Source organism: Chlorocebus sabaeus, chromosome 2, assembly GCF_047675955.1.
Source record: "Chlorocebus sabaeus isolate Y175 chromosome 2, mChlSab1.0.hap1, whole genome shotgun sequence".
NCBI lineage: Eukaryota > Metazoa > Chordata > Mammalia > Primates > Cercopithecidae > Chlorocebus > Chlorocebus sabaeus.
Window position 1 is genome coordinate 22,800,190 of NC_132905.1, and position 288,358 is coordinate 23,088,547.

At 43.1% G+C, this 288,358-nt stretch overlaps 3 protein-coding genes across 22 annotated transcripts in view; 1 reads left to right on the forward strand and 2 right to left on the reverse strand.

Annotated features, from left to right (window-relative positions):
* Window positions 1–18,518: 18,518 nt before the first annotated feature.
* On the forward strand, window positions 18,519–160,893 carry ZHX3 (zinc fingers and homeoboxes 3). Of its 19 annotated transcripts, none has more exons than XM_073006532.1 (6): window positions 18,586–18,746; window positions 72,180–72,283; window positions 90,830–90,881; window positions 135,138–138,147; window positions 138,831–138,929; window positions 154,159–154,258. In XM_073006532.1, exons 4-5 carry the CDS (start codon window positions 135,288–135,290, stop codon window positions 138,878–138,880), a joined length of 2,910 nt encoding a protein of 969 aa, XP_072862633.1. In that variant the 5' UTR covers window positions 18,586–18,746; window positions 72,180–72,283; window positions 90,830–90,881; window positions 135,138–135,287; the 3' UTR covers window positions 138,881–138,929; window positions 154,159–154,258. The 19 variants fall into 19 exon arrangements, with proteins under 19 accessions (XP_072862686.1, XP_037838694.2, XP_037838702.2 ...); XM_073006548.1 differs by lacking the exon at window positions 90,830–90,881 and adding an exon at window positions 73,638–73,784 and having other exon boundaries at window positions 72,180–72,272; XM_073006546.1 differs by having other exon boundaries at window positions 72,180–72,272.
* Window positions 160,894–163,586: 2,693 nt separating this feature from the next.
* Window positions 163,587–202,567, reverse strand: PLCG1 (phospholipase C gamma 1). 2 transcript variants are annotated; one of them, XM_008017310.3, is made up of 33 exons: window positions 202,468–202,567; window positions 201,640–201,977; window positions 179,495–179,647; window positions 179,290–179,383; window positions 179,099–179,146; window positions 176,741–176,825; window positions 176,552–176,635; window positions 176,284–176,318; window positions 176,001–176,073; window positions 175,796–175,897; window positions 175,442–175,560; window positions 175,274–175,359; window positions 175,079–175,199; window positions 174,190–174,358; window positions 173,923–174,045; window positions 173,739–173,840; window positions 173,465–173,652; window positions 172,928–173,128; window positions 172,727–172,846; window positions 172,464–172,644; window positions 171,353–171,430; window positions 170,406–170,509; window positions 170,101–170,197; window positions 169,752–169,821; window positions 169,014–169,171; window positions 167,007–167,103; window positions 166,651–166,875; window positions 166,419–166,567; window positions 165,782–165,896; window positions 165,516–165,677; window positions 165,321–165,409; window positions 165,021–165,205; window positions 163,587–164,852 (listed from the first exon to the last, which is right to left on the reverse strand). In XM_008017310.3, exons 2-33 carry the CDS (start codon window positions 201,854–201,856, stop codon window positions 164,810–164,812), a joined length of 3,873 nt encoding a protein of 1,290 aa, XP_008015501.1. In that variant the 5' UTR covers window positions 201,857–201,977; window positions 202,468–202,567; the 3' UTR covers window positions 163,587–164,809. The 2 variants fall into 2 exon arrangements, with proteins under 2 accessions (XP_008015501.1, XP_008015491.1); XM_008017300.3 differs by having other exon boundaries at window positions 165,021–165,208.
* An 11,280-nt stretch (window positions 202,568–213,847) lies between these two features.
* TOP1 (DNA topoisomerase I) overlaps window positions 213,848–288,358 on the reverse strand; it is a 95,653-nt gene continuing 21,142 nt past the window's right edge. Inside the window, exons 3-21 of the mRNA XM_008017324.3 lie at window positions 275,875–275,977; window positions 261,555–261,678; window positions 260,220–260,275; window positions 257,675–257,770; window positions 256,632–256,707; window positions 253,290–253,396; window positions 244,894–245,009; window positions 239,837–239,958; window positions 238,530–238,652; window positions 236,622–236,809; window positions 235,513–235,657; window positions 225,106–225,249; window positions 223,932–224,117; window positions 222,592–222,660; window positions 221,634–221,748; window positions 220,034–220,161; window positions 216,513–216,607; window positions 216,146–216,295; window positions 213,848–215,131 (exon numbers count right to left, since the gene is read on the reverse strand). Of these exons, the coding sequence (XP_008015515.1) occupies window positions 215,029–215,131; window positions 216,146–216,295; window positions 216,513–216,607; window positions 220,034–220,161; window positions 221,634–221,748; window positions 222,592–222,660; window positions 223,932–224,117; window positions 225,106–225,249; window positions 235,513–235,657; window positions 236,622–236,809; window positions 238,530–238,652; window positions 239,837–239,958; window positions 244,894–245,009; window positions 253,290–253,396; window positions 256,632–256,707; window positions 257,675–257,770; window positions 260,220–260,275; window positions 261,555–261,678; window positions 275,875–275,977 (2,246 nt within the window). The 3' untranslated portion in view covers window positions 213,848–215,028. The remainder of the gene's footprint in view (window positions 215,132–216,145; window positions 216,296–216,512; window positions 216,608–220,033; window positions 220,162–221,633; window positions 221,749–222,591; window positions 222,661–223,931; window positions 224,118–225,105; window positions 225,250–235,512; window positions 235,658–236,621; window positions 236,810–238,529; window positions 238,653–239,836; window positions 239,959–244,893; window positions 245,010–253,289; window positions 253,397–256,631; window positions 256,708–257,674; window positions 257,771–260,219; window positions 260,276–261,554; window positions 261,679–275,874; window positions 275,978–288,358) is intronic.

Here is a 288,358-nt window from a genome sequence, read left to right on the forward strand (position 1 = left end):
CTCGCTCTTTCGCCCAGGCTGGAGCGCAGTGGCGCAATCTTGGCTCACTGCAACCTCTGCCTCCCAGGTTCAAGTGATTCTCCTGCCTCAGTCTCCTGAGTAGCTGGGATTACAGGTTTACAGGTTTATGCCACCACATCCATCTAATTTTTGTATTTTGAGTAGAGGTAGTTTCACCATGTTGGCCTGGCTGGTCTCGAACTCCTGACCTCAAGTGATCCGCCCACCTTGGCCTCCCAAAGTGCTGGGATTACATGCGTGAGCCACAACATCTGGCCCCAACAGTGATTCTTAAAGTGTGGTCCCTGGACCAGCAGAAGCACTTGGGAACTTGTTAGAAATACCAGTTCTCAGGCCCTGCCCCAGACCTATTGAATCAGAAACTCTGGGGGTAGGGCCCAGAATCTGTATTTTAATAAGTCCCGGCCGGGCGCGGTGGCTCACGCCTGTAATCCCAGCACTTTGGGAGGTCAAGGTGGGAGGATCACGAGGTCAGGAGATCGAGACCATCCTGGCTAACACGGTGAAACCCCATCTCTACTAAAAAAACACAAAAAAATTGGCAAGGCCTAGTGGCGGGCGCCTGTAGTCCCAGTTACTCGGGAGGCTGAGACAGGCGAATGGCGTGAAACCGGTAGGTGGAGCTTTCAGTGAGCCAAGATCGCGCCGCTGCACTCCAGCCTGGGCGACAGAGCAAAACTCATCTAAAAAAAAATAAAATAAAATAAATCCCTCCCTGCCTGCACCGCCAGGTGATTCTGATGCTCACTCTAGTCTGAGACCTGCTGCTATAAAAGATAAAGTGACTACAGACTCTCCCATCCCAGCAGAGGAATAGAGGACAACAGGGTGATTGCATTATTCCTAAGCACCATGCCGGGGCCACGCACTGGAGATGCTGCAGCAGCCCCACAGTCTTAAAGGATGGGGAAGGGAGGGGAAGAACAGACCAGCAAACAGAGAATTGCAATATAAGATGATGAAACCTGAGGTGGGGCAAGCCCACGAGCCCATATTGGGGTGGGAAGGGTCAGAGAATGCATTCCAGAGAGTAGAAAAATAAGTTGGAATTAGGTGAAGACAGGTGAGCACAGCGTTCCAGGTGCAGGGACTCATTTGAGCCACCTGGGGGTAGTTCAGGTTGGGAGGTGGGAGGGGGTAAAAAGTCCCTGCCCTCAGAGAGAAGGAAGACGCTGTAGTGGGTGCTGAGGGAAAGTCTCTAGCTTCCAGGTGGAGTAAACACAGGGGAAGCTGGAAATTGGGGTGTGAAGAGAGACCCAGGAGGTGCCAGGCCTCCCCGCTTCCTTCAATCCAGGAGCTTTTGTTCTCAAGACATCCGCTCAACCCCCAGCCATATCAGCGGGCAGTGGGCAGGTACGTGGTTGCGAGGTCGGGGCTGCCGGGTCCAAGCGCAGCTCCTTCCTGGGCTAGGGAGAGATGGAGTTGGGGGAGCAGCCCCGTCCGCCCCCAGCCGGAGAGGTTCCTGCTCCGTGTTCCTGGTTGGGTTGCTTTTGCCTTGTTTCCTTCTCCTGAGGATGTGACCAGAACTGTGCACAGTCACTGGGGGCCTCTCCTCCCCGCCAATGGGGACAGGTCCTGGATGTTATCCGGGACCTTCAGGCTGGAGGGCAGGAGACTTCTGTTGCCATCCCCAATTCCTGCCACAGGTACCTTTCGTGCCCGATGAGGAGTGACCCGGCTTGGCTAGATTGCTGCTGCGCAGTTCCCAACTCCCGGAAAGACGTCAATTTAGCAGCCTTTTTGGAATTTGTTTGTAATTTCTAGCCTGGAGAGGAATCCCGAAAGATCATTAACCAATGTATGAAGTAGAGCTTTCTGTGGCCTAAAAATCCCTTCAGGATTTCCCGACTGCCCCTCGGGCTTGACCCTCAACAAAAGGACCTCCTATTCTTTGTCGTCTTGGGGTGTACCTTCTACCCGCCCCTCCCCCGCCACCCTGCATCTGGGCCATGTCTTCTTATGCTTTGCAACTCGAAGAGGATCTGGCATGGTGCCCTCCACTTAGATATTCAGAAATACTGTTTACAGAATATCAGTTTATGCTGGGACTTGAACTATATATAGATGGGGTATATATAGGAGGCAATAGGCGGTCTAAGTGGGTGGAAGTGGTGAAGGGACGGGTATTGAAGACAAAGCTAATGCAAGGAGATAACTTTGAATATGGGCAAAACCATGGGCACTGGGGAGCCATCAATGATTATTGAGCAGGAGAGTGATACAATATTGCTAGTCACTAGACTAGACCCTTTGTGTAAGTTGTACACACCATCTGCGTTCACTGTCCTGCCCCTTCTCTGCCTGGACAGTTCTTCCCTCCCTCTGTCCACATTGGTGATGCCAACTCATTTTTCAGATTCCAGATCCATTGTTACTGTCTTCAGTGGCAGCCAGACTCTAAGGTGGCCCCTGCATTTCTGCCTCCTGGAGTTCATGCCTTTGTGTAATCCTTTTCACGGAAGTGTGGGTAGGACCTGTGACTTGGTTTTAACCAATAGAGTATGGCAAAGGTAATGGAATATCTCTCCTGTGATTATGTTACATTTCATAACATTTTGCCTTGGCTGGGTGTGGTGGCTCACGCCTGTAATCCTAGCACTTCGGGAGGCTGAGGCAGGAGGATTGCTTGAGCCCAGGAGATTGAGACCAGCCTGGGCAACATAGTAAGACCCTGTCTCTACAAAAAAATTTTTTAAAAATTAGCTGAATGTGGTGGCACGTACCTGTAGTCTCAGCTACTTGGGGGACTGAGGTGGGAGGATTGCTTGAGAGCAGGAGGTTGAGGCTGCAGTGAGCTGTGATACTGTGACCATGCCGCTGTGCTCCAGCCTGGGCGACTGAGCAAGACCCTGTCTCCAAAAAGGAGGAAGTTGCATTTTATAATGACCATTTAGAAATGAATCCATAAAAGAAAAAAATCAGATGAGTACTTTAATTATCAAAGTAGAGTAAAATTTGACAGAAGCCCTGCGATATTTGTTATCATGGTGCCTGTCTACATTTTAATCCTTTTTTATTTATTTATTTATTTTTTTAAAGATAGAGTCTCACTCTCTTGCCCAGACTGGAGTGCAATGGTGTGATCTCAGCTCACTGTAACCTCCACCTCCTGGGTTGAAGTCATTCTCCTGTCTCAGCCTCCCGAGTAGCTGGGATTACAAGCGTGTGCCACATGCCTGGCTAATTCTTTGTGGTTTTAGTGGAGACAGGGTTTCACCATGTTGGCCAGGCTGGTCTCAAACTCCTGACCTCAGGTGATCCACCCGCCTCAGCCTCCCAAAGTGCTGGGATTACAGATGTGAGCCACTGCACCCGGCCTTAATCCTAAAACTAATAATTTCGGGATTAAAATGTACATAGGCACCATGATAACATTTAAGGCTCGGCTTTCCTCTGTGCGAGTGAGAAACAGACCCCCAAGACCAGTGTGAAAGTGATGAAAATTAATTTTAACATGAAAATTTTCATCCAGTTTTAGAAAAAGAAAACCTGACCTTCTAAAACATGAAATTTATTTGGGGGTTTTTCTATGATTATAATGAGCTAGGCATAATTATATCTTAGAATTGAGTAGAAAAATGTACTAATTCTCTTGATAAATTTTAAAATACTAATTCTGTTAAAATCTTGATTGTGAAAGAACCTAGACATCTCACACTGAAAAAAATACCAACACAGATAATATACACATTAATCACATACATATATAGTCACACAAAGAATCTAAACTGGTGATTTTAACAAGCTAGGCAAAATACCGTATATACCTGAATATAAGATAATGCCAAGCCATGAGCATAAAATTAAGGCAGTGACTTTATTTTGAACAAGGAAGTGGCATAAGCAACTCAGAATGTGTCCCCTAACTTAAGAGCTCTTCCCTCTACCACTCCCCACCTCAATGTATAATTTTGGGAGAAAAAAGTGTCTTCTATCTGGTTAGTTATCTACTATTGCACCTCGTTACAAGGCAGGCACGACATCATGTCCAGATAGAACATTTAAGGAGACACATTTTGGGAGATGAAACTCTCATTTGGACTAAAGACGAGTGCATGTACTAACACAGGGCTACTGAACCACTAGTCTTGATTGTATTAGACAAAATGAAGGTGACTTGTCTTCATTTCCACAGTTGCTTCCATGTAAAAATCAGTTTTATATCTCCTTTCATTAAAAAATATTCTGAGCCAGGCACGGTGGCTCGTGCCCGTAATCCCAACACTTTGGGAGGCCGAGTCAGGCAGATCACTTGAGGCCAGGTGTTTGAGACCAGCTTGGCCAACATGTTGAAATCCTGTCTCTATTAGCTGGGTGTGATGACGTGCACCTGTATACCAGCTACTCAGGAGGCTGAGGCATGAGAATCACTTGAGCCTGGGAGGTGCAGATTGCAGTGAGCTGGAATTACACCACTGCACTCCAGCCTGGGCAGCAGAGTGAGACTGTCTCAAAAAATAAAAATAAGACAAGAAACATTCTGATCAAATAATCTTGCAAAGGAAAGACAAGTTTATCATATAAAAGCAAAGAGAAAAATGATTTTGTGCTGGGTTATGTTTAGGACCTTCACAAAGCACACATTCTCAGGGAGCACTACTATGCTGTCTGTGCCAGAAATTTCATGAATTGTCCCTGGACGTTGAAATGATCAGTTGGCCCATTGTATGCTGTCCACACTGGGTCTCCCTGAACGGCCATATGGCCTTCATGTACTTCTTTTCATCCAGTGTGAGGTGGTGATGAATTCCTGTGGGGAGGGTTATGTCACCTTTCTCCATGAAGATGTGGATTCACTTGTCCTCTTTATCTGTCATCCAAGTATCCACTGCCACCCGGGATGTAACAGATCTGATCATCCAAGTGTAAATGCTCCTCATAAAACACCTTAATGTTTTCTTCATCATTTGGTAATTTATCTTTACATATGCTTATTATGTCTATCCAGGAGTAGCTTCTCTCTCTTTGAGTCTTTTCTAATTCTGGATCGTTCTCTTATTTGTCAGTGTCCAGCTTTAGTAGTGCGCCCTGAGCCGGCATGGCTGTTTCTGGCCGACTGGGTGGTGAGGGACTTGGGGTGGTGGGGCTGCCTCCAGCCATCTGGAAGCTCATCCGTGTACTAGGCCTGCACCATGGCTGCAGATGCCAACAGGCAGAGGGGGGCTAGAGAGGGGAGGCTGCGTGAAAGGGCTGCCACTGGGAGTGAGGAGCTGTTGTGGTTAGAACTCAAGGCTCTCAGGAGCTGGACAAAAGGTGGAAACTGTTATAGATGAGGAAAAGGAAACCAATTATTGAGTACACTTAAAAGTATACTTGGGGCTAGGCATGGTGGCTCACGCCTGTAATCCCAGCACTTTGGGAGGCCAAGGCGGGTGGATCACGAGGTCAGGAGATCGAGACCATCCTGGCTAACATGGTGAAACCCTGACTGTACTAAAAATACAAAAAAATTAGCTGGGCGTGGTGGTGGGTGCCTGTAGTTCCAGCTACTTGGGAGGCTGAGGCAGGAGAATGGCGTGAACCTTGGAGGTGGAGCTTGCAGTGAGCCAAGATCATGCCACTGCACTCAAGCCTGGGTGACAGAGCAAGACTCTGTCTCAAAAAAAAAAAAAGTATACTTGGTCAGATGCAGTGGCTCATGTCTGTAATCCCAACACTTTGGGAGGCTGAGATGGGAGGATCGCTTGAGCCCAGGATTTCAAAGTTGTAGAGCTGTGATTACACCACTGCACTCCAGCCTGAGTGACAGTGTAAGACTGTGTATCTTTAAAAAAAAAAAAAAAAAAGGCACACTGGCTGCTTCCTTTGCCCAGAAGTTTCTTTCCCTAGATGCCTACCTGCCTGGCTCTCTCACTAACCTCAAGACCACACCAATGTCCATGAAGTCTACCCTGACCATGCCCAGACACCTCTCCATGCTCTAATCTTTTCCAGTAGCCCTAACAGCTTCCTCGAGTGCTAATTTACTTTTTGAGGATGTCTGGTATGTGTGTGTCTCCCTCCAAAAGAATGCAGACCCCGTGAGGACAAGACATCTGATCTGTCTTCACTGACAGTTCCTAAGAACAGTCTGGGGCCAGGCATGGTGGCTCATGCCTATAATCCCAATAGTTTGGGAGGCCGATATGGGTGGATCACTTGAGGCTAGGAGTTCAAGACCAGCCAGGCCAACATGGTGAAGCCCTCTCTCTACCAAAAATACAAAAATTAGCCAGGTGTGGTGGTACACATCTGTAATCCCAGTTACGGGGGGAGGCTGAGGCTGAGGCTGAGGCTGGAGAATTGCTTGAACCAGAGGTGGAGGTTGCAGTGAGCCGAGATGGTGCTACTGCACTCCAGTGAATGAGACTCCATCTCAAAAAAACAAAAAGCATCTGGCACATAGTAGGTCTCCAATAAAGATTAGTGAGTGAATGTCCACATCTTTGAATGTTTTGCCTGTATCATGAAGTTTCTGTCCCTTGGGGCTGCCTCTTTCCCCAGTACTCTTGACCCTGCCCCAGGTGATATGACCTGTTGCCCAGTGTCTGCCTGATCAGTAGGGTCTTCCTAGGGTGCCAGCGTTTTGACCTCCATGTGTCCCTGCCAAATTGCCAGCAGGTGTGAAATATTAAATTCCAGCTGTTTTTGTTTTTGTAGGGCAAGAGGGTTAAAGAGGAAGGAGTGGGAAGAGGGGGAGACGATGAGAGGAGCAATGGTCAGAGTGGAGGGGGTGGAGAGAGAATACAGTCACAGATTTCCCCACCCCATCAACTTTCCAAGCAGCTCAGAGTGGCAGCACAGCCGCGAGTGAGGGCTGCGCACCACATATCCGGAGCTGTGTGCCACGTGGCAGAAGCTGTCTCGTTGAGTCATGGGATGTACTGCTGCACTGCTCTAGAGTTTGGTGTGTAGAGTATTTTTGGTTTTTACAGTCCAGCTCTCTGTGTAATGACTTCCTTCCCGTGGCCTTGTTCATCGAGGTGTCCCTGAGCGACTAGCTGAGTCACAACATTCCTTGCAGCTTAAAACACTGACCCAAGGCAGTTTCTCCATGTAGTTGGGAACTCAGAAGGCTGCCAGGAAGTGCCCAGGGAAGACAGTCTGTAGTGCTCCTGTCTCTAACCGGCACCCCTCCCCGAAAACATTTAAAAAAGCAAGTGAAAATAGAGAAGAAATTCCGGCACCCCTCCCCAAAAACATTTAAAAAAGCAAGTGAAAATAGAGAAGAAATTCTATCTGTTAAGTCACTAGGAAATGGCCTCAGCCCTGCGACAACCTGAAGAGTAATTTGTCAGTGACCATGAAGTCAATTTCAAATTGCATCGGGGCACCAGGAATCAACATCCATCCTCTCAGTGTTACTGCAACACAAAGGGTCTGAAACCCGTGTGAAGAGATTGGTCTGGTGGGACTATAAACTTGTTCAGCCCTTCTATAAAATAAGCCAGTAGTTCTTAGTAAAACTAAGTATGCATAGGGCTCAGTAGTGTAGCAGTCTCACGCCTGGAAATATATTTTGAAGAAAGTTTGCTCAGATCCACAAGAAGACAAGCAGGAGGTTATTTGTTACAGTATTAATGGCATACAGGAACTAGAGGCAAAGGAACTAGGGGATGAGTTAGTAAAATGTGGATACATACCTTGGAATTCTACACGAAATAGACGTAAAACAGCATGGATGGAATTTATAGTGTTAAGTGGAAGAAAACAGTAAAAGAGATTTAAAATGCAAGGCCAGGCGTGGTGGCTCATGCCTGTAATCCCAACACTTTGGGAGGTCAAGGAAGGGGGGCTGCTTGAAGCCAGGATTTTGAGATCAACCTGGGCAACAAAGCAAGAGGCTGTCTGTACAAAAACCATTTTTTTAATTGTCTGAGTATGGTAGTGCATGCCTGTAGTCCTAGCTACTCTGGAGGCTGAGGCAAGGGGATTGCTTGAGCCCAGCAGTTGGAAGCTGCAGTGAGCTATGATCACCACTACTGCACTCTAGTCTGGGCAGAGGAGTGAGACTCCGTCTCCATAAAAACAAACAAACAAAAAGGGTGGGGGGAGATTTAAAACAACCTTTTTTTCAGTTATACTGAGGCATAATCGATGTATAATAAAACATATCTGAAGTGCACACTTTGTTTTGATGTGTGTACCTGTGAAATGACCACCACAATCAAGAAAATATATTCACACCCAAAATTATGAAGTTTCCATCACCCCCTAAATTATGAAGTAGGTCTCTATGTATTAAAATATGTTTAACGGATGTTTAGCAGCTACTGTTTAAAAAAGGTAAACAAGGCTGGGGGCAGTGGCTCACGCCTGTAATCCCAGCACTTTGGGAGGCCGAGGCGGGCAGATCATGAGGTCAGGAGATTGAGACCATCCTGGCTAACACAGTGAAACCCCATCTCTACTAAAAATACAAAAAAATTAGCCGGGGGTGATGGCGGGTGCCTGTAGTCCTAGCTACTGGGGAGGCTGAGGCAGGAGAATGGCATGAACCCAGGAGGCAGAGCTTGCAGTGAGCCAAGATTGCGCCACTGCACTCCAGTCCAGGCTACAAAGTGAGACTCCGTCTCAAAAAAATAAAAGTAAACAATATGTGTAATACAATACCATATTTATAATAAAAAATGTTGAGAAACCCTGAAAAAATCGAACATACAACAAACTTAATTATGTTTATTGTTGAGAATCTTTCCAGAGCTGCATGGCCTTCTTTTGCTAATGTGCATTGCACCTCAGGAATTGCTTGTTGTCCCACATCGTGGCCTTCAGTGCCTGATGAAGGTTTAGCATGCTATAAATGGGTCATTATGACCCCCTAACTTTCAGTGACTTTATTAAAATAACCCTGTAGCTGGGTACGGTGGCTCATACCTGTAATCCTACCACTTTGGGAGGCAGAAGCAGGTGGATCACTTGAGCCAGGAATTTGAGACCAGTCTGAGCAACATAGTGAAACCCTGTGTCTACAAAAGAAAATACAAAAATTAGTTGGGCGTGGTGGTGCATTCCTGTAGTCCCAGCTACTCAGGTGGATCACTTGAACCCGGGAGGTTGAGGCTGCAGTGAGCTGTGATAGCAACAGTGCACCCCAGCCTGGGTGACAGTGAGCCCCTGTCTCAAAAAAAAAAAAAAAAAAAAAAAAAAAAAGGAACACTGAAGTCATCACAATAGATTCTAAGAGAAGGGTGGCCTGACCGTAATAATGTTCTCTATCCCCACAACAGAGAGCTGTCAGTCACTTCCTTGAGCTCCCTCACCTCCAAAGCCAATTTCTCTCCTCATCCCTTCACACAGGAGATATTCCAGTAGGGCGTTGGTTTTCTGTGCCTGGGTAGAAAACGGTGATTCCCTAACTAGTTACTATGAAATCTGTCTTTATTACCACTCTTCCTGTGTGTCGTAAGTAGAGGAGTGGTGGAGAATTGTGGGGGAGGGACATGTTTGGTTTTGTGTGGCTATGGGTTTTATAGAAAGGCAGTCTTAAGATGTGTGTCTGACTTATCTGGCTTCACACTCGTTACCAGATTCTTCCATGGTACTGTGCACAGCTATACTTCATTCATCTTCAGTGCCGTCTGTAGTGTTCTGCTGAGTGAATATACCACAATTTATTCCTTCTGCTACTGATGGGCATTTGGGTTGTTTCCAACTTGGGGTTATTATAAATAATGCTGCTGTGAACATTCTTGTACGTGTCTACTGCTGTATCTGGGCACATGTTTCTCATGGATGTGTATTTTGGAGCAGAATTTCTGGGTTATAAGCTATGCCTGTGCTTAACTTAAAATAATGCTACTGGGCACAGTGGCTCATGCCTATAATCCCAGCACTTTGGGAGGCTGAGGCGGGTGGATCACGAGGTCAGGAGATCAAGACCATCCTGGCCAACATGGTGAAACCCCGTCTCTACTGAAAATACAAAAAATTAGCCAGGCGTGGCAGCGTGCACCTGTAGTCCCAGCTACTTGGGAGGCTGAGGCAGGAGAATTGCTTGAACCTGGGAGGTGGAGGCTGCGGCTGCAGTGAGCCAAGATCACGCTACTGCACTCCAGCTTGGGTGACAGAGCGAGACTCTGTCTCAAAAATAATAATAATAATGCCAAACTGTTTTCCAAAATGTTTACACAAGTGAACTCCCTTCAGCAATGTATAAGAGCTTCCCTTATACATTCACCAACAGTTCTCACCGACAGTTGTTACTGTCAGACTTGGAATGTTTAGCCACCTGGATCTGTAGTAGTTGTTCACCGTACTTCATTTTGTTCATTAATGAGGCTAAGCACTTGCTACATGTTTATTGGCTATTTGGATTTGTGTGTGTGTGTGAAGAACCTGTTTTTGCCCATTTTTCCATTGGTATATCTTTTCTTTAGTTTTCTGTATATATTGGATACAGAACTTTTGTTGTGTGCATTGCAAATCTTCTGTGGCTTCTTCACTCTCTTAGTGATGTCTCTTGTTGAACAGTTCTTAATTATTAAAAAAAAAAAGTGCAATTTATCAATATTTCCTATGGCTAGTGCTTTTTCTGTTCTGTTTAAGAAAACTTCTTCTACCTTGAGGTTATGAAGATATTGTATGTTATCTTCTAAAGCTTTATCATTTTACTTTTCATATTTAAGTCCATATTCAACAAAAATTGGTTTGGCTGTTCACTGAATAAGTGAAGTTAAGTTGGAGCAACATATCACATATATGCACCCATTCATTCAAGATATATTTATTGAGTATCTTCTGTATGTCAGGCCATGATTATAGTTTTACTTTGTGTATTTAGGTCACAAGCAGTCTACCTGCCTTAGCCTCCCAAAGTGCTGGGATTACAGCAGTGAGCTACCAGACCTGGACAGCATCAAACAGTTGAGTCTTGTTTATTTGTTTTAATTTCAGTTTGTCAATTTTCCCCTTTTGCTAGAATATTTAGTCCATTCACATTTAATATAATTACAGATATGATTTCAAATCATTTAAGTCTATAATCTGGCTATTTAAAAAAAATCTATTTGTCCTGCCTGGCTTTTGTCCCTGTTTAATTTTTTTATCCTTCTTCTGGACTAGCCAAGTATTTTTTATTCCATTTTATTATCTCTATTTGATTTTTTTCTTTCTTTCTTTTTGAGATGGAGTCTTGTTCTGTCGCCAGGCTGGAGTGCAGTGGTGCGATCTCAGCTCACTGCAACCTTCGCCTCCCGGGTTCAAGCGATTCTCCTGCCTCAGTCTCCCAAGTAGCTGGGACTACAGGTGTGTGCTACCACACCTGGCTAAGTTTTTGTATTTTAGTAGAGATGGGGTTTCACCATGTTGGCCAGGCTGGTCTTGAACTCCTGACTTCAAGTGATCCACCCACCTCGGCCTCCCAAAATACTGGGATTACAGGTTTGAGCCACTGTGCCCAGCCCTTTATTAACCATTTTTAAGTGAACAGTTCACTAGTGTTAACTTCATTCATGTTGTTGTGCAACCAATCTCCAGAACTCTTTTCGTCTTGCAAAACTGAAAGTTTATACCCATAAAACAATAACTTCCAATTCTCCCTTCCCTCCAGCCCCTGGCAACCACCACTTTACTTTCTGTCTCTATGAATTTGACTATAGTAGGTACTTCATATAAGTGGAGTTATACAATATTTGCCTTTTTCTAACCAGTTTACTTAACAGGTTAGGAAAATGTCCTCAAGTTTCATCTATGTTGTAGCATGTCAGAATTTAATTCCTTTTAAGGATTAAATAATATTCTTTCATATGTATATACCATATTTTTCCCATTTATCTGTCAGTAGATGCTTGGGTTGTTTCTACCTTTTAGTTATTGTGAATAATGCTGCTATAAACACGGGGGTACAAACATCTCAGGACTTAGCTTTGGATCTGGGAGTGATGTACGGTGAATTATACACCACACAATGATGTTTTGCATATACAATGGTGCAACATTGTATGTGCAGTCAACGATGAACTGCATGTACAGTGGTGGTCGCATAAGATTGTAATGTAGACTAAAAACTCCTGTCACCTTGTGGCCTGATAGCCATCATAACATCAGAGTGCAATACGTTAGTCACAGGTTTGTGGTGCTGCTCATATAAAGAAACCTTGTGTTGCCAGTTGTCTAAAAGTACAGCACATACAATTATGTACTGTACATGATACAGGTAATACAAATAACTTGATACTGGTAATAAATGACTATTTATTGTTGGTTCATGTATTTACTATACTATTTATCATTATTTTAGAGTGTACTGCTTCTACTTATAAAAAAATAACTGTAAAATAGTCTCAGGCAGGTCTTTCAGGAGGGATTCCAGAAGAAGGCATTTTCATCATAGGAGCTGACAGCTCCGTGCGTATTATTACTTCTGAAGACCTTCCAGTGGAAAAAGAGATGAAGGTAGAAGACAGTGTGTTATTGATGATCCTGACCCTGTGTAGGCCAAGGCTAATATGTCTTTTTACAAAAAAGTTTAAAAGGTTTAAAAAAAAGTTAATAGTAAAAAGCTTACTGTTGGGAGCCCAAGGCGGGTGGATCACTTGAGGTCAGGGGTTCGAGACCAGCCTGGCCAACATGGTGAAATCCTGTCTCTACTAAAAATTCAAAAATTAGCCAGGCATGGTGGCATACACCTGTAACTCCAGCTACTTGGGAGGCTGAGGCAGGAGAATTGTTTGAACCCGGGAGGTGGACATTACAGTGAGCTGAGATAGCTCCACTGCACTCCAGCCTGGGTGTTGGAATGAGAGCCTGTTTCAAAAAAAGGAAAAAGAAAAAAAGGCTTACAGAACAAAAATATGAAGAAAGAAAATGTACAACTGTATAGTGGGTTTGTATTTTAAGTTCAGTGTTATTTCCCAGGTACTTAGGGAGCTGAGATGGGAGGATTGCTTGAGCCTGGGAGGTAGAGATTGCAGTGAGCTGAGATTGTACCACTGCACTCCAACCCAGGTGACATAGCGAGATCATCTCAAAAAAAAAAAAACAAACTAAGTGTTACTACGAAACAGTCAAAAAGTTAAAAATATTTAAAAGTGTATAAGTTAAAAAAGTTATAGTAAGCTAAAGATAACTAAAGAAAACCTTTTTTTTAAAACTTATTTTTTTTTTTCCTTTTCCTTTTTCTTTTTCTTTTTTTTTTTTGAGATGGGCTCTCCATCTGTTACCCAGGCTAGTGTGCAGTGCCATGATCACATGATCATAGGTCACTGCAGCCTCAAACTCCTGGGCTCAAGTGATTCTCCTTCCTTAGCCTCCTGAGTAGCTGAGACTATAGGCATGTGCCACTACACCCAGCTAATTTTTACATTTTTTTGTAGAGATGTGGGTCTCACTATGTTGCCCAGTTTGTCTCAAACTCCTGTCCTCAAGCAGTCCTCCCACCGTGGCCTTCCGAAGTGTTGGGATTACAGGTATGAGCCACTGTGCCTAGCCAAATAAAAACATTTAAAAAATAAATTTAGTGTAAGTATGGCCGGGCATAGTGGTTCACACCTGTAATTCCAGCACTATGGAAGGCTGAGGCAGGCAGATCACTTGAGGCCAGGAGTCTGAGACCAGCCTGGCCAACACAGCAAGACCCTGTCTCTACTAAAAATATAAAAAATTATCTGGGCATGTTGGTGCACACCTGTAATCCCAGCTCCTAGGGAGACTGAAGTAAGAGAATCGGTTAAACCCAGGAGGCAGAGGTTGCAGTGAGCCGAGATGGCGCCATTGCACTCCAGTCTCAGCAAGAGAGCAAGACTCTGTCTCAAGAAAAAAAAATTTAGCATTAAGTGTATAGTGCGTATACAGTCTACAGTGGCATACAGTAATGTACTAGGCCTGCACATTGACTCACAACTCCATCACTGACTCACCCAGAGCAACTTCCAGTCCTGCAAGCTCCATTCATGGTAAGTGCCCCATACAGGTGTACCATTTTTAAATATTTTATACCCTACTCTTACTGTACCTTTTCTATGTTTAGATACACAGATGTATACCACTGTGTTATAACTGCCTGCAGTATTCAGTACTGTAACATGCTGTACAGGTTTGTAACCGAGGAGCCATGGGTTATACCATATAGCCTCAGCGTATGGTAGGCTTTACCGTCTAAGTTGTGTAAGTACACTGCATGATGTTTGCACAATGATGCAATCACCTAATGATGCATTTCTCAGAACATATCCCTGTCGTTAAGCAAGGTGTGACTGTACTTCTCACATTTTATTGACCAAAGAAAGTCATATGGTTATTCACAAATCCAAGCTATTGTAAGGAAGTACAATCCTATCATGTGCCTACAGAGGTCTTATGGAGAGCATCCCAGTTTTTGTCCTCTTTTTTGTTGGGAAAAGAACAGCTTTCAGGCCAGGCATGGTGGCTCACGCCTGTAATCCCAGCACTTTGGGAGGCTGAGGCTTGTGGATTGCCTGAGGTCAGGCGTTTGAGACCAGCCTGGCCAACGTGGCAAAACCCGGCCTCTACTAAAAATACAAAAATTAGCCGGGCGTGGTGGCGCATGCCTGTAATTCCAGCAACTTGAGATGTTGAGGCAGGAGAATCGCTTGAACCTGGGAGAAGGAGGTTGCAGTGAGCCAAGACTATGTCATTGCACTCCAGCCTGGATGACAGAGTGAGACACCATCTCAAAACAAACAAACAAAAACCACCTTTTTTTGATTGCCGCTTAAAAAAGGCCTCCCTACTATGCAGAAATCAAGAACTCAACAATTGTTTCCTGTGTCACTACCAAATGTTTCCCAGGGGTTTTGCCACTATGTGGAACCAGCAGTTCTATGGGGGAACTTCTTTCAAGATATTGCCTCAGCTAGAAATCATTTCCCTTTTCCTGGTAATTGGCCATTCCTTGATTCACAGAGGTGGCTTCCTGGTGAACTTCATGCCTGTAAGCTGGCCATGACTGCTCTGGAGGAGGAGGGCACCTACCACAAATTGGGTCAGTTAGAGCCTTTTCTACATGATTTTGTAGTTGGAATGATTAGGGAGTTTTAGTCTCTCTGGATAGTTGGAATTGTATCTCATACTTGGGAGAGGTTGCTAGACACATGTCTCATTGTATTATTAATACCCGGAGGCAGAGAAAACAAGTTTGCTGGAGTCGTACTGGCTCCCCTTACTCTGCTTCCAGCCCATCCAAAAGCCCAGCTAGGTTCTTTCCCTTGGCCTCTGAGAGATCCATCCCACCAAAAGCCTAAAGATGAAGTCTCCTTTTATTTTCCTTTAATTGGTCTGGTGGGTTTCTGGTGCTTGCAGCCAGCAAACTTCTGATAGTTCTTTCTCTGGATGCTAGTACAAAAAGTTCACAGGTGTAGCCCATTCCAATAAAATAGGGGTTCAATAAAATGGGTTGTAACTATTTCATTAACTATACCAGCAGTTTCCTTCCTGCTTGAGAAAGCTCATCAGAATGTGAGTGCAAGTGACATTATTATAGAGCTCACCTGAAATCTGAATTTTTTTTAAAGGAAAGTAATTTGCCTCTGTGTGTAAATATCATTTGTGACATACCCCCCTACACTGGTATTAAATGCTGTTTCTTCTGTCTGGAGTCTCTGTCTCAGCAGCTCTTCGGATATGGCCCCAAAGTCACCTCTTCTGGGAAGCCTACCCTCACTCTCCTGTATATTGTTAATTATGCTATTCTCTGTGCTTCCCAAAGCAGTTGGCACATCCACCAGAAGTTGTTTTTTGTTTGTTTTTTTGTTTTTTGAGATGGAGTCTCGCTCTGTCACCCAGGCTGGAGTGCAGTGGCCCGATCTCAGCTTACTACAAGCTCCGCCTCCCGGGTTTATGCCATTCTCCTGCCTCAGCCTCCCAAGTAGCTGGGACTACAGGCACCTGCCACCTCGCCCAGCTAGTTTGTTTTTTTTTTTTTTTTTTTTTTGTATTTTTTTGGTAGAGGCGGGGTTTCACCATGTTAGCCAGGATGGTCTCGATCTCCTGACCTTGTGATCGTCCCATGTCAGCCTCCCAAAGTGCTGGGATTACAGGCTTGAGCCACCGTGCCCAGCGTTTGTTTGTTTTTGAGACAGAGTTTCACTCTTGTTGCCCAGGCTGGAGTGTAATACTGCAATCTCGGCTCACTGCAATCTGTGCTTCCCGGGTTCAAGTGATTCTTGAACTGCCTCAGCCTCCCAAGTAGCCGGGATTACAGGTGCGCGTCACATGCCCGGCTAATTTTTGTATTTTGAGTAGAGATGGGGGTTTCACAAGTTGGTCAGGTCTCAAACTCCTGACCTCAGGTGATTCACCCACCTAAGCCTCCCAAAGTGCTGGGATTACAGGTGTGAGCCACTGCGCCCGGCCAGAAGTATTTTTTTTACATTCCTGTTTCCTTTGAAATACTGTTCCACAAAGGTTGGGAGAGTACCTTGTTTTTCTCAGGATCCCACTGTGCCTGGATCAAAATAGATGCTCAGAAAAGTTTGTTGAGTAAATGAAGTTGTATTGGCGCAGCATAACCTATATACATTCTCATTCATTCCAGAAATACTGAGAACCTGAACATGTCGACCCATGCTCTAAATGCTGAAGATGGGAAAAACAAAGTTCCCACCTTCAGAGATTCTATAGATGATATTCAGGTTAGAAGGGCTAGGCATAAAAGTAAAGTAGGCTTAGAGGATAGTGATAGTTGGGACTTGATACTTTAGTAGAGTGGCCTGGGAAAGTGTGGGGAGGTGACTTTTGAATAGAAACTTAGAGGGCACATGCCTTTCTGATATCTGGGGGAAGAAACACCAAGTACAGAGGTTCTGAAGTAGAAGTGAACCTCCATATTCTGGGAGCAAGAAGGAGGCTAGTATGCCTGGCATTCAATGAGGAGGCCGAGTGGAAGGAGGTGCAGTTAGAGAGATTGGAGAGCATAATAAGTGGAAGAAGGGCAGACACATAGGATCTTGGAAGCGTTTGGAAAAAAAACAAAAACAAAAACATCATTTTGGAAATTAAAAAAGTGGGCGTGCACCTGTAGTCCTAGCTACCTGGGAGGTTGAGGTGGGAGGATTGCTTGAGTCTGGGAGGTTGAGGCTGCAGTGAGCTGTGATGGCACCACTGCACTCTAACCTGGGAGATAGAGTGAGATCGTGTCCCACTCTCCATCCCACCACCCCCATTTTATTTTTTTGGCTTTTACTCTGAGATGGGAAACCTTGTGGGGGTTTTCGAGCTTAGATTTCAACAGGATCCCTCTGGCTTCTGTGTTGAGAGAAGGCTCCATGAGAGCACAGTGGAATCAGGGAGAACAGGTAGGAGGTTACTACAATATTCTAGGAAAGAGGAAAAGAGGTATTTTAAAGGTAGAACTGACAGGCTTTTCTAATGGGTTGCATGTGGGATACGATAGGGAGAGAGGAGTTCAGGATGACTCCAATGGTTTGGCCAGAGTCATCAGAAGAATGGAGTTGACATGAACTGAGGTAGGGAAGGTTGTGAAAGGAGCAAGCTAAGGCACCAGGTATGGGTGACTATGGACTGTTTACTTGGACACATCGCTCACATTTGTATATACGTTCCCTGGTTTTCAGGATCTGAAGGTTCTAAGGTTACTTGAAGTTAAAGTCAGCCTTATTTATTGAACACCAAGCACTGTGCAGAAACCTTTCTATGTGCTGTCATTTAACCCTTTTAATATTTCTATTGGTTTACTCATGTTTCGTTGCCCTTTTACAGATGAGAGATTAACACGTCCAAAGTCACTCAGACAATGATTAACCTGCCAGATTAATACAGATCTAGGATTACCACCCAGGTGTGTCAAGACTGTAGAGCTCCTGCTGTTTAGTAATCACTGGATTCTAAAGGTGGGAACCACTTTCTGAGCATATTTGCTGCAGACTTGGTTCCATAACTAAAAAGGTGCCTGGATCATGTGGGGAGAATTCAGGAAAGAATCCAACCCCATCCCAGGCGTTACAGGTTACACAATAGCTATGAAGAAAGGACGGTATTAGTGGACTCGAGGAGGCTGACTGATGCTTGAAAGTTCAAGTACTTGAAGATTCAATGTTAAAACAGCGATCAAGAGTTAGTTTATTTTTAAGAAAACAGAAAATATTAAAAACTGCAGTGAAGCCTTTGGTGGGATAAAAGACCACTCCTAGGCGATGCTTGTTGGGAAACACTGGAATTGGAGGAGTGGGGGCAGACAGGAGCCAGAGCCCCTGCCAGCCTACACACACATCCTTTCGAAAGTGTAACCTGGTGTGACCTGTGACCTTCCTTAAGTGGTCCTCTGGAAAGAGCAGGATATGGAGTACAAAAGCCAGGAACCTCTGGAACCGCAGCATCCGCCCCCAGCCCCTCCTTCCCCGTCGTCTCCAGCCTCCACACGGTGAAGAGCTGGAGGGGACTGGCGCATGCGCCGGGGGCAAGGTCCGCTCCCCACGACGTCAGGGGGCTCGCACCCACTCAAAAGCCCCGCCCCGCGGCCGCCAGAGGCGACCTGGGCGGGGGGCCCTGGGCCACGCCCCCAGCCGAGCCGAGCAAGGCCGAGCGGAGCCGAGCAAGGCCGAGCAGAACCGAGAACCTCCGAGAGCAGCCGAGCCCAGCCGAGTGGCCCGGAGTCGGTTGGTGCAGCTGCGTCCCCGCCGCTCAGCAGTCCGCGGCTCCGGCGTCGCCGCCGCCGCCGCCTCTGCGGGGCCTGCGCCGGCCGCCCGCCCGCCCGGCCGCGGGGAGGGAGGCCCGCAGCGCGGGAAGAGTGGCCCGGTCGCGGGCGCCGCCACCGCTGCCGCTGCCAGGTGAGCGCCCGCCACAGCCAGCCGGCCCCGCGTGCCCCCGCGGCTGTCAGTCCCCCGTGTCTGTGTGTCTCTCTGCCTGTCAGCACGACTGTGTCTGTGTCTGTGCGAGCTCCTTCCCGCCACGCCTGGCCCGCGGCCGACCCGCAGTCTCCGTCAGCCCCCTCCCGCCAGCTGCCCCTGGTCTTTCTGTCAGCCGCCAGCACCCCCATGCTGAGAGGCTCCGCCCCTTCCCCCCGGAGCCCCGCCCTCCGCCATCTGTCATCACCCCCTGGGCTCCAGGCGCCGGCGTCCAGGGGTCCTGGGGGTCAGGGTAGCCCTGTGTGCCACCGTCGCGGAAGGCGCAAAAGGGGGTGGTGGAGGGGAAGCGGGGGCGTTCGCGCAGGCCCGCCTGACCGTGTGAGAGTGCCTGCCCGAGTGTTCGTCCCGCGTGTGCGCCCGAGGGCCGCCTGCGTCCACGCCCGCCGGCCCTTGCACCCTGCTGGGATGTGGCAGCCCATGCCCCCGGTGTAAAGAGCGTCAGCTCGACCAGGGAAGGCGGCAGAGCCAGGACTCGAACCACTCGGGGTACAGTAGCATCCTGAATCTTGGGACCCTTGTTTGCCCACGCGAAAACACTACACGTGGGCCTCAAGTCCTCCGATTCCCTGAGTGGCATGTGAGTGGAGTTTGGAGCTTGTTAAGCCTTCCCAGTTTGGGATTTTCATTCAGGGAAGCCTGTTGGAAGTGACTGAGGAGTGGATGGGATGTAGAACTTAGGTGGGAAGTGTTTGAGAGCTTGAGTCATTTTGAGTTGCATGGTTTACATTTCTGAGCAGTGATTGCCCTGGGCCTGTGCCCTGTGAGAAACTTATGTGACTTGGGGTAGGGGAGTGAGGTGGGAAGGAATGCTCCTTTCTGTTTTTATCTATGTGAACACATAGTATATATATATTTATCCAGATATCTTAAATGTTTATTCATGAGGCGTCCACACATCCTTACTTTTAAAAAGCATTACAGTAGTTTCCATTTATACACGTTCTTGTGTGTTGTCATCTCGATGTTCTTTATTTGTGGTAACTTAGTATTGCAATATTTCAAAACTAAGAGAAAATGCGTCCTAAAACAATTGGTATTTTGCCGGATAATTCTGAACCACGGAGAAGGAGCCAAAAGCGCACTTCATTAGCTGGAACAACTTATTCGAGCTTAATTTGTTTCTAAGAGACATACAGTGGAAAAATCCAGAAGCGCAAAATAGTATCAAAGAGACTTAGAAAATGAATGAAAAGGGCCCTTCTGTTGCTGCCTTGGAAAGATGGTATCAAAGTTGCTGTGGAGGACAGAGCCACTATGTAATGATCAACATATTAACCAAGTTGGTTTTGTGACCTTGATACATTGAGCTGGGCTTGATTTGTGCAGTGGTTCATGACAGGCAAACATTGCATGGGAAGTGTGGTAATTTTTGGGAAAAAATGTTCCCCATGTTGTTTTGGTTTTTGGTTTTGAGTTTTTTTTGTTTTTGTTTTTTTCATATCGAAGTAAGATTTCAGACTAGGGAAGTCTCATGGTAGAGTGCTTTATTCTTTTTAAAGATAACATTAAAAATTACCAAAGTAATTCATGTTTAAGGCAGAAAACTTGAAAAACAAACAAAAGCATTGCCAAAAACAAAACAAAACAAAACAAAAAACCCACCATAATCCCACAAACCATAGTAAACCACAATTTGGTATTAAGGCTTTTAGCCTTGTTCCCATGTATATGTGTTTTTTCTTACAAAAATGCTATCATACTATATACAACTTTTATTCTGTGCTTTTTTTCTTTCACTTATAACTAGATTATGAGAGATACATCTTGGTTTTATGAGTAGGAACTTGTATTTCTCTTTGCAGTCCTTTAAAAAAGTCAGATCATGTTAGTCCTCTGCTTAGAGCCCTCCAATAGCTTTTTGTCTTAAAATCTGAAGGCCTTGCTGTGGCCTGCCAGGCTAACCCTCTTCCCCACAACCATCCTCACTTAGAGCCTTGCCAGACAGATCTCTTTGCTGTTTCTTAAAAACGTCAAACTTATTCCTGTAATCCCAGCACTTTGGGAGGTCGAGGTGGGAGGATCACGAGGTCAGGAGTTCGAGACCAACCTGGCTGGCATGGTGACACTCTGTCTCTACTAAAAAAAAAAAAAAAAAAAAAAAGCCGGGCATGGTGGCACGTGCCTGTAATCCCAGCTACTCAGGAGGCTGAGGCAGGAGAATTGCTTGAACCCAGGATGCAGAGGTTGCATTAAGCCAAGATCGCACCACCACACTTCAGCCTGGGAGACAGAGACTCTGTCTCAAAAAAAAAAAAAAAAAAAAAAAAGAAAAGTCAAGCATATTCTAGCCTTGGTGCCTTTGCATTTTCTGTTCCCTCCGCTTAGAACTCTGGTCCCTGCATATTAACATGGTTGACTCCCTTACTTCAGGTCTCTGCTCGAAAGTTAGGTTGTCTGGCTTTGCTTGACCGCACTATCAAATACACCCCATTTCCCTGTTCTTATCCTGCCTTACTTACCACCACTTGGTAATACATATTTATTTGTTGGTTTATTGTCTGTCTCCCTCATTAACCCAGAAGTGTGAGACTTTTTTTCACTGATGTATCCCCAGGGCTCAGAAACTGCACCTGGCCCACTGTGGGTACTTAATATTTGTTGAATGAATGAGGGAAAGAATGAATGTTCATTATCCAACTATTCATGTGACCTTGCTGGTAGCCTTCTAGGCTTTTAGGTAGCTGTGTCATGAGTTAAAATGACAATCTCTTAAAAGTTACAATATTCCTTTCTCATCTATATCTGAGAAGAATTTTACAAAGTGAGGCTATGGTCTTAAAAAGAATTACGGTCTTGATTTAACTTGAACAATTGAGGGAAGGAACATTTTTGGCAAATGTTGTTGGCTTTCCTTCATATGCATTATCACTGTGTCACACTGGACATTTTTGAGAAGTATAAAGTTTCCCAGTTATGTTTACAGCTGTGATTTCAATTTGGTAGTTCATAGTGATAGTATAAGCCTCAAGAGCATAATGGAGTTTTTTGTGTCAACAGATACCCAGAGATATAATTATAGCTTTAATGTGTTTTCATTTGGGGAATAGCTGTTACATATTTACTTATTTTTCTGGCCATTCTATCCTTTTCATCTCCCTTCTTATCAGTTTTTGGATGACCTAGCAGGTATACTTAATGGGTTTTTTAAAAAAACATTTAAAAATAAATCCTTGACCTTTTGAAATTTTACATCTCTAATGTGACTCTTGAACTGTTTGAAAGTACCAGTTTCATCTATCAGGATGAAATATCTGTAGTAAAATATATAATTGCATTTTAATTTATGAGGATGGGAAAATTGTGTCTTGGGGCAGAATTTTTATACAGAAGTTGTAATGTGAGTATAAGCTTTTCAAAGGTTTGAATTTCAGGTAGACTACTTTTAATTTGTGAGTTTTTGGAAAAAACAGTTGCTTCTTATTTTTAAGAAAAAGGATCTCCTTGAACACAATCCAACTAGAGACCTTCGAAAACTTGTTTTTCTTATCCTCCAAATATACAAGAAGTTGGTGGTGGTGGTGGTAAGGGTGGAATCCTAAGTGAAAATTATTTTCTTAAAGACCTAAAAGGAGGCTGGGCGCGGTGGCTGACGCCTGTAATCCCAGCACTTTGGGAGGCCGAGGTGGGCGGATCACGAAGTCAGGAGATCAAGACCATCCTGGCTAAAACGGTGAAACCCTGTCTCTACTAAAAATAAAAAATTAGCCGGGCGTGTTGGCAGGCGCCTGTAGTCCCAGCTGCTCGGGAGGCTGAGGCAGGAGAATAGTGTGAACCCAGGAGGCGGAGCCTGTGGTGATCAGAGATCTTGCCACTGCACTCCAGCCTGGGTGACAGAGCGAGACACCATCTCAAAAAAAAAAAAAAAAAAAAGGCCTAAAAGGATGTGTTAAGAATTTATTTTTGTTTGTTCCATAGGTATTTATTGAGCATGTATTTGAGCCAGTTCTATGTTTGTGTGGGCTATGTTACCATGTTCAGTTTTAAATTATCAACGTGATTTTTAGTTATTTCTTTTCCTTTCTGGCTCTGCTACCTTCCTTCTCTCATTATATTCTCTCTTTAAATGATCTCATCAATTTCCAGGACCCTAGTACCCCCTGGATGCAGATGACTCTTTCTATTATGTCTCCCCACCCTTTCTCTGGTTCCAGACTTGCCGTTTCAGCTACCACCTTCCTGTCCCAGTGATCTCAAACTTCACAGGTTCAGAACTGATCTCTCAATCTCCCTCTCAAGCTTTGAAATTTGTATTCCTCATTCCTGACCCTTCCTTACTCTCCCCTTCAGCCTTCTGTCTCACTGTTAGTTTGTATTGTCTATTCATTGTTCAGGCTGGACATCTGAAAGTTGTCTGTAATTCTTCTCATTTCCTCACTCCACATGCAACCAATCTGTATGGCTTTTTGGCCTGGCCTCTAGAATATCTCAAACCCTTCCTTATCTCCATCTTCCTAATCTGCCTAACCCCCTCTCTCAGATGGATGATTCCCCGTCTCCTAGTTGGTCTCCCAGCTTCCACTGTTGCTTTCTTCTAGCACATTTTCCTCACAGCAGCCAGAGTGATCCTACTAAAGAGTAAACCCAGGCATGCCACCCCCCTGCTTGGTGGCTTCCACTGCACTTGGACTCGCATCCACACTTACTCTGACGTGCTTCCTCTCCAGGCTCCCCTCCTTGTTTGCCATGCTTGTCAGGTTGAACACCTTCAGTTCCTCAAACATGCCTTGTTCTCCTCTTCTGTACAGGCTCTTCCCTCCACTTGTCTCCTTAGAAAGAGCCTAAAACATCCAGTCTCAGCTAAAACATCTCCCCCTCAGAGGGGGCTTCCTTGATCACTACTTCTATAGTAGCTTCCTCTCCATTGTCCTCTATCTCAGTACATGTGCATTTATTGCTTGACACTTCACTAAAATTCATAGTGTGTTCGGAGTTGGTTCCTTCCGGTGGGTTCGTGGTCTCGCTGACTTCAAGAAAGGAGCTGTGGACCTTCGTGGTGAGTGTTACAGCTCTTAAAGATGGCATGGACCCAAAGAGTGAGTAGCAGCGATTTATTGTGAAAAGGAAAAAAACAAAGCTTCCACAACCTAGAAGGGAGTCCGAGCGAGCAGGTCGCTTCTACTGGCTGGGGTGGCCAGCTTTTATTCCCTTATTTGTCCCTGCCCATGTCCTGCTGATTGGTCCATTTCACAGAGTGCTGATTGGTCCATTTTACAGTGTGCTGATTGGTCCATTTTACAAACCTCTAGCTACAGAGCGCTGATTGGTGCGTTTTTACAGAGTGCAGATTGGTGCATTTTACCATCCTAGCTCCAGAGTGCTGATTGGTGCATATTACAATCCTCTTGTAAGACAAAAAAGTTCTCCAAGTCCCCTCTCAAACCAGGAAGTCCAGCTGGCTTCACCCCTCAATAAAACTTCGTTTATATGTTTCCTTCTCTTGTTTTCTTCTTTATTGTCTACTCTCCCAATAGAGACTACAAGATCTAGGAGGGCAGGGACAGCCTTGTCCTGTTTATGGTACAGTGCTAGCACCCAGTGCTCTGCCCAGAGTCCAGTAGGTGTAGGACCTGAAAATATTTTGAATAATTATTTTAATAGCTACTTTTTTTGAGAATTTCTATGGACCAGGTCCACTGCTATGTGTGTTCACACATTATCTCTAAATCTTTGGGAGAACCCAGTATGGTGATGTTGGTAATTATATTACTACTTCTATTTTTGTTTTATTTTATTTTTTATTGTTTTTTCAGATGGAGTCTAGCTCTGTGGCCCAGGCTGGAGTGCAGTGGCCGGATCTCAGCTCACTGCAAGCTCTGCCTCCTGGGTTTACGCCATTCTCCTGCCTCAGCCTCCCGAGTAGCTGGGACTACAGGCACCCGCCACCTCGCCCGGCTAGTTTTTTGTATATTTTTTTTTAGTAGAGACGGGGTTTCACCGTGTTGGCCAGGATGGTCTCGATCTGCTGACCTCGTGATCTGCCCGTCTCGGCCTCCCAAAGTGCTGGGATTACAGGCTTGAGCCATTGCGCCCGGCACTACTTCTATTTTTTAGTTGAGAAAATTGAACTTAGAGAATTTGAGTAATGTTTAAAGTTACATAGCTAAGAGTATGGTGGAATTAGGATTTTAATCTATGTAATGTGACTTTAGAACCTTCCCTTTTATTCATTACTGCCTTCTGATATGAATGCAGGAATGATTGAATATGAAATATGCTGTATTATTCATCCCCGATGGTTTCTCTTGTCTTTCTAAGCATATATGAGAGCATTAAAAATAAGAACCCTTGGGTTAGGATGTTATATTCTCCTGGGAAGCTTCTGTTAATAACCACTATGCGAAAGCCTATAGATTAGTTTGCTTTCAGGCTCTGTGTTTTAATTTTACCTTTGCCACTTTCTAGCTGTAAGCCTTTGGGAAAATTACATGTCTAAGTCTGTTTTTTCAGCTGTAAATGGGGAAAAATAATAGTTCTTATAGGATCTTTTGAGGAGCAGAATTATACATAAAATCTGTCAATGTTAGCTATTACTATTACAAGGAGAAAAAATCCTCAAAAGACTTGTAAACTCATCAACAATTTAGAGTTTGGGTAAGAATGAATGACAGACAATAACTAACTTAGTGTTCTTTCACTGACCATGGTTTTGAATTTATAAAAATTATCAGAGAATTGTCCGGGCGTGGTGGCTCACACCTGTAATCCTGGCACTTTGGGAGGCCTAGGTGGGTGGATCACGAGGTCAAGAGATGAAGACCATCCTGGCCAACATGGTGAAACCCTGTCTCCACTAAAAATACAAAAAATTAGCTGGACGTGGTGGTACGGCAGTGCCTGTAGTCCCAGCTACTCGGGAGGCTGAGGCAGGAGAATCGCTTGAACCCAGGACAGGGAGGTTGCAGTGAGCTGAGATGGTGCCACTGCACTCCAGTCTGGTGACAGAGAGAGACTCAAAAAAAAAAAAAAAAAAAAAAAATCAACTGTCTGGGTTGGGATTTATAATTATTCTATTGATTTATGACAACTTTATGTTTGAATTTAAGCTTGTGAAATGCTTGTGAAGATAGCTTTCTTTTTTTAAAAAAAGCTCTTCCCCATCTTTAGAAGGATTCTCAGGGTAGAGAGATCTTTTAAGAAACTGGCTATACTATTTTGTGTTATTTTGTTTTTTTGGACTAGAAAGATATTCACCAGCATACTGTTTACATCAGTAATGCTTACCACCAGGGAGTTTATTTCAAATAACCAAGTGAACAGTAGACTCAGTTTCTGCATGATGGGCTTGGCAGCTCACATGATGGAATATCTGGGCACAGTTATATTTTCTGGTGGGATGTCTTATGAACAAGTGCCAGTCTGGTGGTGTTTTGTCATCTCTGTGAAATAGAGGTGAGGTCTGCAAAGAATAAATGGCAAGTGGTTAGAGGAAAACAAGGTTTGACATACCACTGAGGTCAAGAAGAGGGGGTAATGAACTTGAGACAATGTCCATGATCTTCAGGCAGTATGCAGGGCTCCACTGATACAGGACCATGGATTAACTGGGGCACTGGTAGCATTCAGCTGCCTGGTTTTAGGAGCACAGAAGGCATGTAGTTGGATTGAGCCAGGGTTGGAGTTTGCTGGGGTGAGTGGCAGAAGGACAGTAGAGCAGAGGAACTGGGATATTGGCCAGGGGGTGACTAACGTGATAGCTAAAGGTATCTAGGCTAGATGGGGAGGAGAAAAGGACCAGTGGTATTGAAGTCAAGGAATGGGTGTGTGGAGTGATGGAGTAATAGGAGGATGTGGCTAGAGAGAGACACATGAGTGGAAGATTTCAGAGTTGGAGCAATTAATTACTGGGCATGACAGATTCCTGTGTTTTGCCACAGATATAAGTGACTGAAGCGAAGTGAACTCAGTAAAGATGGCTGAATTCAGAAAAGTCAAGTAACTGGGAGGCTGGAGAGTTGTTTGGGCCATCTGTGTGGTCAGAGAAGCCATCAGGATTGTAGGATATTTAGGATGGAGAAAAGGACCATGGGCCAAATCTTCAGCAAATGTGGTGGGGTCAGAGATCCCCTGAGATGTGGTTACCCTGCAGGAATCTGAAAGGATCAGGGGATTTTACCTGAGGGAGATGGAAAAGTAGTGACCTGGAAGGTTTATTGGTTGCCAGGTCTCTTGGGAAGGAGTCGGCCATGGCCCAGGTTCATCATACTTCTGAAGGAATCCCAATTCAGGAGGGCAGCACTGGTGACACGTAGTATTGTGTTTCTAACCGTGTTCATGAAAATCATGTGAGGATGTATGTTAAATGATTCCAGGCTCTATCCTAGGCCCACTGAACTATAGTCTTTAGGAGGAGGAGACTGAGAATGTGTATTTTTAACACCCTCCCCACTTGGTAGTTCTTTATGATTAGGCAAGTTTGAGAATGCAGCTGTAGTGATAAAGAACATGGCATCTGGAAGACTACTGCCTGGGTCTGAAGGAGGTGGGACTGGTGGGAGGGAGCCTTAGCCCATGACACTTAAGAGTTTGGCTTTCCAGATACATCTGATATCAGAAACAATGACCTAAGAATGCTGTATTAGAGGCAAACACACTGACAACAGCAGGAAGGGACAGCTGGTAATGACAGAAACAGAAATGCTCTACAAAATAATTCAAAGTGTAGCTGTTTGGAGACATTTATTATAGAAAAAAACATTTCTGTTTGCCTCGGTGGTCTCTGAATACATCAACTGATTATAATTGTTAGTGTTCAACAGGAATAGGTCGAATTAGGGTTTAGTTTGTTCAGAAAGGCTGAGAAGGAAGTTGTGCAATTTAGAAAGCTTTCCATCATAAACCAGCATGCTTAGTGCTTTGAGTATTTGTAAAATTGTGTGCACAATTCTGTCTCTGAAGATACTGAATTTAAAAACAAAGTTTTACTTAACAAGCCAAAGTTAAGAACAGTTGTTATCCCCAAGGGGTTGTCTATATGATATTTAATATTATGATACTGGTAGCACTACTGCCCCATTCTCCCTATTTTCTCTGGGAAAATTCTTTCCATGACAAGGAGAGGAATCCTGCAAAAAAATAGCTGCTCACGAGGGAACTTGGAATTAGTCATTCTTGGCTGACCACTTAGACTCCCCCTATTGCTATTAAGGAGGTTCTGAATTTGAGTTGCTTTGTTTAGATTACTTAACACTATACCACCTGGTTTATCATACCCAAACACTAAAGCTTCGGGAAAAGAATGTTGTCAGCACTGTTGAAGTGGTTGCTATGGACCTTGAGCCTAAAACTTGATTTGCTCAATCTTGTGTTCCATTCTTATTTCCTCTTGGACTGAGAAGGCTGGCTTTCAAACTAGTGAATAGCAGCACCTCAGTTGCATTCCAGTCACCTACCACATCCTTCCACTCACTGTCTCCTCTCCTCAGTGAACTACAGGGAGCTAGTCAAATGTACATCATGAGGCCTAGAAAATGTGGCCGTGGAGGATTAGCAATGCCAGTTCAACCAGAACTTTCATTTTGCAAGTTGAGATTTGTAAAAAGTGATTCCATTTTAGAGAAAAAAAAAAGGAATTCAGAGTATTTTTCCCTTTTAGACAAACATTTTCTTCTAAAGCTGAGGAATACTTAACAGAACCAATGAGTGTTTTGATGATGATAACATGTTCTTTAATGCCATACTTTTTCTCCCTTCAGAGCTCAGGAACCCTTGCAGGCTCCTCTGTATTATGGTGCTCTTTATAATGTTTAAATCACTAAGAGTATTCACCTTGTGAAGTGTTTGTATTCCTGCTGTGAACTAGGTACCTTGGGGTTGAGAAGAGGGTCCATGGCCTCAAGGAACTTGTTAAAAAGTTAGTCAAGGTGCATTTAGATCTCTGATCTCAAGCAGGCAGGCCATGCTTTGTGCTGTGAAGGAGATATAATCAAAATGTCGTAGGATCACAGATGAAAGAGAGGTTATTTCTAGTGGTGGATGGAGGTGGCAAGAGGAGATTGGAGAATGCTTTAAGGGGATGTTTGTATTCAGACTGGATTTTGAAGGTTGAGTAAATTTTTGGAACTAGTAAATTACATTTGATATTTTCTGTTTACTAAGGCATCATTTATTTTAGCAAGACTACAACACAGTGCTTAATGAATTAGCCTTCAGTTATCTGAAATGAATTGCTTTGGATACCTTGTTTCTGTAATTAATATGTGATTCATTAAGGAATATTTGGTGGAGAAGGGCTTTTATGGAAGCATAGCTGAAAACGATCTTGAGATCATAGTAGGTATCTGAAAGAATGGGAAATATAGTGGTATGGTAGTGAATAGAAAACCAGAATGATAATGGGATGTATATGTTTGAATATATGGTTTAAAATGGAGGGAAAATGCAGCTCTAAATGATGTTCATGAGGCCTTTATAGGAAATGAATAGTCTGCCAGGTTAGCAGGACTTTTGAATACTCACCATCTCATTTCTGAGTATCTTTCTCTGGGATGGTTGGCAATGTGGTCAGTGGATCCCTGTGGGGTTGACCAGAGTAAACCAAAGGAGGTCAGTTGCTCCTCATTCTCCCTTGCTCTAGGTGGCTAAGCACAGACGGTTTTACAGAAACCGTGGCTGTGAAGCCACGTCCAGAGTGGCTCTTTCTGTCCCAGGCCTTTGCACACTTGGTTCCTGAGCTTGGCCTACCTCAAAGCTGTGTCTTCCTGCCACGGAGTGGATTCTCTCTCACTGGTGTGTGTACTCTCTGGATGAGTCTGCACTCCTTTGGCAAGCCCATTTCTTGCCATGGTAGATTAGCTATAGCTGGGCCATTGTGCCAGCCTTGTAGATGGTCATCGTTATGCCTGAAATCTTGTATTCAGTTTTTCCTTTCCCATATTAAGTCTCCTCCTTGACCCTTCCATTCAACTCTTAATTTTCTGGGAAGCTGAAAAACATACTACTTGCTACCTTTTGTGCTGAAATGGGGCCCTGGGCCAGAATTCTGATCCCCTTGGGAATCAACATATATAGTTCACAGAAGATAGCATTTTCTTTTTGCTTATTCCTGATAATGCCAATACCATTTAAAAAGCCAAGATATTTGGCAATGCTATAGGCCCTATTTTACCATACAGGTAACTAAAGCCACTTAAGAAAATGATTTCAGTAATTCACCAAATAACATACTTATTATGTAACTACTATGTGTCAGATACTATGCTGGACACCAGTGGAGAGCAAATCGGACATGGTCTTCCATAGCACTCACAGTCTGGTGGACCTATGGCCAGAAAGCCATGGGAGCTTTATAGAAGACTGTAGACTTTGGGGCAGAAAAGCCTGGTGTCTAGTCCCACTTTTGCGTTTTATCAATTACATGACCTTAAGCATCTGACCCTATTTTCTGTCAAGTAAAATAAAAAGGATTTGCCCTGGCTTATAAGATTTTTATAAGACTGGAGGAGACTATATAGAAAAGAGCTTTGCAAAGGTCAAGTTACTATATATGCAAATATAGCTGGGCGTGATCAGCCCTGTCTTCTTTAACAAGAATGACTAATGGAGCATTTTCACTTCTCTGTGGCTTCAGAGAATGCCATCGCATCCCCAGATACAATGCTTGGACTAAATATTAACATTTCACTAATTCTGATGTATATTAATAAATACGGAAACCAGCTACTTAGGTGGTGCTGAGAGAACTATTTAGTTATCTTTAAAAAGTCATAAATTTAATACATATTGGCTTTATTTCAGAAAATAGTGCTTCTGGATGTTTACTATATAACCGGAAATTATTACAACAATGGATATATAATTCTATTTTATTTATGTATTTTGAGACAGAGTCTCATTCTGTCGCCTCACTGCAAGCTCCACGTCCCGGGTTCACACTATTCTCCTGCCTCAGCCTCCCGAGTAGCTGGGACTACAGGCACCCACCACCACGCCTGGTTAATTTTTTTCTTTTTGTATTTTAAGTAGAGACAGGTTATCACCATGTTAGCCAGGATGGTCTTGATCCCCTGACCTCGTGATCTGCCTGCCTCAGCCTCCCAAAGCGCTGGGATTACAGGCGTGAGCCACCGCGCCTGGCCTACAACAATGGATATATAATTCTAATAATATACTACATACCATGATATAGTACAAAAATCAGAACAATAGTTATAATAAGTATTATTTGTAAATAGTAGAATATTACTTTTTGCAGGTTTGGTTGATAAGGAGTTTTGAACTGCACTGTTACTTTTTGGTTTTTACTTTTTTTTTTTTTTTTTTGGTCATTGGTTGGTTTTTTTTTTTTTTTTTTTTTTTAAATTTATTATTAAACTTCAAGTTGTAGGGTACATGTGCACAATGTGCAGGTTTGCTACATATGTATACTTGTGCCATGTTGGTGTGCTGCACCCATCAACTCGTCATTTACATCAGGTATAACTCCCAAAGCAATCCCTCCCCCCTCCCCCCTCCCCATGATAGGCCCCGGTGTGTGATGTTCCCCTTCCCGAGTCCAAGTGATCTTATTGTTCAGTTCCCACCTACGAGTGAGAACATGCGGTGTTTGGTTTTCTGTTCTTGTGATAGTTTGCTAAGAATGATGGTTTCCAGCTGCATCCATGTCCCTACAAAGGACACAAACTCATCCTTTTTTATGGCTGCATAGTATTCCATGGTGTATATGTGCCACATTTTCTTAATCCAATCTGTCACTGATGGACATTTGGGTTGATTCCAAGTCTTTGCTATTGTGAATAGTGCTGCAATAAACATACGTGTGCATGTGTCCTTATAGCAGCATAATTTATAATCCTTTGGGTATATACCCAGTAATGGGATGGCTGGGTCATATGGTACATCTAGTTCTAGATCCTTGAGGAATCGCCATACTGTTTTCCATAATGGTTGAACTAGTTTACAATCCCACCAACAGTGTAAAAGTGTTCCTATTTCTCCACATCCTCTCCAGCACCTGTTGTTTCCTGACTTTTGAATGATCGCCATTCTAACTGGTGTGAGATGGTATCTCATTGTGGTTTTGATTTGCATTTCTCTGATGGCCAGTGATGATGAGCATTTTTTCATGTGTCTGTTGGCTGTATGAATGTCTTCTTTTGAGAAATGTCTGTTCATATCCTTTGCCCACTTTTGGATGGGGTTGTTTGTTTTTTTCTTGTAAATTTGTTTGAGTTCTTTGTAGGTTCTGGATATTAGCCCCTTGTCAGATGAGTAGATTGCAAAAATTTTCTCCCATTCTGTAGGTTGCCTGCTCACTCTGATGGTAGTTTCTTTTGCTGTGCAGAAGCTCTTTAGTTTGATGAGATCCCATTTGTCAATTTTGGCTTTTGTTGCCGTTGCTTTTGGTGTTTTAGACATGAAGTCTTTGCCCATGCCTATGTCCTGAATGGTACTACCTAGGTTTTCCTCTAGGATTTTTATGGTATTAGGTCTAACATTTAAGTCTCTAATCCATCTTGAATTAATTTTCGTATAAGGAGTAAGGAAAGGATCCAGTTTCAGCTTTCTACTTATGGCTAGCCAGTTTTCCCAGCACCATTTATTAAATAGGGAATCCTTTCCCCATTTCTTGTTTCTCTCAGGTTTGTCAAAGATCAGATGGCTGTAGATATGTGGTATTATTTCTGAGGACTCTGTTCTGTTCCATTGGTCTATATCTCTGTTTTGGTACCAGTACCATGCTGTTTTGGTTACTGTAGCCTTGTAGTATAGTTTGAAGTCAGGTAGCGTGATGCCTCCAGCTTTGTTCTTTTGACTTAGGATTGTCTTGGAGATGCGGGCTCTTTTTTGGTTCCATATGAACTTTAAAGCAGTTTCTTCCAATTCTGTGAAGAAGCTCATTGGTAGCTTGATGGGGATGGCATTGAATCTATAAATTACCTTGGGCAGTATGGCCATTTTCACGATATTGATTCTTCCTATCCATGAGCATGGTATGTTCTTCCATTTGTTTGTGTCCTCTTTGATTTCACTGAGCAGTGGTTTGTAGTTCTCCTTGAAGAGGTCCTTTACATCCCTTGTAAGTTGGATTCCTAGGTATTTTATTCTCTTTGAAGCAATTGTGAATGGAAGTTCATTCCTGATTTGGCTCTCTGTTTGACTGTCACTGGTGTATAAGAATGCTTGTGATTTTTGCACATTAATTTTGTATCCTGAGACTTTGCTGAAGTTGCTGATCAGCTTAAGGAGATTTTGGGCTGAGACAATGGGGTTTTCTAAATATAAAATCATGTCGTCTGCAAACAGGGACAATTTGACTTCTTCTTTTCCTAACTGAATCCCCTTGATTTCTTTCTCTTGCCTGATTGCCCTAGCCCATTGGTTGGTTTTTAAGACAGGACCTTGCTCTGTTGCCCAGACTGGAATGCAGTGGTGTGATCCTAGCTTACTGCAGCTTCTACCTCCTGGGCTCAAGTAGTCCTCCCTCCTCAGCCTCCCAAGTTTAGCTGGGACCACAGGTGTGCACCAACATGCCCAGCTAATTTTTGTATTTTTTTTAGAGGCAGGGTTTCACCATGTTGCCCAGGCCGGGCTTGAACTCAGCTCAAGTAATCCACCTGCATTGGCCTCCCAAAGTGCTGGGATTACAGGCATGAACCACTGCTCCCGGCCAACTTTCTGTTGTTTTAATGGTCTTACCTTGCATATCACTGAACAACTAAGACACTTCATTGTAGGTATTTTTTGTAGCAACCTAGACAAGACCCTTAATCTTTGAACCTCAATTTTACTCACAAAATGTGAACTTTTCTTTGCCATACCAACTTCACAGGGTTGTTGAGACATTCAAATATAGTATTGAATGGATATGCTTCTATCTGTGTAATGGTCCTCGTTCAGTCATGGGTGTAGTGATGCGGTAATTCTGTCAAATGAATGCCCAAAAGGGCTATGTCTTGATTTGTAACATAGTCCTTGGTCAAGTCTTGATTCTTCCCCATGATGATTCATCCTGTTGTCCCATTCTCATTTAATAACATCTCGATTTATACCCAGTTGGCCATTAACCAACACTTACTGAGCTTCTGCTGTGTGTCAAGCAGAAGCTTGACAAGATGTGTAAGATGTGTAAGATGCTGGGGATATAGAGGTGAGAGGCCAGACCCTGTCTCCTGGGTACTTGTTTGAGTAGGGGAGTTCAAAACTGCAGCAGCAATTCTTGCCTCCATTTCTAGCCTGCTGGTCTGCCCAAAAGATTTAAGACTTGTCAGCCCTACAATTGCATGAGCCAGTTCCTTAAAATAAATCTTAGTGTGTAAGTATGGCTGTATATTCATACATATATCCATTCACACGCACATATATATAGTTGTGTTTCATATTGGTACTGTTTCTCTGTAGGGCCCTTACTGATACAGTACTCAATAAATGCTCTCCTTATAGATGCAGTAGGAAGAGGAACAAGCATGGTAAACAAGATGCTTGCTGTGGTTTTAGCCATGTTGAGTTTGAGCTGCCCATGGAATCCAGGTGGAAATACTGGCAGGCACATATAGCCAGATTGTGGAGTGCTCACATGAGTGGTCTGGACTGTGGAGATATAGCTACACTTCCACAGCTACACACTGTGGAAGTCTCCAGTGTGTAGCCATCAGTTGAAACTATATTTGTGGATGATTTCAAACTGAAAGTAGAGTATGTAGGGTAAGAGGAAGTATAAAGATGGAGCCCCAGGAAATACCAACATTTAGTGGGGAGGCAGAGGGGAGGAGACTGTACTGGAAACCAAGTAGGAGTAGACAGAGAGGGGGAAGATCAAGAGAGAATGGGGCCGTGGAAACTAAGGCAGGGGATAATTTCAAGAAGGTGGGAATACAGCAGTGTTAAGTGCCATAAAAAGGTAAAGTAAGAGAAATGTTGGGAATTCTTCATTGGATTTAGCTCCTAAGAGGTATCACTGGAGGTGAATGTTTCAGCATCCCACCACCACATTACCGTGGGTGGGGGTGGAGTAGAGAATCCATGGTAATGAAGTAGAGATGCATTTTTGCTGTTGATGCTTAAAGGAGCTCAGCTAGGAAGTGTGAGGATAAGAGGTGGCTATGGGTTTCCCAAGGAAGGGGTGATTTTAGAATGAGAGGGGCTCTAGTATGTTCAGAGGCCGAGGAAAGGAAGAGCCAGGAGAAAGGGAAAAAATCAGAAATTCAGGAAAAGAAAGGATAAGTGATTGAACAGGGTCTCTTCTGTGGATGGAGGGGCATGCACAGGAGATGGCCAATAGCATTGCCAGAGGAGTGGTGCCTCTTTCATTTGACTGGGTGGAAAGAGGAAGGGCTATGTGGGGATACAGAAGTCTATAGAAGGCAGGGGGCTGGAATTTTTGCCCTTGTAAAAACTTCTATTTTTTTGTGTGAAGTGGAGCATTGGCATCCACTGATAGCCAAGGGTGGATGATGCAGTAAGCTCTTTGAAGGCAGAGATGATATAAAAGTACTGTGTGGAGCTTGGAAGTGGGAGTTGGTTTTTGCTCCTCATTGTGTTTTCAATGAAAGTTATACTCCACAGTCTGATGTTTACAAAGACCTCCACAATCTGCCTTCTTTTTTTTTTTTTTTTTTGAGACAGTCTTGCTGTGTCGCCCAAGCTGGAGTGCAGTGGCACGACCTCAGCTCACTGCAAGCTCCACCTCCCGGGTTCATGCCATGCCATTCTCCTGCCTCAGCCTCCCGAGCAGCTGGGACTACAGGTGCCTGCCACCACGCCTGGCTAATTTTTTGTATTTTTAGTAGAGACGGGGTTGCACTGTGGTCTTGATCTCCTGACCTTGTGATCCGCCTGCCTCGGCCTCCCAGAGTGCTGAGATTACAGGCATAGGCCACCACACCCAGCCCACAATCTGCCTTTTATCAGTTCTACTAGACTACCTATCCTCTTTGTTTCATTCTAGCACCCTTGTACTTTAGTTGAGTGTGTCTGATGTGGCACTAGAATGTGGCTTTGAGAGATTAGATGCTGTAGGGAAGATGCTATTAGACTAAGAGTCAGGGGTCCTGTGTCCAATTTGGCTTCTCCACTTATCAACTATGGGACCTTGGACATACCTTAACTTCACTAAGTCCATTTTTTCATTTGTGAATTGTTAATAGCAATAGTATTGATGAAGGTGTGTCAAATTAGAAAACATTTTAAAGTGCTTTGAAGAGGATAAGTAATATATAAATGGAGATGGTCATCAGGCCATTCCTAATCCTAGCTCCAGGCTTTCTTCATTACCACTAGAGTCTTCTCCCTTCTCTCCAGCTGCCATTTTAATTCAGCCTGTATTGTGTAGAGAAACAATAGCTACTGTAATAGATAAACCGTGCTGAAACTTCAGTGGCTTAAAATAGTAGATATTTCTGTGCTTATTTAAAATACAGTCCTCTGTGGGGATGGAGGGGGCGCAGACAAATGATGCTCTGCCATCTTCAAACCACGGTTTCCAAAGTTGCCGTGGGTGTCAGTGGCCAGCCAGCAGTGTTGGCGAAGAGAATAAGAGGGCGTGATTGTCTGGGAGGCTTTTGTATACCAGGCCTAGGATGGGAGCTAGTGACTAAGGCCAAAGGAGACATGGTTGAGAAGAGGCATCTATCTACTGGATAGGTGGTGAATTTGGGGTGTGTGGGTGTTTATTTGCAGAAAATGGTTGAGGTGGCTCTGAGAAGAGTGAGGTGCAGGACCTGTGCAACCCCAGGAGGTAATGGAGAAGCTCCTGCCTCTATGGACAGAGTTTGGGAAGGGCCAAGGGGCCTAGGACTTGTTTCTGGTTAAGAAGGCAAGTGATGCCAAGGTGGGAGAGAGGCCCCTGGGTCAAGGAAGAGGGAGCTGAGAACTGGGGTGTTAGCACACCTTCGTGGTGACCTTCTTAAAAGCTAGGGAAACAGGACAGTGTTTACCTTTTTTAGGATAAGAAAATTGATGTAGTGGTGCCTTGATAAAGGGCACACAACTAATTGGCAGCAGAGAAATGAGCTAGGGCCTGTGTCTTTTGACATCCATCAAAGCCCCTAGTAGTGAGACCCAGGAAATATCCCACTGGGAGGGCTGGAAAACCTGGGCTCTGAAGAAGTTGGTTTGAGGTAAACCGTTGGGCATGGGGTGGAAGAGCACTTGCAGTGGCCCATTCCTTTATAGGTAACTCACCCTTTGCCTGCATCTACTGGATGGGAGGTGATTTTGGGGTGTGTGGGTGTTTATTTGCACAAAATGGTGGAGGGGGCTCTGAGAAGAGTGAGGCAGGACCTGTACAACCCCAGGAGGGAATGAAGAGGCTTCTGCCTCTATGGACAGAGTTTGGAAAGGGCCTGGGGGCCTAGGACTGGTTCCTGGTAAAGGAGGAAGGGCAAAACTTCTAAAGCAAGACTGTGCTTAATGAATTCAAGGACTGAAAGGAGACCAGGTTGGTACAAGACTAACAGGAGGAGAGGTGCATGAGAGGATACTGGAGCACAAAGCAGGGCCCATATCACTCAAGAACTTACAGGGCATAGCAAGGCATTAAGATTCTATTCTAAGGTCAATGAGAAGCCATTGTGTATTTTGAGTATGGGGTGGTATGATGGCCTGATTTATAGCTTAAAAAGACCACCCAGACTGTTGTATGGAGAATGGGTAGAGGGGAGGCCAGAATATAAATTGAGTGCAGTGGGTGAGGGAAAAGGAGGAATTCAAGAGGAGATGAAACTCTGGAGCTCAAAGAAAGAGGTTCAGGCTGGAAAATACAATTTGATCCTGTATTTCCTGTTAGCTCACTCCCTGGTCTTAGCCAGGCTTCCTGCGCCTTATCCATGGTCTCTACTTCCTCACCTCCTGCAATTTAACCCTCTGTACCCTGGCCTCTGTCACTGCCACTTCCCTGAAATGTCTTAGGCAAAGGGCACCCTAGGCCCTTTGTGGTTACTTAAGTCTAGGCCTTTAGCCCTTGTCTGACTTGGCTTGCATTCCTTCACACTGTGAGTGACTTCTGCCTTGAAAGGCCCTCCTCCTTAGCCCTTGTCTTTCTGACCCATCATTCTGTGGCCCCTTTCCGGTCTCCAAGTCCTCAGACCAGCCCTGAAATGTTAGCATTCCCCAGGCTTCTGGGTTTCCAGTTGGTCCTCCTGGCTTCCCTGTGCCCCTCAGCATAGAATAAACCCTACCCCGCTCATTAGGCCAACACTACTTGCCTTTCCAGCTTCATCTCAGGTGCCCCTCCTCCGAAAGCCTTCTCTGACCCCTTGGGCTGGTTAGGCGCCACTTCTCCTCCTTTTCCATTTCTCCAGGAGCATGAAGTAGATTACCTCTGTGATAGCACTTAGCACCCTGTTGACTTACTTGTCTCCCCAGTCTAGTAGTGCTTGAGGGATAGAGTTACAATGAAATACTGTGTGATCTAGGACAAAGATTGCTTTCTCCAGTTCAGGTGAAAGCCAGGCTTTATAATGAAGGTATCTACACTTGATTGTATATCCTTTAATAGGGCATTCATTTCTCACTGGGTCTGAAGGCTGGAATTCTGGTATAATATATTCTATGAACAGAAGAGATTAATTTAACTAGAAATAATCAGTGTCTCAATTTTCCGAAAGGAAAAAAAAATGACTAAGTTTCTGAATTGCTTCAAAAAGGCTTCTAAAGACTTGCATTTCTTGCCTGGTAATTTGGATCTCCACTCCCTCCCTCCCTCCCATCCCAAAGCCTGTTACATGTGTCTCATATTTTGTGATTCCACAATTTTGGGTTTGACATTACAATTGCCTCCATGGTGATGAGCACCAGCATTCTTGTGTGCTGAATTGTGATAGCCGTCAAAGGCAGCAAATAGAGTGAATGAAAGATGAGCTTCTGCCTTTATATCCTTCCCTCCTGCTACCCAACTCATTGTGGTGAAAGAAAAAAAACGCGGGTGGAGACTGCACTATATGCTTAGGTATACAAATCACACATCTGGAGTTTCAGGAAGGCTTTTGGTGGTTAAAGTCACTAAACTCTCATGCTTGTCTTTTTTTTTTGAGGCAGAGTCTTCTGTCCCCCAGGCTGGAGTGCAGTGGTGCAGTCTCGGCTCACTGCAACCTCTGCCTTCCAGGTTCAAGCGATTCTTCTTCCTCAGCCTCCCGAGTAACTGGGAATACAGGTGCCTAACACCATGCCCAGCTAATTTTTGTATTTTTAGTAGAGGTGGAGTTTTGCTGTGTTGGCAAGGCTGATCTCGAACTCCTGACCTCAAGTGTTCACCCGCCTCAGCCTCCCAAAGTGCTGGGATTACAGGAGTGAGCCACCATGCCCAGCCTCTTGCTTGTCTTTCATACATCTTTTTCTACTCTTGAATTTTTTCTTTTTGTCTTTCTCAGTTCCAAATTCACTCTATCATTTTTGGCAGGTGGAACAAAGAAAATATAATGTTGAATCACTTTCTTCCCAGTGGCTGTGATTTTTAGACTATTTCTTGATTTTTTTCAATGTTTAGTTTTCCGAGCCTAGCAGAGCAAAAGCAATGATGCCTTTGATTAAATGAAATCCTTAGCATAATTACTTAAAATCATGTGACAGATTATCCTTGTGCCTTTTTTGATATAGTGTTGGGCTGATTAATTTATCTTTAAGAAAAAACATTATGGAGTTATTTATTTACCTTTAACTAGAATGCCTCTCAAATGGAATAAGACTGCCCAAGTAAATGTAATAGCAGACTAAATTTGAGCCGTTGTAGTATTCTCTGAAGGATTTGTTGTTAGCAGGGGTGAGAAATGCTGGCACATAGGAGCTGTGCTCTATTGATTCCCAATTATGTTTATTTCTGGTGTCCAAATAAGACATTAGGATTGCAGACTTTCTGGTAGGAGGTGACCACAGGGTTTTCCAGTATGCCCACTGGTGAGATGCTATCTCCTCTACTCCTCTTCTTATGTAGGGGATACCTCTCAGCACAAGAACAGTCTTTCTCATAGGAAGACACGATATTTGTCCTGGGACTCTTGACCCCCTGGGCTTCCTTAGTCTTTCCCACCATATATAACACATACAGTACCTGAAGAAGCTTTCTTTATTTTCATCTCCCAAGTCCCTCTCTTCAGATTCTGGATCCCTGGTTTCTTCAGATGTAAACTCCCTCCTTAGTCTGCGTATTGTGATCCTAATGAATTATCCTGAGGTTTTGTTAGCTTTTTAATGGTTCAGTCCCTTACTGAACTTACTCTTGGCTGACACCCACTCTCATGGAACTCTCCTCTGAATGTAGGTTCTAAAACATCTATTTAATGAAGTATTTCTATCTCAGTGGTCTTACTAGCATAGTTTTACTGCTATGTTTGGTACATTTGTTAATATTGTAATATACTTCCTCTAAAAGTAAACAAAGGCTTTTAAGCCCTAGGGTGCAGGTAAAATGCCAGTAAGGCCGCAGAATTTGATTTCCAACTAGAGGAGACTTAACCAACTTCAGTTTGGTCTGATTATAAAAGCAAGCATTTGTTGAGTCCTCACGGCATGTCACTCACTATGCTAAGGACTGCTACATGTATCATTAACCCTGTGTTAATAGTAGTGTCATTAACAGTAGATAGTGTTATTGACCTCATTTTAATGACGAAGAAATGGAGGTTTGGAAAGGCTGGGGCGTGATCCATGTTTCACGTGTCACAGTGTGACCCAGAGCATTGAGCTCCTAATGTGCCACTATGTTGTTGCTTTAATGCCTTTCTGCTGGGTAATGCTCTGGGTACAGCTCCCTTCTCTTGTACTTCATATTTACTTCTCTGGTCTTCTTAAAATATAAATAAATAAATAAATAAATAAATAAAAGAATTGGATGACTCTTTTTAACTCACCAGGGCATCTGGAAGAGCCCTCTGCACATGGTGGGTGCTGACAGCTAAGGGTGTCCTTAGCTCTGTGTCTTTAGACTCAATAGAAAGAGATGAAACCTCTGTGATGACTAGGATGGGATGACTAGGGCCACTCTAGACCTTGTAAGTGCATCTTAAACCAGTAAAAGTCTGACACATGATGGTGGGCTAGGACTCAACTGAGGGGTGTTTCCTTTAACTTGCCTTTGGGCAACTGGACAGCACAGATCAAATGGGAGAAAATATGGCCGTTGTCATTAAAGTTGGACTGGTAGTCAGTTGCCTTTATTCAGTCCTGGCTCTGCCTTACATACTTACTTACCCTGGGTAACTAGGTCCCCATTTCCTCACTTGCTCTGGGAATTGGAAAGGAGAGAAAGGTGTGTGTAGGGGGTTTCCTTCACCTTCTTTCCCCACTCCATCTGAGGCTAACACAGCCCTTTGGTTTTGGAGAGTCCATTCTTGTGCTCTATTTTCTAACTCCATATGAAACCATGGCACATGAAGCCATGGCACAGTAGGAAAGATGGGATTTTTGAGAGGCTGCTGTGTTTCCCCTTCTCTCAGTCCCTGAGAGATTGGTAATTTGGACACCTTTATTAGTTTGAGGTAAAACTGGGACTCACTGACTGAGGCTGGACTGAAGATTTAAAACATGGGGAGGCCTAGAATTTCTTGCTCAATTCACAGGGTCCCAAGGGTTTAGAAACTGATGTTATTCCTCTGGGGTCTGAGGAGAATGGCTCAGCTGTGGGACTACCTCAGGCCTATTGGGGGAGCACAGGCTAGCCTTGGGAGTTTTGAATCATCAATACTTGGGAGTATTTTAGAATTATCACATTCTGCCTGCATGTGCATTTCAATCTGAAACCTCAGAACTGCCATTCTCCTTGTGTTGATTCAAGATATAAATGATTCTGGAATTCTATAGATAGGACTTTATCTGTGAAAGTCCCAACAGGAAAAGTTGGCATTCTCAACTTAGGATAATTCCAAGAGAGTTGCCTTCAAGTGGTATGGACAGGATGTGGAGAAAACCATAAGGGATAGTGCAGGAACCAAGGGTCATAGTGATGGTGGAGCTGTTACTACCCCTAGCTACAAAGAGATGAATGGATGAAAGTAGTTAGCAGGAGCCAGAAGAGATTGTCGTTATCAAGTGGCAAGAGGCTACCTCGAGAGGAGCAGTGACTTTTGGTTGAGGGATGCATCCACCACAAGTAGAATGAATTTCCAACCTTATCCCCTCCGTCGCCTCTCCTTTCCTGCCCTGATCTCTTTCTGGGACTTAGCATTGGCTAAACCCAGTCAGAGGTCAAGGTCATAGGGACCTGTTGATGTGATTCATAATGATTAGCCTGCCAAGGCAGAGAGCAGGGTAGAGAAAGTTGGAGTGGGCATCTGGGAAATAGTAGACTTAAGGACCCCTGTAGTTTTAGAATGGGCAGAGCTCATGTGCACATGTGTGGCAGAAGGTGGGAAAAGGATGAGATGAGCATTTCTTGAGTATCACCATGTGCTCGGGACTTTCCTGTGACATCACCTTTTGGGGCAAGCAGTATGATTTCATGTTACAGATGTGGAAAACTTGAGCCCAGATCTCTTGGCCCTAAGTCAACTCAGTCCTGGTGATCCCTGTGGTGACAGATAGTATTTGGATATTTCTCTTCTCTTACTTTCTCTGTGGCCCATTCTAGAAAGCCGCATTTCATACATAGTATTGCTGGGAGAATAGTGAGGACCGTAACAGAACTGCTGTGTATTTTTTTTTTTTTTCACTTTGTGAACTTGAGGAGAAGGGAAAAGAAGAGGAAAAAAACTCAACTTGGCATGAGTGATGTTAAGCAAGATCAAATAAGGTGAAAAGCAAAATAGACTCCAGAAATTTAGTTTTGCTTTTACCCAAGGTTCATGGGCGGTTGCTGTACAAAGTCCTTTTTGCTTTCCACAAATGTTAAGCACTTTTAATAACATGAATCTCATTATCTTTACTTTTGGTTGTTTATGAACTTAAATAGCTTTATAAAGGACAACCAACTGAAGGTGAAGATCAAACTGTGTGTGTCACATTTTTGCTATTTCATTTCTTGCAAATGTACAAATTCTTACACTTGTAGTGAGTTATTTTGGCTCCTGATAATTTTTTTTTTTCTTTTTGAGACGGAGTCTTGCTCTGTTGCCCAGACTGGAGTGCAATGGCACAATCTTGGCTCACTGCAAGCTCCACCTTCCAGGTTCACACCATTCTCCTGCCTCAGCCTCTTGAGTCGCTGGGACTAGAGGCGCCCGCTCTCACGCCCGGCTAATTTTTTTTGTATTTTTAGTAGAAACGAGGTTTCACCGTGTTAGCCAGGATGGTCTCAATCTCCTGACCTCATGATCCGTCCGCCTTGGCCTCCCAAAGTGCTAGGATTACAGGCGTGAACCACTGCCCCCGACTGGCTCCTGGTAAATCTATTATAAAAGTATTGTACAGCCAACAGTGAAATAGAAAGTTCAAATTTTTTAAAAAGGGAATTCTAATACTCTAGAAAATAAACTCTTGGATTTTATTTTTTCCTACTTGTTGATCACATGGCTAGAATTATACAAGTTTGTATTGTTCTCATGTCATTGTAAGCATTTTTTCCATGTTGCTATATAACCTGCATAATTATATATGATAGCTTCTCAGTTTACCTTAAATATTCTCTTATTAAATATATTTAATTTTTTATGCCTTGCTGCATTCTGTGAAAAGGACTGCATTCTACTGAAGTGTTTTATGTTTTATTTTTCTTTATAAATATTGTTTTATTTGCATCTCAGGCAACTAGTTTCCCTACCCCTCCCTCTTTAGTTCTTCTGGAAGAAGAAATGGAATTGTTTATTTTTTTAGGATAATTTTGGGAGTGGAATGAGCAACTCTAAAGCTACATCAAGGAACTGGAAATATAGTAGTTTGAGGGATAGCTGAGAGAAGAGTACAGCTGAAATAAGTCATTAATATAGAGTTGTTACAGAGTTGTTACTTAAAATATTAATGTGGGCTGGGCGCAGTGGCTCACACCTATGTATAATCCCAGCACTTTGGGAGGCCGAGGTGCATGGATCACTTGAGGTCAGGAGTTCAAGACCAGTCTGGCCAACATGGTGAAACCCTATCTCTACCAAAAAATATAAAAATTAGCCAGGTGTGATGGCACATGCCTATAGTCTGGCTGAGGTGGGAGGATCACCTGAACCCATGAGGCAGAGATTGCAGTGAGCAGAGATTGTGTCACTGCACTCCAGCCTGGGCAATGGAGCAAGACTCCATTTCAATAAATAAATAAAATAAATAAAGTAATGTGGATTTTTATTAAATCTTAGGTTTTAAAAACTATTACTAAGGCCGGGCATGGTGGCTCATGCCTGTAATCCCAGCATTTTGGGAGGCTGAGGCAGATGACTCACTTGAGGTCAGGAGTTCGAGACTAGCCTGGCCAACATGTTGAAACTCTATCTCTACTAAAAATACAAAAATTAGCCAAGTGTGGTGGGGGACGCCTGTAATCCCAGCTACTTGGGAGGCTGAGGCAGGAGAATCACTTGAACTCAGGAGGCAGAGCTTGCAGTTAACCGAGATCACACCACTGTACTCCAGCCTGGGAGACAGAGTGAGACTCCGTCTCAAAACAACAACAACAACAAACTATTACTAAAAGAAATTAGACATCATTTACTCATAAGTTTAAGGCATGACATCATTTACATACAAAATTTAGCTGTTAATCCTAAATTGTCATTAAGTTTTGAAAATTTTGTTGGTGAAATTGAATGTAGCATAATTCTAAACAAATCTTGGATTAATGTCATTGGCCCCAAGCATCCTCTAGCCCTGGAATATTAGCATTGGCCTGTTAGTCCCCTGAGCTGCTACTCCCTGGGAGGTAGTCATCCTTCCTTAACTCATTCTTTTCAGCCCTGGGGAGCCTCCGAACTTTTGTCTATTCACTTCTTTACAAAGCTGTAGCCTTCTGGCCAGAAGGGGCTTCCTTGAAAGGTGCCCATGTCCTTCCACTTGCCTTTGATTGTCTGGAGTTCTGCTTTCTGGAACAACAGGCAGGTTTCTTCCATTAGGCAAGAAACATCAGAAAATTAGAGATCCAATCTGGTTTTCCCTCTCTGTATCCTTAGCTCCTGGCTGGCACGGTGCCTGGCACATAGCAGATGCTCAAAAACACATTTGTAGAATGAAATGTCTTGAGACAATCTTTCAGATGTGTGAATATGACCATGATGTCCTCACATTGTCACCTCTTCTTCAGGGTTAAGGTCCTTCAGTTCAGCCATTCTTTTTGATAAAATTTCCAGATCCTTTTCCCTCCCTGTTTCTCACCAAACTGCGTGACCACAGTTCACTCTGTCACTTAGAATGTGTGACCAGACTTATAGCCAGTTGTCTAGAAGTGGTCTGATTTGTAGCAATATATTCAAGTGTGCCTTAGTTTTTTTTTCTTTAGCAGATCTCTCTGGTTGTTTATATTCTTTTACATGATCAGCTGTTAAGCCTGGTCTTCCAAGAGGTGCTTGTGCAATTGTTTCCTTCTAGTTTAGTGTTACTTGGGATTTGATGAGGGTTCTTCAATATCCTTATGTGACTCCTCAGTAAAAATGAGGAACAGGAGGGGCCTAAGGAAGAGTATTGTGGAAACCTCCTTCCAAACTGACAATAAGCCTCTAAACCCATGCTTTTGAAACCGTGATGTGCATACAGATTACCTGGGGATTTGGTTCAAATGCAGATTTCAGAAAGTTTGGGTGAGGCAGAGCTTCTGCCTTTCTAACAAGTTTTCTCTAAGCTTGTGCTGCTGTTGTGTGTCTCCCTGATCATCTTTTGAGTAGCAGGGCACAGTTCTTGGGGAAAGTTGTTCATGAAAGCAAATCCTTTGGTATTTGGGTAGCTGTGCTGTACCCATCAGAGCCCCCAGCAGATACTATCTGATGCTGGTATTTGACACCCTATAATCAAATGCGCATCTCCCACCTCACCAGGTAGATGAAGAAAACAACAGCAGGGCTGTCTTACCAGCTTGCAAACGGTGGTACACCTCTTTGTATGTTCAATTGGATCTTTTATTCTAGCCAGACAAGCTGTTACCCAACATACTTAGTATCTTTTCAAGTTTCTTGTCATCTGGACAGCTGATAGAGTGCTTGTGTATACTCATTTCTTTGAGTTATTAATCTGAGATACTTTCACATACCAGAAGGTTACAGAAAAGAGACAGTCAGTTTTTTAAGTGTTGGCTAGAAAGTACAGTGTTACTGATAAAATTCTTTTATAAGAAATGTTATGGAGCATCCAATTTTTCTTACTCTATTGGAATTTGGATAAAATGGATGCATTGTTGAAATTACATTCCTAAACTGAAAGGTACTCATGCGAATGGCAGCTTTTGAATCGTAGATGAGCAGGTGAGTTCTGTAGAAACAGTAGAGAGTTCATGATCACCTGATCTCCCTTTTCTCCAAGCTTTTAATCTTTTAGCTTAGGGGAGAGGTGCTTTCCTCTTGCCCTTTGTACATGGCAAACAATACTGTGACCAGTATTTTTTGGGTCATTTCAAAACAAAATTACTATTAAGCATTGGTTAGAAAGTAAAGAAGTTTAGGCAACAAAGCATTTGCACTTGTTTATTTTGTAGAGCTCATTGTGACCTGGTCAGAAGGACAGGACGGTTCTGTACACTGTTGGTTAATATGTTCAGATAATTCTGGTTCCTAAATATTAGAGACAGTGTTTTCCTAATGTGTCACAAACGTTGAATCCTGTAACTAGATATTAAATTCAAAAATCCCAATCAGAGGATAAAGACAACAGCAAAAAACCCCAAACCTTTGACACTGATAATTCAGCTGCTCTATTTTCAGTAAAAAATAAGCAATAATGCCCATATTCAATCTATATTGAAAATGAAATGACTTGGATATATTAATAGTAATTGAATTATAGAAGTTTTTTTTTTTTTTTTTTTTTTTTTTGAGATGAGATCTTGCTGTGTTCCCCAGGCTGGTCTTGAACTCTCCTGGGCTCAAGCGGTTCTCCAGCCTCAGCCTCCTAAATAAGTGGGATTACAGGTGCATGCCACCTTGCCGGGCTTGAATGATAGAACTTAAAAACAACTAGAGTGCCATTAACTTACCCCTAAATAACAATAGTTCTTTAATATCATCTAATATTCAGTCTATATTTAAATTTCCCTGATTGCTCAAAAATGCATTTAAGATTCATGCTTTAGAAAATGTGGCACATATACACCATGGAATACTATGCAGCCATAAAAAAGGATGAGTTTGTGTCCTTTGTAGGGACATGGATGCAGCTGGAAACCATCATTCTTAGCAAACTATCACAAGAACAGAAAACCAAACACCGCATGTTCTCACTCATAGGTGGGAACTGAACAATGAGATCACTTGGACTCGGGAAGGGGAACATCACACACCGGGGCCTATCATGGGGAGTGGGGAGGGATGGCATTGGGAGTTATACCTGATGTAAATGACGAGTTGATGGGTGCTGACGAGTTGATGGGTGCAGCACAGCAACATGGCACAAGTATACATATGTAACAAACCTGCATGTTATGCACATGTACCCTAGAACTTAAAGTATAATAATAATAATTTTTAAAAAATTCTTTATTTTTTTCTTTTTCTTTTTCTTCCTTTTTTTTTTTCTTTTTTTTTTGTCACCTTCAAGTTCCTAGTGCAGCTCTAACTTCTCTGTTTAAAATATGTATAACATGCTATGTGTGGTGGCCCATGCCTGTAATCCCATTACTTTGGGAGACCAAGACAAGAGGATCATTTGAAGCCCAGGAGTTTGAGACTAGGCTTGGCACCATAGTGATACCTTGTTTGAAAAAATAATAAAAAAAAAAATTTTAGCCAGGCATGGTGGAGCTTGGGCAATCGAGGCTGCAGTGACAGAGTGAGGAACAGAGTGAGACCCTATCTCAAAAAACTAAAACAAAATAAAATATTTGAAACAGGCTCATTAGCTTTTGTCTTTCTTTCTTTCTTTTCTTTCTTTCTTTCTTTCTTTTTTTTTTTTTTTTTTTTGTTGTTTTTTATTATTATTTTTATTTTTATTTGAGATGAAGTCTAACTCTGTCACCCAGGCTGGAGTGCGGTGGCCTGACATCTGCTCACCACAACGTCCGCCTCCCTGGTCCAAGCGATTCTCCTGCTTCAATCACCCGAGTAGCTGGGATTACAGGCACGCACCACTGTGCCCAGCTAATTTTTGTGTTTTTAGTAAAGACAGGGTTTTGCCATGTTGCCCAGGCTAGTCTTGAACACCTAACCTCAGGTGATCCACTTTGGCCTCCCAAAGTACTGGGATTACAGGAGTGAGTCACCATGCCCGGCCCCATTAGGCTTTGTCTAACGTCTTCTTTTTCTTCCTTGGGGGTTCTATACTTTGAAAGTATATAGCTAATAACACTGCACATAATTGTTTATTAGCCTAATGCAAATTATTGTACTTCATTTTTTGAGTGTCCTAATCCTTGCTTTTCTATTTCTACACACGGTGTTTTGTTTCATTACATAATTAAAAATTTTTCTGTGAGCTTAAAAAAAAAAAAAAAAGATTCATGCTTTGATGGCCCGTACAAAAACTTTTGTAGGTTTTGAATATATACATATAAAAACATATAACTGTGTGTGTATACACATAAACACGTGTGTCATACATGTATGTGTGTATACATATACACACATACACATGTATATACATATGTGTATACATATACACACATATTCCAAACCCACTATATATATACGTGTGTGTGTGTATATATATGTTCTTGTCCATCAGTCTTTTATGTAACCACAGCTTTCATATGGTACTTATGCTCTGCGCTTGCTGAGTTATCAACAAAGAAAAGTATAGCCATTTCTATCATAATTACTGCATCTTCGTTAGAGGAGATTTAAAAAGTTGATCCAGCCACCCTTTCCAATCCTGTACTAACATGGGGTAATACAGCACCTTCTTAGAGATCCTACTTCTGCAACATTTGTCATTCTGAATTTGCCTATCTCTGGCAGCATTTCTCATCTACTTCCACATATTTTTAAGATTTGTTGTGACTTCTGTTCTCTGATCTTCTCTTTCTATATGATTACTGACCTTGAATTTATGCAGCTCCTCTCTCAGTTGTGGAAGGAACACTGCATGGGGCGAAAAGTCTGAGTTCAAATCTCAGCTCTGCGTGGGAAAAATGTCTGGATTCAAATCTCAGCTCCATCACTTACTAGCTGTATGACCTGAGGCAATGTATTTAACTTCCCCAATTACTTTGTAATTGAGCAACATATTTACTTCCCTTTCAGTGGGCTTCATCAAAAAATACCACAGATTGCTTAAAATATCCTAAAGCTCCCCAAACTTGTAGGCAGGGAGGAAGCAAATTATTGGGTCACTGCTTATTGTTCCAAACTATAACTTAGCAATGCCTAAGGAGCCAGGAGGATGGGAGGCCCCCAGATGAAGAAAGTGGAAGAGGAGACAGGGAGATGGTAACTGAGTCACTTTTCCACATGCTCATTTAGACCTTGAAACTGCCCTGGAGATTTTATGATTGAAGAAACTGGCTCTGCCAGTGTAGCCAAATGGTTAAGAGCAGTAGCCTGGGTTGAAACACCTGCCTTCTTACTGCATACTAGTAGCTGTATGACCTAAGGCAGGTCCCTTCACCTCTCTGCATCTGTTTTCTCATCACACACAGAGATAACACAGATTCTGCTTCATACAGTGTTTATGAGGATTAAATGAAATAAGTGACCAGGTACAGTAGCATGTGCCTGTTATCCTAGCTACTGGGGAGGCTGGGGTGGGAGGATCGCTGTAGCCCAGGAGTTCGGGCTGTAGTGCACTATGCCAGTCAGGTGTCCACACTGAGTTTGGCATCAATATGGTGACCTCCCAGGAGCAGGGAACCGTCAGGTTGCCTAAGGAGGAGTGAACCTGTCCAGGTCAGAAACGAAGAAGGTCAAAACTCTCATGCAGATCAGTAATGGGATTGTGCCTGTGAATAGCCACTGTACTCCAGCCTGGGCAACAGAGTGAGACCCTGTCTCTAAAAGAAATCAAATCTATTCTGTTGTATTGGCCAAAATAAATAAAGTAAGAAATGTGTGACGTGCCAAGCATAGTAACTGGCACATAATCAGCATTCAGTAACGCAAACGGTTACTCATCTTTTACTTCTCTTTAGACTTACAGTCTTTTAAAAGGAAGACTGTGGAGTTTTAGTGACTTTTAATAAAATTCATAGTTATGACTACAGACTAAGCAGATTTTCTAACAACTGTAATGGAACTTTATCAAACATGAATGCTTTCCTTTCAAATTGGTTATCTTGAAAGCCTCTTATTTTAATGTTGCCCCAATGTTTGGAGTTATTATTAGTTTTTAGTTTCTAGGTTTCTTTTTGTTGAAACTACAACTGGGATAGAAGTGAATACTTACATAATTCAAATTAGTTATATCCATGTTTTCAGCAATCTTTTATTGACCACCTACTATTTGTCAGGCTTCTGCTAGGCACTTGGAATATGTCCATGAACCGAGTAAGACAGGATCATTTCTCTGTGGTATTTGTAATCTAGGGGGCAGAGAGCTTTCATTAGCACCTTGGATTATGTTAAAAAAAAAAAAAAAAAAAAAAAAAAAAGAAGGTGACAGTCTTAAATAACATTGTTAGAGCTGCTGAAAGGAAATGGACAAATTTTCGAATGTTTGGTAGACATAGCCAAACCTTTTATTGGTACAATAAGATCACATCCTTGGCATGTTACCCAAAAGGAAGACAGATGCCTTCTTTATGAAGAAAATGAGATGTACTGAGGAAGACACTACTCTGTAACCAGTGCAATAATGTAACTAGCACTTTAAATTCAAATTTGGAGTAAAACAAGGAGCACCGTTATTGTTTTTCTGTCTGTCTGACTGTGACTTTGGAACCACACTCATTCATGAACTAGAAATGGGAGGCATAGTTACATTAAACAACACACCTGAAAAAGTTACTTACCAATGACCTGGTAATTATTGAAAATGGTTATATATTCAAGAATATTTGTACTGAGTGCTGTGGCTCATGCCTGTAATCCCAGCACTTTGGGAGGCTGAGGTAGGAGGATTGCTTGAGCCCAGGAGTTGAGACCAGCCTGGGCAACAAAGTGAGACCCTGTCTTTACAGAAAATAAAAAAAAAATTAACTGGACCTGGTGTGAATGCCTGTAGTCCCAGCTGTTTGAGAGCCTGAGGTGGGAGTATCACTTGGGCCCAGGAGGTTGAGGTTGCTGTGGAAGCCATGATTGCACCGCTGCATTCCAGCCCGAGTGACAGAGTGAGACCCTGTCTCAAAAAAAGAAAAAACCATTTGTTAGATTCCATTAATTAGCATGTCTAAAATTGTGCTGATTCTTCTAAAAAGTTTCTAAATATGTCTGTCCAATGTAACATCTAAGTATTAAATAATTGCAAAACACATACAATTAAATAAATGAAATTATAGAGTCCTGAAATTCAAAGGCACTTTAGAGATAATTTAGGATACCCACCCTTATAGTATGAAAATGCCCGCAGCTCTTTTCCAACACCTCTAGTGATGGAGAATGACTAACTATAGACTGGGGTCATAGGCGTATAATACAAAGGTAGGAATTTGTTAGTTAGAAGACAAGAGTGGTAGTTACATATGGCAAACTTTTGGGTCCTATTTGTCATTTCAATTTTTTTCAAAATGTCACTCTGGCTAGCTAAGATTTGTTTTCTGTAGGCCGGTTTCTGCCTGTGCACCACCAGTGTGTTGCCCTTCGAGTAAATTTTGGCATTGCCTAGGGAAACATCTCAAGATCTTTTCATTTTCTAAATTTGTAATAAACATAGAATATAATTTTTAACCATGTATTCATTTAGCAGATATTTATTAAGTGACTATCATGTGCCTGTCACTTTTCTAGGCAAAAGGGATGACAGTATTCAGCAAAAAGTCACTACCAGCATGGAGATTTCAAATTCATGAATGACTGGCTCTAAAGTCAAAGGCTGGGCACGGTGGCGCACATCTGTAATTCCACCACTTTGGGAGGCCAAGGTGGGTAGATTGCTTGAGGCCATTAATTCAAGACCAGCCTGGGCACCATGGCAAAACCCCATCTGTACAAAAAATACAAAAATTAGCCAGGTGTGATGGCATGTGCCTTTAGTCCTGGAAGGCTAAAGTGGGGAAGATTGCTTGAGCCCAGGAGGTGGAGGTTGCAGTGAGCTGAGATCGTGCCACTACACTTCAGCCTGGGCAATAAGGTGAGACCCTATCTCAAAAATAAATAATAAAATGAAGTCCTTGCTTTACTCCAAATTTGATTTTAAAGGGCTGGTTATATCATCACAGTGGATATAGAGTTGTGTCTTTCTTAGTACATCCCATGATATTTTATATTACACATGAGAGTACATTGTCTATTGCTACATAATAAATGACTCAAAGTAGCATCTTAAAACAACAAATACCTATTATGTAACAGGAATGGGTTGGAAATCTGAGCAGGGCTTAATGGGTGCCTCTGGCTCACAGTCTCATGAGTTTGCAGTCAAGTTGTAGGTTGGAGTTGCAGTCTCATCTAAAGGATTGATTCAGAACAGGGATGGCCCCACTACCAAGCTTACTCACGTGGTTGTTGCTAGGCCTCAGTCTCTCACCATCAGTGCCCATCTATAGGGATGCCTTATGACTTGGTATTGGCTTCCCCTTGGGGCATGATCCAAGAGAAAGTAAGAGACAGGACCCAGGATGGAAGTCATGGTCTTTATATGACTTAATCTTGGAAGTGACGTTTCAACATATCTGCTGTATTTGTTAGAAGTGAGTCAATAAGTCTGGCCTACACTCAAGGAGATGAGGTTTCACAAAAGCATGAATACTAGGAGGCAGAGATCATTAGGGGCCATCTTAGAGTCTGCCTAACACAGAAGGTAGGACATATTATAAACAAATACAGTGTGTCAAATGGTAATACATGCTGTAAAGAAAAATAGAGCAGAATAAGGGAATAGAGAATGATAGAATGGGAGTCTGACTGCTACTTTGGGTGGTGTAGTCAGGGGAGGCCTCTCTAAACAGTAATGTTTAAGCAGAGTTCTGAGGAAGATAAAGGGAACAAGTATGGATTCCTGGGATAAATGATTGATTCCTGTTATTCATTCAAATTAGAATGAATAGTAAGTGAAAGACCTCAAGTCAGCAGCATGTTTGAGGAATAGCACAGAGTTCACGTGTATTAGTCTATTCTTATACTGCTGTAAAGATACTACCTGAGACTGGGTAATTTATAAACAAAAGCAGTTTAATTAATTCACAGTTCTGCGTGGCTGAGGAGGCCTCAACTTACAGTCATGGTGGAAGGGGAAGCAGGCACCATCTTCACAAGGTGGCAGGAGAGACAGTTCAGGGGAAACTGCCACTTTTAAATAATCAAGTCTCATGAGAGAACTCCCTCACTATCATGAGAACAGCATGGAGAAACCACCCCCATATCCAGTCACCTCCCACCTGGTCCCTCCTTTGACATGTGGGAATTACAATTCGGGATGAGATTTGGGTGGGGACACAGAACAAAACTCTGATTACCAGAGGTGTGGAGTAATCAAGGGGAGAAGAGAAGAGATGAGGTTATAGAGTAATGGGAGTGGGGGAAGATAGATCACACAGGGCTTTTAGCCCATGGAAAGGATTTTTGTTTCTACTCTGAAATGGGAAGCCATTGGAGGGTTTTGAGCAGAGATAAAAGAATAGAGAGAAGGAAAGAGTAGCAAGATTCCAACAGTTCTCATGTAAGAATTACAAGGAATCTTGACTATAATAAGTATGACTTACAGAAGACTTTTCAACAGCAGCAATCATGGCTGAAAGACAATGGAATAAAGTGCTTTGAGGAAAAAACTCAACTAAGAATAAATTGTCATGCAAGAGTGTGATACCAAGTTAAACTATCACTAGATCTCAAGCTATCATTCAAGAGTGTGAGTGAAATGGCTTTTTTCAAAGACTGAAGTTTTTCATCCACTGACCATCGCTTAAAAACCCCTTAGGAAGTATGAAAAATGAATGCAGAAGTAAGGATTAGGAGTCAGGCAGCAATGATACAATCCATAAACTTGACAGTAGCCATCTTTCTGAAAGTTTTAAAAAATGTTTTCAATAATAAGTGGCTAATTTTGGGTAATGGGAATGAGTGTGTTTTCTATTTGTCTTTATATTTTTTTGCATTTTTAATTGAAAAGAGACTTTACAAGTATGCAAGAAAGTGCATTCTCAACAGTGACTACTACTCTGATGCTATTATAATTTTTCTCATCTTTGTCAATGTAAGAACTCTTCGCTGATAGTTTAAAATGATAATAGCATTTATTGATCATTTGTACTAGGCATACAATGCTCAACCTTTTGTATGTATCATCTCATTTAATCCTCAATAGTTCTGTGTGAAAGGCACTGTTGCTCTTTCTCTTTTACAAATGAAGAAACTGATGCTGTGAAAGTTGAGTAACTCTGTGATGATAACACTAGTTATTAAGTAGTACAGCCAAGATAACACCAGCTAGTGAACAGCATGGCTAAAACGAGAACTTGGGAAGGTTCGACCCTAGAATTCATACTTCTAACTGCTACACTGTTTTATCCCTTCTTCTACCCCGTTTTGATTATTTTGCTAAATGGTATCAGTTTATTGATACACTAAATTAAACTGGACTTCTCTTGAAAATAACTTGACAATGATGCCAGCTGCATTTAGTATTATAGAATTTTATAAATGAAAGAGATTTTAATGAACTAGTTCAGCTCCCTCATTTTATAAACAAGGAAACAGAGGCTCAAATAGGTTAACTGACGTGTCCAAGGCCACACAGGTGATAATAGCAACATCTAGAAGACAGGCTTCTAACACCAACATTAGTATTATTTCCTCTGGAATCTGAGTATTTAGCCTTAAAGGTCAGGGTTCTGTTGAAATGACTTCAGTAAGTAAATGATTTGTCCAGAGATGCTTATTCTGTAAGCTGGCATTCATATACTGATAGTGATGTAAATGCCTTCCATGGAGAAGAGCGGCAGACAGAACCCTTCACCTCAAATAATTTACAGTCTAGTGAGGATATACAGGAATAAAAAGAAATTACAGTTCAGCATGTTAGGTTCCATGAGAGGGGTAAAACAGAACGGCAAGCAGAAGGACCATCAACCCAGTGTTTGGAGTGGGGAGAAGCAAGGGTAGTTAGGGAAAGCTTCTTAGAGAAAGAAGTGTTTATGCTGAAACCTGAAGGACCAGGAAGAGTGTACCAAGTCAAAGGATGGGAGAGGAAGTACATGGAGGAAGAAAGGTGAACCAAATAGTAAGGGGAGGCAAGTGAATGCTTGTATCTAGGACCCTAAAGTAATGAAGCATAACTAGTGAGAGCACGCAGTGTAGTGGGGTAGGATGTAGCTTGGGAAAAGAGGGGTGGTTAGCTTGGTGGAGGATGAGGCTGGAGAGGTGATAAAGGTTTAGATCCAGATCATAACATCCCTAGATTTGATGCCAAGGTTTTGATTAAAGGCTCCCCAAAACTTTCCAGGATGAGAGCAATCAATCAGATTTTTAGTGAGAAAGATTAAACCTGGAACAGTGAGGAAAATGATTGCAGAGAGCGTCAAGGCTGGGGTCTTGATGAGAAGGGCTAGTCCTTTGAGAAAATATATAACTGTATGGACCAACAGACAGAGTGAAGATTTAGGAAGTGGAGAACTGGCCATTGTTGGAAGCTGGTGGAAGGTGAGCGTTTGGGCACTTGGGTATACACTGAGATGGGCAACATAGGGGATGGGTCAGGCCTAAGGGAGGAGATGATGATTCTGGTTTGGGACATGTTGAGCCTAGGGGGTAGTGGGCCATCCAAGAACAGATGTCTAATGGGCAGCTTGCTCTGTGGTGAGAGAAAGCTGGCTTTGGGGATAGTTGGCATGTAAGATGGGACTTGAAGCAATTGGAGAATAGGAGATCAAGCAAAATGAGTGTCCTGAGAAGGGGAGAGAGTCTAGGATGGCATGCTCCTTGGTACCTTGTAAATACCCAAATGTTTATAAATTCATTTATTTGATCAACAGCTGTATTCCTTCTTAAGTAATTAGGTAATAGGCATTCCTTATCTGGTAATTGAAACATTACCAAGCAAGTGCAATTTTCTCATTACTGTGGGGACACTGACTCATTCTATCACAAAGGTTTGAGAAAAAGAGATTTTTGTTTAATAGTCTATTTTTCCTTTTTAAAATTACATAAATAATATACAATGCATATATATTAATACTTGTACCATCCAAAAGATACAGAAGTACAGAGAGTAAAAAGGTTTTCTCTTCTCTCTTCATCTTCTCTCCACTCAAGACATTTTGAAAGTAACTATCCATGTACTGTTCCTAAGAGGAGCTGGGTTCTGGACAGTCTAGGTTGGAGACTGGAGAATGTGATCCTCATGTTTGTCTTTGACTCACAGTGACCATAGATAAAAGTGATTTTTTTTTTTTTTTTTAAAGACAGAGTCTCACTCTGTTGCCCAGGCTGGAGTGCAGTGGCACAATCTCAGCTCACTGCAAGCTCCGCCTCTGGGGTTCACGCCATTCTCCTGCCTCAGCCTCCTGAGTAACTGGGATACAGATGCCTGCCACCATGCCTGGATAATTTTTTGGATTTTTAGTAGAGACGGGGTTTCACCATATTAGCCAGGATGGTCTCGATCTCCTGACTTCGTGATCCGCCTGCCTCAGCCTCCTAAAGTGCTGGGATTACAGGCATGAACCACCCCACCTGGCCCGATAAAAGTGATATTAATGTTCAGTGATTGCCTCCCCAGGAAATATACTTGCTTTTACCCTTAGTGGTGTGTGACCTTGTTTTTATAGGAAGTCATTCAACTGCATAGTTAGTGGAGAGCTGAAACCCTGCATTATGGACTTTGGGAAGCTCTACCACAACTGGACAGATGCGGAGGAGAGGACTCTCAATTCCAGGGTGTAGAAAATCTCTGGCATGTGAATGCACGCACATGTGCACCCTGATGCGATGTCTAAAGAGTTGTAAGGCCAGGCATGGTGGCTCACACCTGTAATACTAGTACTTTGGGAGGCCAAGGTGGGCAGATCATCTGAGTTCAGTAGTTCAAGACCAGCCTGGGCAGCATAGCAAAAACCCTGTCTCTACTAAAAATACAAAAACTAGCTGGGCATGGTGGGGCATGCCTGTAATGCCAGCTACTTGGGAGGCTGAGACATAAGAATGGCTTGAACCCAGGAGATGGAGGTTGCAGTGAGCCAAGATCGCGCCACTGCACTCTAGCCTGGGCAACAGAGCAAGACCCTGTCTCCAAAAATAAATAAATAAAACAATAAAGAGCTGTGAAAGCCTTTGGCTATGCAGTGAATTTTTAGTGTTATTACATGTACCAATCTCTAGCTGATCAAAATAATCATCTTTAGGAAATGTTAGAAATAGTCATGAGATGTCGTATATTTTATTCGATTCCTTATTTGCCCAGTTTAACTTCATGCAATGTGCCTGGGTTTTAGACTTGATATTTGGCCATCATTTATTTATTTATTTATTTATTTTCTTTTTGTATTTTTTCCTTTTTTTTCTTTTTTTTCTTTTCTTTTTTTTTTTTTTTTTTTTTTTTGACACGGAGTCTCGCTCTGTTGCCCAGGCTGGAATGCAGTGGCCGGATCTCAGCTCACTGCAAGCTCCGCCTCCCGGGTTCACGCCATTCTCCTGCCTCAGCCTCCTGAGTAGCTGGGACTACAGGCGCCCGCCACCTCCCCGGCTATATTTTTGTATCTTTTAGTAGAGACGGAGTTTCAGCGTGTTAGCCAGGATGGTCTCGATCTCCTGACCTCGTGATCCGCCCATCTCGGCCTCCCAAAGTGCTGGGATTACAGGCTTAAGCCACTGCGCCCAGCCCTGGCCATCATTTAAAGGTGGACTTCACTAGAGGCATCAAAAGATGAATTGTGGGCTGAGTGTGGTGGCTTACGCTTGTAACCCCAGCACTTTGGGAGGCCGAGGCAGGTGGATCACAAGGTCAGGAGTTCGAGAACAGCCCACCTAACATGGTGAAACGTCATCTCTACTAAAAATACAAAAAATTAGCCAGGTGTAGTGGTGCATGCCTGTAATCCCAGCTACTCAGGAGGAGAGGCAGGAGAGTCGCTTGAACCCGGGGGGCAGAGATTGAAACCCCGTCTACTAAAAATACAAAAAATTAGCCGGGCATGGTGGTGGATGCCTGTAGTCCCAGCTGCTCGGGAGGCTGAGGCAGGAGAATGGCGTGAACCCAGGAGGCGGAGGCTGCAGTGAGCTGAGATCGTGCCACTGCACTGTAGCCTGGTGATAGAGCTAGACTTTGCCCCCCAAAAAAAGAAAAAAAAAAGATGAATTGTCTAATGGACCTCTAAAACATTACTTCTACAGTGTTAAATATGCATAGAAATATGTGCTTAGGGAAGATTGTTACTTGGTAGAGAAGATGAGAAGTTATGTGATTGCCTTTGGCATTTGCAGCATACCACAGGATCTAGATTTTTTTTTTTTTTTTTTTTTTTGAGATGGAGTCTTGCTCTGTTGCCCAGGCTGGAGTGCAGTGGTGCGATCTCAGCTTACTGCAACCTCCACCTCCTGGCTTCACGCCTTTCTCCTGCCTCAGCCTCCTGAGCAGCTGGGACTTACAGGCGACCGCCACCACGCCCAGCTAATTCTTTGTATTTTTAGTAGATGGGTTTTCCCTGTGTTAGCCAGGATGGTCTTGATTGCCTGACCTCGTGATCCGCCCACCTCGGCCTCCCAAAGTCTGGGATCTCATGCCCGGCCAGGGTCTAGAATTTAAATGAAAAATTATTCTAGAGTTCAAGCACTGAAAGGGTACTTAATAATTTTTTGGCAGCTTGCTGATGTGTTTATTTTCTGGTCTTCTTCATCTTGGGGTAAAAGACACCTTTATGGATTTAGTTGTTAAAGTCAGGAACCTGGGAGTCATCCTTAACAACTCTGTCCCTCATGCCCAATCCACCAGAAGGACTATCGATTCTACCTGTAACACATTAGGGAACCCATCTTCACTGCCAGCACCCTAAAGTGGGCCACTGTCATCATAGCCCAGGACTTCTGCAATAGCCTTCTGCCTTCTCTCTCAGCTGCTACTCACTTCCATCCACTCTACATTTCAGCCAAAGTGATCTTTTTGGAAACGTAAGTCAGTTATGTTACTCCCCTGCTTAAAACTTTTAAATGGCTTACCATTTCTCTTAGGATAAAATGTTTAAACACCCGTCACTGTTTGCAAGGTGATATGTGACATGGCTGTGGACTAATTAACCTCATGTTGCACTCACCTCCATTCACCATCATCCTTCCAGTTCCTGGAGGAAGTCATCCTTTTATTTGAACTGAACTTTCTCTGTAAGCATCAAAATTTAATTACCATCTATGGTTCTTCCACAAATAAGAAAAGATTTTATGTCTACTACTCTTTCCTACTCCCAGCTATTTTTCAAAGTTTCTCATTAATTTTCAACATTATCTTTTTTGTTTCAATAATTCTTATTAGCAGTTGCACTTCACCTAGTGTCTATTTTATTTATAATTGTGGAGTAGAGTTTTAAGCCTTTTTTTTGTTGTTGTTCAGCTCTGCTTCTTGTATTCCAAATCTTTTATTTCTTGGATTCAAATTTAATTTGCTACAGTACACCTTTGAGTCTCTTCCTACTTACCCCCAAAGAACACAGTGGTGAACTTCATGGAGCAGTTGTATATCCCCAGGTAACTTTATTTTGCCTTCATACTTAAGTAACAGTTTTAGGTAATATGAGAGTCTATGCTTAACGTTAGTTTTCCTTTTAAACTTTGTAGAAATTGTTTCATTTGTGTTTTAGCATCTGAAATTACAGATGAGAAGTCTGGTGCAAATACAATTTTCCTTTTGTTACAGTTAGCATGCTTCCTACATGTAGCATATTCCTAGATTTCAGTTTTATTTTGTAATTTAAAAATTTCACCAAGCTATATTTAGGTAGTTTTTTTCAATATCGTTATACGCCATGTAAACTTGGCAGACCCTTTCAACCTAATGCTCGGATCTCTTTAACTCAGATCTATTTGGTCCTATTTCTTTTCCTCTGTCCTCTCCTTTAAAACAAATGTTAGACATATATTGGATCATCTAGATTTATCCTCCTTTCCCCTCTCATTTCCCGTTTCTTGGTTTGGGAGAATTCATCAGTTTGATCTTGTAAATCACTGCTTTTGTCTTTGGTTATGCCCCTTTTGCTATTCAGACCTCTGTTGAAGGATGAAAAAATTTTTTTGGCCTCGTGCAGTGGCTCATGCCTATAATCCCTGCCCTTTGGGAGGCTGAGGTGGTTGGATCACTTGAGGTCAGGAGTTTGAGACCAGCCTGGCCAACATGGTGAAACCCCATCTCTACTTAAAAAAACAAAAACAAAACAAAAAAGTAGCTTTGTTTTTTATTCCCCAGTAATAACTTTTTAGTATTATTCCTCTCCCTTAGTATCTCCATAGATCTTTGAAATGGTATCTTAATAGATCTTTCAGAGAATACTACAATTATTTTCTGCTTCCTTGGCTATTTTTATTTGTTATTACTTAATGGCACATTAAATTATCTGAAGAATGTTTAAATACAAATGCCTGGGCCTCTCTTCCCTCTGTAAATACTGATTCAATTGGATCGTGGTGGGGCCCAGGCAATTGATATTTCTAAAAAGCTTAGCAGATGATTCTGATGTGCGTCCAGGATTGAGAAATTTTTGATTGTGTGATCAGAGTGGTAACTGTAGTGGGTTTTCTCAGCACAAGTGGGAATTATTCTTCCGGAAGTAAATTCAGAGTACAGGAGTGCTGGTCCTGCTACCAGGGATATACCTCCAGGGATTCAGTCAGCTGCCTTCTGGGCGGGTGTGTGCGTTGTCATGTGTGGTGCTGTTTCTTCGTTCTGTAGTCCCAGCACCTATGTGGGTGGTTCCCCCACAGCTGATCCTCCACTTTATTATAGAGAGCTGTTCTCACAGCTTAGCCTTTCTGAGAACACTGGAGGATGCAGCTGTTCCATAGGCCTCTAATTATTCTCCTGACAGTCCTGGGCTCACTTCTGCTTCTACATCCAGCTTCCCTTATGTCTGAATTTGAGTTTGTTCTCCCCTAGGGGTTCTATGGTTATATTCACAGTTTTAGAGTTTCCTTCTTTTGCTTGGTTCAAGTTGCAATTTCCTTTACGTCTTAGTATTGCTGTCATTCAGTCAGTCCTGATGGCATTTCCCCTCCCTTTGGCCCAGAAGTCCTCATGCTCTTCTGATGGTATCTTTCCTGTTTATCCTGTGCTGCTGTGAATTTATTACTCTTATATTTTTATAATATATATATTTTTAAAAGTAGTCTTTTATATTGGTGATTTTAAGAGACAGGAGAAGTACATTCTAAGTTAATCATTATTTATGATGAACAAGAAGTCCTCAAATACTTTTTGGTTACTTCTGAATAGTATCAGACATTCAAGGAGTTCAGCTGACTATTTACAGAAGAGGAACTTGAGGTGGTTTAACCAAATGAAAAACTACTTCATTCTATTAGTTAAAAAAAAAAGCATTTAAAGTTGTAAGATACCATTTTTCATGTATCAAATTAGTGAAGTGTGTTTTTGTGTGTATGTGTGGAGTGGAGGTTGTGGTGGGGAGTGTATAAGGGGTGAGGATTATATATGAGAAAGAGAATTTAATGCTAACAAGGATGTAGAAGTATAGACATTCTTATATACTTCTTGTGGAATGCAAAGTGGTACAATACTCAGTGCAGTTTGGCAATATGGGCCTTTAAAACTTCCATCCTCTTTGACCCAGGATTCAAATTCTGGCAGTCTATCCCAAGGAAGTAATCATGGGTGAAGACAATAATTTATTTACAAAGATGTTATAAAATAAATAAAAACAGGCAGGGCGTGGTGGCTAATGCCTGTAATCCCAGCACTTTGGGAGGCTGAAGCAGGCAGATCACAAGGTCAGGAGATCGAGACCATCCTGGCTAGCACAGTGACACCCTGTCTCTACTAAAAATACAAAAAATTAGCTGGGCGTGGTGGCAAGCACCTGTAGTCCCAGCTACTCGGGAGGCTGAACCAGGAGAATGGCATGAACCTGGGAGGCGGAGCTTACAGTGAACCCAGATCGTACCACTGCACTCCATCCTGGGCGACAGAGTGAGACTCTGTCTCAAAAAATATATAAAAATAAAAATAAATAAAAACAAAAACCAAACACATCCAAATACCTGACACTGGATAATTGCTAAATTATGGTACAAATTATGGTACATCTATGCAGCTAACAAAATTAAACAAAATGAAGTTAACAAAAATAAATATTTAAAAAGATTTTAATGTCATAGGGAAAATGCTTATATAATGATGCTAGCTGAAAAAAATATATACTGTAAAACAGATTTATCTAGAATATTCTGTTTAAAAACTGCAGAGAGATCGGGCAAGGTGGCTCACATCTGTAATCCCAGCACTTTGGGAGGCCAAAGCGGGAGGATCACAAGGTCAGGAGTTCACCCTGGCCAATATGGTGAAACCCCGTCTCTACTAAAAATACCAAAATTAGCCGGCATGGTGGTGGGCGCCTGTAGTTCCAGCTACAGGAGACTGAGGCAGGAGAATTGCTTGAACCCAGGAGGCGAAGGTTGCAGTGAACTGAGTTTGCACCGCTGCACTCCAACCTGGGCAACAGTAAAAATTAGCAGTAGTGATTGTTTCTATGATTTGAATTATGTGCACTTTTCCCTCTATAGTCTTGTAGTCTTCTGTATTTTCCGTATATCTACAATAAGTATATTCAGGAAAATATTGGTATTATTTTTTAAATTGCCAAGCTGTTCCACAAAGAAATATGAATGGCCAGTAATCACATGAAAAGGTTTAACCTCAGTAGTAATAAAAGATGCAAAGAATGCTCAATAACATGAGAGATGTTTATCAGACCCATATTTAAGTATGAAAAAATACCAATATGTGCAGTATGATCCCAGTATGGTTAAAATTGTGTATGTGCACGTGTGTGTGCATCAGAATGTTGACAGTGCTTATCTTTTGGTAGTGGATATTTTTTGGGTTATATAAGCTTTCCCCCAGCTATAATCTTTTTATTTTATTTTTCTTCAAGACAGGGTCTCTCTTTGTCGACCGGGCTGGAGTTACAGTGCAACCTCTGCCTCCCTAGTTCAAGCAGTTCTCCTGCCTCAGCTTCCTGAGTAGCTGGGACTACAAGTGTTAACCCCCAACACCCAGCTAATTTTTGTATTTTTAGTACAGATGTAGTTTCACCATGTTGGCCAGGCTAGTCTCGAATTCCTGGCCTCAAGTAATTCGCCCACCTCGGCCTCCCAAAGTGCAATCCCAGGCATGAGCCACCACACCCAGCCTCCCCTAGCTATAATCTTCTCTACTCCTTTGTATTTTCCAGTTTGCTTATATTGAAAGTATATTGCTCTTGTAATCAGGGGATTTTTTTTTCCACACTAAAATTAATCTTTCCATCCCCTACACTATTTTTTCTGCTTTTAAAACATGTTTAAAATATTTAACATGGAGGGGGCCGGGCGCGGTGACTCATGCCTGTAATCTCAGCACTTTGGGAGGCCAAGGTGTGTGGATCACGAGGTCAGAAGCTCGAGACCATCCTGGCTAACACGGTGAAACACTGTCTCTACTAAAAATACAAAAAATTAGCCAGGCGTGGTGGCGGGTGCCTGTAGTCCCAGCTACTTGGGAGGCTGAGGCAGGAGAATGGTGTGAACCTGGAAGGCAGAGCTTGCAGTAAGCCAAGATAGCACCACTGCACTCCAACCTGGGCGATAGAGCGAGATCCCGTCCCAAAAAAAAAAAAAAAATTAACATGGAGGGTAGGGCAGGAGAAATTTGAGAGAATTCTCTGTGTAATTCAGTATTAAGAATTAATTGAACTCAGTATAAATTTACATACTACCTTAAAGAGATTTAACTGTTTGTTTAAAGAGGTATATTTGAGTGCATCAAATACTTTAAAAATATACCCTTTTCTCAAAATACTAGCCACGTAGATGCAACATGATGGAAAACTGGCTTTGTGCCATTTAAAAAATGTTACAAAAATGTTTGTGTCATTTAAAAAAAGTATATAGTTGAATAAGTTAGTTTCTTTTGTTAAGCGATAAGAGTCTTGCTATGTTGTCCAGGCTGACCTTAAACTCCTGGGCTCTAGCAATCCTCCTGCTTCAGCCTCCCAAGCAACTGGGACTACAAGTACACCCCACCTTGCCTGGTTAGTTTATATACGTTTTTGTCAAATGTTTATACTTATGTAAACACCACCCCCAATCAGTATACAGAACATTTTTGCCACTCTAGAAAAGTTTCCTCCTTATGCTGTCTTGTCTGTCTTCATCATTCTATTGTGATTTTTACCACCATAAATTTTGTCTTTTCTAGAACTCCACATTTTATTTTCTATCTGACTTCTTTTGCTCACCATGCTTTGGAGATTCATCCATGACATGTGTATCAGAAATGTATTCTTTTTTATTGCTGAGTAGTATTCCATTGTATGAATATCACAATTTTTAAAATCTCTTCTTATGCTGACAGGTATGTAGGATGTGTCCAGGTTTTGTCTATTTAAAAATTGGGGGTGGTTTGTAGCTATGTCATAAACCCCAGTGTGCTTTGTTTCTCCTTTTTTCTGTCTGGCAGGGCTTGTGAAGCAAGCATTTGCCCTGCAGTTAAGGGCTCGTTTCCAGGCGCTTATAACTAAGACCACCACAAAGAGAACAGAAAACAAAACTAAAGTGAGCCCGCCAAGTCCCAGGCGGACGCCTCAAGGGTTCAGATCTTGGGCACAGAACGACAGGCCTGCAAATTGAAAACTCCCTTTATAGAAAGAAAAAAAAAAGAGCTAAGCATTGAGAGAGCTCAGGGCACCCAATTAGAGACCAAGAGAGCCACTACCACATTGGATCAAATCACAGCAGTTGCTTTGAGACAGAGAGGTTACTCAAAACGCTGAGCCTTGACTATACTGAGAGTGAGGAGGGGCACTTCCTCTCCCCAGCAGCCTTGCAGCAAATGTCCCTGAAGTGCCTTATCTGGGCTTCCTTCTGCAGAGGCTTCAGGCTTAGGAGTACTGGGATATACTCTTAAAGCACTTCCCTAACTGCTTTTCCAACATGAGCTACAGTTTAAAAAAAAAAAAAAAAAGGAAAACAGACTCTTAAGGGTGGAATTGGGGGATATACTTGATAACTGGAAAACAAAAAAAATCCCCCAGACTCAAGTGGCTATAATACATTCAGGTATTGAGCACACTCCGTTAGAGCAGGAATTCTGAGCTCTGGGTTTGAGAGGCCCAGGATGCCTCTTTCTGTGACAAACAGGGCACAGCACCTCCTCTCCTGTCTCATACCTTGTAGAGTTCATTTTCCTCTATGCCACCACCAACCAAAGAGAATGTGGCCTTTATCCTGTTTCCTTGGACACTGCCTCTGTATCCAGCCCATCCTCTGAATTTTTGTTTGTTTGGTGTTTTTGTAAATTTATTTTTATTTTTTGTATTTCTTCTGTCCTCTGAATCTTCACACAGAGTTCAGGTTAACTGAGTGCAACTAGAGCTGAAGAAATGGAGAGGGAGAAGTACAGTCATTCAGTTAGCTTGTTGAAGACACTCTTAGAAGATGGGAAATTGTGTGGGCCCTGAAGGACCTGAAGATAGGACCCTCATTAGGCAGTGGTGTAAGACCAAAGAATAGGAAGTCCTCTCCACCTGCCGTGTTAGAAGGGCTTTCCAGTTCTGGAAGAATTTGTGGCAAAACTCATGCCATGAGAGTGAGTCTCCTATGGATGTTATGCTGACCAGCCTTGCTCACTGTGCTGATTGCTTGGCATCGGACTCAGCCAGCAAGAGTCTACCCTATGTCCATCCTAATCCAGTTCTCCTCATCACTGGACTGTTGTCTCTCTGTTGTGTCACTGCATCAGGTTTTTACCTGGTTACCTTCTGGCCCCCATTTCTTGCCTGGGCCTATTTTTTTTTCCCTTGCCCTCTTCAACTTAAACTTTCTGGTGAAAACAAAAAATAAACATTGACTCAGAAATTCAAATTTTACATTAGCTAACATGCTCTGCCAAAGCACTGACCCTGAGCATCTGCCAGATGATATTTTTATTGCTTTTAGTTTCATTATAGGTGGCAAAATACATGGAATTGTATTTCTTTTTCCTAGGATTTGGTGGTGGTTTATTTCAACAGATGGTATTTTCTGACTGAAGGTATTTATAAACAGTTTCTTTTCTTTTCTTTTTTTTTGAGACGGAGTTTCACTCTTGTTGCCCAGGCTGGAGTGCAAATGGCATGATCTTGGCTCACTGCAACCTCTGCCTCCTGGGTTCAAGTGATTCTCCTGCTTCACCCTCCCGAGTAGCTGGAATTACAGGTGCCCATCTCCACGCCCTGCTAATTTTTGTATTTTTAGTAGAGACAGGGTTTCACCCTGCTAGCTAGGCTGGTCTCAAACTTCTGACCCCAGTCGATCCACCTGCCTTGGCCTCCCAAAGTGCTGGGATTACAGGCGTGAGCCACCGCGCCTGGCCCAGTTTGATTCTTAAGATCCTTTCTGATGTTGCTGGATCACCTTGGACTATGAGTTTCATGTAGCTTGTACATTGAAAGGAGGTGCAAACTGAAGCTTTGAAAAGTTGACACTAAACATCACAACTGAGGCAATCGCTGCCCCTCACTCAGACTCATAATCTACTGGTTTCAAATGACTTTTATTTTAGGGGAATATATATTTTCCTTGCAATTGCTAGTCTTATAAAACTCCACAGTGATTTTTCCTGGGTTATTGTGTTATCGTCAGTTCTAATTTTGATGTGTGAGCAAAAACCAAATTGTATCCAGCTCAAGTTACCTTTATAATGTCAAGTGATTGTTCTCTCACAGACTTTAGCCAAAAAATTTTAAAGAAAAGACTTGTAAAAGCCTTCCTCTCCAACCGACACCCTGTCCAATTATAGTTGATACTTTAAGCTCTGACTCTCAAGCTTCTGTGAGCAAAATCTTTGTCGAAGTAGCTAATGTTACATAATCTATTTGGGGGGATTTAAACTACATGAAAGAGTCCCTGATACCATTCTGTGAAGTCTGTTAAACAACTTAACTCTTATCAGTGAACAAATAAGCTTCATGCGTCTCTCTTCCTCTACTGGGAACTGAAGATAATGAAACTTAATCATAAGTCAGGAAAATGAAAATCCTTAAGTTCTGACCTTTTCCATAGTCCAAAGCAAATGAAATAGTAAGACACTACATAATTTACACTCATTCTCTGGAATATGAATTTTGGATTATCAGTGGCAAGTGTAAACTTCATATTTGTGACATACTCTGGGATATTAGTAAATTACCATAGAGATACAGACAACTAAAGAAGTTAGTGTATCACCTTATCAAGGATGTTTTAAGATAACCTTAAAATTACATCATAGAATGGAAAGACATCCATGGATTAGAAGACTTAATATTATAAAGATGACAATACTACTCAAAGTGATATAAAGATTCAGTGCAATCTTGACCAAAATTCCAGTAGCTATTTTTGCAGAAATAGGAAGGCTGATCCTAAAATTCATATAGAGCTGCAGGGGACCTGAATAGTCAAAACAATCTTGAAAAAGAAAAACAAAGTTGGAGTATTCATGCTTCCCAGTTTCAAAAGATACTACAAAGCTACAATAATCAAAATAGGTGTAGGCATAAGAACAGACATATAGATCAGTGGAATAAAACTGAGAGTCCAGAAATAAACCCATACATCTGTGATCTTTGAGAACAGTGCCAAGATGATTCACTGGGGAAAGGACAATCTCTTTAACAAATGGTGCAGGTACAACTGGATATCTACATGCAAAAGAGTGAAGTTGGACCCCACACATACTAAAATTAACTCAAAGTGGAGTGGACCAAAGAACTAATTATAAGAGGTAAGACTATAAACTCTTAGAAGAAAACATAAGGGTAAATCTTCATGACCTTGGATTTGGTAATGGATTCTTAGAAATGACACCAAAAGCACAAGCAACGAAAGAAAAAAAAAATAGACAAATTGGACTGCATCAAATGTTAAAATTTTGCAGCAAAGGACACTGTCAAGTAAGTGGAAAGGCAACCTGCAGAATGGGAGGAGATATCTGCAAATCTGTTAAGAGTTTTTTTTTTTTTTTTAAACAACTGAACAACAGAAAAGATAACCCAATGAAAATATGGGGAAGGGACTTGAATAGACATTTTCTAAAGATATGTAAATGGCCAAGAAACATATGAAAAGATTTCCTGGGTCTTTGGTCATTAAGGAAATGCAAATCAAAGCCACAATGATAGACCATTTCACACCCACTAAGATGGCCATACTTTAAAAACAAAAACAGAAAATTATAAGCATCGATGAGGATGTGGAGAAATTAGAACCTTGTACTTTACTGTTGGGAAAGTAAAATGGTGAAGCCACGTGAAAAACAGTAGTTACTCATAGAATTCCATATAGAATTACCATATGACCCAGCAATTCCACTCCTGGTTATATAGCCAGTAATTGAAAACAGGTATTCAGATAACTACTTGTACACTCATGTTCATGGCAACACTATTCACAATAGCCAAAAGATGGAAACAACCCAAATGTCTGTCAGTGAATGAATGGATGAGCAAGATGTGCATCTGTACAGTGGAATATTTTTCAGCCATAAATAGGAATGAAGTACTGATGCATGCTACAATGTAGATGAACTTTGAAACATTATGCAGAGTGAAAGAAAGCCAACCCAAAAGGTCACATATTGTTTGATTGCATTTATATGAAATCTCCACAAGAGGTAATTTTATGGAGACATAAAGCATATTAGTGGTTGTCAGGAGCTGGAGGAGGAGGAGTAGGAGGAGGAGGAGGAATAGGAGTGACTGCTTAATGAATACAAGGTTCATTTTGGGGTGATGAAAGTATTTTGGAACTAGGTAGATGTAATGGTTGCACAATATTGTGAATGTGCTAATGTCACTGAATTGTACATTTAAAATGGTTAATATTACATTATGTGAATTTTCAACTTTTAAAATTACATCATATAGTTTCTGTGATCTCACAGATAACTGTGGCTTTGCTGTCATAGTTACCTTGTGACTGTTGGAACCCATGTGCTTTGTACATTGGGAAGTTCTTTCCAGCTCTGGACAGGAAAACATGAAGACAGATGATCCCAAGTAGGTTTCTCCCTAAACTAACAATTAAGGAATATAGTTTCACTTTTTCATTTTTATTTGTTGAAACTGGTAAAGCTTCTACCTTGAGTGGGTCTGGATTTTTTTTTTAAATTTATCAGACCACATTGGTCTGATATTGTTTCCTTCATTTAATTTGAAAAAGCTTGTTTAAAATAACTTTATTTGGAGATGGAATAATTTTTTGGTTTATGAAAATTTAAAGGAATTGTAAAAGAATCTAAGACATACTTACGAAATTGCAGTCAAGTTTTTCTGGTGATTTTGTATGCTATACTGCTAGAGATTTTTGTGATACTTTCTAAAATCATTTCAAAAAAATTTTTTTTTAATTGTCAGTGGCCTTGGTGTCAGGAATAAGAAAATTGTATTCAGATCTGTCAAGCAGAGCCTGTGCAAAAATGGAAAACATTAATTTTTTATTTTTATCTCATCTGTTTTGTTTTTTGAAGGAGGAGCTTTAGGCTATAGTCTGGCAAAGGATCTGAGAAGAGCTTCTTACTCAGAAAGCTAGAAGTGTTTTGCCAATTATTATGAAGCTTTTCTTTATGAATGAGACTGTTGCTTCTGGCCCGCAGTCAGTGCTGTTTTTGGAGACTTGTTTCTCCAGCAAATGTTGTCTTCCACACTCCTACCTGCTTCCTCTTATGATCCAAAATATGCCATCCAGACTAAAAATCTGTAAATGTGAAGCAAACAAAGATAACTGGTTTATAGTGGATTGCACTCATGGTTTTTGGCATCATCTGAATCAACCAATCAACTGAACTCTAATGCCTTGGTTGAGTAAGGGTGTTGCAATTTTAAAGTTAGAAGGGATCTGGCAAGCATAGGAAAATATCTGTCATGCCGACTATTTTTCTAAAGAAACTTTTGTAGGCTGGGCACTGTGGCTCACGCCTGTGATCCCAACACTTTTGGAGGCTGAGGCGGGCGGATCACAAGGTCAAGAGATTGAGACCATCTGGCCAACATGGTGAAACCCTGTCTCTACTAAAAATACAAAAATTAGCTGGGTATGGTGGTGTGTACCTGTAGTCCCAGCTACTCGGGAAGTTGAGGCAGGAGAATTGCTTGAACCTGGGAGGCGGAGGTTGCAGTGAGCTGAGATAGCGCCATTGCACTCCAGCCTGGGAGACAGAGGGAGACTGTATCAAAAACAAAAAACAAGAAACAAAACAACTTTTGTAGAGACTGTGGTCTGTCTCACTCTGGTGCCCAGGTTTGTCTTGAACTCCTGGCCTCAAGTAGTCTTCTTTCTCAGCCTCCCAGAGGATAATTTTCAAAAAATAAGCAAAGATGAGGTTTAAGTTAGAGAGAATTAGAAGTTGTTTTTCAGTAAATTATTAATAAGGATAAATTTTCAAGAGCTAATTCAACTAGACATTGAGCTACTTTAGGCGTACCAGGACAGAAGTAGAAAAAGTGAAATAGATGGATGACACTGTAGCTTACTGCACAATTATATTTGCCCAGGCACCCCTGGCTATGAACAGCAGCATCGTGCATAATCCTTTTTAATTTTTTTGAGGTGGAGTCTCGCTCTGTCGCCCCGGCTGGAGTGCAGTGGTGTGATCTTAGCTCACTGTAAGCTCCACCTCCCGGGTTTGTGCCATTCTCCTGCCTCAGCCTCCCGAGTAGCTGGGACTACAGGCGCCCGCAACCATACCTGGATGATTTTTTTGTATTTTTAATAGAGACAGGATGTCACCATGTTAGTCAGGATGGTCTCGACCTCCTGACCTTGTGATCTGCCCGCCTCGGCCTCCCAAAGTGCTAGGATTACAGGTGTAAGCCACTGCGCCTGGCCTTTTTTTTTTTTTTTTTTTAGTGGAGTTTCGTTCTGTTGCCCAGCCTGAAGTGCAGTGGTGTGATCTTGGCTCACTGCAACCTCTGCCTCCCGGTTTCAAGTAATTCTTCTGCCTCAACCTCCTGAGTAGCTGGGATTACAGGCATGCACCACTACGCCTGGCTAATTTTTGTATTTTTAGTTGAGACAGGGTTTCACCATGTTGGTCGGGCTGGTCTCGAACTCCTGACCTTGTGATCTGCCCGCCTTGGCCTCCCAAAGTAAGTGCTGGGATTACAGACATGAGCCACCGTACCCAGCCTTAACATAATGCTTTTCTTTGGGTAATTTACCTAATAAGTTTCCTCATCTGGGTGATTAGAATATAGAATCAACTTCATAGGGTCATTGTAAGGATTGGATTAATGTACTTAAAGCTCTTAGAACAATCCCTGATGCAGTGTAAAGCTAGATGTGTGTATGTTAAAGACATAAGACGGTGGTGTTAAGAAGTTAAGAAGTCACTTTGGTGAGGATTTTTTTTTTTTTTTTTGAGGGGCAAACCTGTGTACATTCATAGATGCTCATAGTCATGGTACAATAGAGTGTAGTGTACCAATGCCTAGACGTCTGTTGGAAGTTCTGAGACCTTCTGGTATACTCACTTTGGGACCATTTTACTGCTAATGAGCATCTCAACCAAAGAGAATTCTTCAAGTAAGAAGTAAGAACTCAAAAGTAGTGGTTTTTCAACTGTTTCCCATGAAGCATCTCTGGTTGTCTGTTGGAAACATAGTTACTGTCTCATTCATTTGCCGAAAGTGCCCATGATGAAATACAGGGGTAATGGTCAGAGACAGAGATGAAAACAGTTCCTTGGCCTGAAACTCACAGTCTGAGCCATTTTTGTACCTCTAGAATCCATACCAGGAAAACCCAAATGGAAGAACATCAGAAAATAGCACATTCTTGAAGTTATAAAGCAACACATCTGTTAATATTTCTGCCAAGCTATCTCAAACTTAGCTGGGAGAGAGAGATGGAAACTCATTGGTGGAAAGAGCGTTAAAATTACAGATTTTGTCCTGATCTGTTATCAGAGACCAATGAGTTTGCTTTATTTCTATGTTCTAGTTTCTACTAGAAATTTTAATAGTTTCAAATTGCTAGTTTGTATTTCGATAACCTCTTTTTACCCTTGTCTCGTTGGTTTTTCTGTTTATGTATAGTTCTGGTGCAAATGAATTAGGAAAGGAGACTAATGAGATTGGATAACTCAGCCTCCTGAAATGTTTTCTCATGAAGTGATGATGCGCTGCTTCTTTTATAGGACTGAAATGCAACTGCAGAAGCAACATGCAACCTTTTAAAGATGCTTGTGGGACTGCATAAAGTGAAGAGGGAAACTGGAGAAAACAATGAAGTAAGGAAAAAGTATGTTTCCCGGGTAAATAACAAGCTTGTCAGTTTTCCCAAGTTTCTTGCTACATCAATTACCGCAACTTTGTAATGCATAAGGCTTTATAATTATATTTAATCTTTGCATTGCTACTAAACATTATTTTCTCCTCCCTTGTTTTTTATTGCTGAACTCTTTCATCAAATCATTCTTTTTTGGATTAATCTAAAAATCTGCATTGAATCTACAACTTAGATGATTTCTTCGATCATTTGATAGGAATCTGTTATAGGTTGACCACTGAGATCATAAGAGTATCCTGTGTTGTGTCTCTGTGATGTGCAGGGTGAGTCAAAGTGTCAGCTTTTAGTCTGAGTGCAGAACTTACACTTGATTGACTTGAAAAACTAGAAAACTAATTTGAATACCAATTATTCAAGCCATATTCTCAGGTTACAATATATGTGGCACTACACACATCTCTGGGATATGTGGAATAGGATACCTTAAAAAAAAATCTAGTGTATTTAATGATGGGCATATATTCACAATATACTATTAAAAAGCAGTTACAAAACATATTAAAATTTAAACCAGGAAAACCTTTTTTTAATGCTAAACTTCATATGGAAAACAAAGCACACTAGCAAACAATCATTGTAAGTAGACATAGCCTTCACTTGATGAAATAGATATGCCCTAGTAAGCTTTTTAAATAAAGCACATCTTTTACATTATTTTCCATTATTAAGAAACTTTCACCAGTAAGCTGAATAGAAAATTTTAGAAGGAGTGAAAGAAATGGAGGCAGAGTCATTGATGATATGTGATGCTGGAAGTTCTGTACAACTTCCTTAGACAACTCCATGGCAACATCTCTCTCTTCTCCTTCACAAGCCTGGGGACCACCAGCCCGTGGGCATTTTCCCACAAGTGTAACTTCTGGAACTTTCTGTCTTGTGGTGGGCACCTTCCCTATGCTTCAGTAATGGATTGCTGCAGGTGTAATTTTGGGTATTCTTCCTTGATTGTTATTTAACTTTGAGTCTTAAAATTGAGTAAAACTGTTTAGTGGCTTTATATATCAATCCTCTAAACTAAAAATGTCGTAAGTTTCTTGTGTACACATCTCCTAGTGCTCAGTCTCATCCTGACTGCTTCATCACACTGGTCTCCTGGCCATGCTTCTGTCTGCCCAGAAATATTCCTGCTTTGGAGCCATTGTTCTTGTTCCCTCTGCCTGGAATCATCTTCTCCCAGATAGCCAAATGACTACTGCTCTCCTTCTTCAGGTTTCTGCTCCAAAGATGCCTTCTATGGTACCCTCAGCTGAAAACGATACCTTACCATACCCTGGAATCACTCTATCCTTCTCTGTTTTTTCTATAGCATTTATCACCATCCAGCCACTGTAGATAAATTTGATTGGCTGTCTCCCTGCCTTCCCTTCACACCCAGTACCTTCCCTGCCTGAACTCCTCTTTGTGGGAAAGATTATCCCCAGAATCTAAACCAGTGCTGGACAATAGATGCTCAGTAAGTATTTGTTGAGTGAATAAATGAAGCATGCTTATGTTAGGAGGATTAAGAAGATTTGGAGATCATGTGATTGGATTGAAAATGATTAACGGAAAAAATTGTGGAGGAAGTATCTTAAACTGGATGTGAAAAGTCTGATAAACAGCAGGGCTTAAAAATCATTGTCAAAGATAGCTCTTTGATCTAGAAGGTAATTTAGAGCCACTTTAGGAATATAAATGGCAGATCAGATATTTATACTAAAAAACATAAAATATTAAACAAATGTCTAGGAAAGCTATGGATGGTAATTAATTGGGAGGTTTAGGCTAGGCGCGGTGGCTTACGCCTGTAATCCCAGCACTTTGGGAGGTCGAGGCAGGTGGATCTTTTGAGGTCAGGAGTGCAAGACCAGCCTGACCAGTATGGTGAAACCCCATCTGTACTAAAAATACAAAAAAAAATTATCAGGCATGGTGGCAGGCGCCTGTAATCCCAGCTACTTGGGAGGGTGTGAGAATTACTTGAACCCACGAGGCAGAGGTTGCAGTGATCCAAGATCGTGCCACGGCACTCCAGCCTGGGCAACAGGGTGAGATTCTGTCTTCAAAAAAAAAAAAAAAAAAAGATTGGGAGGTTAACAAAAAGAGTTAGAGTGGTTCAGGTGAGACGTGACCTGAAAGAAGAATATCATGGTCAAGGTAGAGGGAACAGGTGGGCCCTAGAAATGCCTATTGAATTTGATAACTGGTAGGATGGGGACATTGCATATGACTGGAGGTTGCAGTGGAGGAAGGTTAATGGGAAGGTCAAAGTCAAACTGGAATCACTGAGAGTTTTCTTATATGTCCGTCTCTGTACCTACTACCTGGTAACACTGAACCATCTTGACTACAGCTTATCTCATTTTTGCCACTCTGCTTCTACCTATGAAGTATGATGTTTATTCTACACATCACGCTTTTTCTGTTTCACCTTTAAGGTCTTTTAAAATTAATCTTTCACTTTTAGAGGCACATACCATCTGACTCAGCAGTTTAATATAGCATTTCTAGAAATTTATCTTACATATGACCTCATACAGCTATGCAGGTAATCCTAGAGTACCTCAGCCTCTATCAAATCCTCACGCATGCCTCCTACCCCATTAACACTTGGAAAGAGAATAATTGTCTATCGCTGCCATTGTTCTGTTGTGGCCATGGGTCTTGTCCCCCTCCACTGGTTCTGGTATTAATTGCCCACCTTTTTGCCTAAACTGCAGTGGACTAGAGACGTTTGTACAGGAGCTAACTATGTCTTCTCTCAGGTTTCTTCTTTTGAACATTTGTTCCTTATGGCAATCTTTCTCTACCCATTTGTGAATATCATGAATGGTTAATAGTAATACTTTTTTACTTTGTATTTTTAAAGCTATTTAGGTAATTAAGTATATAGTAGTGGGCATCTCTACTTGGCTGAACATTAAAATCACCTCAGAAGCTTTATAAATTTCTAATCCCTGGTCTCACCCTCAGAGACTCTGAGACAATTTATCTTGGGGCGCTGTGGACATTAACATTTAAAAAGCTGCCCAACAAATTTCATGTACACTCAAGCTTGAGGACCAGGAATACTGTAAGTTTTTCCATATTGATGATGACTGTGATCACTTGAAATTTATCATAATGGCTGGGGGCGGTGGCTCACGCCTGTAATCCCAGCACTTTGGGAGGCCAAGGCAGGCGGATCACCTGAGGTCGGAAGTTTGAGACCAGCCTGACCAACATGGAGAAACCCCATCTCTACTAAAAATACAAAATTAGCCTGGCGTGGTGCCTGCCTGTAATCCCAGCTATTCAGGAGGCTGAGGCAGGAGAATCGCTTGAACCCGGGAGGCGGAGGTTGTGGTGAGCCGGGTTTGTGCCATTGCGCTCCAGCCTGGGCAACAAAAACGAAACTCCGTTTAAAAAAAAAAAAAAAAAAATTATTATAACGATTTAAGTGAGTCCTTTGGTTTTTGTAAGTTTACAAAGGTGTTATATTTTAAAAAAGTATATATAACATCTGCCTTTATTGTATTTGTGTCTCATTTATTTTTATGTTGCTTTTTGTTGGAAGGAACTTCTGATACTGTATTAACAGTGATTATAAAATGCTTATTTTGTGCTTACTTTTAATGACTGCATAGCTTGTTTTTTCCCTTGAAGTATAATTGATATTTGGTTCAGTAAATAGGTACTCAATCAGGGTAAGAAAATGTACCTTTACTATTAGTTTCAGAATTTTAAAATTAAGAATAGGTATTAGATTTTAACAAATGAATTTTTTTATTTCTGTTGACACAAATAAAAATTTTAAAATCTATTTCTAGGTTCTATTTGCTATTCTTTTAAATTTTTGAGCATAAGTTCGGAGTGAACTTTGTGTATAGTTTTCTCTCTTTCCATTTCTTTTAGCCAGTTTTTGGGTCAGATTAGTAGAATAATTAGATAACCTATATCTTGACCTATTTTTGGCATGATTTATATCACATGAATCATTTGTTTCTGGATACATGAATCATTTGTTTCTGGAGACTAATTCACTAACTACTTTTTAGGGGTGTAATTATTTGATTTTTTTTTTTAAGACGGAGTTTCACTCTTGTTGCTCAGGCTGGAGTTCAGTGGCACGATCTCGGCTCACTGCAACCTCTGCCTCCTGGGTTCAAGTGATTCTCCCATCTCAGCTTCCCGAGTAGCTGAAATTAAAGGCATGTGCCACCACACCTGGCTAATTTTTTTTTTTTTTTTTTTTTTTGTATTTTTAGTAGAGACGGGGTTTCTCCATGTTGGTCAGGCTGGTCTTGAACTCCTGACCTCATGATCCGCCCGCCTCGGCCTCCCAAAGTGCTGGGATTTCTGCCCCAAAATGCCTCATAAATTTTGTTTTATTATTTTAGTGGAGACGGAGCTTCAACGTGTTGCCAAGGCTGGTCCCAAACTTCTGAGCTCAGGTAATCTGCCCGCCTCAGCCTCCCAAAGTACTAGGATTACAGGTGTGAGCCACCGTGCCTGGCCTAGTTCTTTGATTTTTAAAAGATGTTGGTCTGGTTAGGTGTTTTATTTTTGCCAGTGTTAGAATTTTACATTTTTGATTAAAAACTCATCTATTTAGTTTTATCCAAATTTATTAACACACATATTCTCTCTTTTTTTTTCCGAGACGGAGTCTCGCTCTGTCACCCAGGCTGGAGTGCAATGGCTGGATCTCAGCTCACTGCAAGCTCCGCCTCCCGGGTTCACACCGTTCTCCTGCCTCAGCCTCCCAAGTAGGTGGGACTACAGGCACCCGCCACCTCACCCGGCTCGTTTTTTTGTATTTTTTAGTAGAGACGGGGTTTCACTGTGTTAGCCAGGATGGTCTCAATCTCGTGACCTCGTGATCCGCCCGTCTCGGCCTCCCAAAGTGCTGGGATTACAGGCTTGAGCCACCGAGCCCGGCAACACATATATTCTCTTACAATTTTATTGCTTCTTTTTGTGTCCTGTTTTTCCTATTTATGTTTCTTTTTTTTTTTTTTGCACTTGCCAGTAGTATCAATTTTAGTCTATTCACAGCAACTTTTAGTTGAAATATAAAACTTTAAAAAATACAAAAAAGGATGTAGTGAAAAGTCAGTTTCCCATTCATTGTTATTCCTTGGCCAAATAGCTCCCCTCTCTTAGGCAGCAGCTCCTGTCAGTTTCTTATGAATCCTTCAAAAGTTTTTTGGTTTTCACTTTCAAAATATCTAATTTATTTCTTTAAAAAAAAAAAATCCTCAGCCAGGAGTGGTGGCTCACACCTGTAATGCTTGCACTTTGGGAGGCTGAGATGGGCAGATTGCCTGAGCTCAGGAGTTTGTGACCAGCCTTGGCAACATGGTGAAACCCTGTCTCTACTAAAATACAAAAGAAAAATTAGCTGAGTGTGGTGGCATACACCTGTAGTCCCAGCTACTCTGGAAGCTGAGTCAGGAGAATTGCTTGAAACCAGGAGGCAGAGGTTGCAGGGAGCTGAGATTGCGCCACTGCACTTCAGCCTGGGCGACAGAGCAAGATTCCATCCCCCCCCCAAAAAAAAGAAAAAAGAAAAAAAAATTCCTCTAGATTCTTCTGTTTGTTTCTCAAGATTATTAGTTGTGTATTCAGTTTTTATTTTTATTTTTTGGTAGTGCAGAAAACAGTACTGCTCTGCATTTTTTTCATGGTCTATACTTTCTTTTTTTTTTTTTTTTTTTGAGACGGAGTCTTGCTCTGTCCCCCAGGCTGGAGTGCAGTGGCGCAATCTCGGCTCACTGCAAGCTCCGCCTCCCGGGTTCATGCCATTCTCCTGCCTCAGCCTCCCGAGGAGCTGGGACTACAGGCGCCCGCCACTGCGCCCGGCTAACTTTTTCTATTTTTAGTAGAGACGGGGTTTCACCATGGTCTCGATCTCCTAACCTTGTGATCCGCCCGCCTCGGCCTCCCAAAGTGCTGGGATTACAGGCGTGAGCCACCGCGTCCGGCCTATACTTTCTTATGTAATGATTTTGTTACATTTTCCAACTTCATTATCGTTATTTCATAGCCTATCTCTTGCAAACAGAATGTTGTCAGGTTTTGTCTCTGTTTAACTTATCTTTGAAGGTTCTACATCTTATACGGGATTTTATACTGTTTAATTTATTATTGCTATTGTATTATGTTTTCTGTATATTGTATATTTCTTTGTTTTTATGTTTGTTGTTTCTTCTCCATTGTGTCTTCTGTTTTACAGAACATTCTTTGCTTTCTTTAGCTTTTAAGCAAATTTTAAAGGTGAACAATCTTTCAAATTGTCTTAGTGTAAAAAATAATATGTGTTTCTGTATTTACTATAATAAAAGCAAAAGGAAGAACTTGCCTTTTCTTCCCTATAGGCAAATTTAATTTGCCCTTTTTTTGGGCATCTTCTCTTCCTATTCCTTATCTACCCCATCTCCGCAATTATTTTTTTTTTTCACCTCTTACATTTGTTCTATGAAGTGTCTTAATTCTTCTGAGCCTCAGCCTGGTACTCATAAGTATTTTGCTATTTTTGATTCAGTTAGTTAACAGCCACTGAGGTCTCACTCTGAGCCAACAGATCATGAGCTGGGCGCAGGAGATACAAAAGTAAGGGCAGTTCTGTCCCTGCCTTCAAGGTTGATGAGGTGGCATGATGTACAAATCAGCCAACAATGGCAAAAGATGTGATGTGTCAGGTGTATTGGATACAGAGAGAGAGAGAGAGAAGTTTGGTGAGTCAGTGCAGGCACCCTGGGAGCTAAATGTTATTGTATGTAGCAGCAGAACTTTGTGAGAAAGAGGATAAAGTGAGAGGGCAAAAGTCTGAATGTGCACAGGGACATCAGCCTTTTCTTGGGATAGTGGCTGGAGATGAGGCTGGACAAGGGGTGTTGGGGCCAGATTGTGAAGCACCTTGAATACTGGGCAACAAGTTTCAGTTTGTATCCTGTGGTCTGTACCAGAGGGTTTAAAGCAAGGGAGTGCCATGTTCTAGTTCATTTTTAAGGAAGATAATTCTGGCTGTCATGTGAAGCACAGCCTGCAGGGAGGGAAGTCAGTTAAGCAGCTGTGGGCAGTTGTCCAGATAAGAGGTGAGAGCAACTTGAGCATAGGAGATAGCAGTGATGATGGAGAAGAGGAGATATGAGGCATTTGGGGGCAGAATCTAAAATTACCAATGCCTGCCATGGAGGAGACTGGGAATTAGGGCATGCCTCAGAGGAGTTTTTGTTTGTTTTAGGGAAGGTGGTGATAGATGGTGGAACTACTGACCAACTTAGGGAGTAGTATAAAGGGTGTGGATTGGGTGCAGAGACTAATTTGGAGAGAAGCAGGGGAAAGTTTATTTTAGGACTTGTTGAATGTCTAGGCAAACATATCTAGGAGAAGTTGGAAATATGGATCAGAAACTCAGATGAGATGTTGGGGATGGAGATAAAGATGTGAGACTCACTTGTACCAAGGAGGATATCAAAGCCATAAGAGATATAAAATCCCTCAAGTAGAGCATGTACAGAAAGTAAAAGGTCTTAGGATTGGCTGTTGGCAAAGGTCAGTCTTTATGTTCAGGAAATTGAACATATTGAGCACTGTAATACATGTCCAGCATGGGGTGACTAGAGCTTTTTCAGATGGCTGGCTTAGTCTTCACAACAGCCTTATGCATGGAATTATTACTCTGCTTTGTAGGCAAGGAGACTAAGGTGTTGTTACTAAGTTAGTAAGTGGGATTGCAAACCAGGCCCAAATGCCAAGTTTGTGCTAGAGAAAAAAGTAGAGGAGATACAGAAAAGTGGTGTGGAAGAGGTGTTTTCCTTCAGGGGCAGTGGCCAGCAATGCCAGCATGCTCAGTTCCCACAGAACCTAAGTCAGCTCCCTCTGGAGTCAGGAGGCAAGGAAATGCAGTTTGACTGCTACTCTAGAAAACTGGTAGATGAATGAGGCCATTTGGTCCGGGGGTGGCATCATTTTTGTTTGTTTACAGATGACAGCTTGAGGTATTCTGATTTGCTCAGCGTCTTTTTCTTTGATGTTTTGTATCTTAGATTGTCTCGTTTCTAGACTTCTGTTATTTAAAAAAATAAAAAATAACTCTACTAGATTCCCCTTCCTGTAATCTATTTAACTTGCTTACTTGGGGTTTTTTTTCTTTCCTTCTCACATTGTTTTCAAATGTTTCCAGGTCATGTCCCAGGGATCCTCTTTGCTAATGATGTGTGAGACACTAGGAGTGCCTTCTTGTTTCTTCTCTCAGGTCTTTCCATGCTGAAAGTAGTTTTCTTCTGTCATTTGAATCTTTTGTTCAATTCAGTTTCCTCCAGAACTCTAATTCATAGATTGTATCTTTCCTCTAGATGACAATTTGCTTGTGCATTCTTCGGCAACAGGATTGTGTAGTGCTAAGAGCATGGGCCCGGAACCAGACTGCCTGGGTTCAACTCCTGGTTCTACCAGCTACTAGCTGAGTGACCTTGGGCAAGTTATTTATGCCTCAAGCTTCTTTGTGCCTCAGTTTTCTCATCTGTAAACTGGAGGCAAAATTAGAATCTACTACCAAGGGTTGTGGTGAAGGTTAAATGAACTACTGCTTGTCGTGCTTAGAAAGAAAGGTTTCCAGTGTGTGTTCACCATTGTTAGTTGCTTGTGTTGTCATTGTTGTTACTTGTTGTAGGGAAAAATGGTATGAGAGATAACCGCTTCCTCATTGTCATTTGGACCATACAAATAGTGATAAATTTCAGGCTGTTGGAGCCTTACCTGATGAACTAGAAGTAGGCAAATCTTGGGAATCAGGTTGTATTCCCTGAAGTTTTTAAGGAGTTCGACAAGGAACAATTTTAACCTTGGTCCAGAAGTGGCATCTGGAGTTCAAGTGTCTACTGTGTGACCTCATCTACCCCATGGCAGTGTTCAATTGATGTCTCTTAAAAACAGGATGTAAAAGATTTATTTCTACCTTACAAAATAGCTCTTCCAAAAATTTTTATTTTTTCTCTTATAGTTGTCCAATCATCTCATCTGCAGATAACATATTTAACTTCCTATGCAATATATATGCCTACCTTATTTCAGCTGTCTTGCTGCATTGGCCAGAACTTCAAAAATAATTAATATGGTAAAAGTGGCCTTTTATTGCCTTTTTTTTACATTTGGCTTAGAGAGATGTTTTATATCATCTTACCTTATCTATATGCCTTTTGTTCTTAGTATTTTTATTAGAAATGAATATTATCAAATTACATTCTTGTATCCATTGAGAGTTTCATTAGGTTTTTCTCATTTAACTTTCTGATTTTGTTTCATATGTATCTTGAACTGGCATTCCATTGTGGGCAAAATTCTTACCAGTTTGGTTATTCTTTTATCATTAAATTATTTCTGCCAGTCATTAAACACTTTTAAATCTATATTTATTCAGAGTTGTTGCCTATGAAAAGGTTTTTAAAGAATCTTATTGGAATTTTTAAAGTTGTACCCTTTGTAAAAAGTTCAAATAATATAATATAGACTAAATAAATAATAAAATTAACCCGATAATCCCATTCTCCCAGAGTCATTGATGTTGGGTTTATTGTGAAACTTTCCAGATTTTTTTTTATGCATTTACATATATATAGGTTTCATGCCCTCTCATTCTTTCTCTTTTTCTCTTCTCCTTTCTCCCTCCCTCTCCATCCCTCTCTCCCTTCATCTTACTAAAAATGGAGTCATACAGAGTCCTGAAATGTTTTCATTTAATAGTATATAATGGGAGTCTTTCTATGTCCAGGCACATATATCTACTTCATTCTTTGTAGGGTATTCCATAGTGTGGAGTGATCATAATTTAGCCAGTTCCCTGTTGGTGGATGTTTAAATTACTCCCAATTTTTTGCTAGGACTACATGAAATGTTTTTTGTACCTGTTTGTATGTGCCAGTATTTTATAGGCTAGATTACCAGAAACAGAATTGTGGATCAAAGGTGATAAATAGAATAGGGGTTCTTAACCTAGTCTGTGAGTCCCTGTAGTTGTATGCAAAATGTCATGTATACTATATATTGTGCATTTTCTGAGAATGAGAGTCTATAGATCAGATTTACAAAGAAGTCATTGGTTCCCCAAAAAGAAAGAATTACCTGCACACAAAATTAGGCAACTTGCCCAAAGTTCATGGTGGAACTGGGATTTAGGCTCATGGTATCTGACTCTAGTGGTATTAAAAGAGGAAAAAAAATTCAGATGGAATATACATCAAATTATCTATAGTGCTAATCTCTGAAGGTGGGGTTATGAGAGCTCCACAATTACATTTTTTAAACAATGAAAATATTTTTTTTAATAAGCAGAAGAAAAGTAAAATTCACTGAACAAACACAAGTAATCAGAGTGCTTGTGTGGCACAAATGGGGAAATCATATCAACTGATCTCTTGGGAATTTGGAGGAGAGTGAGCAGGTTTGTGAATGAGGGAGCCAGTAGTCCTTCAAGAAAGCTTTGAAAGAATTTGCATAGTCTCAAACTACCTCAACATGTTAATTAACTATAAAGAAAGAGGTCATAAATGGATAGTGGAAAAACTCAGCAGGAACCACCTTAACCAAGAGGTCAAGGGCCAGCACCACCAGCAATAAGACATCAACATCATGAGCCCCATGATATGATGTATTAAGAACACAACATCATTTCTGTGGTATTTTTGCCACAAATGTATAACCTCAGAGTAATCATGAGAAAACATCAGGCAAACCCCAATCAAGGGACAGTCAACAAAATAACTGTTTAATACTCTTAAAAGTTGTCAAGAACATGAATGACGAGAAAGGAACAAGGAACTGTCACAGGCCGCAGGAGACCAGGGAGAAATAACAACTAAATACAGCGGGGGTTCTGAATAGGATTCTGGAACAGAAAAGGGAGATTGGTAGAAAAAACCAGTACAACTTGAATAAGGTCTTTGGTTTAGTTAATAGTATTGTATTAATGTTAAAGTTCTGGTTCTGGTAAATATACAATGGTTATGTAAGATGCTAACATTGGGGAAACGGGCCAGGATATATGGAAACTCTGTACAATTTTTGCAACTTTTCTGTAACTCTAAAATTAGCTCAAAATAATTTTTTTAAATCTTGGCCAGGTACAGTGGCTCACTCCTGTAATCCCAGCACTTTGGGAGGCCGAGGTGGGTGGATCACCTGAGGTCAGGAGTTTGAGACCAGCTTGGCCAACTTGGTGAAAACCCATCTCTACTAAAAATACCAAAATTATCTGGGCGTGGTGGCGGGTGCCTGTAAACCCAGCTACTCAGGAGGCTGAGTAGAATCACTTGAACCTGGGAGGTGGAGGTTGCAGTGAGCCAAAATCGTGCCACTGTACTCCAGCCTGGCTGACAAGAGCAAAACTCCGTCTCAAAAAAAAAAAAAAAAAAAAAAAAAAAAAAACGGAGGCTGGGCGTGGTGGCTCACATCCGTAATCCCAGCACTTTGGGAGGCCAAGGCAGGCAGATCACAAGGCCAGGAGTTTGAGACCAGCCTGGCTAGCATGGTGAAACCCCGTCTCTAGTAAAAATACGAAAACTTAGCCAGGCATGGTGGCACATGCCTGTAGTACCAGCTACTAAGGAGGCTGAGGCAGGAGAATTGCTTGAAGCTGGCAGACGGTGGTTGCAGTGAGCCTCAAGATCACGCCACTGCACTGTAGCCTGGGCAACAGAGTGAGACTTGGTCTCAAAAAAAAAAAAAAAAAAAAAGAAAAAGAATCTTGACAAGATTTCTTATTTTCTACCTCATTTTTAAGTAAAGAGCCATTGTGGAGTTAGAGAATCAATTTGGACCTGAGTAGAAATTGGATTAAGAATATGAAAGAAAGCTTAGGGTTAAATCACCTTCTATGAGTGGGTGAAATATGAATGATGACTGTCCACAGTGCTGCCTATAGGCTCGTTTTCCGATATGTTTAATTTCCTAGACCTTTTTGAAGGGTACAGTAGTGAAAAGCTACGAAGGGAGATTTTCATGAACATTTTATGAGGCTATGATAGCAGAAAATTAGTCAATGCAAGATATTGCACTTAATGGAAAAAAGAAATTACAAACCAGCTTTGACAGAGTCACAGGTCCGTAGATATCACTTAGTAGCCTGAAGATCTCGGAAGATGTTGCCTCAGTTGTTTACTGCTGAAGCCAAGATGGCCTGAAAATTGGTGCACATCCATGTGAAGGTGACCACACAGTCTTCTCGAGGCATTTGTAGATGCAGGTCCTTCCTTTGTCATTAGGAAGCAGCCAACCTGAAGCACTATAAACAGAAAAATCTTAAAAGCTAGAGGTTTATGCATGTTCTCACTTATAAGTGGGAGCTAAACAATGGGTACAGCTGGACATATAGAGTGGAATAATAGGCATTGGAGGCTCCAAAAGGTGGGAGGGGACTGAGGGATGAAATACTGCCTGTTGGGTACAATGTACACTATTTTAGATGATGTGGACACTAAAAGCCCAGACTATGGAGTCTAGGAGGAGTTGGAGTGTGGGACTCTCTGAGTACACCTGGCCCTGTCCATGAAGGGAAAGGCCATATTGGCCTGGGGGAGACATTCTGATTGCTGCAAGGCTAGGCATGCTAGATACACAGGTTGAAAACCCCGAGAGGGGCTCTAAATTTGTTCTTTATGCAGCAACCTGATTAGGGATTCTGTTTCCTAGATGTTTTGATCTTAAGAAAGGACAGCTGTGGGTAAATTACAGGAATAGTGAGGCTCCTAGAAAGCTATACCGCTTCTTAAAATGAGGGGGAAAAATCTAATTTGTCTCCATTGAGTTTGGTTGGTATTAAATCAGTTCTACCCCCACCTAATTAAGAACTGAATAGTCTCTTAATGAAGTAAAAAACAAAAATTCTCAATTTACAAAACTGGAGACTAGTCTTATTCTGTCAGTGGGTAGTTCTCAGCAACAGTTACATGTCAGACCACTGTATTACACCCTAAAATCATAGCAGTGAGCGAGACAGCCATGGTCCCTGCCCTCATGGAGCTCACAATAGCAGTGAGCGAGACAGCCATGGTCCCTGCCCTCATGGAGCTCACGATAGCAGTGAGCGAGACAGCCATGGTCCCTGTCCTCATGGAGCTCACAGTAGCAGTGAGCAAGACAGTCATGGTCCCTGTCCTCATGGAGCTCACCGACCAGGAGATTGTTCCTCCGAGCCTAAACCAGCCAGCACACCTCTCACTCAAAGGTGCATCTGCTAAAAAGGCTTGGTTTATACCAAAATAAGTTTGCTTTTTATTTTTTCCTTGGAGTTAAATGTAAAATTAGTTACCATTTTAATTTCCAACAGTGTTGAAAAATGTTTTCATTTATACTTTATATGTTTAATTTACATGATTTTGAAGTAGCATTTGGTGCCTTTAATGATTACAAAACCTGCCCCTGTCCTCACCACTTCTTTCAGGCTGTGATGTTGAAGACACTTTGGTAAGGCTTAGTGAGTTTGCTCAGTGCCTACAGAAATCAGAAATGTGTTTACCAAGGCATAGCAATCTCTCAGAGGCCCAGTGTGGCCAGCTGGCAGTGGCCAAAGGAAGCCAACTCTTCTCTGCTGCTTGGACACCTCTCCCTTCCTGAATTTAATCTCTTGAGTCAGATTCCAAGTTGTAACGTCAAAGTAGTGAAACAACTGGAGTGGCGCTAACTCACTGCATTCTACCACACTGTTAGTTACCTCTTCCCTGGCCCTTCCTCTAGAGGCTCTGGGATGTTTTATTTGGTAGAGATATGTCCTTGTGCCTTGAGTTGGTAAAGTGGTTACGGTTATGAATTCTTTGTTTCTTTATATAAAGAGTACAGTGGATAAATGATGAGTAGTAGTTATTTCTTAGAAGAATCAAGGAAAAGTTACTGGTTGATATAATTAATTTACAAAACTTTACGAACCCAGTGGAGTATAAGAATAGATGATCATTTTTTCAAAATCCTTTTGAAGAGCAAAGTCTACATCAGCAGAACTTTTTACCATCTGAGCTCAATCCCTTTCCAGGCATGAATCTTCCAAACCACCCTGACCTACCTGTTATTAAACTCCAGTAGGGTGCCTATACCGTGTCCTTTAACAAGCTTTTTCTTCCCCTTTTCTAACTTCAAGTTCCAGTTCATCAATGCCACCCTCCCCTTGAAGTCTTCTTTGGCCTTCCTCACTCACTATTATCAGTCTCCCTCAGGTATCCCGTGCCTATTGTATTCAACATATTCCATTGTAGTACCTTTCCTGTAGCACACATCCATTGTAGGCTGCTTTGCGATCCTTCTGTTGACATTGCTTTCTTGTCTCCTGCATTATCAACTCTCCAGGGGTCAGAGACTTAGGCATTCATCATTATGCCTCTGAGTATCCAGCATAGTGAATTCGCTAACATCAGTTGAGTGTTTACACTGTTTCAGGTACTGTCTAAGCTATATATATATCTCTCTTAAATTATGTTGCTTTTATTATTTTGATAGATATAATTTGTATTTGTGATTATAACCTTATGAGAGTGACGTGTATTATTCCTGTTTTACAGATGAGGACACAGCTTATGAATTTTGCCCAAAGCTGCAAAAGTAATAAGTGATAGAGTTGGCATTTGAAGCCAAGCAGTCAGGAGTCAGGGCTTCTAGTCATTACTTGACACTGGAATAATCTGTGGTGGTGCCCATGCTCCTTATTGCATGCCATAACAACATTATAACAGCTAGCACTTCTCAAACACCAACTGTGTGGCAGGCACTGCGTGAAGTGTTACATGTTTATTATCTCACTGAATCTTCACAAAAATCCCATGAGGCACTTGTAATTATTATTCCGTAGATGAGGAAACTGAGATGCAGAGGAGTACGGGGTTAAGCAACTTGTACCAGGCAACACTAGAGTGTGTGCCTACTACGTGTTAACAGGTGAATAAGCAAATAGATGAATAACAATGGGGATAGGGTTTGAGAAGGGAACTAACAGGTATTTTTATTTTTATTTTTGCAGTGTCCCCCTCATGGCATTAAAATTTCCTTCCTTCCGTCCGTTTGTCCGTCCTTCCTTCCGCTCTCCCTCCCTTCCCTCCCTTCCTTCTTCCCTCCTTCCCTTCTTTTAACGGGGGTCTTGCGATGTTGTCCAGGCTGTTCTCAAACTCTTGGGCTCAAGCAATCCTCTTGCCTTAGCCTCCCAAAGTACTGGGATTACAGGCATGAGCCATTGCGCCTGGCTGAAAACTAACAAGTATTGAGTACCTTCCATTTTTTTTCAGTAGGAGTTTTTTTTCCAATATTTTATTATAAAAATTTTCAAACATATTGCAAAGTTGAAAGATTATTACCATAAACAACCATATACCCACTACCAGTTTTCAGCCATCAATATTTTACTGATTTTGCTTTCCCTCTATCTAATCATCTGTCATAGTATTTTTGATGCATTCCCCCCCTCACTATTTCAGCATGTTTTATTGCTAAGTAGAGGTAATTATTTTTTTATAGGCTTTTTTCTTTGGAAGTAAGATGTGTACATTTTATTGTAATTCAATCTTAACTGTATATGGGCCTGGTTTTGACAAATGAATACACCTATAGAACCCAGACACTTATCATTACCTAGAAAGTTTCCTCATGTCCCTTCCCAGTCAATGCCCACCCCTACTCCCCAGAGGAATATCTACTATTTTTATATTGTATATTCATATGCCATCCTGTTCTACCAGAATTTAAAGTGACTCACTCTGGTCCATAAAATACAAAAAGAAAACATAAATGAGAAGCAGATGGAAGAAAGAAACCAAAGTAGGAATATTAAATGGAACCAGGAGACCACCTGGAACTTTTATAAGTAATATATTATTCAGTCCTCACAAAGGATATGCATAATTATTTCCATTTTATAGACAGGCTACAAAGCTATATAGCTAATAAGTAATAGGGACACTTATACTCCAAGTCCATACTTTTTTTTTACTACAGCCCCAAAAATCAAGACAACAGGTAAAATAAAAGCTTATTTTAACTGTGAATGTGGTCTCAAATAATATACACTGAAGTATTTGTAAAATTGTGTTTCTTTTTGTTGGTACTTTGACCATGAGAGATGGCAAGGGTTGGGGCACTAAAATAGTCCTGCAGTCCTTGTAAAGTGCCTTAAGGTCAAGGTTGGCATTGAGTTATCCTGTGTCGCCCTAGAGATGGGATTCCATGTCCTAAGTTACAGAAAAAGACAACTTTTCCAGGACTGGTGATAAGAGTGAGAAGTCTTGAAATGTCCTGTCAACTGTTAATTAGGACTATAGCAACCTCAACAAGGAGGCATCTCATATATAACAGACTCCTGGTCAGAGTTTTCAGTTTTGACTTTAATGGGTTTGTTTGTTGTGTTAAGGAAGAGAAAAGATAGTATTTTGTAAAAGAATTATAAACCTCTAATAGGGGACTTTAGAAATCTACCTTCTACATTCTGTGTTGTCTCCTTTATAATAATAGATTGTATATATAAATAATGGGTGAGGAAGAACTGAAGATTACTTTAGGATTTCTTAAAATGTCAGAAAAGGGATTGGGCATGTTATGTGGTAGGAAAACTGTTACAAGACTCCTGGATAAAGTTAGGGAGAAACTGAAAAATAAAAGAAGATGGGCATGTTAGAGTTAGACTTACTTGGCAGTATAAAATGGAAGACTTCCCTCTTCTGGGCTGTGGCCACCAGCATCACGGGGTGATACCTGGATTTGGCTCTGTTGGGCCAAAGGGGACTAAGACATGTTCACATGGTCTCCGGTGATGGATTAAGAAAACACAGGAACTAGCTCAGTGGCGAGGCCTGAGAAGACCTAGAGCAATGACTCTGTAAACCACTAGAAGTAAGGCAGGCATCCAGTAGTCCTGCTCTGCTGTCTGCACTGTCTTCTCTTTACCCCCTGCCCCCTATCCCTCTGCTCCCTAACTTCTCATTTCCCTCTCCCAGCCCCTACTCCCTGGATCCCATACCCAAAGCTTGAAAAGAGGACATTTCCTGGTCTTTCGGGCCTTCTGCCTTGTACCTCTGGTCTTTTGGAGCGTAAGGCAGGGGTAGACAGCCAACTCATCAGTAGAAAGATCCACATTAATGGTGGCTACCAATGCTAAAGATTATTTCCTCCTCCCTAGGCAGCAATACGGTTATCTCAAATAGACTGCTTTACTTGGAAAAAACCATTTTTTTAAATTATAAAAGCCATTCTTTCTTATTGTAGATAATCTGAAAAACATAGAAAAGAATAATGAAGATAATTGAGATTCCTTTAGTGATATCTTGATATCATTCCTTTTAGATATTTATTTAGAAATTGCTTACATGCAGTGTAAAGCCATGTTATATATAAACATGTATATATATATAACTATGTTGTTGAATTTGAAGTCGGTTTTTGTGAACAGCATATAGTTGGGTCGTATTTTTATTCTACTGTGCCAATCTCTGCCTTTTAGTTGGTGAATTTAGATCATTTACCTTTTAACTAATTATTGACATATTAGAGCTTTAATCTGCCATTTTATTATTTATTTCTTTTCTTGCCTTTCTCTGGGTTACTTGAACATTTTGAGAGGTTTTTATCTTGACTTTGTAATGGTGTTTTTTTAGTGTATTTCTTTGTATCATTTTCTTAGCAGTTGCTCTGAGTATTACCAGTATACCTGTGTGACTTATTATAGTCTACCATTATCAGCATTTTACCACTTTGAGTGAAATGTGGAAACCTGATTTCCATCCAGGTCCCTTTACATTCCCCCTTTTAATTTTTAATTTTTTTATAAAGATACAGGGTCTCGCTATGTTGTCCAGGGTAGAGGTGAACTTCTGGACTAAAGCACTATTCCTGCTTTAGCCTCCCAAATAGCTGGGACTACAGGAGGATAATCGTTATATATATATCTCCCAACTTCTGCCTTTTCTGTTGTTTTCTGTTCCCTTTTGATGCTTCAAAATTCTTCTTTTAATCATTTCCTTTCTGTTTGAAGAACTTCCTTTAACCATAAAAATGTTGTGCCACTTCCTTCTGTCCTCCATGGCTTTATTTTTTAATTTTATTTATTATTATTTTTTATTTTTAGTAGAGACGGGGTTTCACCGTGTTGGCCAAGCTGGTCTTAAACTCCTGACCTCAAATGATCCGCCTGCTTTGGCCTCCCAAAGTCATGGGATTACAGGCGTGAGCCAGCGTGCCCGGCCAAGCCTCCCTGGTTTTAGATAAAAAACCTGTTGTCACTTGAATTGATGTCCCCTTATAGGTATTATGTTGTTTTTCTCTGCTTTCAAGAGTTACTGTCTTTAATTTACAGAAATATAATTAAGATGTGTCTTGGTATGGATTTCTTTGAGTTTATCCTATTTGGGATATGTTTACCTTTTGAATCTGTAGGTTTACGTCCTTCACCAAATTTGGGGAATTTTCAGTCATTATCTTTTTGAATACTCTTTCAGCCCTTCTCTTTTTATTCTCTCCTTCTGGGACTCTAGTCATATGAATATTGGATCTTTTGCTATTGTTTTACAGGTGCTGGAGGTTCTGTTTCAGTCCATCTTCATGGTTTTGCCATGTTGCCCAGGTTGGTCTCGAACTCCTGGCCTCAAATGATTAACCCGTCTTGCCCTCCCAAAGTACTGGGATTACAGACGTGAGCTACCACGCCTGGCCGACAGGTGATCTTTTAAATCTACTTTGGACATTTTGTCTATTAGGAGAATCTGGGTCCTATTTAAATCTTCCATTTTAGCAGGCAGTCACACTGTTTAGATTTAGCGTGTGAGTTGGGATTTACTCTTGTGGTTCCAATGATGATTTACTTTTCAGAGCCTTTGCAGTACTCTTGGTCCACTTGGTTTATCTGGTAGTGCCACGGCTCCCACTAGTGCGTGTTGGTGCTGTCTGATGGGGGTAAGGAGTTTCCCTAGGCCATGCTGCCTGGTATCTAGGTACAGGAGGGAGTCTCCATCCTGCTGGGATGAAGCATGCTTCCTGGAGGCCCTGTAGTGGGGGGCAAACGTGTTTTCCCAGACTGCTTTATTGTTATGCTTTATTGTTAGTGGGGTCCTGAGCTATCCCCCTTGTTGGTGCTTCCAGCTGGCCTGGTATTGCCAGCAGAACTCCCATTCAATCCTCTGCTGCCCTCTGTTGCTAGGTTGGGGGTTGGGAAACAGCCTTGGCCACCTTCTTCTGTTGAATGGGGGTGTGGTCATAAGATGTGCTGCTGTGTTGTTCCTCCAATCCTGGGTCCTTAAGTAATTTACCTTCCTTTTTCTTTCAGACTTCTCCTTTGGTTGCCTTTTGTGTTATTTTAAGGATTTAGAGTTGTACTTACAATGAGGTAGGGGGAGAAATGGGTTTACACTATCTTGTCTGAACGGTGACAGTGTTCTATTTAACCATTCGTCTTTTGGATGCTAAGATTGTTTTAAATGGTGAGTAGATTAGACTTTGTATTGGAGAACTGGGGGAAGGAGGCCTCCCAACGGCCTTGATATCTGAAAGGCTTTCTTACTCCACAGATTCATGGGCCGGGGCCTGGTTGGCCGCCCAGTACAGGCTATTACTCATCTGCCTTCCGCTTGCTTGGCTGGTGATGTCAGTTCTTCGTGTCTGCTTTACAGGCAGGCTTTTCTTGTTCTTATGCTCACTGAATAATGCAGTAGTTTGCTACACTTTTAGCACGATTAAAACAGATGAACTGTCACTTTCATAGGGTCTTTTCTTGGCCTATTCTTTTGGTCAATATTGTTTCCCTTTTGGCAAGGGAATTTTGCAATTTATTTTAAATTCAGTCATGCAAATTGTTTTTAATTGTGACTTAACTATGAGATATTTATTTTTTTATGTGAACATTTCTGTTTCAGGGCTACAAAGCGATGACCAAGTTTTTCTTATATTAGTGTGAAGAAAGTTTTTAACATTTTCCATTTGTGAATGAGGAATTTGAGGTCATCTCCGTTCTTCCAAAGTAAATGTGCCTTTAAAAAAGTCAGAGTGAGAAATCCTTTATAGTGGAAGTCATGGGTCATTTTGTATAGTTTACAAGAATAGTTTTGCACAAATAATTTCAGGTTAAAATTGCATACTATTTATTCCCACCCATTTCCTTTATTGGCTGTGACACACAGGAATTACGCCCATTGCTTGACTAACCTTTCTGACCTTTTGTTACTTGGCTATAAATTGACTTGGGTCTTTTGCAAAAACACTGTCAGGGGGGAAAAATCTTTTTGTTAGAACCCAGCCAATTCCTGCTTCAGTGGAGAACAGTTTGTTCTCCTGAAGAAATGAGCCAGTTCAGTGAACAGAAAAACATAGCCATAAACTGGCATCGTCAAAAACTGCAAAAGCGATTGCCCACATTCATTCCACAGAGGAGGGAGCTTTATAAAAGAATGAGGTCTTGGGGAGAGAAATACAGTTTTGAGCTCCACGGGCTTTAGGTCAATGTAATTGACTTGTTAGAGTGAGCTATAACCACATCAAAAAATTTTCTTTTCCTGAGCTCTGGCAGCCACCAACATTTTAACATTTTAAACAGGAATATTGTAGAAATTCTCCTGCTGCCTGCTTTCAGTCCTCTTGACTGTGTTGTAGCATGTATCCCCTGCATTTCATCTGATCTTCCCATGAGATTGGAAGCTGCCTCTGTTCAGCAATGCAAACATTTCCCAAGTAACTTCTCTGTGCAAAGCTGAGCAGTGTTACACTTCTAGCAGAGAAGACATTAATAACGGTCAGTGAATTACAAAAAAAAAAAAAAAAAACTCTGAGAAATCATTGTATGACAGGCACAGGTGCAAAGTAGTAGAAAAACATACAAGACACAGTTCTGGACAGACTGTATCACAGAAGTAGAGGCATTTGAGAGAGGTTTGAAGTCTGTTGAAGAGTTTTCCAAATGGATGAGAGGAGAAGAGTATTCTTGTCAGAGAGAGGAGTGTATGTAAAGCTGAAGAGTGATGACCCAGCATGGGGTTTCAGGTACTATAAGTAGATTTATGCTTGGGTGTAAAGTATAAGGAGGGAAACGAGTAGCAGACAGTGAAACTGGGGGAGGTGTGGGGACCTGATACCATGGGTCTCAAATGCCACCTGAGACAGTTAGGAATTTATACTGTAGGCCATGGGAGCTCTGTAAGAGCTCGAAGCAGGGGAATGGCCTAGGCAGAGTTGAGGTGGGAAGATGTGGGTTTGTAAAGAACTGTTCAGAAAGGGTGGGTTGGACCAGACTGCGACAGGACGATGACACCAGGCTGAAGTGGGCAGACTTTGTCCTGCGGGGAATCACTGAAGACAATGATTTGTGTTCTGGAAAGGCAAACATGGTTGTGATTCAGGGGAGCCTACAGGGAGGGGAGGGTACAGGCAATGTAGATTGCTGAAATTACTGCAGAGGTTTACAAGCCACAGGAGACACATAGTGCGCCGTAAACCTTACTCAGGGCGCAAGTTGGTGACTGGGGAGTGGAGGGGAAGAGGAAGGATGCAAAAAGCCTGAGCCTGCTACTTAATTCTCCTGTTAAAGACACTTCCATACAGACTGTGTTGTTTAATTTTTATAGTGGGCCCTCTTGTCTGTATTCAGATGATTTCCATTGTGCAAAAGAGAACTGAGGTTTGGGAGGTTCAATACTTTGCCCAAGACCCAAATGACCTGCACTAGGAAGTAGCTGAGTCCAGATTATAACCCAGGTTCATCCAACTCTGAACACAGTGACATACCACCCTTGACTAGTACTTGGTATTACTGAGCTGCCCAGTATTAAGCAAGTCTCAAAATGTGTATGTACTCTTTTTTTCTTTTTTGAAACAGGTTCTCCCTCTGTCACCCAGGCTGGAGTGCGGTGGCATGATCTTGGCTAACTGCAGCCTCGACCTCCTGGGTTCAGGCAGTCCTCCTGTCTCAGCCCTGCCGAGTAGCTGAAACTGCCAGCGTGAGGCACATGCCACAGTGCCCAGCTAATTTTTGTATTTTTGTAGAGACAGGGTTTCGCCATGTTGTCCAGGCTGGTCTTAAACTCCTAGGCTCAAGCGATCTGCCAGCCTCAGCCTCCCAAAATGCCAGGATTACAGGCGTGAGCCACCATTCCCAGCCATATACATGTTCTTTATAAGAGTTCATGTCTATAAATCATAGTACTGCTAATATTTAGATACTACTTTTTTTTTTTTTTTTCCCCCTCAGATGGAGTTTTGCTCTGTCCCTCAGGCTGGAGTGCAGTGGCACAGTCTCGGCTCACTGCAACCTCTGCCTCCTGGGTTCAAGTGATTATCCTGCTTCGGCCTTCTGAGTGGCTGGGATTACAGGTGTGTGCCACGACGCCTGGCTAATTTTTGTATTTTTAGTAGAGATGGGGTTTCCTCATGTTGGCCAGGCTGGTCTTAAACTCCTGACCTCATGTGTTCCACCCACTTCAGCCTCCCAAAGTGCTGGGATTACAGGTGTGAGCCACTGTACCAGGCCTAGATATTAGTATTAATGCTGATAAAATTAGTATTTCAAAAGCCTGGAGTTTTTTCTTCTTAACCTATTACCCTATGAAAACATCAGTTGTATCATTTTATTTGTTAAAATCTCACCATTTTAGAAGAATTGGTTTAGGGGAAAGCCCAACCAAATTGGCAAAAAGTGTGAGTGAGTGAGTATGCTTAAAGAAATGTAATTTTAAAATGTTCAAGGTGTGTCTGTGCGTGTAACAATTCGCATTAGAATAACAGACATGGCTTTCAGAAATTAGAGAACCTTTTAGGACTGACCTGAACTTAATGTAAGTTTAGTAAATGTGTGCTTTAACAGGTCTCAGAAAACATACCTTTTAGTTTTATATCTGAAGAAGAGGCTTACTAAGCAAAAATCATCTTCAGTGAAGTCCCAGGACAAATGAATGATTCTCTTTATGCAGCATTCATTCATTCTACATTCATGAGGTCATGGAGTCTGGGGTTAGGGCCTAGGAAAGGAGGTGCACAAGAACCAAAAACAAACCTGGCCTACTCTATATCAAAAATATATTCCTGGTTAATGGATCAGCTCCTAGTTAGTTACCAAGGGGAAGTACTGTTCCATTTGATATTGAAGACTTGAGGTTCCAGCATTGAAGGCTGTAGTTACGGAATGTTGCAAGCTGTCTCTTTAGCATCTCACATTTTCACCCTTTCCTTGCTTGCTGCTTCTCAAAGTAGAACCAGAAATAATGAGTGTTTTCAAGGTAGAAAAGTGCAGGAAATGTGGGTAAAGTATCTCAATCTTAAGATTACTGTATTATTATCTTTGTGGCATCACTGGTAGAAATTGCTAGGTTTTTAAGAAAAAATTAAGATCTAATGTAACTGAGCTGTAGAGCTGTAGCACACTTCCCTACCCAAACAGTTGGAATTATATATAGCACAGGAAAAGAAAGAAAGACCTGCTTTCCTCTAGTGGCTGCTGAGCACAGGAGCAGAGCAGGAGAGGCAGTTATGTAACTGGGTGTGCTCATTAGTTCCGCTGTAAATTCACACAGCTGGACTTCTGCGGGTCCTTTGTTCACCTCAGCATTAACTCCTGCTCTCTTCTTTGTATCAGTGGAGCCTGTGCCTGGCACATAAGGAAATGCTAGAGTCCCAGAACTCAAAACACAGCCCCTGACGATCTCAGAGCAAACAGACAAGCAAACAGACGAGTAAGCAGAGCAAACAGACGAATAAGCAGGCAGCTACAGCTTGCATGGGGCAAGAGGCTGTAGGTGCTGAAGTGTGAGGAGGCACATCATGGAGGAGTCTGCCAGACAAGCCCGGAGCCCCTGGCCATGGTGGGAGGTCTCTCAGTCTGTGAAGATGCCTTTGAACCTCACTTTCCTTCTGTATAGAAAGTAGCTTGTTATAACCACTTCATACATAGGTATTACATGATGCCGTGAAAATTGAAGGTGGTGACTCATGCAATGTCCCTTGCCCAGAACTGACACTCAGTGGGCATTTTGTAAACATTTACTTCTTGGCCCCTTCCCTTTCCTCAACCCCCATCCCCAGCCCTAGCATTACCTTGTTTTCTTTTTACTGGGAAACATGGTCCCTTTTGTGAACACTATTAATAGATCAATTTTGAACGTCAGAATACTCTCATCTTTACTCCCTTCTCTTCTTTCCTTCCTCCCTCCCAGGACTAAGTATGCCAACTCCTTTTGCTTTTCCTGGGCCAAAACCCTTTCAAGGGTGAGAGGTGAGGGAATAGGAGATGACCCGAGAAGGTAAGGATGGCACTGCAGTCACAGAAACAGCACAAATCAATATTTCTCCTTATCCATTTCCCCTCCAGTCCTCCCAAATAGGCGTGGGAATTCCAGGTTCATTATGACTATTCTATTAGCATTCCCCCTTGTTGTCTTCTCTTTCTTTGATTTACTGAAAGGAGAAAGAGAGTAAGGGGTTTTCTCTTCCAAGCTGCCTGGATCTAGAATCTATCCTCTCCACTTATAGATGTCCTACTCCCAGTCAGGGTCCTACTGGACATTCATCAAAGGGTCCCCATCATGGGATCTCATTTGCCTCCATTTGTCTTTTTTTAAAATATGTGTTTTAAAAATATATATATACAGGGCCTTACTGTATTGCCCAGGCTAGTCTTGAACTCCTGGGCTCAAGTGATCCTGCTGCCTTAGCCTCCCAAAGTGGTAGGATTACAGGCATGAGCTACTGTGCCTGGCTCTCCATTTGCTTTAAGGTAGTCAGAGTCCATACCTGAGGGAGTTGCTGAGAGGACTTGAGTCACACATCTGTCCCTCTTTCCTATTTGGTTCATGGCTTCCTGTTCTTACTCTGCACCTCCCCAGCCTCCACATTTAGCCAATCTGCAGTTTCTGGCACATCTTCACCAAAGGCACTGGTTTTCAACTAGGAATGACTGTGTGCCCCAGGGGGTATTTGGCAGTGTCTGGAGACTTTGGTTGTCATGACCTGGGGACAGTGTGTTCTACTGGCATCTAGTGGGTAAAGGTCAGGGATGTTACTAAATATCCTGCAATTTACAGGACAGCCCCCCAGCACATAGATTATCTAGTTCTAAATGTCAATAAAAAGATTGAGAAACCCTGATTGTAAGGGGTGGTCCACGAATCCCTTTGTGTTTGCCTGCTTCCATCTCCGTGTTTAAGAGCTTTTGTTAACCTCAAAAGCATCTCCTCCCCAGTGGATGGCTTCACATCTCTTAAGTTTTCCTTCACTCTCACTCCAGTCAGAGTTGATCCTCACCATAGGGTTTCTAAACTGCTTGTGTCCATTTATTGTAGCATTTACCACATTTGCCTTCTAATAGCCCCCCTTCAACATGATATGTTCTTTCTCCTTTGAGAGTAAAGTAAGAACTTGATTATGAGGATGACCACTGAAATCCCATATATTGTTGTTACCATATAATAATAGTATAAGGCCCCAAACCTCGGCACTAGGGAAGTCAGTGGCACATAGTGGAGTCAGCCCAGAACATAGTGTCAAGAGATTCAGTCTGGTATCCAACTATAATTGTCCGGCTCTGTGATAAAAGATATAACTTTCCTGAGCTTTATTTAGCTTCCATGTAGGTAAGGCGGAAATAATATCCATTTCCTAAGATTGTTTGAGTCTGTGAGTTGTTAGCATAGAACCTGGTCCATAGTGGTCATTCAAATATGGATTGAATCGGGAAAATGAAGCCCAGGTTCCAGATGTGACCCTGATAATAATTGGCTCATGGGGAAAAATTGAACTGTTTCTTACTACCTTGACAGCAGCAATCTTAATTCCAGACAGCCACCTCACCATTACGCTTCATGAGTATGAAGAGAAACCCTACTGATGTTGGGCTGGTAGCACATCCTATTCACTGTGGAATTAGTAGAAAGTGTTGGTGCTTTCTCCTAATTTCATGGAAGCAAAGGGAAATCGCATACACTTCTGACCCCCATTATTTTATAGAGGAAATATTTCTCCCTCTCTTGGAACATTGGGAACCTAGAATCATACCCTGAAGGTTGGGAGGTCTGCCCTGACCTGGGTACCCAGAAGTCTGCTGCTTTGTAAAGGGACTGCTGAGGCATGAGAGGGATACCACATCCACTCAGACCCACGACTTCCTGGTACATGGAGACAAGCACAGAGGAAGTGGTATTACGTTTTGTTCAGACATTATAAGACGTTTAGCTTTTTCCACCAAGCTAAAAGGTTAGTGACAATTGATCCTGTGGGCAAAGACAATTGCCATATGCTCTTAGGGATAGGGTTATAAAAATCATTTAATTATTAAACAATGGAAGTACTATCTAGTATTTGGCCAGAGGATTTTAAACTTCCTCCATATATGGCCTTATCTCTAGAACAGAATGGAAGTCTGTCCACATCAGGGAAAGAGCTGATTCCATCCTTGGAGATAACTTTGAAAGGCCTTAAGGCCTGTGAAAATGTCATTGGTTTTCCATTCTGTCAGTTGCTAAAGACGTAGTACACTAGTAGGTCATGGGTCAGAGGCCAGCAGACAGATTGTGTATGATCAGTTAGGCGTCAGTGTTGACAGGGTTCACAAAGCTAACAGCTGTGTAGGTGGCTCCTCACCCTATTTGCACTCTTTGATTTCTCCTAAGCCACTTTACTCCACATCTCAGGACTTAGCTCTTCACTGTAAATATACTCTTTCTACTCCTCACTCTTAATAGATGTTTGTGTTTTCTTGTCAGCCAGATGTACTGTGGTTAAGGATCTAGGCTTTGGAATTGGGAATACCTGGCTTTGAATCCTAGCTGTTGTCTGTTGCTTGTGTGACTGAGTCAAGTGACTTGGTCATTCAAGCCTTGGTTTCCCAATTTGGAAAATCAAGTTGATACTTAGCTCATAGGGTTATCATGAGGATCAAATTAAATGAGAAAATAAATGTAAAGCACAGTGCCTGACATCCTATAATTTTATCCAGTTGGTGGTAGTAGTAGTCGTTACATTTCTTGAGGGCAGAGACACTATGGTTTTGAACTCTTCCTCCTTGTACTCGGTCTCTTAGAGCTGAGCATCTAGTAACACTCAAATATTTTAAAATTTGAAATAATGACAGGTACACACACACACACACTCAGAGGATAATCTGATAATTTAAAACACTCTAGAGGTCATGATTTTAAAGTGTTTGAGCTTATTTTTATAAATATGATACATAAGGGGTCTAATTCATGGATTGGAAGAATAAATATTATTAAAATGTTCATACTACCCAAAACAATGTACAGTCAATGCAATCCCTATCAAAATATGAATGATTCTTCACAGAAATAGAGAAAGCAATTCAAAAATTTATATTGGAACCACAGACAACCCAGAAGCTATCCAGAGCAAAAAGAACAAAACTGGAAGAATCACATTACCTAACTTCAAATTATACAGAGTTATAGTAACCAAAACAGCATGATATTGGCATAAAAACAGACGCATAGACCCGTGAAACAGAAGTGGGCAAAGATTTCTTGGGTAATACCTGGACAAGCACAGGCAACCAAAGCAAAAATGAACAAATGGAATCGCTTCAAGTTAAAAAAAACTTCTGCACAGCAAGGGGGACAATTAAAGTGAAGGGACAACCCACATAACATGGGAGAAAATATTTACAAACTACCTTTCTGACAAAGGACTAATAATCAATGTATAAAGAACTCAAACAACTCGACAGGAAAAAAATCTAATAATCCCATTAAAAATGGGCAAGGGATTTGAATAGACATTTCTCAGAAGAAGACATACAAATGGCAAACAGGCATAGGAAAAAGTGCTCAGCATCGTTTATCAGAAATGCAAATCAAAACTACAATGAGATATCACCTCACCCCAGTTAAAATGACCTTTATCCAAAAGGCAGGCAATAAATAACAAATGCTGGTGAGGATATGGAGAAAAGGGACCCCTTGTACACTGTTGGTGGGAATGGAATTTCCCACTGCGGAGAACAGTTTGGAGGTTCCTCTAAAAACTAAAAATAGAGCTATCATACGATCCAGCAATCCCACTGCTGGCTATATACCCCGCAAAAAGGAAATCAGTATATCCAAGAGATATCTGCACTCTCATGTTTATTGCAGCACTATTCACAATAGCCAAGATTTGGAAGCAACCTATGTGCCCATCAACAGATGAATGGATAAAGAAAAATGTGGTGCATATGCACAATGAAGTACTATTCAACCATAAAAATGCGATCCTGTCATTTGCAACAACATGAATAGAACTGGAGGTCATTATGTTAAGTGAAATAAGCCAGGAGCAGAAAGACAAACGTAGCATGTTCTCAGTTATTTGTTGGAGCTAAAAATTAAAAGAATTGAGCTCATGGAGATAGAGAGTAGAAGGATAGAAGGATGGTTACCAGAAGCTGGGAAAGGTAGTAGGGTGAGCAATGGGGGGAAAATAGGGATGGTTCATGGGTACAAAAAAATAGAATGAATAGACCTAGTATTTGCCAGCACAACAGGGTAACTATTGTAAAAAATAATTTAATTGTATGTTTACAAATAACAGTGTAATTAAAAGGATAAATACTTGAGGTGATGAATCCCTCATTTACCCTGATGTGATTATGTATCACATGCCCACATGCCTGTATCAAAATATTTCATGTAACCCATAAATATATACACCTACCATGTACCTACAAAAACAAACATTTAAAAAGGGGTTCTAAGATATATGTGAGTTACTAATCTTTGCAGTAAGTTCGATGATATGAAGGGAAAGCATCTGAGCTATATCATCTCAGCCCTCTGCCAAAATAACTTCACTTGATTATGATTTACTTTCCCATGCTCTACCTTCTGGAGGATCCATGTAGGAATGGCCTATTGACCAGCCTGGCCAACATGGCAAACCCCCCCATCTCTACTAAATAAAAAATTAGACTGGCATGGTGGCACGCACATGTAGTCCCAGCTACTTGGAAGGCTGAGGCAGGAGAATCGCTTGAACCTGGGAGGCAGAGGTTGCAGTGAGCGGAGATTGTGCCACTGCACTCCAGCCTGGGCAACAGAGCGAGACTCTATCTCAAAAAAAAAAAAAAAAAAAATGCCTATTGAGTGTGTGTGACTACATCTTTCCAAACTAAGCCTCCTGCTTTACCCATTTTCTCTTAAACACAGTTCCAAGACATTCTTCTCCTTGAGTTTCCCTTCAAAAGAATTTATCTCTGTATAAGAATAAACATTTGTCTTTGTTAAATGATAAAAATAGGGTCCCTTAAAATACATTTCCATATTTGCTCTTGATACTGGGAATCACAGGGTCAAATTCAGTGCCAGGTGAAGGGTGGAGGACATTGTAATTGTTCTCCTTCTCACAATGTCTCTTTTCCCTCCCTCCCCAGTCCCTTCCATAGGAAACAGGGAATGTTTGTTTTTGTCTTCTGGTAGGAGAGGGATTGGTCCCACCCTCAGCTCCAGGGATAGATCTTGATTGTTTAAGCCCAGTCAGGTAAACCCCACACCTGTTGAACAGTGATTAACCCAGTGGCAGTCACACCAAGAGGGTTTGTTCATGGCTGGGCATGTGACCTGTGCAGGCCATCAGCATGCTTGCTGAGGACTTTCGAAAGAAGACTCTTCAGTCTTCTGATAGACCTCTCCAAGACAGCCCTCTCTCTGTGTCCTTCTGGATGTTTGGGACATGAAGCCTGGGGCTGCTGGAGTTATCTTGCTGTCATGAGGAAAGCTACCCCTAGGATGTGGTTAACGAAGTAGAAAGAAAGAAAATAGGCCCTTGTTTTCATCATAGAGCAACTGACTCAAACTCAACCTGAAGCCACTGAACTTTCCATTCGCATGTGCCAGCATATCACCTTTATCGTGTAAGCCCTTTCAAATTAGGTTTCTTACTTGCATCTTAGAATCCAAATGGTGCTTGACAGATACGTTTCCTTGTATTTTGTGTATTTTAGTGATTCTAACCCATGGATCAAGACCCTGCCTTGGAGGTTGGGGAGCAGGGGCCTGGAAGGGCTCTATTTTGGCAAGGAATGGATTGTTTATGTGAGCATATTTATGCAAAGTAAGGAAATGTCTTGCCTATGTATTAATATTTTTCAAATTTATCTTGCTGTTTTGATGAAATGTAAATTTTGATAAAAGTACTGAATTTGTAGGTTTTTATCCTGTATTTTTCACAATGAGCAGATGTTAGAAGCATCATATGAATTTGTCCAAAAAGATTTTTTTTGCAGAAATTTTTGACATGAGGAAGAAGCCCTTGCTTAGATAGATGTTTCCACCCTTGGTCTCTCCTTCCTTTCCTTTCCTTCTTCTCTTCTCCTGCCATCACTCCCTGCTCCCTTCCTTTTTTTCTCTCTTTCTCTGAGTCTGTTATTACCCTGTTTTCCTTCTGTTGAGTCTTGTTACTCAAACTCTGTTAGAAATAGTTGAGACATAAATTCTAATTAATTTTATTTGGATGGCTATGTTAAGGTTCATTTAACTTTTCAGGGCCTGCATCGATGAGCTCTACATAAATGCAAACAAATAATGGGTATTGAGTGCTTTAATAGCAAGGGACCCAAACTGAAGTTCATTCCGCATGCAACAAATTGGGTGTTGGATGGGAATGCCTATAATGATTGACCCCTGTTTTTTGTAGTAAGCAAGAAACTGCAAGTGAACTCCTGTAATTGATGTATTTAACGAGTGCTCACTGTGTGCACATTGCCATTAGTGTAGCTGAGTGGTACAGTACTGAACCCTTACCTCAAAGATCTTATAGTTCATTGGAGAGAAGAGACATGTACACCAGATATTGTGTAAGCCAGGGCAAGGGTTTTTTTTTTTTTTTTTTTTTTTTTTTTTTTTTTTGAGTCGGAGTCTCGCTCTGTCGCCCAGGCTGGAGTGCAGTGGCCAGATCTCAGCTCACTGCAAGCTCCGCCTCCTGGGTTCACACCATTCTCCTGCCTCAGCCTCCCGAGTAGCTGGGACTACAGGCGTACAGGCGCCCGCCACCTCGCCTGGCTAGGTTTTTGTATTTTTTTAGTAGAGACGGGGTTTCACCGTGTTAGCTAGGATGGTCTCGATCTCCTGACCTCGTGATCCGCCTATCTCGGCCTCCCAAAATGCTGGGATTATAGGCTTGAGCCACCGTGCCCGGCCAGCCAGGGCTATGTTTTATAAGGAAATACATAAGTTGACATTCTGGAACCTCTTTCTTAGAATTATCCTACCAGAAGAGCCCTCTAGAACCTTGTGTTTAGTAAATATTGATCATCACCATTATAAAATATGCTGTTTGTTAATAAAAACATATTCTATTCTGCCTTTTTCTTGGCCATTTTTTTTTAGCTATACACAGCAGTTTTTTTGTTTGTTTGTTTATTTTGTTTTTTTGCCATAGAACCAACATTTTGGCACTACCCCCCACTCTCAGTCATGTGTGCACATGCATGCACACACACCAAGTTTGCTGCAAGTACAGCATTACAATAATTCAAAATTATAACTGTCTCTCATGGAAAAGAGTCTGCCTGCTGGTTCGGCATGGGGATAAGTGAACTAGCTGAACTGTACTCATTTATTTCATACTAAACAATGTATAGCTGAATGCAAGTGAGAGAGACTTACAAGGACAACCTTGAACTATCTCCCAGTTTGTTCAAAACAAAACCAAAGAAACTTACCAACTCTGGTATTTCATGTCAGCAGTGACAAAGGCTCACTGAGCTCCCCAGTAGGTGCCTAGCCGTGCATGCTCCTTCTAGAATGCCAGCGGGAAGGCCACGCTGAGCAGCCAGCTGGCTGTGGAGCCCTTATTCTAAGACTATGCTGCCACTTTCTTGTGACACTGGAGTCAAAAGCAAAAAGGGGCTTGCAGCCAGTAACCAAAGGGCTGTATTCAAGCAGTGACCTATTTTTACACTGTAATCGGGTTGGGTTTCTCTTTTTCCCTCGCAGGGCAGTAATCTCAAATTCTTCTGAGTGCTCGAGAAGCCAGTTCCCTGTTACCTCTTTGGCTTGGTTGTTTTTCACTTTAACGTAGGTCACTCTTAACTTGAGGACAGGAATATCTGTCCCTTTTCCCTGGTTTGAGGGTAGAAGTTGGTTTATGTGTATAAAATGGAGAGATAGGAAAACATGAACCAAGGTAAGGATAGATGGCTTCTGAGGAGGAACAAAACCTGGTGAACTAGATAGAGAAAGGTATTTGGAATCATAGGTCCAGGGTCCTGCCCTTTCAAACCCTATCACACATATGAACTAATTACTTAGCTTAGTCATCAGATTTTGCTTGTACTTCATATGTGCTGGGTGTCAGATGCATAGTAATAAAAAGGTAGAACTCTTGCCTCAGCCCACAGTCTTGTGGGGGAGGAATCTTGTACCTACAATTACAATGCAGTGCCGCCAGTGCAGCAAGGGAGTTGGGCCTGAGTGAGGGTGTTAGATGCTGCTGGGGAGGGGGTACTAAGAAGGGTATCAGAGGAATTTCTCCTGAGCTTCTTATTCAGACCCTTTGCTACTCCAGCCTGTCTCGCTTCCATCAGACCAGTGCCTAGCCTGTGTTAGGTTTTTTGTTTGCTTGTTTGTTGCCATTTAGGTCTATGCTATGTATAATCTGCAAGGGTCAGTTCTTCAGGTGGGATTTTCATGTCTCTTCAAGGAGAACTTTGGGACCAGAAGCCAGTGTGCCACATGGCTCCATCCTCCCGAAGGTGATATGCCTTGGGACCTTTGTGCCTAGGATGATACATACTCCTGTCTCCTCTGCCTGGACAACTTCTTTTCATCCTTTAAGACTTGTTTTTAGCATAAGTCCTGCCTCATTTATAAGTTCTGCCCTGATGTCCTAATAGTTCTTGTCTGGTGTCTCCATTGCCTTTTTCCTCTCTCCTTAGCATATAGAGCCTTGAGCTTCAACTCATGCTTCAGCTCATCTATTTACACCCGTATATATCTGTGTTCCCCCACTGCACTGTGAATCTCAGACACAGGGCCTATGTTTTATTCACCTAGGACATACCAGTTGCTTAGCAATGGTGAGTCACATGAAGGAATTATGTGTGTCATGTGAATGAAGTTCCCATCTGGCACCAAGATGGCTAAAGATATCAAGAGGGCTGCAAAAGATTCTTGATTGAGTCTCAGACTTTTTGAGCTCATTGAATGTCCTTTGTACTGAAAAGGATATGAGGAAGATTTTGCAGGATAAAGCCCAGGGGGATGTAAAAGTGGCCTGCTGGGATTTGGGAGACAGAGATCAGTAAAGAGGGGTATATACACCACAACATAGCAGGGAGAATGTCTAAGGGAACACCCCCATTTAGGTGTTTCTTAACTTTTATATGTAATATACTCCTGAACACAGGGCAAAATTCACATTATCTGGCAGATGTTATCATGTCTCAGCATGGCGTGGTCGTGTGCCAACTAGTTGTATCAAAGTCTGAATTCAGCATTCAAAAGGTGATTGGGAAGTATCCATGTTTGCTATAGGCAGAAGTTGAGGTTGTTTGTGTAACAGCCTTCCTGGTACTTCCTGGTAACAGGGAGAAATCTATCACAGGTGCTTGATAAAGATGAATGTAGTGATTAAACGAACCCTAAGACCAGCCGTGCGTAAGTTTCTCCTGACTCTGTCATACTTTGGACCTTACATTTTGAAAAATACTGATACATATCAAGAATTTTCGTAGATTAAAAGACAGCTATGTACACCAGAGGGTGCTGTGTTTCAATTTTCATATCTCTTTCTTTTCCACTGCTGTGGTTGTATGCTACGTGATTCATTTGAGGACTAGCCAGTTGAGAATTTGCCCTCAACAAAGGACTGTTGAAGACCTGAACACACCCTACCCACTTGCTGTTTTCCCAGCATAACAGATGAGTTCAGACACGGCTACACCACACTACCCAGGTCTGCTTTGCTGTATATTAGTTCTTAACCATTGAGTTCTTTGTTTAAAACTAGACCGGTTTTTTTTTTTTGTTTTTTTTTTTTTTAATGCTGCAGCTTAAGTCCATTTTCAATATTCTTTCTTTGGTGAAAATGGAGACCATCTGGTTATCATCCTCTGTGTAATAACAATGATTGAAGATGGTTATTAAGTCACCCTTCGGCCTCTTCTCTTGCCTAGGCAAAATTGTCTTCATTTCTGTGGCCATTACCCATAAATCTCATTTTCCAACCCTTTAATCATCTTGGTGGCTTCCTTTGAAAACTACTTCAAAGGCTGTTTCACTGCCTCTATTTTGGTGGGGTCTGGGCTGTCAGCATTTAATGGATACGGAATGTGGTTGTTTTAACCATCTAGTTTCCATAGCTAGTTTCCACATCTCCAGGCCGATCACTATCATTAACCATCAGGAGCTGCTTTACCATCTTTTCATTGTGATTACTTTATAAATATTATTGATTAATGTGTTGCTTTGACTGAAAATACAAATTTTAGCTTGTGAATAATTTTAGCTATTGGCTGATAGAATTTTACAGCCTCATTTATGGCGTTTGAGGTTCTTTTCTAAGCTATTTGATTGTAAGTGAGTATGTTATCTCTTTAATTAGAGGATATATTAATTTTCCTGTGTTTTATTCATTTATTAACTTATCTCCGATTGCCTACCATGTGTCAGGCTCTGTACTAGGGATTGAGGACCCAAAGATAAACAAAACATGGGGCCTAATTCAAGGAGTTCACAATCTGGAGAGAAAGTCAACCACATACAAAAAAATTAAAGGTAGAATGTGCTATAAAAAATGATTTAGGTACATCGGAAGTTTAGAAAAGCTTCACTGAGGATATAATATTTGAATTGGGTCTGAGCATGAATTCGTCTTCAGGTGAGGGAGGGGGTTAAATAAAACTCTAATGAAGGGACTCTAGTATGTGTGAAGGCAAGGAGGTTGGTGTGTTTAGGTTGCAGTAAACCAAGTATGCCGGGCTTGGACTTGAGTGACTGGAAAGACAGGAAGATGCAATGCTGAGAAAAACTGCTCATGCCAAGCCGAGAAATGTTCAACAGAAACATAAGGTGAGCTGCATGTGTCATTTAAAATGTTCTAGGAGCCACATTTTAAAAAAAAATCAAAATTAACAAGTCAAAAAATAAGCTATCAAAGCAATAAAAAAAGCAATGGGGGGAGATTAAATGCATATTACTAATTGAAAGAAGCCAATCCAAAAAGGCTACATACCTGTATGATTCCAACTATATGACATTCTGGAAAAGGCAAAACTATAGAGACACTAAAAGGATCAGTGGTTGCCAGGGGTTAGGAAGGAGGGAGGGATGAACAGGCAGAGCACAGAAGATTTTTAGAGCAGTAGAACTGTTTTGTATGATAGTATAACTAATTGTAGATACATATCATTATAAATTTGTCCAAACCCATAGAATGTACACCAAGAGTGAACCCTAATGTAAACTGTGGACTTTGGGTGATAATGATGTGTTGGTATAGACTGATCAGTTGTAACAAATGTACCATTCTGGTGGGGGATGTCAATAATGGAGTAGGCTATGCATGTGTGGGGCAGTGGGTATATGGGAAATATCTATACCTTCTGGTCAGTTTTGCTGTGAACCTGATTTAAAAATAGCCTACTAAGAAACACAAGTCAAATTAATTTTAATAATATATTTTATTTAACCCAACTTATCAGAAATACTAATATTTTAACATGTAATTGATATAAAAGTTATTAACTAGATATTTTATTTTTTTTGGTACTGAGTCTTTGAAAACTGGTCTGTATTTTACATTTATAGTACGTCTCAATTCACAGTAGCCACATTTCAGATACTCAGTACACACATGAGTACGTATGGCTAGTGGCTGCTGTGTTGGACAGGGCAGGTCTTGAAACCTGGACTTGCCTAACTCAGAAGCCTCAATTCTCAATCACAGTGATAACCTGCTCCCTAAGTACTATAATGATAAACAGAAGAGGAGAGGAGCTTTCAGATGATCATCTAATCCTATGATGTTAGCTGTTGCTCTCCACACTGCCCGGTGGCTCCAGTCTGAAGCATCTAGGCAGTGCTGTCCAAAAGAAATATAATGAGAGTCAATATGTGATGATAAGTGTCTGATGAGCCACATTGAAACAGTAAAAAAAAAAAAAAAAAAAAAAGGCAAAATGAATTTAAGAATATATTTAACCTAGTGTATCCAAAATATTATTTCAACATGTATTCAATATTAAAAATTATTAATGAAGGCATATAGACCAATGGAGTAGAATGGAGAGACCAGAAACAAACCCCACACATAAGGTCAAATGAGTTTTTACAAGGATGCCAAGACCTTTCAATGGGAATAGGACAGTCTTTTCAACAAATGGTGCTGAGAAAACTGGGATATCTACATGGAAAATAATGGAATTGGATCCTTACCTTACAGCACATATAAAAGTTAACTCAAAATGAATCAAAGACCTAAACAAAAGATCTAAAACTAGAAAATGCTTAGAAGAAAACAGGAGAAAAGCTTCACGACTCTTGCAAACCATATATCTAATAAAGGGGTAATATCTAGAACATACAGATAATTTCTACAACCCAACAAGAGCAACAAAAAACCCCAGACAGCCTGATTAAAATGGTCAGGGGACTTGAATAGACCTTTATTCAAAGAAGATACACAAATGAACAATAAGCACACTAAAAATAATCAATGTTGGTATAATTAGGTAATACAAATGAAAACCACAGTGAGATACAGCCTCACACCCATTAGGATGGCAGCTCTGAAGAAAAGGAAAAAGAAAAAACAAAAAACAAAATAACAAGTATTGGCATGGATGTGGAGAACTCTTGGGAACTCAGTGCACTGTTGGTGGGAATGTAAAATGGTACAGCTGTTATGGAAAACAGTATGGCAGTTCCTCAAGAAATTAAAAATAGAATCACCATGTGATTCAGCAATTCCACTTCTGGGTAGATAACCAGAAGAGTTGATAGTAGGGACTCAAAGAGATTGTATGTCTATGTTCATAGCAACATTATTTACAATAGGCAAAAGGTAGAAGAAACCCAAGTGTTCATTGATAGATGGATGGATAAAATGTGGTGTATGCATACAGGGGGGTATTATTCAGCCTTAAAAGGAAGTAAATCCTGACATACACTATAATATGGATGAACCTTGAGGATATTATGCTAAGTTAAATTGATCAGTTATAAAAAGGCAAATACTATAAGTGTCCACTTATATAAAATATCTAGAGTAGCCAAATCTACAGAGACAGAAAGCAGAATAGTAGTTGTCAGAAGTCAGGGGTGGGCAGGAAATGGGAGTTACTGTTTAATGGGTGTAGGGTTTCAGTTTTGTAAGGTGAAGAATTCTGGAGGCAGATGGTGATGATGGTTGCACAACAATGTGACTGTGTTAATACTTAATGCTACTGAACTCTCCACCTAAAAATGATTAAGATGGTAAATTTTATGTTATGTATATTTTACCACAATTTCTAAAAATCCCTCCACCAAGAAAGATGTAAGTGCTTCTGAGACCATTAACTTTTCATATGGGAAACGAGAAAAAGAAGAGAGATATGAATAAAGGAAACTAGGAAAAAAAATAAGTATGCTTGGAAATCTGGATGTGTGGTACAGTGGACTGAATGTATCCCCTAAAATTCATGTGTTGAAATTTTAATCCCTAATGTGATTGTCTTAGGAGGTGAGGCCTTTGGAGGGTAATTGGGTCATGGGGTGGAACTCTCATGAATGGGACTGGTGGCCTGATAAAAGAGACCCCAGACACTCCCTGGTCCCTTCCGCCACGTGAGGACAGTGGGAAGTTGTCTGTCTGTGAGGAGGTAGGCCCTCACCAGACACTGAATATGCCAGCACCTTCTTCTTGGACTTCCTGGTCTCAAGAACTGTGAGAAATACATTTCTGTTGTTTGTAAGCCATCCAGTCGATGGTATTTTTGTTATAGCAGCCCAAATGGACTAAGACAAGTGGTGAGAGGTGAGATGAAGATTTAGGAAGTAGACCTACGGCTGTATTTTTTGTTTGTTTGTTTCATTTTTTTGAAGGGTGAGTGCCAAGGTTAATGGAGCCAGATATTTATGCGTGTAGTTTTTTAAAACCTGCAGGGATCAATGGCAGTTGGAAGTAATGGGTTTGGAACTTGGCAGATAGGTCATGGCTGGCAAGGGTGATTTGGAAATCTCTTGAGCAGAGGAGATAGCAAAGTCCTGGGCGTGAGTTTTGCTCCCTTTGGAGAGATTGTAGAGGTGTGGGTCTTAACTTCCTTTGGGTTCTGAGTGGTTTGAGACTCGAAGGAGTAGGAAAGAGCCACTTGACCGATGACCTTGGTGCAAGTGGTTTGGGCAGAAGGGAAGGAAGGAATGGGGCCTGCAATGCACCAAAGATTGATGAGCAAGGAAGTTGAATCAGTGGGAGAGTGGCAGGCTGGCTCCATGGGGGAGGAGGAAGATGGGAGAGGCCAGTTAGGGGATCTTTTCTATTTTTTATGAGATTTAAGTGGTGTTTCAAGTAATACCACTATGATACACTTGGACTAGAAATTTTCTTGTCCAAGTGTATCATAGAAGCAACAATAACAAACCAATATGTAATATTAAAGCAGTCCTTTTGCTTGTACCAAATTCATAATGGCAGATACATTACATCTATTCTTAGATGTATCCATTCTCAGAATATATGACATCAAAAGAAGCTCTTAGAAACTTCTGATTTAGGCTCCTGGAAGTCTCACGGAAAGGAAATAAATATGCTAACTATCTTGCAGCAGAAATTAACTCTTCCCCTAACAGTATCCTAAACAGTTAGGATACTCTGCTGATCACTGGTATCACTGGTGAGTGTAGGTTCATGCACATGCACTCACATATTGCAGGAAGAAGGCTGAGAATGGGAACAGGGAGATATATCTACTTCATTCCTGATAAATAGTTGCTGGAATTTTATATTTTGCACCATGACAACCACTCTCATTTTCATGATTTATGATTGACTTTATTGCTTTCTAGATCAGAGAAGTCTCTGGTACTGAGAACTATTCCTCTCCATTCCTTTTGCTTCACCTTGATGCTCTAAGGTTTCTCAAAGACAGAGCCAGTATCCTCAGAAGCCTCCCAATGCATCTTCCATTTGGCTGTCAACATCTCTGTTCTGCTGCCCCCCACCCCAGGACAATAATGTGAAAATGAAGAGCTGTTGGAAAATACAGAACTTTATTGAGCAAATGCAGTTGGTCCCATTAGTTGGGCAGCATAAGATTGGAAGGGGATTTGCAGAGAAATATCCTGGCTCTAATGATAAGGCTGATCAACCCAGTGAATAGGACTTAATCTCACGGGAAACTGATACTTCCTGATGAAATACTAATAGCTTTCAAAACACTGCTCATAAAGTAAACATTTTAGAAACTGTCCTGGCCGACTAAGGTAGAGCCTTGGCCCTCTATTGTTCCAGGGGGCTAGGCTCTGGGTACCTGCAGCTTCACTCTGCTCAGGCCTGGGGCAGTACCCTTCTATGGATGAGGGACCTACAGTTCTTCTAACAGAAAGGGATAGGAATGGTGTAAATAGCTTCCTTCCCTTTTGTACAAGTAAAATAAATTTTAAATTTGATCTGTTGAATTCATTTGAAAATAGAGGAACCAGGAGGTTATCAGAAAGGAGTAGGAAGTGAGCTAGAGACAATAATTTGATGACAGAATGACAATTTGACTCAGAATGACAGAATCAAAAAAGGTGAAGACAAACTGATGACTCCTGTGATTTCTGCTGTGCTGCCAGCATCATAGGATTGTGGAGAGCTTAAACAAGAAAAAACTGTATACCCCAAAGAATAAAAAATAAGATCCCAAAGAGATATTTGCACATCCATATTCACTGCAGCATTATTCACAGTAACCAAGAGGGGGAAGCAATCTAAATGTCCATCAGTGGATGAATGGATAAATAAAATATGATATATACTTATCATGGAATATTGTTTAGCCTTAAAATGGAAAGAAATTCTTTTTTTTTTTTTTTGACAGTCTCACTCTGTTGCCCAGTCTGGAGCACAGTGGTGCAATCTCAGCTGGCCTCCGCCCTCTGAGTTCATGCCATTCTTCTGCCTCAGCCTCCTGAGTAGCTGGGACTACAGGCGCCCGCCACCACGCCCGGCTAAGTTTTTGTATTTTTAGTAGAGACAGGGTTTCACTGTGTTAGCCAGAATGGGCTTGATCTCCTGACCTCATGATCCACCCGCCTCGGCCTCCCAAAGTGCTGGGATTACAGGCGTGAGCCACACAGCGCGCGGCCCAAGATAAGTACTTGTTTTAGCTAGCTAGGTTTCTGGTAGTATTAGTAGTGGTAGTAGGATGATGAAAACAGCTTACTTTTCATTCTCTTCTGGTTGGGCTACATCTTGAAATATAATTTCACTTTTATGAGGTATCTAAATTAGTCAAACTCTTAGAAAGTAGCATGGTAGTTGCCAGGGGCTGGGGGAAGAGTGAAAGGGGAATAGTTATTTGATGGGTATAGTGTTTGAGTTTTGCAAGATGAAAAAGTTCTGGGGATCTGTTGGTCAACAGTGTGAATGTGCGTAACACTACCTGACTGTACACTTAAAAATGGCTAAGACAGGCTGGGCGCGGTGGCTCACACCTGTAATCCCAGCACTTTGGGAGGCCGAGGCAGGCTGATCACCTGAAGTCAGGAGTTCGAGACCAGCCTGGCCAACATGGCAAAACGCCGTCTCTACTAAAAGTACAAAAATTAGCCCGCCATGGTGATGAGCGCCTATAATCCCAGCTACTCAGGAGGCTGAGGCAGGAGAATCACTTGAACCTGGGAGGCAGAGGTTGCAGTGAGTCGATTTGTGCCACTGCACTCTAGCCTGGGTGACAAGAGTGAGACTCCATCTCAAAAGAAGAAAAAAATGGCTAAGACAATAAATTTTATGTTATTTATTTATTTTTTTACCACAATGTTTAAAAAAGAAAGGTAGGCTGGATAAAACAGCTGATGTACCTCTAGTTGTTATAGTTAATTGTCATCCTTCAGTGGCCAGCCTCTGAGTGGGATGTGGTGGTAATTAGAACAGCAACAGTAGCTGCAGCAACTATGATTTATTGAGTGTTTCCTGTATCTCAGACAGCATGCTAAATCCTTTTGTGTACTTCTTATCAATTCACTGAATATTGTGTCAGGTCTATGAGGTAGGCATTAATAGCTCCTCATTTTACCAATGAGGGAATAGATTGTGAGGACTTAAGTCATTTGCCCAGGAATACACAGTCCACAGTGGTAGGGCTCTAGGACACAAACCCAGCTCTGTCTGATGTTAGGGTCTTAACTCCATTATCAGCTACTGTTTATTCACCCATTCAGTCACTGAAAATGATTATTATGTGCCAGACATTGTGCTATATGCTAGGGAAACAGTGGATATAGGCCCTGACCTTACTTACAGAGCTTACAGCCTAGCCAGTGAAAGACAGTAGGCAGGAAAAGAATCAGATGAAGATCTAGACAAATTTTGATAAATGTGATGAAAGAAACAGTTAGGATGCTGTGATAGAGAATAATTCAGCTTGGATTTGGGGGAGCCAACAAAGACATTTAGATAGGATGTTCAGAGAAAGTATAACATTCCTTTCTTAAGAAGGTAGATTTCTAAGAGGCAAAGGGGAAGATAGCTCAGAAGTCCTCTGTTGCAGTTATAATTGAGTGTCTGAAAATGTGTATCCGAATGGCCTTGTGATGAAAGAATCCTAGTCCTGCTTAATTCGAGCAGTCCCTTGTCCCAGCGGGCCACTTCACCTCAAAGTCCTCCTTTTTGTGGGGGAAAAATAGAACTTGTATCTAGATCAGTTTTTGGTTGTATTAGTAATGGTAATAGGATGATGAAAACACAGCTTCCATTTAATTCTCTTCTGGTTGGGCTACATCTTGAATGCTTTGTTCAGTTCTAATTGCCACATTTTGAGAGAAATGCAGACATATTAGAATGTATTCAAGGAGAAGTTCATTAGAGAGAATGTGCAATAATTCAGGGCACTTAGCTGCAGAAGTAAATACTAAAAGGGGAAATGATCTTCAACTGTGTGAAAAGCTGATACATAGAAAAGAGAGTTGACTCGTCATTTAGTAAAAAGAGTTATTTATGTCCAAAAGACAAATCTAAAAGCTGGGAACCAGGTCCAACTAAGAAAGGGACTTTGTAATAAATTGTCATAAATGATAATGAGCTCCCAGACTTGATAATCAACTGGAGACTGGATAACAGATTGCTGTAGGATTTTTTAATTAGGAAAGAAGTTGGACGGCATATATTGTCCCATTCCTCCATATTGGGTATTTTTTTGTTTTGTTTCTTCTTTTATTTTTTTATTTTTTGTTTTATCTATTGGATATCTCTAAGTTATTTTAGAACTATGGCTTTATGGCCAAAGGCAAATAGAATATATAATATATAATTTTAAGTGAAGTGCTCATGTGTACCCCTACAGAAGTTAAATCAAAAGCCCATCTGTAGCTATTAGAAGTTTGAAATGTAAAGGAGCACTACTTGGTATTTGACCCAGTTACATACTCTGTAAGGACCTCTACTCTGACATCATTAGCTTCTCACTTTCTCACTTGTTATTTGTAACAACCCACGTATTTTGGGAAATGTGCTAACATTTTTTCCACTTATGTATTTATTCAACTTTTAACTTTTTGTTTTGAATACATAGCACATTAGCATTGTTCAGAATTTAGAAGGAGCCACAGGGAAAAGCGTCCCTCAAACACATCTCCCTCTTCCCCTCCCCAGGGGCAAACACTATTATTGGTTTCTCACATATTTTTCTAGAGGTATTTCTAGTGTATAATTTTTATTCTGTGCTTTGCTTTTTTAAAAACTTAACATATATCAAGATACCTTGAAGGTTAATCGTAGCAGCATAAAAAGCACCTCCCTCGTTCTTTTTCACAAGTGTGTATTACTCCATTGTATAGATGTGCCATAATCGATTTGACTATCTCCTGTTGATGGGTGATTAGGTTATTTCCAGTCCTTTGCCATTACCATGCTGATAGTAGATTACCTGATACACGTATGACTTCACATATGTGCAAAATATATCAGCAGGCTGCCTTCCTAGAGGCAGATTCTGGTGAGTCAGGGAATGAGCATTTATAATTTTGTTCTTGTTAAATACTTCTTAATAGAAGTCTTACCAGTTTTCACTCCAGCAAGCAGTGTGTGAGAGTGCTTATTTCTGCAAACCCTTGCCAACTCAGGATATTTTTATCCAACATTTCAAGCCTTTCCAAAGTAAGTGAAAGAAAAATAATCAGAGTAATTTTAATTTGTATTTCTCTTACTGTGAGTGAAATTGAGCGTTTTTTCTTGTGTGTAAGATCTTGCTGGACTTTGTAGTGAGGCCATTGAAGAAAATCGTCAATACAGACTAAGCCTGGAAGAGGGAAAAGGAACATTTTATCCACAGTGGTGAGCCAGAGAGAATTTTTCTTTCTTTCTTTCTTTCTTTCTTTTTTTTAACAAATGTTCTGGAGAGATTCAAGTGAGCTCACCAGCCTGCAAGCTATTTAGCCTGTAAACTATCTGGCCCACACTGGAAAATTTCAATTAAAACAAAACAAATGTAATCTCAGAAGTAAAACCACATCCAGAACAATTTCTTTTTTACTGTTTAGTTTTAAATTTAATAAAGTAATTTACTTTGTACTTGGAACAAAATTTAGGATGCAAGTACATTTAAAGTAACATGTTTAACTCTGAAAGGCACTGTCTCACACCTCCGAGAGTGCAATTTCTAACTACTTGGCTCTTTATAATACCCTAGATTTGGTCCCAGCCTCCCCCCAACCCCCACTTTCTGTAGTTTCTCTGTAGATTTGAGCAGATTTTGGCAAAGACCAGAGTCTTTTCATTGGGAACATTGGCACTACACAGCCTCCTTGCTCATTAGCAGTCTGACCCATTAATTCCCTGCAACACTTGTGACCAAACCAGTTCAATCCAGTTTTTCCTCTGGAAAAGGACCTTCTAGTTTTAGCAGACAGATTTGCTTTGCTTTTTTCACGTAGCTTCCCAGGTTCAAACCTATGTTGGTTGGTTGATGGCAACACTATCCTTCTAGTTATCAAAAATCAAGGATCTAGTTATCCTTACTTAGATCAAAAACCTGGGAGTCATCTTGATTCCTGTGGGTACAGTGTTCACATCTTCCTATCCATTCCTTTAGGAAATCTTTTTGGCTTTGCTTTCAAAATGTATCCAGAATCCAGCCACTTCTCCTTGCCTCCATCTCTACCGTCCTGGTCCATGCTGCTGTGATCTCCTGCCTGGACTGACGTCTGACAGGGTTCCCTGCTTCTTTCCTACAGTCTATTTTCCTACAGTCTATTCTCAAGACAGCCAGCAGAGCCATGCTGAAGGACACGTGTCGGATCACACCAACCTTCTGCTCAAAGCCCTCTCTTGGCACTCCCCTTCTCAGAGAGACTTAGATCATGGCATGTAGTGAGGCCCTGCACGAATCCCCTCCCTGCCCCCCACCCCAGCCTCTTTGACCTTGTCTTCTACTACTGTCTCTCTACTACTGCCGCCCAGCTCTGCTGGCTTCCTTGCTGTTCTTTGAACATGTCAGACACATTCTCACCTCAAGGTCTTTGTACCAGCTGATGCCTGTGCCTGGAGTGTGCTTCCCCACAGGCCCAGATGGCTCACTTCCACACCTCTGAGTATTGGCTCCAGTGTCACTTTCTCAGTGAGGTCTCTTCTGACCACTGCATATCTAAATTGCAGTCTCACCCCTCCCATGCTCCACACTTCTTCCACCTTTCCCTGCTGTACTTTTCTTCTTCTACTTTTTACTCTGACACATAATTTCATTTTCTTATTTTATTTATTATCTCTCCCCCAAACTAGAATGTAAATTCCAGGAAGGCAGAGGTTTCTATCTGTCTTTTTTGTCTTCCCCATATACTGGCATGTCTGGCATAGGAAAAGCACTTAGTAAACATTTGTTAAATGAATTTTAACTATCTTTTCTCTACAAACTTGTTCCTCAAATTCTGCCAAACCTAAATTGAAACAAGCAGGTGTTGTATTTTGGTACCAGTCCTGGTAATGTGGATTAAATCCAAGAGCATTGATCCATATTTTTCTGGGGAATCTCACATTAGAAATAATGTGGCATCGTTTGGGTAAAAACGTTTGTGAAAGATTAAATATGACATGAGTAAGTTTAAGCAAGGTGATAAATGTGCTCAGACTGTATCTGGAGAATTAGATTTAGATTTAGATGCTACTCTTGAGAAGGCTATAGACAAATAAGAGCACATTCAGAGAGGAACAGTGGAGAGTGGTGCGGAGTCTCTGTCCCAGTCACACAAAGTGCAGGAACTGAGGATTATTGGTTTAGGGGAAGAGAAGACTTTTAGGGAACATGATTCTTTTTTTTCCAAAAAAGTCACATTTTTCCAGTTGAAAAATGTGTCTGCTGGGCACAGTGGCTCACGCCTGTAATCCCAGCACTTTGGGAGGCTAAGGCGGGCGGGTCGCCTGAGTCCAGGAGTTCAAGATCAGCCTGGGCAACATGGCGAAATCTCATCTCTACAAAAAAAATAGCTGGGCATGGTATCGGCTACTTGGGAGGCTGAAGTGGGAGAATCACTTGAGTCTGGGAGGTCGAGGCTGCAGACAGCCATGATGGTACCACTGCACTCCAGCCTGGGTGATAGAGTGAGACCCTGCCTCAAAAAAAAAAAAAAAAAAATCATGTAGAAAGTCAAATATCTTGTTTGTATACCTAGAATCACCTCCTATTCCTGTGACCTCATCCATCACAAGCAGATCCAGCTTTTTTGGAACTTGAACATTAGTAAGGGGGACCCTCCTAAGAAAAAAAATCTAAGAATAAAATTATAAAGATATAAAGTTAGATACAGGCTTTGGAAGGTGCCTGTGCAAGAGAAGCGAGGGTCCCCGAAGCTTCGGCTCTAGTAGCTTCATAGGAAATCTACCACATTCAGATTTGTACAGTAGCAAAACTGAATCCCTTCTAGCTCTCCAAGCATGCCATGTTTTCCTCTCCCTCTACGGTTTTTGTATAAAGTGTTCCCTTTGTCTAGAACACCCTTTTCTCAACTTATCTGCTTGGTAGTATTTATTCATCCTTCAAGCTCTAATCCAAAAACAGCCTCCTCTATGAGGCCTTACCCCAAGTTCCCGGAAGACAGAGTTGGGTAGAAAGTCTTTTCCTATGCCCCACAGAACTTTGTGCATGTTTCCACTACAACACTCAGCTTATTGTCTGATTGGTGTTGATCATTTTGTTGATGACTTTGTAGATCATTTTGCTGATGATTTTGTTTGTCTGTCTTCAGACTGTGTATCAGTCAGGTTGGGGTGCCGTAACAAGCTACTCCAAAAACCTCAGTTGCTTAAAGTGACAAAGGTTATTTCTTGTTCATACTGCATGTACATGGTGGGTCAGCTATTGTTCTTTTAGGACTCAGGCTAATAGAATAGCTGCCATCTGGAACATAACCAGTTGCAGGCCAAAGAATAAATAGTGAGGCAAAGCGTATACTTTCTCCTAAAACTTTTGCCCTGGAAGTGACACATTTGTTCACGTTTCATTGGTTTCACCTAACTTCAGGTAGGCAGGGAAATCCAATGCATCCAGTGGAAAGCAAGGCCCAGAGCCCTGGTGGATAGCTTAATAACCACAACAGACTGTTAGCTTCTTGAGTTATAGGGCTAGCTAGCATCTTTTCAAAAATCCTTGTATACCCAGTGCCTAGAACATAGTAAGTCCTCAACTCTATTTGAGAGAAAAAACAAATTTAGCAAATAAAACTTGCAGGAAGGTTTTATTGTTTTTGGTGCTTACTGCAAGGAACCATTTCAAACATCTTTCTAGTGTCAATAGGTGCCAAGCTCCCTATATTTGGAGATGTTCAGGTGTAGGCCATCCTAACCACCTGGTATTGGTACTTAAGGTAAAATTCATGCAAAGGTGAGTGGTTAGAATATATGATGTCTGAAGTCTCTTTAATTCTGAGGCCTTTGTATTTACATCACAGTCACCTTCTGAGATTGAGAAAGAACAAATTAGTGTTTACTTGAGAGGTAATATCTAACTAGAGCAGGCTATTTCTGTTGGTGACTAGACAAAAATAAGAATTGTTTGAGGGGGAAGGCTGGGCGCGGTGGCTCACACCTGTAATCCCAGCACTTTGGGAGGCCGAGGCGGGTGGATCACGGAGGTCAGGAGATCCAGACCATCCTGGCTAACACAGTGAAACCGTGTCTCTACTTAAAATACAAAAAATTAGCCGGGCATGGTGGTGGATGCCTGTAGTCCCAGCTACTCAGGAGGCTGAGGCAGGAGAATGGCATGAACCTGGGAGGCGGAGCTTGCAGTGAGCTGAGATTGCGCCACTGCACTCTAGCCTGGGTAACAGTTTGAGGGGGAAAAATAAGTGGAGGGCTCTAGCCTTGAGCCCTTGGCTGATGATGGTGATTACTAAATGCAGAAATTACTGTGACCCTTAAGTAACCAGAGGGCAAATTGAGGTCAGCTCTGGGCTTGACATTGCTTTGATGCTTGAGGATTTGGGGTTGGAATTAGACTTGTGTTCTTTGTAACTTTTTTGTTTTCAGCAGAAATCTGACAATTCCAACCAGCAGATCCACTTACTCGACTGCCAAGGTCCTGTTCACACGCGTTCCTGAGGAGGGACAGTTTTCTACATGTTCTTTTTGTTATAGAGTCCTACTGACTTACCATGGTCTAATCACCAAGACTCACTTTAAAAGAGTTCTCTATTAATACATAAGAATAAGTAATACAGACTCTCTTCTGACAGTATAAAAGTGTTATAAATATTAAGGATCATAATAACTGTCAAGCCTTTTACTATTTATTTATTTATTTATTTAGAGGTAGGGTCTTGCTCTGTTGCCCAGGCTAAAGTGCAGTAGCATAATCCCAGCTCACTGCAGCTGTGACCTCCCAGGCTTTAGCATTCATCCTGCCTCAGCTCCCAATTAGCTGTGACTACAAGCTTGCGTGCCACCATGCCAGCTAATTTTTAAATTTTTTTGTAGAGACGGAGTCTCCTTATGTTGCCCAGGCTGTTCTCAAACTCCTGGGCTCAAGTAATCCTCTCTCCCTGGCCGCCCAGAGTACTGGGATTACAGGTATGAGCCACTGGTCCAGCCTGTCTTTTCGTTTTTAGGAGACAGAGTCTTGCTCCGTTGCCCACATTGCTGGAATGCAATGACAGAACCATAGCTCTCACTTTAGCCTCAGACTCCTAGGCTCATGAGATCCTCCCATCTCAGCCTCCCAAGTAGCTAGGACTACACTGTCAAGCCTTTTTAAGGAACAAAACAAAACACTAGAATAATTCAGGTTGTAAAATCTTTGAACCCTCTGTAAGAAAATAAAGTCAAAATAGTTACAGGTAGTGGATTTATTGTTTAGTTGGTATTCAGAGTGAATATAGTCTAAAAGAGAACACTGAGTTTAGAATCAGAATATCTGGCTCTGCCAAAAATATGCTGTGTGTGACTGGTCATATCACCTCTCCTTTCTTGCTCAATAGCTCCTCAATGCTGCAGTGGTGGAAAGGCCAGTAATAACCAACTCAGGAGAGTATGGGGACGGATTGAGAGGGATATAGAAGTGCTTTGCAGGCTTTCGTGGACTTTGATGATGGAACTGAAGTGAAATCTGTTTTCTGTTCGGTCATGGAAACTTCCCAGAAAGCCAACTCATTTACTTAGGATTGGCCTGGGCAGCAGTAGGGTGGGTGGCTGCATCTGATTTTTGTTTCTAAGGTCACTGTTTTCCAAAGGAAAGGAAGAGAAACATTTAAAACGATGTTTTTCAAAAATATAAATTTAAGCTTCATTTATGATACAAGATTTCTTTTTAAAATATCTCGAGCTTTTAATGTTTTTTTAATTATGAAAATGTCAGATGTACATAAGAGCATATATATGAGCCATATATATCCCAACCCAACTTGAACAATTGTAAGTTCATGGTCAAATTTATTTCATTTATGTCTACCCATCCCTCATTTTTTTTCTAGGGGGTTGGGTTTTCCTCCCAGTAAATCCTGTATAACAAATTATTTTACCCATAAATATTTGAGTGTGCATCACCAACTGATTAAGACTTTTGTTTGTAACATAACTGAAATACCATTATCATACATAGCAATATTAAACAGTAATTCTTTAATGTCATTTACTGCCTCCTGTGGTAGATGGGCTCCAAAAAATGGAGATGCAACCCCAGCTTCATCTATGACAGGTAAAGAATAGCCCATTTTCTTAATCTATAGAGAACACTTAAAATCCCATAGGAAAATGGACAAAAGATAATTTTATACAAAATCATCAATGGCATGTGAAAAGATATTCAGCCTTGTCCATAAAGAAATGTAGGTTCCAAATAATAGTAATTAGTGTTTTATATATCAAATTAACCAAGACTAAAAATAGCAAGAATATGCAGTGATAGTGAGTGCATCCTCAATTCTGTGGTGGTAACAGCGAAAATCAGTACAGTTTACTGGAAACACAATTTTGTATTTTGCTAACGATATTTTAAATGCCACTGCAATGCTACTTGCAAGAAATTCAGTATTTCAGAAATTCTCAAATGTATAAAAATATGTGCAGGGGTGGGGTGGTCACCGAGTCATTGTAATAGTTAAAAACCTGGAGAAATCGGCCGGGCGCGGTGGCTCAAGCCTGTAATCCCAGCACTTTGGGAGGCCGAGACGGGTGGATCACGAGGTCAGGAGATCAAGACCATCCTGGCTAACACGGTGAAACCCCGTCTCTACTAAAAAATACAAAAAACTAGCCGGGCGTGGTGGCAGTGCCTGTAGTCCCAGCTACTCGGGAGGCTGAGGCAGGAGAATGGCGTAAACCCGGGAGGCGGAGCTTGCAGTGAGCTGAGATCCGGCCACTGCCCTCCAGCCTGGGCGACAGAGCCAGACTCCGTCTCAAAAAAAAAAAAAAAAAAAAAACCTGGAGAAATGTAAATGTCTCTTAACAGGAGAATGGTTAAATAAATCATGATTCATCCATAACCTAGAATGCTGAAGTTGTTTAAAAGACTGAGGTAAACTAGAGATGGTGACATGGAAAGATATTGAAATTAAATAATTGCGAGATGAAAACTCAGAGGCAAAATAGGATGTAAAAACACAATTCCATTTTTGGTTTTTTAAAAGAATTAATTATAGTAAGCTATGCCTGGGAAACATACCTGAAATCATATATACTCCACTGTTAACAATGGTTTATCTCTGGAGGTGAATAGGAAGGATTTTCACTTTTCTTTCTTTCTGAGAGAGAAATTTCCACTTAGAGCTTAATTTGAAACAAAGTAAAAAGGATCAATTTCAAAGTAAGTCTTTGTTGCTAGCAATAAATAGTGGAATGCTACCTATGGATTTTTATTTTGGAATGGGTTGAGGTTTATGTATGGTCTGTTATACACCATGACTAACTTTTGAATGCATTTCATGGTGTAGAATGTGAAGTCAATTACTATAGAATACTTAAGACTATATTCATATCTGTCAGATCAACTTCATAATAGTCACATTCTTTACACCCTTTTTCTTTTTCTACTTAATCTTTAGAGTATTATCTTAAAATCTCCCACTACAGTTATGTTTCTGTAATTCTGTCAGCTTCTACCATTATTTCCGTTTTTAATGATAAATCCTGGGTGATATGTTCAAGAGGACTGCAGGCTGACTATCATAACGCTTGGAAAGAGTCTGTCGAGAGTTGCTTTCTAAATATTTGAATTCCTTCATTGAATTCTTATTGTTCTTCCAATTCATTCCTCAGAATTTTTTTAAGTTCGTAATTCAGTCCATAATTTAAAGCTAAATCCTTGAATATTTTTATCTAAAAAACTCATGTATATATACTGCAGTGCTGAAATATACTGGCTATTGACTGTAGCTTTGCTAATTTAGTGAATTGAGCAAGTACCAATTCCCAAAGACAGATTTTTTAAAAAAAGTTATGCACTCTTGTTTTTATTTTCCCATTTATGTATTTGTTTGTTTATTTATTTTTTGAGACGGAGCCTTACTCTGTCGCCCAGGCTGGAGTGCAGTGGCGCAATTTTGGCTCACTGCAACCTCTGCCTCCTGGGTTCAAATGATTCTCCTGCCCCAGCCTCCCAGTAGCTGGGATTATAGGCATGTATCACCACTACCTGGCTAATCTTTTGTGTTTTTAGTAGAGACGGGGTTTCACCATGTTGGTCAGGCTGGTCTTGAACTCCGGACCTCAAGTGATCCACTCGTCTCGGCCTCCCAAGCGCTGGGATTACAGGTGTGAGCCACTGCACTCAGCCCCATTTAAAAGATCCATTTACAAGGCAGAAGGTTTCAAGATGGGGCATGTAAAGGATTGTACAAAGAATGACAAAATGCAAACGTCACCTGGCCTTTCCTTCTGAATCTGTTTTGACCACACCTTACATTTCTATCAGCTCACTTCACTAGGGCTTGACTTAGACAATAGCATGTTTCCACATGGTAGTGCCTTATTTATCAGACATGCTCCATGAGTGTCTTTTGGATGAATTATTTTCTAGATAATTAGAACTTTGCTATTTAAGCACCACTTTTAACCCCTTTAAAAATACATAACAAATAAACCCAAGCTTACCTAAATGGGTAATGCTGCTAAAAACAGCCGCCTTAGTAAGCATCCAGGTGATGGGGATATGGTTGTTCATTGTCAATCTCTTTCAACTTTGCCATTTGTTTGAAAATTTTCTTAATAAATGCTGGGGGAAAGTATTACTTCAAGAGGTCTGTAGCCTTTGTTGCAACAATCTGGAGGTTTCTCAGAGAGCTTACTGTGTGAAGTGGTTAAAGTTGCAGGCTCTGGAGCAAGACTGCTTGGGTTCTTATTCAGCCTCTGTTGCCTCCTAGTTGTGTGCGCTTCAGGCAGTTACTGTACTTTTCTGAGCCTTGTCCTTCTTGTCTGTAAAACGAGAATGATTATAATGCCTGTTCTTGGGTTTATTATGAGTGAAATGAGGGGATGTGTATAAAAGCACTTCCAACAGTATGAAACACTCAGTAAACACTAGCTGTGGCTGCCACTGCTGCCACTACTGCATTTTTGTAATTGCCTGTAGTCAGTGGTCCACCTACCCAGAACATGGTTAGCAGTGAATGATAATTTAGGGCTAATTTGAGACTTAATTTTTATTTTTTTAAGAGACAAGGTCGTGCTCTGTCATCCAGGCTGGAGTGTAGTGGCATGATCCTTGTTTACTGTAGCTCTGAACTCTTGGGCTCAGGTGATCCTCCCACCTCAGCCTTCTGAGTAGCTGAGACTACAGGCGCACACCATTGTTCCTGACGAATTTTTTTAAATTTTTTTTGTAGAGATGGGATCTCCCTATGTTGCCCAGGCTAATCTCAAACTCCTGGCCTCAAATGATCCTCCTATGTTGGCTTCCCAAAGTGCTGGGATTACAGATGTGAGCTGCTGTGCCTGGCCAAGACTTAATTTGGGGACCATTGCCAAAAATCAAATCCATCTTCATGTTTTCCACTTCTCAGCCTTAGTAAGTAACATATCAGGAACACTATTTACCTTTTCCTCAGTGAAACCTAGTCCCCATTACAAATAACAGTTCTGGCCCTGTGCCTGGGGTGCTTGTGTTGTGTTGCTAGGGCTCTGCAATTAGCTTCTCCTGATGCTGCCTGGCCCTCTGGTATGCTCATGCTCTTTTTCCTTTGTGTTGGTGCTACTTCTAGATAGTAGGTCTGCATCTCTCTTCCCTCTCCTCTGGCAAACCTGATGTTCACAGGCACTGCCATTCAGCTTTTCTAGGGCCGCAGTAAGTATTGCCAAGGTGAGTCAGGAAATAGCACAAGAATGGTGTCACCTGTATTGAAACTTTAGAAATGTAAATGCTGACCCTCTTCTATAGAACGGAGTGCTATAATTTGCTGTCCTCTACCTTTCTTGGTTTCGATGTCCTTCCTGAGGTTTTTATCATATTCAGAGTTGTGCAGCCATCCCCACTATCTAATTTCAGAACATTTTCATCGCCCGGTGACTCATTAGCAGCCACTCCCCCTTCTCCCCTACCCTTGGTCCCTGGCAACCACTAATCTACTATCTGCCTCTATGGATATGCCTCTTCTGGACATTTCATATAAATGGGAATCATACAGTATGTGACATTTTGTGTCTGACTTCTTTCACTTAGCATCAGGATTATCTATGTTGCAGCATGCATCAGAACTTCATTCTTTTTTATGGCTGAAGAATCCATGGTATGGATATATCATATTTTACTTACCTATTCACCAGCTGATAGACATTTGGGTTGTTTCTACCTTTTGGCCATTATTTGAATAATGCTGCTATGAACATTTGTGTACATATTTTAGGGTGGACATGTTTTTATTTATCCTGTGTACATACCTAGGAATTAAATTGCTGGATTTTTTTTTTTTTTTTTTTGAGATGGAGTTTAGCTCTTGTTGCCCAGGCCGGAGTGCAATGGCGTGATCTTGGCTCACCGCAACCTCCGCCTCCCAGGTTCGAGCAGTTCTCCTGCCTCAGCCTCCTGAGTAGCTGGGATTACAGGCTTGCACCACCATGCCTGGCTAATTTAGCATTTTTAGTAGAGACGGGGTTTCTCCATGTTGGTCAGGCTGGTCTTGAACTCCTGACCTCAGGTGATCCGCCTGCCTTGGCCTCCCAAAGTGCTGGGATTACAGGTGTGAGCCACTGTACCCAGCCAAATAGCTGGATCTTATGGCAACTCTGTGTTTAACGTTTTGAGGAACTGCCAAACAGTTTTCCAAAGTAGCTACACCATTTCACATTTTCATCAGCAATGCATGAGGGCTCCAGTTTCCCTGCATCCTCACTTATACTTGTTATCTGTCACTATAATTACAGCCATCTTGGTGGGCGTGAAGTGGTATCTCATTGTGGTTTTGATTTGTGTTTTCCTAATAACGAATGATGTTGAGCACTTTTTTATGTGCTTACTGGCCATTTGTATATTTTCTTTGGAGAAATGTCTATTCAAATCCTTTACCCATTTAAAAATGATCTTTCTATGGTTGAGTTGTAAGAGTTCTTCATGTAATCTGGATATACTTTACCAGATACATGATTTGCAAATCTTTTCTTTCTGTGGTTTGTCTGTCTTTTCACTTTCTTGATGGTAACCTTTGAAGACCACAAGTTTTGAATTTTGATGACATCCAGTTTATCTGTTTTTTCTTTTGTCATTTGTGCTTTCAGATATTCTACTTGATGTCTTCCATAACTTGTCTGAAAATCTGATTTGCTCACTGGGTCCATAACTGTATTATTCTTAGTTTCCCTGATTTGGGATCATAAAGCACTTGATTTAAAATGTTTGCCAATGATATATATAAAGGAGCTTAGACATGTTGATGCTCTTTGAGATGGTAAGCCCATTCCTGTGCACTTAACCTCAGGAAATTCCGTGATAGAAGAAAAACATCCTGTATGCCCAGAAATGTTCATTTCACTGTCACCCATGAGATTGGCATGCTTTTCAACAGCAGGGGTGGATAAGTCAAACCCATTGTGGTACATTATTAGGTAGCTATTAAATGTAGTAATTATGAAGCTTGTGTAACAAAAATGTTTATAACATAATGTTTGGTGAAAAAAGCACAAGTGTGTGCTCACTGTGATAAAAATATGTATAAAATATCTGGACTAAATGAGAAGGTATACAAAGTTACAGATTTATTAAATTTTATTTAAATTACATTTTATCTTTATAATTAAAAATTAAGTAAAAAATATGTGCATATTTCAAATTGGTGGGGGAAGGGATGACAAGTTGTTAGAGTGGGTTTATGTTTACCCTCCCCTTCAGATTTTTAAAAATTATTTTCATTATCATGATTGTGAAAGTTAGGTTTATAAATCTAAAAAAAATAGCCGTGTTTGTTTACTGAGAATTTAAGTAGAGATATTTTAATTTTCTTTACATTTTTATATCAAATCCAAATACTGATAACTTGATTTTAGTATTAGAGTTACTATTGTTTTGGTCATTAGAGCATTATAATTTGCTAAAACGAAAAGTAATAATGATGATTGTCATTATATATTAGTAATAGGGCTCACAGAAGCCCTTTTCTCATGGCATTCTGTGAAACAAATTATTATTATTATTATTATTTTCTTTTTGAGGTATCAACTCTTTAATTTAGGTCTTTTAGATATAAAACCATTGATTTTGTTTTCAGGTTAGTTTTCTGCCTTAGCTGTTTTCTTTCTTAGCATTTTAAAAGTGTGAAGTCAATCTGTTTTATTAAAAGTTCAATACATCTAAATTCACAAGTAAGAGATGTTATGTAATGTCTGGATAGTGTAATGATTATTTGTTTCTGGTTTCCTCTTTCTCCTTTACTTTCTTTTTAAAAAATACTTAAAAGCATATGTGAAGATTACTTACAATTCTTTTTTGTTATTATACCTTAAGTTCTAGGGTACATATGCACAACGTGCAGGTTTGTTACATTCGTATACGTGTGCCATGTTGGTGTGCTGCACCCATTAACTTGTCATTTACATTAGATATATCTCCTAATGCTATCCCTCCCCCAACCCCCTCCCCCCACGCCACGACAGGCCCCGGTGTGTGATGTTCCCCCACCCTGTGTCCAGGTGTTCTCATTGTTCAGTTCCCACCTATGAGTGAGAACATGCGGTGTTTGGTTTTCTGTCCTTGTGATAGTTTGCTCAGAATGATAGTTTCTAGTTTCATCCATGTCCCTACAAAGGACATGAACTCACTCTTTTTATGGCTGCATAGTATTCCATGGTGTATATGTGCCACATTTTCTTAATCCAGTCTATCACTGATGGACATTTGGGTTGATTCCAAGTCTTTGCTATTGTGAATAGTGCTGCAGTAAACATACGTGTGCATGTATCTTTATAGCAGCATGATGTATAATCCTTTGGGTATATGCCCAGTAATGGGATGGCTGGGTCAAATGGTATTTCTAATTCTAGATCCTTGGAGAATCACCACACTGTCTTCCCCAATGGTTGAACTAGTTTACAGTCCCACCAACAGTGTAAAAGTGTTCCTATTTCTCCATATCCTCTCCAGCACTCTCTCCACATCCTCTCCAGTACATCCTTTCCTGACTTTTTAATGATTGCCATTCTAACTGGTGTGAGATGGTATCTCATTGTGGTTTTGATTTGCATTTCTCTGATGACCAGTGATGAGCATTTTTTCATGTGTCTGTTGGCTGTTTAAATGTCTTCTTTTGAGAAGTGTCTGTTCATATCCTTTGTCCACTTTTTGATGGGGTCGTTTGATTTTTTCTTGTAAATTTGTGTAGGTTTTTTGTAGATTCTGGATATTAGCCCTTTGTTAGATGGGTAGATTGTAAAAATGTTCTCCCATTCTGTAGGTTGCGTGTTCACTCTGATTGTGGTTTCTTTTGCTGTGCAGAAGCTCTTTAGTTTAATTAGATCCCATTTGTCAATTTTGGCTTTTGTTGCCATTGCTTTTGGTGTTTTAGTCATGAAGTCCTTGCCCATGCCTATGGCCTGAATGGTATTGCCTAGGTTTTTTTCTAGGATTTTTATGTTTTTTGGTCTAACATTTAAGTCTTTAATCCATCTTGAATTAATTTTTGTATAAGGTGTAAGGAAGGGATCTAGTTTCAACTTTCTACATATGGCTAGCCAGTTTTCCCAGTACCATTTATTAAATAGGGAATCCTTTCCCCATTTCTTGTTTTTGTCAGGTTTGTCAAAGATCAGATGGTTGTAGATGTGTGGTATTATTTCTGAGGGCTCTATTCTGTTCCATTGGTCTATATCTCTGTTTTGGTACCAGTACCATGCTGTTTTGGTTATTGTAGCCTTGTAGTTTAGTTTGAAGTCAGGTAGTGTGATGCTCCAGCTTTGTTCTTTTTGCTTAGGATTGTCTTGGCAATATGGGCTCTCTTTTGGTTCCATATGACCTTTAAAGTAGTTTTTTCCAATTCTGTGAAGAAAGTCACTGGTAGCTTGATGGGGATGGCATTGAATCTATAAATTACCTTGGGCAGTATGGCCATTTTCAGTATTGATTTTTCCTATCCATGAGCATGGAATGTTCTTCCATTTGTGTGTGTCCTCTTTGATTTTGCTGAGCAGTGGTTTGTAGTTCTTCTTGAAGAGGTCCTTCACATCCCTTGTAAGTTGGATTCCTAGGTATTTTATTCTCTTTGAAGCAATTGTGAATGGGAGTTCACTCATGATTTGGCTGTCTGTTATTGGTATATGGGAATGCTTGTGATTTTTGCACATTGATTGTGTATCCTGAGACTTTGCTGAAGTTGCTTATCAGCTTAAGGAGATTTGGGCTGAGACGATGGGGTTTTCTAAATATACAATCATGTTGTCATCTGCAAACAGGGACAATTTGACTTCCTCTTTTCCTAATTGAATAGCCTTTATTTCTTTCTCTTGCCTGATTGCTCTGGCCAGAACTTCCAACACTGTTTTGAATAGGAGTGGTGAGAGAGGGCATCCCTGTCTTGTGCCAGTTTTCAAAGGGAATGCTTCCAGTTTTTGCCCATTCAGTATGATATTGGCTGTGGGTTTGTCATAAATAGCTCTTACTATTTTGAGATATGTCCCATCAATACCTAGTTTATTGAGAGTTTTTAGCATGAAGGGCTGTTGAATTTTGTCAAAGGCCTTTTCTGCATCTATTGAGATAATGTGTTTTTTTTCTTTGGTTCTGTTTATATGATGGATTACGTTTATTGATTTGCGTATGTTGAACCAGCCTTGCATCCCAGGGATGAAGCCAACTTGGTCATGGTGGATAAGCTTTTTGATGTGCTGCTGGATTCGGTTTGCCAGTATTTTATTGAGGATTTTTGCATCGATGTTCATCAGGGATATTGGTCTAAAATTCTTTTTTTGTTGTGTCTCTGCCAGGCTTTGGTATCAGGATGATTTTGGCTTCATAAAATGAGTTAGGGAGGATTCCCTCTTTTTCTATTGATTGGAATAGTTTCAGAAGGAATGGTCCCAGCTCCTCTTTGTACCTCTGGTAGAATTTGGCTATGAATCCATCTAGTCCTGGACTTTTTTTGGTTGGTAGGCTATTGCCTCAATTTCAGAACCTATTATTGGTCTATTCAGGGATTCAAATTCTTCCTGGTTTAGTCTTTGGAGGGTGTATGTGTCCAGGTTTTTATCCATTTCTTCTAGATTTTCTAGTTTATTTGCATAGAGGTGTTTATAGTATTCTCTGATGGTAGTTTGCATTTCTGTGGGATCGGTGGTGATATCCCCTTTATCCTTTTTTATTGCGTCTATTTGATTCTTCTCTCTTTTCTTCTTTCTTAGTCTTGTTAATGGTCTATCAATTTTGATCTTTTCAAAAAACCAGCTCCTGGATTCATTGATTTTTTGAAGGGCTTTTTGTGCCTCTATCTCCTTCAGTTCTGCTCTGATCTTAGTTATTTCTTGTCTTCTGCTAGCTTTTGAATGTATTTGCTCTTGCTTCTCTAGTTCTTTTAATTGCCATGTTAGAGTGTCAATTTTAGATCTTTTCTGCTTTCTCTTGTGTCCACACTGCTTTAAATGTGTCCCAGAGATTCTGGTATGTTGTGTTTTTGTTCTCATTGGTTTCAAAGAACATCTATTTCTGCTTTCATTTCGTTATGTACCCAGTAGTCATTCAGGAGCAGGTTGTTCAGTTTCCATGTAGTTGAGTGGTTTTGAGTGAGTTTCTTAATCCTGAGTTCTAGTGTGATTGCATTGTGGTCTGAGAGACAGTTTGTTATAATTTCTGTTCTTTTACATTTGCTGAGGAGTGCTTTACTTCCAACTATGTGGTCAATTTTGGAATAAGTGTGATGTGGTGCTGAGAAGAATGTATATTCTGTTGATTTGGGGTGGAGAGTTCTGTAGATGTCTATTAGGTCCACTTGGTGCAGAGCTGAGTTCAATTCCTGGATATCTTTGTTAACTTTCTGTCTCGTTGATATGTCTAATGTTGACAGTGGGCTGTTAAAGTCTCCCATTATTATTGTGTGGGAGTCTAAGTCTCTTTGTAGGTCTCTAAGGACTTGCTTTATGAATCTGGGTGCTCCTTATTGGATTCTTATATATTTAGGATAGTTAGCTCTTCTTGTTGAATTGATCACTTTACCATTATGTAATGGCCTTCTTTGTGTCTCTTGATCTCTGTTGGTTTAAAGTCTGTTTTATCAGAGACTAGTATTGCAACCCCTGCTTTTGTTTGTTTTCCATTTGCTTGGTAGATCTTCCTTCATCCCTTTATTTTGAGCCTATGTGGGTCTCTGCATGTGAGATGGGTCTCCTGAATACAGCACACTGATGGGTCTTGACTCTTTATCCAGTTTGCCAGTCTGTGTCTTTTAATTGGAGCATTTAGCCCATTTACATTTAAGGTTAATATTGTTATGTGTGAATTTGATCCTGTCATTAGGATGTTAGCTGGTTATTTTGCTCATTAGTTGATGCAATTTCTTTCTAGCATTGATGATCTTTACAATTTGGCATGTTTTTGCAGTGGCTGGTACCAGTTATTCCTTTCCATGTTTAGTGCTTCCTTCAGGAGCTCTTGTAAGGCGGGCCTGGTGGTGACAAAATCTCTCAGCATTTGTCTGTCTGTAAAGGCTTTTATTTATGCTTCACTTATGAAGCTTAGTTTGGCTGGATATGAAATTCTGGGTGGAAAATTATTTTCTTGAAGAATGTTGAATATTGGCCCCCACTCTCTTCTGGCTTGTAGAGTGTCTGCCAAGAGATCTGCTGTTAGTCTGATGGGCTTCCCTTTGTGGGTAACCTGACCTTTCTCTCTGGCTGCCCTTAACATTTTTTCCTTCATTTCAACTTTGGTGAATCTGACAATTATGTGTCTTGGAGTTGCTCTTCTCGAGGAGTATCTTTGTGATGTTCTTTGTATTTCCTCAATTTGAATGTTGGCCTGCTTTGCTAGGTTGGGGAAGTTCTCCTGGGTAATATCCTGCAGAATGTTTTCCAGCTTGGTTCCATTCTCCCCATCACTTTCAGGTACACCAGTCAGATGTAGATTTGGTCTTTTCTCCGTGTTTCTTGGAGGCTTTGGAGGCTTTGTTCATTTCTTTTTACTCTTATTTCTCTAGACTTCTCTTCTTGCTTCATTTCATTCATTTGATCTTCAATCAGTGATACCCTTTCTTCCACTTGATCAAATCGGCTACTGAAGCTTGTGCATGCATCACATAGTTCTCGTGCCATGGTTTTCAGCTCCATCAGGTCACTTAAGGACTTCTCTACACTATTTATTCTAGTTATCCATTCGTCTAATCTTTTTTCAAAGTTTTAGCTTCTTTGCGATGGGTTCAAAAATCCTCCTTTAGCTTGGAGAAGTTTGTTATTACCGATCGTCTGAAGCCTTCTTCTCTCAACTCGTCAAAGTTATTCTGCATCCAGCTTTGTCCTGTTGCTGGTGAGGAGCTGTGTTCCTTTGGAAGAGAAGAGGCACTCTGATTTTTAGAATTTTCAGCTTTTCTGCTCTGGTTTCTCCCCATCTTTGTGGTTTTATCTACCTTTGGTCTTTTATGATGGTAGCGTACAGATGGGGTTTTAGTGTGGATGTCCTTTCTGTTTGTTAGTTTTCCTTCTAACAGTCAGGACCCTCAGCTGCAGGTCTGTTGGAATTTGCTAGAGGTCCACTCTAGACCTGTTTGCCTGGGTATCACCAGTGGAGGCTGCAGAACAGCAAATATTGCAGAATGGCAGATGTTGCTGTCTGATCCTCCCTCTGAAAGCTTCGTCTCAGAGGGGCACCTGGCTGTATGCGGTGTCAGTCGGCCCCTACTGGGAGATGCCTCCTAGTTAGGCTGCTTGGGGGTCAGGGACCCACTTGAGGAGGCAGTCTGTCCGTTCTCAGATCTCAAACTCCATGTTGGGAGAACCACTACTCTTTTCAAAGCTGTCAGACAGGGACGTTTAAGTCTGCAGAAATTTCTGCTGCCTTTTGTTCAGCTATGCCCTGCCAGAGGTGGAGTCTACAGACGCAGGCAGGCCTCCTTGAGCTGCAGTGGGCTCCACCCAGCTCAAGCTTCCCAGCTGCTTTGTTTACTTACTCAAGCCTCAGCAATGGCGGATGCCCCTCCCCTAGCCTCGCTGCCACCTTGCAGTTCGATCTCAGACTGCTGTGCTAGCAGTGAGCAAGGGTCCGTGGGCTTGGGACCCTCCGAGCCAGGTGCGGGTATAATCTCCTGGTGTGCCGTTTGCTAAGGCCGTTGGAAAAGTGCAGTATTAGGGTGGGAGTGTCCTGATTTTCCAGGTACCGTCTGTCACAGCTTCCCTTTCCTAGGAGAGGGAATTCCCCGACTCCTTGTGCTTCCTGGTTGAGGCGATGCCCCGCCCTGCTCTGTGGGCTGCACCCACTCTCTGACAAGCCCCAGTGAGATGAACCTGGTACCTCAGTTAGAAATGCAGAAATCGCCCGTCTTCTGCATCGTTCACGCTGGGAGCTGCAGACTGAAGTTGTTCCTGTTCAGCCATCTTGGAATCTCCCTGTGAAAAAATTATTACAATTACTTTATACATAAGTAAATGAATCAACTCAGCTTTTAAAATAAGTTTCAAAGAGGGCTTAGCATAGTGGCTCATGCCTGTATTTCCAGCACTTAGGAAGGCCAAGGTGGGAGGATTATTTGAGCCCAGGAGTTCGAGACCAGCCTGGGCAACGTGGTGAGAGACCCTCACTACTACTATTTTTTGTCTCTACAAAAAATAAAAAACTAGACAGGTGTGTTGGCACATGCCTGTAATCCCAGCTACTCGAGAGGCTGAGGCAGGAGGATCACTTGAGTCCAGGAGGTCAAGGCTGCAGTGAGCCATAATCGCACCATTACACTCCAGCTTTGGCAACAGAGGGAGACCTTGTTTGAAAAAGTAAAATAAAATGAAATACGTTTCAAAGAGCTCAGAGATGTATTAGTTTTTTATGAAACAATAAAGGTACCCAAAAAAAATAATGAAGAAAAAGCACAGTTACAAGGTCGGGCACTCAAGGTGAGACCACACTTTGAGTTCTTGTACAAAGATGGAGAATGTACAGCTTGCTGGGCCACAAAGTGGTTCTGTGGATTCTCTGACCCTCTGACCTTTGGTTTCATCTGAGTAACAATGGTCTGGGGTATGTACAGCCAGTAACTGTAAGGTGATCGCTTTTCTGTGGCGTAGAATAAGTGTGGCAGGCAAGGAAAGGCCACAGAGGCCTGGCTCTTACAGCAGCCAGTCTTCCCAGGCACCCCCGCCCACCCCACCCCTTCCGTTCACACACTGCAGCTAACTTGGTCCCTGGGCCTGGCTTGGAAGAGACAGAGGCGTCATCTTGTTCTCATATGTGGGAAGGCTATGAAAAGAAAAACCCATGTTGGTCCAAAATGTAAACAAGAATTACACTAGGATCTTTTGTTCTCACTCTGACATGGTCAGAATTAATTTGGCGGTCCAAAAAGAGTGTGTTTTTGTTTTTTAATCTGAGTTAGTTAATGCAATGATATGTAGTGGGTGGTGGGAATGAAACAAAAATACGTTGCTTAAGTCTATCAGTTGGTATTGGACCATCCCCAGGTCATTCTTCAGGGTCCAGTTTTTGTCATTAGGGGGTTCCTAACTCAGACTTCTAATCCAAGTTGCTGATTGAACTTATTGTGAAAACACCTAGATGGTAGAAGGCAAGCAGTGGAATGTCTCTGGGTATCTGAGAAATACACAGAAAGCACTTAAGAGAATTTAATCATTTTTTTCTCCCTTTCCTTAGATTGAATAGGGAAAACCTGCTTTCTGCAAACAACTGAAAAAGCTGCACTTACAAACTGTTTCTTTGGCCCTCATCGAGAACCCGGAACTTGTATTGTGAGGCCCCTGATGGGACAAGCTCTCAACTGCTGATCACCCAGTGATTGTCACCATGGCCAGCAAGAGGAAATCCACCACACCATGCATGATCCCAGTGAAGACGGTGGTGGTGCAGGATGCCAGCATGGAGGCCCAGCCCACTGAGACCTTGCCTGAAGGACCCCAGCAGGATCTGCCCCCAGAAGCACCTGTTGCCAGCAGTGAGGCAGCACAGAACTCCAGCAGTACTGATGGCTCTACACTGGCCAATGGGCATCGGAGCACTTTAGATGGCTATTTATATTCCTGTAAATACTGCGATTTCAGATCCCATGATATGACTCAATTTGTGGGACATATGAACTCAGAGCACACAGACTTTAATAAAGACCCAACTTTTGTATGCAGTGGGTGCAGTTTTCTGGCAAAAAGCCCTGAGGGGCTTTCCTTGCACAATGCCACGTGTCACTCCGGGGAAGCCAGCTTTGTGTGGAATGTGGCCAAGCCAGACAATCATGTGGTTGTGGAGCAGAGTGTCCCTGAGAGCACCAGCACTCCTGACTTATCGGGTGAGCCCAGTGCCGAAGGGGCCGATGGACAGGCAGAAATCATCATTACCAAAACTCCAATCATGAAGATAATGAAAGGCAAAGCTGAAGCCAAAAAAATTCATACACTCAAGGAGAATGTCCCTAGCCAGCCTGTGGGTGAGGCCTTACCAAAGCTGTCGACTGGAGAAATGGAGGTGAGAGAAGGGGACCATTCCTTCATCAATGGGGCAGTTCCAGTCAGCCAGGCATCTGCCAGCTCTGCAAAAAACCCCCATGCTGCCAACGGGCCCCTGATAGGAACAGTGCCAGTTTTGCCAGCTGGCATAGCACAGTTCCTCTCCCTCCAGCAGCAGCCCCCAGTGCATACCCAACACCATGCCCACCAGCCACTGCCCACAGCCAAGGCCCTTCCCAAAGTGATGATCCCCCTGAGCAGCATTCCAACGTACAATGCAGCCATGGACTCTAACAGCTTCCTGAAGAACTCCTTCCACAAGTTCCCCTACCCCACCAAAGCCGAGCTCTGCTATTTGACTGTGGTGACCAAGTATCCAGAAGAACAGCTCAAGATCTGGTTCACAGCCCAAAGGCTGAAGCAGGGGATCAGCTGGTCCCCTGAGGAGATTGAGGATGCCCGGAAAAAGATGTTCAATACAGTCATCCAGTCTGTGCCTCAGCCCACAATTACGGTTCTAAATACCCCACTCGTCGCCAGTGCTGGCAATGTACAGCATCTCATCCAGGCCGCTCTCCCAGGTCATGTTGTGGGGCAGCCAGAGGGTACAGGAGGGGGACTTCTGGTCACTCAGCCATTGATGGCCAATGGGTTGCAAGCAACAAGTTCCTCTCTCCCCCTCACGGTAACATCTGTGCCCAAGCAGCCAGGTGTGGCACCCATTAACACTGTGTGTTCAAATACAACGTCAGCTGTGAAGGTGGTCAATGCGGCCCAGTCGCTCCTCACGGCCTGTCCCAGTATAACTTCCCAAGCCTTCCTTGATGCTAGCATCTACAAAAACAAGAAATCTCATGAACAGCTGTCAGCTCTGAAAGGGAGCTTCTGTCGGAACCAGTTCCCAGGGCAGAGCGAAGTCGAGCATCTCACCAAAGTGACGGGCCTCAGTACCAGAGAGGTACGGAAATGGTTCAGTGACCGTAGATACCACTGCCGGAACTTGAAGGGCTCCAGAGTGATGATGCCTGGAGATCACAGCTCCATGATCATTGACTCTGTACCAGAGGTGTCCTTCTCCCCATCATCCAAGGTCCCTGAGGTAACCTGCGTCCCGACAACAGCCACACTAGCAACCCACCCTTCTGCCAAACGACAAGCTTGGCACCAGACTCCTGACTTCACACCAACCAAATACAAGGAGAGAGCCCCTGAGCAGCTCAGAGCCCTGGAGAGCAGTTTTGCACAAAACCCCCTTCCTCTCGATGAGGAACTGGACCGCCTGAGAAGTGAAACCAAAATGACCCGACGAGAAATTGATAGCTGGTTTTCAGAGAGACGGAAAAAAGTGAATGCTGAGGAGACCAAGAAGGCCGAGGAGAATGCCTCTCAGGAGGAAGAGGAGGCTGTTGAGGATGAGGGTGGAGAAGAGGATTTGGCCAGTGAGCTAAGGGTATCTGGTGAAAATGGCTCTCTGGAAATGCCCAGCAGTCATATCTTGGCAGAGCGCAAAGTCAGCCCCATTAAAATCAACCTGAAGAACCTGCGGGTCACTGAAGCCAATGGCAGGAATGAGATTCCAGGGCTGGGTGCCTGTGACCCTGAGGATGATGGGTCAAACAAACTGGCAGAGCAGCTCCCAGGCAAAGTGAGCTGCAAAAAGACTGCCCAGCAGCGGCACTTGCTGCGGCAGCTCTTTGTCCAGACACAGTGGCCGAGCAACCAGGACTATGACTCCATCATGGCCCAGACAGGTCTGCCGCGGCCGGAGGTGGTGCGCTGGTTTGGAGACAGCAGGTACGCACTGAAGAATGGCCAACTCAAGTGGTACGAAGACTATAAGCGAGGCAACTTTCCACCAGGTCTACTGGTAATTGCCCCTGGCAACCGGGAGCTCCTGCAGGACTATTACATAACACACAAGATGCTGTATGAAGAGGACCTGCAGAACCTCTGTGACAAGACTCAGATGAGCTCCCAGCAGGTCAAGCAGTGGTTTGCTGAGAAAATGGGGGAGGAGACCAGAGCCGTGGCAGACACAGGCAGTGAGGACCAGGGCCCTGGTACTGGTGAGCTCACAGCAGTTCACAAAGGGATAGGTGACACCTATTCAGAGGTGTCTGAGAACAGTGAATCGTGGGAGCCCAGTGTCCCTGAGGCCAGCTCAGAGCGCTTTGACACATCGAGTCCCCAGGCTGGACGTCAGCTCGGTAAGGAGTCCACAGGGGTCATGGCTATCCTATGTGGGTAAGGGGCGGATGCACTTATGGTTGGGCGCTGAATTTACTGCACAGGGGCATCTGCTGTCTCTAAGACTGCCTGGCAGCAGCATTAACTGCCTGACTGCTTCAGAGGACAACTAGCAGCAGGAGCCATAGGAACATAATATGATAAATGGTTGAGAGCTGTTTTTTGTTGTTTTTTGTTTCATGTGTTTTTAAAAACCTGTACAGAGGAAGGAACATGGTGACCCTAAAGGGTCCAAGCTTTTCTAGCCATTTCTTAGCAATAGGAGACAGGTCAAAACATCCTCTGAGTCAGGCAGATCCACAGCCACTGGGTAGGAGAGAGCAATAGGACATGAGTTGAAATTCAGCTCAAATTGATGAACAAAAGGAAAGAGAGCCTTTAATTGTCCTTAGATACATAATGTGCTTTTTTCCAATGATGAAAGTCTTGTGTTTCTCTCGTTATTCCTGATGTAGAAGAAATGTTTATTATAATGGAAAATCACCTTCCTTCTTTGACACATATGGAATCAAAAGCTTGAATTTTGTTCCTCAGTTTCTCTAGATCATACTCAAAAGCAAAATGTATTATAGAAGGTTATTTTTATATAAGACATAGTTTTGAAGCCACAGACAAGTCATGTTATTACGTGTTGATTTTCTAGGTTCCTGGTCACTGAGTTCCCAGCCTCTCCCTTCCCTCCTTACCCTTTGACATTTGTGTTCTCATTAGAGACCCCATCAGAGGGCAGCCAGAAGCTCAGGTGAGAGCCAGGAGAGCGGAGTGTTGTAGAAGCTGAAGGGATTGGGGGTTCCAAAATGGCAGCGTTGCTAGTTGAGTTGGCAATGGTGGGAGGGGGTACAGGAGACAGTATCTGTGGTGTTGGGCAATGTGATGGTTCCCTGGTGACTTTGGCATGAGCTGCCTCAGTGTGGGGCCTTGTGTTTGGCACCTCATCCCCAGGGCCAACCGTCGTGCCCTATCCCTCAGAAATCCCACAGAATTTCCTGGATGGTGTTCCATTGTTTCCATACAATAGCCAACGATTGTTGTTTGTTTATTTTGGCCTGGCAAATCCCAGCTCCTCCACCCCAGTTGCTTTCTACTTAGGATGTCTTAAAAAGGACAAAATTCTTTTTCTTTCTCTGAGTATTTTAAATTCATCTGAACACAACAATTTGAAACATAGTTATGCTGTTATTTCTTTACTCAGTTAAGGAAAAAGAGACTTCCTTGTTGGCCCATAATTTGGTGGGGTGGTGGGGGCGGGGAGTACCACGTCATCCATCGGTTTAGCATTTGCAGAAAGCCTATTCTTCTCATGTTCATATACTAAGGCAAAATCCAGTTCCACAAAGCCCACAGTGAGAGCAAACACCTGGTAGAGCCTAAAGTCACTAGTCAGCAGTTAGGGTTGGAGTACACAGGGCCACTGGCTCCCTTGTGGCCTCCTCCAACTCCAGACATGTTTTCAGTAGGGCAAGAGTACAACAAAACAGTCCCCTCCTTTGGGGCCCACAGCTCACAGCCTGCTTTATCAAGTAGCTGGTGGCACACCCTGGAGTCAGAACAACAGGTTTTTACAGCTGGTTTGACCTTTTTATAATGCAGAGCAGGTAGTCTTTCCTGCAAGTCTTGTCCAAGTTGCTAAGTTGGCCATTATGTTATACCCAGCTCTATGCTTCTTGTGATATACCAGTAGGCCAGGGTGTCATGCTCAAGAGAGATGAGTATGTTTGAACAAGTTTATTACAAAAGCTTACATGGAGAATGATGTTATGGAAGATGGCAGTAGCAGCACCAGGAATCCTTTCCTCCACCAAAACAATTGAACTGGCAGTAATTGTCTCAAGCAACTGTTTTGGGACTCAGAAGTCTAGTTGAACACTTGCAACATCCAGGGAAGAGCTTGATAGAGAGGCTTATAAATTTTGATGGGTTTTTTTTTTGTTTCACATAGCAGCATCCCCAAGCTCTGCAGTAGGCAACTGTGGAAAATGTTCCTGGTGCAGACTGTTGGTGCCAGGGTGGGCAATAACAACTTTGTCCTCCAAAAGTCAACTTTTTGTGGCCAGGTGTGGTGGCTCATAACTGTAATCCCAGCACTTTGGGAGGCTGAGGTGGGTGGATCACTTGAGGTCAGGAGTTTGAGATTAGCCTGGCCAACATGGTAAAACCCCGTCTCTATTAAAAATACAAAAATTATCCAGGCATGGTGGTGAGTGCCTATAATCCCAGTTATTTGGGAGGCTGAGGCAAGAGAATCACTTGAACCTGGGAGGCAGAAGTTGCAGTGAGCCAAGATGACACCACTGCGTTCTAGTCTGGGCAACAGAGTGAGGCTCCATCTCAAAAAAACATATATACATATAAAGTTTTTATGTTTTGATTGCTGATTACTGCATTTAATCACTGAGGGGACCAGTGCAGAGGCTGATCATTGTCTCAGCTCCCTTGGGCAGAAGGAGCTTTCTAGCCACAAGGGGTTTTAAAGAGACAGTACCTATTTTTTTTTTTTTTCTTTATTCCTCCTTTTGGCAAGCCAGATATTTAAGGAAATCTTAGGTCACTGGTTAACCACAGAGATATCACAACAGAAGCTTCACTGACCCCATACCGCAAAGAATACACACTTCACAGAAATAGTTGGAAAAGTCACAAATAGTTGGCTCTAGCCCTCAATAAACAAAAATCAACAATCTCTGAGGCATGAGAGAATTAGATTCTCAGTTACCACAATGTAATACTCATAATGTCCAGTTCTCAACAAAAAATCACAAAACATAAAAAGAAATAGAAAAATATGGTCTATTCACAGGAGAAAAATTGACAGACACTTGAGGAAGGCCATTGGGATTATTACCCAAAGACATTAAATCATCTATCCTAAGTATGTTCAGTGAGCTAAAGGAAACCATGGACAAAGAACTAAAGGAAATCAGGAAAACCATGCATGAACAAAATGAGAATATCAATAAAGAGATAGAAATTATAAAAAGGAACCAAACAAATTCTAGAGCTAAAATGTATAATCCCTAAAATGGAAAACATACTAGAGGGATTCAACAAAGATTTGGGCATGCAAAAGAAGAGTGAATTTGAAGAGAAAATAATTGAAATTATCCAAAGGAACAGAAAGAAAAAAATATATAGAAAAAAAACCTGAGAGAGCTGTGGGACATCATCAAACATACTAATATACTCATATATTCATATAGTTATTATATTCATTAGTATATTCATACTAATGTACTCATATAGGAATCCCATAAAAAGAAAAGGGACAGAAAGAATATTTCAAGAAATAATGATAGCAAATTTCCCAAACCTGATGAAAGACATGAATCTACACATCCAAAAAGCTAATAAAATCCAAGCAGGATGAACTCAGGTCCACAAGACATATTAGAATTGTCAAAACCTAAAGACAGGATTTTGAAAGCAAGAGAGAAGCAACTTGTCACATACAAAGAATTTTTGACAAGATTAACAGCCAATTCATCAAAAACCTTGGAAGCGCAAAGGCAGCAAGATGATATATCTCAAGTCGTGAAAGAAAAAAAACACCTCTAAACCAAGATTTCTATATATGGCAAAACTGTCTTTCAAAAATGAAAGAGAAATCCAGACATTTCGAAATAAAATTGAAGGAGTTATTACTAGTAGACGTGCCCTAGCAGAAATGCTAAAGGGAGTCCAGTCCTTCAGGCTGAAATGAAAGGATACTGAACAGAAACTTGAAGCCGTAAGAAAAAATAAAGAGCAGTAGTTAAGCTAACTTTAGAGGTAAATATAAGAGCCAGTACTATTGTACTTTTGGTTTATAACTTTTTCTCTTTGTGCTTTATAATTTAAAAGACAAATTCATTAAAAAATTATAAATATTAATGGGCATAGAATGTAGTAAGATGTAATCTGTGTAATAAAACAAATTAGTGCATTGCAAACAAAACAGAATCAAAACAGTACATTATGAACAAATAAATACAAGAGGAAGTAGTAATGGAATTGAGGAATCAAAAACGTATAAGACAAATGAAAAACAAATAGCCAAATGGCAGAAGTAAATCCTTGATCAGTAATCACATTAAATGTAAAGGGATTAAGCTTTTCTATTAAAAAGAAAGATTGGCAGATTGGAGTAAAAAAAATAAAGTGTTTATATGCTGTCTTAAGAGACTCATGTTAGATATAAGGACACAAGGAGGTTGAAAGTAAAAGGATAGAAAAAGATACACCTAGAAAATAGTAACCATATGACAGCTGAGGTGGCTATATTATCACTAGACAAAATCTATTTTTTCCTGGAGAAAAAAATATATAATATATATATTGTAAATATATACATTATATATTATATATTATATATAACTTGCATATGTTATATATATAAAATAAATAATTTAGAATTAGCCAGCCAGACTCAGCTGAGATAATCCCAGTTTTGTGGCAACATAGAAAGCATTGTAATCAGGAGCCAGTTGAACATATGCCTCCTTCTCTCCATCAGCCCTGATCAGTGTGTTGACTTTGATCACATCAGTGTCATAGAGCTGCTTCACAGCCTGTCTGATCTGGTGCTTTTTGGATTTTAACGTCCGCAGTAAACACAGGTGTATTGTTGTCTTCTGTCTTCTTCATGGCAGACTCAGTGGTCACTGGTCAGTGAGAACTTGATGATGGCATAGTGGTCAAACTTATTTCTCCTGGTAGTGCTCTTCTGAGGATACTGAGGCTGCCTTTGGAGTCATAATGTCTTGGGCCACAGGAAGGTGGGTGATGTGTGGATCTTTTTTTTTTTTTTTTCGTGGCTACGTGGATGCCTTTCAGCACTACCTTCTTGGCCTTCAAAGTCTTCACTTTGGGATCAGCTTTAGGAAAGCCAAGAGCTTCCTTCTTCACCTCCAGCATGCTCTTTTGAAAAAGGCACACAAAATAAACTTTAAATCAAGAAAGGTTACAAGAGACAAAGAAGGATATTATATTGATAAAAGATGTACTATATGTCTCTAACAGAGCTCCAGAACATGTGAAACCAAAATGACAGAATTAAAGGGAGAGAGATACAAAAATAGTTGGAGACTTTAATACTCCATGTCCAACAATGGATATAGAAACCAGATAGAAGATCAGTCGGGAAACAGAGGATTTGAACAACACTCTAAGAAAATTAGACCAAATAGACATAAACAGAATACCACCCAACAACAGCAGAATACACAGTCTTCTCAAATTCACATGGAATATTCTCCAGGATAAACCATATGTTAAGCCATGAAACAAGTGTTAATAAATTTTTAAAAACTGAAATTATACAGAATGCATTTCCAATTTCAGTGGAATGAAACTAGAGATTGAAAATAGAAAACTGGAAATACACAAATATGTGGAAATTAACACACTATTTAAAAACTAGTGGGTCAAAGAAGAAATCATAAGGGAAATTTAAAAATACCTTGAGACAAATGAAAACACAACATACCAGAACTTATGGCACATAGTGAGAGCAATCTTAAGAGGAAAATTTGTAGTAAATGCATACATTAAAAAAGAAGATCTCATGCTGGGTGCAGTGGCTCACGCCTGTAATCCCAGTACTTTGGGAGGCTAAGGTGGGTGGATCACTGGAGGTCAGGAGTTCGAGACCAACCTGGCCGACATAGTGAAACCCTGTCTCTACTAAAAATACAAAAATTAGCTGGGCATGGTGGCAGGTGCCTGTAATCCCAGCTACTAGGGAGGCTGAGATGAGAGAATCATTTGAACCCAGGAGGCAGAGGTTGCAGTGAACTGAGGCCACACCATTGCACTCCAGCCTGGGCAACAAGAGCGAAACTCTGTCTCAAAAAATAAAAAATAAAACTCAGTCGGGCATGGTGGCTTGCACCTATATCCCAGTGCTTTGGGAGACCAAGGCAGGAGAAGCACTTGAGGCCAGGAGTTTGAGACCTGCCTGGGTAACCAAGTAAGATCCTATCTCTGCAAAAAAAAAAAAAAAAAAAGTAAAAAAATAGCCAGGTGTGGTGGCATGTTCTTGTAGTGCCAGCTACTCAGGTGTCTGAGGTGGGAGAATTGTTTACCAGGAGTTTGGGCTTATAGTGAGCTATGCTTGTACCACTGCATTCCAGCCTGGGTGACAACGTGAGACCCCATGTCTTAAACTTTTTTTTAAAGATCTCGAATCAGTAACCTAAATGTACACTTTACAGAACTAGAAAAGAGCAAACAAAACCCAAAGTTACCAGAAGGAAGGAAATAAAGGTTAGAGCAGAGATAGAGAATCAATGAAACCAAAAGTTGGTTCTTGAAAAAACAAAACTGACAAACCTTTAAATAAGAATGAAAGAGAAGACTTAAATTACTAACATCAGAAAGGAAAGAGGGGATGTTACATTTTCACATGAATATATTTTCACAAGAATATAAGAGACTACTATTAACAGTTACGTGCCAATAAATTGGGTAACCTAGATGAAATTCCTAGAAACCCACACACTCCCAAAATCAACTGATGAAGAAATAGAAAACCAAAATATATCAATAATTGGTAAGAAGATTCAATCTGTTATCAGAAACATTCCAACAGTGAAAAGTCTAGGACCCCTGGTGAATTCTTCCAAATATTGAAAGAAGAATTAACACACCAGTTCTCCTCAAACTCCTCCAAAAATATTGAAGAGGAGTAAACGCTTCTTAACTCATGAGGTCACCATTACCCTGACACCAAAGCAAGACAAGGGCACTACAAGAAAAGAAATCTACAGACTAACATCCCTTATGAATATAGATAAGAAAATCCCCAACAAAATAGCAAGCCAAATTCAGCAGCATACTAAAAGGATTATACCTCACGACCAAGTGGCATTTATCCCTGCAATGCAAGGATTGCCTGGCACATGAATATCAATGTAATACACCACATTAAAAGAATAAAGAGAATAAAACACATCATCCTAATTCAAGCAGAAAGAGCGTCTGACAAGTCAACATGCTTTCGTGACAATAAACATTCAATAACTAGGAATATGACAATATGATAAAGACCATATATGAAAAGCCCGCAATTAACATCATACTCAACAGTGGTGAAAGACCAAAAACTTTTCCCCTAAAATCAGGAATGAAATAAAGATGCCTACTTTTGCCACTTCTGTTCAAAACAGTATTGGAAGTTCTAGCCAGAACAGTTAGGCAAAATAATAATAATAATAATAATAATAATAATAATAATAATAAAGAAATAAAAGTATCCAAGTTTGAAAGAAAGAAGTAAAATGATCTTTGTTCACAGATGACATGGTCATATATGTAGAAACTTGAGGCCGGGTGCAGTGGCTCACGCTTGTAATCTCAGCACTTTGGGAGGCCAAGGCAGGCAGATCACAAGGTCAAGAGATCGAGACCACCCTGGCCAACATGATGAAACCCCGTCTCTACTAAAAATACAAAAATTAGCTGGGCATGGTGGCACATGCCTTTAGTCCCAGCTACTAAGGAGGCTGAGTCAGGAGACTCACTTGAGCCTGGCAGGCGGAGGTTGCAGTGAGCTGAGATCATGCCACTGTACTCCCACCTGGTGACAGAGTGTGACTCCTTCTCAAAAAAAACAAGCAAAAAACTTGAATCCACAAAAAAAAAAAAAAAGTTAAGAGCTAATAAACTTGGCAAAGCTGCAGGATATAAAATCCAGCCTGGGTAACATAGTGAGTCCCTATCTGTTTAAAAAAATTGGTTGTATTTTTATGCACTTGCAATGAACAATCTGAAAAGAAAATTTTAAAAATGGTATCATTTACAATGGCATCAAAAAGAAAGTGCTTAGGAATAAATTTAACCAAGGAGGCAAAAGAAGTGTGTCTTGAAAACTACAAAATGTTGCTGTGAAACATTAAAGATGACCTAAATAAATAGAAAGATATCCCATGTTCATGGATTGACATTAAGATGTAGATACAACCCAAAGCCAACTACAGAGTCAATGTAAAATCTATCAAAAGCATAGTCACATTTTTACAGAAATAAGAAAATCCAGGAAGACCCAACCAAAATGGCTGACTAGCGGCATTTTGTACTCACCTCTTCCATTAAGAACAAAAATAGAGAGTAATCACACTTTGAATAGATTATCCAAGACAGAACACTGGAAATCACAGAAAAGAGACAGGAAACAAGGAAGGAAAAAGAAGCAAGGCAGCTTGTTCAGCTGGGATTGGCAGGGAACTGAGAGAGACCCCCCAGCATGGGGAAAAGGTAAGCGAGAGACTCTCAGTGGTCCACATTTCCACCATGAAAGGATTCTGCAGTTCTAGCCATGGGAGAGCTCCTCAGCCCTTGCAGTCCCTGAAATATAACATGGGCGGTGTCAGGAGATAGTTCAATGGCACTACTCCAGAAGGGAGCTTGCACTGGGTCCCCCACACTTCCTGAGAACTAAACAGCTACAGCAAGATGCCATTTAAAGCCCAGTCCCCAAAAGACTGTACACTGTCCTGGAGTCCCTGGGTGCCAGGGCTGAGGTATAAGAGAACTGCAAACTGTTTTCCCCAGAGCTGAGGTGCAAGTGACTGTGAGTTACTGCAGCTGGGGCTGAAGCACTACAAGGCATATGCTCTTGCTGTTGTGGCTGAGGCACAACCATAGTGCCAGCTACCATAGCAGGGGCTGAGGCACCAGTGCCACTGGAGCTGAGTGAGATGTGAGTGGCACATGCATTCCCCACTGGCCAGTAACCCCGTGCTCCCCAATGGAAGGCAGTAAGTAGTACAGCACTGCCACTCCCTATCCAAGCATTCTGAAGATGGCCTAGGGATTGCCCTGCCCCTGCCCACCTTGGTTGGCAGCTGCACACATCAGAGGGAGCCTGAGGATTAGACTGCCCAGCCTAGCCCACTACCATTGGCACCTGAATGCTCTTTTTGGGTGCCTGAGGTTGTTGGGGCTTACCCACCTGACTACTACTACCTGTATGTACTACTTGTGGGCCTGGAGAATGGGCCGCTCAGCCCGTTGCAGCCACTGCCAACACAAACACATATCACTTGGGTCCCAGAGGGTCATTTCAACACTGTCACTGCCATCTCCCATGCCACGCCAGCTTCCCAGGGGCCTGAGAACCTGCCCACATGCCTGGGAATTGCTGCCACTACTGACATCCGAGTAAGCCACCCGAAAGCCCAAGAATCAGCCTGCTTGGACCCACTGACACTGGTGCCATTGTATGCTGCTCTGGGGTCCAAAGACAGACATGCTTAGCCCACTGCTGCTACCACTGGTGCCTGGAGAATGGCCCACCTGGCATTCCAGTCCTTAGCAAAATTTTACCATAGCTTCCACTAATAATTACTGAGCCACTGAGGAAATCACAGATACCATTGAGGCTATTTATAGCCAAAGAAATCATGCAGAGACTACACTACTGCACATACCAAGAATCAAAGCCAAAGTGTCCTACCCAGCTGACACTATAGATACGTCTAGGAAAAAGTCCTCCCCTACAAATGGAAATGCAGAAAATTGGAAGAAGCAGCTGTTACACTGGATGTGCAGATATCAACATAAGGACACAATAAACATGAAAAAGCAAGGAAATACAACACCTCCAAAGGAACACAATAAATTTCCAGCAATAGATTCCAATGAAAAATAAACTCACAAAATCCCAGAAAAAGAATTCAAATTTTTGAGTGTAAGGAAGCTCAGTGAGATGTAAGAGAATGTGAAAAAGAAATAAAAACAATTTGGGAAATGAATGATAATTTTTATCAAAGAGATATGTGTCATAAGCAAATTCTGGAACAGAAGACTTCATGAAACAAAGTAGAGAATACAACTGAAAGCTTCAACAATATATTAGATCAAGCAGAAAAAAAAGTCTTAGAGCTGGAACACAGGTCTTTTGACATAACTCAGAAATAAAATAGAATAAAGAAAAATGTGCAAAGCCTTTGTGACATATGGGACACAATAAAGCAACTACATATCTAAATTATTGGGATCCCAGAGGGTTAAGAGAAAATGAAAGAGTGAGAAAACCTGTTTAATGAAACAATATTAATAGGTGAAAAACTTCCCAAATCTCAAAAGAGATTTAGACATCTAGATATAGGAGGCCCTGATAGCCGCTAAACAGATACAGTGCAAAAAGGTTTTCTCCATGGCATGTTATAGTCAAACTGTCTAAAGTCAGATGATTCTAAGGACAGCAAGAGAAATGTGTCTAAGCAACTATAAAGGAAGCCCCATCAGACTAACAGTGGATTTCAGCAGAAACCTTACAGACCAGGAGAAAATGAGATGATATATCAACAGGGCTGAAGGGGAAAAAAAGTAAGCCAAGGATACTATGTCTAGCAAAATTACCCTTCGTAAATGAAGGAAAAATAAAGTATTTCCAAGACAAGCCAAAGCTGAGAGAATTTATCACCACTAGACTGGCCATACAAGAAATGCTCACAGGAGTCCTCAACATGGAAGTGAAAGCACAACATTTAACATTATGTAAAACACATGAAAGTATTAAACTCACTGGCAAAGCAAACACACAGATGAGGAAAAGACTCAAATGCTACCACCACAGAAAACCACCAAACTACAATGCCAAACAAAAAGGAACAAAAAATACATAAAACAATCAGAAAACAACAGTGTAACAATAATAGAACCTCACATGTCAGTAATCCTTGAGTGGGCATGGTGACTTATGCCTGTAATTCCAGCACTTTGGGAGGCCAAGGTGGGCAGATCACCTGAGGTCAGGAGCTTGAGACCAGCCTGGCCAACATGGTGAAACCCCATCTCTAAAAATACAAAATTAGCCAGGCATGGTGGCACATGCCTGTAATCCCAGCTACTCAGGAGGCTGAGGCAGGAGAATTGCTTGAACACAGGATGCAGAGGTTGCAGTGAGCTGAGATTGCACCCCTGTGCATCAGCCTGAGCTACAAGAGCGAAACTCTGTCTCAAAAAATTATCATGTGGCATTTGTACCAGAAATGCAAGGATGGTTTAACATACACCATTCAGTAAATGTGGTACATCACATCAACAGAATGAAGAGCAAAAATTGTATGGTTATCTCAATAAACACAATAAAAGCATTTGATAAAATTCAACATGGCTTCATGATTAAAAAAACAAACAAAAAAAACCACTCAGAAAACTGCATAGAAAGAAGATAGTAAAGGCCATAAATGATAAACCTACCGCTAATATCATATTAAATGGGGAAAAACTGAAAGTCCTTCTTCTGAGAACATGACAAGGATGCTCACTTTCACCACTCCTGTTCAACACAGTACTGGAAGTTCTAGCCAGAGAAATCAGGCAAGAGAAAGAAATAAAAGGCATCCAAATTGGAAAAGAGAAAGTCAAATTGTCCCTTTTTGCAGATGACATGATCTGATACTTAGAAAAACCAAAAAGACTCCACCAAAAATCTCTTAAGGCTGATAAGCAAATTCAGCACAGTTGCAGGATATAAAGCTAACATACAAAAATCAGAGTTTCTATACACCAATAATAAAATAGCTGAAAAAGAAATCAAGAAGGTAATCTGATTTACAACAGCTACAAAAAAAAAAAAAAAAAAAGATACTTAGGAATAAATTTAATCAAGTAAGTGAAAGATCTCTGCAAGGAAAACTGTAAAACACTGAGGAAAGAAACTGAAGAGGACACAAACAAATGGAAAGACATCCCATGCTTATGGATTGGAAAAATTAATATTAAAATGACTATACTGTCCAAAGCAATCTACAGATTCAATGTAATTGCTATCAAAATACCAATGTAATTTTTTGACAGAAGTAGAAAAAACCCTAAAATTTGTACAGAACCAAGAAAGAGCTAAAACAGTCAAAGCAATCCTGAGCAAAAAGAACAAAGCCGTAGGCATCACATTACCTGACTTCAAAATATATCACAAGGCTATAGTAACCAAAACAGCATGGTATTGGTATAAAAATACACCCACAGACCAAAGGAAAAGAAAATAGAACCCAGAAATAAAGCCACATATTTACAGCCAGCTGATTTTCAACAAATGTGCCAAGAACATGCAATGAGGAAAGGACATCCTCTTCAATAAATGATGCTGGGAAAATTAGATATCCATAAGCAAAAGAATAAAACTGGACCTGTGTCTCTCACCATATACAAAAGTCAACTTAAGACGGAGTAAAGATTTAAATATAAGACCTTGAATTATGAAACTACTAGAAGAAAACTTAGGGCAGAACACTTCAGGACATTGGTCTGAGCAAAGATTTTATGGCTAAGACCTGAAAAACATAACTAAAACAAAAATAGACAAAGGGAACTATATTAAACTAAAAATCTTCTGCATAGCAAAGGAAATAATCAACAGAGTACAGAGAAAACATGTTGAGTGGGAGAAAGTATTTGCAAAACTCTTCATCCAACAAAGGACTAATATCTAGATATAAGGAATTCAACAAAAAAAAAAAATATTAAAAAGTGGGCAAAAGGTGGGGCACAGAGGCTAATGCCTATAATCCCAATACTTTGGGAGGCCGATGTAGGTGGATCACTTGAGCCCAGGAGTTCAAGACCAGCGGGCAACATGATGAAACCTCATCTCTACAAAAAATACAAAAATTAGCTGGGTGTAGTGGCACATACCTGTAGTCCCAGGTGGTACATACCTGTACTCAGGAGGCTGAAGTGGGGAGATCACTTGAGCCCAGGAGGTTGAGACTGCAGTGAGATGTGGTTGTGCCACTGCACTCCAGAGCCTGGGTGACAGAGCAAGACCCTGTCTCCAAAAGAAAAGGTTGGGGGCGGGGGGCTGGGGGGCAAAAGACATGAATAGATAATTCGCAAAAGAAGACATACACATGGCCAATAGGTATATTAAGAAATGCTCAACATCACAAAAATGAAATACAAATCAAAACTACAATGAGATATCATTTTATCCCAATTAGAATGACTATTATTAAAACGACAAAAAATAATAGAACTGGAGGTCATGTTCATTGGAATATCCCAGGCACAGAAAGACAAATACATGTTCTTACTCATACGTGGCAGCTAAAACACTTGATTTCATGGAGATAGAGAATAGAATGATAGATAGCACAGGCTGGGAAGGGTGTGAGAGTAGAAGGGGGAAATGAAGAAAGGTTGATAAGTGGGTATAGACTTATAGTAGATAGAAGAAACAAATGTTAGTTTAATAGCTAATGTTAAATAGCAGACTAGCATGACTATGGTTAGCAACAACATATTGTATATTTCAAAGTAGCTAGAAGAGAGGACTTGAAATGTTACCAACACATAGAAATAATAAATACTAAGGTGATGAATACCCTAAATATGCTGACTTGATCATCATACATTCTGTGCATGTAAAAAATATTCACATGTACCCCATAAATATGTAAACTATCAATTAAAAAAGAAAGATCCATCCTAAAGTTTATATGGAATCTCAGGGGACCCCAAATAGACAAAACAAATTGAGAAGAAACAAAGTTGAAGGAGTCACACTTACTTGATTTCAAATTGTACTACAAAGCTACAGTAATCAAAACAGTGTGGTACTGGCATAAGGAGAGACATAGAACCAATGGAATAAAATAAAAAGCCCAGAAATCCCCACGTAATGGTCAATTGATTTTTGACAGGGGCGCAAAGACCATTCAATGGGAAAAGAGTCTTTTCACCAAAAGATGCTGGGAAAACTAGATATCTACATGCAAAAGAATGAAATTGTACTCTTACCTTGTACTATATACAGAAATTTACTTAAAATAGGTCAAAGAACTAAACAAAAAAACTAAAGCTATAAAATGCTTAGAAGAAAGAAAACAGAATCCTTCCAGATTTTTGATTAGGCAATTATTACTTTTTTTTTTTTTTTTTGAGACAGGATCTTGCTCTGTTGCCCAGGCTGGAGTGGTACAATCAAAGCTACTGCAGCTTCAGACTCCTGGGCTCAAGCAGTCATCCCACCTCAGCCTCTTGAGTAGCTAGGATTACAAGTGTGCACACCTGGCTAATTTTATTACTATTTTGTGTGTGTGTGGACAGGATCTCGCTATGTTGCCCAGGCTGGTCTTGAACTCCTGACTTCAAGCAATTCTCCCCAGCCTCCCAAAGTGCTGAGATTACAGGCACAAGCTACCCCATCTGGCCAGGCAATGATTTTGTATGTATGACACCCAAGGCATAGGCAACAAAAGAAAAAAATAGATAATTTGGATTATGTCAATATCTAAAATTTTTGTGTTTCCAAGAACACTGTTAAGGAAAAGAACCCATAGAATGGGAGAAAATAACTGAAAATCATACATCTGATAAGAGATTTATATTCAGAATATATATAGAACTCTTAAAACTGAACAACAAAACCAATTCAAAAATGGGCAAATGATTTAAATAGACATTTCTCATAGGAAAATATACAAATGGCCAATAAGTACATGAAAAGACAAACATTAGGCATTAGGGAAATGCAAATAAAAACCACAGTGTGCTACCACTTCACACTTAAGATGGCTGTTACAAGCACACACTCAGAGAAAACAATGTGTTGGGAGGATGTGGAGAAACTGGATCCCTTGTGCATTGCTGGTGGGAATATAAAATGGTACAGCCCCTTGGGAAACAACTTTGTGGTTCTTTAAGAAGGTGAATATAGAATATTACCATATGATCCAGCAATTTCACTCCTAGATATACACCCCAAGGACCGAAAACAGGGACTCACATATGCATGTACACCAGTGTTCTTAGTGGCATTATTCACAGTAGCCAATAGGTGGAAACAACTCAAGTACTTACCACCAGATGAATAAACAAAATGTGGTATGTATACATACAGTAGGGTGTTATTCAGCCAAAAGAGGAATAAAATTCTGACACATCCTACAACATGGATGGACCTTGAAAACATTTTTGCTAAGTGAAATGTCAAGACACAAAAAGACAAATATTGTACCATTCAGCTTACATGAGGTATCTAGAACAGGTAAATTCATAGAGATAGAAGGTAGAATAGAGGTTACCAGGGGCTATGGGGAGGAGGACATGGGGAGTTACTGTTTAATGGATATATAATTTCTGTTTAGGATGATGAAAAATTTCTGGAAATAGAATGATGGTTTCATGACATTGTAAATATACTTAATGCTACTGAATTGTACACTTAAAATTGTTGTAATGGTAAATTTTATGTTATTTATATTTTACCATGGTTTTTTTCTTAAAGTCAACATGGAAATGTGATGAGTGGATTTGAATCACAAGCATTGGCTCCCCTCAGCTACTAAATCCAACACAAAGTGACATGTTGCTGTCCTTTGTGGGACAGAGCAGGAATGGCAGGGGGTGGCCATGCCATTGGCATTGTCCTCTTCTGTCTGAGACAGGTAACTGTGGGTACAGGAAGGGCTGGTCTGTTTATCTGTACCTGGTTTCTCATGGCTTTCTCAGCCAGCTGCAATTAAGGACCACTTCTGTATGAATCACAGATGATGGACCTCTCTGATATCAGCCTTACTTTGACTTTGACTTTAGGGTTGAAGTGAAGACATAAGTAGAATACATATCAGAACTAGACCCAGCTGCTGTTATACTGGAACAGTATGTTCTGGAGAGCCTGGAAGGAGAGGGCAGGATGAAGCATTGTAGGACAGGACTCCAGAGACGTGGTGGTGGCGGAAGCCTGGGGAGCTAGGGGGATTTAGTGGGCCTGGAGAGGCCAAACCGCTGCTCCAGCTGCTGGGCCTAGGGTTTAGCGGGGTCTGTCAGAGTCTGATGGCCTTACAAGGTTAAGCCAGCATCCTGTCCTTAACCCACATTCCCTCAGGCTGGAGGGTGGGGGAGTGGGTGGCAGAAGGGCATTGCTCATGGAATTAAGACGTCCTCAAAGCCAGTGACGCCACCCTGGTATAGCAAGGACCAGGCTGCCCTGGGGGCTACACAGGTGGCAGCTGCCGTGGAGTGACAGGCATGTGTTTTCTTCTCAGAAACAGACTGAATTTGATCTGATTAATGTGAAGGACTGGCCAGTCTGGGAAACCGCCTGCCACGTGGAAGAGCCAAGCCCGACTCTCTGCTGGCACATGCTGTTCCCATGCCTGGTTGCTGAGCACCTGGGAGAGCTTCCGGAGTCCTCGCAGACAGCCCAGAGCCTGCCGCTACCCTCGGCCTGTCCACCACCAAGCAAGCAGCAAGCAAGATGGGGTTCTCATCAGTTCTTCCTCCCACAATGTAGGACCTTTCCTTTACCTTCCAATGGATAAAATAGTTCAGATTTCATAGTCATATTCATAGACACAGAATCAAGCTTTTAACATATACATCCACCTCTATATGTTAAATAAAACATCAGATTATCAACACTGTCATTACGTAGAAACTTTGGTTAGCCAAACAGTGCATTGTCATTTATGTCATCTCTAAAAATGACCTGTGTCTGTTCTCTGGGGATTGCTGGGTCACAGATGCCCCTCACCTTCCACAGTCAGGCAGGGAAGTTATAGACACAAAGCCACGTCTGGAATCCCTTTGTGCCCCCTTTGTGTTCCTCAAGGAAGCAGTACCTTTGAAGAGATCTCTGCTGCATTAAATGGTGACTGGCTACCTTTCATGCCAGGCTTGCTTTGCCTGTGGGCTACTCAGAACCTGCTGTAACCCTCAGCTCAAAAAATGGACTGGTAATGTGAGTAGTGTTGGATGCTTTACCGCTCTCTTTAGTTGTTACCGTAATTCTGCTTTTTCATGGGAGTTTGAATCGTGGACCATAACTTTTCAGTTATCAGATCAACTACAGAAACATTTGTTGTTAAGCCTAATGTGCTGACCTATGTGCCTGCATTTTTTTTTAAATCTAGACATGTTTGGAGTGAGAGAAATATGGAAAAAAGAAACGGGGTAGGGATGTAAGTGGAAGTCTGTAGCCACAGCCTGTAGATTTGACCACTGCAGTTTTCAGAGCCCTTTCTCCACACTCGTTTCAGAGCCTCCTGTGGTTTGGGAAGGAATAACACACTGGCCCATTAGTAAGGGTGAAGGCTGGAGGGATTTGTTGACTTCTTGGAATTATCAGAGGTAGGGTGGTCTTTAGCACAAAGACTTGCATGAGGGATCCCTGGCAGAACACCCAGAATGCCCCTGGCTCCCACCCCGGTCTGGCCGGTGTGCTGGATGCACGCCCGAGGGTGCTGGGCATCACTGGTCCTTGTGAGGATGTTTTTAAAGTTCTATATTTATATCCCCAAACTTGGAAACAAGAACTCTACTTTAGCCTAACCCTCATGTCCTTTTTTGAATTGAGAAAATTACAGGAAAGGGTGCCTTTGAAAATTAGAAAACTTGCTTACAGAGCTGTACTAAATGGTAAATCCTCCATTTCCCCAAGACCGGTTGCTCTGAGAGTAGCTGGTAAAGAGGGGTGAGCTAAAGACCTGTCCACCTGTAGCTCCACTCACGTCTTAGAAACCACCTGCTTCCCAGAGTGCCAAGCCACAGGTACCAGGCTTCATGGGCACAGACGCCTCCTGGGCTGGACTGGGTGACAGTGCTAGAAGACCCCAGAGAGAGGGCAAGAAGCACTGGTGGTGGTTCAGGGACCGTCCTTCTCCCCCACCTAGGGAACTGGACCTGGCAGGGCACTGTGCTCATGTGGCTCCAAGGACAAGCGTGGCGGTGGCCCCTCTGCCTTCCAGGAGAGGGCTGGCTGTGGAAACCAAAATCGTGTTCTTCTAAATGTCATCTTTTGCCCTCCCTGTCCCAATAGGGACCACATCTTATTTGTCTCAAACAGAGACTTGTGAATACTTGGCAAGTTTCGCAGCCTATTTTTGTATTCTTAATTTGGGGAGTGAAGATGTTTGGTCTCAAAAACCTTTGAGGAATTGCCAAAAATGGCGAGTGATTGCTTTCCTTCAGAGAACAGACACTTGGAATTTCTCCTTTTAGTGTTTATATACATGCAGATTAATTTATATATATATACACACACAGACACACACACACATACAGTATAAATACTCATTTGATTCTCGTAAAACGTGCATCTGGCGTGTGCAGTTGAGAAACTTGGTGGCACATGGGTATTGGGGAAGTAGCCTGTGTTGGAGGGACACCAGTGCACTAGGCATCTGGGGTGGCCCAGGCTGAAGCCATCTCCAGGTGTCTGAGAAACCACCCAGTGCCTCACCTCCAGATCCTGCTGGCGTCACCTCCAGAGCCCTGCATGCACTGGCTGAAGTTGGTCTATGGAGAGGATTTTCTTGGTTACTTGTATTCACAGTTAACTTACAACCCAAACAGCAAAACACAGTTGGTGGACAAGTTCATGCAGGACCTAGAGTGACCCAGCCATGGGCACTAGCTCATCTTTCAGGTGGAAGAGTACAGTGCTGCGTGCCCTGGTATGTTTTTCTTACAGATGTTAGCCCTGCCCAACAGCCAGGGCTACACCACAAAAGGCAAGAATGCCCATGTTAAGGAGCCCAGCAGTCTGGACAGATCCTTCTTCCTCTGCTCTTGGATGAGAGTGAGTGAGTATGGTCTGGACCTTATCCTTGAAAGGTGATCAAAAGCGATGATGAGGGAGGCAGTCACCACACAGGTGCTTAAAGGGACGTTGTAGGAGGTACTCAAAGGTTTGGCGGCAAAACCCTGAATGCAGCCAATCGTGCACAGACACACCCCCACGCTAGCCCAGTGGCAGTGGGGAATGTGGGATGGCAGCAGCCAGGTATGTAGCCCTGTCACAGGACAGCTCATTGTGGTTTTGCACACTGCCAAAGGGTTAACTTTTGTTGTTGCCTTCAGTAGAAGGCATTTGTGGGCTGCAGAGTTGAGAGGTGGGTGAGGTTAGTCTCTCCTGAAGAAAAAGCTTATAAAAAGTGGCTAATCTTATCCGTTTTCTCTGTATGCAGTTGGAGTCGTCAGAGATAGTAAAATCATCTTTTATTGTTTTTTTGTTGTTGTTGCTGATGTCCTGTACCTGTTTGTTTTTTACATGGAGTTGTAGATCCAGTTCTCATAGGTGAACCAGATCATCATTCTGATAAAGGAAATTTAAATTTGATACATGTGCTTTGTATATTTTGATTACTTGTTTTCGTTTTTGACTATAAAGGAGCTTTTTTATTTTGGGAGGGGAGGAGTATCATTTCTGAGAATCTTGGGTTCCTGAAAACGCCCTTTCAGTTGGATGGCTTGCCAGGGCCTTGAGGTCTGGCAGTGATTGTACAACTTAAAGCTCCTTTCTCTTGGCTGAGTGGCAGGCGGCTGTTCAGGTGGACCAAAGCACCTTGACACAAGGACTCCACACTCTGCTCTCTAGTAGCACAAGGAGGAAGTTGGACAGAACACTGGGTAGTGCCTTGTGGGCTCCCACATGTACTAGTGGTCTCATCTCCAGCTGGCCTTGGGAAGCTGTCCCACCAGGAAATTTGTATATTCTCCAGCCTGAGATGTGACCCTCGTGGGTTTTATCCTGCTCAGTCAGTGGCCTAGTGGCAGATGCTGTGTTCTCTCTCTCTCCCTCCTGGCTCTGGGACATCTGTCCCTGGCTGCCTTTATAGAGGAAGGACACTGGCCTTTCTGGTTGGACGCTGTGTGGATGCTCTCTGCTTGAGCCTCATAGTCTCTGATCTTGTCTCTTCTTGGACCAGTATCCTCAGATTGGTGCAGCTTTTTCAGTTCAGATATCACACCCCAAGTGGATAAAGGCAACTTGCAGGAGAGGAGAGCCAGCCAAGAAGAACATTTTAAAACCAAACCTAGTTTGGGATTTTCCTAAAGTCATGTCCTCTTTTTTCTTGCTCAGAGTTTACCTGGGAGATTTCACCAGTTTGACTCACCATTTGCAGAAGACGTGCTTTTGTATTAAGCTTAAATTTTCACATATCACATCCATTCTCAAGGTAGTTATATGCTGGAGAAGAAAAATCCTCTAGACACATGAAGGCCCACATAGTCAACTCTTCCAGGGCAAAGCCAGCAGCCCACCCAGGTCAAGTAGCCAGCAGGGCTCAGTTCCCCGCACTCCAGACATGGACCCTCCCCTTCAGGGTCTCTTGACCCAGCTTCCTTCTCTCCTTTTCCCTGAGAGCACAGACCTCAGCCAGCCTGCCCAGACCACAGGGGGCCGTTCCCATGTAGCCTGGGGAGTACTTCATCTCAGAAAAGCTCCAATGTCTGAGCAAGCAGGGAGTTGTGGAGCTCAAGCCTTTCTCCTGTGCTCAAGTCCCTTCCCCAAGCAAGGCTTCTACCTAATCTACTCGCCATGTAGTTTTCTCTGGCCATTTAAATGGGGCAGGGACATGGTTGGGCCATGCCACACCAGGGCTGGTGAGGCAACCAGTTTTGATTTTGACAGAGTGACTGGATGAAACATGGCAATCAAGGTGCTGCTTGGTTTGCTCTGAGTGCAAATGGAACCAACAGGTTTCTGCTGCAATCTGTGTTCCCAGTGCCAGGTGACACCAGGAAGGGTAGGGCAGGGCTAAGTTGTCTCTGAATTCACTGAGCATCTGCACTTAGTTGTGAAGTTAATGGGAGTACATAGAGTATCTGGCCTTGGAGAGGGGTTGAGAGCCTCCTTTTTGGTTCTTCATTCCTGAGCTCTTGCCTACCCACAAATCTGACCTCTTTGAATGGGGGCTAAGTCCTTCATCAGACTGAAGATATAACAGAGAAGTTTGTATTTAGCCCTAGATCCAGCAGGAGTCATCCATTCTAACTGCCCTGAAGTCTAGAGCAGGGGAGGGAACCCAGAGGCTGGGGATGAAACTAGGCAGACCCTGGTTATCACAGGGAAAAGCACCCCCTTCCTCAGTTTTGCAAGTCCTGTCTTTGGGTTCACAGGACTTTGAGGATGGTGAAGAACATAGTTACTAGCCTGTGGTTCCTGGTCCCAAGCTTCCACAGCCCTCAGAACCTGGCTTCTGTGGCTGCTCTGGCAGGTGCCGAGCAAAGGGAGAAGAGAGGAAGGCAGCTGCTCTGGTGGGGACTCTAGGCACCTTCCCTGCTGTCCATTTGGATAGGTGGTGAGCCCCAGGGTACTGAGAGGAGCCTGAGCATTCACCTGCCATTAGTGCCTCTTCCTTCAGGAGACTGGCTTGAAATTGTGTGTGTGTGTGTGTATGTGCGCGCACACACACAGACACACAGATGAGCACCTGTATGTGTTAATGAATAGTTTTTCTTGGTTAATACTTTTTAACTTCTGTTCCTTTCCATAAGTGGATGATTCAAAATTAATGTGACTTGGCCAGGTGCAGTGGGATTACAGGATCACACCTGTAATCCCAGTACTTTGGGAGGCCAAGGCGGACGGATCACCTGAGGTCAGGAGTTCAAGACCAGCCTGTCCAGCATGGTGAAACCCCGTTTCTATTAAATATACAAAAATTGGCCTGCCGTGGTGGCGGGCGCCTGTAATCCCAGCTACTCAGGATGCTGAGGCAGGAGAATCGCTTGAACCCGGGAGGCAGAGGTTGCAGTGAGCTGAGATCGCGCCACTGCACTCCAGCCTGGGTGACAAAGCTAGACTCCATCTCAAAAAAAAGAAAAAGAAAAAAGATTAATGTGACTGGAGTTAAAGGTGAAATGTCAGGTTGTTTAGTCACTGAATTCAGAGAGCTACAAGTGCTTGGTCTTTCCCAAGAGTCAAACCCGAGTATAGAAATACATTTAAAAGAAAAATCTACCACATGGTACCTATGAATCCTGTAATTTGTTCAGGGAGATCTTGTCACTCATCCCTGGTTCCTGCCCATACAGTTTTGTCTCATTCTTGCAGTTTGCTTGAAACAGGGCCAGAGCCCCACATGAGACTGTCAGCAGGAGTGAGGAGCGGGCGCTGGCCCCAGCAGGGACCCAGCACAGCAACCGGGTTGTTCCCTGTTAGACTGGGTCAGGGCCAGGGGGGAAGCAGTCACCCCTGTGTAGAGGGTGCCCGCTGCACTTCTGAGCAGTTGCTTTGTTCAGAAGTGTTAGGAGGGTCAGATTGTGCCATAATTGTTATTAAAGAGAAAACACGCCCACCTTCTTCTCTCCCCTGCTGGCCATTGTTCATTGAGAGTTTTACTGAGCGCAGCCTTTGTGGAAGTCAGGGAGGTTGCCAAAGGCCTGTAGATGCCTCCTGACAAGGTCTTGATTCCTGGTTTTCTAGCACCCATTTGCATTTTAGTCTTCAGCACAAAGCCTTGTTCCCTGTGTAAGACTGGGGAGTGACTGTTGAGCAGTCTGCTGTCAGGAGAGATGGCTGAAAAGGTGATCATCTTGGTGCTAAACAAGAGGCAACTGCCCTGTTTTTGTTTGTTCTGAGGCACAATGAAACTTTAGCCAAACTCTGCAAGAGGGTCCCCTCTCCTGTCATGGCCAGGTGAGTGACCAAACCGAGAAAACGGCATACTCTATCACTGAAGCCTCAGTAGAATGGGAATTCTTTACCCTGGGTAAATGTTTTAACAAAAAAATGAACCCACCTTTGGTTTGGACTGTGGTCGTGCCGAGGCAGGAGTGGGGTTTCCCTCTTGGGGCTGAATCTCCAGGCCTCATGAGGTCCCCTGTGGGGATGCTGCTATTTCTAAGATGCAAATTGCACATTTCCTAGATTTTGTATCTGGATTTGGATAAGGGAGGGGAACAGGGACAAATTGCTTGTACAATTTGAAATGGGCCTCAATGGTACTTCAAACCTTTTGATTATTCCTAAATAAAAACATAAATATATTTCACATCTGCTGACTTATTTTGTGGGGGAGTCAGGAAAAAAGCCAAAAACATTTCACTTCTTCTTGCCCACTTCTGTGGATCTTAAACTCCAGTGGATGGGTGGGGCAGTTTCCCTCAGCTCACTAGAGAAGTTCCAACTCACTGTCTTCTGCACTGCCGAGTTCACTGCACTGGCTTCTACATGAGAAAACGGATATGTTAGAAATCATGCTAAATAGACAAAGGCAAACAGTCAAACCTGGTGTCATCTGGTGAGAGACACTAGCGAGTTTTTTCTGTTCCTGTGAGTGCGGAAAAGCAGAGCCCGTCATTTGCTGGAGCGGGCTTGGGTGTTAGTGAATATGCATAAGGACCTGGGGCCTTCTGGAGGAACAAAACTGAAGCCCATACTTTTAAGACCCAAAGCCATTGAATTTTGTTGGGGTGGCCCTGAAGGCCTGGGGCAGAAGGAAAAAGGGTCCTTTGAAATGAAATCACCTACAGTGGAGCCAGGTGGTGATTCTGGACACCAGAATAGGAGTCCAGCTTATGTCATGGGGAAGCAGTGTGTGTTGAATCCCAAAAGCCAGGTCCTTGGAAACTAGACCAAACTGGCATGCAACTGGCAGAGCCAATCAGCTGAATGCCGTAGTGGGTAGACTCAGGCAGTGACTCACTTCGGGACACTGTGGGTGGAATTCACAGAACGGCCAGCCAGGCGGTTGTTGTGGGGTTCCTCCAGACAGAGAACAGAATGCCTAGGTTGACCCCTAAGCACAGGTCCCCTGGGAATTTAGTACTGAAGTACCCAGAGAAGACAGGAGTCGCAGGCTGAGACTGTGCTTGATCCATTTAATTAAAATGTGAAGAAGGCATGACCTTTTCATTCACCGAGTTAGTCTGGTGGGATAACCTAAACCTACTTGCTTTCTACCCGCCCTCAACAGAACTCATATGGTGAGTGATGGGCTCAAGTTGAAAGACAAGTTTCTAGGTCCAGGCCCAGCTCTCAGGTGATGTTCAAGATGTGCTTGGTCAGGAGGGAGACCCCTGCCTTTTCTGCTCATGGCCATAGATACTCAACTGAGGTCAGAAACTGCTCCATCTTCCCGCAGGGCAGCCTTTTTCCTGTGGCAGGGGGCAGAATGCCCCTGACCTTGTAGGCTGTGCCCTGTATGTGTACATGTCTGCTGGGCCAAAGCTGTTGAAAGTGAAGATCTGTCACTTTGAACCCAGTCTACTTGTCTCTGGTCTGTCAGCCAGAAAGTTCTACCGGTAATGACAGGAGAGCAAGGAGCCCGCAAGGGAGCCCATCTGCCTTTTGGTACCAACGACTTCCCTCTCTCAGCCCTGCCTGCTCTTTTCGTTTGCCCTGCCAAAATCAGTGTTTTTCAACCCTCTTACTCATTTAAATCACCTTGGGAGGTTTGGAACACTACCTATGCTAAGGCCCTGGGTACCAGCATTTTTCAGACGCTCCCCAGGTGGTGCTAATGTGCTGTTAGGGTTGAGACTCCACAGGTCATAAACCTGAGCTGTCGCACTGTAGGGACATGGCCCACAAGCAAGCATGGGATGGCGGAACAACTCCTGATGCCAAAGCATTCGGCCCCAAGTAAGGGTCTTCCCCACCAACACTCCGCCTTCTAGGTCAATCAACGTTTGTCAGGTCTGTCTGGAGGAATCTTGAAGTGAAAATGATCTTTAAATTTGCTTGAGAGTTGGCACGTTTTCCACTAGGAAGAACAATCAAAACATTTCCAGTGAGAGGCAAAAAGGCAATGTCTTACAGAGCCCAAGAGAGGTGAGTCTCAGGTCTACAAAGCTGCCTTAAGAAAGGCAGAGCTGTCCGTTCCCCAGGTTGTGTTCCAGAAAGACACTTGTTCAGCAAATAGAGATATGTATTGATGAAAATTAAAAGGGTCAACACCAACAGGCCAAGGATGTCCTAACCAACACAGATGGGCCCTAACAGAAGGGCCTACACAGTCCTCTTCCTTCTCTGATAGGAAACCTTCCTCTCCAGGCCATAAACATCTAGAGAGGAAACATGGATCGTGAGGGCCGGGGTGAATTCCCACCCACCACCTTCTTGTGTATGGGAAAAAGCCACCCTCCTCTCTATGAGCTGGGACTGTGAAGCTGTAGAAGAAAGAAGAAAGTCACACAAGAACCTGAGCACTATCGCTGTTTGATACTGGCATGTTCATGTCATCCATGGAACTGGATCTATCTAAAATTTTTTGTGTGGCATCATTTTTGTTCCATCCCAGCACAGCCCACTATGAAAACAGAACCTTAGGAAGAGAAGGGCCTTTCAACTGTGTTCTGGGCACAGAGATTTCAGCTGCCAAGTCCTGGAGACAACCAGAATGGCACCTGGCAGTGTTAACTGAATGCAGTATTTTTGGAAGGCAAGGTTTCTGTGGCACTGGAAAGGGGCTCTGGTTGTTTCCGGCTCACCACCAAAGCTGGCTGGCCACAAAGAACCCAGGCAGGATGTACTCTGCTCAGACACACCCTCAGAGGATGGGCAGGAGAGAGTGGACCCACAACTCCTGTTAGCCCAAAGGAGGGAAGGGCTGCTTAACCTGAGAAGGTTCCAGAAACTTCCCACCTGCTTCTATTGCAGAACCATCCAGTGATTGTTTCTACTGAGCATGTCCCCGTGCAACAGGCTTTCCTGAGCCCCCCAAAGAGCATACAAGTCAAAGGAAAAAGGACATGAGGATGATTTATTTGGCAGTCAGATCTTAAGAGGGCAGCAGAACTAGCAAATGGCCAACCCTGAGCCCAAATGTGGGCAGTAGGTTTGTGTGTGCTGAATGCTGGCTATGCTATGAGGCACCTTTGCGCCCATGGGCCTGGCCCCGGCCTCGGCCTCTGTCCTGAGGTGCGGGCTGCCTTTTTAACTTTCCCATCTCCATCCCTGGATCTTTTTTACCAGTTAGAAGCTGCAATAAGGATGGCAGCTTCATTCAGCACCCAACTGCCTGTACCCCACCCACCCAGGAGGCAGGCAACTCCTCAATCGCTTTTTAATTCCTCAGGGAAAGCATATTGAGTCGTCTTTGACTTAAAAACAACCTCACCAAAATAGGCTCTGCTATTTTTTCTCTTCCCCCCACCCCCCGCCCCCCATTCCTGACAGTGCTTTAACATCACAAACTAAGCCCTCTTAACACAGCAGGCAGCCCACCTGCCACTCTCCTCTCCAAGGCTCTACTCCAAGGTTTCCCTACAAGGGTGAGGAGCAGGAGGAGTAAATAACTTAGTTACAATACCATTGAGAAGAAAAATAATACTGCTATTTTTAACATGATCCCCTGTATCTTTCAGGCTGGGTCATGTTCCCAGCCATGGGCAATGTGCCCTTGTGCTGTGTCCTCCTCCTCAGGCAGGGCAGAGCCCTTCTCCATGCAGGCCCTACATTCCTCTACCCTGGCTCCAGGGCCAAACTGCAGGGGCATCTAGCCTCTCACCCTGCCCAGCTGTGGTTTTAAAGCTACAGGACAATGTAAACTTTGTTTCCCTGGCCCAGCAAGGCTCCTCCTCCTCCTCCACTCTTAGGAATGTCAGTAGCTCCTTGGAGTCTCCTGTGCCACTGGCTGAGGCAGCCTCTCTCTCCAAGGGGCTTCGGCCATGGTCCTGGCCCCACAAGATGGAAGGATCCATCTCCAGAAGTCAGGGCCAGATGTGTGTGCTTAATGCGAAACACAGTACAGTTTTTGCCTTCATCCAGAGCTGGGACATGGAGGCCCAAAACAGTAATACATCTCATTAATGGCTTGGTTTCTGTCTAGCATTCACTGCTGGAATCCAGGCTCCAGGCTGTGAGACCCAGAAGGCCACCACAGGGGGCTGCTTCCAAAGAACCCAGTTCGCGGCATTCTACAAGGCGCACAGCACCTGCTGCTCTCCAACGAGGCTAGGGTACAACTAGAGGCGGTTGTCTCCATTGACCCGAGTCCTTCTTGGGGCCCTGGACAGAAGAGAAGAGTATCCTTACTGGCAGGCAGGGCCTTGTAGCCCAATCGGGCAGCCCAAAGCCAGACAATATTACAACTTTTCTACCCAGGAGAAACACACACTGAAGAAGCAGGACCTAGCCACTGCCTTCCTGGCTCTGGCACCCCTCCATCTCTCTCACCTTCGTTCTCGACTGTCAAAATGGTCTGCAAGATGTTCCTGGGAGATGCGGAAGTCCTCAAATGGCTGCTGGTAGCGGGATTCAAAGGAGCCTTCCCGGGCTCGGCCGTGAAACAGCTGGCCTGAGGCATCTGAGCCCCGCTCCCGCAGGGACGTACCACTGAAGGGACTGAGGTCACCATTCTCCTGCTTCAACGAAGGCAGGTGCACAAGAGGGTCAATGACTCCTCTGCACTTCACGAGGCTGCTGTCTGGCTCTCCTCCCACCCACCCCATGCCAGCCCACCCCTGCTGCAGATACCTTGGCAGGGAATATGTCAATCTTGATCAGCAGGGAGGCCAACTCCAGGTCCTCACTGTAGTTGTTCTTCAAAGGCACTGCTCTGTATCCTAGGAGGAGGAAAAGCCTGGCCCTCAGCCCACGAGGGACAGCAAGCGGCCCACCCCACCCTGCCAGCAAGACTGCAGGGGCACTGCCTCCAGGAATGGTCCTCACCTGTCTTCAGGCCTTTTACCGGGAAAGTAGCCTGAGCCAGGAAATTCTGGTCACTAAACATGTCTTCCTCATACACCACAAAGCGCAGAAAGGCAAATTCAGGGTTACTGATCTGGAAGTGGAAGGGCTTGGCTGGCCATACAGGGTTGAGTCCATTGTCCACTATGAAGGCAACGACAAAAGGCTTCAGGTCACCCTGGGAGAGGATGGGATGACTGGTGGGGAGGGGCTTGCAGTGCCCCAGGAGAATGGGAAGACAGACTGACCCACAAACTCTGTCTTCTGCTTGGTGCTGTCATACTCAGCTCCAGCCACCTCAATCTCCACAAAAGGGCACACAATGCCTCGGCCATTCTTTGGCAAATGTCGGGCACCCAGCACCTGTAGGCAGACAGAAGGGCCTGGGATTGTCCTTCCTGCTCCCTCCAATCCCCGACTGTGGAGGCTCAGGCAGGATTTGTGAAGTGGAGGCAGTGCGCCCTCTGCTGGGCCCCCGGGACACTGCCCATGGAGTCTCTCACGACATCGGGGACCCTAAGCTGTCCAGAGCAGCTGCTGCCCATAGTTTATTCGAAGTCTGAGCTTTAGCCAAAATTTCCATGTGAGTTTTGCAATCCACTTCATGTTAAATCCGTGTCTATTTTAACACAGGAATCTTTTAAATGACCTCCCCTTAGGGGAAAAAAAGATCTCATTAGAACAAGTCACCCCATGGCTCTGCATGTCCTAGATGGATAGAGTAAGTGCATGCTATCTTCACCCCTTCAAAGACTCTGCTCAGGCCCCATCCTCCCTGACCACCTTGATGCCTGAAAATGCCCACTTTTGGGGAACTCAACATAAACAGACTCCAACGGCAAGCAGCCCCTTTCCCACCCTGAAGCCCAGATGAGCAGCACCCACCTCAACAGAGATGGCACATGGCTCCAGCCCACGGAGGCTGCTCTTGTCAAAGGGGTCGAAGGCCTCATCCCGCATGGTGCTTGGCTGCAGCACGTAGCCACAGTGCCTGCCCGTCATGAAGAGAGCCTGGTTCATCTGCATAGGCTTGTCTGGAAGAGGCAGGTTATGGTGTATTCCAGTCCAGCTGCCCCACAGTACCCCTCCCCACCCTCCTCACAGGGGACCTCCTCACCAGGGGTCTGGAAGTTGAGGGCCACCAGCTGACTACCACAGATCCACATGGGCAAAGGATCGTAGTTGGAGGAATCCAGTCGCTGGCCCTTGGGGTAGATGCGGGAGAGCTGCAGTCGATTGTACTGAAGGAACTTCTTGCCTTTGGCCTTGTTCACGTATTTCTCAGCCTTGGTTTCCGGGAAGGATGACATGTCCCGGTAGCAAGCACGTTCTGTGCCAATCTCTGGGCCAAACAGGGAGAACACTTACAGAGCCCGCCCACCCAGGAAGTGTTGGGGGGATAACTAAATACTCCTTTTGCACCCACCAGGCCCTGCAGGCACACGCACACCCCGCCTGGGCCCTGGCCCTTACTCTCTTCATCGAAGGGAACAGGCCGGCAGTAGACAACAAGTTCAGAGAGCTCCAGGGCGATCTTCTTCCTCCGTTCCATTATCTTCCCTTCAGTGAGCTGGTGACACACACAAGGCCCTGTAGCCCCAGGCTACAGCCCTGCCCAGGAGAAGGAAGCCCCTGCCAACCTTGGGTATGCCCACACTGCAGGTGCTCTGGGCCCATCTCCCACCCTCTCCTGTACCTTCCAGACACCACACCCAACAGTAAATGAGGGAGCTCTGTCCTCAGCCTCATCCTGGAATCATCTTTCCTCTTTTCTGTCCCAGAGGACACGTTTGCCCTCCAACCTTCTTAGAGGGGTGGGGGATACAGACTCCTCATCACCACCCATGTTCCCAGTGACCTTCCAGGGATCCTGGAATTGGCCACACTCCCAAGTGACACTTTCTGACCATTCATTACCCAGCCTCATCCCAGGGTAAAAATGATTCTTCTGTGTCACCTGTGACTGCACTAGGGATGCAGGCCCCTGGCTTGGTCTCCATCTGTGTCCTAAGGATGATCCTCACTGCCTCAGCTCCCCCAACTCCAATATAACCATCCACTCTTCATGGTGTATCTCCATGCCAAATCTCTACAGAAGCCCACTTATAAGCACCCCATCCTATCCTCTCACCCCTGCAGGACTTTCTTCTTTCAGTGGCTTTTTTTTTTTTTTTTTTTGAGACGGAGTCTTGCTCTGTTGCCCAGGCTGGAGTTCAGTGGCATGATCTCGGCTCACTGCCACCTCCACCTCCTGGGTTCCAGCGATTCTCCTGCCTCAGCCTGCTGAGTAGCTGGGATTACAGGTGCCCGCCACCATGCCCGGCTAATTTTTGTATCTTCAGTAGAGACAGGGTTTCACCATATTGGTCAGGCTGGTCCCAAACTCCTGACCTTGTGATCGGCCTACCTCGGCCTCCCAAAGTGCTGGGATTACACCATACCCGGCCTCAGTGGCTTATATTCAGACTCTTCCTTTTTCAGCCTAGACCCCCGGATCCAGTCCTTCAACCACCTGGTATGCCAGCACCTTTTCTTCTAGGGGACAGCCTGGCAAGCCCCCTATCCCTTCTCTGTTTGGCTTGCAGTTGCCCTCTCCAAAGCAGCTACAGACCCATCTACCAAATGCACTTGGTGAAAGGGCCACCAAGTAGGAATTCCCTAACCCTTGAGAATACTTCTCTGTTCCCCTAGGCTCAGTGGAAGAGGCCACCCTTCCCCAGAAGGCTGGTCCTACCAGCTAAGCTTGGGCTCCATCTCCTCCTACACCCTGCTTGCTCCTTTCAGCTATCTGCATGAAAGCCTGCTCAAACCCCAGCCACCTGTCCTCTCCCTCAAGGACAGGCCCTACAAAGGCTCTGCCTTTGCCATTCCAGACTCCCCACTGCCCACTGCCATCCAACCCCAGCCATGCTGCTGATGCAGCTCAAAAGTCTCACCAGGGCTATTTGCTGCTGCTGAATCCAAAGGGCACTTACAAGTTCTTATCGTGCCTGTCTTTACCTCTGTAGCCCTCGACACAGCAGACCCCCTCCCTCACCAGTGACCTGCAGTCTGTCTGACCTGCCTTTCCTGGGCTCCTTTCCTTGCCCATGCCTTCTCATATGCAGCTTCTCAATCCATCCCAAGTTCTCTTCCTATTTGATACCACCTCATCCCTTCTATGCCTCAGCCCCCACTCTACTCCTGCTTCCAGCCCAGGACTTCACCTCTTAGCTCTGGTCTTATGTATCCAACTGCCCACTAAGCAGACCCACTTGAACAGCCCATCAGTATCTCAAACTCAACATGACCTAAACACACCACATTGCATCTCATGTGTCTGTTTCTTCTCCATCCCTAGCTAAGGCAGGGGCTGTGGCCTATCTAGCATAGGCCATTGGCTGCCCCACTGCTCTGAGGGGGCTTGTGCTGGGAGCTGGAGGTCTCAGCTGCCTGACAGGCCCACACACTGCCCCCCACCAGGCTCCAGCAGGATCTCACCCTGGCATCTGCGGTCTGGGCCACTTCACGGATCTTTTTCACCCAGTCCTGCAGCTCCTCCTGTGAGTCGGCAGCAACATCCAGGGACCAGTGGGCCACCGACGCCATGCTGATGGAGAAGACGAAGAGCCGGTTGTTCTTGCCCTCAGGACGGATGGCTGGGAGGGCGAGAGCAGATAAAAGCTGGGAATAGACATCTCACCCCCTCCACCCCACTTCACACCGCAGGCACTGGCTCAAATGAGTTCTATCTCATCCCATTTCCTCCTTCCCACACCCCATGAGGGGAAGGACTGCTCTGCAGGCCCATTTTACAGATGACGATGCTGCAACTCTTAAACAAGTCACTGCTGGTTGTGGTGGAGCCAGTGTTCCAACTTAGCTCTGACTCATGCTTCTTCCCTCAAGCCATGTCTCCCTCTCCACCCCATCTCCAAGCCTTGTCACATCCCTGTGGTGCAACCCATTAGGCCTGGGGATGTCAGCCAACCAGGAGCATCATCCTTGCTGATTCTGACGGGTTCCCCAGTGCCTGGTATGGGGTAAACATGCAGGGGTCAAAGCTGAGGGTGACAAAGGGAGCCCAGGGTGTTAAGGGGATGTCCAGAGCATGGGGAGAACTTGGAGTGAGGGCAGCCTTTGGGGTTCAGCCATCAGCTTCCTCCCTAGGAGCAGGAGAGAGATACAAAGAACCTCACCCTAGGGAACAGTGGGCAAGAGAAACGGATGGGAGCTCACCAATCTGACAAGCCGGCACATCCAAGACCCCCCGCAGCAAGTCCCCTAGGGGGCTGTTCTCGTCCAAGTGCTGTGGGAAGCAAAGCCCACCAATGGTCAGCATGGCTACTGCACGTGTGTGAGGGGATATCCGTGTACATGGAACAAATACATCTTGTGGGTGCACCTGTGACTGTCAAACATAGCACACGTATATGGGAGACTACGAGCATGGCCACATGGGCTGTGTGACCAGTCCATGTGACAGGGGTCTGTGCATGCACGTGCGTGCTTGGGACTGTGTGATGGGGGCATGCCAAGGAGAATCTGGGGATAGGGAATGCTGTTCCTCAGGTGGTTCTGGTCTTACCTCCCTCTCTGGCTCCAGGGCCACGGGGTTGACCATCTCTTCCACGTAGTTTGATGGGAACCACAGCTGCTTCTTCCCTCCGTAGTCCCCTCGCCACCTGTGGGAGCCATAAGGTGCTAACCTCCAGCAACCACCCCAAACTCCCATGAGGAGGGTATCCTTCGGTAGAGGCTCCCATGCCTAAGCCAGGCTGAGGCAGGCACTGCTGGTGCACACAGGAGACAAGCACATCACAAATGCATGTCTTTGGGGCCCCAGCTCCAATGGGGTCCTTGGACTCTGGGCCTACCACACCACTGGCTCACCAGCCTCCCTCTTGCTTCTCCACATTCTGGATGATGGCGCTCTTGGTGAAGGTCAGCTCATCCTCCCTCTGGGCCTTGTAGTCAAAGAGGGCTTTGACTGCACACTGCAGAGGTGAGAAGCACCAGTCAGAGCAGAAAGGCTCTCCCTGCCACTGCTGACCTGGGGCTTCACGTGCACACACACGTGTGCCTGGGCTTCCCAGCCTGGGGTCAGGCCAGTGGGAGATGACACTGCCATCAACAGGCCCCAGTTATAGTTCTTGTTACTGCCCTGCAGGGAGGCTCCAGGACAGATATGATCAGAGAGGCAGGGCCTCTGCCAGTGAAGTACCTCAGGACCCAGGTGGAACCTTAAGCCCCACCCTGGGCCACAGGGAGAACCCTGAATCCGCTCCCAGGAGTCAGGGCTGGCAGGCCAAGAATGCAGGGTCTGCAGTTGACCTGAGTGCCTCCCCGGGACCTGGAAGCATATGGGGCCTGGATGGGACCCCACCACTCATCTGTGAAGTGGAAAGAAAAACCTCCTTCCAGATCCCCTGGCTGTGGAGGGGAGGGGGTGAAAAACAGGGCCCAGGCCTTTTTAGAGAAAAAGGCAAAACGAAAAAGAACCTGTGTGACAGAGCTCCATGAGGCTGGGGAATGAGTGGCCAGTGTGCCTCCCAGCTCCTACCCCGCTGCTGCCCAGGGAGGAAATGGGGGTCACCCACAGGAGTTTTAAAGGGTCACTGCTGACCTAAAGGGTAGGGGCTAGGGAGTGGGTTGGCCCTGGAAGACCTGCGGTCGCTCACCAACCACACATCTCTCACAACCTCTTGGGCCTCGGAAAACCACAACCACCACTTCTCCATAAAGACCACAGATGGCCCAGAACACAGAAATGAAGCCCCAAGCAGCTGAGCAGCTGGGGACCCTCCCCAGCTTCCTGTGCCCAGAGGCCTGAGCTGTACCTTGAAAGTTGGCATAGGGTTTGCCTCTACATAGAAGCCAGGGTTGCGTCCCTCATACAGGGCCCCGTAGTCAGGCTCCTGGAAACAGGACACAATGGGATATGTTAACGCCCCAGAGCCTACAGGTAGAAAGCAGCTACTGGCTTCCGCAGCAGCTTCCCTTTCCCCCAGTGCAGCAAACTTCCACCTGGCCTTCCTCATCAGGCCACCAAGGCGGCCACCACCACTAGCACCTGGTCCACAGGGATCCTTCAACCTCAGTGGAGATGGCTTCAGAGGCCTCAGGCCAGGTCTCACCCTTTCTTTTCTTCACATTTTTATTATGTGAGGCCCAGTCCAGGATTCTAAAATCTCTCAGGTCCGAAATGCCCAAACTCCCAAGTGTTTCTGAGCTATGTGCAGGTGGGCCCTTCACAGACTACCCATATTCAGTGCTTTAGTTCAGTGGCTCATCAGTTCACTGCTGAGCCCAAAGTCAGGAAGAGCCTTTCCACTCCCCACACTCCTCCGGCCACTCCTCTCCATCACCTGAGCCCCTGGTGCCGGTGGACAACAGGCCTCTCCCCAGCCAGCCCTGTCTACTGAGGACAGAAGTCTCTCAACTGATCTCCTGGTCCTAGACCCCTTTCTTCTGTCCAGGGCCCTTATCACCAGCTGTGCTGCCATGAGTCCCGACTTTTTCCCTCAGTGGTCCCACCTCCTGTGGCTCTGCCCTCCATACCATCCACCAGGAGGCTCCACAGCTACTCTTGGGTAGCCTCTTCCTACCTGCCCTAGGACAGAGTCCAGGCCAAGCCCAGGTTGATGAGCTTCCACTGTGTGCACCTCTCCCAGCGTGAGCCCCAGAACCTCCTCACTCCTCACCCTGACTCATGGGGAACCCGCTGCTTATGTGCCTGTCCCCATCCTTGTGGACACTGCTCAGGTGTCCCCTCCTCCAGACACCCTCCTGGTACCCACACTGGCTCCCAGCTGGACTCAGGGGCCTTCCTATGAACTCCTACAACACCCCAGGCCTTGCTGTTACACATATCCAGATTATCCAGTGACTGCTAAGATTCTGGGTCTCTCCTGCCTCCCCTGCCATGCCCCGTCTACCACAGCCCCTCACAGCTGTGCCAATCTTCTCCAGCGCCTCCTCATTGATTGGATAGCGCAGCTTCATCTTGCGGTATAGCGGGTGCTTCTCATAGTAGCTGATGAGGTCAACAAGGCTGTCGAACTCCGAGTTCCCTAGCATCACAGTCTGGCCCTCTTGCTGGACACGGCAATGCTTGATCTTGCCTTCAGCCCTTCACAAGGACAAAACAGTCACACACGGCAGGGCAGTTCAGACCCAAGCAAGGCCCCACAACCCAGGGCCACACCCCTCACCGGAAAGAGATGGCATATGAGTTGGGCTCATTCCGCTTCCGCACCAGGAAGGCCCCATCACGAGGGACACGCATCAGCATGTGCTCAGCCTGTGCTCTGGTCAGGCTCGCGTGGTACCACCTGAGGACAGGCAGAGTCAGGCCCAGCCAGCACCATCCATTGCCCTGCCCTGCCCTGCCCACCCCCAGGTCCCTCCCTCACTCTTTGCTCTCATGGGCATTGGTCTGTGGGACAGGCTCTGAAAGTCGCATCTCAAACTCATTGCAGCGCAGGGGCACCTGCTGGTAGTGTGTGATGAGGTCATAGAGGGAGTCAAAGACGAGGTTGTCTGTCAAGAAGAACTTGGGGGTCCCAGCATCTTGCCGTGAGTGGATACGGCAGTGCTGGACTTTCCCGTTCCGCCTGTGGAAGACACAACGTGAGGGAGGCTGGGAGAAATAGGCCAGGGCCCCAAAGACCAAGTTCCACCTCAAATGAGGCACCAAGCCTCAAGGAGGGAGGCCAATCTCCTGAGGAGCTCAGGTGTGGGCAGTTGCACTGAAAGGCTTCAAATGAACCAAAAAGGGAGGGGTATGGCGGGGGGTGACAGAGAGAGAGAGAGAGAGAAATTTATGTTCCATGTAAAGCATAATTATTGTCCTGGATCAAAGACTCATATGTTAACTGATTATCTCTGGGTGATGTCATGTCTGTGTACACACGCTGACTGAACATGTGCATCTGCATGGGAAGTGTTACCAGAAAGAGAGCGTGTAGTCGCCCACGAAGGTCTCACTCTCTCGCACGAGGAAGGAGCCATCAGGGGCCCCGGTCTCGATGCAGTACTCAGTGAGCAGGCGCTCAGCGATGTGCCGCCCATCACGCCCTGCCCCTAGCTTCCCATGGAACCACTTCTCATTGGAGTGCAGCTCTGTGCTGCTGCTGACCTGTCAGGGGAAGGCAACAGCAAAGACACTGGGACCCTGGCCCAGGCCTGACCTGGCCCAGCCCCAGACCTGAGCTGGTTCCTCACCTCCTTGGGCTCCTCCTCATCCTCGTTGCCCTGGTCACTGCTGGTCTCCTCAGAGTAGTAGATCTTGCTGCTGGTCAGAACGAAGTAGTGGGGATACCATTCCTGGAACGGACCAAAGAGGGACTTGTGAGCCAGGGTCCTCACACCCACTGGCCCACCACCCCCAGCCCGGCCCAGTCCTCACATGGTTCACAGGGTCCTCCAGGTAGAGGATGCCATTCTTGATGGAGTTGCTGATGTCGTTCTCAGAGTACATCATGGATGTAGGCACCTCCTCGTAGGCACTGCCCTCAGCCAGCTTCTTGTGCTGGAGAGGCAACCAGAGCAGGGCAATGCAGACTCCAGTCATCACCCCACCTCCTCACCCAGGCGTAGGCCCAATAGCTGAAGCCATGGCCTGGGCAAGGCACTGAGAAGTGTGGGGCTTCCCCAATAAGCCCACCACCCCCACCTTGATGAGGATCTTCCTCTTAAGCTGGTTGGGTGAGGGGAGCCCATCAGCGGAGATCTCCACAGGCTTGGTGAGGAGTGTGTCCCCTAGCACCTTCTTGAAGTGCTGGGCCATGTTCCTCTGCTGGGCAATGCTGCAGTGGTCCTCAATGGACAGGATGACTGGGTACCTGCAGGGTGGGGGACAAGCACAGTGAAACAGATTCTGCAATTCTCTGGGGTCTAAGTAGTCCCTCACAGTGAGGTGTTGGGAGCCAAGGGCCTGGGGACTTCTTGTCTATAAAAACTATCCCAGGCCATAGCCACTGGTGGGGCAGTGGGGGTTCTACAGCTGTGGCAGCAGTGGAAACCAAAAGGTGGCCACTGATGCAGTCCCAAGCTGGTCCAATTATGGAGGCTGCTCAGCAGTGCAAGAAAAATGAGGCCACCAAAGAGGCCAGGAGAGAGGAGAAGCCTCCAAAGTTAGCTGTTAGAGCCCTGGTGAGCTAAGGGAGACCAGTGACCACAGTTCAAGCAGTAAACAGAATTGAAGGAATGGGACATAGGGAAGACAGACAATCTCCTGGGCTGTGAGGGCAAAGGAGTTGGCAGGACACTGGCCTAAAGAAAGCAGAGGGCATGTTTCCTGAAGATGAGAAGAGCATGTGTTGTACAGTCTAAAGGACCCATGAAAAAGAAAGTTGGCTCAACATGTAGGAAACAGAAAGTGTAACTTGGGAAGCAACAGCTCAAACAGGAAGCAGGTGACGAGGAGAGGCCAAGAGGAAGGACAAAGATGAAAGGCTGAGGGAGAGGGGACAGGGTATTCAGGAGTCTTGCTGCCCTCTGTCCCTCTAGAATGAGAGAGCTGGAGCCAAGTTAACCCCTGGGTCCTCCAGCCTCTGACTCACTCTGAGGCCACAAAGGCATGCTCCTTGATGGTTTGCAGGACATCTGAGAACTTGATCTTGGTGGTAAGGGTGTGCCCATGGTAAATAACTGGCATCCCATCTGGGCCGTCCCAGCAGTCCACTGGGGAGCAACATCATCATGGTCAAGCAGGCAGGCCTCCCATCTTCCCTCCCCCAGCCCCGGACCCCACGCACACTCAATGCAGCGACAGCCCATCCGCAGGCAGCGAGCATAGGCTTCCAAGGAGGACTCACTAGAGAACTGGTCCCCGGTCAGGTACCTGGATAGGCAAGGAGAGGCATGTATGGTCAGATAGGCCCTCCTGGGAAGAAGCTGGGTGGGCCCGAAGGAGCCACACTCACGTGTTGTGTGAGGAGGAGATCCAATAGTGGGAAAGGGGGTTGTTCATGGTGTCCGGGCATACTGCATCCAGCTGTGAGTTCCACACACTATTCTCTTTGGAGAACAGGAAGGTGACAAACTGTCCAGGAACATGTGGAAGGGAAGAGAAAGTGAGTCCCTGCCCGGTCCAACCCGAGATGGTAGGTTGGGGGTAGCAGAGAGAGTGCTCTGTCCCAACTAGGGGTGGGCAAGATGCATAGTAGGTAGGAACAAGGTGGCATCCCTAAGAAGCGTCTAGCTCCTGAAGCCCAGGTGGGGTTCTGGTCACCCCTACCCATTCTCTTGACAAAAAATGGGTGAAACGTCGGACTCACCTCATCCAGGAAGAAGTATGGCTCCTCGATCTCTCGCAAGGGGTCTCGGAGGAAGCTGAGCATGAACTCCTGCACCTGGAGGCGATCAACAGCCCACAGCTCCTGATGGGGTGGGGAGGGCAGGGAATGAGAGAAGCCTCCAGTCATTGATGAGCCCAGCCCCCCAACAACCTGACAGCCTGGGCCAATGTCAGCCCAGCCATACCCCCTGGTAGTCAAGAAGGAACTGCTGGAACTCAGGAAGGGACACTCGGCAAAGCTCCGGCCGCTCCCCAGCCCTGCAGGGAGAAAAGGTAAGCTAGCTAGCATGGTCAACAGAAAACAAGGTGCCCCATGGAAGGCAGAACCCAACTCCCAGCCAGCACAGCTTCCCAGAATGGTCCAGCATGGTTCCCTACTCCCACTGCCTCCCACCTGGATCAGGAATCGCCCAGTGGCGAGATGAAGGGGGCCCAGGGAAAACCCCACCTCCCCACTCCAAACCAAACCTCAGAGTACTGGCTTCCAAGAAAGGGAGGTCCATCTGCAGGAAACAGAACCTGGTCAGGGCAAGAGCCCCTGGGAGGCCATGTGGGAAAGGGGCTAGTAAGAAGACAGGCTAGAGCAGCAGATGGGGGTAGGCCTCAAGAGGAGAAGAACTGGAGAAATGGCACCAAAAAGCCCCTAAGCAGGGCAGCAGGGCTGAGGCAGGCAGAGCTGGGGGGTGGGGTGGAGGAGCAGGGGCAGGGGTTGAGGGAGGGCAGGTGGCTCATGCACCGTCTTCTGGGCGCTGTACATGAGGCTGCGGTACAGCTGAGCAAACTGCCCGTAGGTAATGTCCCCGCTGCGCTGCTCCAGGTCCTGCATGGTATAGAGCGGGAGTGCCAGTCAGGCAGTCAGGGCCCCAGCTGCAGGGCTCTTGGCTTCCCCTGCCCCCAACTACAGACAGCCCTGGGGGGCACTTACCGTCAGCCGCTCTCGGAGGAAGCGCATGTTGGGGACCCGGTAGTTGACCTGGGACAGCATGTTCTTTAGGTCCTTGGCTGATATACTGAGAAAACAGGGACATCCCCAGTGGTCTCATCCAGCTTCTCATGACCTCTGACCTGTGAGTCGAGCCCACCTGGGGCTGGACAGGTAAACAACACTATTCTGGGAACCTGGAGTCCTGAGGGCGAGACTGGATCAGAACCCATGGGGTGACCAAGGTTAGTCCCTTCCTTTCTTTGGACCTCAGTTCCTCATCTGAGCAAAAAAAAAAAAAAAGCAAGCCTGTAATTCTGGCAAGGAAGATGTGAACAGATTCAGTAAAGTGGGTCAGGCATGGGAGGAAGAAAAACCACTCTCCAGGCCTCCCCTCCCACCGGCACTGCTCAGGCCTGTGCCAAGGTGGCAGTCAGCCCATCCAAGACAGAAGGCAGGGCTCACTCACAACTTCCCTGCTGGGGGCAGCACGGCAGCGGGTCCCTACCTGCTGCCCACTGCGATGCTGGGAGTTTGGTCCTCAGAACCCACTAACCCATGAAGGGGAGGGAGGAGGAGGTGCATGCTCCACCAAATACAATGACTGGCAACTGGGCACCTCCTGGGGCTAGACAGGGCCTGGCTCCAGGAAAGAAGCTCAGAGAACAAGGCCCCTGCTCTCCAGGGGTGTCCTGCCCACGATGTGAGGCTGGGGACACTGCTGGACCTGGCAACAGGATGGACGAGAAGGAGGAAGGGGGGCTTTCTCTCCTGGAAGGTGGTGTCAAGGAGGGGAGGGGAGGGTGGGGTCACCTCCTCTGAGCCCCAAGGGCCTGGGAGGAGGCACCAAAATTCCCCAAGGGGGCTGAGCGCCACACTGAGTGGATCAAGCGCTGCAGAGGGAGGGCTGGCTCTGTACAGGTGCCACCTCCTCTGATCCTCAGTCACCCAGGAGGTAGGTGCTATCAGGGTCCTTGTTTTCCAGTGAGGAAACAGAGGCCTTCTGGTTGCAACTGCCTGCATCACCAACCTTGCCCTCTGTGGTCTCTTTCCCATCAGCATACGAACAGCCTGTTACTTCTTCCACCAAAAACACGTGTCTTGCCCCTGCTTAGCTCTCCAAGTACTGCCCTCTTCTTTGCTCCCCGCCACCGCAAAACTCCTTGCAAGAGTCATATTGCTCCCTCTCATTCCCGTGAGCCCCTCACCACTTGGCTGATACCGCTCTTCTCACCATGTTAAATCCAAGGGTCAATGGTCAGATTTCACCACTGTCTTCTTCCTTGGGCTGCCAGAACTCAGCACTCTGGGGGTTCTCCTCTTACCGCACTATTTGTCCCCAACCCCTCCAATCTCTAATATGGGGGTGGTCTGAGGTCAGCCACTGGACCCTGCCCTTTTCTTGGTCTGCTTGCCCCCTAGGTGATCTCACCCAGCCCTGTGGCTTTCAGTGTTATCTACATACACCCAAGTTAAAATCTGCAGCCCCCACTGTGTATGTACCTAAACTCAGTCTAACCACCTGCCTACTCAACAGCTCTCCCTGAACAGCTAACAGGCATCAGAAAACTTAACAAGCCTCAAAGTGAACCCCTGATCTTCCCTCCAAATGGGCTCGTCCCATGATCTTTTCATCTCAGTCAATGGCGACTCTGTTTTCCAGCTGCTCGAGCCAAAGAGCATACTATTATCCTCAATGCCTCTCAAACCCCAAAATCAATCTGTTAAGGATATTCTTTCTGGCTCTATCTTCAAAATACAACATGGCCAAAATCCAGCCACTTCCTACCATTACCATCATGATCCAAGCATTCTCATTTTTCACCTGGAGTGTGGAAACAGCTAACTGAGCTCTCCACACAGCAGCCAGAGTGATCCTGAGTAACCCATCAGGTCACATCACTCCTCTCTTCAGAACCCTTCCATGGCTTCCCATTTCTTTTAGGTCAAAGGATCTCACCACGGTGCAGCACCCACACCATCTGGTCTTTGCTCCCCCTTCTCTCCTTGGCCCCTCTGGCTGCCACACCAGGCCTCAGAGCCATAAGCCTCAGGGCACCCTTCACACACTACTGGCCACCCTCACCTCCAGGACACCCAAAGGCAGTTCTACATACCCAGTCTCTGCCCATAGCGGCAGGGCACACAGCATGTGGCTGGCTCCTCTCACTAGCTCACACCAAGGCCACCAGAGGACTTTGTGCAGAAAGCTACATGTGGCAGAACCTGCTGCCCACCGCCCTGGCCCCGCTTAAGGTCCCCTGGGTCCTCTGGCTCTCCAGGCAGCTACTTAGAGGCCTGGCTAAGGTTCTGGATGCCCATCCCCACCCTGCTGGGCTAGAGTCACAGCTCAGTACTTACCGATCCTCACGATTCCGATCCACTGAGTAAAACTGCTTCCGGAGCCACCTGGAGAAAGAAGCCTGAGGTGAGGGCCACTTCTCCATCTACGGCCAGGCCCGGGAGATGCCTGGGCACACAAAGGGACTGCTGTTCCTGTCCCCCTGGTCCCTAATGCTCCCAGCCCTAACCCCTTCAGGAGTGGTTCTTACCTCTCAATCTGCAGGGGTGTAGGTGCCTGCAATGTATCCTCCATCAGCCAAGTTAAGCCCTTGATCCACATGTTCACTTCATCCTCAGATGTGGCTGTGAGCAAGGTATCATCAGCTGCACCGAGGGCATATACCTCCCACTGGGCAGGAATGAGCAGGCAATCCCCTAACTATCCCCTACCTTCTCCACCCCCTTGACTCCCACCTTGCAGGCTCAGCGTCTTCAGACGGAATTCCATTCCATAGAGAATGACAAAGCAGTGTGACTGGTCTGGCCGGAAAGCGGGGTCCTCTTGATAGCGATCAAAGTCTCGTGAGGTCTTCCCTGGGCGAATCTCCTTGATTTCTCGAATATCAACTAGGAAGGCAGCAAAGAGGCCAAGATCAAGCTGGGCTCTCCCAGAGTCAATACCGAAAGGAGGGCAGCCTAGTTTCCTCATTCTTTTTTTTTTTTTTTTCCTGAGACAGAGTCTCGCTCTGTCACCCAGGCTGGGATGCAGTGGCCGGATCTCAGCTCACTGCAAGCTCCGCCTCCCAGGTTTACGCCATTCTCCTGCCTCAGCCTCCTGAGTAGCTGGGACTGCAGACGCCCGCCACCTCGCCCAGCTAGTTTTTTGTACTTTTTAGTAGAGACGGGGTTTCACCGTGTTAGCCAGGATGGTCTCGATCTCCTGACCTCGTGATCTGCCTATCTCGGCCTCCCAAAGTGCTGGGATTACAGGCTTGAGCCACCACGCCCGGCCGGTTTCCTCATTCTTACACTTTCAGGGAAGAACCCCAGAGGCAGAGCCAAGACCACTCAGTCACTCTGGGTAATAAGAGGGCTGGGTTGAGTCTAGGGATAGGCCTTTGCTAAGTAAGGGCTGAGATGTCAGAGAGGGCCATATGGGGGAAAGGCGGTTCTGTGGGGTGTCCCTTCCCTATCTTTGTTCCCTCACTGAGACATTTTGACCTGCAAAAGAGCTGGACTCCAGAAGGAGAAATAGGGACCCAAGGCTGTTCATGAGGACCACTTCCTGAGACGAGGTACACACCAATCAAATCATAAAGTCCCAGAGGCAGGGCTGGGTAGGTCAAGATGGGCCTCAGGATCCCTGGGAAGTAGGCTCAGGCCCAGAGGACTGGTGCATCCCTGAAATGCCTAATTGCTTAAGACATCCCCACACGAGTCTCAGCAAAGGGCCTAATCCCCACTCCATCCCCTGACCAAGGCATCGGCTGTCCAAGAGCAACAGTCATCCTGGACCCAGACCACCGTTTTGCCTGGGACCATTTCCTTATCTTAGCTATCCAAGGCCCTTGCATGCTCCCTTGGCCTTCACAGGGCATAGTCAGAGAGGTACAGGGGCTTGAATAGCACATGACCTGCCTCAGCCACTAAAACTTGAGACAATGACGAGTTCACTCATTTAACTTCTCACAGTCTCAGTTTTACCATCCGTAAAGCAAAGGGTTTGACTGAGTTTCTCTAGAAGGCAGGGTGGTAGAAAAAACATGCACAAGCTCTGGGCGAGACTGGCTGAACTAAAATCCTAGCTCCACCTCACATCTATGTGATCTCAATAAAGTGACAGCCGCTCTGACCTCACTGCTACACTTGTGAAGTGAGTAACATAAGAGAGTAGCATACAATAGCATCAGAAAGATGTTGGTAAGATCAAAAGTTATAACAGCTAGAAACACTCAGCACTGTATGTGGGGCATGGAGGGAGCCCATCCAATGGACTCCTCTGCTCCCTCAGCAAAGGTGCACAGGCTCTGACACACTCTCCAGCATAGGGAGGAGCTGCCCGCTGGCCGGAGGGCAGACATTCTAGCCCAGAAGTCACCAATTTAAGGTAGATTAGGTCAAAGGAAAAAAGCTTGGCTTAGCCAACAGCGATGACTTTCTTTTGAGTATTCCCTAAGCTCTGAAGCCTCTTGAAATGCTCTAAACCCAGACTGGCCTGGTAACTTTGGAGCCAGATGCAGTGCCAGCATTTGCCTGGCCAGCCCCCACCCCAGGAGCCCTTCCAGCCCAAACTGCACACTAACCTAGCTGCAATGTCCTAACAGCCCAACTCCCCCAGATGCTCTCTTCTTGTCCTGTCCCTCTAGCAACTGCCACAGAACTCCACATCTATCCCACCGGGAACAGTGGGCATTGCTTCTGGCCCTAACCCTAGATCCCTGACACATTCCTGGTTCTACCTGGAACCACCTAACCCCTCAGCAAACCCCTCCAGCCTGTCCTCCAGCTGAGAATCCTGCCTTTCCTGCTGTTTTCCCTGCCCCCGGTTCTCACCAATCAGCCATCCTTCCCCAGTCTTCTGGCTCTTCATAAAACATTATTCTGACCCCCTTAGACCTCATTAAGCCCCTCCCGAGGCTGCCCATTGCCAGTCTAAGGAAAACAAACACCTTCTATGGCCTTGAGGGCTCTTTGTGACAGGGCTCAGGAATTTACCTCCCCAGCTTTTGCCCTCTCACCCTCTCTGCTCCATCCCCACTAAGCCATACCTAGGGCAAGAATAGCTGTTGCTTCCTATCCCTATTTCATCTTGATTCCTAGTCTGGAAATGTCCACCTCCCAGGCTCCCTTCTCTTTCACCAAGGGCCCAACTGAGAAGTTCCTTCCTGTGATACTCATACACTTGATGCCTCTTGTATACAAACATGTACATACATTGCTCATACACCTAAGGCCAGGCAGGACCCCTCCAGGGCTTGCTTAATGACTGAAAGAAGAAATGAAAAAAGCAGGTACACAGGCAGAGGGAGGGAAAATCAAATAGGGATGGTAAAAAAAAAATGAATAGTTATACTCAGGTAGAAACAGAGGGAGGGAGAACTGGGCCATAAAAGACCTAACCGAGAACACAGGGCTTCCAAGGACAGAAGGAGGAGCTTCTATCAGGGGAAATGGCTAGATCAGAAACTGCAGAACAACCACAAACTCTGCCTTTTGAAACAGAAACCAGTCTGCTCTTCCGGTGTGGAGCTGCTGTCATCCCCCTCCCACACCTTCTTGCAAAGGTGAGTGTGACTGTACACACACACACACACACACACACACACACACACACACACACATAGAGTCAACAGGCCTGTACTCCTGCGCATATTTCCATTGAGATCAGTTGAAGGCAGAACAGGTGCCTGAGATAGGGACCAGGTGGGCACAGTGCAGCTCCAGGTCAGGCATCCAACGCTCCCAAGTTCCTGTTGGCCACACCTGGTCCCTTGTACTGTCTTCCATAAGGAGGCACCAGCCTGGTCCTGGCAGCACAGTGAGATGCTCTACTAGGTTCTTGGAAGCCACATCCTGTGCTACCTCCCAACCTCACCCCTCATCCTCCTGCCTCCCAGAACAAATATGGCAGCAGCATCTTTCCTGAGAGAGCCAGGGCTGGTCCCCAGGAATTCACGAGACTCCCCAGAGAGGAATGGCCTCTGCCCTGGTTGCAGGTGAGAGAGACTGATCCAGTCTGGCACAGTCTGGGTTAGAGCTCCCTGCCATTAGTCAGGAGGGCAGGAAAAGAGATCGTCCCAGAACTTGGGAGCTTGAGAAGGGGAGAACTACTTAGGGGAGTAGGAAAGTCACACCTTATATCCAGAAATCCATGACCTAGCACTCCTCCCCAACTCAGAACCATGAGAGAACAACATTCAGGGGAACTCTGGGGGAAAAGAAAAGCCAGGGGTACTAAGAGGCCCTCACTGTGAAGAAGATGGGGAAGTGAGAAGGAGGAACTCTTTGAGAACAAGGGCAGGATCCCCCAAGTAGCAGCCCAGAGGCCTGATATGTAGCATGATGACAAAGGCTTAATGCCCAGGCTCACCTTGACCCAAGAGGGCACAGCCCAGCCAGCACAGCCCATCAGGGCTGCAGCATATTCACTTTGCCCAGCACCAGCTCCCCAGGCCCATAGCGACAGCTGCCCAGGCTTCAGGAATGGCACCATGTCCCCAAGCCCACAGTGAATACTGCCTGGGCTTCAGGAATGGCCTGGGCATTACCATTTCAAAAGCAGCTATGGTAGACAGTGACAAGATAAGCTGCTTGGGGCAGTGAGGGGGATTTAGTCCCTTATATTTAACTGCCCACAAACTCTCATGAAGAAACAGACTGTCTTTCTTGAGGGGCTCTGAAGTAGTGAGGGACCACACACACCTGTGCCTGGCCTGTATACCACATGTCAGCTCAGAGGACTGAGAACCTTCTCATAAGCCAGGCTTCCCAGTGCCCCAGGCAGAATCCTGGGGGCCTTGCTCTGCTCCCTGCCCTGGTAAAGATCTGCATTCTCCTGCTCTTTCAAGAAGCCTTCCCTGACCATCCCCTTCCCGCTCAGTGAGAACCACATAGCTCTTAAACTCTAGCTATGAGGCCCTGGCAGTCCCTCACTCTTTCGGCCTCAGTTTCCCCATCAGGAAACTGGAAATTCCTCTTACCTCACATGGTTACTGTGAGGGCCATGCTGGGAAGTGCTGGTAATAGAGAAGCCTGGAGGCAGCCCACCTGTCTGTGTGCCTAGTGCCATTGACATGGAGCCTACAAAAGCTAACAATAGTGGAGATAAATAAGGCCACTTGCCAGGGCCCCACTAGGTGCAAACCCAAACTTAGGTGAAATAAAGCTGGTCCATGAAGAGAAGAATACAAGCAGCTATTTCCCCAGCTCAAAAAGAAGTCTGGCAGGGACGGGGGCATTGTATGGGGAGAAGGGGGACTCTTATGGACTTGTGTACAGATAAGCATAAGCAGACATGCTGCTTCCTGAGCCTGCAGTGCCCCATCTGCACACTCACCAATAGTCTGAGGCATGTGCACCCCTAAAGATCAAGTTTCAAATCCTGGCTTCAAGCATATAGCGAGGCCTTGGCAAGTCTGCAGTCCTCTCCGTTTCATCATAAGATGAAGGATTTCGTGGGAGTAGACACACAACAGACCCTTACTTGTAGGCACACTACCTCACAGATACCCACATAGGAAGGTCAGCCTTGGCCTGCCCTACCACGCCCAACCTCAAATTCATTTGTGTTTTGTTTTCTGGGCAGAAGGAAATGTGCCTGCTGCCTGGCACCTGGGGCCAGCTCTAAGCATTGAGGCAAAATGCCACAAGACTGAATTTGTAAAATAAAAGCTTATATGATGAGGCCAGGGAGACTGGGAAGGGCAATGTTCCTTTTCCATCTCCTCCCTCTTCTCCCCTCCCTTCTCAGCCCAGGGACAGACTCCTGGCCTAAGACCACAGACATTAGAGACCAGCAATTACTCAGAGCGGAGCTTCTGGGCCATGCAGTCCTGGAGAGCATCCACCTTTTGGACATGCCAGTAATGGCAGTTGCTTTCCCTTTAAAAGGAGCCTATTTCCTCATCTGAGCCACCCTATGCCCAAGCACTCTGGGAGCTGTGAAGCTATACAACCCTCAGGGCCAGCTGAGAACCTGCCTCTGCAGGAGAGTAAACCCCTATTCTGGGACAGCACCCAGTCCACTGACTGGGGAGACAGGGTGCTGTCAAAGGGACAAGCTATATGGTGGGCAGCCAGTCTGGAACCTGGGAAAGGGGGAAGACAATAACCACAGAGGACCCATCTGTGTGCCTGGCTCTTCTGAAGGTAGGGCTGCTTCCTGTCTTTGACTCCCACCCCAACTCCCCCGAGACATCAGGCCAAGTTGCAGGCCTGTCACCAGCTCCCTTCCTGTCCAGTAAAGTGGGATAACCACCCTGTCTGGCCACCACAGGGATGTGCATAAGGGCAGTATTCCTGTTGCCCAGACAGAGTTCAAGGAGAGTGGAAACCCTAGGGAAGAGAAAGAGAAGAGCAAAGGCAGGGCTCCTCAGAGCACAGCCAGTGAGAGCCAGCCAATCCTGCCCTAGGGGGAAGACACATGGCAGACCCAGAAGGGGGAGAGGGAGCCCAACCATCAAATCCAAGACCCTAAATTAGACCTAATCTTCTTGTTGGAACCTGTGTCCTAGTGTCCCCTGTGCTCAAAAAATCCACTTTCAAATAGCCCGACAGAGGTCCCCCAAATTTATAAGCTTGTTAACCACTCATCAGGCAAAAAGTGTGTAGAGAGGTATTATGAGCAAAAGCACTGGCAAGGTGGGCAGGAGGCCTGGACCCATCTCTCTGAGCCTCATTTTCTTCATTTGCAAAATAGAATCACCACTCCTGGCACCTCCTTCATTGGACTACAGTGAGATGCCAACGAGGTTAGAGATACAAAAGTGATTTAATCAGAAAGGGACAGGAGGACATACTGAAAACTAAACCCACTAAATGATGGAGATATGGCCAAGAAAACCATAACAAAAAGTACCCCAAATTTCTGAACATGAAACAAGCTTTCACTGAAATATTTCTCTGGGTCTGGGTGTCTCGCCCTGTTGCCCAGGCTGGAGTGCAGTGGTGCAATCTCGGCTCACTGCAACCTCCGCCTCCGGGGTTCAAGTGATTCTCGTACCTCAGCCTCCCAAGTAGCTTGGATTACGGAACACGCCACCTTGCCCAGCTGATTTTTGTATTTTTAATAGAGACGAGGTTTCACCATGTTGGCCAGCTGCTCTCAAACTCCTGACCTTCAGTGATTCGCCTGCCTCGGCCTCCCGAAGTGCTGGGATTAGAAGCATGAGCCACCATGCCCTGTCTGAAATTAAGACAGGGTTTTCCCTTTATAAAGTGCATACGCTCAGGTTAGAAGGCTGATGCAAGAGGACTGCTTGAGGCCAGGAGTTCAAGACCAGTCTGGATAACAGAGGAAGACCCCACCTCTGCAAAAAATAAAAATTAAAAAAACTTAGCTAGACATGCTAGCACATGCCTGTACTCCCAGCTACTTGGGAGGCAGTGGGAAAGATCACTTGAGCCCAAGAGTTTGAGGCTGCAGAAGAGTAGGAAGCTCTATGAGCTATGATCACAGTACTATACTCCAGCCTGGCCAATGAAGCAAGACCCTTTCTCTAAAAACACAAAACAAAAACACAAAACGCGAAGTGTGTAAGCTAATTGATGTAAATGGTAGCAAAAACTATCCATTTAAACATGCGTGGAGTAAAAAAATTTTATAACTTAAAAAAATTGCAACTCATAGTAAGTATGAAAGGTCTCTTTAAAATCTAAGGAGCTTCAAAGAGGTAAGCGAAGATTTCCTGGACAGGTTCCTTCCCTTCTGGGGGTTTTTACTGCCCCTACCTGTGGGCTGTGGACTCCAGAACCCCTCAAGGCCTGTGTGCCCCACTCTGCAGAGAGCACTGGAGGAAGGCAGCAAAAGCCCAGCCCTCCTCAAAAGGGTCCAAGTTCAATTAACACAACACAGACCCCAGCCCATGTCTCCCCATACTCCCTCCTGCCTCAGTCTGTGCACAAGCCACTCCTACCTCCTCACTTAAGCCCCCACCAGGCCCAGGCCAGGGGCACACTAGGTGCCCCCCCTCTTTTGTTTGTCACCACTTGTCACACCTACTGGTGCTTCCCTGGTGTCTTAGGCCACTGGCCTATGAGCTTCTCCAAGGAACAAACCACATTTCACTCTTCTCTCCATTCCCTACCAGTCCAACACAAACCCAGGGCCTGGAGAGGCCTCAAAATGTTTAGAGTACTTAAGAGCAGGAGTAAACACATGGGAGTTAGATTCCAGAGCTAATTATCTAACAGGCAGCAAAGGCCACAGATGCTCAAACATGGTACCAGAAAGATGGTATCAAGGATGGTTTCCTGGAAGAGGTGGCACAGTGGGCCACAGAGGCTGTGGGGCTACAACAAATACTGAAAATGCAGTGGTCAGTGAGGTAACAATGGGAACAGAAAAAGAAGGAGCAGGCACAGTTGAGGGCAATGTGACCCCTGGGTGTCAGTACAGTCTGCAAACACTGGGAGGTCCCTACATGAAGATTCCTATAGCCAGTGGGAACCATGGGAAGCCAACAGAGCTTTGGGAAAAACAGAACAGTAAAAGCAGCAGGATGCTGAGCACTCACGCCCTGCTGGGCCCTAAGCCAAGACCACCAGGAGATTCAGGAGAGTGGTCCCGGGGGTAAAAAGAGGTGTGTAGATCTTCTTCAAAATGACCTCTCACCAATCACCCTCTCCACATGTAGCATGTGGCAAACAGATGAGCCCCTCCCAGTTCCCCACTCCCGTACCAAAGAAAATACACAGCCCGGACCTAGGAGAACATTAATGGAGCTAAGCCTTCTCCACCAGAGGATGCTGAAAGATGGACAAAGAAAAGTTCCAGCAGAAGTGACTATCATCTAGGCCACTTCTGGCCCCCTACCTCAGTCAACCCTCCTCAAGTTCCTATACAACTCCCTGTGGGGTAGGGCAGACACTGCACTATAGATCCCCCTTCACAGGAGCCAGAGGCACAGGGGCTCTGCACCCATCAGGACTATACGGCTTTGGCAAGGTTTTTGCAGCTCTGAAGGAAAAGGATGGAGGTAGCCAAAGAAGAGACAAAGACAGAACCTGGACACAGGTGGGAAGAAAGCCTGATGCAGTAGTAGCCAGGCCACAGGATGGTCAGCAATTCCCAAGCTGGCTGTGTATGCCCAAAGCCTGTGGAAAGAGTGAGAGTTCTTCTCTCCCTCTCATTCCTCTCTTCCTGAGACTATAATATTCCTCCTTCTGCCTCTCAGTAGAAACATACTCACAAATCTGAGGTTTCCCTGAGCACATCTGGCTGCCACCAAAGGAAGGCCAAAGTGGAGGGGTGGGTATCCATTTCCATTTTACAACAAAGATCTGGGTTCAGGGACTTCCGGGGTCACAGGGTTATATGGCAAAGGGAAGGAAGGCGATGGTGGGTGGGGCTTACTGTCCTTCCTATTCCTGTGCAGCAGTTGCCTTCAAACCAGACCCGTGGGCAGCGAGTTGGACAAGCTTCGTCTAGATTCTAGACAAATCTCTTTGAAACAATGAGGAAACAGGGGGTCCAAAGGGTCTTGTCATGGTCATATGGTGAGTCATGGCAGAACTGGGACACTCTGCATTGTCCCCACAGCAGCTGCTATCCCCGACACTGGGAATACAGAGACACACAGAGCAGCCATAGCCAGCCTTTGTACCATCCAGGCAGGCAGCCCTCTTCCCTAGGACTCTAAATTAATCTTACCTATTTCAGAGGTATTAACAGAATCTAAAGGAAGGAAGGGAAAGGAGGTCCCACCCAGATAAATCAAAGCTGGAAGAGCACTCAACAGTGATCCATTTGGCTTATTCAGTCATTCCATCATCTGATCAAATATTTATCAGGCATCTATCTACTCCATGTCAGGCCCTGGGCTGGGTCCTAGGGAAACAGAGATCAATAAGGCATTTGAGTTCCTGCCTTTGAGAAAACCCCTGCCTGCTGGAGGAAACAGATGGGGAAGCAGATAACTATGAGGTAATGCAAAAAGCAGAACAACAGGGACGTGTCTGTGGAGCCGAGTATGTGTGTAGCAAAGTCTTGGAGTGCTCTGTAAAAGGTAGGTCTGGAGGGCTGACAAGCACACATTGGGCAGAGGGGTTCATGGAAAACAAGACAGAGGTGCAGGAGCCCACTACATTTCACAAACAGGGCATTCAGAGTATCATGGATGAGAAGGGAGGGAAGATGGCCCATACCAACCTTGACTGCCACAGTAGGGAAAAGTGGCTTTCCCCAACTTTTCTGCACAAGCCCAGAAGATTCTCCAGGCAGTCATGGGTCAGCCTTCTGGGTCAGTAGTTTAGTGTGCTCCAAACTCTGCCTCCCTTGCAGACTGATGCTGCCTAAGTTCTTTCTAGACAGCCTGTGTATGCCAGACTCCTGGCTACAGGAGAGAGACTGGGGACCCACCAGGGCCATGTCTCAGGAATGCCCAGGACCAAAAAAGTCCCTCACAAATTGCTCCCCCACATAGTATACTCAGGCTACTTGGAGAACCAGAGCACTGGGTATAAGTCACTTTTAAATTTTTTCTTTATATTTTATAGACGTGAGGTCTCGCTATGTTGCCCAAGCTTGCCTCGAACTCCTGGCCTCAAGTGATCCTCTCACCTCGGCCTCCCAAAGTGCTGGGATTACAGGCGTAAGCCACCATGCCTGGCCCACAAGTCACTCTGTTGTCCAGGCTGGAGTGCAGTGGTACCACCAGGGCTCACTGTAGCCTCTACCTCCCCAGATGCAGATGATCCTCCCACCTGGGCCTCTCGGATAGCTGGGACTACAGGCAAACCAGGACACGAGGCTAATTATATTTTTTGCAGAGATGGTGTTTTGCCATGTTGCCCAGGCTGTTCTTGAACTCCTGGGCTCAAACGACTCGCCAGTCTTGGCCTCCCAAAGAGCTGGGATTATAGGCATGAAGAACCGTGCCTGACCCATAGGTCACTTATCTATGATCCTCCTTCCTGATCCCTCATAGCAATCAACACGGGTGATCACACCCTCTCTCCTTGAAGCTCTGCCCTTGATTTCTCCTGCACAACCTTGCCTGGTTGTCATGATTCTTTGTGAGCTACAGGCTTACCTGCATTTAGCAATGGCCTTGGTCAAGGCTCAGGCCAAGGTACTCTCCTCCAGTGCTCTGCCTTCTTCCTCATCAGTGTCAGCCATGCCCACACCCTTAATTACCTCCTATGTACAGATAATTCACAAACAGGTCTCTAGCCTAGTCCTCTCCTCTTAAGGTTCAGATCCTTCAATTCAGCTGCCTACTTGCTATCTCCACTCTTTATCTTGAAACACCTCAAAGGCAACCCCTCAAAACCAAACACTGTCTTCTCTCACCAGAACTCAGGCCTCCTGCCATACCCCCTGGGTCAGCTAAAAGCATCACCATTCAAACAGGTACCCAAACTCCAAACTTCAGACTGATCCTTCGCATCTCCTTCTCTCTCACCAACCCCCATTCCAGCCCTCTGACAAGTCCTACTGGCTTTATTATTCAAAATTAACCATATATTCTGAGCACCTACATGAGAGACATTAAACTAGGTACTTGGAATACAACTACCTCAAGGAGCTTGAATGTGGAAAGAAAAATTAGATATGAGTATTATGCTAGATACCTTACGTTAAATAGAGTCCACAGACAAATACTATGAGAAGCTGAGAAGTAGAGGATGAAGTAGTTACTACCTCTTCTGGGTGGGAAGAGACGATGAGCAACAGCAGCATCTGGCATCCTAACACTCATTTCTTGCATATTTACTTTGCATAGACACTGTGTAAAGCTCTCGATAAGATAGCCTTACAAGGACAAAAACTGCCTTATATTTTATCCTTGCAAATAACACTATGAGGTAGGTATGAGGATCCCCGATTCCCGAGTGAGGAAACTGAGCACAAAGAGGTTAATTCACTTACCTAAGGTGGCAGTTGGTGAGTGGCAAAGCCAACAATACTTCAAAGCCAAGACTGCCTGTACCCTAGACGTGTGCTCTGTAATGCCTCAGAATCCTTGTTGGAAGTGGCCAAGCAGGGCCAGCACAGACAGAAGGGGAGGATGGAGAGGACTCCAGGTTGCGTGGCGCACTCCTGCTTCACAGTATTCATTACAGTAGTAGCCATACATGTATTTTAAGGCTGTCTGATTGTCTTCTCTACCAGAGTGCAAACTTCTTGAGATACTGCACCATGTCTGTCATCTTCAATGCCCCATGCCTACCAGAAACTTAATAAGATTTTGGGGACCTTATTCAAGAAAAATATAATGAAAGCATCACTGCTATACAACCTGTTCCTGCTCACTAGATAAATGAGGCCCTACTGACCACAGCCCAGCATATCTCCAAGTTTCTCTCTGCTGCCCTGTCTGTGCAGAGCCCTCTCACAAGGGAGAGGAAATGGAATGGGTTGGGAGAAGAAATAAAAATCTGGGGTCTCCCTCCTACAAGGAAACAATAGGGGCCTAGGACTCATAGTGGTGGAGGAAGTGTCAGAGCAACAGGGGCTGAGGTAGGGAGATGAGTGGGAGAGGGAGAATAGAGGCCTTCCCCTCTGCCACTCCCTAAACCCCATGATGTCTCACCACCCCAACCTTGGCTTCTGCCTCTTTGATTTCTGTGTTACTGCCACCTCTTGGACGGTAAATGTGGGTTTAGTCCTTAAGCCTCCAACAGAGTAAATTTGTGGGGTTGGAGACGTTCTAAATAATGACTGGAAGTCATCAGGTCAGAGGCCTGCTTGCTGAGACATCCTGCTTCCTTCAGCAGAACCCACTAGGCTCTCCTGTTTTAGAGCTGCTTGACCCAGCTGCCACAGCATCTGGCTGCACTCCCTTTGGGCCATGCCAGCCCAAGCCAAGCCACTCTCCTGTCCCCTTTTTGCTTCCTGGGAAACAGGGCCCCAGTGAGTGATCTAGTCTCTGACCTCACTCCAAGGTGCCAGGGATCTCTCATTCACTCACTGCCTGCCCAGAAAGCCCAGCTTAAATTCTTTTTTTTTTTTTTTTTAAGAGACAGAGTCTCGCTCTGTCGCCCAGGCTAGAGTGCAGTGGCGCGATCTTGGCTCATTACAACCTCTGCCTCCTGGGTTCAAGCAATTATCCTGCCTCAGCTTCCCGAGTAGCTGGGTTACAGGCACCCGCCACCATGCCTGGCTAATTTTTGTATTTTTAGTAGAGATGGGGTTTCACCACCTTGGCCAGGCTGGTCTTGAGCTCCTGACCTCGTGATCCACCTACCTCAGCCTCCCAAAGTGCTGGGAGTACAGGTGTGGGCTACCATGCTCAGCCCAGCTTAAATTCTTTGAACTCATCTGCCCTATTGAGAGAGACGGCTGCCTTGGATTTCTTTCTCCCAAGTTGAAGTTGAATACCCTATGGTTTTACCTGCTTAGGACAGCTGCTTTCCCAACCTTTACTAGCACACATGATTGTATGGAGCTTCATGCTTCCAGTGTAGACCAGTTCTCAGGCCAGAACCAGGCCATCCTCTTGGAATCAGTCTGGCAACAAACATTCTGTTCTCACTAGAGGGGATGCTCTCTGTTTCACTGCTGGCCTCAAAAGGCCCTCAGCAAAATTCTAACAAAGTGACATGTTACCTTTTCTAACCTCCTTGGTGGATATGCTAAGAACTCCCAAGAAAAGCCTACAGTCCTAGTTAGGATGAACAAGCTAACACAAGCACATTATACTCAATTACTGTTGAAGGGGGAGGAAGTGACTAGGGCAGAAAGAGGGAAGCTGCCTCCAAACAGCTGGTGGACTATCAGGCAGGACGGAGTGACCATAAAGTGGGTCTTCAGCGCCTCAGAGAAGGACCATCACCCCTGCCCCCATTGCTGCCCAACCTCCCAACTGAGGGAATGGAGTTGTATTCCCTAGCTCACCTCCTGCCCCCAAGTCAGTTGAGAAACTTGCGGGACCTACGGCCAACTAGAGCTCTCCTTCACTCCTTCCTAGGGTTAGTCACCCTGTGAACTCAGGCCCACACTCTCTGGGTCTTAGGCTAAAGTCAAGGTGGGGTTGGAAGTCTCCCAGCACACACCCACACCTACACAGCCAGAACCCAGTGTGGTCAATACCCGACTCCTACCATGGGCAAGGCCAAGTCAAGGACACTATGACCCAGGCCCATGCCCTCAACAATCATTTCCCTCAGGACATTTTAACTCAACCATATCCCCAGGTGTCCAACAAAACAGGAAGCCAACCCCAAAGTGAACTCCCCACCTGTGCCGAGGAAGAACTAAACACACACAAACAAGTGGCCAAACTTGCCATGGCCCAACCCCTCACCAGTCTGGCCAGCTGTTCACTGTCAGGGCTCAGGACATCAGTGAGACCGCCCACTCTCCACCATACCCAAGCCTTGCTGCCTTGCACCCAGGCCCCTCACAGCCTTTGTACAGATCCTTTACCCAACACCTGTCTGCCAGCTGGCAGGTGGAGGGACCCCAGTGGGTAGGATGGGCTGCTACAGGGAGAAAGGCGATTCCATCTTGGCCCTCAGGCTCAGCCTACAGCACTTTAGGCACGGCTGTCTCCTGCCAGCCCTGGGCATTAGTGGTTTTCTGCATGGTCCAGATCACAAGCTTCTCAGGATCAAGGACTGGGTCACCTCCTTTTCTTGCTTCCCAACTCCAGCCTCCTCTGTGCCAGGCCTGGGCTCAGTAAAAAGGGATGCCAGTCTTCTGCAGGAGTACGCCCCGCCCCGTTTACTCTGCATCCTGAGTCTTGCTGAAGCCAGGGCCACCGGCCAACACCAGGAAGGGCCAGGGCCGGAAGGAAGCAGCAGGGCCTATACACAAAGCCTACATGTGGACTATAAAAAGGAGCTCCTCCCTGCCTCCCCCAGGATGGGCCCGGTTCCTAGGAGGTAAAGAGTGGGGAGAAAGCTAGGACTTAAGCCTGGGCACACAGCCACTGCAGCCTCTCAAAAGCTAGCCAAGCACTACCTCAAAAGGAACTACTCTTGCAAGGAGGGGTGGGAGAATATTAAGGGCTTAGCCAGGAATGCAAGTAGAGACTCTCCAAGTCCCATCTCTTGGGACCATAGCCTCTCTTAAGGCAACCAACTCCACTGTCCCCACTGCTTCTTCCCCGAAAATACAGAATATTCGGGGACGAATCCCTTCTCACACTTCTTTCTCTACTCTCTAGGGGCTGAAAACACCCACTAGAGGTCTCTAGGCACCCATATTCCCCACTTTCTCTGGAGACTCCAGCACACCCAGCAAAGCTCTGAGAAGCAGCTGTGATGAGTGGCAGAAGTAGCGAGAAACTCAAACTCTGGGCGGCAGCAGGATACTGTGGCCACAACAGAGTAGGCTCAGCAAGCAGCTCAAGTAGGGGCATGGGTCAGTGGGGAAGGGGGGGCGGCTACGGCAGAGAGATAACAATTAGGCAAGTGCCACACAAAGATACCTATTTCAAAGATGTCAGCCAAGGCAGTCTCTTGACCCACACAGACAGCACTCTACTCTATAACAGCAAAGCCACACCCACCACATGCGTCCTAAGTCATAGAAATTAATTCCTTCTAAACCTCCATACTCCAAATCCCTCTCCAGCCTAGTTTACCCAGGGTGTTCAGGCTCTGTGCTAGAGGCCTCACCCAGAATCACTGAGGCCACTCTCCAGGGATGGTGGTGTAGGTCAGCACACACAGCAAAGAGAGGAAATTAACGTTCCTTGTTGGCACCATTTGTTAGCAAAGCACACCCTCACCTACCCTGACAGAGCAGCCTCTTGCTTATTTCCTTCACAGAACTCACCGAATCTTGTAAGTATTTTATCTGTCTGGCTATTTATCTCCTTTCCGGCTGTATCTACCCTAACCTTATGTCTACTTCTGGTCTCCACAGTGCTTGGCACAGTTAGCAAATGCCAGAGTCTAAAGCCAGGGAAGCACAAGTAGTGTCTCACTTATTCAATGAGCCACTGAGGCCCAAGAAAGCTAGTTTTTTGTTTTTTTAAGGAGAGTAGCTATGGTGAGATGAAACACAAACCAGGCTAGAGATCTACTGCCACCATGAACAAGTCAGAGGCTGGAGTAATCACATCCAACTCAGCATGCCCAAAACACAGTAGCAAGGCCCACAATAAATGTATGACAAATTAAGGAGCATATGAATGAATGCACGCTCTTGAGTTGTCATAGAGAATCCTGGAAAAGCCCTTCTCAGGACATCTGGGGCATGGAGCCCCAGGTTCCCATGTTCGAAGTGTCACCACGAACCAGCAAGTCAAGAGAGTGAGGCTCTTCTGTACCCCGTCCCCAAACAGCGGCTACATTCACCTCCATGTACGAGTGTGGGAAAGGTATGGGTGGGCCAAGCATCTCGACACCAGGGTTGTGGCAAGGATGAGTGCAGGACGGGTTTTGAAATTGAGGCAATGAGTCCAGCTTGTCCACAGATGGAAGCCTAGGCTGGTCAAACACATGTGGCCAGAGGAAAGAAAAACAAAACAAAAAAAAACCCCTCTGTTCCTATAGAACAGTCCATCTTATTGTCACTTGCACCAGAATGGGAGAATAAACTGAATACTATAGCAGGAATCAGAAATCCTAGGATCTACCACGAACTTGCTATGTGACCTTACCCTCAGGACCTTGGTTTTCTCCTCTGTAAGACAGAGATAGTAACTCCTGTCCTCCATGGATTCATGGAGCTACTGTGAAGTTCAAACAATACAACAGGTGAGAAAATGTTCCATGAACTCCCAATATACTGTTCAAATTCCAGAGTTTTTTGATGCCCCAGTCCTCTGTGTACAGACTCAGGGAAGGAACACAGAAAGCGAGTAGGAAACAGACTCCTAGCCCAGGTTGTTGGAGGAGCCACTTGTGGCCAAGCTCAGTGGTGGAGAATTGGAGCTCTGTAGTTAACAAAGGTGAGAGTAAAGGAAATGAATACTGTTAAGTGGTCACTAAGTGACAAATGTTGTGCTGGGTACTTTTCACATAAAATCTCTTACTCTCATACACAATCTCCCTTATTATTAATATACAGCTCTGTGAGGAGAAATTACTTTTACAGCTAAAGATCAATTTCAGACAGGGAAAAGTAATCTGCCCAAGGTCACAGGAAGAGCTGAGACCTGAACCCAAATCTGACCAGCTCTAGCCACAAATCTCCAGGCACTTAAGCTCAATTACCAGCAAGGTGGGACGATATGGTCAATGGCGGCCCGAAGCCAATCCTCACCCATGGCTCCACCTTGAGTCTTGCCACCTGTAAACATGCTGCTCTGAGAGATTCCCTCCAAGGAAGCACTGTTCCCATGCTCCTCTAAACAAGGCGCTCTACAAGGGGCACCAGAACATTCCCATCCTCCTGTCCCACACCCATCTCTCCTACGACTCTCCTCAAAGTCTGCAGCGACTTCTCTAGTTCTAACAAAGCAAGTGGAAAGGGGAAAAAAATCAGTCTTCTAATATCAGGCCTTTGCAATCTCAGGCCTCACTCCCTCCCTCCAACTTATCATCTGTGGTCTCCTTGAAGCAACGTCCCACAGGAAAAGGCACAGAGTGAGAAGAGATGCTGTGAGTTAACGGAGACTGACACAGAACAGTGACAGCAGAGGCAGGCCCTACCACATCAAGGCTGTGGCATTAGAGCACTTCCTGGAAGACAAGGTCTCTCCAGATAGCGTCCTGGGCTAGGCACTTAGAAATAGGACAATATCATACCTTCACTCCACAGAAAGGGTTACCACCCAAAGCAGCTGCTTCCAGCCAACTGCCGTGTCTCCCCGCAAAACCAGCAGTGGGAAAGAGCCCTGACAATAGAGAGATTGCTGAGAGCTGCAAGAGAGGATGGGCAGGCCTCCTTGCCTCTGAATCAAAGGGCTTGGTGGCCAGGCACCAGTCCCTTAGGACAACAGGTGCATTCGCTCTTCTCCCCACTAGGTCCTCCTGGGAACTTAATTCTCATCTCTGTCCTGTCAGGGTTCCTACGTAGTAAGCACTTACACTGTGCCACACATCATGCTAAGCACTTTATACAGGTTCTCATCAAATCCTCACAAAAACCTTATAAAATAAATGCCATTTGATACTATCCCTTTTACAGATAAGCAGCCCAGAGAGGTAAAGCCACATGCTTTAAGGTCACAGAGCAAGTAAGCTGCACAACAGGATTTTAATTCAAGCAGAGTCTAGGGCCCAAATGCTCAACTACTAAGCTCTGTCTCACCCCTCAAGACCCAGCCCTTCTCCCATCCACCACCATGGCATCCCCACCCTGCCTCAGCAAGAAGGTCTTGTCTGGGCCCTCATCAGTTCTCTCCTGCAAACTGGAGGAGCTCACTGGCCTGAGGCCCTCCCCAACACCTGCCTGACAAACCACTGCCACTGTGGTCTCCCAGACAGAGGCAAGTCAGTCCCACTACAGCCTCTGCTGACTCCCGCTGCCTCCAGGACTGAGTGTAATCTGCTGGGCACGGCACGCCAGGGCCACAGCTGTCTCCAACCAGTCCCAGCCTCCTCTCTACCACACCAACTCTGTTCCCTACCCCTGCACGGAGTGATTCCCAGTTCCTCAGCCTCGGCACAGGCAGGTGCCTCAGTAATTCAAGGCCCACCTCAAAGGTCACCTCTCCTTTAATGCCTTCCTGGCAGAGCTCCTCACAGTTCTTGGCAGAGGCTTTTATATTATGGCATGTAACACACAGGGTTATAATCACATGCCTCTACATCTGTCTCTTCCAAGAGTTCCTCAATGGCACAAACCATGTCTCAATAAACTTTTGAATCCTTGCTGCCTAGCACTGGGCAAATTGGAGGTATAATAATACTTATTGCAAATATTAATAAATGTGCCTCATTCCAAGAAGCTACCCAGAGCAAAGATGGTAGTCAAGATCTCTAAACTCCAACTGAATCCTGTGCATCTGTGTACACATACACGCAGAGTCCGGAGAGAAGCTGGAGGTGTTGTGGGTCCCAGGACTGGGTGTGCTCAGCTCCTCCAGTTATCTGTGAAGCAACCCCTTTTCCTAGGTTCACAGGAAACAGAGGATCCCAGCTGGGCGGGGGGCCTGGAAACCCACACATCAGGGCAAGCCTGGGGTGCTGAGGAAACACTAAAAGGTCTGACTTCCCTTGGAAAAAACTACATTCAGACAGGAAACACACAGGCAGGGATGGCTAGCTCTGGAGATCCGGACATGTGCTCTTGCCCCTTTCCCACTGGGAGTAACAGCCAGTACAAAGAAAACCCTTGATGACACAGGCCTGGGCCTTGCCCTCTCCCGTGCTGTGGGCCTAGCCCTCGGAGCAGACCTCCTGGTGTGGTCTGCTCCCCAGCCACAGGGGTCAAGCCCCAGCCAGCTGGTTCCACTACTACCTCCCTTCTGAGCCCGCCTGCCTTATCAAGGCGGTTAGCTGTTTTCTTCCGCCACCCTCACCCTCTTCATCAAAGGTACTGCTCACAATTGTCATTGCCTGTTTTCGTTTCCCTAAAAGCAAGCACCCATATTCATTCACCTGAGAGGGCCTGGCATCTAGAAAAGTATCTAGTGAAGAATCAGCCAAAGACAGAAGACTAGGCCCCAGAAGTCCCCAAAGACATGCTCAGTCAGTATTCACAGAGTACCTCCAGTGTCTACACCAGTGTTTACTGGGCCCACAAAGACCCTCAAATGGACTACCTCATTAAACACGAGTCTGAACCATCTCAACTCAGAAGACACCAGAAGAAAAAGTGTGGAGCCAGAGCCTAGAGAGGCTGAGGCTGTCTTGGGATACCAACGCCAAAGCGGTCTTTGCCCTGTAATGCATGGCCTGAGCACAAAGGTGTCTCACAGAGGAGCCACGTGGATCACAGGGAACATGGTCTTGGGGTTGCTAGTTAGCCACTGACTAGTGAGCTGGCCCCAGCTGAGGCCCTGGCACACACTGACACAACACCTTGGGCACAAACGATTCTCCATTTCCATTTCCTCATCTGTAAAATGGGGCGAAAGGTCTCGATAGCACTCAGCTGGAACTCTACATAACTGCATTTTATTCATTTATGTCAGTATCTGCAACATAAAAGGCCAAACACCAACCTGGTTCCTGTCATACCACCAGGACAACCAAACTTGTCAACACCTAAGCACTTCCCCACCCCGCCTTTGAGCCAAATGACCACCCTAGAAATCAGCAGGTGTCAGCTCCATTTCACAAGTGCTGACTGACGCGAGAGGGCACAGAGTCAGGGCAGAAATAGGTCTTACATATGAGTGCTCCTTAAACCACACTGTCTCTCCCTCAGGTCCACCGACACCCTGAAGGTAGCACAATGTCTCTCTTTGGCCGGGCTTCAGGCACTGCTGGTACCCTGGTAGGGTCAGCAGGAAAGGAAAAGCCAGATACTTGAGGCACTTGGGCAAGAGTCCAGGTGGCAGAAAACCCGGCTGGCAGTCCAACCTCCTCAGAGGCCGCAGGAATCAGAACCTACCAACAAGGAGAGCCCATGAATGGACAGAAACAGGGCAGGCTTCAGTGGAAGCCTCCATTAGTAAAGTCTGAACACACAGGCATCAACCAGACTTTTCATCCAGGCTCCTTTCAATTTGAGTCCCCAAAATTCAAGACCCAGGGTCCTCCTACATCCTTTGCCTACCCTCCAGGCCTGTCAAATCCTAGCTAACTGATGAGATCACTGAATGTGTACACCTCTGGCTGACCCACCTGCTCACTCCTGGGTAGGGGGTTATCAGGTCCTCTGTATGCCTGCCTCCATCCCCCAAAGACCTGAGGCATGATAGATCATGCCCTCTCTGCACCCCTTTTCTGTTCAGGCCCCAACTTACAAACAAGAAAGGTCACACCCAGGAGTCAAATGTGCACAACTCCAAACACTTTCTCTACAGAAACACTGTTTTACATGGTGGGTGGGTGAGTGGGCACATGGGTTGAGGCAAAACAAAACCGTTTCCTGCCTTTTTCTGAGTAGCAATCTAAGTGAAATGTGAATTTGATCACCGTCCTCCTCCCTTCCTGCACCTTCACCCTCACCTCCAGCCACACCTCACCCCCTCACCATTCCCAGTTGAGGGTCTTGAAGGGCAGCCATGGTCTATTGTTAATGTTATTACTAATAACAGCTCACATTTACTAAACATTTATGTGTCAGACAATGCTAGATATTTTTACATGAATTGTCTCATTTGATCCTGGAGCAACCATATATAGTGGATATATTACTACCCCCATTTTACAGATGATGAAATTAAGGCTCAGAGAAGGTAAGTAACTGGCTGGGAAACATACAACAAATATATGGGCTTCAAATCCAGACTTGCCATCAACCACTGTGCTACATTTATTGCCTGCTAATATGCATGGTTTAAAATGCAGTCTGTTACCCAGGAGATCTCTGAGAACTTTCAGCCAGTGCCACCAACCCAACACAGCATAGGGAGCAAGGAAGGGGACCATGCCTGGAGTCTGATGTCTGAGTGATGTTCTCAGGATTATCTCAGCTCTTTGCAGTGCCCATCCTTCCTCTACTTTGGAATCCACAGGCTCTCAAGTCACTAAAATGTTCTCCCAGTGGCTGACAGGGTCAGTGGGGGCACTGAGGAAAGCGGCTGCCATTTCTAAGTTGAGCAGCTGCGTTAGATCTGTGTCAGATCTGGAGTTTGTAGCTGAGGATGGCTGGCTGCCTCACCACAAGACCTTCCTTCCTCCCAATCTCCTCAACCATCTACACACATGCACACCATGCCCAAGCAGGTTTGTGGGACCCCCCGTTGGGGTGTCACTTCCTGATCCCCCTCCTTCACACAGACCTGGTTCTGAGCCCGGGTCTCTCTAACCCCAGTCTCCGGGGGTCCCTGCAAGAAGCAACCTAGTCTGGAGTTGCAGACACACCATCTCTTCACACTGAGAGGCAGGGGAATGGAGGGCAAAGCAGAGTGCCCATCTGACCACAGCACAGGCACGCGCTAAGTGGAACAACTCTCAAAGATCTGGGGTTTTTCAAAATCCCCCAACTCCCTCCTCCCACTAGAGACCAGCACAAAAGCAGCCAAGCTCAGGCCTGGGAAGGCGAAAGGGCAGGAAACCAAGAGAAGCCGCTCCCGCTCCCTGAAGCCACCGGACAGAGGACAAAGGGCTAGACCCCAAACTAGCTGCACTCCTGAGAAGAGTACCTGACTCCAAGGCGCTGGGGCAGGCCTTTATGGGGCCCATCTCCTGGGAACGTGCTTCCCAGGGCAAGGGGAGTCCCTGTTCTGGCACTGAGTGTCTGCCTACCCACATAGGCTTCCAAAACTCAGCTTTGGGAAAAAGCAGCATTAAAAACAAAACAAAAAACAAAAACAAAAAAAGCAGCCACTGCCTTCTCTTAGGCTTCTCCAAACCAAACAAGACCACCTTCCTCCCTCTCCCCCAGAGGGAGATGAGTAGGCCCGGCTCTGCTCCAAGACCAGCCCTACCCAACATCTGCCTAAGTTCTACTTAGGGAACCCAAAGGTTCCTTTGCAAACAAGAGCCCAGCCTGGGGGCCCGGAGAGTTTCACAGACTGCTCTTTCTGGAAAAAGAGTGGTGGGCGGGGACCGTCCGGTCAGGCCCCAGGTTCCCGTGCTGGGTTGGGGCCGCTGCCTTAGCTCCCCTCAACGATGCCACCACCACTCCCAGGGTCTGGGGGGGCCCGATGCCCGCACCGCAGATCTCCAGCCCGCGAGGATTTTTAGGCCTCAGGGCAAAGCTCCTGGAACAGTAACTCCCCCCAGCTGGGGGAGGGGGTGTCCCGTCAGATGACCGAGGACCCGGATGCCCCCCGCCCCCAGTGACCACCCGAGACGAAGCGGGGGCGGGGCCCCGAAGGGGTGGGGGAAGGCCCGAAAGTTTGCCCAAGTCGCTGGGGCGGCCGGCCGGGGCGCAGGCAGTTGGGCCGGGCTCCCACGACCCCAGCGCGCGGCGGGCCCAAGCAGGAAGGGGGCGCACTTACTGGCCCCCTCTATCTTGTCGGCGCCCCGGCTCCACGTGATCTGGCGCGTCTCCAGCTTGACCTGGAAGGTCTTCCGCTCGGGTCGCTGCGACTTCTTGGAGTAGAACAAAGTCATGACGGTGCCCACCTCGAGGCTGCGGCAGAGGTGCAGCACCTCGGCGTCCGAGGGCGCGCCGGGCCCGCAGCCGTTGGCGCAGGGGGACGCGGCGCCCGCCATGGCTCCGACGCTGGGGGCGGCGACGGCACAGGCCGGGACGGCCCGGGAGCAGGCGCAACGACGGCGGCTGAGGCTGGGGCTGAGGCTGAGACGGCCGACGAGCGGGACCCGGCGGCGGCTCCTGCAGGCGGACACGGGGCGGGGCCTGAGCGCGGCGGGGCGGGGCGGGGCGGCCCTGAGGCCCCGCCCCGCTCGCGCGCCGGGAACAAAGGCGCCCGCGCACCCGTGGGGAGGACCCCCGCCCGCCGGCCCGCTGCGCCTGCGCCCCACGACCCCCAGACAGGCCGCAGGCGGGGACGGAGGCGCGATGGCGGCGGGAGCGCGCGCCGTTCCCGGTCGACCCACCCAGCCCTCAGTCCCGCAGAGCTTTCTCACGCGGCCCCGGACACAGCCCGGCGGCCACGAGTGGCCCTGTCACGCACTGCAGCCCCGCCCACAGGCCGCAGGCCCCGCAGCCGGCGCGTCAGTCAGGCGTACTCGCACGGGCCTCCGCCAGCCCGCGGTCTCGCACAGACGCAGCCCCCGCGTCCCGAACACCGCCCATGCAGCGACCAGGACGGGACGCGAGGAGGTGGCGCGTCCTTCGGGCATGCCTGGCCAAAGCCAGTTACCTGGGCGGGCTTCCCGGCGAAGGGAGCCAGGCCGGGCCGCCTCACACCGGCGGTGGCAGCGGGTTCTCCGCGCGCCCTCTCCTGAGAGGGGCGGGGGCGGGGCCGCCTGCGGATTGGCCGCAGGCACTGATGGACAGCCGACATGTCCCGCCCCCCCGGCAGCGCGGGGCTGGCCCCTGGCCGCTCTTGGGACGGCCAGACCCACGTCTGTCTGTTCCGCGTCTGCTGCCAGGGTGGCCTTCAGTGGTCCTCTCGTTCGGAGAGTTCCCCCCAAGCCCCTTGCAGGGGCGTTAAGTCCGCGGCCGCGCTGCCCAGCGGCCTGACCTGCAGCTCCCAGGGCCTTTGTGTCTGTCCTTCGCATGGGCCTCTGTACCCTCCGTCCCCACGCGGCGGGACTCGAGTCTGATCCGGGGCGCCCCTCCTGCAAATGCTCTCCTGAACTTTGGTTTTCCCCGCCTTGCTTTCCTCCTCCTGTGGCCGCTGCCTTTCGATCTCAGAAGCTTCTCTTCCTCTGCACTCAGTGCTAGGCCAGATCCCAAGGCGACCTGACCTTTCCCACCACACAGGCACCGATGACTCCAAACCTGCATCTCCCCTACGTTCCAGGCCCCAGCATCCCACTGCATGTTCCACATCCCCCCACCTTAGACAGCTCACCTTCCCTCCCCAAACGGTTCCTTCCAGTCTTCACTTTCTCAGAACGTGGCGCTAAACTCCTCTAAGTTGGAAGGCCAAAAACCTTGCAGATAACTTTGATTGCTCCCTCTGCCTCACCTCCAATCCATCAAGATCTGTTCACTGAACCCACAAGCTGAAGGCCCCATCTCCTGTCACCCAGACTATTCACTTTTGTTTTGCCTGGATCTATTCTCCATGCTTTAAATCTTTACAATGAAATTAAATAATGATCCCCTACATCCAGCCTAAAACCCTACATGATATTCCTATTGCACCTAAAATCCACACTCGCTGCTTGGCCTAGCAGGTTCTATATGACCTGCCCATCTCACCAGTTTCATCTCTCACAAGTGATCCTTCACTCTCCATTCTCCAGCCACAAGGCCTTTTTCTGGTTATGGAATAATTCATACTCTTCGTCTTTCTGAAGCCATTCTTGAAACTCACCCCTGCAATCTATCTGCCGCTGTCAGCACCGCCAAAATTGAGGACACCAACGGTCGCAGTGGAGTCTGATATGTTGAGCCAGGCAGTGGGTCGGCTGCCAGACACAGCAGGACAACCTACTGCATTTCAGAGGTGAGAAGCCCAACAGAGCTTCCAGCTGATGCCAGAGAAAGAGTCAGGCTTCCTGGGATTTGTGAGATAGTAGGACTAGACTAGAGTTTGTAAGTATGTAAGAGTGTGTGCTCAGGCCGGGCGCGGTGGCTCAAGCCTGTAATCCCAGCACTTTGGGAGGCCGAGACGGGCGGATCACGAGGTCAGGAGATCGAGACCATCCTGGCTAACCCGGTGAAACCCCGTCTCTACTAAAAAAATACAAAAAACTAGCCGGGCGAGGTGGCGGGCGCCTGTAGTCCCAGCTACTCGGGAGGCTGAGGCAGGAGAATGGCGTGAACCCGGGAGGCGGAGCTTGCAGTGAGCAGAGATCCGGCCACTGCACTCCAGCCTGGGCGACAGAGCGAGACTCCGTCTCAAAAAAAAAAAAAAAAAAAAAAGAGTGTGTGCTCAGGCAACCTACTCAGCTGGATAGTGACCTGGGGTTGCTGCTTCTGAGTTTGTCTTGCTGTAGTGGAAACTTGTGTGTTACGCTGATATCCTCAAGTGCATCCCCTAAGAAGCTCAGAATTCAGCATGACTTTGAGACACTTTGTCCTAGCTAGCTTCTGTGGCCTAGGGAGCGGTGGGGTAGCTGAGATGGACTGCCACCTAGTGGCAGGCCTTTACGTGGGCGGGAGGGAGCTGGCATAGACCCTGTGCTGAAGGCATGCACCTGTGGTCACACCTGATCCTCATAATTATCCTCTAATGAGGAATGATGGTCTGCAGTTTACTGATGAGAAACAGATTCGGAGAAGTTCTACAATTTGCCCCAAAGCCCCGTAACTAACATAACTAGGTGGGAATTAGAACCACGTCGACCTGACTCCATGAGTTTTCTGCCTCACAGGAGATCCACTGGCTTAGGTACGTCCTGGTGGTCAGTAGTCAGTGGGCATGGAGGCTCTCTGGTTAATCAGCATGGGTGAGGGGAGGCATGCTCACTGCTGGCCTAGGGCACAGGGAATCCAGCAGAACATGAATGCTCACAGAGTGTGGCTTGAACTGGCTTAGGCTTAAAGTTCTGTGGACCCTGCTCTTCCCTGTGTTGGGCCTTGACAACATGAGTTAGGAGCACAAGAGAGACCCAGCGCCAGCTCTCCGGGAGTTCAGACATTAAACACTCTGTTACATAAAGACAATTGTGATGAGGGCTAGGAGGAAAAACATTGGGTCGAGATCTCTTCAGACTGCAGCAGAGGTCTAAAGGAAGTGAGTCAATGGCGAGGTGAATTATTAAAGGTGGGTTGGAGAAAAGTACGTTCCAAGTAGAGGTAACAGCATGTACAAAGGCCCTGAGGCCAGGAAGAGGTTGTTGAATTTAGGGTTACAAAGCTAGAGTTTCCTGACTGAGGAGGGGATAGGGAGTGATGAGGCCAGGAAGGCCGGCAGGGGCTGAATGGGGCCCCTCTCTGGCTGTCTGATCCTGTTTTTTACAGGAGGCACCCTCCTAAGTGCTGCAGCCCTCGTTGAGCTTCCCATGCTGACTCAGGCAGCCTGTGGGCTCGATACACTTTTTAAATCTGTTTCTCCATTTTTTGGGGGAGCTTCCTAACATGCAGGGTAAGTCTTCCTTGCTTTTACTTTTGCCTCTGGGGCTGGACCTCCAGGGGCTCAAGAAATCCCTGCCAACAAGAGCTTGAGTTTTCAGCCCATTGCCAGGCGTGTAATCAGGGAACAGGGCCCATTTCCTCCTGGGACTTCTGGGCCAGCATCCCAGGCCTCAGTTGCCTCCTTCCACCAAAGGAGGTGCAGGAAAAACAGGGCATGCAGAGGGTGTGGTCTGTGTGGGCTTCCCCCAGCTCAGCATATATATGGGTGTGTGGGTGTGAATGGCAATACGTGCAGCTGCGTTGTCTGGGAGGAGCAGCCCAGCACCCACACAAGGCACACGCCTGTGACGTCACCCAGGCTAGCCCTGCTCAGGCCTATTTCTGTGAGCATGCATGCTTCAGCATGCCTTGGCCTACACTGTACCTGTGCCCGTGCCCAGAGTCTGGGGAGAGTCCCAACCCAGCTGCCCCTCGGGACCTGTGGGTTTGGCCTCACAGCTGTTTATTAAATGACCACTTAGAACAGTGGTTGGCGTATAGTAAACACTATGGAACTGCTTTATCCACATTGTCTCATTTCTTCCTCATTACAGCCCTATAAGTGCTCTTATTACCCCCATTTTCCAGATGAAAAAACTGAGGCACAGAGCTAAAAGGCAGGATTGAAACCCAGGTAGTCTGGCCCCAGAGTCAGTGCTGTTTTGCTTCCCATGTATGTATGAACACTTTATTGTATGTCCTCTCTCCTTTGTAAAATATCCCTACCTGATGTATTTTCTTTTTTTTTTTTTTTTTTTTTTGAGACAGAGTTTCTCTCTCGTTGCCCAGGCTGGTGTGCAATGGCGCAATCTCGGCTCACTGCAAACTCCGTCTCCCAAGTTCAAGCAGTTCTCCTGCCTCAGCCTCCTGAGTCTCTTTTGATTCAGTGCTGTCACAGGTTGGGTTCTTTGGATGTGGACTCTGTGACAGGTTAGTGTGCAGCATGTTTTTTAGGGAGTGCTCCTGGGATCAACACTCGGGGAGGTACGGAAAGAAACAGGAGTGGGCGCAGGGCAAACTAAATGGAGACGCAGGCCTGATGACAGTCTCAGCCAACCCCCAGGATCTCTGTTGTCTGGCACTAGCCTGGAAAGCAGTTGTAATGTCCTGGGAAGAGCCTAGCCTGGGCCAGACAGCACTCTGCAGCCAAGGTGATCTTCGAGGGGCTGGCAACTAAAGATTTTCTGCTGACAGCTCTCCCAATAGTTGGGTCAACAAGTCCTTCCTTGAAGGGGATCTGGGTGGCACATTGCTATACCTACCACAAATGTATTCTTTCTCAGCCCTTTTAAAAAAAGTTTTGAGTACTTAAAAATAGAGAACAAAATATAGAAATAGGAGATGAGATTATAAGGAGGAGGATGATAATATGGTTTATGGGTTAACGTAGCTGATGTGATTGAGAATTAAACATGGCTGAGCTTCCTGATAGCCAAAACAGTAACACTTTCTATTCTGTTAACTGGTTCTTTGGAGTAAAAAAAAAATTCTGGGGTTAAATTATAAAAGAAGTTTCTCACCTGGATACTTATTTAATTGAAATAGTGGAGAATGTTCTCAACTGATTAATAGCAAATACTGATGCTGTTTTCATTTGTTCCTTGTAATGGCTTTGAGTGAATATCGAAGGCATAATATACAAGTATAGCGTATAGCTCAGTGAAGCCCTTTTCACATTAGAAGGGAGCAGATTTATAGTCTTGCAGTGTCTAATTTGATCCATGTGTAGAACATTGTCCTTTTCCTTTAAACCATTCTTTTTTTTTTTTTTTTTTAACTCTTATTGCCCAGGCCAGAGTGCAGTGGCGCGATCTTGGTTCACTGCAACTCCTGCCTCCCGGGTTCAAGCAAGTCTCCTGCCCCAGCCTCCTGAGTAGCTGGGATTACAGGCACGTGCCACCATGCCCAGCTAATTTTTTGTATTTTTAGTAGAGACAGGGTTTCATCATGTTGGCCAGATTGGTCTCGACTTCTGACCTCAGGTGATCCACCCGCTGCAGCCTCCCAAAGTGCAGGGATTACAGGTGTGAGCCACTGCACCCAACCTAAACCATTCTTTAATTTTTAGTCAGTTTCTCATGTTAGACATCTGAACAGCCCCTCCTCTGGGTTTGTGAGCCAGCCTGCACCTCAGCATACAGCCAGTATTCCTAAGAACTAACAGTGCACCTTGAACTCCACCCACAACCTGCTGTTTAGGCTCCTGACCCCTGGCCCCCAAATCTGTCTGTGGCTCCAACTTAGTCGTCAGGCCTCACACTTCTTAGGTCATGTCCACCTGCTTTCCTCCTCACCTGGGATATATTATCTGTCCCTCAAGAGCCTCGTGTTTTCTCTCAAGGCAAAATCACACCTGGCTCAGCTGCTCCCAGGGGCTGCTCTCTCCATCGACCTTGGTGTATCTCTGCTGATTGGCCCCTGTAGTGGGACCCAGATGTTGAGGTTCTCCAGCTGGGCTGCAGATGTACCTTCTTCTGAAAGGTGGCAGGGACACTGTGATTGCATCACTGAGGCGACATATGGCAATAAAGGAAGAGAAGGGGAAAGCCCTTGCCAGCTACTGGCCCAGGCCAGGGCAGACCTGCACTTTTCTGTTTTTCTCTCTCCTCCTTGCAACACACTTCACCGATGCATCCTCTAGAGCACTAGGACAGCAAGCTGAGTCAGAACAAGTTCCCACTCCAGCAGTGGGTACAGAAATGCCAACAGACCATGACAATTCAGTGTGATGGGGTCCCCTGGAGCACTGAGAAGGGACACTTGGCTTTATTGAGACCTGTTGGTGTTGTGGAGATAGAGCAGAGTGAGAAGCTGTATGCCTGAAAGAGATGTGGCCACTCCAGATACAAGGCAAACACTCATTTTCATGATAGGGTCACTCCAAGTTGTTTTGTGGGTTATTATTAATTTTTTGCAACTAAAATATAAACATTTTTAGAGATGCAAATGTCCACATATAATAGTTTATTTAGTTAACATGTACATACTTTAAGTCACATATTTAAAACAATGTATTGATTCATGAATATTGATTTTTCGCACACTCACATTTTCAGTAAATTATATTCAACTCTTTATATAAATCTTGGATTTCTGTATTTTCACCATAAGTCACGTTTTAAGTCATCTAATAGAATCTCTCAAAGCACATCATCACTTTCCCTCCCTTCTAAGTTTGAGAGAGAGCAAACAACCTTTTTTTTTTTTTTTTGAGACAGTTTCACTCTTGTTGCCCAGGCAGAGTGCAATGGCACGATCTTGGCTCACTGCAACCTCCGCCTCCCAGGTTCAAGCGATTCTCCTGCCTCAGCCTCCTGAGTAGCTGGGATTACAGGTGCACACCACCGCACCCGGCTAATTTTTTTTTTTTTTTTTTTTTTTTTTTTTGAGACAGAGTCTTTGTCTCCCAGGCTGGAGTGCAGTGGCCGGATCTCAGCTCACTGCAAGCTCCGCCTCCCGGGTTTACACCATTCTCCTGCCTCAGCCTCCCGAGTAGTTGGGACTACAGGCGCCCGCCACCTCGCCCGGCTAGTTTTTTTGTATTTTTCAGTAGAGACGGGGTTTCACCATGTTAGCCAGGATGGTCTCGATCTCCTGACCTCATGATCCACCCGTCTCGGCCTCCCAAAGTGCTGGGATTAAAGGCTTGAGCCACCGCACCGGCCAATTTTTTGTATTTTTAGTAGAGACGGCGTTTCACCATGGCCAGGGTGGTCTTGAACTCCTGACCTCAGGTGATTCACCAGCCTTGGCCTCCCAGAGTGTTGGGATTACAGGCGTGAGCCACTGTGCCCGGCCAACTTTTTTTACTTAAAAAATAATTTTTGTTGAGGAATAATTTACATATAAATACATCCATTTTTAAGTGTAAAATTTGTGCTTTGACAAATGTATACCCTCATGTAACCTCCACCCAATCAAGAAAGAGAATATTTCCATCATCCCAGCATGTTTCCTGGCGCCCCTTTGCAGTCAGTCTCCTGCATCCCCACCCAGCAACCACTGACTGTCACTACAGATTAGTTTTGCCTATTCTGGAATTCCACATAAATGGAATCATACAGTATGTACTCTTGTGTCTACGTTCAGCATAATGTTATTGAGATTCATCCATGTTACAGCAAAGAGAATACTTTCTGAATTAGTATGTGATGTTATCACTGAAAATTGTAACCTAAGCATAATTACCTTTTAGTATAACATTAAGATATTGCTTTTTCCCCCCTCAATTCCTCTATGGATATATACTAATAATCTTCAAAATAACCAGTTACTGTATTGCTTTAAACATGTTATGAAATATCTCTGCTGGGCATAGCAGCTCACACCTATAATATCAGCATCTGGGGAGGCTGAGACAGGAAGATTGCTTGACCCCGAGAGTTGGAGACCAGCCTGGGCAACATAGTGAGGCCTTGTCTCTAAAAATATAAAAATAAAAAAATTAGCCGGGCATGGTAGCATGCACCTGTAGTCTCAGCTCTTCAGGAAGTTGAAGTGGGAGGACTGTTTGAGCCCAGGAGTTTAAGGCTGTAGTGAGCTATGATCACACCAGTGTACTCTAGCCTGGGCAACAAAGGTGAGACCCTGTGTCTAAATAAAAGACATTTTTAAAGAAAAATCTCAGCCAGGTACGGTGGCTGGGCCAGGTGCAGTGGCTCACACCTGTAATCTCAGCACTTTGAGAGGCTGAAGTGGGCAGATCACCTGAGATCAGGAGTTCGAGACCAGTCTCGCCAACGTGGTGAAACCGTCTCTACTAAAAATACAAAAAAATTAGCATTACAAGTGGCACATGCCTGTAATCCCAGCTACTTAGGAGGCTAAGGTAGGAGAATCGTTTGAACCTGGGAGGCAGAGGTTGCAGTGAGCCGAGATTGCGCCGCTGCACTCCAGCCTGGGCAACAGAGCAAGACTCCGTCTCAAAAAAAGAAAAAGAAAAATCTCAAATGTGTCTAAGTGCGTAGTATAGTGAATGCCCACATACCCATCATCTAGCTTCAATAATGAATTAGTGGCCACTCTTGTTTCATGCCAAATTCTACCCACTAACCCCTCCCATATTATTTTGACCCAAACCTCAACTCTGTCATGTTATCCATTACTATCTCAGTTCTTCTAAAAGACTGTGGTGTGTGTGTGTAGATAGAATCTCACTCTCACCTAAGCTGGAGTGCAGTATTACAGTCTTAGCTCATTGCAGCCTTGGGCTCCCGGGCTCAAGTGATCTTTCTGCCTTGGCCTCCCAAACTGCTGGGATTACAGGCATGAGCTATTGCTCCCGGCCTAAAAGACTCCTTTAAAAACATTTGTGTGGGCCAGCCAGGCACAGTGGCTCATGGCTGTAGTCCCAGCACTCTAGGAGGCTGAGGCGGAAAGATCACAAGGTCAGGAGTTCGAGACCAGCCTGGCCAACATGGTGAAACCCCATCTCTACGAAAAATACAAAAATTAGCTGGGGGTGGTGGCAGGAGGCTGAGGCAGGAGAATGGTTTGAACCCAGGAGGCAGAGGTTGCAATGAGCCAAGATCACACCACTGCACTCCAGCCTGGGTGACAGAGCTATACTCCGTCTCAAAAAAAAACAAAAAACAAAAACAAAAAACAGAAAACAAACACACACACAGTACAATTATAAAATCTAAAAGACGCTTTGCTATTTAGTGATCTCTAAGAGGCTTGTTTAAATGGAATTCTTGGGATTGTGAAAAATAATTACTAAGTCTGTGTTAAATTTCTTTGTCTCCTTGTTTACTGATTTTTGTCAGGGGACTACTTATAAGCATCCAAAACTGGCCTGAGGTCATTTCAGGGTAATGTGTTTTCTCTAAAAAGTGCTTTTTGGTTCAAAACAAGTTGCCAGTGTCTCATTATTTGAGGAGTTTCTAAGGAGTAAAATTTTTTCAGGAAAAAATTAAATTTTATGGTATTGAGGAGATGATTTTGGAGTAATTTACTAGGTGTGGAAATGAGAGGAGTGAAGGATGGTGGCCACCTTAGTTTCTGGGTTGGGGGACAGAGGATCTGGTGCCCTTCCCTGAGCTGTGAAGCCCAGGCCCAACAGGCTTGGGGTGGTAGGTACTGAGCTCAGTTCTAGAGACGCTGAGATTGAGGTGCCTGTGGACATGCCCTGCAGAGGTGTAGTTGACAATGTGAGTCTGGAGCTTAGAAAAGGGCTCTAGGCTAGAGAGAAAGAGGTGTCATCACCTTTAGGGGCAAATGAAATCAGCTACGCTGAGATAAGAATCATGGCACTTAGGGCCTGATAGAAGAGGTGACTCAGAAAAAGCCTGATAGGGACCAGGAGGAAAATCAGGAGAGGTTGGCATTATGAAAACCAGAGAGAAGGGAGTGGCCATATATTGAATGATTCCATTTACATGAAATGTTCAGAATGCACATTTAGAAAGGTTAGTGGAGGCTGGGAGTGGTAATGTGGATTAACTCTAAGTGAGCATGAAGGATCTTACAGGGAGATGAAAATGTTCTAAAATTGACTTATGGTTAATAGTTGCACCACTCAGCAAAGTTACTAAAAATCATTATACCCCCAAAATGATGGAAGGAGTGGTCAACAGTGTCCAGTGCCACAGAGACCCTAAGTAAGACGCAGAATGGAGATCCCATGTATTGGTTTGGTCATTTAGTCATTGGTGATAAGTGGTCAGAGTGAAGAGAAGGAATTGTGGGCTCATGGGACAGAAGCTAGTTGCAGTGGCTGGGGGAATGACTGCATGGTGTAGATGACTCATTGCAGGTGCTTGTTTGGGAAAAAAGGGAAAGTAGTGCCTGGAAAGGGCTGAGGGTTGTGAAGGTTGTTTTTTTCATGTTTTAATGTAGCAGAGGTCTGAAATTTGACAGCTTTTGGCAGGGAGAATGGACAGACAGGACTTGCTGGCCAGATTTGGGGGATGGGAGGTGAAGGTGAGGTAAGAGAAGAGAGGAGCCAAGTCAGCACACAGATATCTGGCTTGGGTAGCATGTGGAAGCCCTTTGCCCACACCAAACTCAAGCATCATAGAAAGGCCTGATGGGAGGGTTTTCTCAGACCCTGCCCATCTGGCCTGTTCTTGGATGTGGCTGGAAGTAAAACCTACTGGACTAGGCAAGGGAATAAGTTTACTCTTGACTCCTGGGGTCAGGCATCCTTCAAGGCCCTTTATATCTAGCCCCCACCTACCTGTTCAGCTTATTTTCTCATCCCCAGTGGCCAGGTCGGCTTCCCATTCTCTGGCTTTGGTCTCCCAAGCCTGCTGCCACCGGCTGGGATGCCCTTCTCAGTTGTGTTGAGCGGCATCTTGTTGCCCAGCATCTGCCCTCAGACTTGCAAGGGCCGTCCTTGCCAGAGAGGTAAGCATTACTTCCTGTTCATCAGCAAGGTCTTCTGCCTGCAAGGCCTCCTTACCTGACCTTCTAGTTATGGACCAGTTTGTCCCCTCGCTGTGGCATCTGAGGTCCACTTATCACCTACCTACCAGCTACAGTGTATCAAATGGGTACCAAAAGAGCCTCTCTGTTGTATTCCCTACATTCAGTGGCCAGCTACCTCAACACAGAATTCAAAAACACCTGGCTGGAGTCTCTCTGCTCCAAAACAGTGATGGCTATATAACCTCCCTTATTCCCTGGGGTGAATGCTGCCTTTTTCACTGGTTAATGAAAATACAGGCTCCCAAGGACCTCTAGGATTCTGTTGTAGGCCTAGTACCAGCCCTGCCTCCAGCCTCAGGGAGAACAGAGACTATGGGTTCGGCTCCCTGAAGACACCTACCTGCTCGTGCTAACAAGCTAGAGGGCCCAGAGCCCTTCCATTAATTTACCAATTCTGACCCTTCTGGCCTTCCTGCTCCCTGTAGTCCATTTGACCTAGAGACCTCACCTTTCATTCTGAATTCCAGACTTACCTATAATTTAGGATGAGCAAAGGAACAATTTTTGTGGAGACCATAGCCAGCTAAGGTATCTGGAGCATCAGAAAATGGTCAGAGACCACACTGCCTCTTTCAATTAAGCAGTGAATGCAGGGAGAAGTTTGCATCCCACCTGGGAAGGGGCTTCTGGGATCTGGAACCTTAATTCTCCCCATCCTGATTGTAAGCTTAGCCACATGAGCCAACTCAAAGCAGCTCCCTTCTGCTTTTGGCCAGTACACATGGAAAGCTCTCCAAAACTTTTGACTCCCAAATACAGCTGCAACATCCTGCTCAATATACTTTACCTACGCTAGGCCTCTGATGCTGTCTTTGCACCACACCTCTTACTGTGGATATTTTGCACCCTCCCTTCCTTTCCTGTCTTCATCTAAGGATATGGACTTTGGATCCCCTTTAACCCACACCCACAGCAGCAGGACAGGCACACACACCCCTTTCCAGGCCAGGCCCTACCTCATCTGCTCCTGGGAGGAATCTACTCTTGCTGACCTGAGTGGTGAGAGACCTCATCCCACACTAAGTCCCAGCCCCAACTCTGGCCTGAGGCCCTTTGTAACAAAGAGGCAGACACTTAAGTTTCCGTTAAGTTGTAGGAATTTATTTTAAATAACCTACAGTTGATTAAAAGGGAATTCATGATAAAAATAGAAGATACTTGAGGAAAGATGTGGGAAATGGACTCTGCACACACACTAAACTAACAATGCCTCTAAAACTAATGATTATAGCAAAAAATGTCTTCACATTAAAATTCTGCTTTTTATGTTTTTTTTTCCATTTTTTACACAATTACAAAAGAAAAAATAAAAGCCCTAAAATCTTATTTTTCTTTTTTGGACCAAATACTCATTTTCCTCTAAATTTGTTGACCTGTGGAACTTTTTATACAATAAAATCTTTCAAGTGAAAGATTAGGGTTAAAAACAAAAAGATGGATATCTTAAAGGGTACAGCGAATGCTCAGAACAAAGGATGATGGGAAAATGGTTTCAGTCACTGATTATTTCATTATCCTTAGACTCACTCGCCCTTCATCCCTCCCCAACCCCAATCTACACGATCTTTAAGATCAAGAAAAAGGTTTAAATATTTTAAAATAATTAAAAATAAAAATTCACATTTAAAAAGGAACACTCAAGTCAGGAAATATTTTCCCATCATGCTTTTCTGTGAACAGGTGTCTGAACCAAAACACTGCCAAAGCCACAACTGCTTCAAGTTTAATGAAAATTGATCCCCATGACAATAGAGAGTGACGTCTCTAACAGGTGCGCTGGGTTTTTTGCTCTACTTAATTTTAAATTCCTGAAATGGGGGAGAGGGGAGGGAGTTTAGGAATTTATTTCTATTAAAATATAGAAGTTATTGCAAAACCCTAACTGTAAAAACGCACCAATATAATCGGACTTTGCATACAGTAGCTAAGAGAATCCAAACATTTCAGTGAAACAGTGAATTTGCCTGGTAGAACGCTGACAAATTCCCATCCACTTGCCCTCTTGAAAATAAAAACAAAATTCAAAACAAATCATACAGCTAGAATTTTGATATCTGAAATATTTTTAAATAAGTTGTCCATAGGACAACTGGCTCAGCTCTCCCTTATAATATCTCCAGGTTTATCTTTTCGCAAAGATGTTGGTTTGTTAAGACTTGCTGCCTCTCTCCCCCAGGCACGAGGGCAAGCGAGGCTCAGTTTATCCATCTTTCCCAAACCACACTGTTCCTTTTCACAGAACCCTGCCTCTTGAGACTGGCTAAAACTCGTAGTCTTCATCAGCCATGTCAATGGCCCAGGCAAACTTTTCCCGCTGGGTTTTGTTGTAAATCTTCTCAATTGGGACGCCCCACTTCTTGCACCTGCAAACAAAGGAGAAATAAGGGGGATTAGGGTGACTCAGCAATGGCCCATATCTGAAGGCCAGGGTCAGATGTTCCATCTTCTCTTTCACATCTGTCTAGTGAGGATGCAAATTAATAGTGCACCAAGCATGTTCTAAAGGTTTTATGTGATCAACTCATTTAATCTTGGCAGTGATCTCTAAACTAGGTGCTTCTGCAGATGTACAAGTAAAAAAGGTACAGATGAAGAAACTGAGGCAGAGACGTTAGGTAATTTACTGATTTTCTCAAACAGCTAGCTGGTAAGTGACCTGAAATTTGAACCCAAGCAGTTTTTCTCCATGTTCTTAACCCTATACTATATTGCCTTTTAAGAGCTAACCAAACCTCTAGCACCAAACAAGGCAAAACGAGCAGAAAGAGGTACAAAAGAGTTAGGTGGAACCTTTAGCCCGGACTAGCAAGTGCCATAGGGGAGGATATCTCCACCTATGCTCAGAACTTAACAGCTCAAACTAAACATCTTCCAAAACAAAGCCACTTGTTTCAGATGTTATGTGACAGTGTGTGTGACACACAGAGAGAAACCTAATATTTATTTGCCTTTGTTAAAGACCCCTCTGCCTCTCTAAGTTGCTCAGATCTCTATTCTCATCTTTATCTCTTGTTCCTACCTTCAACTGCAAAAAACTTCAACAAAAAGTTTTGTTGAAGGGTAGAGTTTAATGGGCTCTTTCCTATTTTGCCAGAAGCTAAGAGTTTCCATTCCTGTCCTACAGTTCCATAAGGAATAGGGATGGAACCCATACACTACAAGGCAGCATGACAGCACTGACCATTTAGGAGCAACCAGAATGTTGCAATGCATTTACAGACAAGGTTCAGCAACCAAAGTAACTTGGACACAGCTGAAGCCAGAAGTTTCCCCAGAGGACTAGAAGTGTGCAGCTTAGGAATGGCATGTGAAGGCCACCAGTGCCCTCCACCTTTCTCGAGCTAGCAGCAGGAGATCAAGGAAGGTTCAACACTTACCAAGCCACTGTGATCCTAGGGTCCAGATAATTGAGTTTGGAGGTTCCCAAGGCAATCTGTTTATTTTCCTCTCGGTCTGTGGCTTGAACTTCCAGCTTCATCAACTGTTCCTCCAGTCTCTGCACAGCCTTCTTCTTTGACTCTACTACCCTAGAAGAATAGCACAGTCCTCAAGAACCAGGCCTGGGCTCTAAACAAGAGCACACTGTACCCATGCTGCCACTTTGAGTCAATAAAAGCCCTAGTACAGAGATTTCCAAAAGACATCCCTCAGAAACCATAGAAAAGCCAGGGCCCCAGGACCTCTGACAGATGCTGCACATACTTTTCCCCACCCGCCCCAACTTTTACAATACCAGGTACGTACTTCTTGGTCTTTGCATCCTTCATGACCTTGGCATCAGCCTTAGCACTTTTCAGGTCTCTCCGGGCATCTGCTAGCTGTTCCTTCTTGGCATCAATCTAGGGGAAATAATAGTGGTAAGGTTATGAGCTGTAGAGGAAAAATGGCTCCCTCAAGACAAGGTGAAACCTAGATGTTATCTGGACCAAGCTGTCTCTGTCAGTGGTTTGTCAGATAAAAACACCAAGGGTGGCTTCATGAAGGCAGGGAGAAGATGCACAGGGACTACTGAATTCAACTGTTTGTTCTTCAGTGATCCTGCAAGAAACAAGGGTTCTACAGCGCAGTAACCTAGGGGCTCAGGGAAAGGAACCCGCTGGGGCTGGGAATCTGGGTGCTGATCTTTCCATCAGAGAACACTCTGCTGTCAGACATCTGGGAGAACGGCTACAAATGACAGCTGTTTATCAAATAGATCCTGTGCCAGTTTTTAGCTTTCATTCCAAGAACACTGTAGGAGCTACTCTTTAGGAAGCTGAGCCAGGATACTTGCATCTACTGGGCAACCCCAGCTCGTTCCTCAGATCCCACCAGTACTCTGGGAAGGCGGTGACAGCTTCTCAAGGAAAATGGATGCACTGAAGAGAGTACTCAAGGGGCTACAAAGTGGCAATTAAAAGACACCCAGGAAGCCAAACAGCTCAGCCAGTCTGTCCCAAACCAGGACATGGCAGGGCCTAGCTTTGGCATTCTGTTTTTAAAAGGAGAGAGGTCGCCGGGCGCGGTGGCTTATGCCTGTAATCCTAGCACTTTGGGAGGCCAAGGCGGGTGGACCACAAGGTCAGGAGATTTAGACCATCCTGGCTAACATGGTGAAACCCCATCTCTACTAAAAATACAAAAAATTAGCCAGGTGTGGTGGCCAGCACCTGTAGTCCCAGCTACTCGGGAGGCTGAGGCAGGAGAATGGCATGAACCTGGGAGGTGGAGCTTACAGTGAGCCAAGATCACGCCACTACACTCCAGCCTGGGTGACAGAGCGAGACTCTGTCTCAATAAATAAATAAATAAAAAATAAAAAGGAGAGGTCTGAGGTGGGAAGGACCTTAGTTGTCACTCAATGGATGTGAAAACACTTTCAGCTGTGGAGCTTTTTTTCCCAAGTGAAATCTCGTGGAATCCATATCTATAAGGGAAGAGTCAAGGGCAGTTTCAGCCTTTCTTGCTTGTTAGAATCCTTGAAGCACCACTGGTGAAAGTTCTTAGATTCCTGCTTAGAGACAGCAGTGGATAACAACATGGAGCTAGAGCCCCTGTCAGTGAGCTCACGCTGCTCTGAGGGCAGGAGAACCCCATATCTATGACCATCTAGCTGATCTGTGAGGTTAACACAACCTCCACAGAGTAAATAACATGTCTGACACACACTGGGCTGCTCACTGAGCCCAGAATTGTTTATTAAATACACACAGCCCAAGACTGGAAACAGAGGCCACCATTGTGAGAGAATCACTAAATATGTTTTACTATGAATGGCTTACTTCCAATATCTATGTTGTCCAAAGCCAAACTGAGGGGACTGATTCTATATACAAAAGCGTCACAGACACCACTAGCCAGATTCTTTTTAGGATAGAAATGTAGCAAACCACAATCTTTTAACCATTTCTGTGAATGCTAAATTGGCAGGCTATGTCAAATTCTCTCAAAGCATCAAAGACTCCATTGATTCACTTGGCAAACAGGGGCGTGTGTTTGCTTTGTGGGCACACAGGAGAGGAATCCTGGGCTTGGAGGGCTCGTCTGGCAGGCAGCCTGGGCTGCCCAAACAGTGGTTCCAGAGTGAGAGCAACAAAAGACCTCCTCATACTCCTGGGAGGGGTCTTCCTGAATTAGGTAAACAGCACCTGAATATTCATGCTTTTATTTCTGGCTTGGAATGATAACATGAGGAGAATAAACAATTCCAGATGACCAGCATTTAACAGAGTGGCAGCAAATGTGAGCTGCTAGGATGGGCCAGCTATAGAGTTCTTTGCCTGCCAATCATATGATCCAAGGACTCAAGAGGTCTATGGATGTATATTCATTCACTGTGGACGTGTACATCTCTTCAAGAAAGCCAGATGGTATCTGTAGCATAAACTATAGGTTGTGTGTACCTTTTGAACCAGCTGTATTACTCATGGGTACTTATCTTAAGGAAATCTCAACAAATGGAAAACATTCTGAGCCTTAAAATGCAGTCTCATTCCATAGTAGTAGTTCTTAAACTCCAGTTGTACAAGTATAGAATTCCATGAACTTGGATGAGAAAAAAATTACATCTATAATTTCAATAACCTCTTTTTGAAATTTATTTATATTTACTTTTAAATTTTTAATAGAGACAGGGTCTCACTCTGTTGCCCGGGTTGGTCTTGAATTACTCAGCTCAAGTGATCCTCCCACCTCACCCTCCCAAAATGCTGAGATTACAGGTGTGAGCCACTGCACCCAGCCTCTAGCTGAAATTTAGCATTTCTTCTTCAGTTATGAATATGGGGAACAAACCATAGTAATATAATAGCAGCAGCACATATGACTTTATCATCAATAGATGTTAGACATTTTCATTTCATATTTGAATTGCTGCAGAAATCTTAAAGTATCATTGATATTAATTAATTACTACCTTGAAATTTACTACAGCCATCTCAAGACCTTAATAAGGAAGCACATCTATTACTGTATCGGACTTTAAAATGTATTTTGATAACTGTATTTCAATATAATTTGTTTCCTTTTTAACCCTTTATATCTGTTCTATAATGAAGTATCTGCAAATTCTCACTGTGGACCACCACGTTAGGATGAATTAGTTATGAAGTCATTGCTAACACAAAAATGTTCATCATCAAATGTTAAGTGCCTTATGGTTTAAAAGCTCAGTACCAGGTGGAGTCAGAAGGAGGAAAGAGGCTCAGGGACAAGGAATAGCACCTATTTGCACACCAGTCTTTCCGTCTAGGGCAGCAACTTGTCTGGCACATGGCCAGTATTCAACAGATGTTTGATGATGAACTATATAAAAACATGATTCATGTGGAATGCGTAAAAATACAAATAGCTATGCTAGGATTGGAAAGACTTTAAATATATAATTGTTTCATCATCTTTTCAATTTGAAACAATCTAATTTGGAAATGGCTGTATTTCTGAGCTGTGGCAAGGAATTATGAAGACCCTTTAAATCCACTTTCCTCATGTACAATAAGGACAGTAATTAGCAATTAGAATGTACACCAAAGTTAGTTTTTCAAAATAGGGAGTGGCCAGTATAGAACTTCTATCTGTAGAAGAAAGATTTCTTGAACAATGGGTACTCTGATATTCAGTATCTTGATTAGAGGTTAACTACTATCATATTTCCATTTGTTTATCTTTAGCATAGACCTTCTACAACAGACCCAGAACTGGCCTGCTGATATCCCAGCCCCAAATCCTCTCATTTGCAGATGATCTGCCCACAGCAGACACAGTTCCCTTCATTTTATCCAAGATACCTTAGATTGTAAGTTCATCATAGACTTCTCAAAAGTTTTTGGTGGTGCCCTCTGATGGTTACAAAGAATTGCAACAGCTCGATTAGCACGGTTATAAGAAAGGATCTTCGCTGGGATGTTCTCATCCGCTGTAAAGAAAGGAACATGGTAGCAGGAGGGTCAGTTTGCACGCCAAAAGTGAACACACAGTATGTCTTCCCCCAGTGCCTTGTCCCCATGATTCTGCTGGCCCTTATCTTACTCAGATGATTAATTCAAGTTGCCCCCAAGGACTAAGGTCAAAATTTGAGTCAATAGTCTTAAGAAAATGATAGTGGTAAGTTTAAATATGTAAGCTTGGGCTGGGTAAATTCCCATCACAAGAGGAACTCTTAGTCTAGGTAATATAATAAAATCTACATCTTTCTTTTTACTCAGGGAACTTGACTAGGGACCCTTCATCTCCTTGCTTCCTCCCCACCCATATGCTCATCATAGGTGCTGCTGATATTACTATGGTTTGTTGCCCATATTCCTAAGTTCTATGCTGGCCACTCCCTACCTCCCCACCTCTCCACCCAACATAGCCAGAACAGAATGAGGAATTGAAGGGACATTAAAAGTTTAAAAGTTTTAAGTCACAGGTGGTAGTAGTATTATGATTATTATTATTTTAGAGATAGGGTCTCACTCTGTCACCCAGGCTGGAGTACGGTGGTATGGTCATAGCTCATTACAGCCCTAAACTCCTGGGCTCAGCCTCCCAGGCAGCTGGGACTACAGGTGTGCACACTGCCATACCTGCCTAATTTTCAGAAATTTTTGTAGAGACAAGGTCTCACTATGTTGCCCAGGCTGGTCTGGAACTCCTGGGTCAAGTGATTCTCCTGCCTTGGCTACCCAAGTGCTGGGATTACAGGTGTGAGCCACTGCACCTGGCCTGGTAGTATCTTGTTTAAAAAGAAAAATTATAAATGCCATCCAAAAAAATTGTTTTTATTTGTATAATGTGGCATTCTTTCTACCACCTTAAAATAATGACCCTCAATATACCTACCTCTGGCTTTTCTGGTTCATATTTTAAGGCCACTTGACGTATTTACAGAGGGCAGTGGAAATTCAATAGTGACTGGGCTCCAGGAAAAAAAAGCCCATGGATCTTGGTGATGATATTCTAAAAATCAGCTATAGAAAGTATCTACTCTCTTATGGGGAAAAAAAATGACAGAAACTTCGGGGAAGGACTTGTTCCTGTATTTTTCTGGTAACCATGACAACTTTACTCTCTCCAATTTAACAGAACATCACAGCACTGTCTTCACTCTGTGGGCTTTTAAGTAATATACGTATAAAACACAAATGCAGGCATTTTCATAGCAGGTGAAAAGCTGTCAGCATTCCATGAAATTAATCTTGAAGTTGGGGGTGGGAAGGGGGAAACAGCACTGATCCTATGTTTATACAACTAAGCATAGCATTAGCTGGCTACTAGAGGTCTAAAGCGAAAAAGTGACCACAATGGTAGGGAAAAAAAATAGAACTGACTCTAAGACTTAGCTAAGCAAGGACACTGGATACCATTAGTAGGGGTGTGGGCCCTGTCTGGCCAAGCAATACTTACGGGCTGTGAGTTCTTTTAGCTGCTGCTGTAGCGTGATGGAGGCGTTGTATGTACGGAATACCTTGGCTGTCAAGCCCTCCATGAGATCCTGAAGATGCTTATTCAGAATACCAGTCTGGAGGAGACAAAGCAACAGAGATTTAGGTCAAAGCTGTACTACCTGCTCCTTCTAGCAGTCCTAGGAGTAATTTATGCCAGTGCAGTCACAATCTTGTCGGTTTATTGCCCTACAAGTGGGAAGTTAGGGAAAGAGGAAAAGAATTCCAGAATACAGGGTTACATGATGCCTCTCTATGAAGTATTTCAATCTTTTTGTGTGTTTATGACAGGGTCTCACTCTGACACCCAGCCTGGAGTGCAGTGGTGCAATCTTGGTTCACTGCAGCCTCCACCTCCCGGGCTCATGCAATCCCCCTGAGGCTCTTAAGTAGCTGGGACTACAGGTGTGGACTACCATGCCTGGATAATGGTTTTGCCATGTTGCCCAGGCTGGTCTCAAACTCCTGACCTCAAGGGATCTGCCCTACTTGACCTCCCAAAGTGCTCGGATAACAGGCATAAGCCACCAAGCCTGGCCCAGGTTGGTGGGCTTAACAGACCAATAAAGCAAATTTGTCCTTCCCTATTAGGATATCAGGGACAGGTTTTGGGTCTCCAGCGGGGGTGGCTGGGCATCCAGTGAAGTGAAAGTGCTGCAGGAGCAGGGAAGGATAAAAGGTAGGGCTTGTCTACCCCCCACCCTGAGTGCTTTAGCAGCTGTTCTGCAGCAGATGTGTCGTCTCTTGACTGCAGATTCACTGTGGGCTCAGAGGAAGGAAGACAGCGTGTATGGGATGCCACAGAGCAGGCCAGGCTAAAGGGAGAGCCCAAGTTGTCTGCCAGCAACCCTCCCCCCCCTTTAGGTACTGTAAGGCTCTGGCTGGGACTCCCTTCAACATAGTGTGCTTTGTCTACTCACATTGAGTCTATCAAAAAGATCATCCTCAGGCTGCTTGTTCTCCATAAATAGTTGTAGGTTCTTAAAAACCTAGAAGACATAAGTGAATCCTAATTATTATTCTTTGAAAAAATCCTAACTTTAGAAATAATCCCAAACTTAAAGAAACTTGCAAAGAAAAAGGCACAAGGAAGATGCATACATCCGTCACTGAGATTCACTGTTAACGTTTCACCCCATTCATCATTTGCACAGTGTGCATGTATGCTCACTCTCTCCATGTGTATATTTACAGATATATATACATAATTATTTGTTCTGAGCCATTTATAAGCACTTACTTATCATATGGTCCTAAAGTACATTTATAAGTACTTACTTATAATATGGTCCCAAACATTTCAGTGTGTATGTTCTAAAAATATATTCCCTTACATTTACACAGTATTTATCAGCTTCAAAAATTTACATTGATACATACTGTTATCTAATCTACTGTCCACAGTCCAATTTTGTCAGTTTACCTGATGATGCCCTTTATCTCACCAGTACGGAATCCAATCTGAGGTCAGGTATTACATTTAATTGTCAAATCTCTTTAGTCTCTCATACAGAGTACTTCCACAGCCAGCAAAGCCTAATTACTGATTATAGTGTCCTTATAAGAAGAGGACTGCTGATGGGCTGGATTATTAGGATCCTGCACACTATACGTCTCTGGTTCAAGCCCAATACTATGGAAAAGATTAGATTGGGACTATAGATCTGTAGCACCCTCTTCAGTGATGGGCTCAGAGATCTGGGGACTAACAGATTAACCTTTCACTCAGGAGCTGGAGAGAGGCTGAGCAAAGATGCAAAGTGACAAATGTGCCACATGACCAGGGGATACTAAGATATAGTTAAATCATATGCTGAATTTGCTGTAAGGGCCTATTCTACAGCATGCTCCAATGAATACTGCTACAGAAGGCCACTTAATTGAATACTGCTACCAGAAGATAGCACAGGGCGGGACAGTGACTAAAAGGGGGTACACAAGATATCAAATAATACCTCTCCTCTTTCAAGTCATTTATTTTTATTTTAATTTGAGAGGCACAGTCTATTTTGCCCAGGCTGGAGTGCAGTGGTTATTCACAGGTGTGATCACAGCACACTACAGCCTCAAACTTTTGGTCTCTGGTGATTCTCCTGTCTGAGCCTTCTGAGTAGCTGGGTCTACAGGCATGTGCCACAATGCCTGTCTCAAGTCACTTTTGCTGGTGCCCAGCAAAGTGCAGAGCACACAAAAAAGCAGTCAACCCATGCTTGTTGAATAATGAAAAACAAGCCAGACAGTACAGGCTACATTAACTTACTCGTTTCTCAACAGGGACCTTGTTATAGTATCTGATGGAGTCCTTCCCGAGGAAGTCAAACTCTACCACATATTCCTGACCATCCAGCTCTGGGTGTAGATTGATGTGCTCCACACGAAGTGAGCAGCAACCCACAGTATCCGCTGTTTCTCCTTCCTCCTTTTCATTGCCTGCTCTCAAAGCAAGCTGCCCAGGAAAGAAAGAAAAGGTGAGCATGAGACAGACTCTTGCTGTGTCGCCAGGCTGGAGTGCAGTGGCGCAATCTTGGCTCACTGCAACCTTCGCCTCTCTGGTTGAAGTGATTCTCCTGCCTCAGCCTCCCAAGTAGCTGGGACTACAGGTGTCCACCACCACGCCTGGCCATTTTTTTGTGTGTGTTTAGTAGAGATGGGGTTTCACCACGTTCGCCACGATGGTCTCGATCTCTTGACCTCGTGATCCACCTGCCTTGGACTCCCAAAGTGCTGGGATTACAGGCATGAGCCACCACGCCTGGCCTTTTGACTCTTATACAATTTCTGGGAATCCAAAACAGAAGCCTCCCAATTCTGTTTGAAGCTACAGCATCAGTCAGCATGACCTGGAAACTCTGGATTCTGCAGTGTTACTTCCTCCCCCACCCACTATGAAATCTATAGGGATGTTAAATATTCAAGCTCCTCTTCTGTCTGTTCTGTCCTCTAAAATGGGGATGGAGAAAACAAAAAAAATAAATAAGGCAGCAAATGAGGGAGTGCTGCTACTCTGCGCAATCAAACTTAAAAAGCTAGTGTGAATTTTGAGACAAGTCAGAACTTATGTTAAAACACAAGACTGGGGGAAAAACACGAACAATTTTTTCTTCTCATGAATACCAAGAAATCGATCTCCTGTAGAGCATGGTCTTTAAAACTATATAATAGTGATACCTGCATGGTTTATTTAACCAATTTTATAAGTTATAACCAACTTTCTAAAGGAATGAAATAAAGTAAAAAAAAAAAAAAAAAATCAGAATCTACTGCTCACAGTAAGGCTAAGCATTGTTCTGTGCAACTTTTCAGTTATACACACAAATATATTTCTATGTGTGTTGAGTTGTCATATACAGTATGTGGCACACGGCCTGGGGCAGAGCAGAAACTCCCTTTGTTAAGCTCAACACTAGACAATGCCGATGGGAAGATGCTCTCACCTTGTCAATGAAGTACAGGGCTACAGCTCTCTGCCGGACTTTCATTTCTTTGGACTTCCAGTCTTCTCGATACTGGTTCCGGATCTTGTCCACACATTTTTTCAGCCGCCGAGCAGTCTCATATTTCTGCCAGTCCTTCTCACCCTATAAAGACCCAAACCCAAAGGTAGATTACTTCGGGACAGTGTAGTAAAGGCAGACTTTGAATATAGCCAGGCAAGGTGATGCAAGTCTGTAATCCCGGCTAGCTAATCGGGAGGTTAAGGCACAAGAATTGCTTGAACGCAGGAGGCAGAGGTTGCAGTGAGCCGAGATCATGCCACTGCACTCCAGCATGGGTGACAAAGCGACACTTTGAATAAAAGAGCAGGAACTTGACCTTAAGCAAAGGTAAAAAAGAATAGTACTGAAGAGAGAGTTTGGCACATTTAACCTGATAAGAATGCACACTGTCCCATCTTACTGCCAAGCACAACTGACTTCTGAGGCTTTCCCAGAAGAAAGTTTCTAGATTTAATTCTGTAAAATGTTTATGTTCCTGGGAAAAACCCACATGGGATGTCCCAAAAACTAAATTCTGTCAACACAAAGCACATGAAATCACCCTCATTCCCACATCAATTTCACAGCCTTGCTGCCAACTCTGCGACCCAATAGCAGTTTTCTACTAGGACTGAATTCCATTAAATCTAAGTGAATTCCATTAAATTACAGTGTGGTGAAGCTGTCAGAGACACAGAACCAAAGACTACAACATGTAATTACTAAGGACACAATGACTTTCAGGAACAACCATACTTATTCACCATTTTCTAACTTCTGCATTTCAAAGCATTTCTTGATGAGACTGAGAGGAACTATATTTCTAGAAAGCCTTGAAAAAAAATAAGAGCTTTTGGTGGGAGGGTTAAAAGTTGATTCTAAAGCCAATGAAGGGTTATTAAAACCGTGTGAAAACTGAATCTAAACAATAGTGAAGAAGATTTCTGCTACCAAGCTGAATGAAAATAGACTCACAAGCAAGAGCCAATTATGACAAGTGAGAAGGGAAAAATTTCAAGAAATCCCAGAAGCAGGGGGTTACATAAAACAGCATAAAACAGACTACATGACATAAACATAGAGAAGGAATTTAAGAATCCAAGAATCTCTGCTCTTAATTTCCCCACCCACAACAAAGGAAAGTGGTAGTGATTTCTGCCCACACATGCCTGGTTCCTGACTATGACGTGGGCCCATGGTCCTAGAGACATAAGACCTGTGGTGAAGATAACCAGCCTTTCAGCCTGGGTAACAGAGGATGACCCTATCAAAGAAAAGGGGTGGGCGGTGGGGTGGGGGCAGAACTAGCCTTCTGGGTGTGCATAAGCATGAGGTACCTAGAGCAACAATGTCTTCCACTTCTCGATCCTGAAAGTACTCAGAAATTAAAAGCTTACAACAGTAAAGCTAAGGAGTCAGCACTCTCACAATCATGTGTGCCACTGGTATGTACTTGTTTGGCTATAAAACAGGAGTTTCAGTAACTACCTGCTATTATGGGTGGGTGATTTAGTAGTTGGTGACGCAGAAAAAATACCTAAGTCTTAGTACATTTTGACATTTAACAGGGTGAATAAGAAAAGGTGAGATACAAGCTGTCCTCATGCACAAGTCAGTAGAAAATCTCCATGACAACTGTTCTTACACATGCACGGAAAAATTAGACACAAAAGGCTCACCTTCAACAGTAGAGTACCCAGCTCAGAAGTGGCCTCTTTCCCCTCACACTAATGCACACAGACTACCAAAGCCTGTTTCAAAGTCCCCTAGGGTTACGTTTGCTCAGTTCCTTAGTCACACCACTGGAATGTAAGGTAGGAGTCAGGCAAATGAGATTTAGAAAAACCCAACCCATAAGTCATTCACAGGATACTACCAGACCAACTTTTCTTCACAGGCTGGCTGGGCTCCTGCACAAAGGATCCAGGATTCTCTCAAGCTGAGATGGAGGTGGGGGCAGAAGCCACCCCACTTAGATCTAGCAGGAGATGGCTGGCCTCCAAGAAGTATGCTTGTCCCTGCAGTGTTCAATGCCCTGAACAAACTTTCTTAGACTACTTTTAGAAAATAAACTAACCACCTAGGTCTTCCAGGCAAGGTATCACAAAACCATCTCAAGAAGACCAAGGAATCCATTGGAGAAGGCTGCCTTTGACCACCTCTCCTCTTTCCCTAATTCAATCACACTTCAGTAATGGGTAAAAATCTAATTTAACTGATTTTTTTTTTTTTTTTTTTTTTTTTTTTTTTGAGATGGAGTCTGGCTCTGTCGCCCAGCCTGGAGTGCAGTGGCCGGATCTCGGCTCACTGCAAGCTCCGTCTCCCGGGTTCACGCCATTCTCCTGCCTCAGCCTCCCGAGTAGCCGGGACTACAGGCGCCCGCTACCGCGCCCGGCTAGTTTTTTTTGTATTTTCTTAGTAGAGACGGGGTTTCACCGTGTTAGCCAGGATGGTCTCGATCTCCTGACCTCGTGATCCGCCCGTCTCGGCCTCCCAAAGTGCTGGGATTACAGGCTTGAGCCACCGCGCCCGGCTAATTTAACTGATTATAGATGACATTCTTTGGGTGACTTCTTTAAACTAGCAGGCCCACTATATTGTCTCTCTAATATAGCTGCTATCCATTCAGCAGAGTGGTTGGGTGGAATCAGGATCTGGATTCAAGATTACAAAGTTGGGGGTGAGAAGGCAAACTGGACCCTGTTTTCTAGTAACTTTCTCAGACGTTTGTTATTGGGGAAGATGACATTTACCAGTATTCTTACATGGCTCTTTATTTCCCTTCTCGGGCAATCTCCATCAAGCAACCACTGATCCTTCAATCTGATTACTATCATCATAGATTAGTTTTGCTTAGTCTAGATTATATAAATAGAATCACAGTATAGACTCCTCTGTCTGCCTTTTTAACGCTTTCTTTTTCTTTTTTCTCTGAGACAGCATCCCGCTCTGTCACCAGGCTGGAGTACAGTGGTGCAATCTTGGCTCAGTGCAACCTCCACCCCTCGGGTTCAAGCAATTCCCATGTCTCGGCCTCCTGAGTAGCTGAGATTACAGGTGTGCGCCACCTTTGGCTAATTTTTGTATTTTTTTGTAGAGACGTGGTTTCGCCATGTTGGCCAGGCTGGTCTCGAAATCCTGACCTGAAGTGATCCGCCCGCCTTGGCCTCCCAAAGTGCTTGGATTACAGGCATGCACCAACCACACCTGGCCTTTAACGTGTTTTTAAGATTCATCCATGTTGTTGAATATATAAGTAGTTCCCTTCTTTAACTGCTGATAAATATAGTATATTCTATGACTATACCATAATGTGTTATCTATTCTGGGATGTTTCCACTCTTATGAATATAGCACTGCTATGAACATTCTTGTACAAGTCTTTTCATGGACAAATATGTTTTTATTTCACTTGAGGTAAAAATACCTAGAACTGGAATTCGTATCTCCCTGTGGCTAAATTTTCACTCCACTGATAATTAGTGATGTCGAGTACTCTTTCATTTGCTTATTTATTGACCATTCCTGTATCTTCTTTTGTATAGTATATGTTTAAGTCTTTTGCTTTTTTGATTATGGGGATGTCTGTCTTTTTATTATGGAGCTATGGGAATTCTTTGTATAGTATGGATAGAAGCCCTTTGCCAGATAAACATGTTGCAAATATTTTCTTTTAGTCTGTAAATTCTGTATTTATTTTAGCAGTGTTTTTTGTTGAACATAAATTTTTAATTTTAATGAAGTCCATTTAGTCAACTGTTTCTCTTGTTGGTGTTTCTCTGTCCTAAGGAATCTACTCTAAGGTCATATTCTACCATGGTATCACCTACAAGCTTTAATATTTTAGTCTTCACACTTAGGTCTATGTTAGTCTTATTAATACACAGATTTAAAACGTTTTGAATTTTATACCAAGATGCCAGGCTCAGAATATATATGTATATATTTTTAATGAGCTTGTGTCTTATTTTCTCTAATAGAACTCACCAAAATGAGAACTTTCCAAGATGAATAGTGTAAAGATATTTTCCTTCACATTAAGCCCTTTAATCCCTAGGTGGTTACATAAAAAAGGTTGTAGGCACATACATCTTTGGAACCCCACAGAATTCTAGACTCTAAAGAGAAAAAAGGCAGAAGTGTGTATTTGGCACTGAGAGTATTTCAACAGGATTGAACGCAACATGATGTCAACATTGATCCTAAAGTTTGCTGTATTTAATTTGAAAGAAAAATTGTGATGATAAATTCTGTATGTAAGGTTAAGGCTGGTTTGAAAAACCTGAATTTTACTAAGGGCTACTTTCCCTGGGTTGTGAGAGCACGTAATGCTTCCAAACTTAGCAGTGGATTGTACTTAGCAGTGAGTACCCATAAACGTCCTTTTTGTAAAAATCCTAGATTATGCAGGACAAGAAACTCCTGGGTTATCTGGAATCAGTTTCCTTGGTTGAAACTGCAGGTTCCAGAAGGCTAGCTGTCATTCCAATGCTATTTCAGATCCTATGGGCACCAGGCACAGAGTGGGAGAGAAAGAGAATGGAAATACACTTGCAAGATGTCTGTGTAATGGAAATCCTGGGAGGAAAAGCAAAAACAAACTGGGATGAACATAAAATGAATGAGCTCAGGACAACTTTTCAGTACCTAGAGCAAGTGTTATTGTAGTTCTCAAAAATCCCAATCCTTTCAATGACCTTTGAGGCTAGAAGTAGTGGCAATGACTGTGGTAATGACTGCACGTAGGCCAATCCAAGTTTCCAGAAAAGGGGCAAAGACAGGATACATAAAAAGATCACACTCCAGCTGTTCTACAACTTTGTGCTTTTTACCCTTCAATGATCTAATTTTTTAAATTGTTGAAAATTCATAGTTCACATCATGCTTGTGCTACATTTCTTGATAGAGCACAGATAGGATAGAATGATACACTATTATGTGAGGGAAGTAAGTAAGTAAAATATAGACACAAGAGTAAGCAAAGACGGCTCTTAGGAGACATCTCTGGAGGCTGATCAGAGATGTGTAGAACAAAAGCGTCATGATGGCAGTCTCCCATACAGCCGACCTAAAGCCCTCCTTGAAGTAAAACTACAAGTTACCAACCTTCAGCACTCTACTATAAAAACGTTATCTGTTATTGACTGCTGGGTCACAATAAGTCATACTTTAATTACGTTTGCTCCAAATATGTAGCAATGTAAGTGCTCTAGGCTGGATGTGGTGGCTCACACCTACCCAGCACTTTGGGAGGCCGAGACAGGAGGATCACTTCTTGCTCCATGCAAGAAGTGGGGACCTGAAGTCAGGGGCCTTATTAGCTTGGGCTGAGCTGGCCTAGGAGACTCCCTGCAAGACAGAAAGTAATGAACACAGAAGGAGAAGAAGGGGAAGAAAAGAGAATAATACATAAGCAAAAAACACCTCCCAGTTAAAAGGGCTTACAAACAGAAATTTCAAAAGACACAAGGAAAATGGCTCAGAAAAACTGCCAACAGTAATTAGCACATGAATTCATGGTAGGTAACATTTTATAGAACAATCAAAGACTTTCAAGTAAGTATGTTTAGTATGCATAAAAAGATACAAAATCTAAAAACATGAAATTATAAAACAAAAATGAAATAAAATCAGATATAAAATTAGAAATTTTGAAAACAAAAAGTAGTAATTGAAATAAATTATAGATGGAATAAATTTTAGATTAAATATAATTAGAAACAGAATTAGTGATTTGGAAGTGAGTGCTACAACTCACCCAAAATGAAGTATTCCCCTGAACTTAAAAGTTAAAAAATCAGACCTAAAGAGACAAAGGGTATGAAAATATAGTTTAAAAAAGATGTCTAGATTGAAAAGTGCCAACACTCATCTAATAGGACTCTAAAAAAGAACTACAGAAGGAATGGTCTAGACGCTATGGAAGAAATAGTGACTGGTAATACTGTAGGATAAAGTACATTAGTCCTCAGATTGAAAGTCTATCTATAAATACATATATATCCCTGGATACAGCATAGTGAAACCAGAATCTATCAATGATAAGACACTTTCTTGATTGGAGAAAAGACAGACTATGAGTTAAGATGAAAATAAAGAAATTTTCAGGTAAACAAAGGTGAGTGAGTGCCACTGTTGGGTCTTCACTAAAGAAGCATTAAAGAGTGTATTTCAACAAGACAAGAAACCCCAGAAGGTAAGAGATAAAGGAAGCACTGAGTATAGAAATTAATAAACATTTGGCTGTGACTGCTATTGACTAGGGAAAGGGTTAGGATTTTATGGATAATTGTGTTTAGAAATAAAAATTAAATCTTAAATATGAAATATATGAACTGAATATGAACTGTTTTTATAGATAATTATCTACATAGAAACCCCAAATGACAGACACTTTTAGAACTAAGAGTTCAGCAACCCTGAACAACTCTGAGCACCTCTTGTATCTGCTGCCAGATACAAGATCAACACCGCAAAATTATAAGCATAACCACTTCAGGAATAACCAACAGAAATGTAATGGAAAAAAATCTCATTCACATTGGCAATAAAAACTATAAGGTCACTTAAAAATAAAAATTTTTTAAATGTAAAACCTTTATGAAGAAAATTAAAAAACCATATTGGTGGATACATTCAAAAGACATGAATAGAGAGGTACAACATGTTCCTGAATTGGAAACTCAATTATATTGTCAGTATCTTTCCCCATTAATCTATAAATATATTGCAATTCCTATAACAATCTCAACAGTTTTCATTAGAATTTGTTAATTAACAAGTTTATCAACAGTTTTCATTAGAATTTGAAAAAGTTTATCTTAAAGTTAATATGAAACAGCAGAGGGCCAAGAATAGCCAAAGCAATTTTGAAGAAGGAAACAAACTTGTCCTACTCAATAGACTTTATAAAGCTACAGAAGTTAGGACAGTATACTACTGATGCAGAAACAGACACACTAATTAAAGAGGACACAGAGCCCAGAAACAGTCTGACACATATGTAGATATATCTTATATACAAGAGAGGAGGTAATACAACTAAATAGTTCTGTGACAACAGTTTACTCATTTGGAAAATATATTAGATTTCAACTTCTTCCCATATGCAAAAATACATTCCAGTCGATCTAAGACCCAAATGTAAAAAGCAAAACTTTAGAAACATTAGCAAGGATATGGAAAAAGAGGAATACTGTTGTGGGTGGAGGCGGGAGGGGAGGAGGAGAGTAATGATGTAAATTGAAGTACGTAAGAGAACAATTTGGAAATATCTAATGTGTAAAACAAATTTTCATCCATATACACAAGAAACGTGTTTCTTCCAGCACTGTTTAAAGGGCAAGAGACTGTATAACAACTCTAAATACCTCTTAAGAAGAGAATAGAGGCAGGGTATGTGGCTCACACCTATAATCCCAGCACTTTGTGAGGCTGAGGTGAGCAGATCACTTGAGGTCAGTTCAAAACCAGCCTGGCCAACATGGTGAAATCCCGTCTCTACTAAAAATACAAAAATTAGCTGGGCGTGGTGGCACACGCCTATAATCCCAGCTACTCGGGAGACTGAGGCACCAAAACCACTTGAATCCAGGAGGCAGAGGTTACAGTGAGCCAAGATCACGCCACTGCACTACAGCCTGGGCGACAGAGTGAGACACTGTCTCAAAAGACCAACAACAAAAACCAACAGAATAGATAAGTTTCTATGATATAATAGAATACCATGTAACAAGTAAAACGGATTAATTAAAAGTGTAGGTTAAGATAATAAAACCTCAAAATCAAAGCTGGAGAGAAATAAACAAGTTGCAGAATGATCCCAGTAACATACCTAATTTAAAACTAAAACTTGTTTTTAGTTTACAATATGTTGTACAATATATATGTCTTTAGCTTACAAGTTTACAGCATATTGTAAACTAAAAACAAGTTTTAGTTTTAAATTAGTATGTTACTAGTATGTTACATATTGTACAATTACATATTGTTTATGCACACATAAATATACTGTAAAAATACAAAAAATATATATGAGAATAAAAAACACCGAGTTCATAGTAATCTACAAGGAAGGAGGTGAATGGTATACAGGTGGCTTCAGCTATGTTTATCAGAGTATTTTTTATGAAATGAAATAATTGAGCACATAGAACATAATTTTAAGATGTGACAAAGCCAGATGGTGGACATACAAGTGTTCATTACATAATTATCTATTCCTGTATGTTTGCAATATTTCACTAAAAATAAAACCCGTAATGTTTGTATCTTTCTATTTTTTAAAAAATCTAAAAAGAGAATGCTTCTTCCGCTGGCAATATAAAGTTAAAAATGATTCAAGGCACTATCAAACCCCAACCTTTGAAGATCTCACTATACTGCTGAGTACAAGACAGCCTAAAAGAGAACTGAGAGCAAGCTCAATAAATCATTTTTTTCCCCCTAATGGCACCACTTTTCCAGGCCTTTAATGACTCCTATTGGGATCCCATTGCAGTTCAAGTCAGGCACTCTGTCCTGAGTATAAGGTTCAGAGTCTAACTCTGGGTGACTTTTAGGTTCACTACCATAATTATCATCCAGAAACTTGCAAAAATGTCTATTGTGTATAGCAGTTAGCTGAATATTGTCTGGAATAAAACTGGCTGGCTCTCTGCTCTTGAGGTGTTCCACTGGCCTATCTAACAAGGATCTCAGCCCTCAGAGAGGCTCCTACAATTAACTCTAATCCTTACCTGTACAAGTACTCAGCATACATTATGTATCTGTCACCTCTCTCCATTCCCATTGCCATCATTTGTCTTAAGTCATCACCGTTTCTTGCCTGGAGTACTGCAACGGCCTCCCATTGATTTCTCTACCTCTTGTTTGTGTCCAATCCAGTCTCCACAGAGCAGCAGTCAGAATGATCAATTATGTAATGAGTTTCCAAAATACAAATCTGGTGTCATTTCCCTCTTTAAATCCCAGGTTGGTAGCTTCCTTTTAAACTTAAAGGCCCCAAAACTTGCCCAAGATCCAATACCTAGGAACTCTTAGATCTTCTTAGAGTGTAACTTAGATCTTCAGTCTCTTCATGCTCTCCTGTGACATCCACTGCTAAATGCAGCCAGCTTTAAATGCCATGTTAAAGAGACTGAGCCCTTAAAGGACTTTGAACAGTGGAGTTGTCTTGAACATAGCTTCACTTCAGCAAGACTTACAGGCATTATATGTAAATCACACCAGTAGATTTAAACTGCTGTAAATGCTGCAAAGGAAAAGTACAGGGTGCCATCTGAGAGTATACCAGGGTACCTGATCCAGCCTCTAGGATTCAGGGATGGCCTTTCTGAAGAGGTAACATTTAAGATGATATTTACAGGATGAATAGGATTGTATCCCTGGAAAGAATAGGAGAATGGGTGTTTCTAATAGAGAAAATAAAGTAGCCTTTTGAAATCCCAGAGGTAAGCAAGAGCTTGATAGTTCTGAGAGAAGAAGAGGCAGGAGAGGAAGCCATATAGTGAGGCCAGCCAGATCTTCAGGTACTACTTTAAAAAAAATTTTTTTTTATATTATCCTTTAAATGTTACCTCTTCAGAAAGGTCCCAGGTCTCCTGCACATAAAACAGTAACAGTCTACATAGAACTAATTCCTTGACTGTGCTTTTGTCTCTATTAGGTTTATATTTCATAGTATGTTGGAGGGAAGAAGTTTGTGGAACTCTCTAAAGCTGGATATACGTAGCTATCTGGCAAACGAGAACTTATTCCCCCCAAGGCAGTTATCTCCTTGCAATAACACTATCAATAAATAACAATGCACAGGTATGTAACATAGTTTATGATGTGCTTTCACACACGTAATTTCATTTGGCCCTGGTGAACCTACCCAGATGAGACTGCAGGAAGCCAGAAGTATGTAAAACACTAGATTTTACAACTTGTTTCAGGCTATACAGAAATTACATTCCCTTCTCACAGCCAAGAGAGGTGAGGAAGTAGAAGAGATCTGCAGAGGCCAATATACAACCACCGTACTTCAACACATTCTGACCACTGGACATAAAGCAACGTGAAGGCAGGACCTACGTCTGTCGTTTGCCAGCATAATTCCTAGCACCAAATGTATACTCTGTGTGGCACATTTGGGATTTCAGTAAATATTTGTGAATTAATAAATAAATAAGATTACAATGTGACCAAAAAAAATGGAGGCATTGTAGGAAGATCACCATAATGCTAACTACTTGCCTTCTTTCAACGGGAAGGGTTTTTAATTTGTCAAAGTGATTCTGGAGGACGAGAACATTACATTTCAACAGAAAAAGATTATCAGCACCATGAACCAGTGCAGCTCTCAACTATCCCGTAACTTACCTTGATTCGTGAACTAGGGTTAAGCATGATGTATTTAATGGAACCTTGGATGTTCTCTGTCCAGGAAACCAGCCAAGTAACCTTGTTATCATGTCGAACCTCTTTCCACTTATGTCCTGGAGGAGGAGAAGGAACCTTGGCATCTCTGGAAATAACAGAGCAAGAGGATAGTGAAATGAGATGTGAGGAATAATTTCACCTTTCCAGACCCCAAGTGGACATATCTGCTGAGCATATTTTTCCAAGTTTCCTTCTTAACAGTCAATATAGTAGTCCCATCTTATGCATGGTTTTACTTACCCTCAGTCAACTGTCATCCAAAAATATTTAATACAAAATTTCAGAAATAAACATTTCGTAAGTTTTAAATTGCACATTATTCTGAGGAGCATGATGAAATCTCTTGTAGTCCCACCTGGGACACGTGAACCATATATACAACATATCCATGCTGTATATGTCACCTGCCCCTGGGTAACCTAGGCGCTGCCTTAGTTATCAGGTTGACTATAATGGCTTTACATTGCTTGTGTTCAAATAACCCTTCTTTTACTTAATAAAGGCCCCAAAGTGCGAAAGTATTGATGTTGGCAATTTGGATATGCCAAAGAGAAGGTGTAGAGTGCTTTAAATGAAAAGGTGAAAATTATCGACTTAATAAAAAAAACTGTATGCTGAAGTTGCTGAGATCTAAGGTAAAAACGAATCTTCCATCTGTGAAACTGTGAAGAAGGAAAAAGAAAGTCATGCTAGTTTTGCTGTTGCACCTCAGACTGCAAAAGTTATAGCCACTGTATGTGGTAAGTACTTAATAAAGATGGAAAAGGCTTTAAATTTGGGGGTAGAAGACATCAACAGAAATGTGTTCCAAGTGATAGCAGTTGGGTCGAAGTTTCAGGTATCCACTGGGGGTCTTGGAACATATCCCCTGTGGATAAGGGAAGACTATTGTACCTCAAAAACATCTGGAGACCTATGCATGAAATACTGTCCTGCTCTTAAGTATCTCCCTTCCCAAACAGTCCTGTGTAACCTGGGAAATTTTCCCAAGTACAATAAAGGACACCCTCCACTCCCTTTTTGGCCCACAGGATGAAGTGCGAGCTCACTTGCTACAGTTGATGATTATATCCTCAGGCATGATTCGTCTCTTCAGCATGCCCATCTTGGGGTGGTTGCCCCGGCCACGGAAAAGCCCGGGAGGCTCTATCTTGAAGTTAGCAATCCTCTCTTTGTGGTTATCCATAATACAGAAGCCATATTCTTTCAGTAATTTTTCATTCTCCTCTTTGATTTTCTGGAAGACAGCCAAGAAAGTACTCAAAATAGATTCCGATTGCTGTTCTCTACTAATACATTTTTATCTCTTGTGGGAGACTAGGTCAAGATAGAGAAAAGTCTGAAAATGACTAAAAAATGAATTCAAATAAAGGAAAACCTCTAGTGGTTTTCTCAAACTTAAATATCATAAAATTCCCCAAAAAGATCTGCCTATAAGGATTGATTTCAACTAGATTCAAAACTGATTCCTGTGTCTTAAAGGATATATGTTTATAAATGTTGTTTGGGTGTTTTTAAATGTACTTTAAAAATTCGTACTGTTTTATTGAGTACTATCAAAACAGGAAATGGAGAAGGGTCTCTGATAGAGCCTCATAAAAGAATAGCTCGAGCCATTTAATTAAAACAGCAGTTAAACAGCTTAAAAACATGGGTTTTAAAGTCCAGACAGATCTGTCACTAATTTTTTTGTAGGTATACAGGTTATATACTCTATACTATGATCCTTGCTCCAAAAAGGTGGGGTATGGTGGGCAAGATTTTGAGCCTCCTTACCGTCTATTGACTCTTTTTATATACTTATTGATTCAATTTAACTAAGCCCTGCTGCCTTGTGGGTGGGAACAGACCTTGCTGGCAGCAGGTGTCCTTGCAGGGACTCTGACAAGGGGATGTTTATAAAATCTATCTTTGGATCAGTATTCTAAGAACAAAGCTCCAAAGTGATCTTTAAGTTTCAAAATGCCCCTGATGTAAATAATATACTAAATTTCACTAACTTGGAATATTGAGGATAAGATTTACCTGAGACAGAAAGTCTGATGCAATTAACATTCTTATAGTAACACATTAATTTTTAAACTAGTGGCCAAATAAGTACCATGAAACAATGAGTTATATAAATACAATGGCCTGAATTATATAAACATGCAAGTCCTTCAAAATACTGAAACTACAGGAATTTGAAGTGCAAAAAATTCCTTAAAATCCTTAACTTCTAGACTTCCGATTGGAAAAAAATGAAATTCTAGCCTGGATTCCTTTAGTTAGGGGCTGACAACTTTTTCTAGATAGAAAATATTTTAGGCTTGAGTGCCACACAGTCTCTTTTGCAACTACTCTCTTTTGCAACTACTCATCTCTGTCATTGTTGCATAAACACAGCCATAGATAATATGTAGAAAAGTAGGGGCAGCTGGTTCCAATAAACTTTTATTTTCTTTTTTTTTCTCTTTTTTTACAAAAACAGGCAGCCTGTAGAAGAAAAATGGCATCCCAGCTGGATACCAGAAAGATTCTTCAGTAATGAGGATGGCCAAGGTTGGAAGATGGAGATGGATGAGTACTGCAAGATTCCAGAGTAAAACAGATCAAAGAACAGGAAGGTATATGGCCAATATGATTTCATCTGTCTTAAATCCTTAATATCCAGTAGCCACTGTGGGACAGTTCTGTCCATCCTTAATTACTGTATTATTGGCTGGAGTTACTGACTGGTTTTTAGGTCACTGAAGCACCAGGGTTCCTATAGAGAGCTACTGAGCAATGTACTCATTCACAATTTTCAGTCTAACTAAAACCTTTAAGAAAATTTAGACATTGAGAATTCTAAGTCTTTAGCACAGAAGGATGTGAAATTACTGATGTTAGTGTTGTGTCGTAAGAACCAAGAAGAAAATTAAGTGAACCAATCACGATTCCAAAATTCTCCAGAGGTTTAATAAATTCTGTAGTACCAGTTTCTCCTCCTTGCTCATCTGTTTTCGAGCTTCCGTCTGGGCTTTGAAATACTGGCTCATCTGGGTAAAATCACATTTGCTTAGGTTGGTGATAATATTCTTCTCTTCATTAGTCATTTCCTAGTCAAAAGAAAACAGGGAGATGAAAGAAAAACAACTAAAATACACTAGTAAGTCCTTGGGTTTCTTTGCGAATATACCCAAGCACCATTTTTTCAGTTAAAGGTTTCTCGAAGTAGCCAACCTCAATTAATGAATTTTGAAAAAACAAAAAAAACAGTTGTATTTCTTTATTATAAAATATGTATTTAATAATATTAAAATGTTTTAAAATGACTTATCATGGGAAAAAATGAACTCTTATGTGGTTTCTTAGACTCCGTGGCACACTGTCCCCAGGCGTATGAATACAAGTTTGGAATTCCATACTGATTCTCTCTTAGAAACATTACCCCTATTCTATTCATTTATTAAATTTGCTTTTCAGAGCTAGTTCAGGAAGTAAACTTTACTGCTGCCTCTGTCCACACTATCCAAATTGAGAATAATGAGATTTTTAAAAATCACCTAGGCAAATATAGTATATGTTGTTTCAAGAGTAGAAAGTACCTAGAACAAATGAGCAAGAATTAACAGGGAGTGAACAGGTGGTGGGACATCAGATTAACATTTCTCTTTGCAACAGCAGACACGGGGCAGTCCTGCAGAGACAAACTTTCCTGTGCGCAACTAGAGTTGAGGTTTTCTGTTTGGCCTAACCTAATCTCATAACCCCCTACTTGCCATCATATGACAGCCAATAGCAAAGATATACGAGTATTCTTTTTTTTTTTGAGACGGAATCTGGCTCTGTAACCCAGGCTGGAGTGCAGTGGCACAATCTCGGCTCACTGCAAGCTCCGCCTCCCGGGTTCACGCCATTCTCCTAACTCAGCCTCCCGAGTAGCTGGGACTACAAGCACCTGCCATCACACCCAGCTAATTTTTCTATTTTATAGAAGAGACAGGGTTTCACCATGTTAGCCAGGATGGTCTCAATCTCCTGACCCTGTGATCCACCTGCCTTGGCTTCCCTAAGTGCTGGGATTACAGGCGTGAGCCACTGCGCCCGGCCGATACTCAAGTATTCTTATTGGACCGAAACCCTACATAATATAGTAAATGAAGACAAAAAGTGCACAACTTTACAGCAAAATCCATAAAACTCAAAATTTTACATCAGGAAATGTTTTGCAAAATAATTTATTACTTCATACTTGATTGTTTTGCAAGCTACTAGGATATTAACACACGGGCTACAGTACCTTTCTCCAGTCTTTAAAGAAATTTTTCCTAAATATTTCCTTAGTAGTATATTCATGGTCGAGCATTTTTGCAAAGAACGTAGCTACTTCTTCTGCTTTGGGGCTCAGCTTCATGACTTTACCTAGAGAAAAAAGTGGTTCCAAAAAGTGAGGTATAGTATTCATGTTCTAAGTATAAATACCCAGGGCTAGCGAATTCTCTTTAATAATGGTTTGCCTTCTCATGGTATATAAAGGTCTGGTGACACATAGTAACAACAACAAAGACAACATACTGATTTATATCTACTTGTACAAATTCTCCTTCCTTTAGCATATATTTACCTGGGTCATTCTCTGGAGACTATGCCAGTTAATTGTTCCCAGGTGCCTGCTCAGGACAGGGATGACCTGGGGGAGGCCCAGTCACTCTTCCTTTTCCTTTCAGCAAGCAGGGTCCTTTACACCTCTTCAATGGTTTTTAAAAATCAAATCCTCAGAGGGACTCCTGCCACTGCTAAGCTAAGCAGCCTCTGTTCAAGAAGGGGAGGAAGGGATAGGGCAGGGAGTGGAAGAAAGGAATTGTGGGGAAAAGAAATAGGCATCTTTCTTCTTCAAAGTTAGGTGGGTGGAATATGAATAAAAAATATATATCCATACTAGGCAAGCCCAGATTTCCCATATGAAAAGCCTAAATAAGACCTTCTTCTAGAAGCTTGCTATTCAACAGTGGCTCACAGACCAGCAGCACTGGCATCATGCTGGAGTTTGTTAGAAATGCAGAATCCCAGTCCCCCTCGTAGACCTACTGAATCCTATACAGAAACTGCATTTTAACGAGACTTGGATGTACACTAGAGTTTGCAATACACTGCTATGGAACATGGGTACCATGATGCTGCCTCTTTCAGGGAACCAGGATGCATCCACAGCACAAGGGATGACTGGGGTTCCTGGTGTATCCAATTGTTTATGTAAAAGCTGTCTGAAGGGGCTGGGCGCGGTGGCTCATGCCTGTAATCCCAGCACTTTGGGAGGCTGAGGCAGGCAGATCACTTGAGGTCAGGAGTTCCAGATCAGCCTGGCCAACACAGCAAAACCCCATCTCTACTAAAATATAAAAAATTAGCCGGATGTGGTGGTGGGAGCCTGTAACTCCAGCTACTCAGGAGGCTGAGGCTTGAGAATCACTTGAACCCAGAAGGCAGGGGTTGCAGTGAGCCAAGATGGCACCACTGCACTTCAGCCTGGGCAACAAACCGAGACTCTGTCTCAAACAAACAAACAAAAAGCTGTCTAAAGGGACTCAGATGTTTCACAATGAAAGCTGCTAACTGGTAAAGAAAATCTGAATAGGGCCTAGGGGTTTTATGTACCTGATTTAGTTATTAAAGCAATGAAACAAAAGTACTTGGGAATTTAATCCACTTTTCAAACAGAATGCTTTTGTCAGTACTCTTAGCACCAATTTCCATTCTTTCTTAAAAATCCAACTTTACAACATCACCTGGAACCAATCAATGCTATACTAAGAGCATCTGGCTATACTTAAAATGAGGTTAACTGGCCGGGCGCGGTGGCTCAAGCCTGTAATCCCAGCACTTTGGGAGGCCGAGATGGGCGGATCACGAGGTCAGGAGATCGAGACCATCCTGGCTAACACGCTGAAACCTCGTCTCTACTAAAAAATACAAAAAAAAACTAGCCGGGCGAGGTGGTGGGCGCCTGTAGTCCCAGCTACTCGGGAGGCTGAGGCAGGAAAATGCTGTAAACCCGGGAGGCGGAGCTTGCAGTGAGCTGAGATCCGGCCACTGCACTCCAGCCTGGGCGACAGAGTGAGACTCTGTCTCAAAAAAAAAAAAAAAAAAAAAAAAAAAAAAAGAGGTTAACTATAAATCCACCACCTTACTATTACACAGGTATTAATAATTCACCAAGGGTGCCCACATTCTTTATAGAAAACTAAAATTTAACCAGAAATCCATTTATTTTGAAACTCAGAAAACATCTTATCTCATAATGATTTGCAATCTGACTGCAGGGGTGTAGAGAACTATAGCACAAAATTGAAACAGTTATAATAAAAAGAGCCCACTTCGGACACCATTAACTTAAAAGGCCAACAGGTGGCGCAGTTGCCCCCATCAACCCCCAAGCTTCTGCTTTGGAAGGAAGACACTTTGGGGAAGATAGGCTGTGTATTAAAAGATTCCCTGAACTTCTTTAGAAAACTGTAACATGTTTCCAATATAACGGAAAACATTAAGTCATTAGAAATAAAATAGCAAGAAAAAAATGTAAACTGTTTTCAGGTCTGTTTGGTATAAAATAAATGTTAACACCATTAAAACAAAAATGTGGCTGAGCATGGTGGTTCACGCCTGTAATCCCAGCACTTTAGGAGGCAGTGAGAGGATCACTTCAGGTCAGGAGTTCGAGACCAGCTTGACCAACACGGTAAAACCTCGTCTCTATTAAAAATATAAAAATTAGGTGTAGTGGCGTGTGCCTGTAATTTCAGCTACTTGGGAGGCTGAGGCATGAGAATCGTTTGAACCGTGGAGGTGGAGGTTGCAGTGAGCCAAGATTGTGCCACTGCACTCCAGCCTGGGTGACAGTGTGACTCTGTATCAAATAAATAAATATAAAAATAAATTTAAAAAATTTAAAAAATGAGACTTTGGGCTGTTTTACTGAATTCTGTCCCAATAGAGGAAGAAGCAACTGTGACTCCTCCTATTTTAGACGAGCTGTCAAAAGATGAAATGATGGCTCCCTGCAGTAGAGTAGTGGGAGGATGACTGGAAGGTTCCTGGCAATGTTAACACTTTGTGGAAAAGGCTGAGCTCCAGGAAAAGGAAACTGCTGAGTCAAAGCTGTAAACTGAAGGTCCTTAGAGGAGGCAGTAATTCACTGCTTCAGCTAGCCCATGCCCCACCTCCCTGGCAGGTTCTAAAGGAGTCTAAGAATTCTCCTCCCCAGAGAGTAGGCAGCACTTACTGTATCAGTTTGAAGTAAAGTCAAATATGACTTCTTGACTTACTACAGAGTAAGAGTTCACACAAAGAGAAGAAATCCCAGCGGAGGACCAACTGAGAAAATGCTGGAGACTGGGCAAGAATGGGAGGAAAGGACTATGGCAACCTGTGAACTAGACCAGGCCTCTGCTTCCCATCTTGAAAAGGAAGAGAAACCCCAAGACTAGGGAATTTAGCTTTCCCTCCCATCACTCTGAACCTCAAAGTGAGGCTTTACCAGCTGAGCATCCTAAAGCTCCTGGTGAGTCCAGACCAGGGCTATGGACTACACTTTGAGATGGTGTTCTTCAAGGTCCTAGGCCCTTTCTCTTAATTAGGAGTTTTGGCTTTGAATTATACTTAAGAGTCTCCAGGAATGACCACTGTGAGGGCTGAAAGAACTATCTTAGGCTCTCTGGTCAACAGTTCAAAACCTTTACGTAATATAAGCATTTGCCAGAGACTATGGAGTCCTGTTAGGCTGCAAACTCCCCAAGATCAGGGTCTAAGTCAGTAGTACTATCCACTGCTGGGTGTTGATGTCTGAACACAAATACATTCAATAAATACGTTATTTATTTATTATTTTATTTTTTGAGGCAGGGTCTCACTCTGTTACACAAGCTGGAGGGGAGTGGCGCAATCTGGGCTCACTGTAACCTTCGCCTCCTGGGCTTAAGCGATCCTCCCACCTTAGCCTCCCGAGTAGCTGGGACTACACGTGTGCACCACCACACTTGGGTAATAAATACGTCATTTAAAAAAACAAATTTCAGCTTGCCAAGTCTGGCATTTTCCTCAGCTGCAGACCCAGCCCTTTAGTGTAAACTACTACCTAGGCCTACAAGCACTGGTGGACCTACGGCCACTACTGGTGGAAAGAGAGATGCACTAGAACGCTTGAGCGTTCACCACTGACGCTTTTCAGCAGTTATCCTGCCCAGTGATTCTCAAAGTTTGGTCAGCAGACCACTTGGTTCAGAAGTACTCAATCCCACCCCACAATTTTTTCTTTTTGGTGGGGGCAGTGGGATGGGTGAGAAGAAAACAGTGGGGGGTTGAGGGTGGGAAAAATGGTGGAGAAATGGGGAGGTGAAATAACAGTGGCCAAAAGATGGTGGCAAGACAAGTGGAGGTGGAAGAGGAATGGTGGGGAAAGGAGAAGTGGGACTGTGGGGAAAGGGGACAGAAGAAGAGGGAAGGATGGTTGGGAAAGGGGAAAGAAGAAGAGGGTCGGTGGGGAAGGGAAAAGAAGCCCACCCCACAACTATTAAATGGGCTCAAATCCACTCTGTTGAGTCGTAAACACATAAGGGTATGAGGAACAATGCTCTAACCATTCCCAGATAAAACTCAGGGAATGAAGAAAATCAGTTATTACCATCTACATACTGCTACACTGCCAACAGGAGGCATGTCAAAGGCTACCCTCAAATCCTTCAACCCAAGGATAGAAATGCCAATGATAGATAAAGGACAATTCTGAGGGTTCTAAGCGACCCAGGCAGGGCATTTCTTTAAAGCAGCTCATCAGACTTGACTGTACATATATCAAAGGAATAGTGTTATGCTACACAGAATAAGTGACAGATGCCTACCAGCCTTATCTAGAGATTGATGGCAGACTATTAATCCTCAACCATATACTAGTACTGTTTCTAGTGTGAGCAGCTTGTCCGATTGCATTATTATATTGCTAACATAAAATACTACCATTCAAGTGAGGATTTTCTAATAACTCTTGCAAAGAGTCACTCCCTAGAAATGAAGTTCAGATCAAAACCTTCAGCTTGTGGACCACACACTGTGAGCCATGTTGACAAACCTTTTTTGGATTATGTAGGGAAGACATGAACAGCCCCTTTTTCATGGCACTTTTTCAGCAGCAAATGGGCCTTTAAGAGTTAACACCTGATGCCCCTTCCTCAAAATCGCATGGCAATAAAACAAAATGAAATAAAAAGGATTATCTATTATATAGGATCCTTCCTTGTTTTCTATTCCTAAATAGAAGCAGACTTCTTTTCTTGGCCAAGAATCAAGAACCTTGAAACAACTCACCATCATAGTAAAACTTGACACTGTCTGGAAGAGGCTCATATGGTGGGGCAAATACTGGACCTTTATGTTCTAGGAATTTCCACTTGATGCCTTCAGGATAGCGCTCTTCTTCCCACCTTTAAAAGACAAAGCACAACCTCATTTAGTGATCACCTTGCCTAACATGGGGGTCATCACTGATTAAATGCCAAATAATTATCCGCGCAACTGATTAGTGCTCTGGAATGACTTCTGGGCCTCACATTCAAGGCCTGGATCAAAAGAACCAGTGTCTCTCATTTTGAAAACGCCAACACTCGCAAGAAAGATGAAATACTGTGGCGAATAAAGGAAAATACATTTCAACAGCTCAGTTCAAGGATACTGGACAGAAGAGATCAACAATGAAGGAGCTCAGCAACAAGTGAGGGACACAAAAATGTCAACAGCTGTTTTACCACAATGGCATACATGACAGAGGGATTGTTCATAAGTAGGCTAAGGCCTCCTCAGAGTGGTGATGTCAGATGGAAGGTACAGGGGAAAACAACCCTATGAGAAAGGACATAAAGCAAGAAGACTAGGAAATGACAGCTTAACTGGGGCATGTTGAGTTTAAGGTACTTATGGATTACCTGGAACTATCTAGCAAACACTGATAAGTGAATCTAAAGCTCAGTGGAAACAACTTTTTGAAAATGTATTTTTAAAATGGTTGAACATAAGAGAAAAAATGAGTAATACAATAAACACCATATACGCCTGTAACCCCAGCACTTTGGGAGGCTGAGGCGGGCGGACCACGACGTCAGGAGGTCGATACCAGCCTGGGCAATGTGATGAAACCCCGTTTCTACTAAAAATATGAAAATTAGCCGGGCATGGTGGCGCGCACCTGTAGTCCCAGCTGCTCGGGAGGCTGAGGCACGAGAATTGCTTGAACCCAGGAGGCGGAGGTTGCAGTGAGCCAAGATCGTGCCACTGCACTCCAGCCTGAGCAACAGAGTGAGACTCCATCTCAAAAAAAAAAAAAAAGTTAATAATTTGCGAAATTTCCTATTTTAGCTGAACCATTTTCAAAGTTAGTTGCAGATTTGATACTTCACCACTAAATATTTTTCAGCAAGTATCTCCATAAAAATAATATTCTTCCACATAACCACAAAACTATTATCACATCTAACAAAATTAATAACTTCCTAGTGTAATTCTAAAATCCAGTCCATATTAAAAACTTCCCTATTTGATCGAAATTTATTTTATAGACCAGGATCCAACTCAGGCTCACATACTGCAACTGGTTGATATGTCTCAAGTTTCTTTTACTCTAATAGATAACTAACTAACTACCCTTATATTTACTTTCCAAGTCCAATATTTTATTTATTTTATTTTATTTTATCAATCATTCAGCCATGGAACAAGTTCAATTTTAAACAAAGTTCAGAAACATCAAATAAAAATTACATGTATCAAACCATATTGTAACAATCGTATTACTATAAAACCACAGTCAACATATATGGTCAAATGATTTACAACAACGATGCTTAAGGCCATTCAATGGAGAAAGAACAGTCTTTTCAACAATAGTGCTGGCAAAATAATCAAACTGGGTCTTTACATTATACACAAATATTAATTCAAAACGGATCAAAGACCTAAATATAAGAGCAAAAGTATAAAACTCTTGGAAGACAACATAGGGGAAAAGCTTCACAATATTGGATTTGACAGTGATTTATTGGATATGACACGTAAAACACAGGTAACAGAAAGAATAAATGAATTGCGGCTGGACACAGTACCTCACACCTGTAAACCCCGCACTTTGGGAGGCTGGGGTGGGCGGATCACTTGAGGACAGGAGTGCGAGACCTGCCTGGCCAACATGGCGAGACCCCCGTCTCTACTAAAAATACAAAAATTATCCAGGGATGGGGGCACACGCCTGTAATCCCAGCTACTCCAGAGACTGAGACACAAGAATCGCTTGAACCTGGGAGGCGAAGGTTGTAGTGAGCTGAGATCATGCGACTGCACTCCAGCCTGGGCAACAGAGAGACACTCTGTCTCAATAAATAAATAAATTGAACTTCACTGAACTTAAAAACTTCTGTGCATCAAAGGACACTTCAAGAGAGTGAAAGCCAACTCACAGAATGGGAGAAAATATCTGTAAATCATGTATCTGATAAAGGGTTAACATACAAAATATACAAAGAGCTCCTACATCTCAACAACCCACCCAATTTAAAAAATGGGCAAAGTCTCAGTCTTAAGGTGGAGGAAAAAAAAGATAAAATAAAAAATAGGGGCTCGGCACGGTGGCTCATGCCTGTAATCCCAATACTTTGGGAGGCCGAGGCGGGCAGAGAGATCACTTCAGGTCAGGAGTTCGAGACCAGCCTGGCCAACATGGCAAAATTCTGTATCTATTAAAAATTGAAAAAATTAGCCGAGTGTGGTGGTGCATGCCTATAATCTCAGCTACTCAGGAGGCTGAGGCATGAGAATCACGTGAACCCAGGAGGCAGAGGTTGCAGTGAGCCAAGACTGCGCCACTACACTCCAGCCTGGGCAACAGAGCAAGACTCTGTCTCAAAAAAAAAAAAAAAAAAAAGCGTGGGGGTGGGGAGTTGGGGCAAAGAACTTGAATGGACATTTTTCTAAAGAAGATATACAAGTGGCCAATAAGTACCTGAAAAAATACTCAACATCCCTAATCATTAGGAAAATACCAATCAAAACCACAATGAGATACCACTCATACTCATAAGGATGGCAATAAAACAAAAAATAACAAGCATTGGTGAAGGTGTAGGGAAGCTAGCACCCTTGTGTGGTCCTGGTAGGAACGTAAAAAGGTGCAGCCAATGTGAAAAAGATAGTACAGCAGTTCCTCAAAAAGTTAAGCATAGAAATGCCACATGACCCAGCAATTCCATTCCCAGGAATATGCCCATAAATACTTGTACACGAATGATCACAGCAGCACTATCTGCAACAGCCAAAGGCAGAAATAACCCGTGTCCATCAAAAGATGAATAAACAAAATGCAGTATAAACAATGGAATATTTAGCCTTTAAAAGTCAGAAAATTCTGAAACACACTACAACATGGATGAGCGCTGATATTCTGTTAAGTGAAATAAGTCAGTCACAAAGGACAAATACTGTATGACTATTAATACAAGTTACCAAGAGTAGTCAAATTCATAGAGACAGAAAGTAGAATGGTGCTTACCAAGAACTGGGGGGAATAGGCTGGGCACGGTGGCTCACGCCTGTAATACCAGCACTTTGGGAGGCCAAGGCGGGCAGATGACCTGAGGTCGGCAGTTTCAGACCAGCCTGGCCAACATGGCAAAACCCCATCTCTACTAAAAATGTAAAAAATTAGCCGGGCATGGTGGTGGGAGCCTGTAATCCCAGCGACTCAGGAGGCTGAGGCAGGAGAATTGCTCCAACCCAGGAGGCAAAGCTTGCAGTGAACCGAGATCGCACCATTGCATTCCAACCTGGGCAACAGAGCGAGACTCCATCTAAAAAAAAAAAAAAAAAAAAAAGAACTGGGGCAACAGAGAAGTGGGAAATTGTTAATAACTACGGAGTTTCGGTTTTGCAAGATGAAGAGTTCTAGAGATGGTGATGGTGCACAACAATATGAATGTACTTAATGCCACTGAATTGTACACTTAAAAATGGTTAAGATAAGTGTTATGTCATATGTATTTTACACAAATAATTTAAACAAAAATAAAGATTTAGTAGAATCTTAGACCTCAAAGGAACATTAAAGATCTTCTATAATTAATCTACCACTTTTTCAGATATGAAATTGGCAGAGTCATTGATATATTAATAAAAAGATCTCAACGTAGGAACTTGCCCAGTCCTACAGTCTATTACTCTCCAAATAGAGAAAATATACATATATGTAGGTGTATGAGAGCAAGGAGCCTCTCACAGAATGGGAGAAAATATCTGTAGATCATGTATCTGATAAAGGGTTAACATACAAACTATATAAAGAGCTCCTACATCTCAACAAACAGACATGTAGCAGTCACGGAGTAACCGTGAGGAGATACAGACCACCACACTTTCCCTTATCCTGGGACTTTGGCACCATTCTTCTCTTCAACTACAGTGTTTTTGTTTGTTTGTTTTTTGAGACAGACTCTCGCTCTGTTGCCCAGGCTGGAGTGCGGTGGTGCGATCTCCACTCACTGCAAGCTCCGCCTCCAGGGTTCACACCATTCTTGCGCCTCAGTCTTCTGAGTACCTGGGATTACAGGCGCCCGCCACCATGCCCAGCTAATTTTGTTTTTTTATTTTTAGCAGAGATGGGGTTTCACTGTGATAGCCAGAATGGTCTCGATCTACTGACCTCATGATCTGCCCACCTCAGCCTTCCAAAGTGCTGGGATTACAGGCATGAGCCACCGCGCCTGGTCCTACAGTGTTTTTAAATGAAGACTCCAAACTGTTTTTACAATTCCTATTTCAACATGTGTATCTTCAAGACCCACAGCAACTTCTTCACCATTTAAGTAAATTAAGAGATTCAACAAATCACAACGCTAAACCTCAGTTTAAACAGAAAGAGCATGTCTTTCAATAAGTTCATGTGACTGGGTTGACAGCTATTATTGTACAAATAAAAGCAAACAGTTTTGTCCTTTAAGCCTCCACATGCGTGCATATATTCCCCCCAAATTTAAAAATAAACAAACAAAAACATGTACTTAGACATCAAAATGGCTTCCCTTTGGCAGCTTGACTGGAATAATCAAGTACCAATTTAATAATAACATGTGCTTGGAAGGGGAAAGGTGGAAAAGTGCTAGAAATATAAAGACAGGAAAGTAAACTCCATGTGCTTTTTAAAATCAAGTTCCCTTGCAGTTAGCAAGCACTTCACAGTATGCTATAAAACTCTTATTTAATTTTTTTAAATTTAGAAATAAAGGTCACATGCTATAGATTCTGAATGCTAATCCTTGAAATTAAGGGCAGTTTTTCTGGTTTGAGCAAAATGTCAATAATTCGTATTCCATAAATTTCTTATCACTATCATTGACCATATATTTATGAGTCTTGGTCTTGCAACACTAATTCCTTACAACATTATAGTCCTGACTCCTCACAGCATTTTACCTTTGCTAAGAGATTCAAAACCCCATTCAAAGTCACACCTAACACCTGCAATAAACTCCCCAGGTTCTAATTCTTTATGAAGAATCATCTGTTGAGAATTAACTTGCAACTTATATTCCCACAGGTCAGCTCTGATACAAAAGCGCTTGTACTTAATTAACCCAACAATGCTAAAACCCTGTTCAGCTACAATGGCCAACAGTTAAAAATCAGGACATCTGGGATAAACAGGATTTCATGTATGAACCCAAGCACACTGCCACCACTTATAACAATGTTTCTATGGAGATAATGTGATATAGCAAAGAAACCCTGAAGGACCTGGACCTTTTCCAATCGAACAATTACCAAAGGAGGGAGATAAAGATCAGAGTAAGTGTTTTTTTTTCTGGTAAGGATAAACAGTTCTGCGGACTTAGAAGGAAAGCAAAAGATCTGCAAATTTGTCAAGCTTGTAAAGTGTGTACTTATTTTAGTGGGACAGCATAAGGAATAGTTAACATAAGAGTTTCTGCCATTTAAGTTCCCGACTAGGTCATCAGTGGCAGTCACTGAGGACTGGATAACTGACTTCAGAGTACAACACGCAGCCTCTAGCTATCAGTTAAGAGGCTCTTCAGTCCTATTTTAAACTCCAAAAACTCGACGTGCCATTCAAGCATTGTGCTTGAAAAGAATGTGCAAGGTTTAACCATCACACCTGAGAAATGATAGAAGCTGTAGCAAAGTCTGCTCATCCCTCAAAAAACAACTTTTAGTTAAAGACTAGCCAGTTCCCCTTTAACCCAAAATAAGAATAAAAACCAAAAGTCATGGTCTCTCAGAGAGAATGTGTGGCAACACTGATAAGGATTTCAACCACAAAAGCAAAATTAGGCTCCTAAACCCCTCAAGGGCACCTAATTCTACACATAGAAGGCCGGACCCAGTGCACTTGCCTGGATTCCAAGAAGAGCCAAAGCTCTGAAGTAAAGGGGAGACAGCAGGAAGCTCCTGATAAGGAAATTTACTTGTTCATTTAACAAGCATTTATTGAGTACCTACCACAGAACCCTGACTGATGAATTTACTAACGTACCATTCTCTTAACTCCAAGTAATAACCCCTAATTTACACAACCACTTTATTTCTAAAAATCATTTTCTTAAAGGTCAAGATCACTGAAAATGTATTAGTTCTAAAGAAAAGTGACATAAAAACAAGGAAAATAAACTCACGTTTTTTTTCTTTTCTTTTCTTTTTTTTTTTTGAGACAGAGACTTGCTTTGCTGCCCAGGCTGGAGTGCAGTGATGCAATCTCGGCTCACTGCAACCTCCACGTCCCGGGTTCAAGCAATTCTCCCACCTCATCCTCCCGAGTAACTGGGATTAAGGTGCATGCCATCATGCCCAGCTAATTTTTATACTTTTTTAGTAGAGATAGTTTCACCATGTTAGCCAGGTTGGTCTCGAACTCCTGACCTTGTGATCCGCCCACCTTGGCTTCCCAAAGTGCTGGGATTATAGGCATGAGCCACTGTGCCCTGTGTGTGTGTGTTTTGTTTTTGTTTTTGTTTTTGTTTTTAAGAGATGGAGTCTCGCTCTGCAACCCAGGCTGGAGTGTGGTGGCATGATCTCACCTAACTGCAACCTCCTCCTCCCAGGTGCCAGTGATTCTCCTGCCTCAGCCTCCCAAGTAGCTGGGACTACAGGTGCACGCCACCACACCTGGCTAATTTTTGTATTTTTAGCAGAGATGAGGTTTCGCCACGTTGGCCAGTTTGGTATCAAACTCCTAACCTCAGGTGATTCACCAGCCTCAGCCTCCCAAAGTGCTGGGATTACAGGTATGAGCCACCGCACCTGGCCTTCTTTTACTTTCTGACTCTGACCTCTAGAAAGAGCCAGGGTTCCTCTGCTCTGTGATACTCCTTTTCTATACTTCCCATTTAATCCCATGATGCCATAGCAACATGCCAATCACACAGCTGTCACTGTGTGGCCACACTTCTGCCACTTTGGCTCTCCTCTCTGCCACCTTCCTGGTCAGTGCTCTTTCTCCTCCCTTTCCTCAGAGGTGCTGTGGACATCAAAGTTCTAAATTACAAAAGCCATAAAGGCACATAAACAGGTTTGGAAGGCTATATACCGAGTTATGAACAGTGATTACCTCAAAGCTGGAAAGCTGGAAAGGAAAATGAGAATGGGAGAAGAGAGGTACAGGTGACTTTGATTTTTACTCTAACTATTAAATCTCTCAATCATTTGAGTTTTTTCATCATAAACACAAAATCATGTACTGTTGGTATAGTAAATAGTAGAATATGTTAACAGAAATAAGTATTTTTTAAAAACATGTTTATTTCAAGATTCTAAACACCAAAAGTAGAAAAGTTCTCCACCTAAACACACTTCTCAAGAGCGACCAGCTATGACTAAACTGTCCTTCATAAAGACTGAATTTTCACTCCTACAGGGAGGGAGAATGCTTGTTTTCTCATATTCACAACTCTAGATATTTTCATTTATTAATCTTCCCCAATCTAAGAGGCATTAAAAAAAGATTTATCATTTTTTTGCATCTTTGACTACTTATGAAGTTGATATTTTTAGATGTTTATTAACCATTTATTTTACTAAACTGCCTGTTCTTCACATTCTAATTAGACCATTCCTTTCACACCTGTTTTAAAAGAGCTTTTTTTCATATTAGGAATATCAGCCCTTTGTATTGCAAATACTTTGCTTTTTTTCTTTTTTAATGGCATGAAGTTGTCCACCTGCCATAAATTGAACTTTGATGTATCAAATGTAAAACACCTTTCCTTATGGCTCTGGTTATGTCCTGCTTCAAAGGATCGTCACGATTGCACAATTATAAAAATATTCACCCACGTTTTCTTGTTGAGGTTTCTTCTGTTGTTGAACAAACAAGCAGTTTTCCCAACACGACTTACATAATAATCTATCCTTTCCCTATGATTTTAAATGCATCTGTACTCTCTTCGTATGCTAAATTCCCACCTATACATAGGTCTGCTTCTATGATCCATTCTGTTCACAGTGGTGGAAACCAGTTTGAGATCCAATAGATTTAGAACCAGTTAATGATTTCACTAGAAGTTGGAAAACTTATTTCGAATATTAGTCTAGAGAAACTGTTTTAAGTATTTTACCCCAAATATCAGGATATTAATTTTAATAACTCAATATTCTTGCTTCGTAAGGATATGCAATAAAAGAGGTGGCATTTTAACCCAGTGCTGAGATGTTACCATTTCCACTTCTGCTCCTCTTCTTTCTTCGGCTTCTTTTTCTTGTTATCTGGCTCAGGAACTTTTTTATCTTTATCTTTATTCTTGGGTTTTCTCAATTTACCATCCTGCAAAGAAACATGGTGAGAAAGCACTTAAATAAGGACTGATCACACTTCTGGAGGCAGTTTTTGGGAGCCACGAGGAAGAAAAATTGTAATCACAGTGTATTAAAACTAAAGAGGATCTCAGGTCTACTCCTCTCATTTGACAGATGAATAACAATGTACTGGTGCTCTGTTCTAGAGCAGTATTTCCTAAAATTTCCTGACAAACGACTACCTGAGAAAGTAGTTAAAAAAACACTCTGCAGGGGAAGAGACTTGGAAACTATATATATATATATTTTTTAAACCTCAAAGGAGTTTGGAAAAGTACTGCTCTAGAGAGTAATCCGAGTGTATTTTCCTCACGTTTAATCCTACTCATCTTTAAACCTCTTCTAGTACAATCAAATAACGGCTATACGAGGCTTTGCATTAGATATTTAGCATTCAGTATGAAAGAAAATTCCCAGTTGATTTAGTTGAGTATAGTTCTATCGCTGCTGCTTGTACACACACAGTCATGATGCAGTAAGCAAGTATTTCAGAGGTTCTAAAATGATACCAATTCCTATGGTGGTATTTCTTTATGGCTCTTCTTTCAACTCTGAATGTAAATGAGTTGATCATAGTGGCACCAAAAAAGGGTATCAAACCTAAATATGCAGAATTCACCAATACAGAGATATATCTCAAAACATACACACAAAACCCAAACAAAAATGTAATATTCAACAAGTGAAGATCCCACTCAGATTCTGAACTCTTTCGAAGAATATTTTCCTGTGTCCTACCTATTCAACATAATTTAATTATTTATTCAGTCTTTATTCAACAAGTTTAAAGGTGGTTTTGAACAATCTTAAAATCAATTAAAGAGTGGCACAGCTGGAAAGTGTATGGACAGGTCCATTTAACCACTTCCAGTTACAAGCAAGGACTCTGAAATAGGTTTTTTCACTTGATAAAGGTCATATAGCTGTTATTAACTATGATAAGAGCCTAACTTTATGAGAAAAATAACAGAATGTGACTTACAGCAATAAATGGAATAAACATTTTAGACCCTCATAATAGGAGAGCAATCAAGATAGGAATAGAAAAAAGAGGAAAAGCTTACAGTACCACCCATATTTTAAAACAGGCATGGAGAATATAAATATGTGGGTATGTTTGGGAGAAGGTACTACAGGATCACATTAATTCAGATAATGTTTACTATTTAGGGTGAAACACACCACAGGAAAGGGAAATGTTTTTCAGTGAAGATACTCTAAACAGCTTCTGAGCAGGCATGCAGATGGTCCCATTAGGAAACTACTGGCTACACTATATGTTTTCAAACCTCAAATTGGGGTATCAGTCACGGAGAGACCTCAGAACAATTCTCAAAAACAAGAGGGGGAAAAAAAAACCATAGTTGGCGAGTGAGGTTTAATGACAGATTCTGCCATCTGGGGTCCCTGCCACAGTAAGACTGTATTAATTCAGAGTCTTTCAGCCAGCATTTTCCCCCTATGTGGTAGGATTGCTAAATAGGATAAAAACTGAAGTCAACTGTTCTTTTTTCCCAATGGTTTAACAAATTCAGAGTATTATTTTTGCATAAATGCAATATAACCATAAAAGAAAAACAACACTTGGAGAATTCAAGTTTTGTATTCCTTTACTGACTAGTTTGTACTGATTAGGTACATGGAAGTGGAGTGGTTGACTACCATAATCACTACTTAACATTTCACTCTCAATTCCTTGAATTAGTGCTTATTAATTTAAACTTCAGCCAAGAATAAGACTAGTTGTCATAAAAACTACGATCTTCTAAATATAGGACCTGATCATCTCTCTATGGCTCAACTCACTCACTAATAGTCTTCATATGATTTCATTAAAGACCTTTCTTCTCCCTCCTTGCAGAATCAGAGGATCAACAAAGTCCCAGGGGAGGTAGGATACTATAGTAGCTGGTGTGCTGGCGCAGAAGTCAGACTGCATGGGATCAAATGCTGGCTTTACCACTTTAGTAGCTATGTGACCTCAGGCAAGTGATTCAATACTTCTATACTCTATTTCTGCATCTGCAAAATGGAGATGATAATAGGGATATAACAACTTTTCAGGTTGTAAGGATTAAATGAAATGATACATATATAAAAAATGTAGACGAATGCCTGACACATGGTAAGCACCTATTACATTTAATTGTGATTATTAACATCATTCTACTACTATGTTAGATTATCCTCTTAAGACTCCCTGCCCCTTCACTATCACTCTCTTTACTGCTGGTACTTCAAACTATCCACTTTACATTTGTGAACCCATTTTGCCCATGACAGTGGCTAACCTCAAATGTAGCGTAAGAGCTAAGAACTCACACAACCCCTTCTTCTCTTAGGGGAAGGCATCATTAAGACCTCTGTGAATTTCTGACATCTTTTCTTGAATTACCTGCTAACAATTTTTTATTGTAAGAACTCAAAAGTGTCAAAAGGAGAAAGCATATGATTCTATTTTCAATCTACCACAAGCATCAACAAGAACATTTAGGAAAGCATTTAAACGGAACCGAGTTTTTTGAGGAAGGTTATAGGCCAAGAGGATAAAGAAGGGAGCATGTGTGCTCCAGACAGAGGAACAGCAGGTGCTCCACAAATCTCGGAAGTATGAAAGAATTTGGTGTGGAAAAGAAACAAAGGAGGTTAGTGTGACTGGTACAAGCAAGCTAGAGAAGAGGCACAAGATGGAGAGAGGCACAAGATGAAGATGCAGGGGCCAGATCGGGAGGAGCTGCGGTAAAGAGTTTGGGTGTCAATTTTATGTCAAAGGGGCACCCATTAAAGAACTTCAGATAGGAATGGTTACCCAAAGTGAATGACGAGCAAAAAATTCTTAGGGAAATTTCTTCAGGGTTATAAGCCAAAATGTGGTTTCTTGTTAACATTGCCTCTGTATACATGAAGATGACATACTTTTTGGAAGAACATCTGTTGGCAGCATAGCTGTGGGTAGACAGACACCCAGGAAGGCTGAGAGCAGAATCACTGCTGGTTGTGGTTAACTTAAGACACTGTGGGGATTCATAGAGATCTTAAAACTACCAGTGCCACAGCCATCACTTATTAAATTTTTTTCCCTAATGTTATTACTACAACCAACAAGCCAATAAATACCTAAAACTCATTTGTCTTAAGAAGTTGCTTACTGGAAAACTCTCACTTCCAAACTCACCCCAAAGGGCCTAAGTCTCTTTACTAACCTCTTCTTCCTCTAGTTTTCTTTTCTTCTCCTTCTTGATATCTTCTGTTTTAATTTTCTTAGGTTTATAATCAGCACTAGAAAGGGGAACATGAATACACAGTTAGCATAATTATGATTCAGGAGTCCTCACTCATAGGAGACCTACAAACTCTTGGAAGCCTCCATGGCAGGAGTAATTGCTGTTATTCTTGGCTGGGCATTCTACGGTCAAGAGTAACAGAAGTGGAGAAAATAATGAAGGTCAGACCAAAGGAATAGTTACAGCCCTATATAGAACAAAACTGACCACTTACACTGGCCTGGAAGCAAAATAGGGTGGGGGGATATATGCAGAAATAAATACCATTATCAGATGAAAGTTTGGGAAATAAAATAAAATAAAATAAAAAATAAAAGATGAAAGTTTGGGAACCAAATGCACAGCACACTAGCTACCACATAGCAGTAACTCACTGGAATGTGGAGGAAAGAAATTCTATATTGAATGAATACAAAGGAGTTCACTAAGTATTTCCCTTCTCCCTTTCCATCCATTTTCTACTATAATAATAGCGTAATAAGCTATGTAAGAGTGAAAATAATGAATATAATTTAATCTCACTGGATCTGGGGAAAGAGGTACATGTTTTATGAGCAGTTTTATTATTTTTACACACTGAAACTTCACTTAGAATGTACTGACAGGGATAGGTCTAAGAGAAACTGCTTTAAGTTATCTATGGTAGGCAATGAGAAATTTTAAGTGACTTAATTTATTCTTCATGAATTCTGTATTATTTGAAATTTCTACAATAAATATCTATTGCCTTTACAATAAGAAAAATTTATATAATCTTCATGTAAGCCTTGGGAATACTACTTACTTGTTTAGCAAACCCTACTTCTCATAATTCAGAGAAATCAGTCCATTAATCACAAATCCCAAATGAGTAAAAGCCAATTAATGCAGCTTCTATATGTATTATAAAGAAACACATCACATTTATTCTTTAAACTCCTCCTTTTTGTTTTCCAAAGTCAAAGTTTTAAGAAAATACTCACTCATCCTCATCTCGAGGTCTCTTTAATGGCTTTATATCCTCTTTAGGAGGAACAAAATAGCCATCATCTTCAGGTTCATCTTTAATTTGTGGTGGACTAAAGAGAAAAAAAATTGCTGGTCACAGAGTGCTAGAACATCTGTACTGTATTAATACAAAGAAGGAATATGTCATCTCGTTGAAAAGAAGCTAATATAAATAAGGATAACCACATACATATTATAAAGATTTTCTGTGAGCACTTTTTCTCACTTCAATCCTGTGAAGTAGAGAGTATTTGTCCTCATTGTACATGTGAATGGGCAATATCAGGATTTGGGATCAAGACTCCTTACTCTAAGTCAGAATTCTTTCTCACTATTTCTTAGCTGTCTTTGCCAGCATGGCACGAACCACTCCAGAAATAAACCTAAGGTGTTTTCTTGCCTTACACGAGAAACCTACCATATATTTGACCCCACAAGCTGAACTGATTGTTCCAGTACTCCAAAAGCTAAAGTACAGCTTTTACAAGGAAAGGAATAAACAAATAAAGAAATAAACTAAGTTGATTTCCCCAACTTAGTATCTTAAAGTTCTAAAAATCTGGCAATAATGTACATGTATATTCAGTTACATGGAAAGATAACCAAGCTGACAACATTACAACAAAAGAAGGGCACGTGTTAAACCAGAATAAACAGAAGGTATCCTATGCCAAATCTATTCATTGTTCAATGTCCTAACTTAGGTTTACTTTATATACAGAAGAGTGTCTCACTACTATTTGTTAAGCTCTTACCTTCAAAATATAAATATAAAAAGACAATCCTTTGAGACAACCATCTTGAACCAAAACAGAGAAGGAACAAGTAAAAAATACCATAGAGCCCAACAATCACTGCCCCTCAAGGGATCCTCCGTGGCTTGGCACATCTCTTCAGAACCTCATTGCCTTAACTCAGCACAAGGAATGGCCTCCTTATATGTAGCTGCCCCCTGTGGAGGGATCCAAGGATTAAGAATCCAGACTCCACCACAAAGTATATTCACAGGGTTTCAAGAGTACCTCCAACCAAAAAAAAGCATACTGGGTTCCCCTGCTTGTGATAGAATTTGAATGTTTAAAGAACTTATTTTAGCACACTAACCAAATGCCAGCTTCTACAGCTGTTCCCCCTGCTGCCTGAATACTGACATAGACCCTAGGGTCCAGAAGGAAAGAAAACCTATCATTTGCCCAACTAGTTAAGTAAATGCTAGATCCTAAGTTTGTCACACTGCAGACAAAAACATGTGGGAAGGGTTACTTGGTCTGAAGGAAGAAGTCCTAAAACAATTTACCAGAAAACTGTATTCCAGTGAAGCATCTGGATTCTTTACAAAGACATACACAGAAGCCAGCAAGGAGTCCAACAAAGTGAACATAGAGACCACTGCCTCAAAGAAGGCTGTGTTCCTAATCTTCTAACCCAAAAAGTCTGAAAATGAACTCACAACTACACACCAAGTCCAAAAAGTTTATTCATATCAGTTTAATAAAAATCCAAGGCAGTCTCTTGGCAGAGATTAGCCCAGCAGTGCCTCAGTCACTTTATCTCAGAAATCAAAATTCCCAGGGCAGCTTGCAGCTCTAATGCTTCTTGAATTTTATTATTCTGCATTCCTGGAACAATTATGAAACATGCCTGAAGAGGGCACCTGCTTCTCCTTGTCTAAAGGACCCAGAGTACCAGGCATAATTGTCAAAAACTTTAACAAATGAAACTGGAAGTTCAAAGATTCAAGGAAGCAAAACTCTCAAAGTGTTTTGTTCTAGTCAATAATGCAAATATTTCCAACCATTTCTAATAAATCCATTCTATCATTCAGTGAAGTGAGAATATGTAACAATAAACATCCAGTTGTTTCGAAACTAGAGGGGATCCTTTGGGCTTATTTTAGGAAATTGAGGATGAGGAAAAAAATATTATAAAGGTAAAAGCAGTATAGGAAGTAACCTCTAGATTGTGTGCATTCTCCTCTCCTTCTAGAAAAGAGATAATATAATTCTACCCAAATCTACACTCATCCCTAACATGTAGGTCAAATGATCTTTTATATATAAGTCTCCCAATATTATTAAGGACGAATTCAGACTAAGCAATTTTTCAGAAAACTCCATAATCACTACTGAATATGAAGTTCCTTTTTAGAGAAATGAAAATGTTCTGGAATTAGTGAAGAGGCTGTAATACCTTGTGAATATACTAAAAGAAAAACAGTACACTGTATACCATTAAAAGACAAATTTTGTGATATGTAAATCTCAATTTTTAAAAATCTCTCCTGTCAACCTTCTCTACTCAAAATAACCTTCTGGAAAATGTGCTGGTCAGTCTCACTATATGGCACTGTAGAAAGGCTCAGGTTGGCTTAGACCAAGTCTTCTCACTGCTGACCTTCTGGGAACGATCAAGATGGCCAGGTCAGTGTGTTTTGGGTAAACTCAGACAACACTACAACACAGGCAGCTGGCCTGCTGCCCACCCGGAGAAAGGGAAGCCCACGCAGCAGCAAAGTCTTACCTAGAGAAGCCATTTTCCTTCTCCTTCTTTATTTTTGCATCCCCAGAGGCTCGAACCTGAAAAGTCAAACAACAGTAACTAGTACCTTGAAAGGACTAAATCTGAAGAAACCTCTTTTTGAGAATATGTAGCATCAAGTCGTGGGACGTCATGATCACAGGCTGGCTCTTATGTTAGCAAAACTGAATAGATGAACTAAAGGTCCTGACATTTGTCCAAAACTCGTTTTTAACAATTCTTCTGGGTGAAACTGTCCAACTCACTGAGAAAGGTTTCCCTTCAAAATGGCAGCTTTTTACCTTTAAGTGATGGCAGATCTCTTTTCCCCAATAAGTATATTCCACTACTCAAGAAGTTGCCATTGGCAGTGCAGAGAGGAAACAAAAGCAAAAACCAACCAAACAAAACATATGGGCCAGATGTGATGGCTCATGCTTGTAATCCAAACACTTTGGGAGAATGAGGTGGGAGGACTGCTTGAGGCCAGGAGTTCGAGACTAGCCTTGCCAACATAGTGAGACCCCTGTCTTTATTTAAAAAACAAACAAACAAAAAACTATATGCCCTGCCTTCTCTGACTCCGGCAAAGTATACTTATGACCCCCTCCCCTTCAACTTCCTGCTTTGTAGATTCGTCAGAAACTTTATCTTTCAAAAAAATCTTCATATATATACACACGAAGGGATACACACACACGCACAGATATACAGAGTATCTCTAGAAGGATACAAAACATAATCAGTATAGCAGTTGCCTCTGAGAAGGATGGGAGACAATGAGTCAGTGGTGAAGAGATGTCTTCTTCACCATATTCCTTATTTCATAGTATCTGAATTTACCAAGTACAAAAATTACTTTTTCAAAGCTAAAATAAAAACAATCTCTTTTTAAAACTATACAGAGTACTATTCATTCTCAGCCGGGTGAGCCTAGTCATTTTTAGAAGGCTTGTACTGGTTATACTGGAACCAAAAGCCACAAAGGGCACCAGCATCACTAAATTTTCACTCGAGAAGAATCTTTAATGAACAGAAGACCAACAAGGCATTAGGCCTTCTCCCAAAAACAATTAATTTTCCCTAATGCATTCTCAATGTAACCATTGGCAAAAAAAAAAAAAAGGTAATGATATGGACAGATCTGCTACTGTGAGACATATGGTGATAAAAGGCTTAGTTTTTATAGTTTAAGACTAAAGTTTGCTTTGAATTCTCCTGACAAGAGACCTTTCACTCCAAGGCCAAGGGATCTTACTATGCAGTGAAGATAGCTGCTTTTAAAGGTAAACAAAAGTGCATCCACGTCCCTTCCTCCCCCACTAGAAAACTCTGTACCTTTTCCTCTTTTCGTTTTTCCTTGTCTCTGTCTTTGTGTTTGTCTTTATGCTTTTCTGAGCTTCCATCTTTGTGTTTGGTCTTCTCCTTCTCTTTGTGTTTCTTTTCAGAATCTTTATGTTCACTGTAAAAAGTTAAGTCACAAAGTGTTACCCAGAGTAGGGACCACAAGGATTCGTTTCACAAGATATCCTAAGATAACATGAACCATGGAAACTTACAGTACTTAAACAGTACTGACAGAAGGTTCAAGTAGAGGGTCTTGGTTACATCGGACTTTATCTTGTTTGATGTTTTTATTTTTGCAAAGAATAGAAACCATCATTCTAGACACACCAGGACATTTTTTTAAAAGTGACTAAGAATACACAGCCAGCCCGGTGTATTTCTGCAACGTTCTACCAGCACAAAAACAATGAAAGCTCCCACTTCAGCATTCATATCTGATGTGAGGAGGTTTCACCAAGAAAGTGTTTGGTGGCTTTGTGCCAGACTTGAAACTATCACACATGTAGCCAAGCTAGGGTTTATGGAGTGAATAGCCCAATACAGTGGATATTTCCTTCTAGTTTTAACTAGTCAAGTTAGTCACTTCTAGATGGGACTTATGTTAGTCCTTTCCTTACAATAAGAAAAGACCCATCTGAAAGCAAGGGCATAGGAACGTTCTTTATTAAAGGTTAAAAAAGCAAAATATGACATTATAAGGCAAGAACCATGAAAATGTGCATAGCTTCTTACCCTGGGATCAAGCTCCTGGAAATTTTTCTTAGGGAAATAATATTATATATAAAGATGTTTATTTTGGTGCTTCCCTTAAACAAATAAACAAAAAAACAAACAAACAAACCCCAAAATTGGATACAACCTAACAAGAGGGGAAACTGTAATATATCAAATTATTTAACTGTTAAGCTATAATTTGAGTACCACAAATACATTTCGAAAGTGTTTATGACAGAAAAAGGAATATAATAAAATAACTGCAACTATGTAAAAACATGCATGTGGTCAAAGACTAAAGAAGCAATAAGCGAAAACCACAAGTTGTAGTTTAAGGTGACAGAACACTATTATTTTTCAGTACACTGGGACAGGCAGTTAAGGAGCCTTGCTTACTGCACTAACCAATGCACAGGAAAAAAAGACTTCATCAGCAATGAGCTCATTAGGCTATGTCCATCCCATGAAGTTTATTCTGAAGGGACACTTGACTACAGTAGAAGATCACAAAGGGAGAAACAAATGATGGCATGCAGTTAGGCAGAGCAACAAAATCTAGATCGGGAGAACATCTGCTATTACACACTGCACACAGAAGTAGCTACAACTTGAGAAAGGTATTTGAGTGATGAATAAGCAGAAACTTTAAGAAATCTAGCCAGGGAGAAACAGGATACACTATAGGTCAGGAAAGACTCAAGAACTGATACAGATGGAAAAACACAACGCCCGCTTTCCCTTGCTTACATATTTCTCCTTCTATATTGCGCTCATTAGATTGTTATTTACATGTGACACACATTTAAATAACAAGTCTCTATAGGAGGAAAATTCTTTTTAACTCATGAGAACAGAGCATGTGCATGGTTACAAAATTTCTCCACCATGCTTTTTGTTCTTGGAATTAATATGATGTTCCTCTAACTCAATGTGTTCTCATAATCTGTGTTTTTTACCAAAATGCAATGTTTTATTTAAAAATGTATCCCTTACTTTGTTTAAAAAAAAAAAAAGTCTTCCAATTGCATTAGCACTCTTATTATCTGTTCTCATTAACTTCTCCAAGCTTTAGAATGAATGGTCAAAGAGGAAGGTTGCTGAGATTATAATTGATTCTTCAGGAGTTACTGTATATATAATCACAGGCACTTGGTTTTTATACTACCAGCAAAATGTTTGAGCTTACCATTCCATTATAAAAGCATGGTAGTTTTGTTTTATTAAGCATCAACTGTAAGAGGGTATGTAAGTCATCTATACAAAGTTTTGCCTAAAAGCAAAAAATCTGGGAACAACTGCATCTACAATATTGATGGATGAATATACTGCCTCCCCTTGCCCTGCCAACTATAGCGGGGGAGGGGACAGCAAAACAAAATTCTACTTTCTAAGCAAGCATTGTACTTGGTATTTTCACATACATTATTTCATTCAATTCTCACAACACTCCTGTGAGGCCAGTTTTATTATCTATCCCCTTATGCTCATAAAAACAGGAGACAGTGGTTAAAAGACTTACTCAAAGTTGAATGTTAAAAGCAAAGTTGGAATTTAAATTTAATATTTCCACCTCCAAGTGCAGAGCAGCCTCCACTACATATCAATACCTTTATATTTCCACTAAATTGATACCTACTGCTTAAGGTAGACTGATGTTAAGAAACAGCCATGGTGAGTCTGAGACTTGCTCTAAGGTCCTAGCTTTATTTTACCATCAAGCAGAAACTTTCTAGAATAAAGATGTTTGGATACTTGAAAGGATAAACACCTTTGGGGTTGCTTGTTTTGTTTTGTTTTTGTTTTTGTTTGTCTTCCCATGAAACTATAAATGGCTAATTCAGGAATCTGAATTCAGTTCCACCTTTCCCTGACCCATTCTCTTTCTCAATGAAAGCATTTCTTAGAATGTTAGCCAATTTCACTAGAAAACTGGTTTTCTGAGCCTTTTGGTAATCACAGCATAGGTACCTACAAGTGTACATGTGGCCCTGCAGTTTTCAGCTTTGGTGTACACTATCACACCAAACAGAGATCAGGGAAAAGGAATCAACAAATGACAAGGCAAATGAGACATCTGCCAGGAAGCCAAAAGTCAATGATATTTCCTCTGTCTGCTAACCAGAGAGAAATGTATATAGGAAATTCAAAGTTCCTGCTAGAGTAGTAAATCCCTTTGCAGGTCACAATTAATCACAAAAACCAGAATGGGATGAAGCTATCATCCTGACTTTCCAAAGGAAGCCAAGTCTCCTCTACTCCTAACTGTTTAGGTATAAGAGCAGATTTGGATTTTTATACCAGCTGAACTCAGATGATTCAGGGTTAAGGACAGCTTCTGTTACAGGGCATCATGTAGAAGACTGCTAGAAATTTGGGTTTATAGAGCTCCACCAGGTTTCTGAATACAATGTGATCATCCCTACTTGTTAGGTGCTGTTGCTGTCCCTGCCTCCACAAAGAGAGAGCAGAGTGTCTGGGAGCCCAACCTGGCTTCCATAACCCCAAACCCGCAGGAGTGCTGGCAAACAGCAAACCCCACTACAAGTCTTTCCTAGGAATGCACCAGAAGGAAGTAGCAAAGGTACTGGGGAACAAGTCCTATGATACAGAAGCATGTCCAGGGCTGTGCCAGGAAAGTCAGAAACAGGATTTGGCCAGCAAATAAAATGGAGTCAATGTGGGGTCAGTTAGGCTGACGCATCCTTCTGAGATTTTCTAAAATGTATGTCTTTTTCCAAAAGACTTAGGACATGTTTAACTTTCAAGGTAGCTAAAGAACTGCACTTTTCTCATTAACAGTGAAATGATGGAAATTCTGACCAGTGCAGAAAGTTCATTTGCTGGCTGCCTGTTTTAAGAGATAAAATACTATGTTATCTTCATACTGAACCTGCTACTTTTCCATGCACAACACACAGTATGTCAAAATAACAAAAGGGCTTTAAAAGTACAACTGAAGGCTATAATATTAGCCAGTTTAGAGGTTGAAAAACAGCCGATTAATTACTGAAGAAACTTCAGTAGGGCTAAATTAGAAAAATGCTGGATACCTGAAAGGGTTGCCTTTTTGATCTCTTTCCCCCCCACCCCCCATTTTCTCTTTTAAGAGTAGAAGAAAGGCTTAATATCAACCATAGGAAGGAACCCGAAGGTCAGACAAACATATTTTAAGAGTAAGTTTAGTCTGGGATATGCTGAAGGACAAAAATACAGACAGTAGCAGTCCTAGATACTTCTGTAATGGTCACACTTATGGATGAAATATGAATTTACCCCATGGGCATGAGGAACTCTGAAAGAGAAAACAACCAATTATTGGCTAAGCATAGATCTTGACTTCTTGGTTCATAGTTTTGCATCTGTATGGGGTAAGATTCCAACACACTAGCAGGGACTAGAAAAGCAAAAGTCAATGCTAAAGAGAACAAATGGAAAGATCCAAACCCACCTTTCCAGAGTGTTCATGCCATGTGTTAGCTTCAATTGGCTGAATTCCACTAAAGAAAAAAATAACCTGACTGGGTGTGGTGGCTCATGCCTGTAATCCTAGCACTTTAGGAGGCTGAGGTAGGCATATCACCTGAGGTCAGGAATTTGAGACCACCCTGAGCAACATGGTGAAATTCCATTTCTACTAAAAATACAAAAATTAGCTGGGCATGGTGGCGCATGCCTGTAATTCCAGCTACTCGGGAGGCTGAGGCAGGAGAATCGCTTGAACCAGGGAGTTGGAGACTGCAGTGAGCCGAGATCACACGACTGCACTCCAGCCTGGCGACAGAGTGAGACTCTGTCTCAGAAAAATTTTTTTAAAAATTAAAAAGAAAGAAAGAAAAAATAACCTACAGTGTTTTTAAAGTGATGACAGCAAAACCTTTGGTCTATGATTCTTGCTGGAGCTAAGAAAAGGGTGACCACGGTCTCTCTAAGGCACTTATATAGAAGAGTGGGAGAAAGGGTGGAAGTAGGGAGCCAGTAGGGAAAAATGTTTCCCTTCTGGCAAAGCATTGTTTCTCTAGGAAAAAAGACCACTACTACCACAACAAAATATTGATATTCTGGAAAGCTAGAATGTTGGCTATGGGAAACTATTTAAAATCTGTCCTCCATCCCCCATAAAAGTATTTAACAAATACTTGAGTAGCACCCAGTGCCAGGCACATTAATATCAGTAACAAAACTCAGGTAAGTACTGGTACAATTCACAGATGTGGAAACTGAAGCACAGAGAAGTTAAGTAACTCACCCAAGGAACTAGCTCTAATGAGAGAAATAGGATTTAAACTCAGGCAGTCCAGCTCCAGAGTCATGCACTTGACTACTCTGTCACTTTCCAAACAAAGCAAAAAAAAAAAAAAAAAGCACTGTTAAAGGTAGAAGGAGCCTCCATATATTCTGAGGAAAGGACTTAGCCACTCACAGCCCAGCTACCTGTCTACTTCTCAAGGCAGCAGACCTCTGCAGGTCACATGAAGTTGGATCATGGGGATTCCTGTGAGACAGCACAGAGAGCTTCAAAGTCTTGGTTTAGGAGGGAAACTCATGACCCTTTCAAGGATAGTAAGACAGTTAAAGCTTAAATGATGTTTGTAAAATTAAATATTTAAGTAACTTCAAAAGTTCCCTCTGGGAAAAGAGCGCAGTTTCTGAAATTAGCCAGTTTCCAAAAGGCACTAAGAAACAAGGGTTCCTTAATGTCCATCATCATTATACACTACAATGCCGATTATACATCACTAAACAAAATCACAAGGACTCTGGTGTTTTATATTATAGAAGTATCAAAACTTCAAGATAAATATAATTTCCTAGAAATTATTTAATCCTTTGTTTTCAGGCCAGAGACGATAAAAGAATGTGCGCAAAGATGGCAAAACCGATATCCATTCTAACTCCCATTCCTCCCTTAAGTTCTTTGTCTCTATTAATAGTGTAAACAGCCTCCCAGTTATCCAAGACAGGAACCCTTTTTCTCAGACCCTTCATGTCATTTGTGGCTAAGTCTTATTTGCTCAACTATTTCCAATGGCTTCTTGCTCAACTCAGAATCGAGTCCCAACATTTCCCCCGCACCTTTTTAGTTAGCGTAAGTAAAAGTCTCAACTTTTTGAAATGGCATTTAATGGTTTTGCCTCAAGGCACTTTTTTGGGTCTTATTTTCTACTATTCCACCCTGTGTAACCCACCTAACTAGATTCCTCCCAGAACAAAGCATATACTACAGTGTCTGTACGTTTTGCTTATGTTTTTCTTTCTAACCATTACTTTCCCTTAGCAAAATTTTAACCATCTTTGAATGGCTAGTTCAAATGCTGTCTCCATCATGAAATCTTAAAAACAATGATGATGGCTCACTATAATAGGGATAAATATAATACTGAAAATATCAGGGCTCCAAATTGAATGCTATCAATAACTATAGAATTAGATTCAACTACCAGACTCAACAGCTCCAATTTATCTGCATGATATTATACTAGGCTTTGTGGTAATTATCATCATCACCATCATTATTTCAATTATTTAGTATGTTACAGTTCCAAAGAGCTATCATGTGCATAAACACACTTGAAAGCTTGACAAAGCAGGTACTATTATCAACTCCTGATCAAAATGGAAAACGAGACCCAGAGAAGTTAAGCAGCTTGGATCACAACACATAGCTTATAAACGACAGAACCTGGCCTCTTAACTTTTATCTTAGTATGCTATTCAATATATCATACTGACTCCCATGTGAATGGTAGTGGTACTGAGTTTCCTCATTTCTAAACTGTTCAATCTTCTCTGCCTACCTATGTAAGCTATCCATTTCCCCTAGACAGGCTGATATAGTGATGTGTAGACAAAGGGAGGGCTCTGGCAAACCACTCACACGGAAAGCAGCACACGTCTCTTTTAAATTTTATTAATTTCAGAAAAATCTCCCCTAATCTGAGAACTGGATGCTTAAATCAAGTGCATATTCCTAAAATTCTACACTTTCTCAATTACAGTTCAGGTAGGATTTGGAATTGAAAGGAAAGCAGAAGCCAAAAGCATCCTTATTCTCAGATGTTTCTCACACTGACAGTACAGAATAGCGCTGCCAATATGGCTGGAAAAGTACTTCCCTTGCTATTTCACAGCAGTTTTCTGTCTTCCCTTGCTTTCCACAAATTTGTCACTCCAGTGTGAATGCCAGGTTTAAAATTGGCAAGAGATGTACAGAGTCAAAAACTAAGAGGAGGAATTTCATTTCACACGATTCTCTTATTTTCTAAAATCAGGCCCCCTTTCCCAAATTGCTTTTAATAATATTCTGTTTATATAAGAGATCTAGTATTAAAGATAAACAATGGATAAGAATGCAACCCTTTAAGAAAGGTAGCTTGTGAGATCCTACAAGCCACGTAATTCCTTGGCATCTAGAAGAGTATTCCTTTTGAGATTATTTATGTATTTTTTAAAAGAGGGACGGCCATGATGGCTCATGCCTGTAACCCCAACACTATGGGATGCCAATGTGGGAGACCAGAAGTTCCAGACCAGCCTGGATAACATAGCAAGACTGCCATCTCTACTAAAAACAAAAAAGTTAATTACCCAAGCATGGTGGTGCATGCCTATTGTCCCAGCTATTCAAGAGGCTGAGGCAGGAGGACCCCTTGGGCCTAGGGAGGCTGCAGTGAGCTATAATCACACCACCGTACCCCGGCCTAGGAGTCAATGAGACCCTGACTCCAAAAACAAAAGAAAAAGGACCTGAAGAGCAGAAAGAAGCAGTGTCAAGAGATAAGTGATGATTGATGAAATTATTTTTTAACTTTGGTGTGAGCTGTTCTTGTGATGTTACAGGCCAGACAAGAGAAAGACAGAGATGAAGTTTTCATAGGTTCAGAATTTGATGAGATTAATACTTTCAGTGCCAAAGATTTTAGGGATTCGGGGACAAAGAGAGATAATGGCAGTGCCTGAGATGATCTGACATTTTTAAACCTGAGTTGCCTACCATACGCATACAAGTAAGGGGTGCTTGTATTTAAACAGACAGTTTGGCTACAAAACTAAACTAACTCTTTTTACAGAGGGAGGTATTTTTCACTGGAAGGAATAATGTAGTGGGGACTCAGGATCCTTGGTCTCACATCCTCTTCTTTCTGCTACCACATCACTATGGTTGAGCATGTGACCTCAGACTCCTGTCCACACAAAGAGGAGACAAGATGAAATGATTCTTAATACCTGCTCCCCTGTTTTGCACCCTGCATGAGGACAATAAAGAGGAACCCAAATGGCATCTCCTGGGATGTGGATCCATAGCCCCATTGTGTTTCTGCAGAAAGGCTACTCTCCCACTCCAAGTCTTCAGTATTGCTACTGCACAGGAGAGTAAGATGCCTTCTGGGCTTGGGTCCTAAGTGTAGCCTGATGACAAATGATTGGTGCTAATACCTAGCAGAGAAGGGAGGGACACAGAAACACATTAGAAACACTTGTTTTCTCATAACAAATGGCCACAAAATTAGCTACAATTGATAAGCAAGGATTGGAATAAATGAAAGCATTTTGGAACAGAACATGCTACATCCTAATTATTCCGGGGTTCAGACGTGATTAAATAATCCCGACGATTTCTTTAATCTGCTACAGAAGAAATTGACGAAACCCTAAACTATTAAAAATATCAGAGATACTTTAAAAGGATCACAGTGTATATAAAATTTTACTGGAGGCTGGGTGCGCTGGCTCAAGCCTGTAATCCCAGCACTTTGGGAGGCCAAGGCAGGAGGATCATAAGGTAAGGAGTTCGAGACCAGCCTGACCAATATGGTGAAACCCCATCTCTAGTAAAAATACAAAAATTAGCTCGGTGTGGTGGTAGGCACCTGTAATCCCAGCTACTCGTGAGGCTGAGGCAGGAGAATCGCTTGAACCCAGGAGGTGGAGGTTGCAGTGAGCCGAGATCACACCACTGCACTCCAGCCTGGGCAACACAGCGAGACTCCGTCTCAAAAAAAATTAAAAAATAAAATAAAATAATTTTACTGAAATATAACCAATATCCTTGCTTTGTTGCAAAGAGGTACTGTGTCAGTAGACATCAAAACAGGGAAGTACTTAAAAGTCTGCTTACAACAGATCATCTGATTAAACTTTAAAATTTACTCACGTGAATAAGAGACCAAGGGCTAGATTTAATCATGTCATATGTAAACAGAAACTCAGGCCAGGTTTTTCCAATAGCTCTTGGCAAAAAGGCTAGCATTTTTATAGGAACGAAGAAAATATTAAAAGGCACAAAAGCGGCCGGACACGGTGGCTCACGCCTGTAATCCCAGCACTTTGCGAGGCTGAGGCAGGCAGATCATGAGGTCAGGAGATCGAGACCATCCTGGCTAAACGGTGAAATCCCATCTCTACTAAAAATATAAAAAATTAGGGAGGCGTGGTGGTGGGCACCTGTAGTCCCAGCTACTTGGGAGGCTGAGGCAGGAGAATGGTGTGAACCCAGGAGGTGGAGGTTGCAATGAGCCGAGATCATGTCACTGCACTCTAGCCTGGGCAACAGAGCGAGACTCTGTCTCAAAAAAAAAAAAAGGGCACAAAAGTACATATAACAAATTATTGAATTTGCCTACAATATGATCTTGGAAAAGTATGCTTTTAAATAGATGTCAAAGTGTCATCTCTGCACATCTGTAGAGCAGTTTACAACTGAAGAGCTTCTGTATTTATTGACTCCCATGGTTCCCCTGTGAAGCATGTATCAAGATGAAGATGAAGAAACTGAGTTGAAGAAGGTTAGGTAACCTAGTCAAGATCACATGAGACCTAAATGGATGCACAAGGATGAGGATTTCTTCTACAAAAATCACACCTTTTTTTTTTTTTTTTAAGATTTTTGTAAAACAGGACAAGGCCAAACTTATATGACTCAAAGCCCTCTGTCACTTTTGTATCTTTCCTCCCAAAACAAAGTAGAATGTGTTAGAGAAGATAACTTTTCAAAAGCTTATGTTTTAAACATTAACCTCTTTCTTCTTAAAGTCTTTTGGAATTTCTTCTTACAGTCTAGTAAAATAAAAATCAACATTCTTCATCTGATCTGTAAGCAGGTCTCTCACATCCTCAGATGATACTGTTCATGGTCAAAGGTTATCTAATTTTTTTTTCACACTTCACATCAATTAGCACAGTATAAACATAGCAGGCAGCCACTGCTGGACATGCTCTAGCAATTCTACTCCTAGGTATATACCCCCGAGAATGAAAGCAGAACTCAAATACGTATTTGAGGCCAAAGGGTATTTGTAGCCAAAGGGACACCCAAGTGTCCATCAACAGGTAGATTTTTTAAAATATAGTAACAGGCATACAATGGAATACTATTCAGTCATAAAAAAGAATGAATTTCCAATATGCTACAATATGGATAAACCTTGAAAACATATTAAGGGAATACAAAACAGACGAAAAAAAGATAAATATTGTATTATTCTGCTTATATGAGGTACTCAGAATAGGCAAATTCATAAAGATAAAAAGTAGAAGGGAAAGAGAAAAAAAAGACAAAGTAGAAAGATAATGAGATGGGGGAACAGAATGAAATTTAGTGAATTCAGAGATTGTCTGGGATGATGAAAAGTTCTGGAGATGAACAGTGGTGATACTTGTGTACTACTGTCAATATACTAAATGCTACTTTAAAATGGTAAATGTTGTTATGTTTACTTTACCACACACAATTGTGTGAAAAATGAGATAAGCCAAAGTGACTTCATAACTATCCTATAGAAGATTAAGAGTATGTGAGAAGAAAGAGAGAAGATGGAAACTAATGTACCCATAGATCATCCACTCATTAATTCAATAAATATAGACTAATAAGTGCCACCTATCTGCCAGGTATCATACTAAGCCTGAAGGATGCAAAATGAATACAAAAGGCTGGGTGTGGTGGCTCACACCTGTAATCTTAGCACTTTGGGAGGCCAAGGTGGGCGGATCACTTGAGGTCAGGAGTTTTGAGACCAGCCTGGCTAACATGGTGAAACCCCGTCGCTACTAAAAATACAAAACAGTTAGCTTCGCTACTAAAAATACAAAAAAGTTAGCTGGGTGTGGTAGCATGCACCTTAATCGCAGCTACTTGGGAGGCTGGGGTAGGAGAATCACTTGAACCTGGGAGCTGGAGATAGCAGTGAGCTGAGATGGCACTACTGCACTCCAGCCTGGGCAACAGAGAAAGACTCCATCTCAAAAACAAACAAACAAACAAACAAAAACACCCCCCTCCAAAAATCAAAAAAAGATCCCAATTCTGCTTTCAGGGACTTTAGAGTGCAAGAGTCCATACAGAAAAGTAAAGAGACAATTAAATATCATAATTATTATTACGATAGGAATATATTCAAGGCACCAGAGAGCACACAAAAGTGGCATTTAATATGAGAAGATGGGTAGAAAGGATACCTGGAACAAGTCAAGTCTAAGCTGCAACTAAAAGAATGACAGCAAAAGGGCAACAGAGTTATTAAAGAACCAGCAACAGCATGTTTTAAGGCTTAGTGGCATCAGAAAACATGTTATGTTTAAGGAACTGAAAATAAGTTCACAAGACTGAATATGGAATGCGAAATAAGGAAAAAGAGCAAAACAGGTAGCAGAGAAACACAGCCAAAAACTGTTAAGGAATGACTGTGCATTAGAAAGAGGTGAAAAGGGTGGCCAGAAAGATGGAGAGGCATGGAGGCATTAAAGCCAAAGGAAGATGGTTTAAGGAGGGTGGCGTCCAAAGTATGATCTACTTTGGCACATTTCATGTACACTTAAAAAAATGTATTCTAACAGCATGGTAATGGTACAAAAACACCAACACCATGGTAATGGTACAAAAACAGACACATAGATCAAATGCAACAGAACAGAGAACCCAGAAATAAAACCATACACTGATAGCAATCTAATCTTCAAGAAAGTCAACCAAAATAAGCAATGGGGAAAAGATTCCCTATTCAACAAATGATGCTGGGATAACTAGCTAGCCATATACAGAAAACTGAAACTGCACCCCTTCCTTACACCACATACAAAAATAAATTCAAGATGGATTAAATACTTAAATATAAAACCTAAAACTATAAAAACCCTAGATGACAACCTAGGCAATACCATTCTGGACATAGAAATGAGCAGATTTCATAGCAAAGATGCCAAAAGCAATTGCAGCAAAAGCAAAAATTGACAAATGGGATCTAATTAAATCTATAAGGAACCTAAATGATTCAACAAACAAAAAACAAGTAACCCTATTAAAAAAACAGGCAAAAGACATGAACAGACATTTCTCAAAAGATGACATACAAATGGCCAACAAATTTATGAAAAAATGCTCCATGTCACTAATCATGAGAGAAATGCAAATCAAAACCACAATGAGATATCTCACACCAGCCACAATGGCTATTAAATATCAAAAAACAGCAGATGCTGGCAGGCTGCAGAAAAAATGGAACACTTATACACTGTTGATGGGAATGTAAATTAGTCCAGCCACTAGGGAAAGCAGTTTGCAGATTTCCCAAAGAACTTAAAAACACAACTACCTTCTGATCCAGCAATCCCATTACTCGGTATGTATCCAAAAGAAAACAAATCATTTTACTAAAAAGACACATGCACTCACATGTTCACTGCAGCACTATTCTCAATAGCAAAGACATGGAATCAACCTAGGTGCCCAGCAATGATGGATTGGATAAAGAAAATGTTGTACGTATATACCACGGGATGCTATATGGTCATAAAAAAAGAACTGAATCATGTCCTTTGTAGCAACATGAATGCAACTGGAGGCTGTTATCCTGAGCAAATTAAGGCAAGAACAGAATACAAAATACCACATGGTCTCACTTACAAGCAGGAGCTAAACATCAGGTGCTCATGGACATAAAGATGGCAATAATAGACACTGGGGACTACTAGAGCAGGGAGGGCAGTTAAGGGTTGAAAAACTAACTGTTGGGTTCTATGCTCAGTACCTGGGTGACAGAATCATTTGTACCCAAACCTCAGCATCACACCAATATATCCAGGTAACAAAGTTGCCTGTATGTACCCACTGAATCTAAAATAAACCCTGAAAAAAATTAAAATCTAAAAAGTAGACAGAAAAGAAAAAGAAAAGAAAGAAAAGAGAATATTCTAATATTGTTGGATGGGAAAAACCTATAAATGTCGATTAGATCAAGTTGGTTGATATTGTTCAAGTCTTCTATATCCTTAATTGTTTTCTATTTGGACTAAAAATTATTGAGAAAGAGGTGGTAAAACCGTAATTATGAATGTTTGTTTCTCTTTGCAGCTCTATCAGATTTGCTTCATGTATTTTGAGGCTGTGATGTTAGTGGATAAACATTTATAACTGTCATGTTCTCCTAATGGGTCCCTTTTTTATCATTATGCAATGAACTTCTTTATCCTTGGCGATATTCTTTGCTGTATGGTAGATATTAACATGAGCTAGACAACTGTAAACTAGAAAAGATGCAGAGTAGATTCAACTACTGAGATTAAATTTACCAGAATAATGAAAATGGAAACTAGATGATCAAGTGATAAGAAATGAGTGAGGGACAGGGAAAAAAGGCCACAGGCATGATACATGATTCCCAAAGAAATGTCACCAATCGAGAAAATTAAATCTGGTTATTTTAATAATTCGCAAAAAAGAACAGACTTGGAAAGCAATTCTCACTTTAACTTGTCTACAGACAATAACACAAGTTAATAAAGAAGTTCTAAGGAACTCTAGGATGAAGACACTTGTTCTAATGTGTAACAGATCTTTACATTCCCCAACCAAGCTCAGGCCACTATGGGAATGGGAATACCATACGGCTTTCTCACCAACAACTGTCTTCAAATCAGAATGGAAGTGCAAGTCCTCATTTTCAATAACTAGATTTAACCACTTGCCTCCTACACCAAAAAAAATGGGAGCAAAATGAACAAGAGAAAAATCTTCTTGAGGCTTGCATCCCAGAAGACAGCACTATTGAGTTTCATTCATATTGGTGATTGTAGGCTTTTGTGGGAGCCAAACTCCTCTGATAACACGATGAAAACTAGGAATAGCCTCTCCAAGAAATCTCATACACTCAACTATTTGCATATAATTTCAGGGGCTAACAGACCATGGAAGCCCAAGTTAAGAATTTTTAATGTAAACTCTTTAAAATACAGAAAGAAGAAGAAAAAAATAGGTCTCCAATCCAGTTACCTTTTATCAAGGCAAGCTTGCTACAGACTTGATTAAATACCATCATGTGTCACAACGAATCCTTACCTATCTTAGTGAACAACTGTATTTTTAACGAGGTATATATTAAAAGAAAATCAAACATACTTGCTTTCTACATCTTGAGCTGAACAATGGCATCCCATTTAAGGCCTTGAAATCAGGGCCATCCTCTTAGCAACTCTAGGATCAAATGCAGTTTCTACTTACTTTGCTATCTTTACTGGTAGCGCAAGTTAAGACCTATTCTAGGTAAGCCAAGCAATGGCCAACCTACTGCTGAATGATGAGGGACTTGCTTGATTCCACCCTTACCTGTTGCTATGCTTGGACTTTTCCCGGTCCTTTTCCTTGTCCTTCTTGTGTTCTTTGTGCCGGTGTTCTCGATCTTTGTGTTTATCTTTGTGTTTATGAGAATCTGCAACCATAAGAGATGAGTCAGTTAACAGGAGTCATGAACTATCTTCTGTATGCCTACCCTGATAAGATGGTCAAGAAGTACAATGACAGGATTCAAATGGCATGGTAGGTGTAATAGCACATGCCACCGAAAAAAAAAAAGCTTTCACAAAGAAGCCTAGACAAAGCATCCCATTAGCCTACTTCTACAGTCAAGACATGTTACTAATATGGGGAGGATGAGGAAATGAGAGCCAATTATTCTGTGAAAAGAAGCCACAGTTTGGCGTTTTTCTCCCTAGACATAATACTATTAAGCCTGACCTACAAATGATAACAAAGGGATAAATATTGAACACTGATTCTAAAGATCAGATGTTATAACTTCTGAAAAATCCAAACTTCAAGAGATATGTTTTTAAATAAATGTTAATAAGGTATAATTTCAAAACAATAAAATACAGTCAGCCCTCCATATGCACAGGTTGAGCACCGTAGATTCAACCATTTGCAGACTGAAAATATTCAGGGAAAAATAAAAAGAGTAATAACAATACAACCAAAAAATACAAATCCCCCCACAATATAACAACTATTTATATAGTTACACTGTATTAGGTAATCTACGTAATATGGTGATGAGTTAAAGCATATAGGATTGTGTAGGTTATATGTAAATACTGTGCCATTTTATACACAAAAAACTTGAACATCTGCAAATTTTGATATACTAGGGGTAGGGGGTGGGGTGGTTCTGGAACCAATCCCCTACAAATATTAAGAAATAACTGTAATAATAAACAGTTCAAAGACACCCACAGGTGCAATCCCCACTACAATAAAGATTTAGAACAAGTCCATCACCTCAGAAAGTTTTCCTTGTGCTCCTACCCAGTTATTTCCCATCTTCCACCTCTTGCCCAAAGGACGCACTGATCTGATCATGCTATAGATCAGATTTGTCTAGATTTCTAGATTTCATGTAAGTAACATCATATAGGATTTATTCTTTTAGTGTCTGATTTCTTTCTCTCAGCATAACATTTGTGACATTCATCCATGTTGTTGGATATATCAGTTGTTGGTTCCATTTTATTGCTGAGTGGTGTTACATTGTACAGATATACTGTAACCTACCCATTCACCTGCTGGACAATTTAGTTGTTTCCAGGCATTGGTTATTATTTATCTGCTACAAATATTCATTTACAAGTATTTTTGTAGACATGTTTTCATTTCTCTTGGGTACATACTTAGGAGAAAAGTTACTGGGTAATATTAAAAAAAGTATGTTTAACTTTATAGGAAATTGCCAAATTGTACCATTGTATTTCTCCATCAAAAATTCATTAGTGTTCCAATTGCTACAAATTTTCACCAATATCTGACATCAGTCTTTAATTTTAGCCATTCTAGCAGGTGTGCAGTGGTATCTCACTGTGGTTTCAATTCACGTATTTCTGATGATTATATGATGTTTAATGACAAGCACCTTTTCATGTGCTTACTGGCCACTCCATATATATACCTTCTTTGGTGAAGTATCTGCTCAAACCTTTCTTGGTCTTCTTATTACCGAGTTGTAAGAGCTCTTTATACATTCTGGATTATCAATTTTTTGCTAGCTATATATGAACTGTGAATATTTTCTCCCCATGATTTTCTTGTCTTTATTACTTAATGGTATCTTTCAAAGAACAAAAGTTTTAAATTTTAATCAAGTCCACTTCATCAGTTTTCCCTTTTAGGGTCTGTATGTTTTATACCCCAAGATATCTTTGCCTACTCAAGGGCCACACAGATTTTCTCCCTCTCTTTTGGGGTGAAAGGCAGGGAAAGAGTCTCATTTTCTTATATCACAATGTTACACAGGCTCCTCTCAATCTCTTGGACTCAAGCAATCCTCCTGCCACGGCCTTTGGAATGGCTGGGATTACAAGGGCATACCACCACTTTCTCTCTCTCTCTCTCTCTCTCTCTCTCTCAAGGGCATACCACCACTTTCTCTCTCTCTCTCTCTCTCTCTCTCTCAAGGGCATACCACCACTTTCTTTCTCTCTCTCTCTCTCTCTCTCTCTCTCTCAAGGGCATACCACCAATTACTTTCTTTCTCTCTCTCTCTCTCTCTCTCTCTCAAGGGCATACCACCACTTTCTTTCTCTCTCTCTCTCTCTCTCTCTCTCTCTCTTTATTTTCTAGCAGTTTTACAGAGGTAAGGGCCAGTGTTCATTTTTTCCTAAATCAATAAAGATGTCAAGTTGTCCTAACACTATTTTTTTTTTTTTTTTAACTTTTAAGTTCAGGGATACATGTGCAGGTTTGTTATACAGGTAAACTTGTGTCATGGGGGTTTGTTGTACAGATGATTTCATCACCCAGGAATTAAGCCTAGTACCCACAAATTATGTTTCCTGATTCTCTCCCTCCTCTCTCCCTCCACCCTCCAAAAGGCCCCTGTATCTGCTGTTCCCCTATATGTGTCCATGTCTTCTCACAATTTAGCTCCCACTTATAAGTGAGAACATGCAATATTTGGTTTTCTGTTCCTCTGTTACGTTTGCTAAGGGTAATGGCCTCTAGTTCTATCCATGTTCCTGCAAAGGACACAATCTCGTTCTTCTTATGGCTGCAGAGTATTCCGCGGTGTACATGTGCCACATTCTTATTTTATCCGGTCTACCATTATTAATGAACATTTAGGTTGATTCCATGTCGTTGTTACCGTGAATGGTCTAGCATCATTTTTTAAAAGATGGTCCTTTCCCCATTAAATTGTCTTGGACTTTTCGAGCTGTCATATAATTATAGGTCTATTTCCAGACCCTCTACTCTAACCTTACACAAACACACACTATCTTGACTATAAGACAGTTTGGTACTCCGCTTTTCAAGAGGTATAGCCTAATTCCCCTCCCCTGAGTGTGGGCTGGACACTGTGACTCACTCCTAACAAATAGGATGAAGTGGAAATGTGAGGGGGCAACTTCTGACTCTAGGCCATAAAAGGCATTATTAGATCTTCCTTCCTGCTTTCTCCTTGCTCTTGGGGAGGCCACTGACACACTGTCATGTACTCACTCAGAAGTTCTCTGGAAAGGCCCATGTAGTAAGAAACTGAAGCTTCCTGCCAATTAGCCATGTGAATGAGCCACCTTGGAAGTGGACCTTCTAGCCCAAATTAAGTTTTCAAATGACTGCAGCCCTGGTTGACATACTGACTGCCATCTACAGATGGTAAGCCAAAGCCACCCAGATAAACTACTTCTGGATTCCTGATTCACAGGAACTACATGAGAAAATAAGTGTCTGCTGTTTTAAGCTATTGTATTTTGAGGCAACATGCTTTATAGCAATCAATTAATAATGTATAGGCAATGTGTCTTCATCCCTTGAGTGGCTCACAGCAAAAGAAGCCACATGTGTCATCATCTGCTGAGCATCTATTTTGTGCCAGGCCCTGGGGAAAAGAAATCTGCACGACTGTAGTACTAACTGTAAGAAATTCCCATCCTACAGAGATGGGAACAACAAAATCATATGGTGTCAGAAGCAGGATTTGAACTCAATCTTCATGCAGCATACAGAACCCTTCAGCTTCTTCTAAAAACCTCGAGTCTATAATTTTAAAATGCTAACTTGATTCACACAAGGTTAGTGGCCCCTGTTTACTTGACAGCAATATCCCATTACTTTTGCCTGAAACCAAACACTTATGGCTAAAATCATAATAATGACAATACATGTAATAGCACTACAATCTGGAATAAAGCACGTGTCATTTAATTTTGTTTGCAGCCCAGATTCAATAAACAAGCCTCAGAACATCAAGATCTGCTAATACAGCCCTAGGGTATGGCAAGGACATCACATTAAAAAAAAACAACAACAACTACTCTGTGTATAATTCAACAAATGCATAAATATATATGAAGAAGACTAGAATATAGACATCAAAATATTAAAAGCAGTAATCTTAGGGTAGTCAATTTATGAGTAACTTGAGTTTTTGTGCACATACTTCATCTTGTTTTCTAGTTTTTCCCCACAATAAATTACTTCTATAGTAAAAAATGGACGAAGCTTTAAAAATTTATTTTGACGAATACTAGTGTACATAGGAAAATTTGCTTAAATCACTAAAAAGCTCTAAACTTAAAAAAGAAATTAAGAAAACGATAAATTGAAATTAATTCCAGGCAGGTTTCAGATAACAGTCTGCCAATAACATTTTTTTTGGAGACGGAGTCTCACTCTGTCACCCAGGCCAGAGTCCAGTGGTGTGATCTCAGTTCACTGCAACCTCAGCCTCCTGGGTTCAAGCAATTCTCCTGCCTCAGCCCCCCAAGTAGCTGAGACTACAAGTGCACGCCGCCACACCCTGCTAATTTTTTGTATTTTAGTAGAGATGGGGTTTCACTGTGTTGCCCAGGTTGGTCTCGAACTCCTGAGCTCAGGCAATCCATCCGCTTCAGCCTCCCAAAGTCCGGTGCTGGGATCACAGGCGTGAGCCACCGCGCCCAGCTACATTCTTTTTTTAATGCACAAAATTTCAAAATTGATTTTAAGCCAAGTCCCTAAGTTTTTTAAAGCAACTGCTGTCTAAAAATGCAAATCAAAAATGTCTTGTGAGAAACTCGGGGCTGTGGCTCATTAATCTCACTGACACAAATAAGACCTACGTCACAGCTCTGAACCCCAAGTATTCCTATTTTAAAGGAATGGCTGAGCACGGTGGCTCATGTTTGCAATCTCAACACTTTGGGATGCCAAGGTGGGAGGCTTACTTTAGGTCAGGAGTTTGATACCAGCCTGAGCAACATAGCAAGACCTCGTCTCTACAAAAACTTTTTTAAAAATTAGTTGGGCATCTTGGTGCACCTGTAACACTGGCTGCTCCAAGGGTGAGATGGGAAGACTGCTTGGGCACAGGAGTTAAAGGATGGAGTTATATGATTACACCACTGCACTCCACTTGGGCTACAGAGCAAGACCCTCTCCCTAACATACAAATAAAAGTTATTACATGTGCTATGTGTGCTGTGAAAGGCATGTCAAAAAAAAGTATATTACATGGCAACTTCTTCAAATATTATATTGAATTATATAAATTTACTCTGTAAATTTGTAATTTCTGAGTAAATATAAATTTTTATCACTGTTGAGAAATGATAGGGAGGCAAACTGAGGTCAGTACAAAAGAACTAACCACTAAAAGAATGGGATGCCTTCTGAATGCCAAAAGCATTTAAACAAACTAAATAACCAACTGACAGCAAAACTGTAGAGATAATCTGCAGTAGGTAAATTGACAGATTAGAGAATCTCTAATGATAAATACTGAAGTACTTCCATGTAAATGATGCCTGGAATTTGCTTATAATACTCTCTGGGGTGGGGTGAGGGGATGTGACCAAGAGATATGGGGATAGACAAAATTCGACTAGCAAAAGCTTGATAATTATTGAAGCTGAGTGACAGATAAATGGGAGTTCATTATATTTCTCTATGTGTATGCTTGAAACATTTCATAAGGAAAAGTTAAACATTATCTTTAAGCTTCTTCCTTTCCAACCCTTCATTTTTGTGTTGTTATATGAGGGTATGGCAAGAAGACTGGCCTAGTTCCAAGAGAGGGTTTGTGTTAAAGAACAGTAAGAGATAAAAGTAAAAGCAAAATAACTAGCTAGAGGTTTCTGAAGCAATCTACAAAAAAAAAAAAAAAAAAAAAAAAAAAAAAAATGATAGTAAAGGAACTGAGAGGGAAGGAAAAAATGTAAAAGCACATTTGGGAAAATGGAAGTAGACCCCGGTTCCAGGAACTCACTACTATGTGTAATAAATGCAGTGTAATAAAGAGTCAGAGAAAGTCTTTATGTCCAGGTGACTGGGGGAACAAGAGGCCTTGGCAAAAACAAGAAACTTGTGCATAATAAAGATGGTGAAAAAGAAAAGACTGGAGAAATGATGGACCAATCTAAGCCATATTGTATCTAAGGTAACAGTGGGACATCTGACTAAAGATGTTGTTCAGAAGAGATGCCAATAATTGAAAAAGTAATGCCAATAAGGGCACACAGAGATCTACATCGCTTGTGGTGAAAAATATGTGTTTGGAGAGAACATACTGTGGCCTTGAATATTACTTTCAGCACATACCTTTTCCCCTTAACTGGAATTCACCTACTAGTGTTATTTAAAATGTTTTAGAGGAAGGACCCTGCCACTTCAAGCACCTGTTAAGTGCAAAAAGAAATGTGTTGAACTTAACTGACAGATAAGATATGAAAGATAAAAACCAGTGCATATTAAATCATCAGAAAACCTAATTCACTGTGAATTCAGGCCAACTAATGCTTTCTAATAACAAATATTTTAATTCCTAGTGAAAATTCTAGATGAAGACATGGAAGCCCCCTGAAATAAAGCAGTCTAGAGAAAACAAAAGACTTAAGGCAACTAACTCCTTTCACTGCAATTTAACTGGAGTTACTCCCTAAGGACAGATAAGTTAAACAGATAGGACAGTAATCAACATCTTTTGCTATTGTTACCTAACATATTCCCTGGGGTTTAAAAAGCTTTTAAGTAAAGAAGCTTCCAACTAACAAAAGGAAAGTGTCTCCGTCTTTTCCCACTGTAGGAATAGGTGTTGGGTACCATTACCCAGGAGTTGAGGGTTAATATGTAAAAAAAAGAAATTAAAAAAAAATCCTTTTGCTACCATTTCAGAAATATATTCTGAAGGCTAATTCAATTTAAAACCAAATATATTCAAGTCCAAAGCATCCTGCTAAAGACTCACCAGACAAGGACTCTGCCCTCAAGCAGTTTACAATACATTAAGGTAATTAAGACATAATCTCAAGTAGCTGGCTGCCCAAGGCACACAAGAGAAAAAGGCATTAATATGGGTGCTAGCACCATGCTAGGGTGCTTACAAACACTATCTCAACTAAAGTTTCTTTCTACTCTTATGATAGAGTAATAGTACCAGTTCACAAAAGATAATAATACGTATCTAGGTATCTGTATTAGTCCATTCTCGCGCTGCTAATAAAGACATACCCAAGACTGGTTAATTTATAAAGAGGTTTAATTGACTTAGAGTTCCGCAGGGTTGGGAAGGCCTCAGGAAACTTACAATCATGGTGGAAGGGAAAGCAAACCTGTCCTTCTTCAAATGGTGGCAGCAAGGAGAAGTGTGGAGCAAAGTGGGGTGGGCGGGGGGTGGGGAAGCCCCTTATAAAACCATCGGACCTCATGAGAACTCACTATCACAAGAACAGCATGGAGGTAACCGCCCGGGTGACTCAATTACCTCCCACCGGGTCCCTCCCACAACACATGAGGATTACGGGAGCTACAATTCAACATGAGATTTGGGTGGGGACACAGCCAAACCATATCAGTATCCTTTACTAAATGTATATTCTGTGCAAGGCAGTATTACATATATCACCTCTAACTTTCACAACTCTGGGTGGTAACGATTTCCTCAAATCTAAGATACTGTTGCCTCATTTTAACATCTCTGATGAATAAGGTGCATCTAGTTGGTATAACCCCCATGAAGGAAGAATTTGGCAAAATCAAACAAACTCACACACGGATCTCCCTCTTTAAACCCAGCAATCCCATGCCTAACAATTTAGCCTGAAAAAAACACTCCAAGCTGTATCTAGAGAAATAAGTGCATGATGACAAAGTTAAGAGGCAGTACTTTTAATAAATGACGGGAAAACAAAGGAGGCAGAATGTAGAATGGTAGGTCAAGGGAATACCAAAAGGGTTAAGAAAAAATGTTTTAGGAAACATTTGAAACCCAAAATTTCGAATGTCAATTAACATTAAAGTAACAGTTTCTATTGCATCATGATGCTCCTGTATTTAGAAACTATACAAACTTTTTATAAAGGTAACAGACATTTTCCAAATGAAGCATGTGGGTACCATTACTTCCACATCTCTTACATGATAGCAAGATTTTCTATTTTTCTGCCTTGCTGCTATTTTTCAGTAAGCGCAGTAAGGCAGTAAGATTACTTAATTTATGGGCATTTTGGGGGAAAAAAGTCGTAAGAGTAAAAATACTGAATCTAGGTTTACTGCCTCCTTGTTTCAAAGTGAAGAGTAATATAATGAGATAAAACAGCCTGGTTCCACCAGAGAACATGATGAAATAAAGACCCTGGATCCAAGAGTGGCAGTTAGGAGTTAACATAGGCTTTCTGGAGGATGCAGTTTGAGCCAAATCTTACTGAAAGCTAAGAGGGAGTTAGCAAGACAAAGGAAGGTGAAAGGGCATTCTTGGCGGATGTGCTACACTGCAGCAAGAAATGAGCCACGACAGCCAGCTATTACTATCATTGCTGAAACATTCATCCTCTCCTGAATGAGCAAAATTAAGTGAGACATATTTCTCCCAGCTAGGAAATGGGAGAGTTGACTGTTTTCAGGAGCATATTAAAAAATAAAATCCCAGAGTTATGTTCATCTCCCTAAAGTCATGTGTCCAAAGCAGAATTTTTTTGTTGTTGTTGTTTGTTTAGACAGAGTCTCACTCTGTTGTCCAGGCTGGAGTGCAGTGGTGCAATCTCAGCTCACTGCAACCTCCGCCTCCCACGTTCAAGCGATTCTCCTGTCTCAGACTCCCAAGTAGCTAGGATTATGGGTGCGTACCACCATGTCGAGCTAATTTTTGTATTTTTGTAGAGATGGAGTTTCACCATGTTTACCAGGCTGGTCTCGAACTCCTGACCTCAAGTGATCCACCCGCCTTGGCCTCCCAAAGTGCTGGGATTACAGGCGTCAGCCACAGTACCTGGTCCTTTTTTCTTTTAAAAAAAGTTATAGATATACTCCTACTTCTTGTAACTCTAGAGTCCTAGTTCTCTGCTTAGATAGAAAGGAAACAAAATATACAGGAATAAGAAACTCAGTATCAAATGAATCCAGCAAAATTTGATCCAACTGTTAAAAAGTTTCTGAAAGCTGGCCTAAACCCAAAATGACAATGAAGCTGCAGATATGGAAACCAAGTACAAGGTCAACCCCAAGTGGCCAAATCAATATCACATCAGGCATATATAAGATAAAAAGTTCATTCTCCATAGGGAAACCAGACAAATACGCAAATTACATGAGGGGAAGAAATAACCAAGTCTATAAAATACTTTGTTAAACATGTTCAAACATGATGAGCACAAAAGACCATGACCAAACCCTAAAGTGATAGAGGCATTGCAGAGCGGCCTCTGCTGGAGAAAGCAGACTAGAGTTCAACAGTGAAAAATATCTTATTCAAAATCCTTGTTCTATCACTCAGTGTATGACCTTGGGTAAAAGTCACTTAATTACTAGATCTATGACACGGTAGCATAAATCAGTGGTAAAGAGCTTCAAATCTCTGTCCCTCACGTACTACATACCCATGACCTTAGTAAATTTGCTTATCTTACAGATGAAGAAACTTGGGCTCAGAAAATTTCAGTGATTTTAAAGAATTTTATTTTGAAAGTCAATCAATATTTGTGTATAGTTGTAACAGAATTCCTGGCTAATCTCCAAGAAATTATAAACATATTAACAACTGTCAAGGCAGTACAACCATTCCTAAACCTTCTCCTTAATTTATATAGAACTGAAGTCAGCCTACTCAATCATTTCATACAACTTAGCTCAGGTTGTATATGTGCATTTGAGGCAGCAACCATACCCATTCACAATGCCTACCCAGTCAGTAACTGGGTCAGACAGCAGACAGAAATGCTGTCTGATTTTCTTTCCTATACTAAGATCCAGGAAAGAAAAGCACGTATGAAAAAGGAAGTAAACTTTGGTCTACTCTAACAACCCTGTACCCGGAAGCCTAAAGAACTTAACAGGTTTTAAGGAAGGCACTGTTAACGCCATAGCATTCCCCATGCAGAAGCACATTTGCCTGTTTAGCTGTGGTCAGTAGGTGGCTAAGTGTTGCCTATCTTATTCTACCTGGAGTCTCTAAACTCAATCCAAGCAAAAACATTTACCTCTTCTTAAGGGAGAAAAGGATAAGTCATCAGCACAGAATACTGATTGTTTTATCAACTATTCCATGATCTTAAAGCTTTTAGGGTAATCAGATCAGGGCAGGAAAGAAGAGTCCTCTGCTGCCTTATAAGCAAAGGCAGAAAGCTTTCTGATATAAAGGAGACTCTTTGCCATGTTTTGAGCCAGTCCCCTTTACACTGTCTTTTGATGATACATTTGAGACTTAGGGCAGCTGTATAATATGATGGGCTCCTCCTTCAAAGATAATCATCAAATCAAGTGTGTGGGGGATGGAGGTGGGGCACAGTTACACAATCAATATCTTCTGCAAAAAGACACTCACAATACAACTTCTGTCAAAGATAATCTCTGCTCTTCTCTGACATACATATATACAGCTAGCGCACAAGGAAAGTGAACACTAGAACCATTTGAGTGAACATAATGGGTGAATAAATTATTTAAAGAAAATATCACCTCATCATTAACACTTATATACTGGGATAAACCCTTACATCTTCTACTTCTTGACTTTCAAACCCATATCACATCCCCAAAAGCAGGAGTTTTAACAAAATCAACATTCTCTTTAACACTCTATACCTAGTATGTTCTAATACTTTTAAAAGAAGACTGCTTCTGTCTAGGACAGATAACAAGCTGGTCTTGAGTGATAAAAGACTGGCATCCGGGAGTGCGGTAAATATCAAGGGTGTGTCAATCTCCCAGGAACTTAATGCAAAACTAAAGGCAGTGAAAAAGCCTGAAAACTTGTCATCATTAAAAGGGGAATGGTTAAGGAGTAAAAACAAGTATCCCCCAACTGTTAGGGGAGAGGGAAGGGCATATTTCTTTACTCCTCAAATTCAGACTATACCAATGTTGGTCCAGTTTCAATCCAGGACACCCTGTCCGTGATCCATCTTAATGGTGGCTGGTTTCAATATGTAGCCTACAGAAGAGTCCTTATCACTACTTTACAGCAATTCTCAAGGAGAACATTTCCAAAATTCCAGGGCACAGTTAATAGCCTTTCAAAGTAAGCAGGACAGAGACTGTTTCTGGCTAAAGGCCCAAAGAGCTCTGGAATTTAAAAGGAAAGAAAACTGCTGGGAGGATTCAGTTCTAAAGAAACCCTTAAAAAACTGAAGAATGGCGGTTTTGAGCAATGGCTCATGCGTGTAATCCCAGCACTTTGGGAGGCCGAGGCAGGTGGATCACCTGGGGTCAGGAGTTCAAGACCAGCCTGACCAACATGGTGAAACCCCATCTCTACTAAAAATACAAAAATTAACTGGGCATGGTGATGCACACCTGTAATCCCAGCTACTTGGGAGGCTGAGGCAGGAGAATCACTTGAACCCGGAGGCGGAGGTTGCAGTGAGCCAAGATCGCACCATTGCACTCCAGCCTAAGCAACAAGAGTGAAACTCCGCCTCAACACAAAACAACAGCAACATAAAAAACTAAAGAATGAGAGAAGAGACTAGTAAACATTTCCAATTTTTAAAGTCCAAATGATCATTTATTCTCCCTAAATGTGTACTGCATATAAACAAGAATTTTTGTCATGGACTTGTTCATCTTGAAACTATGGGGTTCCCCCGTTAGGGACCTGGTATTGAAAGCTAACAAAACAAACAAAAAATCTCTAGCTGAGAAGATGGCAGACAGAAGTATAAATAGTTCTTCTGTCCTTAAGGAAGTTGGGGTTCACAATATTCATTTGTTCAAGTATTTACTGAGTGCTAGTTTAGTGTTGAAATACAACTCAGCCACAAAACGGAGTCCCTGCCCTCATCAAGTTTCATAATAAGCATAATACCCACCTGACCCCATCCCAACAGTAGCAGCTGTTGACTAACTTTGAAAAGGGAGGGGGAAAAGGGTCCCCCTAACTGCCCAAGTTTCACTGGACTTGCCTCCATGAAGTTCCAGAATCAGCCTCTAGTGTTATAGTTGGAAAAGACCCTCAAAAGAAGTTACGAAGACCAAGTTCAAGATAGGGTCAAACTGAATTAAATGAAAGTTGTCAATTATTTTGCAAAGTGTGGTCTTTCTCTTCAATATTCAAAACTTGGGGAAATACCATCGGAAACTTAGAAGTGCATTGTATTAAAAGACTGAGTTGCTCAAAGACCCAATTTTGTTATCAACTCCGCAACACAACTTCAAATTTCTAAAACCTGTCACTACAATTTCCAAAGTACCCATGTGTTCAGAAGAAATGCCACAGACTGACTTAAAAACACTTCAAGAATTAGGTTCTTAAACATCAGCAGCTGTGTGAGATTAGTGGTCAGCTATTATCCTTAAAGGCTTTGCCATGGAAAAGACACACAAGAAGGAGCCTATTGGTCTACTTTAGGCC

Coding starts and splice junctions, on each gene's coding strand:
- ZHX3 (XM_037982766.2), top strand. CDS start 135,288: ATGGCCAGCAAGAGGAAATCCACCACACCATGCATGATCCCAGTGAAG. Junction 138,148..138,830: donor CCAGGCTGGACGTCAGCTCG/GTAAGGAGTCCA, acceptor TTGATTTTCTAG/GTTCCTGGTCACTGAGTTCC.
- PLCG1 (XM_008017300.3), bottom strand. CDS start 201,856: ATGGCGGGCGCCGCGTCCCCCTGCGCCAACGGCTGCGGGCCCGGCGCG. Junction 176,074..176,283: donor TTGGAAGCCAGTACTCTGAG/GTTTGGTTTGGA, acceptor TTCTCCCTGCAG/GGCTGGGGAGCGGCCGGAGC. Junction 170,198..170,405: donor GAGAAGCAAGAGGGAGGCTG/GTGAGCCAGTGG, acceptor TGGCTCCCACAG/GTGGCGAGGGGACTACGGAG.